Source organism: Pteropus medius, unplaced genomic scaffold (assembly GCF_902729225.1).
Source record: "Pteropus medius unplaced genomic scaffold, Ma_sr-lr_union100, whole genome shotgun sequence".
In the NCBI taxonomy this organism is placed as follows: domain Eukaryota; kingdom Metazoa; phylum Chordata; class Mammalia; order Chiroptera; family Pteropodidae; genus Pteropus; species Pteropus medius.
The window spans coordinates 10,649,815-10,938,172 of NW_024353517.1; the positions used below are offsets into that span (position 1 = coordinate 10,649,815).

Consider the following 288,358-nt stretch of genomic DNA (forward strand, 5'->3'; position numbering starts at 1 on the left):
GGCAATCTGAGGGGAAGAAGCCCTGGTTTGTGGCATTTGCCAACTTCCGTGGTATAAATATTCCCATTGTGGTTGAATTCAAGCTACCGGTATGATGCCACCTTTGCGGAGTTGACAAAGGATGCACAGTAGCACATTTTTGATAGTTTTTCCACCATACAGATACAGATAAACCCAGATAATTATAAAATGTAGTAAAGTAATTAGGAAATAGAGTTTCGAGTATTCGTAATTTTTGTCTTCAAGATCATTTATTTAATTGAAAGTTTATATAGTTTAATCTTTAATGACCATTGTATTTAACAACAAGATGACAGTCACAAATTAACAATCAGTTCTTGCAAGCTGGTTTGAGCCAGCCCCAGTGCAAAGGAAATTTGAGGCAAAAAGGAAAAAGTTGTTCTCTACCAGAAGCAGACATTGAAAGGTGATCACAAGTGATATGACAAACAAACCTTTTAAATCTAGACTGGGGGAGACCAGTCCGATTTAGCTAAGCATAAATTATATAGTTTAAAATGCCATTTTTAATTCTACTACATTCATGTACCAGAATAACTTCAACCTTATTCTATTTTCCAGGACGAACGGCATTCAGTTAACTACTCCTTTCTGGAAATCCTTTCTTCTCTTGGCCCCTCTGATCCCTCCCCACTTCCTGTGCCACCCCCACCCCACGCCACCCATACCCACACCCCCAGGGCTCCGGAGCTGACTTTTCCTCCTCCCCAGCTCAGCATGAGCCCTTAGGTTCTCCTTACTTACATTCTTTCTAAGAATATTAATCAGTCCGGAGACTTTAAATATCCTGTTTGCCAGTGATTTCTTGTTTTTATCTAAGTATCGCATGCAAATAGTTTTTTGTTAAGCCAAATGGTGTTAAAAACTTATTTTTTAAAAGCCAGAGGTACCTTCTCTACCCTTCCTCATAACTTTCTCAGAAACAATCTCTTCCAATTCCTTTAGTTTTCTTCTACTAATTATTTGGTAGCCTTTGATGATGAGTTTTATTTGCTCTCTGATAACTTCTTATTATAATAAATGATAATTTGAGATATTTTACATCCCTTTCTTTCTCTTCTTCTTTACATTCTAAGTTTAAAAAAATCTATAGTGATATTTTATTGATAGGATTATGATGATATTATTCACTGATGGGCTAAGTAAATGTATTTTCTTTCTTAAATCAAATGAAAATGATTAACTCCAGAAAAGAAGTTTTACAGTCATAGGAAATACAATCAATATTATTGTAATCGCTGTGTGTAGTACCAGATGGGTGTTACAGTAATCAGGGAAATGATTTCATAAATTATATAAATGTCTCACCATTGAACTTTATACCTGAAACTAATATAAAATAATTTAAAAAAAAAAAAAAAAAAAGAATTCCACATAAATGAAATCATACAGTGATCACTCTTTGGTATCAGGCTGCTTCAGTCAACAAAATGTTTTTGATATTTATCCATATTGTTGTGAAGAGGAGTTTTCATTCAAAAAGCTAATCAACTGTTTGTTCCACTTCTGTAAATATGCTTGCTGCATGGGCCACACTCGAAATTGACAAAAGACTCACCTTCCCTTTTGTTGGACCTGTCTAAGCAACAAATGTAATTGTTTGTATGCCCTAGCAACTCCCATGCTTTTTAACACTTTGTAACTGGCGGTAACCCACAGCAACTCCCGCCCTTTGTAACTGCAATGTAACTACCTGCAACCATAGCAACTCCCGCCTCTTTGTAATGGTCTGAGGACAAATTAACCAATCAGCTCCGTACCAAAAAGCTTCTCTATAAGGAATGTTGCAACTGAGCTCTGGGCCCAGATCTTCAGAGCGCTAGTTCCACTGGGACCACCGGCATAATAAACCTGAGTTCTCCAACTCTCTGAGTGCTGCTTGGTTTCTCACGGGTCTGATTTTGGATCTTTTCCACAACAGTTGCACATATCAATAGTTTTTTTCATTTTCGTTGCTGAATAATATTCTATGATATGAATTACTATAGTTTGCTTATCCATTCTCCTGTTTATGGACACCAGGACTGTTTCTGGTTTAGGACTATAATGAACAAAGCTATTATGTTTTTCATGAATAATAAAAAAAAAAAAAAAGAAGTTTTAGTTTTCTTTTACTATGTGGCTAGATCTTCCTACACCTCCTAAGTCCTGTAAATATAATTTTTTGGTCAAATGTGTTACTAACTTTATCTTTTCCATTTTCCTTGCAGGCCCCTCCGACCTCCTGCTCCAAACTGCACTGCAGTTCTCCAGGCAAGCCACCATGAGTTGGGACCAGGGAATATGTTACCTACACTATCTCATTTACCCCTCACAATGGCCAGCAGATGGGTATACCTGGGAGACTCAAAGAGGTCAAGTATGTTCCTCAAGGCCACACAGCCGTGCTCTCTCTCACCAAGGGCACACTTAAGCTTCTTGTAGCATCCTCCAGGAGATATCCCTCACCCTGAACATGGATCTCACTTGGACTACCAGCCTCCAGAACTGAGAAAATACATTTCTGTTGTTTAAGGCACTCAATCTGTGGTATTTTGCTATGGCAGCCTGAGCAAAATAAAACAATAGATGTTATTCCTGTCCTCACTTCTCAGGTTATGCCTCTAGGAGCACCTACGGCCCCCTCTCAGTCCATGTACCCACAGCAGTGAGATCACATCATTGTGGGAACTTCTGTTGGAGTGGGGGCTGACCCACCTCCTTCACCTCTGTGACCCCAGAATCTAGCCCACAGCAAGGAGCTTGATAAATATCTATGACATGCACAAATGAACAGTGTCATACTTGGGGTGGCAGATTGGGTCCCTGTCCTCTAAAGCCTGTGCTCTCTGCACAGAATTCTTCTGTCTCTTCCCCAATAGTGAGCAGTAAGCAGCCCCAGTAAAGGCCCACAGCTTTGACCTAATTTCTGCAAGGGCAGATGCCCCCTTGTGTCTGGGGGGTGGGGTGGGGTTCTGAGCTTTAGAAAGCACCTCACCTGTCTGCCAAAGTGGCCAAAGTCCTGCTCCTTCCTGCCAAGTGGCATCTCTACAGCCTGTTAGTGTGACCTGGGCCACATGCAGATCTTAGAAAGTGCAGAGGCAGGGTGGCTTTTGAGTAGAGAGGGAAAGACAGAAGATAAGGCCTTGCTCCCTATGAAGAGAAGTTGCCCACTGGGACTGGGCTGGCACCATGGGGAATGCTGGGCTGTAAGTGTGACCATGGAGAAGTAGCAACCTGCACAGGGAGCCTGGGGCTGGGTTCCCACTCAGGAAGGGTGCCAGGAACCTGGGATGGGACAGAGCTGAATCAGGAAACCTGAGCTGAGAGAAAGAACAGAGTAGTTCAGAGGAAAGCCAAGGAGGAAGAGGCAGGAGGAGGGCTGGAGGCAGGAGGAGGGCTGCAGGCAGGTGGGCCTCCATAGTGAACACTCTGGTTGCACCACCCAGATCCCGCTTCAGGACAGGGCCTTGTTCCCCTAGGAGTGCTGACCACCGATGGCTCAGAGCTGAGGCTCTGTCCAGGAGTTACTCTGGCTGAAGGGAGCTGCCTCCCCCAGGGGACCCTCACCCATAGGGCGGCTTGGGACATAAAGTGAAGGCCCTGCTCCCAGGCTCCAAACAAGGCTTCTGCAAGGCTGCCCCAGCTCGGGAGCTCTGTGTGGGAGCAGCTCGGCTTCTCCCTGCCTGGTCCTTCTCCCCTCCTCTCTCACAGAAGTCTTCTCAGGAAGTCTTCTACACGTAAATCTTGATCTCAGAGCCTGCTTCCCAGGATAGCAGAAGCCCAGTAGGGCGAGGTGGGAAGTGGCATGGGATCATATAGCACATAGTGGTTTGGGCACGGAATGAGACGCTGGGAAGTTTCAAATTATGTGGGGTGGTTGGAGGAATCTGGGAGCCCTTGGGGGAGGAGGCTGGCCAGGGAAGGTAAGGGGGAGTGGAGAGGCCACAGAGGCACTCAAAAGGGATGCCTGGAGGGGAGGGTTGTCATGGCTTCCTGGACTAGAGATAAGGTTAGTTTTTCTGAAAGATGGGACAAGATGAGATGGACCCAAGTTTACCACGAGGCTGCCTGCCCGTGACCATGAACAAGGACTTACATCTTTCAAAGCATAGTTTCACTTAGCCTTGGAAGATTATTGACATTTCTGCCACTTTCTGGCTCAGATTGCTGTTTGAACAGAAGATTACTACATCCCTGACAGCATGCCCCACAAGCACGGAAACTACGCACACCTAGCGGAAACTCTCAGCCCCGGCTTTGTGACTTTTAATAAAGGCATTCTGTGCTTTGGGAAGTGCCAGGACCAAGCTGGATTAGAGTCAGAGCTGGAGCTTCCTGGATGCCTGAGATGTTAGAGAGGAGGCCTTCCTGAGAGAGGGCAGGATGCCCTAATGGGAGAACTCTGGGTTCTACCCATGACGCAGCTTGGGTGTGGAGCAGATAGCTAGGACATGCCCCCGGGGCAAGACTCAGGCTGACCACAGAGCTTCCACCAAGGGAAGCTGGGAGCATCCACCTTGACAGAACCCGTGGCACTGGAGACAGGATGCAGTGCAAGGGGCAAGGGTATATCTAGGGCCTTGAAAGTACTTTCCTATGGGTTCTCTTACCTACTACTCACAACTGTCCTGGGAGGGTGGCAAGGCCAGAAGCCAGCTGAACATTCCCCAGTTCAGAGGTGTGCCCCGCTGGCCAAGGTCACACAGTGAGGTCAGATCAGAACCCAGGGCCTCTGCCTTCCTGTCCAGCCTCTTTCTGAGGCAATGTGATAGCACTCACACGGAGCAGCTCTAACTCGGGCACATGTTTCGGAGGACTCCATTATTATCACAGGTGCACATGGGTGTCGATGCTCAGAGACGCGTGAACCTGAGCACAGTTATGCAGAGAAAGTAAGAGCTTGCGCTGGTGAGAGCTGGGAGGGGGCAACTGCCTTGGGGAGCAACTGGTACCACTTAGGCAGAAATGTAGGTATCTGCAAACTTTACCATCTAGCAGTTTAATTCCTGGATATACAACACAAAGAAATTCTGACCAGATCCATAAGGATCGAGCACAAGGATGTTCATCGCAGGGTCATTTGTGAGGGGGTGGGCTGGGGGTGAGTAGGTGGGTGGCAGGTTATGCAAGTTTCCATCGATGTGGGTGAGGGCAGGTGAAGTGTGGCAGGAGCACACCAGAGCATAAGGGCAGCAGCTGGGTGTGTGCGTAATAATGAAGATGGATCTTAAGGACATAGTGCTAATAAAAAGAAAGAGCATAAGTTACCCAAATTAAAACAAAGGTACACAAAACAATACCATTTTGCAAAAGCACAAAAAAGATACACAGTAAGCAGGTTAGAATGATTGTCTCTTGGTGGATGGGAGTGGGATGCGATGATAAATGGGAACAAATAAATGAAACAAGAGAGGGACCTAACTGGGAGCGGTGGTGGGAATGGGCCACCCCCTGGGAGGTGTAAGGAACTCAACCCCTTCTGCCTGAGGTTAAAGATAATGGTGAGAATGAAGTGGAAGGAAAAGGTGGAAGGGAAGTGCTGAGTCCTTCTGGCTTCACCCACATCCCATACCAAACAGCAGACCAGCCCGAGCATGCAGGGAAGTCTCCTCTCCTTGCCCTGCGGCCCTTGCACTGTACCAGGCCTGAGCAGGTGCTGGAGGACATGCAGAGGTGACGTCAGCAAGGTATCTGCCCTTAAGAGCTCACAGTCCTTACAGATGGTGAGACCAACATATAAATAACCACATATTAGGGCAGCCTACAAGCAAGCATCTGGTCATCTTCTGGGCTTAGGGAAATGCCACCAACAATTTAATGCGCCCTGAATGTCATTTATTATTAAAAATTTTTTATCATTTAATTATTATTATTATTTAACAAATTTAAAATTTATTATTTAAAAATAATGTTTTAAGCTCATAGACACAGACAACAGGATGGTGGTTACCAGAGGCAAGGGAGGTGGGGTGGTTGAAGTTAAGGAGGTCAAATATATGGTGACGGAAGGAGACTAGATTTGGGGTGGCAAGCACACAATGCAATATACAGACAATGTGTTATAGAACGTACACGAGAAACTTACGGTATTAACCAGTGTCACACTGATAAATTTAATTTTTCAAAAAGAATGTTTTAAGTAGTAACTATGAGAATTCCCTTGTATTTGTGTATTATTTCTCAGCTTCCCAAGCCCTAACACTCTTTTCCTCCTACAATATTCCTTTGAGGGAGTTCTTATTACCTGTGTCTAGAAATGGAGAAAGAGGTGACTTTGCTTATCCAAGATTGCCCAGGTAGTGAGGGCGGAACGTGGATTCAAAGCCAGGCCTCTGTCTTAGGTGCAAAGTTCTCTCTACCATACCACCCTGGTTGCTTAGAAATCTCTGCTGGTCGTGCCAAACTCCATGTTCAGCCCAACCTCTGGGCCTCCCATGCTGAGATCAGCCAGGAGGTCTTCGAATGAGCAGGAGTTTGGCCTTTAGTCAAAGCAGGTGCCGAGTCGCAGCTGCACTTGCCCTCTTAGACTACAAACTCATGACCAGTGTGGGGGCTGCTGAGCCAGTGTGCCCCTCTGGGTTGATGAGATGCTATTGAAGGGGATGATGTAGTTTGGTTTTGACGCACATGTACAAGAATAAATCTCAGCAACAAGCCCGTGAGCTTTCCAAAGGCCATTATTATTTGTGTACACACAAAAGATGACAGTATTAGAAATGAAAGCAGAGTCTGGAGATGCTATTATTAGGTCACTTTTATTTCGAGAACGAGGGCATCCATAGGGAAAGTTGACAACTCAGAGCCTACTTAGCTGGAATTATGTTTTCTTACGGGTGATGATAACTGTGGCCAATCAAGAGCTGTACAGTGGCCAGGACGATACTTGCCTGTAATTGGGGGAAAGGCGGGTGGCTAAAATTCTAGGACATCTATTATTATAAAAGTAATTAACATTCACGATGGAAAATAGAGAAATAAATACTGATGAAGATTAAAATAAAACACCTTAATCCTACTACCCAGAAATGTTTTCTTTCCGGACTTCCGTTCTGTTCATACCTACAGGCATATGCTCCACAGTGAAAGTTTTCATAAAGCCAATTAAACAGAGCACAATTAATTATGTTTGTATTGCATTGATTATAACAGGATCTCAAGCTTCCAAGATCTATCAAAAAGCTGCCCAGGTAAAGATCGGAAGTACGTGGTGGCGTATTTGGTCTGACCAGATTTCCTGTCGTTACCTTGTTGTTTTTCATGGAGTTGTAAGGTCAATGCCAGGGGTGACAGAGGAAGGGAACACTCCTGAGTGGGGATTGCAAAAGTAAATGAGATTCTGTTTAGCTTTTGCCCATTTCGATCAACCAGTTAATTTTTTCCTCAGAATAAAAAAGACACTCATAGCTATAGAAATACTTTAATTATTGAAATTATTGTAAGAAAAAATACCTTCGTTAATGTGAGTCTAACATTCTCTAGCATTTTATCTACATTTTTCCCATTGAATTTTTTTTTTTAATATGGTGTTTGAAACCCATGTGTTTTTTTAGGAGCTGAACTAATGAAATAAAGCAGAACAAGCTCTCTTTTGATGGAAACACACGTTTGTTTGTGTACATATGTATATAATTTTAAGAATAAAATTAGGAGCATTCTGTACATACAACCTTATATTTTGCAAACTTAATAGCACATTGTAAGCATTTACCAAGGCATTAAATATTCTTCAAAAATACAATTTTTAATGCCTAAAGTATCCCATTATGTGCACGTAACACACTATTTATCCACTCCCATGTTCAACATCTTGAGTTGCTCCCACTGTTTCTCTATTATAAAAAGAGTGCTGTGACAAACAACGATTCTCTGTCCACATCTCTCATTATTTTCTTACAATGACTTTAGAATTTTAATTACCTTCATGAGGTTTTCATCAGTACTACTGATAGTATATATAAATCTCCCAGTACAATGCTTGTACACTGCAGGCAGTCAATGATTGGTAGCCATAAACGAGAAATCAAGTACGTAAGAGAACAGATCAATTCTGGCAGGGCTGAGAGTTAGGAGAGAAACATGCTCCACTTCATCAGCAGATAATGTAACTGGACAGTTTGTGGTAAAGACAATAAGAAAGGATGAGGTTGTTTTTTCTCCCAAGAGCAGAAGGGCCCACCAATACCTAAGAATGAAACGATTCCCGATTTGAACCCAATACAATACTACTGCCCTCCCTATGCCCTCTCAGACATGCTCCCCCTTAGTCATTAGAGACCTGCTGTGAACTCGCTTAAATTAATCCGGTGGAGAAGGAGACTTCGAATGGCATCAATCACACTCTCGATTCAGAACTTGCACATAGCAGAAAACTACTCAGAGAACAAATGACAGAAATCACTGTGTTCTCAAAGATTATTTATTAGCTATCCTCACTCATGGCAAAGGGAAATAAAAAAGTAAATAAAATTGAAATAAAATAAGATGAAAATCCAACATTTCTTCCCCAAGGCCCTCAGGTGGACTCTACAAAATGGACCGCTAAGGGTTTTCTGTTTGCAGCTTACTTACGAGAGAACTCATTAAAAGAATAAAGAAACAATCTCATTTCTTCCAATGTACAAGGTCTGACGAGGTGCAGTAAGAAAGTCAGGAGGATGATTTTTTTAAACAGAGACTAGAATGCTCATAAACCTAAGAGTGACAGCCCATCTGAGCCACGCAGTTACACTCGAGCACGGCTGGGGTCCTCTTCGGAGTCTTCCCAGTGTCCTAGGGAGTGGCCGACCTCTGTTCTTTGATGGCGGATTTGATTTTTGAGCACAGTCTGGTCACCCGGAGCTGGCCTGGATAATGAGGTTCATGATGCAGCTTGAAGGCTACAATAATGAGAGCAGTTTTCTGATGTGGGCCGCTGCTGGCGCTGAAGGCCCTCCCTCCCCAAAGAGATGGTGATCTTCACACCTCTGCAGCAGGCAACGTGAGCACCGTGGAAGTAAGCGCAGGGCCTCCTGGGGTGTGCCTGTGGAAGGTCAGCGTTCATTTGGATGCTTAGACTCTGGGCCGGCTGTTGAAACCTTGGCTCACTGGTTCAGAGCTCACTGGGAACTGCAGCAGCACTATTTGTTCTTTCTCGCAAAATGGAAGCCTATCAATTTAAAATAAATTTATACTTGGTCCAAGAAAGGCTGGTTCATGGAAAGATTTCCATTCTTTGGGGACTGAAGGCAAAGGGCAGGCACTGTTTTCTTTCCTTCCTTCTCTTCAAACGCCTGCCTCCTAGCCCACTGGAAGATGCCTGAGTGTGTGTCCTTCGCGATGCCTGTCCCCCTTGAGGGAAAAGGCCCCAAGCACCGGCAATGTGCAGGACAGTCCTTGTCACTGGATGACCTCAGGAGATTCACAGAGTGGGAGAGCTGCAGCACCTGACCACAAAGGACGTCCCTGCAGTGTCTCCCAAGGGGTTCAGACCCAGAGGCGCCCCTTTCCTCGCCCCAGATCCAGAGGCCTGAGGGCATGGCAGGTGAGAATGCACCTAGACTTCTGGGATAGGGGTGTTGCAGTTCCCATGGTAGATCCTGACGTGGCCCTCACACCGGAAGTAGGCCTCGAAGACATCACTGTAGCCGTGGTCCCTCCACCAGGTGCAAAGCTGCCGGTTCCAGGTACAGTCCAGAACGTGGAAGAGCTCAGGATGCTCCATGCCAATCATGGTGAAGAAGTCCTGGTCCCCAAGGTGGCCCCGGAAGTGGTACTTGTCGGCCAGCTGCTGTACCTGCGCAGGCTCCAGCAGGCGACTGTAGAGCGGGGACTGGCGCATGGCCTCCAGGTTCAGCAGCATCACCCCACTGTTGAAGCCAGGGAGCCCCTCAGGGGGAGGGCCCCCAACCCGGGTCTTGGGGTTCTCATGGCGGAACTGCCAGAAAGTGTGCCTGGGAAAGGGAGAGAGAGCAGACTTAGCCTGGTTTGTGGGGCAAAACAGCTTGCCGGCATTATTTCCCTGGGCTTCCACAACCACCCCAGAGGGAGATACTATTTCGCCCCAGTTTCACAGCTATGAAAACTGAGACATCCTGAAGTTCAGAATCTGCATTAGCACCAGCAAGTGGCAGAACTGGGACTTGGACCCAGGTCTCTTGTCTCCAAGCCTCATGTTTTTCCCACCACCCAGTGCTACCACAGGATGACATCATCGTCATTGCCAACACCTGCATAGACTTAGGATGCATCAGCACCGCACTAGGTTGACTTATTTACTCCTTGCCATACCCCTACGAGATGGGAGCACTGTGAGATGACAGTCACTTCACAGCTGAGGAAACTGACGCACAGAGAGGTTCTGTAGCTTGCCCAAAGTCACACAACTGAGGAAGAAACCCAAGCATCCAGCTCCAGCATCCACTTCTTGAGAGAGCAACAATCCAAGTGGAACCTTCTACCTCCCTATCTTTGTGATCTTGAAAAGGAAAGGGGAAAGAGAAAAGAGGGGAAGTAATTCTCAATAGTGACCTGGTAAAGACATAGGAAGCAACATATGGCCTGAAACAAAATTGTTTTCTGCTTCAGAGCACGCCTCATTCATTAAGATGGCAAGCCGAGCATTTCTGACAGAGTGAGCAGAGGCTGGAAGCTTGAAACGGCTCAGGACTCACACCCCAAGGCCAGGTGAAAATCAGCTGTGGAACAGCCAGGTAGAATTACTTTAGAGGGACGGTCACCTCAATTTCAAGTTCTCTCTAGGCAGATTTAGAAATCCAGTCTAGATCCACAGTTCATGAGCTGTTAGAGCCAGGGGACCCTTCTAAGTCCTCTTTTCGAATGCTTCCATTTAGAAAAGGGAAGACAGACTCAGAAACCTCCCTGGGGTGACAGTCAGGGCGCTGGCTATCCTGTTCTCCAGCCTTCCTAATATGCAGTTTCCGTGCATGCTGCAAGGGGTGGGCGGCGAGCCCTGGGCAGTCACAGCAGAGGGGTCTGTGACTTGGAGGAAAGAGGAGAGACAGAGGGCCCTTTGTCACAGGTGAGGGGCAGGAGTGGGGCAGGCGGGTGTTCCACATCAGACTGCATCTCACCTATTGTTATCAGCTTCTCCCCTTCCCTAGAGAGTCCTTAGTGGGGAGTATATCACGGCAAAACCAGCTCTGCTCCCAGCCTGGAAATGCCACCCCTCTGGCCTCCCACAGCAATAGTTCCCAGGGAAGGATCTGTGTGGTGAAGTGGATGGCACAGTGGAAGGAGCCAGTGACCTGGTCCATGGCGGCCACAGCAGACCGTTTTCTAGTTCCAACATATTTCTCCGAGTCTGGGAATGGAGAGACCTTCCTCGAGGGCTCCAATATCACAAAGGGTGCTGGGAGTTTGATCTTGGTGAGGGAAAAGCGTTCCCTTTGGAACGCTTTGTTACACATGAAACACACAGGTTCATTGTTTGAGTTTTGCCATAATAGGACCATGAGTGGAACAGAGCTCTGGCGCCTGCTTGGTGATAACAAACTTGGCAAAAATAAGCTTCTCAAGCAAACTGAGATGCTGGAGTCTTTCTAGCCACAAAGCCTGCCATGATGGGATCTCAGAGGGGTTTGCAGTACAGCTGGGCAAATATTTGTTCATCTTACCGTATTTCTTCCAAATGGTTAATGTCAGTCCAGGTTGTAAAACCACTAAAATTCTACCAAACAGACCTGGGCCATCACACATGGTAGAGAAGGGACCCTCCAACTAGGGGAGGGATGTTTTGAAGGTCAAGGTGCTGGATTCATGCCTCAGGGGTGAGAACAGAAGCGTTCACCAGAAGGAGAGGCCGGGGAGAACAGACAGCAATGGAGAGACAGAGCGGTGCCTGCAGAACTCCTGGATACCTCATCAGCCACTGAGCCCACGTCTCCTCTTGTACTTTCCCCAAGTTTCATCTCCTTCCTTTCCAGAGGACCAGGTGGGGTAGGGTGTGGCGTCAAGTCATCCTCTCCTGGGTCTGTGAGGTCTCCCAGACCACCATCACCTGCCTCTGCTCTATCAGCACTTCACACAATGCCCGAACAGCAGGCGCCTCAGGAATGATGAAGTGGCTGACAAGGAACGACGAAAGGAACGACGAAAGGTTGGTGTGGCTCAGGCTACACGGCCTTCAATGTCAGCTGGAATCAGGGGCAGGAAAACGTCAGGACACAAAGTGGCAGCTGTAGAGAGAAAACCTGCTGCTTCATTGAGCATAGAATCCACTACTGCTAGATATATCAGGGGTAGAGAGAGGAGCAGGGAACCACGAGAGGGTGCTCAGACGTTTTAAAAGGGTTCAGAAGGGTTTCTCCTCCTGCGCAAGCTAGCGGGCAGAGAGGCCACCGCAGCCCTGGGTACCCTCACAATCTCAGCTCCCCCAAATCTTCTCTGCCTACATAAGAGTGTCCTGACACTGAACATATTGGGCCCAGGAGAGGGGACAAAACATCCTTCCAGGCAGAGACCACAACCCAGGCGCCTCTTGGGGACATAATGCCTGGCACCACCACTCGAACAGGACGAAGAGGCATTTTACAACCAAGAGCCAGAAAGAACCAGGGCTGGGACATCAGCACACTACGATTTGTAAGGAGAAGCAAAAGAGGGACAGGAAATTAGAAATACAAGCTGCTCAGGGTGTCAGCTGAAGCAGAAACACGGCCTGAAAATAAACCACTAACTCGTTAAGTACAAAACTATTGCCAGGGTGCCCGTGTTCAAAGCATTCCTGCTACCCCAAAATGAACCCAGAAAAACAGCAGACGGGAATGGCAGGTTTCTCTGGCCTCCGTGTCAGCTGGTTCTTGTGGAGGAATTCCACCAGCTTGAGGCGAAGAGAATATAGGGACATGGAAGGAATTAGAACTCATGAGGGGCTCTGATCCCATGTGAAACAGACTAGCGAGGTGGTGCCACCAATTTCTCACCCACCGCAGGACGGTAAGGGTTGCAAAGCCCTTACTTTCTCTACCTCAGCCCCTCTCCTGACAGTGAAAGAACATTATCGCCTGCATTTTCACGGGGAGGGGACAAAGGTCCTCAGTCTGTCGGGGTAGGGCCCCAACTTGAATCCAGGGCTTCTAATCTTGAGGTCTCTTTCATCTTTGCCTCAGATTCCACGGGCTAGTGTTCCAAGTACTTAGGTTTCAATCTTTTTTCTGAATCTGGCTGGCACACCCCAAGGCCAGGGGCGCTGGGGACCAGGCCATTAGGTGATGCCACCGCCACTGGTGCTTCACTGACTCCGGCGTCAGACTCAAGAGCCACTCTCAAGCGGGTCAGAGAGTACCCCAGATCCTTGCCTTCCTCACAGGACCTGGGGCTGACCACAAATATTCACAGAGCATTGCCAGTGGCACATGCCGATGCTGCAGGGAACCTTTGTGAGAATGTAGTATCTGGTTGAGTCCTGGAGCTTCCAGAAATGTCTCCGATTAATCTCCTATGACTGCAACCCGGCCATGCTGCCCTGTGAAAGGGCTTGTCCTCCACGGTCACCTGGAGACCCAAAATAGAGGGAATAAGGTTTCTTTCCCTTTAGAAATAACTTTAACTGTGAACCAAGTCCCCGTGCAGGTGGTCCAGAAGTCAGAGAGCCTTACGGGGAAAATACAAATTGAGAATCTTCAAGCACATTCTTCTGGTTATAAGTGGTGAATTTTCTAAATGTTTTATGTCAACTATACCCTAATTAATAATCATAAAAAGACTATTAAAAACTAACAAACTAGTTTTTATGAAGAAGACCCACCTTTATGGAAAGGGGTATTTGAAATAATTGTGAAAAGCAAAGTCATTTGCTCCTTCATGTCTTCCCCTGATGATCATTGCCAAGGTCACCCCAACGAGTCTCCCAACTAGAGACCCTGGCCAGAGAATCAAAAGCTCAGGTTCTCCAGAAAACAACGCACTACCATGAGCAATCCCTTTCTCCCACCACCCCAAATCAGAGACCCTTTTGCCTCTCTGTCTCTTCATGATTTTTTCTCCTCTGTTAGTCTTTTCTAGCTCCTAAGGCTCAGAGCTTTCCACTTTCACTTCCGAGAGGGAAGAAGCAAGGATGAGAACACATGCCAAGCCTGGGCGACTGCACACATTTCCCCAGGAAGGTTCCAGAAGACTGTGCCAACTCAGGCTGAGTTCAAACTGTCAGGCTCTCAGGCAAAGAAGCCTCCGTTTTAGGTCTGAGATTTGTGAAGACGACATCACGTGCAGCACACCTCCTCACCGTGGCTTACCCCACGAGTGTCCATCAGAGCCGAACGCAGGCCCTAATGAGTGAGCGAGGCTGGGCCTCCCGGAGGAAGCACAACGTCTGGATGCCGTCTAATCAGTGAAGGCCGGAATCAGGAAGCACCATTTCCCTTATGCCCATGCTTGCGTACCAGGCCCAATTAGCTCTTATTTGACTTGGAAGGGACCCTGTTTTCCAGCCCTCAAAGGGGAATGGCCAAGACTGAAGAGCAATGCTTGGCGGCAGCCCCATGTTCCATCCATCCCAGGTCCTGTGAGGTAACCTGGGAATAGCTCTGTGTGATAGTGCTGGGTGATTTCTGAGCAATGACACTGTGTTGCGGTCCTGCCTGGAGCGGAGGCTGAAGTTCTGTGGGATGGACGCTGACTCTTCGGTTCTTTGGGGAATCACTGTCCTGCGGTATCAAACTGGAGAGGACACAAACTGCCTGGAGTTGTGGGGCCGCCGCAAAGCTTTGCCAGGAGTCACAGTTGACCCTTACTAGGATCTCTTGCTCACGAGGCCTGAAGCAGACTTAAGTCTTTAGTTCTGCTGGACAGAGAGGGTAAGAAATGTTCCCAAGGTCACGCAGGCTATTAGTGAAAGCCCCTCACAGAACCGCAGCCATCTAGAACCTGAAGACGCATAGAGACTCCTTGCTCATGTTCCTATTTTACAGATGAGGAAGCTGAGGCTCAGAAATCGCCCTGCCCACAGTTACACCACGGAAAGGGCAACCTCACGCTCACAGGCCAATCATTTGTGCTTTCCCACAGATGCCTGTGCTCAGAGAAGGCAACTGCCCCCTCCCATCCCCAAAACAGGCCCTGTGGCGAGGTATGCAGTGCTGCTCAGACGATGTCAGCCTGCCAGGGGGCACAGAGTTTGTGCTTTCTGATTTCACGGAGACCAGCTCAACACACCTGCCACTGGAAGGGGAGCTGGGCACCCAAATGACCAGTGGGCCTTGCTTGAGGCAATAGGAAGACAATACAGCAGGTGGAAGATGTGTCTGCAGGACCTCATAAGAAACATGTGTTTGCTTTCAAACATCAGCCCTCTCTGCAGGCCAGCGACTGAGTATCCAAACCACAATCCACCCAGAACTGGGAGAGGAAGGCAAATAGGGATTTGAGACAGGGCCTTCTGCTTCACAGGTTGAGAAGGCACCGGGCAGAGCTGGGAGGCAGAGCTGGGAGGCAGTCTTGGTGCTGGAACCAGGTTGCCCAGCAGGAGAGGAGTGGGCTACTGTGGTGCTGAAATCCAACAAAGACCCCGTGGGGGAGTCGCACTGCGGGGGCTTCCTCAAGGCCCTCCTGTCCTCCCCCTCCTCCCCTCCCCTCCTGGCCCCAGCCTCACTGTAGCCTCTCCCTGCACCCGAGGCTGTGAATGCTCCTGCTTTGTAAAATCCTGGCATCTCTGCACTGCCGGCCCCAGTCTGAGAGAATGGGGGTTCACGGAAGTGAGATGACCTGAGGAAGGTCTGGGGAAGAGGAGGAGAGAGAAAGAAGTTAACTTCTGCTGAGCATACAATCCCAAAGTCTATGTTTTTTTTGTTTTTTTGTTTTTAACTAGGCCATGATAAAGCCTTCGCGTGGGGGAGGGAGGTCACGGCAGGGCACTGGGCTAGCTACTACATGAGCTAAGCTTTCTAGAGAGCTGACTGTTACGACCGGTACCATGGACTCTTCATTTTTGCCTAAAAGGCCACTGAGCTCTCCACAGTATTTTCCTAGGACTGCCGTAACAAAGCACCACAAATTGGGTGCCTTAAACAACATAAATTTATTTTCTCACAGTTGTGGAGGCTGGAAGTCTGAGTTCAAGCTATCAGTGGGGTCAGTTCCTTCTAAGGGCTGTGAGGGAGAATCTGTTCTATGCCTCCCCAGGCTTCTGGGGGTTTGTTGGCAGTCTCTGGCATTCCTGTAGAAGCATCACCCCCATATCTGCCTTCGTCTTCAATGACATTCTCCCTGTTTGCACATCTGTGTCCCAATCTTGCCCTTTTATAAAGAGACCAGTCATATACTGGATTAGGGGCCGACCCTACTCCAGTACGAACTCGTCTTAGTTAATTACATCTGCGACGACCTCATTTCCTAACAAGGTCACATTCTGAGGCACTGGGAGTTAGGGCTTCCACATGTGAATTGTGGGGGCTGCAGTTAGGCCCACAGCACCCTCTAACAATGAAGATGGAGGAAAACAGTACAGCTCATCTTCACTGGTGTTCTCACTGTCTGGGCTCAGAGGGCACCTGTGGGGTCCAGAACTGCCCTCGGCAAGTTCCCTGACTCCTGCTGCCCACAGTGGGCTGAGACAAACAGCACTGACGGGCTGGGCAGCCTCTGTCCAGGAGAGTACAAGAGGTGGGTGTCAGTGGCTGGACACACGGGCTGCAGGGAAAAGCAGAGGGATTCAGAAATGTCAGGGGGTGGGGGCGGGGCTAGAGGTCACATGGCACTGGTCGGCCAGCAGAGAGGTGCCCAAAAGCCCACACTGCCATGTCTCCCAGTTCTTAGCGAGACATGCAGGAACACGGGAAAGTATACTAAGTTGGGAGAAGAATCAATCAGTGGTCACCCAAGTATTTAACAGAGCACTCACTACACCCAATTGATGTGGAGGCAAGTAGAATAACCCTGCCCTCAAGAAACGGGTGGTCTAGCAGAGAGATGAGACTCTGAAGTGCATATGCCGGAAGTGGCTGTCGTGAGATGAAGGAAGGGCTGCATCTGGAACCCAGGGGCCTGAGCTAAGGACGAGCTGCGTGAGCCACCGTGCCTCTCGGGGCCTTGGTTTGCGCCTTGGTAACCTGGGGATGGGGCTGATTTGCAAGTCCACACAGGGCTATAATGGGACTCGGGGCGAACGCATGCACGAACCCTGCCCAGCGCCATGCCCACAAGGAGTGGCCCTGACAGTCACCATGGGTGCTCAGCCACAGAAAGGCAAACGCCCCTCCCTGCCCAGGCTCCTCTCAGGGTGTGGTGGTACCTCAGAGACCAGCCCTCGTCCAACCAGCCAGATGCATGGAGGTTTCTGTTTCGACATGGGAGCCTGGGACAATAAAGGCAGCTGGCACTGCCTGTCTCATTCCTAAAGCTACACCAGCTCTGACCATCTCTGTGTGACTCTGTGAAACCTGTTACAGCACTGGAATCACGGAGGGCTGAACATCCTTGCCAGCAAGGCCTCTGACTTGCTACAAAATGGCCTGGCCAATTCTGAAGCCTGGAGACCCACCGAATGCCCACAATCCCCTTTTCTCAGGAGCCCTCTGAAAGGGCTGACAGTAAGCCTGGGGCTTTCCATGGCATGGTACAGCCAGGGCCCAGTGGCTGCTCCCCCGTGCCCTCAGGAAGGGGTGTGGTGCCCTTCTCTAAAGCATCACTCTTCTTCTCACTCACCCAGGGAGCAGGTGTGTCACCTAGCCTGCTTGTTCCCCAAGCCCAGCCTACCTGGACACTTCGGCCACGTGGGCTTCCTCACTTACCTGCTGCCCCAGAGCTGTGAACACAGGTGGGTGAGTCTGCGGAATTTACTGTCTCTCAATCCCACAACCAGCTCTGGAGCATGGATGCGCCGGAACCGGGCTAGGCCCTAGAGGTCTGAATGAGGACAAACTGAGGAAGGAAGAAGGGATAGAGGTGATGGGGAAGCACTGGAGGGTTCTACCAGACAGACGGAGCTCGGAGGGGCTTTAAGCCTGGGTGGGTTATAGAGACGGTAGAACCACTAACAGCCATGGCTAGGCCAGGAGGGTAAGGGGAATGACCCATGTAGTCTTGAACAGGTACCGGCGAGAAGAATAGCGATATGCAAAAGCCCAGCAAGTGGCTGGATACAGGTCACAAAGACAGAGTGCAGAGTGGGTGTGAATTCTGGAGAGTTCTGACATTTAGGAGATGGAAGAAGAGGAGCCAGGGAAGATGTAGGACCTTGAAGTAGCCCAGCCACCTGTCAGCCACACTGACAGCCTGAGCGGCTGGTACTGACTTGCTGTGGGCCATCTGTCTGCAGATTGAACCCCGATGAGCTAGCAGGCCCACTGTGTCCACTCTAATCTCTGGTTCCTCTGGCATGGACATTTGAGCAGGCCCTTGAGAACTGTTAAGTTTCAAATGAATGGATAAATGGGTGGGTTAAAGAATGAATGAACAAAGGAATAAGAGATTGTCAAATCAGATGGCAGAAATTTACAAGAGGAGAATAATGAATGAAGGCGGTGAAACAACAGTTCAGAAAGGCAGAGGCAGTTAGCGGAGAATATGTCCTGGGCTCTGTGAGCTGGGGGTCTTCACAGTAGGGAGCCAGGTCTCACTCAAGGTGAGGACAGAGAAGAATCCACAGAGAATCCACAATGCTTCTCACTCAACATGACCTGTGTCCACAGCTTCCATCGCCTCCTCTGATTGCATCACTAGGGAGCCAGGTCTCACTCGAGGTGAGGACAGAGAAGGCAAGGCAGAAAAGTTGGCCACAACAGCCCAGAAATGCACATCTGTGATGAGATGCCAGGGTGACAAAGGTCAGTGATGCAGGGGCCCAGGAGGTAACCTGACCCATGGCTGCCCACAGCCCTCTGGACCACGCCCTTCCTTGCGCTGGACCTGGAAGACCCCCTTGGCTCCCAGGTGCCGGGGCTCCTACCTCACTACTAGGGAGAAGCTCAAATCTGGTGGGAGCCCTTGGACGCAACCAAGGGACCACAGAGCCTGCAGCCAGCAGGCTAACTGCGAGGACCCGCAAGGAACTGGCCTGGCCTCAGTGGCCAGGACCCTGGCTCAGCTCCACAGCCCTGCCCTTTCCCTGAATTGAGGCCGAGGGAGAGACTTTCATCAGGGTGAAGACAAAGCCAGAGAGAGTCACCTTCAGAATTGGCTCACTGCCCCCAACAGCCCCACGGCACTAGGGGACACACGAGAGAAGTGTCCAGGACACATGCTGAGGTGCTTTCCAGGACAATGAGCAGAACACAGGTGTGACAGAAAGGGGTATGTGTGGAATTTAACCTTGTGTCAGGAATTAAACTCAATTAATTCAGCCCAGCACCCTTCATCCTCACAGAAAGGGATGTTCCAATACAGGAGCCGGCCCTTGGGGAGACTACCTGGGCATGGCTGATCCAGGCACAAAGGCAACTGAGCTGCAGCAACAAGTGTTGCTTCTTCAGCCCAAAAGAAAATCTGTGAGACCTCACATTCCATCTAAGCCAATCTTACCTTTGTCTGCCCCTGCTTGCTGTCCTACACACTGTGGCATGGGTCTCAGTCAAAAGTAAAATAGTTTGTCACATGGACATAAACACTGAGGATCTTCCACTTGTCAGGCACGGATGGAGCAAGTCATCGCGGGAGGACAGTGACTGGCCTTGGGAGCCTGTCATGAGCAGCTGTACTTCTCAGACCTCAGGTGAGAGAGACCCACCTGGGATCTTGTTAAAATGCAGATTCTCATTCGGATGCTACATTTCTGACAAACTCCCAGGTAATGCTGATGCTGCTGGCCCAAAGAACATAATTCAAAGAAAAAAAGAGTATTTCTATTATTTTTACAAAGAGATGAAAACCACGAGTAGCAATGATATCATATTATCCTGAAAATGGCCATAAAAGAGGTAGCATAGCCACTTGCAAATTTTATACAAATTTTATTGCTAATGTCTGCTGCTCCTTCTCGCTTTGTCACGGTGGGGTGGGGGAGGGGAGGCGGTGCTGGGGAAATGCTTCCGGGAAGCAGCATGTTTAACAGGCCACGAGGGAGGGCTCAGCTTTGCCACCTTCCATCCCCAGGGACTGGCAATCAGTCTGGGGTGCAGGGGGAGGCAGGGCAGGGAGGCAGATGTGTATTAGCTTTTCCACTGCCTTGAAAAATATACTGATGCGTGATGGAGTTAAGAATGCAAATTCTGGGGGCTGTTGGGGTCCAAATCCTGGTCCTCTGCTCATTGCCCTGGAAACAGCACTGAAGCTCCCTGCGCTTCAGGCTTCCTGCATGGAAACAGCTGTTGAGAGGATTTTAAGAGATAACACAGGTAAAATGCGTGATACAATCAGAGGAGGCGATGGAAGCTGTGGACACAGGTCATGTTGAGTGAGAAGCATTGTGGATTCTCTGTGGCAAACACACATCTTCCTCCTCCTTGTCTGTGGCAGGCAGGAGGCCCTGAACCTGGTCCACCTGGCTCTGCACACACTGTTAGCGTGACCTTGGGCAAGTCGCTTCCCCTCCCGGGGCCTCAGTTCCTCCATCTGTTAAACTGATTAATCAGCCCCAGGAATCTTTGCTGTTCTGAAAACCTATCATTCTATGCCTGAATGATTAAGCTCCAATAATTAATCTCTTTTTAAATTAGAACCAGTGTGTGAGTACAACGTGAATTTTTTTTTTTGTAGCTATTTGCTTTTGTTCAAAAACCCATTTCCATGTATCAACAAAGCCCCACCACAGGTGGTGAGTATTTTTGTGAGTCACAATCTGTATATGGTGGCAACCTGGGGGAGTCCAGGATGGACGTGGCGAGACTGCTCCGATCCTGGTGCTCAGTCTGACCAGTCCGCCAGGGGCCTGCTCAGAGTTTAGTGCATGCTTGCAGGCCTCTCACGGCTTCACCCTTTGGTTGTGGTGATGACACACCTGCTGTGGGCACGAAGCTGGTGCTCAGCACAGGAAAGAGGCACCTGGACAGCTGGGTGGGCTGGCCTCCTCCTCCACACCCCAGGTTAGCCCCAAGGCAGGCGCCCCATTCGCCTCCGCCTCCTGTGCTGCCCAAGCTTCCTACGACTCTGTGATGCCCCAAGAAGCAGAAAGACTGAAAGACCGTTCTTGACTTTTTAAGCCTCTCCTCACCACAGGGCTGCCCGGGGCCTGTGCACAGGGGCAGTTGCATTCGAGGTCCTTTATACAAACAGAACACACCTGAGCAAGTTGTGCCTGGCCTCCAGGCTACCCAAACATCCAGCTTGTCCCCATCCTGCCCGGTGTCCCCACACAGCTGGCTGCACTGTATGCCCTGAAGCCTCACAGCTTGGCAATCCACTGTGCTATCTTTGCTTTTTTCTTTTTGCTTTTTTTTTTTAAGGGAAAAAAAAGAAAATCCACAAAGCAAACCGTTCTCCTGTCAGGCTGGCTCAGATCACACCGTGCTGGGCTGGATCAACATTACCAGGACTTAATCAGAACTGTCTAGTCCAGAGAATAAGCAACTCGTCAAAGGTGGCCTGGAATCTGAGCTGCTCCCACCGTGCCTTTGTTGGGTCACTGGAACTGAGGCTCCTTCCTGGTCTCTAAGACTGCCTGCCAGGGGTCTCAGCAGAGATCACAGACCTGCAGGGTAGAGTCTACGAATTCCAATCAACAAGCACAATGGTTAAGAGCAGGGGCTGAGGAGTCAGACCTGGGCTCGCATCTCAGGGCTTCCCTTTCTAGAGATGGGGCCAAAAGCCAGTTACTTTGTGAGCTGTGGTCATCTGTAAAACTGAGAGAATGAGATAGTTTTAGGCCTCTATTGAAGCTTAAATAAGACATGGTATACAAAGTACCAAAAAAAAAAAAAAAAAAAAACCCCTGGCATAATTATCAATTCAAGAAATACTTACTGAAAACCTACTATGCTTATTATCGCTAGCCCCCAGGAGTCAACATTACATGAGAAGGACAACTATGACTCCTACCCTCGTGGAGCTTAGCATCAGGAAGCGGGCAGGGGGCAGGCGGACCAGACAACAGGCATTTTTCCGGGTGACAAGAGATGGGGATGGCATACCAGTGGGAGCTTTGAGACTCCGATAGAGGTTCCTCACCCCAGCCTTGGGGGCTTCAAGAAAGGCTTCCTGGGGAAAGTGACATCTAAGTCCAGACCTGAAGTAAGGAGTCAGGCAGGTGAAGAGTGAAGGTGGCGGTGAGAGAGCGCCCAGCCTGCCGGGAGATGAGATGGGTGGTGGGCGGGGGCCAGACCAGGAAGCATCCTGTGAGGAAGGGCAGGGAGGCTGACCTTGACACTGAGAGTAACGAAGGGTTGTTAAAACAAGGCAGCTCCTGTGTGGGGAAGGTCACTGGTCAGGGTAGGATGGCTTGGAGCAGCGAGACAGGCGGGAGGCTGCAGCAGTGACCAGGAGAGCAGGGTGGTGCTGAGGATGGAGGGAGGTGAAGGATTTGGGGGATATTCAGCAGGCATGGGAGTGGACCTGAGGAATGACGAATACAGAGGATGAAGGAGGATAAGGAGCTCCATGCTGGGATTTCTGTCTTAAGCACTCCAGACACGGTATAAATGGCAAAAGCTATTTTAATCATTTTCACTGATTTGCACAGTGATTGACACTGGCCAGGTCATTCACCCGTCTGGGACTCATTCTCCCACCTGTACAAAGAGGCCTTCCCAGCTCAGACATGCTGTGGCTCTGTGGTCCCTTCTCCAAACACAGGACCAAGCTGGGAAGATGGGAAAGGGGACGGCTGTGAAACACTGGCCTGTGTGGCCCATTTACATGCCGTCTTCTTTCCAGATGACTTGGAACAAACCTGCCTTGCCCCTATTCCTTCCGGCTCTCTGTACTCTGGGCCTATGATTTCTCGGCTCTTTCTGGGGTCGGCCTGGGCTTAATCAGAACAACCAACTGGTATGTGAGCGAACGTGAAGAGTGGAATTTTAAAGAAGCAGATCAAAGCTGGCATTGAAATTAGATGCTAGTCCAAGCCACTACCTGATAATTAGAATCCTCTGAAAATGACGGCAGTTCTGCTGGCACTACTAGAGCTGTCTTCTTCTGGAATTCCGGCTGTTCAGGGGGTGAGCTGGTCAAGGGTTCCTGGCTACCCTCTGTCTGCCTTTCTCCCATGGCAATTCAGCTGCCACGTGGCAGTCAGCTGGCTTGCTGACTGAGGAAGAAATGCCCTGACCTAAAACACATCCAGACTAATTAGGTGTTTATCTTCGTCCACCCACACCCCGTGGAGGCACTAATCCCACAAATCTTGGTGCCACCAAGGGGCGGGGTCTTGTTGCTCTGCCCTCTACACCACCCCCCGCAATATGGAATCCACAGGGTTGTCTTGCTGGGGAGGCCACAAGTTTCTAACCAGGTCTCAGCCTGAGGAAAAGCAACAAGAAACCTTAGGTATAGACACACCTTGGCAAGTAGGCAAAGGAGAAAAAAACAAACCTGCCCAGCAGAGCAGGGCCAAACCACTTGAACGCCCAGTGTCACCAGGCTCTGCTTAAACCCACATCCACGCCCCTAGGCCGGCCAGCGTCCTGTACACTCCCCTCCCCTGTGGGGCTTCCACCTCCTCAGAGTCACCTGGCCCCTAGCCCAAGAGCAACAGACACCTGCCCACATGCGCACAGGCCCGGAGTGGCCCAGCCATGCCACCTTGTAACTCAATCTGTCCAGATGCAAATGCACAGGGCTGATGACACAGGACCCAGCTGGCTGGCTCATCTCCACACCTTGTTCAGAGCCAGACTCCTATGGGATCTTGGGAAGCTTTTTCCAAACCAAGCCTTTCAACCTTCATGCCCATCCTCCTCCTGAGAAGGGCATCCAGGTGCATACATGTCACTGAGTGAGCTCCAAGTCAACTGCCCCTCCAGGCAACCCTGTCTCTGGATGTGTGGGGACCACGCAAGTCGATTCATTCCATCTCCATGATGTCTGCTCTTCCACTTGAGCGGGAACCACAAGGCTGCATCACTAGGGCCCCTTCACCCCCCAACACAGACTGGAGAGGTATCTGCTGAGGCCATTCTGATCAGAGGGTGCAGCTTCTCCTCCATGACACTCCTGTGTGGCTCCGCTCAAGTCCACGTCCAGGAAGCTTTCCTCAGCCCACCCTGCTTTTCCTCCACTTCCCCTCGCAGGCTTCAGTTGCACGGGAGCTGTGTGGTGAATGGCAGTGCTTCTCAAACTTTATTGCGCACACAAAACTTATATCTGCCGATCTGGGTAAAATGCAGGTTGGGATTCAGCAGGTGGGAGGGGTGGGATTCTGCATTTCTGACAGACTCTCAGGTGATGCGATGCTGTGGCCCATAGGCCACATTCTGGGTGCCAGGAAGGTAGAGGACGAGTGAGGACTTTGAGTCGGTCGAATTGTGTTCTGGCGCCAGCTCTACTGGAACCAACCATCATGCCTCAGAAGAGTGCTGTGAAGACTGCATGAGGTAATGAGGTGCCTGACAGTCCCCAAAGCAGCGGGCGCTCACCGATGCAATTTGTCTTCCTTTTGCTTCAGTTTTCTCCCTCTGATAGCAGGAAACGTGATACCTCGGCAGAGAGGTTTTGCCAGAGAAGTAAATGAAATAAAACACGAACACCACGGTGCACAGCAGGGATGGATGATGAGAGTTCCCCTTCCTTCTTTTTGTCTAGTCCTACTCTAGCACGTAACATGTGCTCCATATGTTCACTGGGGGGCTGGGGTGGGAGGTGGGCGGAGGAACCTGAAGGCCTGTCTCTTAGACCAAGGGTCTCCATCTAGTTCTGAGAACTTGGGCATGTGCTGCTGGGGAAAGGGGTTGTTCAGGTCATGCTGACAGGCAATTCCTCAAGTGACTTTGTTACTTGGGTGCTTGTGAAAGAGCAAGGACACCCACTAAAAATGATGGAGCAAGGGCCTGCAGATAGCAGCCAGCCTGGACAGGCCTGGGTAAGGCCCCAAGCTCTGTTGCCTCCTGATCTGCTGGTCACATGGCGTTCACTGGAGGAGAATGCATGTCTCCATTTAGTGAATCTGACTCTCACCGCAGATCAGCAACTCAAAAGAAGAAAGCTAGATGCTTTTAGAAGCCACATTAACCAGTCTGGTTGGAAAAGGACCATTTATCGAAACCCCTCCTTCCTTGTCCTTTTCCTGGCCTATAGGTACTCAAGGAGCTTCAGAGAGGGTCTTGCTTGTTTCTGGAGAGAGGGAGGCTAGGGGCTCAGGGAACCCAGCTCAATACATGATATATAGCAGTGTTGTTTCTAGAGTCTAAAGCAAAGGCCACAGGAGAAATTAGACTGATGGCCAATTCATCTTCAGCAAGCATTTATTGACAGCCAGTCTAGCCTCCCCCACCCCTCACACTCACACAAAACAAACCCCTTTGATCTTAATAAAAATCATCCTGTTTCAACATACTTTTAGGGGGTAGTAGATGCTGAGCCTGGGACCACCTGTGGGAGACTGGGAGATCCCTCTGGTGTGGTTACATCCTACGTCCAGCACAGAGCGGCACACGTGGCCAGAGAGGGAACACTCTATAAGCGGCACAGACGAGGAGCTGTGGGGCTCTGAGCAGGGGAAACAACACGATCCCCAGAAATGCTCTCTATTCCCATAATGTACCCCCCAACACACACACATGCACACGCACATGCACACTATACACGCATGCACTTCCTCTGCCTTTGAGAAACTGAAGTTCAACTTCCCAGCTAGTTCTAAGTTCTCTTTCCTTCAGAGAGAGTCACAAATTTGTAGGGAAGCCATCGCTTCTTCAGCCCCAACCCTTCTGGTAACACTCACACAGCTATTCTACAAGCAGGGTTGCGGTTTCTTTCAACTTGCAATTAAAATCAGAGCACAGAGACAAGTTTCGTAAAGCTTGGTTTTCACAGGGGATAACTTTTCTTCTGTGAGTTTAAAAAAATAAAAATCTTGATCGAAACTGTAGGCAGCCACATAAACAGTAAAGCCTACTCAGTCTTCTGAATTGAGATGGAATGTGAGGATCTTCGGCCTAAAGTCAGAAAGGATTCAAATTCACATGATTTGTTTTCATATTTAAAATGAAGGAAAAAGGTGAAAATTCCATGCCTGCGCTGTGAACTCAGATGACACTGCCTAGTGTAGGCTGCACCAATTTTGACCTCAACCAGACTCCTAAGGAGACCTTCCCTTGGCATCCATCTTCTGGGGCTTCCTATTTCTCTGTTCCCTTCATAAGGACAGGAAATGCAGGCAGATTAATTTTTATCTGCCCCTGGGGTGGTCCAGTCCCCTGTCTCAGAACAGTGGCAACTTCAAGTTAGAGACAGCCCCTGGAACTGGTCTCAGCGCCGAGTTGGTTTTGATATAAAAATACACCATACATACACTCTCACACACACGCTCACATCCCTACTTGTTGCATGCCAGCCACTTTTAAAACAATTTATGTGAATTATTCAGCCTCACAACTTTGTGACGTAGGTTACAACAGTACAGTAATAATAATGGTCAATACTTATAAAGCAGTGCGTGCCAGCACATGTAAGCACTGTTCTAAGTGGCTTACACACTTGAACTCATTTACTCTTCACCAGCTTGTGAGACAGGCACTATTATTATCCCCATTTTATAGATGAGGAACCTGAAGCTTACAGAGGTTAAGGAATTTAGCCAAAGCCACTCAGCTAGTAATTGGTAAAGCCTGGGTTCAAAGGAGGGCAGCCTGGCCCCAGATCCCCCTTTGTAATGCCATCCCCACCACCCCGCAGTGCCCAGTGAGCACCCTGTGACTATCCCACTAAGACAAACATCCCTGAGCATCTACTCTGCCACGCTGTCCTGCTGCTTCCTCCAGCTGTTCCTGGTTCGGCAGGAGAGTGCGGGTGGAAGAAAGACCCTAAAACAGATCACCAAATACAGAACAGTCAGGTTGGGCAGAAAGAGTGCTTCAAACCAGATGTTCCAGACAGAGAAAGATCATGCTGGCTGAGGGGCATCAAGGGCCCTGGAGAGTACAACTTCTGTGATGAGAAAGGAGGAAAGGCTGACAGAGTCCCAGGGTCCCAGTGGGGGCTTGGAGGGGAGGAATAGTGCGCCCCAGGACCTAGAGACGGCAAAGAGTGGCAGAGGAGACAAATGCTATATGAATCCACTAATATGAACTATCGAGTTTATATTAGTGAACTATGAACAGGCAAGTTCATCGATACATAAAGCAGACTAGTAGGGACAGGGGCTGAGCCAGCGATGGGGGTTACTGATTCATAGGTATGGAGCTTCTCTTTGGGGTGATGAAAATATTTTGGAAATAGTGGTAATGGTGGAACAACACTGTGACTGTAACTAATTAATGCCAGTGACTATACAGTTAAAATGGCAAATTTCATGGTATATATATTTTACCACAATAAGAAAAAAATGGAGGAGGAGTAGAAGGCACTGGGTCCAGACACTGGCAGTCTCTGGGGAACCTCTGTACCACTGTGCCACAGAGCTCAGACGACTTCTTCCCTTTGGGACCTGAGAGGTGGAGCCCTTATGCCTCACGGTAAAATCAGATAGACTGAAAGCCTCACTCTCACCTGTATTCCCACCCGTCTGCTGACAGGAACCCTCCCTGGGCCTCTCCGCCCTCAGGCTGTTGGTCTCCAAGCCACCTCAAGGCCTTCAGTCCTCACAAGGCTGCAGCTTTCCCTTTTCACTCTCACTTCTTCAAGCACAGGCCACTCTGCAATCACAATTTATCTGTTTTCCAAAGCTGCGGATGCCAAAGGAAAAATCATGGCAAGACAGTAATGTATAATTAACGTGGAATGTTCCAAGGGAGCCCAGGACATGTGGGACAGAGGTCAGGTTCGCAAACAACAATCGCTTTCTGTGGAGGAGGGATTGTTTTCTCCTCTCCTTTTCTCTTCCCGAGAAATCAAAATAATCAAATCCTGAGAGATTAAATAAACTTGTTCAGCTTCACATGTATAAAGCAGACCTCAGCACAGGTGTATGGGCTCACATCTGAGCTAACAGCTGGACAGACTGTGCTCTGCCTCCATCACCACACAGGCCTCAAGATCACAGGCAGATACATTTAGCACGCACCATCGACACACCCATCGACACACCCATCGACCCAGCAAGGCCCTGGGGTCTGCACTGTCAATCTGGATGCAGTCAGGTCACCAAAAGAGAAATCCATTTCTTATAATAAACTGGTTCACAAGCCCCTTTCCCTATGCGATTGATTTAGCAAAAACATAACCATTTGATGAGGAATTAAATGTAGTGACTGTATTTCAAACCTTGTTCAGCGTAGAGGTTCTTAGAAAAATTCCTCTGCTCTCTAAATGCAGCTTTGGTAATATTTGGGATCTGTTTCTCACTGGGTACAAATGAGAAAAGGAAGAGAAAAAGTCTGCCTGTCTATACTCGATAACAACAACAACAAAAGAAAACAACAAAAAAGAGGAAGACATGCGCCACGGAGGCCAGAGAGAAGGGGAGGAAAGAAATAAGAGCCATTCCCAAAAAGAGCAAACTTAAAACGAACGAACAAACAAAAGAAACGTTAAAAAGGAAAGGGGCTAGTGTTTGCTCTAAAAAAAAAAAAAAACTCTAGGAAAAAAGTTTGGGGGGATCTAGAATTCCGACTCTTACATAAAGCCTCCCGAGATCTGTCTTTGGAAATGGCTCTCCCCACCACCCTTGTCCTCAGTGCTTCACACAACAGGCTATCGTTCCTTACGACTGCTCCAGCAATGTCCGTCCCTCCTCCACCGGTCTGTGGCCCTCTGACAGGTGGACAGGGTCGGTTTCCTATTCATCTCTGAATGTCCTGCCTGCAGCTCACATGGGGTCTTATATCAGAAAGCACGACCGATGTGGAATGGAAGTGAGTTACAGCTTGGCGTTTTGACTGCCAAGATAACAGGACAGGGATTTAGCTAGGATAGGGTCAAGGTTCGACCCCTCTCCCAGAAGGCAGGCGTCTACCGTCTTCTACCCTGACATTAGGCTGATGGCATGCTCCTCACTGCACAAGGAGTGAACTCCAACTTTTCAGCACAACACATGAGGCTCCCCAGGATCTGGCTGCCCCTGTCCAACCATATCCTCCTCTGTCCCAGCCTCGCCCCTTGTGCTCCATCCAGACCAAAGTAGCCGCAGTCACTGCACATGCAACCTGCATGTGCTGCTGCTCCTCTTGGCTGCAGTGTCCCTCTCCCTCCTCATCCACCAGAGACTTCTCTTCATTAAAATCTACCTCAGAGGCCACATCCTCTGTGAAGCTCCCTCCTTCCTCCTCTGGGCCCCAGACACTTCTGTGGTTGTGATATTTATATTCATCCTGTGAGCCTCTCCGTCCTAGTACGCTGTGAGTTCTTAGAGAACAATGACTGTGTCTTTTTGTATTTGAATCCACGTTGCCTATAGCCCAGTACCTGGCAGGAAGGAGGGACTCAGGCCATATTTACTGAAGTGAATTCTTTGGACAGGTATACTCCCAACACCAGCACAGATAAAACCTGCCTCTTCTGAGACAGCCAGGCTCCGCACTGCGGCCAGACAGCCCAGGCCTATGCCAGTGTCTGTGAAAGGCTTCGGGAGCAACTCCAGCCACACTCAGCCTCGGCGAGGTAGCCACCAAGCCCCTCACAGCAAATGACAGCGAAGCTGCAACCAGTAACTGCCACGTTATCTCCAGAACCTGCCAGGTCACTTGCCAGTGTGGTGCCACCCTTTTAAAGCCTGGACACGAACCACCAGACTGAACATAATCTACTTAATTAATTTACAGCACAGAATAAACACTGTATCCCCACTCCCGCCTTCCCCAAAGCTGTTCAAATTACACTGGGAAAACACACAGAGTCTCGCTGACAGGTTGGTACTTAAACTCTCAGGGCATCATCATGGTGAAAGTGGTAAAAACACCCTTTTACAAAACCACTCCCTTCCCTCTTATTAATTTTTCTAGAGATGTGTTTATCTTCTATATGCTTTAAGTAAATATTTTCAAACATTAATTAGCCCCAGGGATACTCCTTTTATACTCTGTACATGTCAGTCAGTAAGAATTGGGCAAAATACGGTGGTTATGCATGTACCTTTGATTAACATGCATTCTGAATGAAAATAAAAATATCTGGACCTATATTAAGATGAAATATATGAAATCAGGATGTGTCAGAAGATCGGTCTGAAAAGTCTGATTGTACATTTTTCTAAGAGTGTGGTTAAAATAAATATTTTCTGATTTTGCCTATTTTTTATATCTCTAAGGAATAAATAGCTGGTGACTGATGCTGAGAGCAGGGCTGATGCTAAGGACCACTGATGCTGCGGGAGGTGTGCTTGGGGATCCTATGTACAACAGCAATTTGCTTAAGATAAGAGCCTGGCATTCAGGGCCCCACAGCTGGGCCTCGATGCTGGCCATCCAGCGGTTGAGCTGCAAGAAAGAGGAGTGCAGAAATGCGGCCCCGGCCCGGCCCGGCCCAGCAGCTTATATTCAGCATTTGTGGAACTGTTAGGGGCCACGTGGGTCTAAGTCATACATGCTCAGGGCCCAGAAAGAATCATTCCAGGTAAGGCACGAGATGGGTTAAATTTAAAAAGGAAAATGTTCTTTGCCTTTTAAAGGCTTTTTAAAGGTTATCAAAATTCATATGTCTGTGTCTTTAGCAAGACTCAGATCAATGAGAGCACAGGCATGCTCTGTGAGACCTTTGGAATATATCAAGGGGAAGATGCTAGAAAGAGAACTTTGGCTCAGGACTTGGGCAACTGAAAATATACATATGCATATACACATACACAGAAACAATGCAATCCTGTCAGGTGACGAATCCATATGGTGTCCTTTGACCTCACGGAACAAAAGAGAGGCCCTGCACTATCTCAGAAGAAAACAGGAAGGGGGACTATGCTTCCGATTGCTAGGCAGGGCCAGCGCCAGCTGATAGTGCCCTAGGTTCCTGCCAAACCGTGTGCTCATACGCAGCCTCCCAGACAAGGGCACGGAGTATGTATGATGCTCTAACAGGTCATAGCTCCAAGCTTTTTTTGGGATTCTGGACGTATTTTCCTAGAGAAACTATCTCCTTCTCATCACAAGGAGTAATTTTTCTCTTTTCTCTTTACTATATCTATACAAGATGACGTATGTCAACTAAACCTAATATGGTAATCATTTCGCAATGCATGTAAATCAAATCATCATGCTGTACGCCTTAAATTTAGACAGTGATGTATGTCAGTTATTTCTCAATAAAACAACAAAGAAAACACTCTCCAAAACTATATCCTAATGGTGATAGAATTTAGATCGGAACCAATGGTGAAAAGAATGGGGAGCTTAAGCTCATGACACTGACTGATCAACAGGGACACTCTGGGTTGGCCTTACCATGAGGAGGGCCGTGAAGGACCCCTGCATGTGTGCGTGTGTGCGTGTGTTGTGGGCGGGCAGGTCCAGGAGAGAAAAATGAGGCCGAAAAAAAAACAGAAGCATGGGGAAGCAATTGAAAGACAGGGAGAAGTACTAAGCAGAGGCAATGATTCTGAGTCCCAGTAACCCTTCAATCGAAGTCCCTCTCTTTTCATCAGAGGAAGTCCTTCTCCTTAAAACGACTCACTTCTCAGGTGGGAACGAAGGTGAGTGGTTCCCCTGAGAGCAGGAGAGGGCCAGTGGTGGCAGCAGTCAATGACGGCTGCTCACTGGAAAAGGACATTGTGACTCAGTTGTTCACAACGTTTGACTGAAGAACATTATGCACAACCACGTGTTCACTACACAGGGCTCAAAACCTCCGAGTCCAGAGAGCCAGGCAGGGATGTGAACTAGTGAAGATGGAGGCGGTGGCGGGGAGACGACAGCCAGGTCATAGAGACTCACAGGGTACGGGCCTTCGTAACAGGCCATCACTAGAAAGCAGGCCTGGTATGGTCCAGACTTTTGAGTTTTAAAGGAAAGCTATTAAAATGAATGAATGAATGAATGAATAATGCTATTACATATCCTGGTTTTAAAAGTTGGCAACAAATAAACATTGAGCAAAAAAAAAAAAAAAAAATACTACCAGAAAAAAACCCCACTCCTCTACCTGGTCTTTGGAATACCAGTTTGCAGCCACTTTCTTAGTATCTCTGGTCAAAATAAACTGTTTGGTTCTTTGGCTCCCAAATCCAGCTACAGGTTATAATCACGGTGGGTGCACGTCCAAAATGCAGATTTGGAGGCCTCGTTCTGGATCGGTCAAATCAGGGTCCCACAGGAGAAGACCTAGGAAGCCACACTTTGAAACGTTCCCTGGATGTGTGTGACAGGGCTGCACCGACTTTTAGGAGCCGCTGAAGAGTCTGCATTAATTTTCTGTGTTCATAGGTATAACCAAACATCCACTTTCGTCTCATACCTCTAGCTTATGAGAAAATAATATAAGAATGATAAAATGATAATATCACAAAAAATACTGACCAGGGTTTCCAACACTTCCCCCAGAGAAAGGACAAAGGTCAGCGTGGATGGGACCTGGGACCCAGCTGGTGCAAAGCATGTAAAACTGTGTCTTATCAAAAAGAGTTATAAAACTTTAATATTCTGCTCTATAATATATCTATATATGTGTTAGCATATCAATATCCCCCCTACTAAATCTTTGAGTAAAACTGGCTCTTTACGAAGATGCAGTACGTTTGGACTGTGACTTGGAGAACCCCAAGTACTTCCCAAGCACAAGGGTCCCTAGGATTGTCACCAAAGTCTGCGAAGCACAGAAAGTCTAGATACCACATTATTGCATTTGATCTAAGCCCAATGGCAAAATGCCACATGAAGTCCATAGTAGGGAGGCTCGCACGCAAATTATTTAGCAGACTTCTATTTACATTTCTGCTCTAAAAAAAGGCATGTGTGTGTTAGAAAAGTATTAGAAATGTGCTAGGGGAAAGATGACATAATAACAAGAAATTGTCTTTTAACAACGCACAGCTTTAAAAAGTTAATGGTTCAAGAGTGGTTTACTTACACTTTTTATAAAAAGCAGCCAAAGGAAATTAAGTGCTTAGATTGCTCTAAAGGCCCTGCTCATCCGGGCCTCAAGGCCACTCTAGAGGATGTGCTCCCTTGGCTGCTTTGTGGTGTGGGCTACTCAGACTCCTCCAGAAACCGTTGGACATCCCTGGAAGATCCAGCCAAGTGCACACCTCCGTGTCCACCCATAGGCCACAGAGTAATGATTTGGAGAACTGTTTCAACAATCCACTGGGGACCGGAGGCGTCAGTGAGAGCTCTCTACACAGTAACAGAGCATTCTACCGTTCTCAGTGAGGCATGAGAAAACCGAGATCATCAGCAGCACTGGGCTTATCTTTTCCTTTCTTGGTGACGTTGCCAATTGTCACCAAGAAAGGAAAAGCATTTAAAGTTATAGCTCCTGCTTTCCCACTTTCTCTTACCCTACTATCATGACTTCTTAGCAAGCTTAAAGCCTTACCTTTTCCCAGTGTGTTTACATCTTAACAAGGGGCAGAATTTCTGATTAATTTCTGGCAGCGCTTCACTGATGTTTAGCATTTAACTACTGATTTTGAACTCCATAGGTGGTGATTCCTATGGAAAAGGAACGCTTTAAACTAGATGTGGGCTCTTTATGTTAAAGTGTCCAACTTATTATTTAAAAAATAATCAAACAATCAATAAAATTACATTACCATTCTGAGAAAAATGATAAAAATTTTTTTGTGGAAGCCAGATATACCTTCATTCCATCATGCATTAATGTTCATGATGGAGAGATGCTCTTGCTTTATTCTGCACCCCCATCCTACTCTCAAGAAGGTTCTGGCCCCAATTTGGCTCCAAACACACCCTCTCTCAAGGGATTAGACTTCCTCTCTCGGAGGCTCAAAATGGAGTCTAAATCTCATTAGGCTGAAACTTTCCAGAGTTCAGTGATTCTAAACTGTGTGGGGGAGGAGCCCAGGGAAGGTTCTCCCACCTGAAGGCAGCGCTGGCTGTGACACAGGTGAGACCCCTGCTGGCGAGGTGTGAAATTGCACTCACGCAGGAAGAGAGAGGGTACTGGGGTACTGTAAGCAGAGAAGTTCTGAGGGTGGCCACTCGATGGAGTTAACAGGTGCCAAGTCCTCTTTCTACCTGTCTCTCACCACTGTCTTCCCATTGCCACGTCTGCCTCATGATATAATGCACTATCCCTCATAACCAACAGGCCAGGCAGCCCCCATTCAGAGAACCTGACTGGGAGCGCTGACCCCTCCTAGGCCTCTTCTGAATTCTCCAAACCATCCTAGAAGGAGGGGTGAAGGTAGGAGACGCTTGGAGCCCAGGATATCTAGCCCGGGATCCCACAGACGACAGATAAACTGCCCCTGGACGGTAATAAAATCAGAGGCTCCTCTGAGTCTTTTTCTGTTGCTAACAAGATTAGAAAATAAAAACAAATCCCAAACACACAGAGGCACCTCCCCCCTTTGCCTTGTGCAAAGAGAGTATTTGTTTTGTTTTGTTTCGCCTAGAATGACCTTCCATTTACAGCTTCGGTTCCACAAGACTAAAAGCTGCCTCCAAACTACTTTCGAAAAAAGGAAAGGAGCCACAAAGTGCCAGGGGGCAGAATTAACAGCAATCGTAATCTCCATCATCAATCCCTTCTCCAGCGTCTCCCACTTCAAGTGGGTGATTAAGCCCTGTCAGTGTGTTTAGTCCTCACAGCCGCAGGAGGCAGGTACAGTGGAGACAGCCCCCTCACATCCTAAATGAGGAAAATGGAAACCCAGCATGGAGAAATCACCCGCCAGCCATGGCTTCCTGCACAATGGGGCCCTTCTTCCATGCTGGCTGCCGCTAGTGCTGAGGAGGTCCCTGCACATGACAAACAAAACAATCCTAGCTGGGTGACACAGCTCTATCGCTATTCCCCTCTCAGCCAAACCACACAGCACTACAGGTAAGGTGAAAACATCCCTACCCACCTGGTCTGGTTTTAGCAGCCTTCCTCACATCACTCCCCACGTGGAAGCCTAGCCCCTAATGGGCGCCTGGTCTCCAAGTCCCCGCTCTGGGCTGGGCCAACCATGTTATATTGCCTTCCATCAATTCTTGTTTCTCTTTACTAAATATAATTGCATATTAAAATCAGGCATAAACATTAATTAGAAATGCAAACCTCTACATCTACAAAAACATGATATCTGAGTAAGATATAAAGAAACCCTAAAACTAGGTATAATTGGAGCTTCTTTCAAGAACCTTCAACTATTATCAAACTGCTGAATCTAACTCTTGTTTTACTCATTTGAAACTTAGCAAAATAGTTCTCTTTTCTTTAAAAATAAATTTGTTTGTAAAATATGTGTTCAAAGTAAAAAGCTGGAAAACTATAAACCATAAGGAACAACACTTATATATAACTTAATTTCAATTTTAATTTCTCTCTCTCTCTCTCTCTCTCTCTCTCTCTCTCTCTCTCTCTCTCTCTCTCTCTCATGCACACACACACATTCCTACAAAGCTAGAATTCAGGGTATTTCAGCCTAGGAAAAGCAAACACAAGGAGTATCCCCTACAGCATGCTACTGTCAAAGTCATTTCAACAATAGAAGAAATGAGTTTATTAATGTGTTTATTCGTGATAATAATTAAGGCAGCTATCATCTTGTGAGTCAAGCACTATGTTCAGAGCTATAGTCTCTTTAGTTCTCACAAAACCTCCAAAGGTATTATTATTATTTCCAATAAATCACTAAGGCAGTAAAGTCTCAGGGAAGTGAAGTAACTAGAAAATGGTACAGTCAGGATTTTAAATGATGCCAATCCATCTGGCCCCAAAATTCATACTCCCTGCATTACACCGGACCCTTTCTCTTTGTTTTTGCAGATCTCCATCCTTGAACAGGAGCACAATTTTAAAAAGGAAGGCACGTGCATGGTGCTTCCACATGAGGAGCCAGTACCCCAGCAGCGACCTGCATTACAACGAAGAAGTTCCTGTTCACCTGATTACCTCAAGGAGCAGGCTGTAAGAAGGTGCTAATAACCAGGCCTGGTTCTCTCAAGCCCGTGTGTGTGTGTGAGAGGAGAAATTGTTAGTAATCTTTAGCATTCCTTAAAACATAGAAGCAAAGTCAATCTCTGCCTTCATCTTCCCATGGTGCTCTTTCTGTGTGTGTGTCTGTGTCCAGATTTACCCTTTTCATAAGTCATACTGGATTAGGGCCCACCCTAATGATCTCACCCTAACTAATTACATCTGTAACGACCATTTCTAATTAAGGTCCCATTTTGAGGTACTGGTGGTTAGGACTTCAACATATGAAATTTGAGGGGTAGGGGGACACAATTAAAACCTGTAACAGTGAGTGTTTTTGGGGAGGCGTGAGAGGTGGAGGTGGGAAGGGGAGGAGAAAGAGGGAGAGAAAGGCAGGGAGAGGGCAAGAAGGTGAGAGGACAGCGGCTAGGCTGGGCTGACTTATAGGTGGGCTGTGTGTACTCCCTCTGGCTAGGACAGTTCTCCGGGGGCAGGTGTGGGATGGCACCCAATGCTTCTTATGAAGGAGGTGTGCCTGTCATTGTGAACGTCTATAAGCAGTAGATAAGGGACACGCAAATTGTGATCAAGTTTGAATACGACTGTGCCAACCCTGGCCCACACACCTACCGCCACTGGTAGTGACTCTTGAATCATATATTGTCCCACAGAATTCTGCTGCCTTCAAGCAGGTAAGGCTGATGGATGGGCTGCTAATATATGCCTTCCTCAGAGAGCCCTGGGGCTTTATCTCTGTTACAACAGAATAGAATATCCAAAAATATAACTCAAAGATTTAAAACAGAGGTAAGGTGTTCCTTATTCCATGCTTCCTGGGGGAGGGGGATATGTAAATATAAACATTATTTGGTCACCCCAATGATAGAAGCTTGCTTCATATAGAGCGTGCGTGCTATATATATATGTGCAAAGTTACATCACTATGGGCTGTATACGCCTCAGGAACTCATTTCTTCTACAGTTTACTTGGCATCACTGTCACTGCGTAAATATTGTGCAAATTACGTGGGTGCTAATATAGATCGGTAAGTTGGTACACCACATCAGCTGAAGTGAGAAAAAGATGGTTATAATTATTCTTAAAATCAACAGGAACATTTCTAACCAAGAAGAGAATCCACAGACTAGAAAACTGAAACAAGGCCTGCTCACACCTCAGAGACATCGTGGCAAAAGGCTACAGGAATACAGATTGGGTTCTGTGAACTTTACAGCTCAACACTGGGCAACTGATAAATGCCGTTTTACTGGCCGCTTGTGGGTTTTCCAGGCCCGGAAAATCTGCTCACATAATCTACTCTTCTCCCTCCTGACATCTGTACTGCTAACCTCTGAGGCAAATGGGACAGGGCCAACACACCCATCCTGCCCCCATCAGGACCACACAGACACTCATCTCCCAGCCCCAGGCAGTGGAGGAGCCACAGGAAGCACCCAAAAGAACACAGGTCTGGAGTCTGATCTATGTTTCAGCTGCAGCCATGTCACTGACTAGCTGTATCATCTTGGCCACATGCTAGTCCTCTTTGAGCTTCAGCTTATTGTAAGGTGGAAATATTAATATGCACCTAGAGGCTTTTGTGAAGATTAAACAGAATTTTGTCTGAGTAGCTGGTCCTCAGTCAGTGGAACTTTCTGCCCTCCCTCCCTTCCGTAGGAAGGATGGAGCCCTTTCAGGGAAAAATTCCATCTGATCTGGCCACAACTGTGGGGTTTTTAAAAAGACAGAGATCCAATGGGGGCTCAAAAACCCTTAACTTCTGGAATTGCCTTCTGAGAAGCAAGTAAAAAAGTTCTGAAAGTTTATTTGAGGGGGGAGGGGTATTTAGTATAGATTAACACTTATCATTTGCCAGGCACTGCACTAAGAACTTTATATACCTTAAAACAGTTGAATCCTCACAACTGCCCTGTGAGGTACGCATTATCTTTAGCCTTACTTAACAGATGTGGAAACTGAGGCACAGAGAGGTGAAGTGGCTTACGCAAGGTCACAGAGTCATTAGGTGCTGGAGCCAGGACCAAATCCAGGTAGTGTGAACCAAGCACCCATGGCCTTAATCACACTACTATGCTGCCCTTATCTGTCAGGATCTGTTCTCTTTTTAACTAGTTTGGGATTTCCCCCTCTGTTTCATGGGTATTTTGCCTCACTTTTTAATCATTCAGTCCACAAACACATGTTGACACCTACTCTGAGAACACAGAGCTGGCAGGGAGGGAGACATACACAGCATCCACAGGACTACCTAACGGGCAGAAACGGGCAATGGCTGGAGAACTGGGTGCTGAGACAGGGCAAGAGGGCGCACCTATGGCTGGTACTCCAGAAATGCTACGAAGAAGGAGTGACTGAGTTGACCATGAAAGGCAGAGAGGATTTTTCAAGGTACAGAGGGGCGAAGAGAAGCTTCCCCCTCCCCAGAGGCAGCAAAGCAAAGAAAGGGAATGCTTGGCAGCGTCCAATTTGGTTGAAGCATACATACTTACCAGCTTGAGGCCTTAAATGCCAAGCCCCAGGGATTAAAATTCAGAATGCATTCCAAGATTCCATTAAGAAGCAGGACGAAGGTCCACTGGAGAACCACCTCTGGATTCTGCTCCACGATGGTGACAACTAACCGTCCTGAAAAACCTGTGCCCATTTTGAATGCTCTCCAGAAAAGCTCCAAGGGGCAGCCTCCTTCTCTCTCCTGCACATGGAGTCCTGAATACAGCTGCCCTGATTTGCTGCTTCCCTCAAAACTGAGGGCTCAGGGAGTGACTGCTTCATTGAGAGCTAGGAGATGCTGAGAATCACAAGTCTCCTAATCCTACCTGCATTTAATCTCTTTTCGTTTTATTCCATGTAATAAATACATCATTCTGAGCACCACTTCTGCATAAGGTGCCATGCCAGGATCTGACGAGGGCACCCAGGAATAGTGCACTATTCCCAAGGCATATGGGAATTCCTGAACCCCATCTCTCCCTATTACAAATCATCCCTGACCTTCTCAGCACCAAACACCCACCCAGTTCAGCAGCCACACCCTTCTGAACGGCCTTTCATACCCTCAAACTGAGAGCCCTCCCATGGGTTCCCCTTCAGACCCAAATTACTGTCATTTCCCTAACACCTGCAACACATTCTCCCTCCCGCAAAGCCCACAGGCAGTCATATTATACAACCGTGTCATGAGCAAGGAAAAGTTTTGGCTAATAGGGCTGGGAGAACATCCCCTCACATGTAGAATAACGAAGATCAGGATTGGACACAAAATCCTAAGGACCCAAAACAAATGCCATCTACTGTTGAAGCTGGCACGACTTAGTACAGTCTATTTCTTGAATCTCTACCCAGCTTGTCACTCTGGAATCAGGTAAAAGTAAGTAGAAATAAAAATATAAAGCTTCTGGAGCCCTGGAAGGCAGCAGAATCTTATGTGCTTAGAAAGGTAGAGAGACGTGAAGGAACACCACGGTCTTCTCGCTGGAGCAGTGGGACCACGTTTGTTAGGAAGTAAGGACTCATTCCAGAGTGGGGCTGCCGCCTGCAGAAGGCACTGAAGCCCATTCTGGGAAGAAACCAGGACCTGCGCAGCCATCAGACAGAATGGAGGCTGAATTTCGGGGTATGAGTGCAGAAAGCTCATACGCCACAGGAGCCACAGTAGAAAGGCTCCTGGGAACACTGCTATTTAAAGGAGCACCAGACTCACTTTGTCGAGGTGGACTAGTGAGTTCCTAGTATGGCTTTAAAGGGAGGCCTTGGTGTTCTCACCATCGAGCTAAGACTGGCGGGAGAGGACATGAGGGCATGTCTGAGTGGAGGCAGAGGTGGAGGTGGGATGGTGGAAGTTGTAGGCCAGGTAGGTCGATGCCAGGACTGGGACTCGGTTACGTAGAAGGTGACTAGTTGTGTTTATTCAGAGGGTGAGAAGGTCTGATGGGGAAAGTTCAGTGTGAAAACTGAAGAAGTTGAAGCTGTAGCCGGGCTCAAAAGAGAAAGGTTGAAGCCAGGTAACAGAACTAGTGATGAGAGAGCACAGGAGACCACAGGGAGCCCAGGCAGCTGAAGCATCAAGCATCTGCCATTAATAGAGCTGGGATGGTGGGAACAGGCTGTTCATTAATGTGGGCCTGGTGTGACTGACTGTAGGGTCAGGGAGGGCAGGAACCAACTGGATTTGGGTCTACTGAGATTTCTTAAACTGAGGTATCCCCGTCACCAAGGAAGAGGGGTGCTACATTTCTTTTAGGTGGAATGCACTGAGAGGCCTCAAGATCAAGAAACAAAAACTTGCGCTAATGTGAGCTATCCTATCCATACTATTTTGGATCTACTGATGCATCTAAAAATCCACAATTGCAGCAAAATTTCTGGGCAAGTTCTACCAGATTTTTTTCTTACCACTCAATACTCAGTGTGCTTTAAGACAGTGCTTCGCAAACTTTAATATGCACAAGAATCACCCGGAGTGTGAGTAGGGGGGCGGTCTCATTAAAATGCAGATTCTGATTCAGTAGGTCTGGGGTGGGGTCTGACCACATTGAGAGTAGGCGGACTTTAAGTTTTCTAAACATTAGTCAAACTCTGAACTACTTACAGATGCATGACTGAATGCCACTCTGTTCCCTATTTCACAGATGCAGATTTCACATCAGCAAGAAGTTAAGGAACTTGCCTAGAACCCCACAAGGGAGAAGTAGCAACTAACCCACGCTCTAGCCTGTCATCTCCCACCTGCTTACAGCTTCATTTTCTGCGTTCCCTCGCTCCTACCCTGGGACCCTTGGGAGAAAATGATTTAATTTCTCATTGCTGTGGACTCTAAAAACTGGAGAGGGAGGGGAAAGGAGGAAAAGAAAAGGGAATGGAAGAGAAAGAGAGGAGAAGGGCATTGGGAGAGGGAGGGAATTGAGAGCCCACTATCATCAGGTGAACTCTGATATAGAAACACACCCTTGGCTTGCTGGCTACCCCAGTGCCTAGGAGAAAAACAGGCAAAGGATGTGACCAGGCAGTTCATGCAAGAGCAATGCAAAGGGCAAATAATCACAAGAAAGGATGCTCAGACTCAACGGGAGTCAGAAAAATGAAAACCAAAGTAGCAATGAGATAGTATGGTCTACCCATTCTGGCTAGCACTAACATCGAAATAAAATGTAATTCTATGGGGATGAAGGGGAATGGATACTCTCATCAACTGCTAATGGAAATGAGAATTGCTGTAGATTTTGGAAAACAATCTTGAAACATTAATCAAAAATAGCAATACTATACCCTTCAGCTCAGCACTCTTCCCCTTGAGAATCTGCCCCTGGGAAATAAAAGCTGTAGTTCATAAAGACACACATATGTATAAGGATGTTTATGGAAGTAGTTTATGAATGTTTGTGGAGATAGTTATTTATAAATAAAAAATTAGAGACAAAGTGGATGCCCATCAATATAAGAATAGTTGAATGAAATACAGATCCTCTCTTCTATGAAATAAAATGAATGAAAGAAGAGGTATTTCAGTTGACCTGGAGAGATTTTTCTATGAAGTACTGATGAACGAGAAAAGCAGTCCGCAGTAAATGTGATTAATATGATCCCATTTTTGTAAAACAATCACTTTTTAAAAAGCTTGTACACATATATATGTGTTTATGGGTATTTGCATAACCAAATAATTTTTATAAGCATAGATAAAAGCATGGAAATATTCCAAGTTATTAAAATGAGTTATTTACTGTGTAGCTTGGACAGAGAAACAAAATCAGACCCATGCACCTGTCTCTCTCTCTCTCATGTGCGCGTGTGCGCATGCACGCGCACGCGCAAACACACACACACACACACACACACACGTTTTTGCATTGATGAATAATGAATAATGAAAAGGCCACAATCTGGCGGGTCATTGCTCTTCTCCAGTCCACACTTCCAACTCACAAGGCTGCTGGAAGAGAAGACCTACCACTCTACAATGCTGCTGTTTTCAAAAAACTTCTCCCATAGCCTTCAAGGCATGAATCTGTGAGATGTCATGTATTCTCTCTCTGAAGAAGCCATCAGAATATCCACCAGTGATGACAGCCAAGCTGAGCTCGAACTCAACTCTTCTTCAAATTACTGACAGGCCCTGTTTCTACCATCATCATCATCATCACCAAGAGAAATTAAGGCTAAGACCAGAAGCATAGGCTCCATGTGGGGAGGGAGGTCAGAAGCCTCTTCTTTCCCTGACCTTCTTTATACTTTGGGGTGCCTCCCTCGGGCCTCATTCTGGATTAGCTCAGTCCTGTGGGTAGCTGTCTCTAAAGGACACTGTGGAGGGTGTGATCACAGGCCAGTAGGTATATGGGGAAATGGTCATCTCCTTCCCCACTCAGGGCTGGAGTTGCCATCACCTGGACCCTCATCATAGAAATGCTTGTTTCCAGGGAGAGAAAATTCACCCTGCTCGGGACAACATATTCTATTTTCTGAAAACTATACTTTCTTACTGAGTTCTGTTTGACCTGTGCTGAATTTCACCCCATTAAAGTTTCTTCTACTCTTGGTCTAAGTCCTACCCCGGAGCTACAAGGAACAGGCATATTTCCTCTCTCACATGAAGAGTGATAACGCCCCCATGGGTTTCTCTTATCTTCACTAAACATCCCCAGTTCCTTCGACTGGTGCTGAGCATACATCTCAGGAATTTCCTGATGACAGGTCAAGTTGTTATTCCTCCAGCGAAACACAGGAATTCTGATAGGATACAGGCAAAGACCCCACATGGGCAAGCCCCCCGAGGGGACAAATCTGTACCATCTCTATCAGAAGAAATCTGAAGGAGAGATGGAGCGGGGTGCAGAGGAAGGCGGTTCCAAAGGCCCTTCCGAACTCCCCTGGAGCCCTCCTCTCAAGGTGAAAGAAGCCCGTGCTAGCCACAAATGACTACAACCCGGCTTGCACACTCAGCTCCAGATGCAGGTCACTGAGCTCGTCTGGCCATGGCTTACACAGGAAGGCTGCACAGATCAGACCGGACGTGGACGCGGCAGGAGAAACGGGGAGATGCAACTGAGCTGTGTGTCAGCTGAGAGGGCAAATGAGCAGCTTGGCTTCCTTGCAACCGCCTACGAGGGGCTGTGGGCTGTGGGCTGTGGTGGGGGTGCTCGGCAGGCCAGATTTCACTGGCTTGCTGTGGGCACCTGGGCCTGGGCCACCGGGCATACTCTGGGGGCTGCAAAGGGAGAAATAAACCAATTCAAAATCAGAAAGACCTGGGCCTGGCGTTATGGCACCCCGATTCTAAAAATAGCTTTCAAGGATAAAGACAACAGTGGGTCCAAAATGTTTTTGAATTTCCAAAAAAGCTGAAATAGTAAGCTTTTAAAATGTAATTCCTCAGAGGAAAAAAATATCTTAGTAGAGTGCTAAGAACACAGTGTGTTACTAGCTGAGCAACACTGGGCGAGTCGCTCCCCTTTGAACCTCTGTTTTGCCTTTGATAAAATGGAGATAGTGTCTATAATGAAATAGAACTAAAAATCCATTAAGGGAAATTCCTATGTCCACTATGGATTACTATATGGCTTTATTATTACTGCTAAGGATAGGCAACTGAAGGTAGTGAAGACTGGGTAGCTAGTAACTAAAAGGAAACCATTGTGACTGAGTGATAACATTGAGCCACTTTTCCAAACAAGATGAAAAGAATAGAAACCCAGTGAGAATTAAAGGCGATTACAAGTGTAAATACAGTGCTAGCCCAGGCCGGGCACAGGGGAGGAGCCTGACACTGAGGAGATGGCTCTAAGGACATTCCACAACAATCAGCTGGATGCTCCCAAAAGAGAGGAGGCCTGAACAGCGCCTTTTCATCCTCGCTCCCCGGAACAATGCTGAGTCTCCTGAATGCCTCTTTTGTTCCATAGAGCTCAGAAAAATCACAAACGTTTTTTAACTACCCTGTGTTTTTCTAGCTGTTTGTTCTTTTCTCAAAGGTCCTAAGATCACAGAAAGGCTTCCAAGAACAATAGCTGGTAAACCTGCTCAGAGCAGTTGAAACAACAAGGCTGAGCATTTCTGGCTGAAAGAGAGAAGGCAGGCAGAAGAGTCAGGGACTGGGCCAGTGGGGTGCAGGCCCTGGCCCTGAGCTCCCCCTGGGGCAGAGAGTTCCCACTGAGTCTGCAGGATTCCTTTAGGATGACTGGGGCACTTGCTGCATTTCTCCAGGATCGAGTTCCAGTCAAAACTAACAATCTCTCAATCTCAATCTCAATCTCTCAATCTCTCAATCTCTCAACCAATCTCTCTCTCTCTCTCTCTTCCCCGCTCTCTCTCCCTTTCTCTCCCTGTCTCTCACTCCTCCCTCCCTCTCTGTCTGTCTGTCTGTCTTCCTACCCTCCTTCTTCCTTCCTCTCTCTCCTCTATGAAAATGAAAAGCTTAGATTTCTATCCTGTTGTCTAAGGCCTACATCAAGGCCACAGGGAGGGGATGATCTACTCAAAGAAAAGCAGCACCAAGATATCCAGCAAAGGGCCTCCACTCTCCCACTCTGATGCTGCAGCTGTCCCATCCTCCCTGGGTGTCCTTCCTCCAAACACCACTGCTGTCTCTCTGCTGTGCAGATGCCCCCACATGGACCACAGAAAGGGAAAGCTTGGGAAACAGCCTCAGACTGTGTGTGGAGTATGTGGAATCCTGGCTCCACCACTTCCTGGCTCTGAGGCTGGCCTTGAGTAAGCATGTAAAGAATGTGTGCCTCACCTATCTTATCTGGAAAATGGGGGTAATATTAATAACGACTTTATAAAATTGCTGTGAGGATTAAATAACATTCCATGTAAAGTACTTAGAAGTGCCTCACAGAGGGTGCGACCCAATAAATGGGGCCTGGGCAGTCTCCCTTGCTCTCTGGCTCGCAGGCAGGATTGTATGTGTTGTGGGTTGGTGGGTGGCCAAGGTTGAGGCCTGTGGCCCATGAGCTATGTTTGGCCTGCTGCTGCCTCCTCCTTGAGCCCCTTCTCCTGTGGTCCGCATACCTTGCAGCCATGTCATCCTCAGCTCAGCCAACACCCTACTCTTAGAGACACTGTATTTATTGAAAGTCAGTATTACTGAGCTACGCGGGGGCCTTGGAGTCACCCAGGGGGTCTAGGCTGCCAAGCCAGCCTAGATGTCTGTCTTTCCACCTGAGGATGTGGTCAGCTTCTCACCCAGGCCAGCCCGAGCCCTGTCTGGCTACAACTCCCTAGGCCTTCTGCACAGAAACTTGGCAGAGTGCTGCCTCATCTTGAAATTCAAAGAAAAAGAAAGGTTAGGAGAGAAGGAGCTCCCTCTAGCGCAGAGAGGAAGTGAAGAAAGTCTGGGTCCCTGCATCCAGAATGGATACAGAGTGGCACCGGGGACCCCTGACTCATCCCCATCTCTGCTCCTTTACCTCCCAGCAGCCCTCACACTCTCCAGAGATCTCAGCAGAGCGCAGGCCCTCTGCAAAAGAGCCCCCGAAGGCTCTTGACTGCCTGGCCCCTACTGACTTTTGCATCTTATATGTCCCCATACCTCACTGTGAAACCCCTATTGGCCACACCAGAGCGTTCTCTGCTCCCTAAACTTACTCTGTATTTTCTAACCACTGGGTTTAGGGCTATGAGACACATTGGTCCTACACAGGAGAAGGGCAACCCAAACTAGAAAGGCTGAAGGCCCACAGCTGAGACTGCAGGACAAAAAAGGAAGGGGTGTTGGGCAGACTTCATCCCAGCTCTGCCATCAACTGTCCCTGCAACTTTGGGCAAAGGCTACCCCCTCTCCAGGTCTAATGTCCTTATCTCTAAATAGTGGGTGCTGGACCTGTCATCTCTCAAGGCATTGCTAGCACTGAGATGCCACGAGAAACTCCAGCCTCCACCTCCGTGCGAATTGTGAAGGTAGGCTGTGATCTCCCTTCAAACCCTTCTCTCCAGCCTCGAGGAGAAGATGGAAAAACAACAGCTCAGTGTATAGCCAGAAAGTACCTATGCCTGAGCACCCTATATATAGCCAGGCCCAGCAGATCCTACAAGAGGATGTGAAGATCTGATTCCCAAGGCTCCCGCTTTCCCTGAGCAACTAGGCTCAACTCTACAGCGAGGAGAGAGGGGACTTGAGGTGACAGCCAGCACTAATCACTGCAAATCAGCAGGGAAACTGAGAGAAGGAAGGAAGAGTCCCTGGCTCGTTTACTTTCACATTATTGATGGCACATAACAAACCCGCCTCACGACCCCACTAGCATGACAGCAAGGATGGATGTGCCACCCTTGGCATCATAGCACCAGAGAAGGAAAAGAACATCTGGTGTCCAATGCCACTGGCCTGAGACTGCTTCCAGCACTCCCAGAAGCTCGCTGTGCTCACTGTGCTCAGAGCAGGGTGTGACAGGCTGGAAAGGATACGGGGCTGTGAGCCAGGTGGCCTGGGTACCCACCAGCTCTGCAACAGACCCGCTGGGTGACCTTGAGAAAGTCACTTTTCTATGGCCTCATTTTCCTACGCTGAAAAATGAAAGAGCTAGATGAGATGATTTCCATGTTCCCATTCGGCTGTGACATCTTATAATTCTACCAAATGGGAAAGAGAATCAGATTGAATCAGCTAGAACTAATTCAACCAATATTTTTAGGTACTTCTAACTTGCAAAAAGTAAAAAAAGATCCTATATAATATTTTACTGAATGGCTGGAGGTGCTGTAGACAGAGGAAAGAGTAGAGGATGCCCGTCCACCCATCACAGTGGATAAGCCCCCACCACCCTAGCACGAGGGGCTTGTCTGAAGCCTGCCATTGGCATCTATGCCCCAGACTCTCATGGTCAGCAAGCCCACTCCCTCCGAAATGGCTGATATAATTAGAGTGGGATTAACCTGTATCAATCTTCCCTCTTCTCACTGATGAGGCTTTGGGGATTCAAGGAGAGCACGGAGGTACTGTTCCCCGAGTCATTAACATCTGTAACATAACAGAGCACTCTCCCTGGAACATCTCTGGAGGCAGAAGACAAGTGAGTCCCAAGGGCTGGAAGGCCTGAATCTGAAGAAGCTCATCAGCTGAATTATTAATGAGACTCTGAATACTGCTCAAGTTTCCCATGACAGATAGTTTTGTGAGCTGATGGTTCTGAGGCCAATTAAGAATGATTGTGGATTCCGAGGCAGTGCCAGCACCCGTGAGCATCTTAAAATGTCTCTGGAACCCGCTGTAGGAAATTCTGTCAGCCGTCTCCTCGGACACAGGCATGATAATGGCAAAGGAGGACAGGGTGCCTAGCGCTACAGGGTCTGGGGCCACTGCCCCACACCAACTTCTGTCCCCCCAGTGGAGCACCGTGGCCAGAGGCCTATTTACGGAGTGCTAGAGCAGAAGGGGCATCCAAGGGTCTCTGGCCCAGCAGCCTCCGTGGAGTCTCAGAGCCTCGGGAAAACAGGTGCCAAGGGAAAAGAGCAATCGGAATCCAAAACTTGAAATAAGGTTACGTTCAACAAAGCTAGACCAGATTGTAGACTTTAGAACTGCTCAAAGCTCCATGACTCTAGAAGAAGGAAATAAAAAATATATATTTATATAGAATATTCAGTTTCCTAAACTTATTTGATCATGAAATCCTTTTCTCCAGAACATGTTCTGGGAGTGGTATTCCATGAACCTCACTTTGAGAAGTGTGGCCTCAGGTCACAGTCCTCATCGTGCAGATGAAGTGACAGAGGGCCAGAGTGCTCGCTCACACAGTGAGCCAGAGCGCAGGTAGAGTCCCTCACGCTAAATGGTAATGTTCTAGGTGCTGGGCAGCTGCTTTAGGGCAAACTCCACGGCTTTACCCAGGAACTGGCAAGACGGCTGGGGCCTGGAATGCTTCTAGAAAAACTAGGGTATGAATCCAAGCCCAAGGACCCCCCCTAGAGGGAAATGGTTTACAGTAACAGCATGAGAGAGCTCTAAGACCTTCTGGCTTGGCACAGAATAACACCTTTTCTTCCTGATAATAATTTGCTTAATGTTTCTGTGTCTCTCTTGCTAGACTGTGGACTCCTGGGGCAGGGACCATGTCTGCTTTTCTCATGAATGCGTTCCTAGCCCCTGGCGCCACGCCTGGCAAGCAGACAACACTCAGTAAATATTTGCTAGCTGACTGATAGACTAATGAGCACATGTCTTCAGATCTACTTCCGAGAACCCAAGACACCTTGAAAATGAGCCCTTTTGCTTCCACATGCAAGAGCCCCATGAAGAAATGGACACAAACATCAGCACTGTGGAGCTGCCTCTATTGCTTGGGAATATGGTCAGCTAGGCTCCAGGGGCAAGGGCTCCCTCTGACCAAAGCACGGAAAGGGATTGGCTTCGCAGAAAGGCTGAGTCTGAGCCAGCACTAGAACCATTTTTCACGGGTATAGGCGCATCTGTATTTTCTATTAATGCTGCAGGGTGAGCAAGGGAACCATGGGTTATGTTTAGTACAGCGGGGAAAACAGACGCGGCAGGAATAAATGACATCCCAACTTCTTTTAAGCTAACCCAGGGATCCATTCATTTATTACACATTTACTAAGCAGTTACTCGTAAGGAAAGAGAAAAATTGAAAGGCTTGATACTCACCCTCAAGAAGCTGACATCCTAGAAGGAGAGAAAAGATGGGTATAGAAGTAACCACATAACAAGGAAGACAGTGGTATTAGAGACACACAGATATACAGAGATTCCCTAAGAAAATGATAAGGAACCTAACTATGAAAGAAATTTTGGGCCTGAAAACGATGCCTCTTGCCTTCATTCCTCCCAAACCTTTGACCAGAACGGTCCCCAAAAGGTAAGAAACAAGGTGAAGGTGGGGAAAGCCTGGCACTCAGTTTCCTTTCATTCCCATCTCCTTCCTCTGGGGGACTCAGAAGGCAGGAAGCAGCCCAGGGCAGGCCCTCCTTAGGAAGTGCCATGAAACAGTAGGGCCCTAACCAGGTGGGAAGGGTATAGGTGGGAACAGCCCAGCTGGGGATGGGGGGCAATGGGGAGGAGCCAGGGTGAGCAGCAGAGGGCTGGGACAGCCATCCTCTCCACTACCTGATTCAAACTTCTTGGGGTGGGGGGTGATCCCCAATCAGAATCTAAGCACAATCAATCTCTTGGTAGTATCTGATGCCCCCGCAGACTACCAAATACGAATTATTCCAACCAAGTAAAGATACCACCTGATTTTCAACTGAAATCTTACCAGAAAGAAGCTGAAATGTCCACAATCAAAATCTGCGGCCAGGAGTGGGGTCAGACAAAAGGCCAGGATGGCACTAATCTGGCAGTGGGGGCTGAGCCCATGCATGAGGACAACCCCAGGCGTCACAGCAGCTTCGGTCCTTCCACAAGAGCTGGGCGCTCAAGCAGACAACAGCATCCACTAACAGAGAGAGCGAGGGCGGAGGGCAGTCCTAGGCAAGACAGGAAAAGACAGAACCCAATCCACGAGGGGTTTCCTTCAGTCCTCACCACAAAGTAGTCTCTTCTAAAAAGGGACTGCAAAAATAGCACAGTTGCTTCCTCCTGCTCTGAAGGATGTCTGGAGATGGAAATGAAATACGGGGGCTGTTGTTACTTGAGGGTTTAATACAATCGTTGGAGCCCTCTCGCCTCTAATATACGCGTGTTCACTGAGCACCCTGAATGGGAGACCTGGAGGAAAACAGTGTCTGCCCCAGAACAGGAGGGAACAGGGCCTGAGAAGGGCCAAGTGGGCAAGGGGTACCGTGAAACTGGTTTTCGAGAACTAACTACACTTTCTTTACCAATGCAGACACTAGGCTGGACACAGAGTAGGGCCCTTTCTACCCAGCGGGCTCCTAAGGAGCAGGGCCTCACTTCTGGGAATGTGCACAAGTGGATGCCCCAAGTGGGGAGAGGACCGTGGGGCGAGTCTGAGGTCTCACAAGACTGTTGCTGCAGCTGTAGCTGAAATGGACTGAAGAGTCACAAGCTTCTGCTACAAAATGCATCACTTATTCCAAGATAAAACATATGTATACAATGTTTTATCTTGGCCTCCAAGAAGCTAAGGGCTGAAATAAATCTTCAATCAAAGCAATTAAAATATCCTGCTTTTTACTTTCTCTTTCTACATGTTGTTTTGACCTTTTATTTTTGAATTTTAATATTACTTTAAAATAATATTCAATGTCAACTCTAACTGAAAAATAAAAATGAAACAAAACAAAAAATAACAGTACCAATACCTCCTTTATTAGATGTCACCTTAAAATCTTTACAAGTAGATGAGGCCTAAGGTATAAATAAATTATTAAAAATAATGAATTAGAATTTTGATTTAAGCAACATTTTGGCAAGTTTGCATCATCCCTTGAGATCACTCAGAAAGATATCAGGGAACATCACAAAACCATGTCTAAGGAGTTACTGCTCTATAGTCAGCAAATGAAAACTGTTAAGTGACAAATGGCACATCACACACACACACACACACACACACAAACTATAAGGTTATTTTTAAATTTCTCTTCATCATAGACCTTCCTTGAGCAAGCTGATGCAGTTTGTTTCTCTCTCTTTTTTTAATGAGTTGAGTTCCACTCCTAATTCCCAGAGGTAAGGATAAGAACCCCACTCATCCTTGTGCAGCCGGCAGCAGGGTAAGGCCCCCATGAAAAGCTGCTGGATCTGCTTACGAAGAAGCCATACCAGCATTGTAGCAAAGGGGTTGGGTGTTAGTTCATCCACCCACCCCTTTGGCAATGGGCTGGTCCTTGGATGCAGATATGGCCAGGACATACTGCCTGCGCCTTGCAGAATGCATGGTCCAACGGCGCTAACAGAATCAGGTCGCTCCTGGTGAAGGAAAGTCAGAAGTCGCCTCCTCATTAGAGAAATAAGATCAGCTATTCTCGATTCATTCATTCACTTAGCAGGCTTTCACAGAGAATCTGAGTGGCGAGTGCTGTGTCAATCACTGGAGACATAAAGGTGATGAAGACACAGTTCCTGCTTTCTAGGAAGGAGCTCATGGATTTGGATTGCATCAGTCTTGGCAAAGACCCGACAGGGTAAAGTGACTTCCCAAGAAGGAAGCATGCAGGGACTGAATGTCCATTCTTGAGAAAGAAGTGACATAGAAAAACAAGACGGTCCTGAAGGCTTGGTTCCTCCTCCTTGCCTTGATCTGATCCCAACACTCCCCACCCTGGCAAAAAGAGATGATCAACAACAACAACGCCACACTGTCTGTCAGCAGGAGGCAGGAGGGCTCGACCCCTCAGAAGCCCTCATTCGGCCCTGGTCACCTAGTGGAAAAACACTGTAAATTTGGTAGGAGGTGATTTGATTTTCTTGCCTGGTTATGATGCAATTATGATGCTGTAAAGCAGAGGGGCCAGACAACTCTCGTAGGGAAGCAGAAAGAAGGAATCCTCTTATCTTCATACGTACCATTCTGCAGCTCAAATGCAGACACTGACCCCTGGGTTCATTTCACAGAATGTTCTCCTTGCGGCTTTTCAAAACTAGGCTAAGAAATTAAAAGAAGAAGGCCTGGGAGGTCAAGGTGGGAGGAGCACGAAGTACCTGAGATGGGCCTCACATTCCAGAAGAGTCTTTGCTTTGGGAAAAGCCTTCTCTAACACAGCTTCCCAGTAAATCTGAATGTTCAGAGATCAGTACTTGAAAGAGAGGCCTTGGGAAGGTAGAGACCACTAAACCAAACTCTAAGCGTTTGGAACTCTCTAACAACGGACAGATGATCAGAAATGAATTTTGAAGTGTCGCTGAAATGATTATGTAAATCTTTAAAAGAATTAATTGTGCAAATTGTAATATCCCATCACATAGAACGATGTACTAACAGAGGGAAGGGGGCTTAAAGACCAGTAAATCCATCTTCTTGTTGTACAGATAGTTACTGAACCCGGAGTCCAGACAAGTGAGAGCCTGGCATGCTGAAAGCCCAGGGCCTGCGAGGACCTGAAACCTGAGACAGGGCTAGCGAAGGCAGATTGTACACGGCCACAGCATTGGTGGGTGATTCAGTAACAATTCTGTCACTTTCTAGCCTGTGGTCCAGATCTGCTTCTGTAAGCATTGAGAATTCAGACCCAGTGCAGCTCCCCAGGAGGCAAATGACTAAAAAGGCCTGTGTATCCGCCAGCACCTCCGAGCTCACAAACACGAATCATTGTCCACCAAGATGTCCAAGCCAGAACCCCGGGTGGCACCCTTAACCCCACAGCACCCTCATCCTCCTACCCAATTCTCCTTAAATCTTATCTCTGCCCTAGTCATTCATGTTTTCACTCATCTCCAAACTAATATCCATCATGCACCCAACGTGACCTTAAAATGAAAGTGAAACCAGGCCTCCCCACACCCTACAGGATAAAATCCAAATGCCTTGGTGTGACTTACGAGGTGCTCCATGTCTGACTCTTACCTTGCCCACCTTGGTGCCCTGGACTGAACTTACAGTTATCTGAAGAACCCCAGCTGCTGCCCATTACCTAAAATGTCTTTTCTTCCTGTCAACTCCTACTTGTTTCCCAGTAAGTCACTTCTTCCTGATGCCTTCCCTGACTACCCCTTATTGAGTTCAGGGGTGTTTACTCAGCCCCTTATCACAATATGGATCCATTACTTGCTTACTTGAATGTCTCCCCCATTGTATTACCACCTCCTTTATGGCAGAGACTTTTATTTTTGTCTCTGAGATCTTAGAACACTGGCACACAATAAATCTTTGCTATGAATGAATGGTTGACTATTTGAATGAATAAATGAATGAAGAATGAAAACAAGTACCAATCAACCTACTAAAAGATTAGTAAAGCTGCCTTGTCCCAGAGGCCAGTGAAGAAATACAAAGGCAAGGTGAGTCATTTTAATTCTTTTGGAAAGTAAAAGGGCAGCTAAATCATAAAAATGATATAAAAATTTTCATCTTGAAAAAATGACTTTATATAGATCTGTCAGTACTATGCTTGTTCTATTTTGGAAAAAATATTGTGCCGGGGAAAAGTGGTAGGCTACAGGCAGACAAGGATAGCATTAAAAGATATCTCCATCCATGAAAAACTGAGTTTAGCACATACACTGAAGTCTACCTTCTCCTGCCCTTATTCTTTTTGATAACAGCTTTACTGACATATAATCCTGTACCATACAATTCACCCATTTAAGTGGTTTTCGGTATATTCACAGAGTTGTGCAACTTTGACCACGATCAATTGTAGAACATTTTCATCACCTTAAAAAGAAATCCCGTACCTTTTAGCCAGCACTCCCACAAACCTCCCAAACCCAACCTCCAAGGCTCGAAGCAACCATTTTGGCCTATTCAGGATATATCATATAAATGAAAGTAAATAATATGTGGTCTTTTGTGACTGGCTTCTTTCATTCAGCATAATGTTTACAGATTCATCCACATTGTAGCATGTATCAATCCTTGGTTTCTTCTTATGGCCAAATAATATTCCATTACATGGATATAACATATTTTGTTTATCCATTCATCGGTTGATAGATATCTGAGTTGTTTCCACCTTTTGGCTACTGTGAATGGTGCTGCTATGAACATCCATGCACAAGTTTTTGGGTGAACATATACTTCCAGTTCTCTTGAACATACACCTAGGAATAGAATGGCTAGGTTATGTTTAATTTTTTGAGGACCTGCCAGACTGTTTTCCAAAGTGACTGCACTATTTTATGTTCCCAACAGTTGTGAGGGTCCCAATTTCTCTATATCTTCACTAACAGCAGTTACTGCCTGTCTTTTTGATTACAGCCATCCAGTGGGTATAAAGGAGTTTCTAACTGTGGTTTTGATTTACATTTCCCTGATGAATAATGATGTTTAATATCTTTTCCTACACTTTTTGGACATTTGTATATCTCTCCTTTTTTGCCGGCGTCAATATAATGTACTCAATTAGGATTTCCTGGTAGATCTTTGGGTAAGATGGGTAAGGCATACCCGCTAGCACCTTTAGACATGACTCTGAAGCTGCCTCGAAGTGACAGTGACACAACTCAATAGACAGGGACTATGTAGGCTTCTGTCTTCTAAAAGCTGCCAGGTGGGACTTGGGCTGGGAGTGAAAAGTACAGAAATGAGTGAGGATAGACTTTGCTTGCCTTCAAGGACTTTACAATCAAGCTGTGGTGACAGGAGGGTAAGATTAAATAACTGCTTTAACAGAGCCATAAGCAAAGAGCTTCATAAGCAAAGGGAGGGGTTCGTGGAAGTACCTATGCTTGAGCTGAGCTTGCAAAATAAGTAGGATTTCAACAGCTGGAGTTGGGGAAGGGCACGCCAAGCTTGGGAACAGCAAGAAGAGGAGAACGGAGGCAACGGGCAATCTGGAAGGGCTGGACTCAAGGCCGGCACCTTTGAGAAAGTGAACAAATGCACCCATGCCCACACTCAGCTCACTGTGCCCAGTTTCGGGGCTTGGGGAGAGAGAGGAGTAGAGGGAAATGAGTCTGAAAGGTCAGGCTGAAGCCAGATCAAAGGGGCCTTCACACCATACCAAGTGTGGCTTCATCTTGCAAGCTACAGGAGGGAAGGAGGGCAGGGCCAAATGGTGGCAGGACGCCAAGGGTCTGAGCAGCTCAGGCTCTGCAAGCACAATAGGACAACCACGGCCTACGGGTCCTGCAAGCAGCAACATTCCAGTGCCTTCCTCCATGCCATCCATACCCACTCCCCTGCAGCCTGCCCTCGGAAACAGACCATAGAAAGTGTTCTGCCTAATGCTGCCCCTTTTTTTCTCCGTTGCAGGGGGAAGCAGTCTCTCTCAGTCACAGGCATCCTAATTACCAAAGATCCGACCTCTGCATTGTTCAATCACCCTAGAATCAGAAACCCGACCAGCTGGAGAAGGTCTCTATCACTCCTCCGTCCCCATCCTCTCTCATTTCCAAACACATGGTCTTTGCCTATGAAAGGAACATGCGGGGGCCATTGCCAATGGGACGTGTGCTCTGACTCCGCTGCCTGTAAGACAGGTGGATTTTTCAGTCCTAGCTGTACATTCTCATCGGCGCCTTATAAGCAAGGGTAGGCCTCAGCTTTGCAGCTAGCTCTCCCGGAGCAGACTGGACATAGAGCACTTGGCTAGCTAGAGCAGGGCTATTTCTGCAACTGCAGCAACATGCGCAAATCAGCCGTCACAAAGAATGGCTTGGAATCCGCTGCAGCAGGAAAACGCAACTCCAGAAAGCCCCGCTTCACTCAGACACTTTTCTCTCTCTCTTCTCTCTATTGTGGTCACAGTCAATGACGCAAACCACACAGTTCAAAGTGAGAAGTGAGAACCTCCTTCTGAGAAGACTGTCCTCTGAGCATGAGCTGGGCAGGGCTGGGGTGGCAGGGTGGGCAGTGTTTTCACAATAACCAAACTCTATTTCCCAGTGACCTCAGCCTATCTAGGCTATTTTCACCACAAAGGATACAATGTTATAATAAAGTAAAAAAGAATATTGGACTATGCTTGAGCTCTGGAGCCTCCATTTTATAGTTTTGTGACCTTGGGCAAAATCTGTAAAATGGGGTCACTATCTCTACTGGCTGTCCCTTAAGAGGCTCAGTGAGTAGATGTGGCAATAAAAAAGAAGTCCAGGCATGTGGTCAGCCTCTATGAGGGCCAACAGGAAGATGCTGGAAGCCAGACAGTGAGACCGGAGGGAGCGAGACGGGGCCTCACTCCCAAAGGGCTGAGGAACCCAATAGGGCTGAGGCAGCAGAAAATTGGACATGGGGGCCAAGCTGGAGCCTGGCTGTCAGGCCAAGAGGCTGCAGGCTGAGGGCCTGCCTAGTGCTGTCGTGGGGGTCATGGCTACACCCTGAGCCTGAATGAGGTCACAGACGGAATAGAAAGGCCCAAACACGCACATCACGTGGCGCCTGGGCTAGCCCACAGAGAGGGGACGAGCACAAATGTAGACACTTGAGATTTTAAAAATTAGCTACATCCAGGCTTATGATCCCACCACCCTTTATGCAGTCCATGTGCTCCAGCCAAACCGCCTTCCTCCGTCCTGAACCCAGCCCTACATTTTCCTGCCTCTGCCCTCGCTTTGGCTGTTCCTTTTGCCAGGAATGGCCTTTCCACAATCTTGGCCTCAGGACATACTGTTCTCTCCTGCCCCAACCCCTTCAGAGTCCTCAACTTCAGTCTGCCTGAGAGTAGCAGGTCTGTGTCTAACTGCTTTCTGCATTCCCAGTGTCCAGCGAAGCCTCAGAGCAGGCCTCAAACAATAGTAGTGAGCTTCATTTTATTTCAGCTTTAAGGAAAAAGTATTAAATGGAAGACATGGGTCCTTGGCAACAACCACGTGACCACACACACTCCAAGGCTAAAGCATCAGCCCTGAGCCCAGGACTCAACACTGGGGCCTCAGGGAATAGGGAAGCATCCCTTTACAGGTCAGTGAGGAAGATGGCTATAAAACCTGAAACACCAAGCTGCTGATTCTTGGGGATGCTGCCAGTGTTTGCCCTCCCATGTTTAAACAGACCCAATGTCACTAGATATAACCTCTTCCTCTCATCCACTCAGAAATGCATATCCGTTAGGAGACAGGATGAGATGCTCACAGGCAGCTAGGTATGGCAAGTCACTTCCAGGAGAGCATTCCTTCTTCACCAGCTGGATACCACAAGGATGGGTCCTTCTGGAGCCCACTGGTGCCTATGAGATACCCGGGGCACAAGGGTGGCACAGTGGCCAGGGGCTGGGCCAAGGTCTGAACCCAGTCTCACTACTTACAGGCCGTGATAGCCTGGGTGTGAGCTTTTTGGTGCCTCTGCTTCCTCACCTGTAAAATAGGGGTAGAAACAGTATTGACCTCATGGAGCTGGAATAATTAAACATCCAAGCACTTTGAATAGTGCTTGGTCCACGATGCACTTTCATTAAGTATGAATTGGTGGTGGTGTTATGACAAAGTATATTTCTGTCCACCATTAACTTAAACTGCCACAGAAGAAAACAAAGTTTTTGCAGGCACTAATGGCAAAAGCCTTTGCAGGGTACGTGATCTGTGAGCCTTCTTGAAGAGCAAGGAGTGACGCCACATTTTCATTTTTCGTTTACTTGGAGATTTGTAGCTGACACCCACATTTGTAGCTGACCCTGGTGAAGTAGAATGCTTAAAGGCTAATAATAATCTTTCAGAGCTGCATAGCACTTTAAGGTTTACACAGATCTTCAGATGACTCTGTGAGACACACCATATGATTCTTATTTTACCACTGAAGAAAGTGAGGCAAGATTTTAATTCGGTTTGCTTAATTTAACTCATAATTCTCTTTCTATCAAAACTATACATTCTGATGAACTAGATTTTCTAGTTAACAAAGCTACATTCTGTAAACTGAATCTTCTAGTTAACTGAGTTCTAGTGAAACAGAATCTTATGTCATCTTATCCAGGAAGACCTGCCTGGGGTGGAGGTGTAGGCAGGTGTCCCCACTAGCATGGTCACAGGTGCTGATAGAATGAGGATTATGCAGACAGGAATCGAGTGGATCAAGGTCATGAAATGGGAAGAAAGAGGCAGCAGAAGTTCCTGCTGGACAGACAGATGGCTACCGGCTGTGACGCTCTGATGAGATGAAAATTAATGTTTCCTGAATTACACTAGATTGCAACAGCCACATCTGCAGGTAGATGGTTTTGCCAGTCTGTGGAGGGAAAAGAAGGGTGGGACCTTTCCCCCAAAGTAGGAAGGAGGAAAAATCTGTGGACATCCAACAGGTACCCAGGAGATCTGGAAGGCTGTAGGCAAACATGTGATCGAACACCTTCTGAGAAACTGTCCTATAGGTGACAGCATCTACTGGACTCAAAGAATGTATCTGTACCAAGAAAAACATATTTCCAGTCTCTAGCATAACAGTCCATATTTTAACCACCCTCTGCTAGGAATAACAACTCCAGGCAGATGAGCTGGTATTTAAAGGCCTCTCAGATGCATATTATTAGTGAGCAGTGACCATGCTGTGGTGTATACTTCAGCACAACTCTTTTACTTGTTTTACAGATACTCACATGGCACTTGTGCTATGTGTAGTTCTAAGCACTGGACAAGTATTCACTTATTCAATCCTTTCAACCCCACCCCAATGAGGAAGGTACTGTTTTATAGATAATGACCCAAGGCTGGGGTCAAGCAACCAGCTCAAGGTCACGGAGGCAGTGAGCAGCAGAGCTGTCATTCAAACCTAGGCCGTCTGACTCCAGCCCGTGCCCTTCACCTCTCCACTATGCCGCCTCTCAGCATCACCCTCAGCCTAGTTCTGAGAGAGAGGAAGGAAGTGACCTGGCTTCCCCGGCCCTTCCTCCTTCCTGACCAGTGCTAGCACACCTGCTCCCCAGAACCTCCCGACAAGCCAGACTCTAAGGGCCTGAAAGCCACTCACAACAATAGCTCCACATTGAACTCCATGCATGAGAAGCTCAAGTGTTTCAAAACCCCTTGAGATCTACCCAGATGTATACCAGAGACACCTCAGGGTTTAGTTCATTTTTATTCCAATATAAAGTTTAAGCTAATTTTTAGGTGACAATAAAAATAGTAAGGTCTCAAAGAAGCCATATAGACATCCCCCCAAAGCTGTGACAAATGCCCCATGACCATGAATTCCAGATGTCAGAAAGTTAGAGGCCCTTGGAGCTAACAGCTGTGAAAATGCACTATCCACACTTGGCAGGGAACCCAGAAGGTACAGGCCACCACGTAGATGGCAGGAAGAGGAAAAAGCAGCTCTTCAGGACACTATGGTTTGGAAAAGACCAGCAGAACTTGCTGTGTCCCCACCTGAAGCTGCTAATATCCATCTTCCTGTGGTTCTGTGGTTTGAAATAGCCAAGCCAGTCCACCGGCCAGGAGAAATGATACCACCACAGAGAATCTCCGATTTTTTCCTTAAAATGGAGATGGGAAAAAACAAGTGAGGAGGGGAGAGCAGGGAAAGTGGTCTGTGCAGCCACATACTCTGGGAAGTCACTACAGTCCCTGCTCTCAGGGATCCTCTAGGCAGCTCCCAACAAACTCAAACATTTCTTCCAGATACTGGTTGTCCCGAAGCTTTCTTCTTCTGTCTCTTTCTTCTTCTAATGTCCCAGACATGTGAAACCTTGCCGGTCCCTGTATCCAGAAGAGGAGCATGACTCTTGCTGGTCATTGTGCTGACCTTACAGCATGACCCTGTGCTGAGCTGTGTGCACAGGCAAGGGCCCAGATAAAGCCTGGGGAACGAGGCCCTGCCGGGAGTCTGCACAGTCTGTGTCCCTGCAGTGGACAAAGCCAGCCCTTGGGAAGCCGCATGGCACTCCTACAAACTGGGACCCTGGCTTCCCAGGTAAGAAATGCGTGTCTGCTAGTTTTGCTCCAAAGAGGACCCCTTCCTGCCTCCTGGCACCTGCACAGGAAGGGAAAGCATTCCACCCATATTCCAACTTGCTGGCCTCTGGAAGTGGAATGTCCTTCCCGGGCACAGGGAGAAGGGGGTATGTGTGTGAGGGAAGGTCTTCATAGACAAAAAATGACAAAAGATGACTCAGAGAAGATGAGGGCTTCTCTGCAAATCTGAATATCTAAAGGGCTTTTGTGGGGAAGAGAACACACACATGCTCCCTACGGCCCCAGAGTTCAGAATTCGAGATAATGGGTAGAAACCACAGAGAAGGGTACTTTTTTATTTAATATACAGGAAAACATTCTAATGAACTTGTCCAATAATAAAATAATGCGCTGCTTTGGAAGTGGTGAGGTCCACTTTGTAGGAAGTAACCTGATAAGTCAGAGATGCTATAGGGAGAATTCGAACGTGAGAAAAGATGCCATCAAATGTTTCTTCTATTCCTGAGATTCTGTAATTATATTAATAAATCTATAATTTTCTGTTAAGAGTTAGAAAAGACACTTCAGTTCATCCTTCTCATTTTATAAAAGAAGAGACCAAGGCAGATAGAAAGGGAGTAACTTGACTCAAGCCACCCAAGTCTGTCTCTCCATCCCCTCATCAGAGTCATTTGGCAGGATGAGGAATCCTTGTTAAGCATTTTGGTGAGGGGAAAGAGGCAGCAAGGAGAAAGGAAGGAGGGAGGCAAAGTACAGGTGGTTTCAATTTCTAAGAGCTGATGACACACTGAGCACCTCCATACCTCCCTGGATACTCCTGGCTTGCTCTGAACACAGCCCCCAGGCTTCACACCAGGAGGTAGAGATCCGTGGAAACAGGCTGCTTGGGCAATAAAGAGCAGAATGGGATTCCTGTAAGTTAAGGGGTAGATACTGCAACTCATCAGAATCAATGACACCCACAGTAAATCTTTCTTATCATCTCAGATGGATGATGAAGGATGGTTGGCTAGAAGGAAAGAAGGAGAGAGGGAAGGACTGAGGGAAGGAAGGAAGGTCAGAAAGAAGACTAATGCTTCCATATAGTAAGAGAAGGTTTAATCCAAGTCAGACTGCATACACATCAAAAAAAAATGAAGCCCATGCCCTCTAGTAACTAAAAACATGCCCTCTCTGGTGTAAAAGCTGTGACTGGACTGACTGGACACGATTCACACTAAAATCCGAACCACTGAGATTTCCCAGTGATAAAACCCACCCCCAAAGAGCCTGAGAGCAGCCATCCACAAGTCTCTTTAATTACACACTCATCACAGCATCGCCAGGCACATCGCTGTGCTGTGATGAAAAGTGATAAAAACCATTTTGCTGGAGGGAACAGAAATCTAGCCTTCGCTAAATGTGACCGTGGACGCAGGTAGGCGGGCAGTTTGTACAGGGCTCAAGCACCAAGGTAGGAATGTGAGTGCTCTTAAATGTCTTAATTTTAAAAGACTGTGAAAGAAAGGCTCTGTCTTTAACATACAAATAAGTATTTGCTGTAAATCTCCAAAAAAAGGGAACTCAGTGACCCAAAGCTATGAGGTGGCTGAGTATGATGCCAGATCTGCTGTTTTGTATTTCAGGAAATGGAGGGCAGGATCTAGGAACTGTCCACCTAAATGCATTGAAGACAGGCAGGGCACCAAGGCCAGAGACCCGAGTTCTAGTCCTGACCAAGTGACTGAGTGATCCTGGGCAAATCATATACCCAAAACAGTCTCTTCTGAAAAATGGGGATACAACTACCTGCCTTCCTGTTATAACCACTGGCAGGATCAATGAAGCTGCAATGGGAAGCTCACAGCTCACAGAGCATACCTGAGTTGCTGGCAAGGCAATGGCCTATCTGTCAAAGGGTGTGGAGACCTCAGGCTTGGACAAGAAAGGACCAAGAGGAGGCCCAAGGAAGTAAACACCATTCTTTGCCTCTGGAACGGAAATGGCATGGGATGGATCCAGAAGACAGGTTCTGAAACTGAGAAATGACCTCAGGAAGCTAGTGTCTAGAAAGAGGTGGTTAGACTTTAATTTGGTCAAGTCATGTGAGACTGTTCATAAACTTAGGTTTAGCTGTGGCAGCTCTGGGCCATCCTGCCCAGTTATAACACGTTTCAGTGCCCATGGCAGAGAAAGAGGGCTCTCATCAGCCGACTTGGCTTGAAGAAGTCCAGCAGAAAAGGGGCCCTGAAGGGAAAGGAGAATGTATGTGGAGAGAGAAAGTGGAGTGTGATGCTTCCTTCTGGGGTATGGAGGTGGAGTGGCACACAGGGATGGGCGCGTTATAAGGAGAATCTTGAAATGCTTTAATATGGGTGCTTCAAAAATCCTTGACACCATATTGTTACAAGCAGTTTTTCAGTTTGTAATTTACAAAACACAGGTAGCTATTCACAGTTAACTCTAATTTGGCCAGTTCCTGCAACCTTTGCCATTGGGCTTTCCACATTGGTCGCCTGCACCACTGAATGGAAAAAGCAAAGCCATGTTTTTCATCATGGCCAAGGGCATGCACCTGGCCTGAACCTCAAAGACTATGAAGAGAAAAGGGCCAGGGCAGCCTCATATAAAGCAGGATATGGCCTCTTCCTGAACAGCACGCTCCCTTTCCAAGCCAGGACAAATTCTTTCTAGCTACAAAAAGGTGGCCCCACCTCACACTCTACAGCAACCTCTCCATGTTCTGAAAACACTGTCCACTACTGGCCAGCACTAAGGGAAGATATGGATCATGTATGATGGGAAGAAAGGAATAGGGCCAATAACTCCCATCGAGTGCTTCTGTGCCTAGTGTTGTATGATGTGTATACGACATCATTTCATTTTCAACTATTTATTAAGGACCCATAAAGGTTGAGGCCAGTGATTATCAAACTGGGGAAAGAGAGAAGGCACAAACTCCAGCATATCAGAATCACGAGGCAGGTTTTTTCAAACACATCCTTTCTACCTGCATTGCAATGTGAGTCATATATCTCAAATATGCCATGGAGGGGTAACCCAAGACCATTTTATAACAAATATGGTAGATATATTCCCATTTTCCCATTTCACAGATGAGGAAACTGAAGCTTTAAAAGGTTTAAATATGTTATGCAAATTTTATGGTTAGTAAGTGGTGGAACTAGGAGTCAACCGAACTCTGTCTGACTTTGAGGTCAGATAATTTCCCAGCATTCTAGTCTAGCCCCACAATATTCCCAGAAGACTTAAATGATTTCATTTTATCCTTATAACTAAAGTTCAGTTCCCTCTACTTTTTCTTGATCCTTCATGCCATTATTTAAAAATAATAACCAAGCCTTAAAACTCCAAGATGTTCTTAGAAAACCAGAACTGGATGATGGCTGGAGGGATTGTTTCAGTTTGAGGCCCCCAGACTAGATTTAGGAGAAGATAGAGAGGCAATGTCTTATTAGCCAAGGGCTCTGTCCTCAAAGAGTTCACAGCCCTGTCAGGGGAGATACACACATAGAAAGCATCTGTCTTCCGGGTCATGACCTGTTGAATGACTTAGAAAAGTTAGTGCTGAGGAGTGGGGGAATGAGGAGGCCCCTAGGGGGCTTTCCAGAAATGGTGGCTTCTCACCTGAGCCTCGTAGGATACATAAGTCGAAAAAAAACAGCAGGATGGAGGGAAAGCATCCTAGCCAGTGGGAAGAGCATACCTAAGGACCACACATGTGGGTGAGCCCTGTTTGGGACATGGCCCAGGGCTCAATGTAGCTGAAACAAAAGGTACAGGGGAACTGGTGGGAGAGGGGAAAGGAGAGCTAGAGGGAGGGGCCGACCGTGGAGGTCCCCAAGTGGTGCTAAGGTGTTTGAGCTTTGGGATCAGCACAATGCCTAGCATACAGCAGGTGCTCAAAAAGCTTGAAAGAGTGAAATCATCAGTCAATTTGGGGACAGGGATGGGGTAGGCTGTCCCTTGGCTGCAGAACGCAGAGTTGTCAGTGATCCAAAAGACTGTGTCCAACATGAAATGAAACTAAAAGCTGAGTGGACAGTCTGTCTAAGGAGCTTCTAAAGGGCAAAAATGGTATGAAGTGACAGAAAGGAAACCAGGGCCTCCAAAGTCAGAATGAGCAGCGGAAAGGAAGTAACATGTGGAGGTACCGCTGTTACAGGAGTGTGGCCACAGGCTCCCTTATAGAGCACTCAGAACCTTGGATGCAGGTGGGGCCAGCCCTCCACACTGTATGCTCTTGAAGGCAGAGGGCAGCCTGCTCACTGAGCCTGGTGCAGAGTGGGTCTCCAGCAAACACCTGTGGAATTCTTAATAGCTAACCTGTTAAAGTCACCAAAATAGGTTGGATAAGCTCAGAAGTGCTGAGAAGAGAGGACAAGGGCCACCTCGCAAAAATGCACCCAGGACTGGGGCCCAGCTCGTGTTAACTTCCTGAGGTTGTCTTCATCTTGCGTAATTTCAGTGCCAGGTCACAGGGGTGGCAATCGCAGTGGGGGTCTGAGTTTCCACTCCATTCCCCTTCCAGAGTGAGGCCATGGGGGCCACGCTGCCTTCACCTACAGCCCCTGCTGGTTTCTCCCCGAAGAGGACCCCTCCCAGCTTCTGGAAATTCTATTCCAGACATAGTACCAGCCCACCCAGTAGGCATAAGACGACGTTTCTGAATCCTATACCATGTCGGGGAGGAAAGCCCTCCCCGCAGGCCGTCTGGGGCGCACGAAAACACACAAACCAGCTTTTTCCAGTCATAGGCTGCAGGGTGCAGCTCTGGCGAAACACTGACGCACAGCTAATGCACACCAGAAGCCGCTCTTGGGAATTTCTGAGACCAGCCTAAAATCAATGATAAAAACAAAGCATTTACACTTTTGAGAAACAGCTGCGTCACCTCCACTTTTTCCCCTAATTCTTTCTACATGGAATTAGGGCCAAATCCCAGTGGTTAGTTCTCAAAATTAGCAAATGTGTTTCTACACAGTGTTAGCGCCACCCAACAGAGAAAGCCTCATCTTACCCTGCAGTGTAGGGCCAAATTACAGCTCATGAGCTGACATGGACCACCAGGAGATGTGGAAGGCAGCCTTGGTAGGATGCCTTTATCCAGACAGGGCACTTTTATTCTTCATCTTGAAAGTCCAGTCGAAAGCCAAATTCCAGCCCAAGAATGACCCAATACTTCCTTCCTGGGTCTAACAGAAGATAACTCCAGATATACTGCCAATCTCTACAGAATTTCTGATCCTAAACACCTCAGACTTTCACAGCTGCCTTCCCCTGCATCATCCCCGACCTCTTCCTTTCCCCTCCATCCTTCCCTGCTCTGCCACCTCCACTTGAAGGCGATGACACGCCGTCCGGTGGCCCAGGATAGTCCTGGGTTACACTTATTGTCTTAGCGTGATTATTAACAGCATCTTCCCTTCACTATCAAAAATGTTCAGTTTAAACAATAAATTACCAGTGAAATGACATGGTCACCCCACCCATGCTGTACTTCCTCCCAGGACCATTTCTCATGTTTATCTTTCATTACTACAGACAGGCAGATCTAGGAAATCGAGTCTTAAATGGTAGGGCCTAATTCAGACTGTATATATATCGCTTTCCTCCCTCTCCTTTCCTTTGAATTTTATCCCCCATTTTGTTCCAGGAATTTATCTTAGCAAAGACACCAAAATGCATCCCATAAAGAGCCGTAAGCTTGCTATAGGTGTACAAGTTTGGCTCTAAACTTTCCTTTAGTCAACTGAAAAAAAAGGACATTGAATTAGTTGTACAGAAGGAGAAATGAATTAATTATCCAGGAGAAATACAATTATTTGTGTCTCTAAGACCAGGGAGAGATGGGCTGTCAAAGAAGCCACTGTATGTCATTAATGACGTCCTCAGACCAGGCCTGAGCAGACAGCAAGGGCTGGATGCTGGTTTCAGTGCACACGCTGGGGTCTCCGTGGGTCCAGTGCTGCCCCGCTTGTTTATGAGGCAGCAATGAACAGACAGGATGGTGAATTAAGAAATGGTGAACATAAACTGCCACATTACTCCCAGGCCTCTGCCTTCTCCTTCCCTCTTCCCTTTGGTTTCTCTCCCTCCGTTCCACCCTGTCTAGACCTTCACTCTCCCAAAAGCAAACGCTCTGAGTAGTTTAAAGATGTCCTTATACACATTAAAGTTAAAGTAGTTGCCAGCTTTGATAAACGATTAAGTCTTCGGATCATTTTATTGTCTTCCAAAATTACATCTCTGGACGAGAATTATGCTTGGCCTTAACATTTTGTTACTAGGTAAATCTGAGGTTAATTAGAAAAACATCTGATGAAATTTAAAGTTACCAATGAAAATCAACTATTTCAAGTAATAGACGAAAATATTTGAGAATAACAAAGTTTGAGGATCCAAAAATGGTTACCATCATTTAAGGACCAACTAACCAAAGCCTTTGGAAGATCCAGGCCAACTGGTGGAAGGAAGCATTTGGTCGGTTTGGGGTTTTTTTGTTGTTGTCATTGCTTTGCTTTTTTGCCTCAATGAACTTTTGAATTTGAAATCTCAACCTGACAGTTCTTGGGCCCAATCTGATGCACACTGTGTTTTGTTTGGCCAGCCAATTTTTTGCTTAATTGTCAATATTTAAAAATCAGGAATTTTTACATTAATAATACAGATTTCTGGATTCTCTTTGGGGGAAAAATCAGAAGATCTGGTAACACTGGGCCCAGATTCATGCAAAACAAAGAATATCAGAAACACCAGTCAAAAACCAGGGCATAGATGGGTTTCGAATCAATTGCTTTTCTTGCTTCTCTGTCACAATCCATTTTTAAATCTTCAAAATCTTGTATTACTTCCTGGAGGCATTTACCTGAAATTAAACTGCTACAGGCTGTATCCTGAGTTTCTGAATCACAGTTGGCCTCTTCTTGTACCTGTTACAATATGTTACTTTCACTAGATGATCCCTTTCGTTTTGAGAGCCTAACTAGATGTTCTCTTATTTTAGGGTTTTGGTTTTTGTTTTTGTTTTTTTTTTTAATAGAACAACCACATGTGACATGGTGTGTGAATTGGGCTCCTCTGTTCCAGTCTGTGCGGGTGGCTGGCGGGCACCTGTACTCGCAGCTAATCACATGCAATCCAGATATTCCACTTCAACCGCAAACCTCTCCCAGGTTCTGACAGGCCATTTTAGTCTCCTCTGCACCAAGGCCTCAAAGACTCTCTCTTTTTATACTCTTTTTATACAGAGTGCATTGCTGGATCACCTGTATAATGCTTCCAACCTTTGACAGAGCAGCAGAAAAGATGTGAGGTGTGTGTAGAGAGGTGGCCTGTAGGATTAAGATCACACCGGACTCTTCCCAAACCCTACTTACGTCCTGGTAGCAAGGAACAGGCAGAGGAAATGGGAAGCCTCTATCTCCTCTAGGAATTCTTTCTAAATAATATGATTCATCTTTATGTCTTTATCTTGCTTAGATACTACCTTTCAGGCTCTCTGAAAGCAGAATGACAAAGAACTGCAATTACATTATGAGAAACATGAAAGTCTAAGCCACTGCTGGGCCAAGTATAGTGCTGGAATTATAGCGCCTTCTTTACAGTTCCAAGTTCATAGTTCTTGGGTCAATTGAGATAAGATGGTCCTAAGCAGTTAGAGGAAGGGTTTCCCTTGTTTATACTCCATGCAAGTACTGAGTTTGATTTTATTAAGGGGAGACATTGTTTTCTTATGGGGTCAAGGGGATCAAGTGGAAACAGAAAAGCAGTCGAATGCACTGGTACCTCACTCCACACTGACTGACAGTAATACGGCCCTGCGAGCGTCTCTATGACTTCATATTTCTAAAAGTCCATCAGGACCAGCTAGCTTCATAAAGTGCTTGTCTACAGAGGCAGGGACCTAGCAAATGTCCGGGCAAATTATTATATACTAAGCAATTCTGGCTCCTAAATAAGCTTCCTCTTTTACAAAGAGTGATAGAAAAGTCTCAAAGATGGTGACGCCTGCAAAGGCTGGGTCCCTGGATCAAAGTGTTCCTATGGGCTCCTCATTGTTGGGGGTTGACTCTGCCACCCTCAAACAGAAGGTCACGGGGGTTCTCTATGATCAACAGTAAATAGCTCTTTATAGAAGTCACCCAATTCAGGAGGAGGAGGTAAAGTGTTTATTTCCAACTCAAGTCCAGTTTAAAAGCTTGATATTTCTGCAATAACCGATTCTGCTGCTAACGTGGAAACAGAGGGCCTGGGGACTGCATATCCATTTCACTTAATTACCTGCAGAAAGGCAGCCATGTGGCTGAAATGTATACCCGAGCTGGTCACGGAGCCATACTGAAATTCTCATGTGGAGCTGGTCGTGCTTAACTCAGTCTTTTCCACACACTGTTTGTCACAGAAAATCCCTCCTGTACATATAACACTGCAATGGGACTATGCTATGATTTCTTTTCTGATTCTAATAAATTTTCATTTGCCAGCCAAATTCTATATTTACAAAGTTATATTTTTAAGAAGAATTTTAAAACTTATATAAACTTTTTTTCCCCTGGAAGATGCTTATAGATAAGTCTTTTCTGCTGCCTAGATTGCAAATGAGGTTCTCTCAATGAGATGTTTATTTGGCAAAAGAAACAAGTAATAGTAATGCAAAACAGGACAGTCTCCTTGGGCCCATCATCCTTTGCTATGCCTCATTTCGAGCGCCTGCCCAGGTTCACTTCCCAGTGGAGTGATCTGGGGAAGGTAGTCCCAACAACTAGGCTGCAAGTCACTAGAGGACAAGGTCTAGTTTCTTTCTGGTATTCAGCAAATGCCCATTGAGTGAGTTTGCTATTTGTGCAGAGCCAGGCCTGTCCTAAGTGCACTTCCTGAAGGCTGTGCTTACACAGCTAATCCCACCGGCCTTCCAAGAAACCTTTCAGAAGAAAGACGGAAGCATGACACACACACTTCTTAGAATTCTGAAGGCAGAATATGAAACTGAGGATGGTGTGAGCCACACAGTGAAGTTTGCAGTTTCTGCGGCAAAGCGTCTTTGTAGCTAGCTCATCCAGAGAAAAATCTCCGAACAGCAGTAGTGACTTAGTGTTTATGTCTTTGGCATTTGTGTCTTTACTGAATTTTATCTGCCTATTTCCCTCCCATTATAATCTCCTTGTAAGCAAGAGCCATGTCTTCTACTTCGTAATTCCTCAAAGCATCTAATCCTATGATTCACATACACAATGAGCCCAATCAAAATTGAGAATAATGTTTCCTACTGATTGTCTTTGAAAAAAAAATGCTAAAGCAATTTCTGTAAGAACACTGGTGATGGGATTATGGACTCTTAACGTTTGGCCAACACACTGTTGAGGAAACATCTCTGATTAAGCATTTGCTCCTTCATGTATTCCACAAACATCTACTATGCGCCTGGCACACCTGGTCCCACCCTGCCCACTCATTCCTTTCCTCACTCATTCTTTCAAGAGACACCGGTGTCAGGTACCATGTGATGGGTCTTTTTTTAATTCATTCAGTAGGGTAGGGCCAAAGCATTCACAATGTGCAGGAAGACTAAAGAACTGAAATGAACTGTGTTTTCAGAGAAGGGAAGCCCCTCACATGTTCAACCAGGACCTCAGCTCAGCCTGAACACTCAGTCTTCTCAGCCCTTCTGACTCCCATTGTCTTCAGATGGCTTTCCAGGGGCACAGCCATCAGATAGGAAACAATTACGTTACCAGAAACACAATTCCACTTGGATTCTTCTGTAGATAGCTTGTTCTTTTTAAAACACATTTTCCAATGGTGTTATTAAAAAATAATAGCCTCATAGTAAATATTTTTATCTCTACCACGGGGCAGGTATTTCTCTCCTCTTTTATAAGCAATTTCTGCAGGGGCTACATCACTGCCTCCAGGTTACACATGCTGTGCAAATACAGTTAGCACAGTCTTCTAACTCACAGGGAGTAAAGAAATACTGGGCTACTGTATCAGTCACTACTTTAAAAGGTGACAGGTTTTTCTCTTTTTACTCAGATTTAACTCTAATAGAAACTGACAGATTCAATCTTGGTTAATTAAAAACAAAACAAAACAAACAAACAAACAAAAAAAAACCACACGAGAACAAGAGCCAAGAAACTCATCCTCAGGTATCAGAGAGAAGAAGAAAATCTACTACTTTCATCTTCAAGTCTTACTTTTACTCATCCTGAAATGATGGTGGTGGCTGGGTTCTCTTACAAAGCAGAGCTTCATGCCCAGTGAACAACAGACCTGAATTTATACCAATTGTAAACCTTCCAAACATGACTATTTAACATCCTGACATGAGACAATCTGGAGGGAGATGGGAAATGCCGGCTGGCTAGATGTGAGCCATGTCTGTCTATTTTCCTCCCTCAAACAAAATGATGTCACACTGGGGAACTCAAAGGCAAAATGACACAAGTTCATATGATACTCCTCAGCTCCAAACACAGCAATGGCAGATAGGATTAAAAGAAAAGATTAAAAATGACATTTACAGATGAAATGGTATGCTGTCTGGAACTTGCTTAAAAAGAATGGCGGGGGGCAGGGCGGGGAGTGGAAAGTGGGTGGAGCAGAGATAAAACAACACTGGCCAAGGGTTGATAATTATTGAAGTTCCATGAATATTATAATGTTGAAACACACATATAACTTTCTCTGTTAGAAATTTTCCATAGTAAAAAGTAAAAAAACAAAACAAAACAAAACAAAATATAGTTATACTGGGAGACTAGCAATGTTTAAGAAATAGAGTGAGCTAAGTATAAGGATGGGCAAGTGAACAAAAAAGATGCACAATAGTATATAAAATGAGTCTACACATACACGCACATAACACACACTGATAAATTTGTAGAAAATTTCTGGAAAATAAAAATCCTTGTGTACGTCTTGAATTTTTAATGAAAATGTATTATTTTTTTATTATTACTTTTATATAATAATTTTTTTAGTTCAAGGGGTGCAGCGAGTGAAAAGGACACAGTAGGGTTCAAAAAATGAGATGAACATCTCCTTGGCCCAGAAACAGAGCAATAATCACAATGGTGATCAGGGCTAGAGCGTTACACCAGAAGCGGGCAGCGTGGCTAGAAGTTTGCCCTCTACAGGGTGACAAGGATCAAAATACCCCATGCCTGGGAGAAAGTAGAAGCCAGGCTCCGGTGCGAAATCAGGGAATGGGACACCTGCTTCGGACTGTTCACCCTTCTGTGTCTCTCCCCTCCACTCCTCCTCCTTCCTTCTCTGCTGCGGCTATACTGCAGTCTTCCCCCTTCTCTGAGCAGTTCATTTCTGATAGAAGAATGTTAAAATCCTCCCCCGCCCCCACCATAATTACAGACTTGTTTTCTCCTTGTAATACTGTCAGTTTGTTTTGCAAATACCTTATGTTGCTTAGGAATATAAACATATAAAAATCAGCCTGCATAGATACTAAATTCACGATGATGGTTTCCTCAGGGGAGGAAGGGAAGGAAAGAGAACATACCAACACATTAGCTGCAAGGAGGCCAGGAAATAAAGTATCCAGCTCCTTTGTCTTCCATAAGGGAGGCAGGCTTATATGGCAAGGAGTTCCTCAAACACAGGAAAGGGGTTCACATGCTGAGGAACCAAATATTAGCACTAATTATGCTAAGTTATCAGTATATCCAATTTTACATATAAGGAAACTGAAGCTCAGAAGTTAAGTGACTTCCCTAGGGTCACAAAACTAATAAGTGGCTGAGCTGGGATTGGATAAAATTGCCACCACCACTAGGGAGTCTTGCTCTGTCCCAGGCACTATAAATACATTGTCTGAATTAATCCTCCAATCAACTCTGCCATATGGTTATACAGTGTTATAATCTCCATTTCTCAGCTAAATAAACTGAAATTCAGAGAGGTCAGGAGACGTGCCCAAGGTCACACAGCTATGTGTGGCAAAGCTGGTGTCAGTCTCTCTTCCTCCTACCTCTGTGCTAGTCTTCATTTCCTCCCCAACTCTCCAGAGAGCCCTTCACCAGTCCTAGGAATAGATAAGGCAGCCTGCAGATTAGCCAGACATTTTCATTCCAAGCATCTTGAGGGAGGCTAGGCTGGCACAAATGCCACCAATAAAAACCACATGACCTAAAAAGGTGAAAGAGTAGACACTAATTAAAATACTTAACACAAAAGCAAATTCCTGCCTGGTGGTGTGTTATCAGCAGCTGACAGGATTAGCCTGCTGCTTCCCCCTCAGATGGGTCTGAGCTCAAACCAATACACAGCCCTCCTGGCCTGTGAAGCCAAAAGAGAATGAACCGGAAGCCCGTGGCTTCCAAGGACAAAGTTCCCATTCAGTAGCTCCTCAGGTGGCCAGCTCCCAGACAGAATGACCATAACCAAGTGCCATGACCCCAGCTTCTCAACACACACACACACGCACATGCACGCACACATTCATACTCACACATTCCCTCTCTTGCTTACATACATTCACACTCATACTCTCTCTCACATAGTCTCTCCCTCTCCAACGCCCTCTCCCGGTTCAACAAGAGCCTTGATGCTGTTGAAATCCAAGCCACTGCCAGGCTTTCTAGCCCCAGTGGCCACCCCTCCAAAAATCCCAAGCCAGGCCTCTAGCTCCTGCACAGTGGGGAAGTTCAGGCCCATTGCCTCACGGAGACATTGAGGGCTGCCTCCCACCCATCACTCTCTCACCTCTGTTTCCCTCATAAGCTCCACTTCTGCACCCTTTGTTCCTGTCTACTCGAAGATCTTGTAGAAAAGCCGCACCACTTGCTTTGGCTAAAAAGAAAAGGTTTTAACTTTTTGGTAGGAGTAGGGCTGCCAGAGTTAGAGAAAACAAAACAAACAAGCAAAAATAAAAGACAAACCAACAAAACAAAACAAAGCAAAACAAAACTAAAACAAAAAACAGGACACCCAGTTAAATTTAAATTTCATTTAGTCGACAAATAAATATTTTGTATAAGTATGTCCCATGCAACATTTGGGACGTACGCACACAAAAAAACTTTTTATTGTTTATCTGAAATTCGATTTAACTGGATGTCCTGTATTTTAACTGGTAGCCCCATGTGGTTGGGAATAGGGTAAATAGGAGGTTTCCAGAAGAACAAACCATCTGGAAAAGAAAACACTAAAAGGAATTGTGAGGATTATAGGAGAGAGTAAGGACATGCTCTTTACTGATGGTCTCTTTTACACTAGAAGATTTCAAATGTGTTATAATTCAGTTTTCCAGTGATTCTATGCATTAGATATATTTATCTCCACTTACGGATGAAAAAACAGAGGGCCAGAGAATAAACTGACCTGCAAAGCATCACATGGGTAATTCGCGAAAGGCCGGACTATAATCCACGACTTCTGAGTACAGTCCGAGTACCATTTCTTCTACATATAGCTGCTTTGCTGCTTTATAATTTTTATAGGCTATACAAAAAGAGGGTCTAACAGTTTTCTTTACTCTTCCAATACATTCATAAGGAAACAAATTCAAAATGGCATCTTGAACCAACACAAATTTGTAAAAAACAGTTTTCTATTTATAGAGACCATTCTATTTACTGAGAAACCACTAGACCCTTCTCACTTTTTGGTCACTTTTCCTAACTAAACACATCACCAGTGAGGACCTATTTGTGGTCTAGTTTCCTGACACAGAGGCAGAGAAAAAGTCAAAAAAGGAAGGGCAATGTTTCACCCAAGATGACAACTGCTCCACGATTTTCAGGATATTTGACCCAACAGAATCTTAACAGGGATCCGAGAGAAGAAAGTTCCTCTATCACTATCCTAGCATTCCATGATCTATCATTTACCAGAAAACGCAATTGGATATGTGTACATTTTGGAGGAAAAAATTTGTAAAGAAAGCTATTTGTCAAATGGACAGCAGGAAATACTGTCTTCCCCACCCCCTTCCAAGCTTCTAACATTCATGGCACACAATAGAGGGGAAACAGCCATAAAAATGACTCAATATGTGCCCTTTTGAAGTACAGTAACTGTCAGATAAAAATAAAATAACACAGCTGAGGCGATCCAAATTTATTTCTGCTTAGTGAATTTCCAGATCCAAATGTGCTCGGTTAATTCATCCAAGTTTTGCTTTTGTGCTGTTTTGTTTTGTTTCTAAATTTTCCTTTCTTTTCATAGATGCTAGCAGATTCCACCTATGATTTAAAAAAAAAAACAAAAACAAAAGCCTTGCCCACCTCACACATTATCACTTAGGGAGAGTAGATGGTTGTCAAAACTCCACTGCCAGTTCTTCAAAAAGCACTCGGGGAGCGATGGGTGCCTTCAGAGGTGGGCAGACGGCTGGGCAGACGGCTGGGCAGACGGCTGGGCAGACGGCTGGGCAGGGCGTTCCCCACAAGCTGCGATGGCCAAGTCCAAGGAGACAGAGCTGAGACCTATCTCCAGCTCGTGAGAAAGGCCTCGCTTTCTCTTTCCTTGCTTGGACACTGTTTACTCACTCTCTTTCCATTTTTCCCTTTCTTCCCCCACCCTCTCCCCACAAACACACACGCCCAGGCACAGGCTCCAAAGTGGCAGACAATTCAATACTTGGTCTTTTGGGCCCCAGGTGTGTGCAGTTTTCTTGTGGAAGATGGCACTCCATTCTCCATCTGCCCCAGCCAGCACCAAACCATTCAAAGCCCCAGAATGAGACTGCAGTCATTCGCAGACTTAATTATTAGGGGCCTTTAGAAACATTTCAGCTTGAGAAGAGTAAAAGAGGGGAAGGGAAAAGCATAGAAAGGAGTTTGCATTTCTGTTGATTCCGAGTGTGCAAGTCCTACAAACGAGTCATTTCTTGGACTCTACGGCAGTCCTGCAGTAGACATCTCATATTTCTTTTTGTATATAATGATAATTAAAGACTCTGAAGGTGACAAAACTCAATTTCATTTTGGATCTAAAATCTTTCAGAGATTGCTTTCGAGAAGGCAAGACTATTAAATTGATTTAAGTTTCACAGTTTGTAAAATTGTAGATCTACAGAACATAAATTCTGGCCGATTTAAATTAAGTGTGATCAGGTTTCCATTTATATTACATAAGAAGATTCCAAACCAGGGCTTGAAGGCATCGCTGCTCTAACTGCATTTAATAATTAGCCTGGTTTAAATGCCCCAGGGGCATTGGCCCCTGTGGAGAACTGAGGAGCTCACCAGCAGACTAGCAGCTTCAGGACAGAAGAAGAAAGACAATGAGGAAATGGTGAGGGTCAGAAGAGCTGGGTGGGAGAGGGAGGTCTTGAAGCACATCTGCTCCCATTCTCAGATGACAGAGCCCAGGTCCCAAGCATGGTGGCTGAGCTGGGACTAACATATAGAACTTTGGACCCCTGGTTCTGTGCTCCTTCCATCACCTCCCTTTGTTAAATCAAGAACCCCAGACATAAGATACACCTTACATGAAGGTGAGAGAATGTGGCGGGGAGGCTGCTGTTGAGTTAAATGGGAGGCGTTTGCCCAAACCCTCTCTTGGTCACTCCCCATACGGGAGTAAGAGGTTCTACTTTGTGACTGTGGGGGATTATGTCCTGGGAAACAGACCACAAGGTCCAAGAGTTATCAGCTCATTCAGAGGCCTTGCAGGAATTTCCTGTTATGTGATCTGGGTCTTGCAAATAGCCACAATCAAGCTGAGGCTGTCACTTCTTCCCCTCCCTCTAAGGAGAAATGTGTGCTCTTGAGTCACTAGTTGCCTGTGCCCTGCAGCTCTCTGAAGACTGGGCCTGGCTCCAAGAATGTTCACAGGGAGCCAGCATGAGGGTCTGCACTGAGAACAAAGAGCAGGCCAGCCCAGGGGGCAGTGAAATATTAGTTCCAGGCAGCTGGCTCTGGGTCAGCTATGGCCCTGCCCAGGGGAGGAACAGTCGGCAACATGGAACTCTGGACCCAGCACCATGGGCCTAGTTTTTAGCAAAAACCTGTAGGTACTGCTGATTTTCCTTGCTTTTTTTTTTTAAATTGTAAGACATATATTACACACAAAAGCGTGCAAGCAAACATGTACACAGCCACACGGGTGGAAAACCAAAGCAACAGAGTACCCCAGACACAATCCCCACCCATGTCTCCTTCCCCGTCACTCCCCTATCCCCTCCAGAGGTAACTACCTCTGACTTTCCGGAATCATCATTTCCTTGGTTTTTTCTTATAATTTGTACCACTTGTGTATGTATCCCTAAGGATCACAGTCTAGTTTTGCCTATCAGTGCACATTGCTACCATTCGCTCACTTTGGTTTTTTATACCATACTCAATTGGATGAATATATTTTATTTGTTGATTCTGCTATCTATGGACATTTAAGTTGTTTTCCGTTTTTGCCACTACAAACAATGCTGCAGTGAATATTCTTGATCATGTCTCCCGGTTCTTGGGTGCTGCAGTTTCTATATGACGCACACTTGGCAATAAGAACACTGTCACACAGAACGCGCTTCCTCACCTCCACTAGGCAATGCCGATCTGTGTTCCAAAGTTGTATCGCCTTTCCCTCCCTCCAAGACACTAATAAAACCACCCTACTTATACAAAGGAGGGTCACTGGTGATTCAGAGGCCAAGAAATCCTAGTCTATGACTAGACTAGCAAGTTAAAACTATATCCTGAAACCTCCTCTATAAGACAAATGCCACGATTTTAAACTTCTGAGCTTAACTGAAATCTACAAGCAAAACGGCTAAGCTTTTCACAAGAAAAATATCACAAATTCCCCAAAAGAATGAGATAACCTCTATGGCTTTGGAGCAAACCCACCTGCCCATATTATTAATTATAAGCAATACATAAAAATGTGTCCCTAAGATATTTAGTACAGAAAGACTGCACACCGATAAATTCTAGTTTGCCATGAGCAGCAGGAGAGAGGGGTATGGGGTGGGGAGGGATCCTGGAGGCCACCTGGCTACAGCTGCCATGTACCTGTATACCGGCTGCATCTCTCTTGCAATGCCAATGATGGCGCCTGGCAGGAAATTGTCAAACTCCTCAAACAATTCCCGGATGTTGGTCTTGTACTTTAGGTCTAGGTCCAGCTGAATTATCCGTAGGATCTCTGGAGGAAAGAAAAAGACAATAATAAGACACAGACACACATCCTGGGAGGCTCAGCTATTTATAGAAAATGAAGTGGAAGGTGCAGAAAAGGATACTAGATTATTCTTGCCGTCACTGAAGATGCAAAGTTACCGAAGTAGCAAAGGCCCTTCATGTGTCAGCAATCCACTCTGCAAGACTAGAAGTCTCCATAAACAACTGTCCTGTATCTTTCTTTCCAATTGCAGACACATATTTTGTTTAAAAGCAGGTGACCACGTGCTCCAGTTTAGGCCTACTATCCTGGTATAATTGTCATCAGCACACCATTTTCATTCTCAAAAATATCTGACATGTTATGTGGACACCCGACTTAAAACTGAAAGCTTATAGGTGTTTCTCTTTGAAGCATAGGTAGTAAATGATCCACGGGAGAGAGGGGTAAAAACTGTTATCATTTTAGGCCCTTATTAGTACATTCTGCAAACCTAAATATGTGTCGAGGTAGACAAACTGAGTCTCACAATTACCTAGCACATAAGAGCTGTTTGCCTCTGTGACTTCCAGGTAACTCAGGAGCAGGGCACGGGCCGAGCTCATTCTCTCATCCTTCCTTCACCCAGCCAAGCCTGACTGAGCTCCTGTGCTGTCGGTGCCACAGGGGGAGCGACGCCAGGCTGACTGGGACCCTGCCTTCAAGGAGAGATGTGCAGGTGACTAAAAACAGAGTGAGGAATGAGTGCTGACATGAAATGGAAGAGGGGCCGTGGGAACTGCAAAGAGGGTCTGCTAGGGGTTAAAAGATGAAGGAGAGAGTACTTGGTACTAGGAGAAGGCCTGACAGGGAATCAGACCACATGAGTGCAAGTTCCAGTTTTGCTGCTGATTAATCCTGTGACCCTGGGAAAGTTAAATTTTACTTCTCTAAACCTGAGTCGTTTCATTTGTTAAAGTGGGATGGTATGATGCGCCTTGTGAGGCTGTGATGCTGAGAAGATGGAAGGACAGATGGGGAACGTCATCTGTACAGGCTGTAGAGGCTACAGGGATCTAAAGCTTGGAGAGTAGGGAACACTCTGAGGCCTGAGGCAGTCAAGGAAAACTCAGTGGAAGACGGGGACGTGGCCTGGACCTTGACGTGTGGACAGGCATGGAGAGGTGAAGTAACAACAACACCATCCTGGACGCTGGGGTTCTCCCCTCCGCTCTTCAGCAGCCTTTTCATGCCTGCCCACTGCAGAGCATGATGGCTGTCTGAGGACAGGCTGCCCCTGGAAGCCCTCTGAAGACAAGGACTCTATCTTTGGCATCTCAACCTCCATCCATTCATCATACAGGGCTTGGCATCCAGTAAACACTCAGGACTGTCTGTGGAATTCAAAAGCCATTCTCTAAGTTAGTTTATTAAGAAATCACAGCTTATGATTTAAGAAAAACTAATTCATTTGTTCCTTTTTCCATTTTCCTTCGTGATGAAAAGAAACAGAACATTAATTGGCATCCTATAAGAGTTTTCTGGGGGAAAAAAAGTTACAGTAGGTAACAATCTAGCTGCCCAGGCCAGAGGAACGTAAAAGGGCACCAGAACTGGCTTTTCTGGCCCTTGTGGGAAGAGGGTACAGGAAAATGGGCCTGCCAGGCCAATGTGGACCCTGCTGCCTGCCTGGCTTCACACTGTCCACCCCGACACGGAAATGTAAGTGAAAATGCTGTCTTTCCCTCCTGCACTAAAAACAACAATAGCGACAACTTAGAAACCAGGAAAGGTGATGACCCAGGAGCCCTTTGTGGTGACGTTGCTGTTTCCACGAAAGCTGCTCTAAACCAGAAGTGGAGACGGGAAACAGGCCGCAGTGCAGAGCCTGCAGGAGCCTGCTGCTCTCAGACGTGGCCCTGGAGAATAGAGGAAGGAACCTGATGGTGACTTTAAGGAAGAACAGTGTATCCCAGGAGAGAATGTCCAGGAATGAGAGTTGCAGCCATCGAGAAGTCATAATGGGGGCCCCACAGCACACACACCCCTCCAGACATTTCTCTTCCTGTCAGGTCATCTCCTGTGCCCCAAGCTCTCATGCATAGCTCTTATTCACATAAGGTAGAGACTTTGTAAGACAGAGACAGGCTAGCACCATCATCCAAAGTAGAGAAACCACGTCATCGCAGGTTCTGTTGATAAAAGGGGTATGTTGTGGGGCAGGGGGTGTTGAGGGAGGTAGACACAAGAGTGTTTGGCCTGGAGATGGAGAGAACTCAAGGATGTATGGTGGTAGTTTTGTGGCACTGTCAAGGTTATGAGGGAAGGGTAAATCTCATCCTCATGGCTCTAGGAAGTACTTGCAATAACGTCAGTGATGGCCACACAGAAACCACCTTTCTTTGAGTGGTTTTTGAGTGTCCAGCATTACACAGGCAATAATTTATTTCTCATAACCACTCAACATGTAGAGTTATTCTTATGTTTAAATGAAGAAACAGAGGCTTAAAACCATTAAAAACAATAGCCTAAGGCCCCACAACAAATAAGTGTTGGAGCTGGAATCTGCTTGACGTGAAAGCCCAGCATGCTTTTTCCATAGACCCCGATTCCCCTTCTGATTAGAGAAGAGCTCCAAAAAGGCAGATTTTGGCTCTAATGCTACCCATACAGAGACCCCAGGAGCACGCAGGAGTGCCAAAGACCTTGACAAAGAGCAGAGCAACAAGTTGGCCTAATATGGAATTTAAGGAAAGTCTTCTACATGAAAATGGTAATTTCACTATAAGAAACTCCTGACAGTAGAAAAGCCATTCATTCAATCAGTCATTCTTCCTTGAAACCACATGCTATGTGTACTCTCTGGTCTTTTGAGATCATTTAAATCCTACGTATTCTCCAAGAAGCAGCTCGAATGCCTTCCTCCCCGGCCTGCTTGGACAGGGCCTGGTCAGAAGTTATGGCTGCCTGCCTCAGGTCACTGCTACCTGTGTACCTATCTCACCATCCTTGACAGAGAGAGTGTTCCTTGAGAAAGAAAGGTGCTGGGAAGGCAGAGCTCAGGGATATCAGATGTCTCTTGAAGAGATCCAGCTCCTTCATTCAGGCCGAGCCCTGGCCTTGTCTTAATAAGCCCCCCAACAAATCTGACTGCTTTTTCTGCCCTTTAGGGGCTGGTGGGGAGTGAACTCAGCCCTCAGACACAGGAATTTGAGATGCTTTCATGTTTTTAATAGCTCCTTGTCTATAAAGCACCTCTTAGGAAAGGTTTGCTAAAAGTTGCTAATACTTTTTTTTAAAAAGAATTTCACCAAACCAAGGTTAACTGATTAGAAAGGAAAGAAACAGCAGCTCCAGCACAAAGTGACCCCTTCACACCAATGTGAAAGGACTGACCCAGTTGTCACCTTTCATGCTAAGGCAGGACACTCCCTTCTATTCAGGGAGGCTGACAGCCCCTAGCACAGCCTGCACTGTCATGCAGGCATCTATCCAGATTGTTATCCTTCTATGTAATTATGAAATGAGATGCCAAGTTGTAAATGTGACTGCTCAAAAGAGGAAGATGCTTACTAGGAATGCTGGAATTCACTGGGATAAGGTTTTTTTAAAGGGCCCTGTTCCTCTGGCCTCTGGTCCTTCATGTAAGTTATCCCTCTGTGGGAAGTACATCCGGGAATTTTATACGTAATGCTGAAAGGCAGTTCTGAGGTGGAAACAAGATCAATATAGGGAAGTGACAGCCACGTTGATGGCCCAGAGAGGATGCTGGTTGGAGGATAATTGTAATGACAGCAGTAGAACCACTGAAATTTAAGGAATAAGTGAATGAGATAATAGCCCCCAAAGCAGGGAGTAGGTAAAATCCATAAAGTATGAGGATGAATCTTTGAGAAAAAGGAGGACAAGAGAGCTAAAAATAAACAAACACAAACAAATAAACAAATAAATAAATAAATATGTGAATAAATAAATGATTGAATAAATAGATGATAGATAGATAAATAAATAAATCAATTAATCAAGCAAGCAAGCAAGCAAGCAAGCAAGCAAGCAAGCATGCAAGCATCCAACGCTGGTTGAATGTTCGCCGTGTCGGAATCCTACAAGAAGGCAACAAAAAGGTAGAGAACATAATAAATAGTCTAGGATAGCAGATCTGAAAGAGAGTCTGATAGTAATTGAAGCCAGTATACCCACTGTACAGATGGAGAAACTGAGGACCAAAGAGAGACTTGTCAGGAGTCACACAGTTGAGCTAAGTTGCAAAGCTGATCCCAGAACTCAGGTCTCCTAGCTCCCTAGTTAATGCTCTTATGTTAATTAGCTCTCCCTTCCACACACTCCCAGCATGGGCCATTAACTCCTAGGAAGCAGAAAACATTGTGCGATGGCCCAAAGGGTCATGCACAAGACCTGTCAGGTACTCAACACAAGTAGCTCAGGGAAGATCCGCATATCATCTCATGAAAATGTAAATCTGAAGATTAATAAGTACTAGCCAAAGAAAAGAAATGAGAAAATTCCATGATCCATGGAGGTTATAGCCATTTGGGAATGAGAAAATTGTTCTCCATGTTCTCAAATTAACATTAGGCAGGAATGTTAAAAACTAAACCAAACAAATCTTTACAATCATCTAAGAACACACCCTGAGCTGTGCTAAATTCAAAGGGAAGCAGGAAGCTGACTTAACATCCAGGAGTCACCCCTGAAGATGCAAGCTCAGTGCATAGCATGAGAGCTGCAGCAGACAAGAGCAAAACACTGTCCACCACACTGCCCTGCCATTCTCTGTTCTAGTTAGATGTTCATTCCTGGGAATGTGTTTGCCGTTACATCTAACTAGTAGGATGAGGGTCCTTGCAACTAGCCCCTCGGACTTACAGATTTTCTTATGCATGTGTTTAAATCACAAAAACAAGAACTGAAGTATCAATGTTCCCCTGTGTCATTTTCTCAGGTAAAAGGACACTTGCTCATGTATTAGGAAAAGTCCAGTGTGAGCGCCAGGTGTTTGAGGAGCACACCTGTGCTAGGCATCTTCCTTGGATGAACTCGACTGCCTCATGCTGGCTGACCAGGCCTTTTGGTAAATGATAGAATCTATGAGATCTTCTAGCATCTACCTCATGGGTCGGCAGTTGGAGCTTTGAACACTGATTTCCATGGGGGGATGAGAGTTTGGCAACAGATCAGGGAGGGTGAGCTGAGCTATTTCAGGAAGTAGAAGAATTGCTGCCTCCAGGGCACAGAAAGTGGTTCAGCGTTCTGTCTGAAATCCCCAACCATAGAACTGATGAATATTTGACCACAAAACAGGAAGTATGTCAACTCAAAGCAGGAAAAGATGCTAAGTGGGCCTTCTGGTTTGAGACATATATCCGCTTTAACTTCAACTCCAGGGGTTAAGATCAAGAATGTGCTACTATCTTCACAAGGAAACAAGTCTTCTCACCTCGGCCTCTCATGCTCTAGTTTCAGGCTAACAGAATAGTGCCACTTGGTTCTAACAAGTTGGAAAAAGGCAGAGAAGACAAAGTGCTGGCTAAAGATGCAGCTTTTAAGAACTTCGTGATCTCATTGCCATCATCACCACCTTAGTCCTGACAGCACTGAGAGAGCCAGCTCTAGACTGTCTAGGTGGTGGCTCTCAGGGTTTAGGAAGCCCATACCTGCTGTCGGTGTCTGAGGCCCTGAGCACCCGGCTGGCTGGGCCGTAAGCTTGATTCTTCTGCACAACTGCACTGCACAGGGCAACATTCGGGGCCTTAGAACCAGCTGGGAGGTTCCCAAGTCAACATTTCCCTATGGAAATAGGCTTGGGACAGCTCATCATCGGCTTCCAATTAAACCAGCCACAAGGCATGTCATCTGACCGGGGATGGAATTACAACCCAGAATGAGTAATTAATGATACCAGAAAACAAACAAAAGAGGGGGAAAAAAAAAACCCTTTCCTCTCCCCTCTCTTCTCCTATCCCCAGAAACAATTCTTGGTAGACAATTGTTAACAAACACAAAACAACGTGCAGTAAAACATATCAGGAAATTATAAAAAGAAAAGACGTGCTTCGGTAAGCCCCGGGCCCGCCATCCTGGACAACAAACAGGCCTTCTCCGAAGGGCAGGCTAACCGTGTGAGCCCTTCCCCATCTTTCTGTTTTGAAAGAGCTTCAGAGCTTCCCAGAGATAAATATTTATAACACATCAGAGGGCTTTCACCTCAGAACATTGGCGCAAACTTTCCACTCACCGGGAGAGGGTTCAGGGAGAAGGGGAAATGATGACAGCCCTGAGCCTTGTGGGGCATATGGGGCTGGGGACCAGGAAGCAGCTGCGTGGGAAGTGAGCTTAATTTCTCATTGTCTGCTTGGAAATATTGCGGCAATTTGCCACCTGCTTTATCATCCTCTGTAGCTTTTTAATTGCTGGTCAGCAGCACCTCTGGCCTGCAGAAGCCAAAAAGGGCAAATGAAAAGGGGTAGAGACTTCCTCTAAGGATAAGAGGCTCATGACCCAGGAGAAGCTGTTTTGAGGCCCATGAGACAGGCACGGTCTCCATGTTCCACACCAGCCACACTAGACTGGCTTCTCCTACTGGAGGGTCTTAGGCCATGACAGAGGGCCCGCCACCGCAAGGCACAGATCCAAGCTGTGTCCCTGAGGGGGTCTGCAGGTGGAATTGGCTGTGGTGGTTGTACATTTGACAGGGAACAGGGGTCACTTCCCAGATGGGCTTTTCCCTGTCCCTCAAAGCCCCCTCCATTCCCTTTGCTGTGTCAGGCCCAGCTGCAGGACAGCTGGCTAACTATAGAAATAGCTACTATGAAGAAATAGTGGAACATGCCAAGGGTCCAAGGTCTTGGGCCCAGATTCCTGGAGAACCTCCAGCCTGGTCAGTCAAACGCCCCCTCCCTAAATGCAGGGAGACGGTGTCTGTGGGCCAGGCCTAAGCTGGGGCTGTGCATTTACTGAGTTAGCTCATGAACCTCCACTACACTCTGCCAGATGGGTTTTAGTAACTCTCATTTTCAAATAAGGAACCTGAGGCTCAGAGAGTTTAGCAACCTATCTACAACAACCTGGCACGGAAGCGTCGAAGTCGAGAGCAAGCACAGATCTGTCTCACTCAATAGTATTTGATCCATGACATACAGTTTTCTGAGAAAGCCTTCAAACATCTCTGAAGTCCCTTTTAAAATCCTGCTATCTTTAAAAACAAGAAATGCTACCACCTCAAGGGTGAAATATCAGACAGCTCTAGATCATCTCGGTGCAGTGACTGGGACTTCCCCGCTTCCCACAAACCACCTCCCTCAAGACTCCTTCCCCCACGGAGCTTGAAAACTATTGGGGTCCCCTGTCATTGAACAGAGACCTCTGGAGACATTTCAGGAAAAAAGGATTTAATATCATAAAAATAAGTTGAAAGGAAGTTTTTAATGACAATGGCCAACATACATATTCATTTAATCATCCAAATGCTCTGAGATGGGTATTATCATTGCTGTTTGATAAATGAGGAAATGAAGAAGTATGGCAATCAAGACCACATAGCTGGTAAGGGGCAGAGCCAGAATCCACACTCAAATTTGCTGGGCTCTGAGGCCCTGTACTGGCCCTTCCTCCCCATGCTCCCCCACCTTCCAGGCCCCTGAGCGGCCAGGACACGACCTGCGCTCAGTTCTGCAGGCGCTGCTCAGCCAGGACATCCCTGACTCTCCCCTGTGTAAATCTATGTTTTCCACATTAGCAGCCTGCCCCCACCTCCGAGGGAGGAGTGAAAGGAGGAAATGGAATGCATAAGAGTGATTTATACAACCTGTTAGCAGCTCTGGTAAGAGGTTTTGAGGCCAAGAGGTTGAAATTAATGACCTATATGACAAATTCTTTCTTCTAGCCCTACTCACTCACTCTCAAAACTAAGCCTGGGAAACTGGGCATTAGCTGTGGCTCAGCCATAACATTTTTTGTAACTATCAGCTCCTGTTCTGTGTACAAAACAAAGCCAATTATGAAAAGACATGGTTTTGCTTAAGTGACAGTATACCATGAGTCTCCTCCCTCACCCTTAGCTCCTTATGCAACTAGGTATTAATCATTTCCTTTAGGATAGGACACTATTTATTTTCAACTGGGATGAAAAACTTTATGGACAGATATAATGAGAAAACACATACAACACCTGGTCTCAATTTTCCTCTCACTTCTTTCTATTGACAATATGAAATTATAGTTCATGGCCTTCTTTATGAAGTTCAATATGCGAGGGAAATTGAATTTTAGATCTGGAAAGCAGGATACTCCCCCTTTCCTTCATTTCTTTGGTATAGATATCCATGGTCCTTGCTGGCCTCTCCATAGCTTATCGCTCTCTGGTGTTTGCTACAGACTTTATTTATCTCCAAAAGTGTAAGCTCCCCTTCCTATCTGGGGCAGGACTACAACCTGACCTTGTTCACCAACAGAGACTGATGCCTGGTCCCTGCTCTTCTCCAGCAGGTTTTCTGTCATAGACTCCAGGCAATGGGAGCTGTAGAAGGCAGTCCTCTTTGGGTAGAATTAACAGGTGCTTTCTGGAAATACTTATATGGCTAGCACTAGTCTGCCCGAATGGTCATAACTCAACTTTGCAAATTCCTCATTCAGAGCTTCTTTATTATAGCTATGGAGTCTCCTGCTCTAATCTCCTCTGCCCTCTCTCTTTACTCATGGGTCTCCTTGAGTCTCCTCTCTAGCCGAGTACAACAGAAGGCCCTGAACCCAAGAGAGGGGCATTACTGAGATGCTTACGCAGAAAGGATAAGTGGGATCAGGCAAAGAACAGCCCTCAGGCACATGCCAACTTCCCCTGGGGCCATGGAGGAGTGGGGAAGAGTGGCCTCACGTGTTCCTTGGGCCCAGAAGACCACATCAGGTTCAATGAGAAAAACCAGTTTCTCCACCTTATGAACCCAGAAATACCTTTCTGAGATTTCTATGTGAAGAACTACCCATTCCCTTTTACCTTTCGTAGCAGGATAAAAAAAATATATATGGTTTTAATCTTTTCAAGAGCAACATCTGCTCCCCTGTGACAGTTTGTAAACTGACTTGCCAATAGTCTAATGGCTCCTCAGGTGTCCTGTCTCTTAAGCCAGGCCTCTTGCCAAAATGCCATGTAATTTTATTGATTTTTATGCTAAAGTTTTTAAAAAGACGTACTATCTATCATCATCTACAAAATGATGAGGGTCCTATATGCCAAGTACCAGGCTAGGTATTTTACCTCATTTAAGCCTTATAAATAGGGTTTATTGTCCCCATTTTATAGTTTTCTCCTACCCGAGATACAGTCTATATTTCATTGCTTTCATACCTGTTTACCAAGGTTAAGAGGAGCCCTCCTACTATGAGTCTAATGAGAATTACCCAAGAATGTGTAGAAGCCAAAAGAATGGCCACTGTACTGGGAGTCCAGACTCTAATTTTCACCTAAATACAACTCGCCTTCCTACAGAGCAGGTGTCCCCAAGAAACCCTCTTTATAACTTGTTCCCATCATAGACCCTACAATCAAAAAGATTCTGTCTACCAAATTGTACTTACACTAATTAACTCATTCCCTTGTTTTAATTAAACTTTTAATTTGTTTCTTTTTTAACTAAATAAATTTTAAGTTGTGTTAATTTTAATTAAAGACATAAAATATAATGCTGAAATTGACATAATTATACATGAAAGCAAAAAAATATATATATTTAACCTCTAAATATTTCAGTGTGTACTCCCTAAGAAACAAGGACACTCTCATAATGATAGTACAACCATCAAAACCAGGAAATTAACACCATTTAATCTACAGTCCCACTTAAAATTTGTCAATTTTCCAAAAACGAAATCAAAATTTCTGGTCCAGGATGGCACAGAGTTGTCATGTCTCTTCAATCTGAAATAGTTCCTCAGTCTGTCTTCATCTTCTGTGACCTAGGACAAGTTGAGGAATACAGGCCGATTATTTAGAAAAATCTCCCTCAGTTTGGGTTTTCCTAATGTTTCCTTATGGTTAGATCAGGGTATGCACCTTTCTCAAAAATAGCACAGAGTGATGCAGTTTTTCTCACTCTGTATCAGGAGGCACAGCATGTCAGTTTGTCCCATGACTGGTGATGTCAATCTCGATCACTGTAAAGTTACCATTTTTTTTTCTTTATAACAGTAGCTTATGTGGGGGAACATTCTGAGACTGTGAAAATGTCTTATTCTCGAACAAATTTTTATTTGCTGGTTCAGCATTCATTCTTATTATTTGAATAAATTATTACTATAATGATTGTCACCAAATGGTGACTAATGTCTTCATTTCTCTACATTCATTGGTTGGCATTCTACTGGAAAGGAGAACTTTCTGTCATCCCACTTATGGTAGGTCACACCGAGCAAATTCGCCCCTGACTGGAAGGCCCTGGTGCTGCCTGCTGTGGGGGAAATGGAAGGAGCATCAGAGTAGCCACCGTTGTGGCTTCGGGCCACCATCCGAATACTCAAGGGTGGCCATGACCTCTTGAAAACTGTCCAACAGCACCAGGCTAGAGGGCTCTTGCTCATTCTTTACAACAATAACAATAATAATAATATGATAATAACAATAATAACTGAAAAAAATTACAAAAATAAGTGAATAAATAAGTAGGAGATGACTACATATCAAAGGTACTTTTAGAAGGCAAGGTCAGACTAACTCTTCTTTCCCCCATTTTTTTAAAAACAAGTATGCAATGGGCTCTGCCTTATTTAATGAAATGCGAACTTAGAAACTCTAGGCAAGTATGAGTAGACAAGGCACTGCATTAGAGCCCTGGCTCTGTCACTACCGTGGACAAGTCACTTCCCTCTGGGGACCAGTTTTCCCAGACTGTAAGACAAGAGGGTTAGAATGCCACCCTGTGATTCTGAACATAGGTGGCCTTTTCCCCTCACTTATAACTCAGCTGCTTGTTCTCAGAATAGCACAAATATATATCAGGCACAGAAGACATGCCTCACTGTGCTGATCTCAGCCATTCCAAGCCAAGTCCCTACGGTTTGCTAAGTACTATGACAGGTGTGGAGGAGGTTCAGGATGTTGTAATCACTATGTATGGTGCTGAGTGAGTGCTAGACTTCTTGGGGGGGATCACCTCGTGGGTTATATAAAAGTCTAACCACCATGCTATAAACTTGGAAATAATATTATGTTGAATATAAACTGCAGTTAAAAAAAATACTATTAAAAAAACGAATGACATTGTTCCTAGCCTTAAAACATGCAAATATAGTAAGATTTTCATTATATATTCTCTGCTGCTGCCACTGACACTACTGTTTCCATTTTTCCTTATCATCATCCTTCATGATTATTAAATATTGCCATATTGGAAGCTAACATTTACTTAGTACCCACTATGTGCCAGACATTGGACTATTTTTAAATCCCCCAATTTCCATTTAACAAATATAGAAAACTAAGGTTCTCAGTCACCACATAACTTGGCCAAGGTCACACAGCTAGTGAGTGACCAAGCAGTAATGCACATCAAGCCTGCCTGGCCCTAGAGTCTGAGCTCTTTTGCTTCAAGCAGCTCTCTTTAAATGAGTTTACTTTGAAATTAGCCCACACCCATGCCAGTTATTAACCCGCCTAACTCAGTAGCTTAAAATAGGTTATGATGATCTCTCATGGTTCTGTGGGTCAACCAGGTTTAGTTGGGTGGTCCTCACATGGGGTCTCTCATGTGGAAACCAGAACATGGCAGCAGAGGCTGTAGTCACCTGAGGGCTCGGCCAGGCTGGACATCCATATTACACATATAGCAGTTGACACTGGCTGTTGGCAAAGAGCTCGGCTGGGGCTGTTCAACCAGGGCAGTTTTATGTGGGCTCTCTCTGGGGTTTTGGCTTCACCAAGCATGGCAGCTGAATTCCAAAAGGAAGCTTGCCAAGAATAAGTGTTCCAGAAGATCCAGGCTGAAACCACAAGGCTCCTGGAGACTGAGCCTCGGAAGTCATGCTGCATCATTTCTACTATATCCTACTGGTCAAAATCAAGAAAAAGAGCCAGCCCAAGTTCAAGGAAAGGGGACTACACAAAGGTATGAATACTGGAAGCATGGCTTATCAGGAGGTCATCTTTGAAGACCAGCTCCACATACGCTCGCCCCATAGTGAATTATAGATCATTTTAAATTTCTTTATAGTATTCTAAATTTTCTACAATATACATATATATTATAATCATGGAAATCAATATTTTAAAACACATGATCATCGGTATGACAAATATATAACGTATTATTTATTTATATGTAAGTATCTGTATATTTTTATATATACACACATATATGAAACTAGAAGAAAATGTTCATTTTTTAAACTTTCATCTTTTCAAAATGGACATGTATTGCTTTTAAATGAAAAACATTTTTAAAGGGACTAAAGAAATACCTCATAAAAAATATTCATTTTCTGGCAACATATATCAGATTTAAGGCATTTGGCATGACCTCAAGTTTCTTTAAGATTCCTTCTCTAGGTGGACAGTCACCCCTTTTTATAATCTTTTTCCTAAGGCAAGTCCATCTAAAAATTCTGCTTTCCTCCTACTTCACCACAAGGTGGTTTTCTGCGTTTCCAGATGCATAAAATTAAAAAAAAAAAAAAAGCAAATGATAAGCTGAGAGTTAGTCTCACCTGATTTCTTTTTCTTGTCATTTATCTAATTGTATTTGTAATACATTTGCCCCATCTCCTCTCATCAAGTACATCGTGGAAGTCCAAGGCAAATGGCAGGTGCTCTGGGTATTGAAGCAGCTTAGAATAACCCTCAAATTTACTTGGATGAGTTTTTCTCTCAGAGGCCAATTTGCATTCTCAGAGCTCTAGGCCTAGAGGAGTCTGAAAAAGAAAGGGCAGCCTTAGAGATATAAGAGGACACAAAACCATAAAACAGAATGTTTAATCAATGCTCTGGGAAGAGAGGAAGCCTGATGCAGAGCAATACCCCTCCTGTCAGGTAAAAGACTGTGACAGCTGAAGGCGGTAAAGCTACCACTGCCCTAAACACAGGGACCATCTATATACCAAACCAAAAGCACCTGGGGTCCTCTCTCTGAGTCACATCTACTAAAGGACACTGGTGAGCCTGGATTGGAAACTTCTGGAATTGAGTCTAAAGAGAATGGAGAACCTGGGCAAGAGATGACAAAAGTAGAACTGAGTTTTCCTAGAGGCCCTGCCTTCCCAAAGGAAGGCAGCTTCTGACCAGACAAGCACTGGGGTCTATCACCAGAATCCACACATACGCATGGCTCAGAGAGTATGAGGAGGCTGATTTGTTGAGACATTCAGCTCTATTTTTATTCACTCTCCAAACCATAAACCCACACTTCACATTTCATTGTTTAGGGTGGATTAAGATTTTTGACTTGGTCTTTCTTGTGGTTTAATTTCCTGCATGCCTGTATGAAGGAAAAACTTCAGCATTCCTATGGAAACACATGACATTTTAACCTTTTCTTGGTAGGATGGTGTCCAGATTATTGGTGTCGTGACTGCTGTCTAACTCTATACTGCTCTAATAGAGAACATGACCTGCCTCTTCTCTACTCTACTGAGGCAGGTAGATTCCCACAGGTCAATGTTTATGGTCTGGCTCCTGAAATGCTAGGTCAGGGCAACTTTGCTTTATTAATACTTCAGTCCAATATTAAGAGATGATGTTGCCTCTGTATAATTCACATAACAGTTAAGTGTGACATTATTAGAATCATTAGTGATAAACATCATCCGAGTACAGAGTTTGGTAACTGCCAGTGATGGAAGAGTTGAACAATCTTAAAACTATTTCCAAGTGATTTCAATCACAAATCCAGGCATAGAAATAACAAACACATATTACAAGAAAAAAGAATGCTCCTTTTCTGTGTGAGCCAAGACCAGTTTTGTTTTCTGTTTAAAACAGTTTCACCTCCACTCATGCATGAAGTAGAGTCATAAAGTTTGTCAACTTTAATTCCTTCACTATAAACAATGTCTCCAAAACTTCAGGGTCTTCCTAACTGTCAAAAACCCTCCTAGCTCAGACAGAGCTATGGTTTTCAATTCAAGGATAGAGCCCTTCTCCAGGAGAATCTGGAACTGCACCAAATATTCCTTTTGCATCTAATGAGAGGCTTGAGATGCTGTCATAAACGCAAAAACTAGAAGTTGCTAGAAGAAGTAAACCAGTCAGGAGGAAAAACGCTCCTCCATGAAGGTAATTGCTGGGTGCTGCTGGGTGTGAACCCTACATTCTCTCCCAGTCCTGGGGCAGCACCATGTCAGCCTTCTGAGGGTTTGTCCCACCAACAGCACACAAGGCCAGTGACATACCACACAGCTCTAAGACACTAGTACCTTCCCTGTTCATGAAGAACAACGTTGCTTTCTTTTGATCATTCAACAAATACTTATTACCCCCACCACCCCTGGGTGCCAAGTGCTGTCCTCGCCACTGAAGATACAGCAGGGAAAAGACAGGCAAGGGCCCTGTTTTCATGTCACTCACAGCCTGGACAAGATGACTACAGACAGCAGTAAGTGCTGTGGAGAAAAGAAAACCAAGTGGTGGGATGCAGCATAATATTGTGAGGGGCTACTGACGTTGGGAAGACGGGGAAGGCCTCTGGAACAAGCAACATTTGAGCTAAGGCCTGAAAGATGGAAAAAGAGAAATGCAAAGATCTGGAAGAAGAAAGGGCAAAGAGAGGCTAGTAAAAAAAATCAGGGGATGCCTTTAGCACATTGGCATACAAAGGGAGAGGCGAGAAAGTCGTGGCTGGAGAGCTGAGTGAGCACCAGACCCACTGAGGGGCTTTAGCCAGGCAGAGGAGTAGCCTGATTGTACAAGATCCCTGCTCTGTAGACTTAGCACCTCTGTGCCTCTGTCCCTGGCCAGGAGCCCTGGTACCTAATTGGACATGCTAGCACCTGAGGCACCCTAGCTCTCTGGGCTGTGCTCCCAGCTCAACTTGAGGGATGTAATCAAGCACACCCCATTTAGGGAACCGCTTCTCTCTGCCACTTAACTTTCGTGAGGTTGGGGTCCAAAGACAGAGGATGTGGCTGCCACTCCTCGAGGAGGACAATACCAGGAAGGCTTAGGGCCACATGCACTCTCTCCTTCCCCAACTTCTCCCTTGTCATTATGGTCGGGTGCTGGTCCTGGCCTCGGCTCTCATTGGTACTATCACCAAAACCCTCTCCTCTCACCAATCAAGCTAGAACAAGCTGTATATCCAGGCAAACCATGGCACAATGAGTGTGGAAAAAATACCATGGTAGGTCCCCTACCCCACCCACATGTTAGTATACTGGAGAAATCAGGTTAAGTGATCTTCACAGAAATGAGGCCATAATAGGACTCTACACAGCCCAGCAGGCAACTGTAAAGGAGTCGGTGTGTGTGTCTGTGTTTAATTCATTCAATTACTAGTTGAATAAAGATATATCTGGCACTCTGACTAGAATAAGCAAAACAAGGTCCCTGCCCTCAAACTGCTTATAGACTAGTAACAGAGACTAAATAATGATGACAATAACCCAAGGAAGCCTATGACCAGTGTCCAGGGAGGGAGAGAAGCAGAACTGTGGGCGTAGTGAGGGGGCAGCTCTGGAGAAGACGGTGTTCAGCTGGGCCTTGTCTTAGTCAGCTCAGGCTGCCCTGACAAAATGCCCAGTGGGTGGCTTAAACAACAGACACTGATTTTCTCAGTTCAGAGTCCATGATCGAAGTGCTGGCAAATTTGGTTTTTGCTGAGAGCTCTCTTCCTGGCTTGTGCATGGCCGCCTTCTCGCTGTGTCCTCCAAGCCCTTTCGTCTGTGCCCAGAGAGACAGTGCTCGGCTGTTGCTCCCTCTCTGATAAGGACATCAACCCCCCTGGATCCCCCTGATGACCCCACTCAACCTTAATCACCTCCCAAAGGCCATCTTCAGATACCATCGGCTTGGAAGTTAGACTTCAACATGTGAGTCTGAGGGGGAGACAATTCAGTCCATAACAGGCTTTGAAAGACAGATTTGTATCAAAGTCTTTCCATGTGGGAAATGGAATTACAGAAGGAGAGACCAGTGACAGAAAAGGAGGGACTGGGAGCCTGGAAAATTTGTTGGGAGAGCAGAAAACAAGCTGGTTTGACTGGAATAAAGGACATGTGAGGGGCACAGTAGAGATGAGGCTGGAAAGGCAGTCAGGACAAGTTACAGAGGATTCCAGTGTCACGCATTGGCAGGGGGCCAAGGACATTACCGATCAGCAGATGACAGGATCGGGCCCAGGTCAAAGCTCTCCCGGGCAGCAGTGCGGAGGCCAGCCTGAGCGGGGAGGCGGATAAAGGGCTACTGTGATCGGCAGGACAAGGGAGGATGAGGGTCTACATTAAAGCCTTGGTGCAGAGTGGTATGAGGCTGTGGACAGATGAGCCTGAGCTTTTCTGAGATTAGCTGACTGGAGCCCACCCAAGGTGACAGGGGAACAAAAGTGAGGTCCTTATACCCAGGGCTGCCTTGCCCAGACTCCTCTGAGCACCAAAAATCTGCCTGAGTCCCTACTTGAAAACACTTTCCTGTTCTCACTCTGCCCAGTGAGGAGGCCTTGGCATGGCACAGTACAATGTGGCATCGCCAGACAGGAAGTGGGCTATACAAAGTCACTGTAGCCACGAAGGGCTGGGCTCCAAAGGGAGAATTCAGAGGTAAAAAGTGGGGGCTCTTCTCCAGCTAGGCCGAAGTCAACTGCCGCTCATCTGACCAACCTCCCCACGCCTGATGACCAGAACCAATGCTTACCAAGCCACCACTGGCCACACCCTCCCCAGGGCCCTAAAAAGAAGAAACCCCCTTGCTCACTCCTGAATTGGAAGGCAAAAGGGGTATCCAGAGATTCCAGAGAGCTGAGCACCTCCTCATGATCCAGCAGGCAGGATTCCTGATAGAGATTCCAGAGCAACACCATGGTTTTCTGAAGAGGCCAGGAAGCCAGTCATGCATAGTCTGCCTCGCAGCAGCCCCCTCAGGGCCCTCTGATTCTAACCCTACAATCAACCATCATATGTGGTTACACACACCAGTACATACACCAGGAGGCAGCTGACCCAGTTGGTGCCCAATGCCAAATGACATTCTGAGTTTTATAAGACTTGGCAGAAGATCACCAACCAGGTCACACTCGACATGTGCCAAAAAACTGGCATGAAACTGCATTTTTATTAACTGAATCCTATTTTCTCAAAAAGTAAAAGCAGAATTTCGAAGCTCCTTCATTTTCTTTTCTGGTTTTCAAACATCCAGTGAGCTTCCTATTTCTCCGAATTCCCTTCTTCCTACCATCCCTACCATGGCAGTCAGACAACTCAGGATAAAATATGTGCTCCGAGGAATCATATTTAAAGGCATCTCTGGACGAAGCGAGCTTCCGTTTAGAGAGCAGGCACTGCCTCACTCCCCACTCAGCACCTGACCCAGGAGAGCACAGCTCCCGCCAGAGTCACTCCTATGTTCTATCACAGGCCATGATCCCCTTTCCCTGAAGGACAGTGACCAGGTGTCACTCCTGGGATGTCTTCCACAGGTGACAAGTGGATCACGGAACCTGCGTGAGCAGGAATGCTGATCAGCACAAGTCTCTGGCTCCCTCACTTTGCAAAGAGCAGTCACTCAGCTGGCAGCAGGATAGGAAACCTATGGCATGAGGAGGCTACCAGGCCATGTGGACACTATGTTGATAATCATGTTTTTTAATGAAGGCTGTAAATCATCCCATTCATCAGCTGCATATAAAACCAAGTCTCAGGGAAGCTAGGACCCCTCACTTGGCCACTGAGTCAGGAAACCCTTGTACTCCCCACCCCATCTTTGTCTCAAGTGCCTCAGGCTCTCAAAAGGGGAGGAGCCTTTTACTTCCCTCCATGAGGGGCTGAGGAAAGGGATCTTGGGAATGAGGATTCCCCCCACCATAAACCAAGTCCAAGGATTTGTTGGGGCTTCTTGCTCTAGGCACGCCATTCTTTTTCTTCTAAGGATTTCTCACAATTTGCAACTATATACTTATTTACTTATTTATGGTCAGCCTCTCCCATGAGAATGTAGACTCCATTAGGGTTTATAACATTAGCTCCTAGTACAGTGTTGGGCACCTTCGACAACTATTGTTTTTAAAAGGAAATATGACTCTCCTAGAACCAGACTCACTAGGGAGGGAGCTACCCACTTAAGGACCTGGGTAGGAGGGTCAGCAAAGGACACTCGGGAGGTGATGTTGAACCCAAGTCCTTAGAAGAAAAGTGGCAAGATCTTACAAGTAACGAGAAGGCCTGCAAGTAGACAGAGCACAGGCAAAGCCAACCAACTGGAACAGAACATGAAAAAATATTTTCATGAACTGAATCCTGGAATATGGCAGCAGGATCCTGGAAGCCCAGCCAGAATGAGTATCACTGAATAATAGCGGGTATGTGAACTTAGCAACCAGAATGTAAGTATTTCAAAAATTTTATAACCAGGGTGGCCACGCAGAATGCACTGACTGACTGAGCACTAGCTCCATGGGCAGGAACAGAGAGTAGAAGCTAGCGAGAGATATGTGTGATGGAGAAATGGTGAGGGAATGAGAGAGGAAAGGAAGTCCAAGATGAGTTCTTTGTTTCTGGCTCAGGCAATCTATCATTTGCCAAGATAAGGAAAGGGCAATTTTGGGGAAAGAAGGACAATCAGTTCTGTGTTGCATGTTGACTTTGATGTACCTGTGGGATATTCAGAAGGAGATTCCCAGGGCCAGTCTTAACTGAGACTTTTGTAAAGCAGGTCTCAGGTAGACACGGCAGTAAGAATATTACTAGTGTTCAACCATATCCTGTTCTCCTGGCTCCTTGCAGGTAGGTGGCCATATGATTAGTTCCTGGCTAACTGAAAGTGAGCAGAAGTGATGGGGTAACTTCTGGACGATAACAGTGAAAGCCACTGTACAGCCTCATCTACTCTTCCCCTGCAAGTCATGTGTTCCAGGTGGCATAGCTATCGGATGGAAGTAACCTGGATCCCTGGGTTGTTGCTTAAAAGAAAGTTGCCCTAGATATAGCCACTGCACCCACAGTGAAATTGACTTGGGAGAAAAAAATTATGTATTAAGGCACTGAGATTCAGGGCATGTTTGTTACTACAGCGCAGTCTAGCGTAACTAATGCAGATGTCATCAGTGTACAAGTAGTAGCTAAAGTCAAGCTGGATAAGTAAGCATGCACAATCTTTTATCTGCCCACACACCTAAAAGATATGACATAATTTTAATAACAGGACCACACTCCAGTAATGAATGACCTGTAATGGAGAAGAGGCACTTCTGCCCCACTCCAGGCTACATATTATAATCTTGGGCGGAGGCGGGCTATATAGAATGTTTCAATCCCCTCGAGATAATTCTGATACCTTTGTGCTCATCTTCTGCCCCCACAATCTGAGAACAACCAGGATGAAACGAGGAGAGAAGCAAATCTTGAATATGAATCCCAGTTCTGTTACTCGGTCTCAAACACAAGCCATGCTTGTGAACCATCAGTGTGTGCCACCTCTCTGATACTCCTGTGTTATCTGATTAATTTATCATGTCTATTAAGTTCCCTCGGCTTCTCCAGTTCCTTACATTAACTCCCTTATGCTTATCGAGGGACTGTGAACACACAAAAAGCAGAAGTTTGGCGCTGCAATTGACAATGTGAAGAGTTCAGTAAGAAGATGCAAAAGTCACTGTTCTCATAGCACACTCCCTACCTCACAGAACACAAGCCTACAGGGCCTGAATGTGATCTGAGATGTAGTACACAGCCATACTCAGGACTAATGGCAAGGAATTCTCAAACCCTTGCCTGGGAATTCATTCCCTAGGCCTACTGACACACCTGACATCCCCTCTGCAGCATGTGAGGGATCACCTGTGACTCCTTCTCGCTGAGCCTTCACATCAGCACAACAAGCCAGGAGTTCTGTGAGAGGGCAGGGTCCTGCTCATGAAAGCTCTGTCCCTTCCTCAGGCTTCACTGGGTGTCCTCCTGCCTAACTCCTTATCCTCTGGTAGACTTTGTGGCTATCCATGCACAATTACTACCTCCCTTACATACTTTCTTTTACATTATCCCATTGTATGCACATGGTATTACATTAGTCAGTTCCAAGTCTGTGATGCTCACCAGGCAGCAGCTCTGTTAAATATTTCCACCAAGGACTTGTTAGAAGGTAGAGGAACATACCTATCAGGCTTGCCGAGGTCATGAAGCAGAGACATAGAATGGTGTGGTGCCATTTTTTGATATTTCATTGCTGACAGCTTTCAAGCACCATGCCTCCCTTGTCCCCTTCTGCCCACACCTGTGAAAGCTGATAAGAAAGCCTGGACGCTCCTTCCTTTTGTGCAGCAGGAATTTCAAACCGTGTAAGCCCTGGCCTGCGCAGAACCCTCAGCCCAACCCTACACCCAACCACCATAATACCCCACACTGGTCTTTCCCTACTCCTTTCCCATGTTATTTTCAGGCCAGTTAGGGAAGCATGCCTTGTTCTCACCAAGAAGTCTCATTAGGTGGGCTCAACATCCAAACCAAATTTTGAGAGGGGTCTATCCTGGTACAGTGGGGTGGCCACAATAAAAGGATACACAGGGCTGGGCTGTAAGAGCAAGCACTGCATCTCCAGCAGGATACCGTTGTCAATTAAGACCTCACATGCAGCCACATCAACAGATTACAGTGTTTCACATGCAGAGGTGAGAATATCTACCACCTTACTCTGTACTCCTTTGCATCTATCCTCCACACAGTGCCCACCTCTGAAGTTCTCTGTTCAAATCTGAGCCCATATTTTAAGGGGAGCATAGACCAACGTAGCATGCCCAGAAGCAGGCATACAGATCGTGAGCAGTCTAGAAATACATCCTGTAGGGAACACACAAAGAAAGTGGGGCTGTTTCCCTTTGTTGAAAGCTGCCTTCAAATTTCTGAAAAAAAGAAACTAGGCTTCTTCATCGAGGTCAAGAGTGGGTATGTAAGCATCAAGAGATAAAAGCAGGTTTTGGACAATGTAAGAAAGATCTTTCTAAAATCAAAACATGTCTAAAGATGAAAGCTTTACGAGTCCACGCAGGTTACACTGGACAATCTCACTCTCTGGGGATGCCACAGAATAGATTCAAGAACTAATGAAGGGATCCCGCCTTCGAGTTTGTTCCAACCCTGGAATTCTCTGACCCAATTCAACAACTCCCTTATCTCCACTAACAATTGCAATGTTCAATGGTCTGACCAGAAAAGGATATGGAAGTTCAAGGACTGGTTTGCAGTCACGTCCTATTTAAACTGAACCTGAATCCCAGCCAAAGAATCAGCAAGTGAAAATGATCTACGTGTGCACGTGTGTGCATGTGCACGTGTATATGGTTGGGGTGGGGGAGGGAGAGGAATGGTGATGAGATACAGACCACAGAATGGACGCTGTCAGGTTGCAAATTCAAAATCGATCCCCAGAAACAGAAACAAACTAACCTGACAGATCTAGAGGAAAGCAGTTTCCAACTGTGGACTCAATTTCATTCATGCTGTGAGGGAAACACTAAAAGGTGAGTTCCCAAATTCCACTTAGAGTAGTGGCACAAACTTAAAAGCAAGACACAGTTATGTCCCAGAAAGCCCTGTGTCTGCACCCTTCATGCTGTGTGACTTGTGTGCATCTCTGAGAACACCTTCTCGGTGCTCCCCAGGCTGCACTGCATTGCCCCCTCCCCTCCTGCTTTGCCCGCCTCACACCTAGGCACTCTGGGCCAGGACTCTGCACTGCGGACAGAGCAGGAATGGGGTGAAGTGGAGTGACCAAGCCTCTGGTGAGGAACACTAATCTCGAGTATCATCAAGATGGTGATCTGGGGTTCCAGGAGGCCCCGGGAGAACACTCCTGACTTCATAGCAGAAGGAAGGAGGGGAGAACACAAGGTCTGACAGAGAGGAGAGGTGGCCAGGCAGCACACCTAGGAGGGTATGGCCCGGACCAGCACAAAGACATTGCTAATTCCTGATCCCAGCATCTGCACTGAAGCCAGGGGGAGGGAGGTGGACTGACAGTCCCTCAGTTACCAGGTTTCTATCCTGGCAACCTGTAAGTCAAGGTCAAGAAGGAAGGAGTCCCAGAGGTTTGGGGATAACTTATCCCTCTGGCTCGCCTGGTCCTCAAGGCTTATTTCCTTTAGCCAAAACCTCCCCTGATTCCTGAGCTGTTTCCTGCTGCTTTTTTCATTTCATCATTCCCTTTTGAACAATTTCCTGTTCCTTTTTCTTTCTATGGGGGCTGTACTCCTCTTCCTGGCTCTGTAGCCCTTAGAAATAAGCAAACAAACAGATAAGGGTCGGCCTCTGGGGCCAGTCCCTGTGGCCCCTCCCAGCCCCAGAGTGTGAGGTGGCCTTGTCTCACCAAGAAGACCAGGAAGCATGGTGATGGGAGCAAGTGCCACTGCAAACAAGACCAGGCTCACAGGCCTAATGGCTCCACATACACATACATAGGAGCAGACTGGAAAGGCACCCACTGCCCCCCCACCCTACGATGACACCTCTGCTCTCCAGGAGCAATGGCAACACAGGCACTCCTTAGGAGAAACTACCAGAATCCCATTGCCAGACCAGGATTTTGTTCATAGGAGGTTTTCAAAGAGAAAGTGGTATAAGATCTTCGGCTGTAAAAAGAAAAAGTAAGAGACATGGTTCGTCCCTGCTTGGCTAATGAGGGTTGACCACAGACCAAAACGTAAAATGCCCAATTGGTTCCAAAGAACTAAGTGTAGACAGGCCAAAGACTTGGGGGTGGAGAGTACAGGGGTAAAAGACACGGTCAAGCAACGGTAGAGACGTCCCCAGCATACGAAGGGCAGTGAACAAACCCATCTAAGGGGCAGGTGTTAAGAACTTAAGGTGTTAAGATCCTATTTCCTATATTTACAAAAAAGAAACAAAGGTGTTAATTTATTTTAGAAGTCAATGCTTGGGAAAGCTTTGCTTCCTTCTCTCTGATATAGCTATGTAAATAGTGAGAAACCTTTTTTTTTTGCACTGGCTGCTTGGCTAAAAAGCTTCCTTTGCAACTATGCATGTCTGTATGTCTTTCCATCTTTTTCTGTGGGACCTAAGCTTTCATCTTCTATATGTTTGTTTATTTTTTTTAACTTTGTGTTATTTTAATGAACACCTCAAATTCTTTGAGGAATAAGGGAAGCGATTAATTAGGAAGATGATTATAATAAATACCAACCTTAATAGTAAATAAACTTCACTTGAATGCTTGCCAAGTGCCAGGTGCTGTTCTAAGCTCTTCCTATATATAAACTCACTTGGTTGTCACAACAACCCTGGAGTAGGGTGTCGAACAGAGCCATGCAGTTTTCCTCCACAGGTCATACTCTAACTCACTGCACTATGCATGGAAATATGAGGACGAGACAAATGAATTACCTAATTAACTCACAGATAATGGTTAAGCTCTCAGGCTAACTTCTGAGGTTAGTTTCAAATGAGCTATAGTATTTTTCTTTAAGATCTCCAGTGAAATACGCTACTACAAATACATTTCCTCTCTCAAGAGATACTCTACTTTTCCAGTCCAATTCTGGACCAATATGACTAAAAACTGCCATTTGTTGAGTTACTGCCTTGTGCCAGACACCACGAAGGGCACATTAATTAATTCATCCAAATCCTGATTCCTTGTTGTCATCTTAACAGCTGTGTGCTCATGGGTAAATCATCTAACCTCTCTGTGCTAGACCTTCTCATCTTTAAGATGAGAAAACAATAGTGCCTACTTCCTTATCCTGTATGGTAGCTGTGTGTGTTAGGGGTTAGCACTAAAGAAGCACTTAGAATAGTGGCTAGCATCTAGCAATTGCTCAATTAATGTCAGTTATCACCGCTGCTGATGCTGCTACTATTACCTGACAAACAGGTTGCTTTCTGTAGTTATCCTTGTCAGGTAATAGTAGTAGCATCAGCAGCTCTATCAAAGCAATATCAGTAATGTTTACTATACAAGGGACTGGAATATAGCACCTCCATTTCAAAATATCTAAGTCTCAAATTACTCCAGATAAATACATTAGCCCTGTATTCAACTGGACAAGTCAGAGTCAGAGAGCCAGACTCAGTCGTTACTCCCACTGCTAAAAGCGTCTAAACAGCTCTGGAGGGAAGAAAACATCCTGCTTGTTTTTCATTCTCCTTCCCTGCCCCCGCCCCCAAACTTAGCAGTAAGCCAAGGTCTGCTTTTACCATCAAGAGGTGAAGATCTTAATACAAAAAGGCATTGGTGGAAGGAAGGAAATTTAAAAAAAAAAACAAAAACAAAAAAACAAAGACCTTACATTTTTCATCCCTTTATGTGAAATCTGTTTTTTTCCTCCCAAAAATAACAACAACTACTTCCCTATGAAAGGTCAGAATCTAAGCCGTTAGGGTAGAACTGCCAAAATAACTCCCTAAACCCAAAAGATTTACTGAAAACCTTCTAATGTGCCTGGTGCTAAAGAATGTACCAAGGATAAAAGAATTTCAAAATCAAGAGAGAGTAGAAAAATTAACTATGTTACTAAAGCTTATATCATGCTTTCATATATTTCATCTCCTTTATTTTCTACGAAACCCTGTGAGGTACAAATTATTATCATTTTACAATTTGAAAAACTGAAGCTCAAGCATGACAAATAAATGATGAAGTTCACACAACTGTTAGTGGCAAAGTTAGGATGAAGTTCAGGTCTGGGAACTCTAAACTCATCCCTCTGCTCCACTCATTGCCTGCCTCCCACTGAACTCCTGGGATTCAGGCTGGGATTGGTCTGCTCTTGGGCTCTCTGCGAAATTGGCTTCCATCTGCTATAGCCACTGAAAGAAGGTCAAGTCATTTCCAGGAACCCAGGGACATGAGTTCCTCCAGACAGGGGTCAAGGCTCTGTGATGGTTGTGAACAAGAAGGAAGTGAAATTACCGTGGGGCCCAGAGACTAACCGTCACTCAGCCCAGTCCCCAGGGGAGGATAATTTGGAATCGACTCAGATCCACTCCTCAACACCTCAAGACCTGAAAGGAACTAGTGTGAGGTTTAAATGGCCAGAAAAAGCTTGAAGGCCTGAAGACTTCCGAAGGTTAAAAGAGCTTTGTGATCCACTTTGTAGCCTCAGGCCATCTGTGAGGCATCTCATTTTGGGTGAGGAGCACCATCCTAAATTCTGGAGTGAAAATCTTCTGTTAGAAGACAGGCTGAGTTTATCAGCTAAAGAGGGGGAGAAGAAGAAAAACAAAGATAAAAAACTTATGGCATAGTTTGCACAATGCTTCCTGGCATATATAAATTCATTTCCTCTCCATAATTGCCCTATGAGGTCCACAAGGAACAAACAGAGCAAGATACACAGATGAGCCCTGCACCAAGGCCACTAGTGTAGAGCCCCATCTGGGTTCTTTTAGTAAGTGAGTTAATTCAGTGCAAAGTAAAAATAGACAAGCCTGGCGAATGCTTCATTTTTATAAGGACTACATGAATTTTTCAGACACCACCTTCCAAAACTGTTATAAGTGTGGAATGAGGATTGTTTGCTAGCATAATGTATAGTGCCCTCCACACCTCAGTTGGTTTCCTTTTGGATTTCAAATGGGCAAACACCATGAAATCATACATGGGGCTAAAGAATGACACCCATCTTCCCTGCCATTGCCTTGAGTCTGAAAACATGACTAAAATCTCATTGCCCCTCATTGGCTGTCACCATACTCTCAGATCACCTTAAGAAATGGCTTCTTAATTACAAAAGTTTAGGAAAATCCTCAAAATGGTTCAGAAGAACCCCCTTCCCCCTCATTCCCCCAAGAAACCTACTGAGTCTATCTGATCCAGAGTCTACTTACTCAGAAACAAGGTCACTCCCTCTTCAGGTCTCACTGGACAATCAATACAACCCCCGCCCAACTCCCACACTACTTCTAAAACTTCCAATACTTGAATTAGCATAGACAGTGTGAGCTGAGAAAATACTCTGGGGAAATTACTGATCTGGAAGGAAATACCTACACTTCAGTTAAGAAAAAAATATGAAGTTCCCCCTTCACGTCAAATCACTCTTATCTTTAGCAATAAAATGGAGTACATTAAAAAGAAGGACTACATAATTTATCTCTGTATCTTAACAATTCTTTCAGTTTCATTTTCCCAAATGTTAGGTATTTTACACAGCTCACTTTACAGACTGTACAAGTCAGAAATCATAGCAATGAAGGCTTGGCATCCCTTATGTCTACTCTTCTGCAGACCAGTGACAGCTCCACAAACGACCTCATTCTAGTTAAAGAAAAAAAAAGGGAACGATAAGAAGGGGAAAGCAATGAAAGAATGGCGTGCACTGGAGTGTTAGGAAGAAAAGTCTGTTCTGCAAAACAAAAAATAAGGGTTTTGGAATGCTCAGTGTCTTTAAACTTAGAAGAATAAAGAATGAAGAAAGCAGCTTGGTTGGGGGATGTTCCATCATAATAATCTGACTAGCAGAACACAGAACTCTGAGCACGTCTGCAGTGTGGAATTGGGGAGAATGAACGACACTGAAGGAACGTTCCCCAGAGCCAACACCATAAGGACAGAAACACCAAAAAATAAGTTACTGGCATCTTTGGGTCCTGCTTCAGGAGCAAAGCTGTCGTCTGGAGGGGTTTTTGATCCATTTTTGTTTTTTTCCCTCTGATCTCTGACGTTACTGAATGACCATGGGTAATGAGGTCAATTTGTGCTGATTTATAAAAACCAGCTTTCTAACTTTAGAGCTGTGACACAAATTATATTAGCCCTCTACTGAGTGCGTGTAGTTATCAGAACTGGGCTGACCTGGCCTGAGCAAAAGGTCAACACACCCTCCAGATGCTGAGGGATTCAGTGGGGACAATGGCTTCACTTTCTTCCTTTAGGTCTTTCCTAAATGCCGAAAGTGAGCCCTCTTTTTTGAGTGTGGTTAGACACATAAAATTTACGAAGTGATCCTCACGATAAGTCTAGTACCCACCTGGCACTATATATATAGTTATTACAATATTATTGACTATATTCCATATGCTGTACTTTATATCCCTGTGACTATTCCTAACTACCAATTTGTACTTCTTAATCTCTTCACCTTTTTCACCTAGTCTCCCAAAGGCCCTCCCATCTGGCAGTTTGTTCTCTGTATCTGTAACCTATTTCTGTTATGTTTGTTTATTTTGTTATTTAGATTCCACATATAAGTGAAATCATCTGGTATTTGTCTTTTTCTGTTTGCCTTATTTCGCTTAGCATAATACCCTCCAGGTCCATCCATGTTGTTGCAAATGGTAATAAGATTTCATTATTTTTTATGACTGAGTAATATTCATTGTATATATGTCCACTTCCTCTTTATCTAATTGTCTATTGATGGGGTGAGCCCTAACTCTTATTTCTCTAAAAGGGGGCTAACATACCCATTTCTACACTTGGATACCTACCTTTTCATTCACGAGTCCAGAAGAGCCTCTCCTTCCTCTTCCTGCCTCTCTTCAATGACTTTCACTCAGATTTGTAACCTCTTTACTTTCCTATGAAGGCTTTCTTCTCCCTTAGCACTCCAGCTCTGAAGACTTTAGACCAGAACTTTCCCATATCACCATCACTCTGACACCTGCCATGAGCGCTAAACCTCCCAAATCACTTACCAGTTCCAAGTCACTTCTCTCCTAAATGCCTGCACTGTCTTCCTCAGCTGCCTTCTGTCACATACTAAGTTTTCTCAAACTTGAAAGCCACAGCAGAGCTGCTCCCCAGACTGTCATTCTCCTCTTCAAAACCTTCCAGTGCTGGCTCCCAAACCACAACCCCACAAACAGAACTCAAACAAACTCTTCACTGGGCTTTGATGTGCTCTGTGGGGATCCTCAAGTCCAGGTTCATCCCACAAAAGAATGCATGAAAAAACACTTAAGCCACTAGACGAAAATGCAAACCATGTTGCTTTCTTGCTTAGAACTACATCAGTGGTTGCAAATCCCACAGTTCCCAGGATAAAATTCTCAATTTTCAGCACAGCTCTCAAAGCCTTGCATGGCTTGAACCCACCACCTCTCCAGCCCTGGTTTGCAGCTCGTTGGGCTCCAGCAACACTGGTTGGGCCTCAGTGTCTAGGGCCTATTAAGCTCCTTCCACCACAAAAGCCTTTATATCCACCACACTCTCAACCTGTACCCCTCTCCCTCGCCTCCTGGCCCAGCTAAGTCCCACCCGCCCATCAGTCTCAACTTAAATGTCACTCTCTCAAGGAAGCCTTTCTTAACACCCTCCACACACCCCAAAATCCCCACTAACACAGCACCTGTAATTCCCCTTCGCTGCCCTTATCACACCTGCAATTGATTAACCACCTGGTCAACTATGTGATAGATGTCTATCTTCACTGTACATTCCATGAGAACAGAGACCACAGCTGTCTAACCCCTGTATCCCTAGCATGTAGGGCTCACAGTTGGAATTCAGTAAATCTTTGCTGAATGAATAAGTGAAGTGCTGATAACAACTTCATCTACCTGAGTCCTCTTACTGGTAATATTGGCTGAAGCTTTGCTTCTGATGTCCCCAACTTTCTCTTTTGTGTTCCTTCTTTAGATATCTGCCTCCACAGCCATTACCCGCATTCAGTTTTTTAAGGAAATGTCAAACTATCCATGTAGCACTGTGAGGAACCGTAAGATTATATTCAATCAATCAGAGGCACTCTCCCCCTAATATCTTGTCCTAATATTTACTGAAGCAACTTAACTCAAGAAATGGGAATCTGCCTCTGGAAACTATTCTTTTAAGCTTCTCCAGTTTTAATTGCTTTGCATGCAAACTGAAGTAGAATCCTAGTTGACTGAAACTTTTTTTTCCTTTGCAGCCAGAAGTGAATGATGCAGGCTATATGCAGTAAACATGGTCTTAATATTATGGGAAGACTTAGAGCTAAGGACATGCCTGGACATGATGAATGAAGCTGTGTGTTTGTAAATTAGATGAATGCCAGGAAATAGTTCAAATTTCTCTGTCTTACTAAACACTTCAAAGATGTGTGCTTGTTTATTGTCAATCTTTTATACCACTCCCTACATGCACTTTAAAAAAAAACAAAAACAAATTCTTTCTCTTTGACAAAGGCCCTAATAGAGAAAGTCACTATGATATGAAATGCATCCCAAGGATATGAATTCAACTAATGCCTCAAGAAGCTTCCCTGGCTCTAAATTTAGATGAAAGAGTAAATACCTGACTCTAAGAAAGGTTTGATCCCAGAGATACCACTTCTAGACAGGAAAGAGTCTAAGGGACAGAATTACATTAGTTTCCCTCCCAAAGGCCTAATTAATAGGAATGGTCTCTGGCCAGCTAACCACAAATGTAGGACCCGCCCTTTACTCCCTGGAGAGAGAAGTCTAGGATGTGAGGCTGAATTGATCCTCTGTGCTGGCTGGAGAAGACCAGGGTGGGTGCTACAGGGCCATGCATTCCACCAACAGCTACAGCAGATCGACAAACATTCTTCTGCAGTTTCTTCTCATTTCCTGAGCAGGGCAGACAGTGACATGAGGTATGCTGGCCCCTAGGAGCTTTCCAGAAATCCAGACCCCTGTAAAGGCCCTGGTGAAGTGAACTTTCCAGACTAACAGCCAAAGATGCCTCTTGGGTGCACATGGTCTCCTGACTTTAGATCCTCAGGAAGATGAGACCCTGATCGCCAGGACTAGATGGGCATAGGACCTATCCAGCTCAAGGTTCAACAGCTAAAACTGCTTGTTCCTATTTTGGTCCATTGTGCACTATCTCAAAATCATAGAATCTTGGGGCTGAAGGGGCAAAAATTTCTTCCAATCCTCACTCCAATGTTTGATTTTCTTCCACAACCAAACTTGTGTAAATGTTAAGCACTTACTCAAACATGTTGTGATTTAACTTGACAGAGACATCTCAAAACCAGGAGATGCAGTCTGGCCTGAGCTCAAGCTCTGCTCTAGCTTTCAGTAGATGTGTGATCTTGAGTCATTTCATCTTTCTGGGTGTCATTTTCCTCACGCAATAATAGTAAATAACAATAATGCTCACCTCCATGGAGCACTTATGTAGCTGTCACTATGCTGAATACTTTACAATGATTAGGTAATTCAAACCTCCCAAGAACCTTATGAGTTGGATACTGTATTATTCCCACTTTACATAAGAAAACCGAGATTTAGAACATATGTGACTCGGCCACTAAGCTATGCAAACACAGGAAACCTCTAGAAATTCAGGCTTAAAAATAAAAATTGAAAACAAAAATACTGAGCAAAATTATCAGTGACCACACACTCAACATGAGTTGGGTTTCACAGATTCATTCCAGGCAACTTACTAAACAAACAAACAAATTAAACAGAAATAACAACTATCAAGGGGTAAAAAATCAGAAAGCAAAGTTGCTGCAATATTTTACCAAAACATTAAATTCTCAACAAAAATTACGAGACACACAGAGAAATAGGAAAGTGTGACCCATAGTCAGGAATTAAAGCAGTTAATAAAAATTGTTTTTGAATGTATCTAGATATTGAATTTAGCAGACAAAAACTTCAAAGTCAATAATTATAACTATGTCCAAAGAACTAAAGGAAATATATTTAAAGAGGTTTAAGAAAATATGATAACAATGAATCAATAAATATTTTCAATAGGGATAAATATTTTTTAAAGAACCAAATGAAAATTCTAGAGTTAAAGAGATCAATAACTGAAATGAAAAGCTCACGAGAGGGGTTCAACAAAAAATTCAAGATGGCAAAAGAAATAAGCACTGAATTTGTATACAAAGAAATAAAAATTATCGAATCAGAAGAACAAATAGAAAAAACTGTAGAAAAATGAATGAAGTCTCAGAGACCTGTGGGACATCAAACATACCACATACATGAAATGAGAGCCCCAGATAGCAAAGACCAGGGGAGATAGAAGAAAAAATGTTTATAGAAACAATGACTGAAAATTTCTTAAACTTGAAAAACATTAATCTACATACACAAAAAGCTCAACATACCCCAAGTAGGATAAATATAAAAAGAGTTACACCTAGATAAAGTGTAATTGAACTCTTGAAAGATGAAGAGAAAGAGAAAATTTTGAAGGCAGTAATAGGAAAACACCTCATCATGTACCAAAGGAGTATCAGTATGATTGCTGTGGAGGACAAAAGGCAATGGGAGACATAACTGAAGTAATAAAAGCAAACTGTCAACCAAGATTTCCATAGCTAGCAAAACAATTCTTCAAAAATGAAAACAAAATAGACATTTCCAGATAAACAAAGAAACAAAAAACGCATCATTCACAGAGTAGCCATAAAAGAAATACTAAAGAAAGTCCATCAGGCTGAAAGGAAATCATGCCAGATATTAATTTAAATCCACAGGAAGAAATGAAGAGTACCAGATACATACATGTGTTAATATAAAAGACTAAATATATGTTTCTCATTATTGATTATAACATTATTATTGAGATTATTATAAACATGTAATAAATATTAAAATAGCACAAAGGAAGGAAGAAAGAATGGGGCTGAAGCAGTTTCTATTTCACAGGAATTCAGTTCTTATTAATCTGAAGTAGATGGTGATAAGGTGCACACTGTAAGGCCTAGAGCAACCACTAAAAAAAAAATATTTAAAAATACAGCAAAAAATCAACAGAAGAATTGATACCCTAAAATATATTTATTTAACATAAAAGAAGGCAATCAAGGAAGAATATAGGTAGAAAAAAGACAGAAGACATATAGAAAACAAACAGCAAATGGCAAATGTATCAATCAATTAAGTAAATATGAATGGTCTTAATACCCTAAACAAAGGCAGGGATTGCCAGATTGGATAAAAAAGCAAAATCCAAACTTTGTGCTATCTACAAATGACACATTTTAGATTCAAACACAAAAATATGTTAAAAATAAAAAGAATGAGAAAAACTATACCATGCAAACAATAACCATAAGAAAGCTGGAGTGGCTATATTAATAAGCAACAAAATAGATTTTAATATAAGAATTCTTGTTCGAGATAAAGAAAAACATTCCAAAATAATAAAAGGGTTAATATGTCAGGAAGATATAAAAATTATATATGCATCTGCACCTAAAACCAGATGCCAAAAACACATGACACAACTAACAGAACTAAAAGGAGAAATAGAAAATTAAATAATTATAGATTTAAATATTCCAGTGTCAATAACTGATAGAATGACTACTCCTAATATTAGCAAGAATTTAGAAGACTTGAATACAATCAACTTGATCTAATATATATTTTATATATATATGATATATAGATATAGATATATATCTATATACATATATATTATATATATCATATATATATATAATGCTTCATCCAATGATTGCAGAATATATAATGTACAGATTCAGCAGAGTGAAGTACACATGAAAGATTCCCTGGGATAGATTATATACTAATCCACGGACAAGTCTCAATAAATTTAAATAGTCTGAAATCATACCAAGTATGTTCTCTGTTTAAAAGTAGAAATTAACAAGAGAACAAAACCTAGGAAACTTTCAAAAATTTAGAAATTAAACTACATACTTCTAAATAACTCACCGGTTAAAAAAGAAATGACAAGAGAAATTAGAAAATATTTTGAACTCAATGAAAATGAAAACATAGCATATCAAAATATGTAGCAATAAGCAATGCGTAGAGGAGAAATTTATAGCTTTACATGGCTACATTAGAAAAGAAGGGTCTCAAACAAATAACTTTCACCTTAGAAGCTAGAAAAAGAAGAGCAAGCTAAAACCAAAGTAATCATAGGGAAATAAAAAAAGATTAGTGCAGAAATCAATAAAAGAGGAATCAGGAAAAAAACTAGAGAAAAGAAACCAAAAGTTGGTTCTTTGAAAAGATCTACCAAGTTAACAAAACCTTACCTACACTTATGAGAGAGAGAGAGAGAGAGAGAGAGAGAGAGAACACACAAATTACAACGAAAGGATGTGTGAAAGAAGGGGCACCACTACAACTCTACAAAACAGTTTTATGTCAACAAATTAGACAACTTGGTTATTAGACAACAAATTAGACAACAAAACAGTTTTATGTCAACAAATTAGACAACTTGGTTAAAATGGAAATGTCTAGAAAGACATAAATTACCAAATTGACCCAAGAAGAAATAGATAATCTGAATAGATCTACAATAAGAAACTGAATTCATAATTTAAAATCTTCCCACGAAGAAAAGTGCAGGACCAGAAGATGCTCATTGGTGAATCCTATCAAATGTTTAAAGAAGAAATAATACCAATTTCTCACAAAATATTTCAGAACTCATTCTATGAGACCAAACACATCACACACAAAAAAAATTTTAACTCTTAACAAAATATTACCAAACCCTATCTACCAATATGTAAAAAGAATTATAGAGGATAACCAAGTAGGGATTCATTCCAGGAATTTTGGATGTTACACCAAGGTTGGTGTAACATCCAAAATTAATTAATGTAATACACCATAATCACAGACTAAAGGACAAAACAACACATCATCTCCATAGACAAGATAAAAAATTCTCAATAAACTAGGAAAATAAGGGACCTTCTTTAACCTGATAAAGGGCATCTATCAGGTTTTTAAAACCTACAGCCAACCATCAATATGGAAATGGTAAGAGACTGACTGCATTCCTCCTAGACTGGGAACAGGACAAAGATATAATTTTGCCACTTCTATTCAAGCCATGTAGTGGAGGTTCTAGCAATAAGGCAAAAATCATCATCATCATGAAAGTAATTAAAGGTATCCAGATTGGAAAGGAAGAAGTAAAACTGTCTTTACTCACAGATGACGTGCTCTTGTATGTTAAAAATCAAGGAGTCCACGCAGAAAAGACTACTATAACTAATCACCTCCTAGAGGTCCCACCTCCAAATATCACCACATTGGGGATTAGGATTTGAGCACATGAGTTTTGGAGGGTTACGCATTCAGTCCATTGCACTTGAAAATCTACCCAAGAAAAATAAAAATATATATCCACACAGAACATACACCAGAATGTCTGCATAGCATTATTTATAATAATCCTAAACTGGAAATAATCCAAATGTCCATCAACTCATGAATACATGAACAAAATGTAGTAGTATATCCATACAATGGACTACCACTCAACAACTAAAAGGAACGAACTACCAATACATGAGACGACACGAATGAACCTCAAAAATGGTATTCTAAGTAAAGAACCCAGATGCTAAAGATTACATATTATATGATTCTATTCATATAAAATTTTCTGAAAGGGCAAATTTATAGAATAAGAGAGATCAGTGGTTGCCTGTAGCTAAGGGCAGGGGCAGGGATTAACCGCAAACAAGTACAAAGGAATTTTTTGGAGTAAGGAAAGGTTCTAGAACTGGACTCTAGTGATAGCTGTATAACTCTATAAATTTACCAAAATCATTGCATTGTGCATTTACAGTGGAAGAATTTTCTGAATGTAAATTACAAAGCTGTTAGGAAATAAAAAGATGATTTATGTAAAAATTCTTTTTAAACCCTAACATATAGCAGCTGCTATTACACTGGTCGTTGATGCTATTAAATACTATGGTGCCAGACCTTTCTCACTGAGAAGGCTCCAATTATGAACTTTGCTACTGTCATCATAAACAGTCTCTTAAATAAATTTTTATAAATCACTGAGAACAGTGTATAAATTTAATTATTTTCATTATTTCTTACTATTACCTGGAATGTCATTATTATTATTAATGTAAGAGGCATGCCTTGAAGTTCCCTGAAAAGGTGATGGTGCTCTCCATGGGTAGCCATAGGGACTCCCTCCCCAGAGGCTCCTAGGTAGGCAGCCGGAATTGTTCCTATAAGGAGTCCCACTGAGAAGTGGCCCCATTTCTTCCATTGGATAGAGACTCTTTCAGCTTTAAAAAAAAAAAAAAGCCATCTTTTGCTTATTTGTTCCTTTGTTCTTGGAACCATCCAGATGCCTGGGGAAAAGGCCAGTCCTAGTGTGCTGTAAATAAAAGATGTTCATGAGTAACAAACCTTTTGTGTACTCCTCCCTCAGCTCTTGAAGTGGCCCCCTTCTGCCCACCCTACCACCTCTGCTCACGCAGCTCTCTGGAACAGCTCTGAGGGGCAGGGCAGGGCAGTGCTGGAAACCCTGACTTGCCTGCGCCCAGATGGAGCGCCCCCTAGCAGACTGAGCCCCTCTGGCCGGCAGGGTTTCAGCATCCCCAGCCATAGCTATGAGGGTTGGAACTAAGTCTTGGTGCCATGAAGGTATCCACGGTACTTCAGTGGGCCTGGGCCTCATCATGGCCTCCAAGCTACAGTCCCTTTCCTCCTCATTGGACTGGCCCAGTGTGTGTTCAGGATTCTGCCTCAGTTTCTTTGCCTGGCACTGCTGTTCCTTCTGGACTGAATCTGCAGCCTGCTTTCCAGCATCACATGCACAAGGGGCTGAATGGGAACTGCCAAGAACAAGCACTCTAAATGGTGTCTACTCAGGGAACCAGGAGGCTGCCAAGTCCCCTGAAGGAGAACTCTGATGAAAATGTTCCACGTCTGCACTGGTCAAGGCAGCAGCTACAAATTACACTTGGCTACTGAACACCTGCAATATGACTTGTGTGATCAAGGAATTGAATTTTCAACTTTATTTATTTTTAATTAATTTGAATTTAAATGGCCACATGTGGACAGTGGCTACAGTATCAGGCAGCCCAGCTCCAGATGTGAACACTGGCCTGGCAACCCCTCAGGGAACCACTGGCAGCAGGGTTAGGTGCTCCCTAACCTTATGCCACTCACCCTGCCCTGGTCCCTCACAGTACACAAGGGCCTGCTTGCTCTCCATCCTGCCAGCCCCACCACTGGACTGGCAACCTAGCATGTACAAATACTCCCCCTGGGGCGACAGGTGTGCTCACACAGGTCTGAGGACCACTCCTTCAATCTTTCAACCACTCACTCTAGGGAAAAAAAACAGGAAGAAAGACTGCATGAGCCAGGCCTAGGATACAAACGTGAAGGATAGACGAGGCCTCCATTTTCTCTTTTTAAATCTGAATAAAAAACTTGCTTGGAATTTTGTCATAATTTCACCACTACATTAAGAGTTGGAGCTCAAATTACGTAAAATGAAACAAGCGTCATGTCAGACAGGAAAAAAGGGATTATAAATTGCTTTGCCGGAACTAAAATACTAAAGTAATAAGAAATGTTAGATGAGATGAGACTAAGTCTGCTATAATTTCAAGTCACTGTCACTTCACGAAAATTTTTTAAAAAAAAAAGAAGTAGCACATTTGAAGACCGGTGAGCTGACAGAAAGAAAATCCTTTGCTTTGGGACTGGAAGGTCCTTTTAAAAAGCCAGTGTTCATCAATTATCTCACAGCATAACCACCTTGGATTGAAAAAATCAATATGCACTGAGGCAATTATTTTCTGCACTTCTTGCTATTGAATTGGCAATGAGTTTTCATGGCTCAATTAGCTTTTAATTTAAAACAATAGCAGCCAGTCTCTATTTTTAACTGGGATATTTATTTACAACAAAAATGCAATGCTCTTTCAAACTGTTTTAGAGAATCTGCAAAGGACAGACTAAGAGTACAATATTAGTGGCATAATATTAAAATGTTTTAATCCTTTGGTCCAGTAATCTTACTGCGATGATTATCCTTGGGAAATAATGTGCGGAAAGAAAAACTATGTACCTGAAGATGTTCTTGAGCATCACAATCTAAAATGGCAAAAACTGAAACAATCTAAACAAATTAAAGGTCCTATAAAAAAAAGGAAACGATTATATATCCACTCCACTCAGGCTCACACTTGTCACTGCTCCAGTGAAGCTGCTCTTCAAGGTCACTGGCGACCTCCATGTTGCTAAATCCAGCCTTCACCATACTTGCTTAATGTCAGCATTTGATACAGTGATCACTCTCCCTCTCGAGAAATGTTCTGCTGTCTTGGCCTCACGCGCTCCCCTAGCCCACACCAGAAGCTTAAAGAAAAAGCAAACCCAGAGGCTTCCTCCCAAGACTGCAGGCACAAGACTTTACCACCCATTACCTTCCATACAAGTTGGACAGAGAAGCCAACCCCTTCATGTGCTAATCACAGGCTTCACCCTCAGCGATCCCTTATCCATAAAATCAGACTAGCCCAAGTGTGACTAATTCCTAGTGGCAGATAATCCAATAACCATTCATCTGGGGCTTGGAGTATACAGTGTATTTCAGGTTCACCCCATTCTGTCTGGCTTGGGTTATAAAAACTAAATTGCATTTCCTGACTATGGGGCAATTGTTGAAGAAAAGATCCCAGAAGTATACTTGGGAAGGGAGGGATGCAAACTAAGGAGGCAATAATTGGCACAGGTGATTCATAAAAAGGATGAGTAACTCTGAGTAGAAAGTAGGCTCAAAGAGAACAGTCACCCAATGTAGAATTCTCTTCCCACTCTCCCTGAGTTTTAGAAGAGTCAATTAGAAACAAGTTGCCCAAGTGTTTCATCCTGGGAAGGCCAAGTGACTGAAGAAGGAGTTATAGGCCATGTTGGCTCCACAATAAGAAAAGGTTATTGAGTACAGGGAGTCAAAGGCCTGGGTGCCAAAAGAGCTGAGTTGTAAGGATGTCCCCACCGAAGCCACATTAACAAGAGCAGTAATACCAAGTACTTATATAACTCTTGTTATGTGCCAAGTATCATCTAAGCACGTTACATCTATTAACTGAATCTTCACAAGCACATACTATTATTTTCAGTTACTAAGTGGCAGAGCTGCATGTGAGCCCAGTAGTGCTTTCCAGTGCTCGTAACCATTATGCAACATATAATAAAAGTCTTTAAACATGAACACCCCAGTATCAGAGAAAAGCTCCACAGTGTTCACAAGGTCACCGTACCCACAGTACTAGATAGCCAATTCAAGAAGTAAGTCTTCCATCATATGGATCAACTGAGAACGTTGATCATTACAGAAAATGTAGAGAAAAGCTGCAGAGTCCTCAGATGGAAGGGCAAAAACCAATTCTCAAGTTAATGAGTTAAATATTGGTAGGCATTTTGCCAAGCACATCGGAAAAGACAAATCTATGTAAAAATCAACCGGTATAGGCTTGATGCTTGAAAATAAATTTTGATCAACTGCGTTGCCAGGAACTGAAATTAATCTACAAAATAAATGAAGAGCTAGGATATGTGAATGCTACTACTGGGCCCGGAGTCAGTGTGAGAGGAATAAGAGGGGCCCACAGAAGAGACCTCACTAGTAGGACCAGAAGAGGAATCCAGATCAAACAAGTGTATGCTGTTCCCTTAGCCACTGGCTCAGGGTTCCCTTCACCATCTTGGGAAGAGAAACTGGGATTTTATCCAAAGTCCCTCGAAATAACCTTTGTAGCTCTGTATAGTTATGGATAGAACTAATCATTTTCAACATATCTTTGGCCACCTTCATAAAGGCCCGAGCTAAAGGGGCTCTCTAAGAGTTATCACCTACCTGTCTCCCATCGAGACTCCAGTTGTCTCCTTGACGATGGCCATCCTGAGAAACCTCAGGCTGCAGAGATCCCCGGCCCAGTGATAAACTCATGCTGGACCTTAGGTAAGTCCCTGCCTTTCCCTGGGTTACACACATTCATCGAAAATAAGAAAATTAGACTTATGCGCCATGATGGCATTTCCCAAACTGATGTTTGAGAGACACTGGACTATAAGCCACTTAGAATAATGTGGAAAGAAGTATTCCATGGGGGAACTGCTGGTTAATCAAAGTTAAACACATTTCCTTCTGGCCATTCTCTAAGCCTCCAGTATGATGGAGCACACTATGACTCATCCTAAAGGGGATCAAATGCTGTGTTTCCACATTTTTCCATCACCGCTTTTCACGTTTCCTATAAGGGTCGTGCAGTTTAGTAAATGCTGCTCTACAAGATTTCTTTCAGATTCAGTGCTCTAGAAGGCTGTGGAGCAACCTGTGAAGGAGCCCAGTGCTGGAGTCATTCTGTCTGGGCTTTAACTCCAGCTTCGACCCAGCCAGATGGGGAACCTGCTTCTGTATCTATAAAATGGGATAAATAACCATACCCATTCCTCAGGGTGGATTGCATGAGATAATTCATCAAAGTGAGCAGCACAGTCCACAGGTAGCATCAGTAGATACAGTAGTAGTGGAATTCCATAACTCCTCTGGAATCAAACCTGGAAAATTGCTTTCCCCAGTGCTTTTCAAGAGCCCTGCAACAGAAGGTAGAACTTGCCTTTCATCTTCACACCTTAGCTCCTCCCCACTCTCCAGGCAAGAGCTTTGATAACCAGAGCTCACCAGCTTACAATCAGTTGACTCATATGAAGTCCCTCCCCGACTCTGTAGAGCAAGGACCTGGGGCTACACTGTGACATGCACTGAACCTGGAAACACCATGTCTGACTAGGCTCAGAAGAGGGGGTCAAAGAGCCTTGCTCTGTTCTGACTTCATTGGTCGCTCTTTTAAGGATAACAGTCCCTTGGGGAAAGAGCCCTGGATCACAAAAAGGAAACCTGGGCTCCAGTCCCTGGTCCAACATGAGCCCTAGGGTCTGATGTGCTTTTGTGCTCCACCACTAGTCACCTCTCTGGGCCTCAGTCTTCCCCTCAGTAAAATGTAGAAGTGAAGAGAACAAAGTCCAATGTACATCTCCAATTGGAGACTTATCCAGGGCATTTTTAAATATAATTCCGTCCAGATACAACCCAAGACCTACTGAGTAAAAAGTCTCTATTTTCACTGTATATGACATTTACTTGAACTTAAAAAAAAAAAAAAAAAATCTCTGAGTGCTGGAACCCAGGCAAAGTATTTTGAAAAAACTCCCTGGGTGATTCAGATTCACCCTCTTGTTAAGAGCCACTGGCCTGGATCATCACAAGCATCCTTTCCCATACCTTATAAAAGGCCTTAGACTTTCAGGTTCCTCTGTGAAAAGGGTGTTGAACCCATTGCCTTTCAAATCATTGGCTGGACAAGGTCAAGATTATTAGGAAAGACCCTCAGTCCCTGCAGAGAATGTGCTCTGTATCTCTTGAGGATCCCAGCACATACTTTTACCCATCTGCTTCTAGGACATCCCTTACAGCTATCTATCTCTGCAAGTCCATCTCAACCCTCTGCCTTTAAGTCATCCTAACATACTCTCAAACCACATGCCAACAAAAGTAAGCATCAACTGTGCCAGATCCTCCTCCTTATTCTATATTCACTTTACCTCAGCTCCTGTCTTGATGCTAATCCTTGTGGATGATCCCATTTCTGCTCTTCTGAACTCAGAAACTGTAGTAGAGTCTCAGGCTTCCCTTTGACAATGACTCTGGCTTGGGTTCACTCCAGTGGCTTGTCATACTTTGGGCCATCTCAGGTAGAATATCTATTTTGGCTGGCCCCTCCAGACCCAAGCCCCAGCTAGGCTGATACACATGTCGCAAGGACTGTCCAAGTCCCACAGAACCTGACTGGCCAAAGTATAAAGTCATAACTCAAAGCCCAGAGGGACCCAACACCTCAGTATTCCGATTAATTCCAAGTTTGGGACTTAGTCACCTCTCTGTTCCTTCCTTCCATCAGCACAGGTAGCTTAGGGATAGCTAAGAGCCAAGAGTACAAAGAACTGGCCAAGGCCAACTTCAGACTTGGAACAAGTCTCTGGAATGTTGAACCACACTTTGTTCCGACTGTCAGCACAAAAAGTTACAGAGAGACCCACAGTAATGTGGAAACAGAAGAAATAAACATAAATGTTTAGAACTAATCCTAAAATCAAGACAGTTGAATAGAGTAGAGACTGCAGTGTCATCGTAAAGAGATCAACTAGGTCCATGGCCAAAAAAATTAGCAGTAACTTGATAGAATATATTAATAAGTCCTAACATGTAAGATGTCAGTCAAAAGATAAAGAATCTCAGCAGCAAATGCTGGCAGTGCCCATCCAAGCCCTGTTCAGGGGAAAGAATGCCTTAGGCATGGGCTTTAGAGCATTCTGGTTTCACTGCCCATCTTTTGTCCATCTTTCTTCAAATTTCTATAGCTTTCACTCCCATATGTACCAGCAGCCTCCAAAGGTAAAAATCTTAGGAATACTAAGAATACTGTCGATTTGGGGTCCACAAGCCCTACAAGGGCATCCTGAGAATATCAGATCCCTAGATTCCAACCTTCTGTATTCATAGTCACGCACTGCAGTCACTTTGAAAGAAGAGTTACTTTAAATGAATTCAGAGAAGAAAGGAGGTCAGGACTATTCTTAAGGATAATAACAGTTCATGTCTCTGTTAAAAAACTACAATTTACAAAGTGCTGCATCAGAAATCATAGGATAATGTTTTTTTATACTCTTGGAGTGAAAAAGACTTCTAGGTATGACACGAAATCTAAAAATCTAAAAGAAAAGACTGATATAAAATTGTGTGACAACACAAATTTTAAAACCTTCATAGAAAAAAGTCAAAACACAAAAACTGCAAAAAAAATATTTCTATGTATATCAGGAAATCAGTAAGGAAAAGTCAACAACCCAATAGAAAGAAAAATTGGCTAAGAATATGAATGTTCACAGTAAAAAAAAAAAAAAAAAAAAACAGTGGAAGAAGATCCAATTACATTTAAGAGAAAGAAAAATGATATTCCTCGAGATATAATTTTTCTCCTATAAAACTGTCCAAGATTAAATAGTTTTCTTACATTGTGAGCTGAATGTGAGAAACAGACAATCTCATTCATTGCTGGTGGATTTAGAAATTGATATAAATACAATGAAGGACAACTGGCAACAACGATCAAAATTTTAAATGCACATAACTTTGACTCAATAATTTCACTTTTAGGAATTTATCCAACAAAATCCTGCATATGTGTAAAACCACTTATGAAGAAGATAGTACCTATAGTATTGTTTCTAATTACACAATTTGGATATAATCTAAAGGTACATCAACAAGGGACTAGTTAAATAAATTAAATTCCATATAATGAAATACTCTGTAGCTATAAAAAGAATGAGGCATCCCTAAACACACTGATTTGAAGCTATCAGCAAGACATATTGCCAAAAAAATAATAATAAGGTGCAGAATCCTCCCTGGGAGTTGAGAACTCAGTGGCGGGGATGAAGGTAAAAAGACTTATTTTCTCTTTATATCCTTTTGCATTTTTTGAATTTTGTACCATGAGGAGTTGCTTGAAAATAAGACAACGAAACAAACAAAAAAATAAATTTAAATATGTATTATTAATGTGGTAAGTCTATATGCATTGATGCCTAAATGTCTATCATGTTATTAAGTGTGGAGAAGGAAAAAACACAACAAAAAACTTGTTTGTTGGCATGTGTGTTAATTACATAGGAAAATGTGTAAAATAAAATGCACTGATCTATTAACAGTGCTTACTCTTGAAGAGGGAAATAAAATTAGAGCAAGAAAGAAGAAATGCAGAAATTTGTGCACTGTTTACATTTAAAAATCTGCATTTTTAAGATTTTTCTAATTGACCATCCCTAACTTTTTGTTTTGATTACTATATTCTTTTATTTCTAAAAGTTCTACTTGGGTGGTTTTCAAATATGCTTGGTCACTTTTTACAGTTTCCTACAGGTGTTTTCAGGCTTTTGTTTCTTTAGACATGGTTAGCGTCCATTTTTTTGTGATCTGTGTCTGATAATTCTAACACCTGAAATCTTTGAGGGTCTCCTGCTATCTCTTACTTTGCTGGTTCTCACTCATTGCATCTGTTTCCTTTGTGATTGGTTATTTGGGGCCGTGCACTGTTCACTGTCCTTGAAAGCTATTTGTGAGAATGAAGGTAGCCAGGACAACATTCAAATAAGTTCCTTTGAGGTTTGTGGATCATTCAAATCTCCCTTTACTGATAAAGAATGTAGGCCCTGGAGTGAGGCAGTCCCAGTTCTGGCCCAGCCTTCTCACCAGAGATGTGTTTTGGGGCAATTTACCTGATCCCTCTAGGCCCAACTTTCCTAACCTGTGAAAGAGAAACTTGTGCCTCCCTCTGGACTTACAGGAGATAATATACACATACAGATGCTCCTCGACTTATGATGCAGTTCCATCCCAATAAACCCATCGTGAGTTGAAAATATCATGTCAAAAAAGCATTTAATATACTTAACCTACCAAACATCATAGCTTTGCCTAGCCGACCTTAAACGCGCTCAGAGCACTTACATTAGCCTACAATTGGGCAACTGAGTTTCATCTCAAGGCTAACTGCAAACACTTATGTCAGATTCCCACCACTCCTAGACCTTCATCTACCCATTATTTGTTAACTAAGTGGCTTATACCCTTCCCTGTATCTCACTGCAAATCCTTTCGGAATCCACATATCCTTCAAACAAACGGCAAACACAATGCCAACCCTAGGCCTGGGATTGAGAGCAATGCAAAGGGGAACAAGCTGACACTAAAGAAGACCTACAAAAGAAGTGAATCTAACAAAATAAAAACCTCCTTTCCTAAAACACAAAGAACGGAGATCCATTAAACCCTCGATGTTTCAAGTGTAAACAGCCAACCAATCCATTCTCTCTGCTGTGCTAGTGTCTCTCCAAAATAATTCCTCCGCACAGTGTTTTCTGTAAGTCTGTTACTTATTCTTCACAGCCCCTCCTTGCTGTATGCTGGGGCTGTCATTGTTTATGCTAATGGGGCCGGAAGTCCAAATATCTGCTGTGCTGCTTGGTTGAGGTCACCAAGGAACTTGGGGACATTTAGTCAAGTCAGCCCCTGGAACAGAGGCTGCCACTAATGTCAGAAGCATCAGTCAACAACCTAGCAAGGGAGAGGGAAGGATGACGACAAATGAGGAAATAAGTCATGTTAGACACAGCACATGGAAGGAGACAAGGAAAGTGCTTTAAAAAAGCCTCGCATTTTTATTTCTAATAGAAGCTGGAATTTGCTGCACATGATGTTCTACAAAACTGTCATCATCTTAAGCAAATCTGGACCTGTGGCTAAAAGGCCAGTGAGCTTGCACACACACACACTCTCTCTCTCTCTCTCTCTCTCTCTCTCTCTCTTGCACACACACACACACACACACACACTCACACTACATACTCTGTCATTTCCATGTTCCAGTAAGTAGGACTGCCAGCCAGAATGAGAAAGAATGAGAGGATGACCAGAGGACCGGTCCTAGCAGCCGGAGTGCTTGGCTGGAGCCTGTCTGGGTGGTGGGGAGAGACTATGGTATCATGGGTTGTACCTGTCCACCCTCAACATCCTTTAAAAGCCAAATTGAACTAAACGCGCCTATCTGCAGTTACCCAGGTGATTCAGCTGCCCTGAAGAATCCAGCTAGGCTGGGAAACACAGAAGCAGACAGTCAATAGATATTTACAGTAATTCCCTAAGATGCTATGCCATTTTGAGATACCCTCATAAAAGAGAAGACCTGATAGTCCCAGTTTGTAAAGCAGTTTCAGATCTATCATCTCAATTATGCAAGATAATCAGAGCATAAGTTTTTATCTACAGTTGGAAGGTAAAAAAATAGAGACAGAGGGAGAAAGGACCAATAGATTAAAAGAAACTCAAGAACACTCACACATTGCTGGTGGCCATGGAAAATGATACAACCACTTTGGAAAATTTTGGCAATTTCTTATAAAACTTAACATGGAACTACTGTGAGACCCAGCTACTGTACTTTCGGGCACTTATTCCAGGGAAATAAAAATTTATGTTCATACAAAAACTTGTATATAAATGTCATAGCAGCTTTATTCATAATAATCAAACACTGGAAACAACCCAGATATCTTTATAGATGAATGGTTAAACAAACTGTGGTATATCCACACCATGAAATACTACTCAGCAATAAAAAGAAATAGATTATTGATACATGCAACAACTTGAATGAATTTCTAGAGAATTATGCTGAGTAAAAAAGCCAATCTCAAAAGGTTACACACTTCCTGATTCCATTTATATAACATTCCTAAAGTGACAAAAGTATAGAAATGGAAAACAAATTAGTAGTTGCCAAAGTTTGGGGGAGTGGGTGTGGTTATAAAAGGGCAACATGAAGATCCTTGTGGTGACTGAATTGTTCTGTATCTTTACTGTATCAGTGTCCATAGTATCCAAGTTGTCATGTTGTATTACAGTCTTACAAGATGGTACTGTTGGGAGAAAACTGGGAAAAGATCTCTATATATGTCTTACAACTACGTGTTAATCTACAATTATCTCAAAATTAAAAGTTTAATTTAAAGAAAGAGAGAGCGAGAGAAAGACTCAAGAGACATGTAGCCCTTGTTTGGATCCCAATTTGAGCAAACCTATAAAAATTAATTTCTAAGACGATTGAAGAATGTGAACATTGCTTGGATATTAGATAATAATAAGGAATTACTGTTAATTTTGTTAAATGTGATAAAGATACTATGTTTAAAAAAAAGAGTACTTATATGTCAGATATACTTATCAAAGTATTTAAGAATAAAATAATACAATATCTGGTATTTGCTTTGAAATAACCCAGGGTTGGGGGAGTAGAGATAAAATAAGATAGGCTATGAGTTGATAACTATTGAAGCTCGGTGAAGGGTACATGGGAGCTCATTATGCTATTCTCTCTACTTTGTATATATTTGAAGTTTTCTTAATAAAAGGTGGGGAATGAAAAAATATGTTCATCTGGTCCACTTTGGGAAACAGAACTGCCAGATGGGCACCCTTGTCCTCCATTATGCACAGACGGCCCACCTTGTAAAAGAGACCACTACATGGAAAAAAAGTAGGCCATGCCCAAATGCCACATCCTTCTCAAAGCCTTCCCCAAATTCCTTAGCCAGAGGTGCACCCTCCTTTACAGTCCTACAGCTCTGTGGTATAACTCCGTATCAGTTATCTAGTGCTGCATTACAGGTTAGCCCAAAACTTAGCAGCTGAAAGCAACAAACACTTATTATCTCACAGTTTCTGAGACAATTCAGGCACAACTTAGCTGGATGCCTCTGGGTCACAGGCTGCAATCATGTCACAATTCACTCATGTGGCCAGTGATGCACCTCGGATCCTCTTGGCTGTTGGCCAGAGATGTCAATTTCTTACTGAGCAGGCATCTCCGCAGGGCAGCTCATAACATGGTGGCTGGCTTTCTCCAGAGCAAGGCCTCGGAGAGAAAAAGAAGGCACCCAAGACGGAAGCCATGGTCTTTTATAGCACAAATCTCAGGAGTGTTATGCCGCCACTTTTACCATATTCCATACGCTAGAAGCAAGTCAATGAGTTCAGCACACACTCAAGACAGGAGCACGAGCACCAGGAGGTGAGGATCCTTGGGAGCCATCCCAGAGGCTGCCTACCACTTCCCCCAAGGTGGATGGTATTTGTATGACAAGAATTTCTAAATCCCCCACTAGAAAATGAAGTCATAGGGACAAAACCCTGACCTGATCCACGTCTTTTCCCCTCCCCTCCCGTGACAACGGCTGCTCTGTATCTGAGAGCAGCAGTCACACATCTACCTACCTCTCACACCCTTGCTGAAGAGGGAGGCCCAGGTGGCCAGTTTGGGTACCACAGGACCTCACCTGCTTTGGTCCCTGCTGACTGGATCAATGACAACAAAAAATCAACAATGTATGGCCTGCTGTTTGGCCAGGAAATTCTCTTTCAAGATCTGAAATGGGAACTACCAACAGATGATGCCCATTATGGAGAAGTTATAACAAACCAGGGCCCCATGCAAGCTTCAGTTCCGTGGGAACAGAAAAAAACACATAAAAAAAAAAAAACAGTTGTAGAGAGAAGAAAATGGAGAAGTGCAGGCAGAAACAAAGACACCGTTAGAGAGATGGAAAGAGAAAGAGTCACCAAAACAGATGCGTCCCCCAGAGCTGTCGCAAGTTCTGAGCACCTCCCATAATAATCCTTCTTTTCTTGTGCTGGCTTGCATGAGTCTCACCTTCTCATAAGAGAGGGAGAAGGGAAAGGAGAGGGGGAGGAGGAGGAAGAGCCGAAAGGAGATCGTCTTGAGGTCAGCCACCAAATCAGTTCATAGTCGGAAGTTCACTCCTGTCCCAGGCACCGTTAGTTCCCCAGTTTCACAGCTCTATGATTAATGACTATAATGAGTGAACCTTATTATGTGACAGATGATGCTTTAAAGAAAATCAACATTGTACTTGACTACTCCAACTTAGTGCAGAAGGGAAAACAATCACTCACTGTACCCCACATGCTCACCCACCTCTCAGAGAGAAGTCATGTCCAGAAATTAAAGTGTGAATGAGATTAGGATAGGAACTGACCAAGCCTGGTTAAGTCAGTCTTAAACCAGAGCAAGAACTAGTATAAGGGAGGGAAGAAGTCGAAAAGCTAAGGTTTAAGGCGAATGAGACTTGTGATAACTCCCTGGGAAACAGGAAGCTCTAAAACAGCATTTCATCACCAGAACTCCACGCCCACACGGCTGACAATATTCACTTAGTGGAATCACCTGGCTGCTAAGAGTTCTTATCCATATGCCACAGGAATCACCTTCCCCAACCCCATCCCCACACCAAGGGCTTTCGAATTTTATTAAAAAGTTAAGGTTAATGTCATGTCACATCATGCCTAACTTAAGACTCATAAGGGGTTTTCACACCCCCAAAGGTCCAGCAGAGGTAGCCCTGCTGACACTGGGTACTTGGAGAGCCTGCCTTCTCGGGGGCCCCTCTTAAAGGCAGAGCCAGTGATTAGGAACTTGGGGGAGGCCTTCCAGGCCAAAGGAAGAGTTGAGCAGACCCAAGAAGTAGAAAAGCAGAGTGTGGGTTTAATCAAGAACAATGTAAAGTAGCCACTGTGGCTGGAGAATAGGATGGATGTGGGGGAGTAGCAAAAAACTAGGCTAAATGGGAGAATTGGCCCAACAAGGGGAGTCAAGGCATAGATCCCTATAGCTCTCTCTCTGGAGGCCCAGGCACAGCCAGGAACAGTCCAAAGAATGTCCAGAAGCCAGAGTAAGTGGGTGAGGAAGAGAAAGAAGAGCAGGCCTGAGATTCAATCCAAGATGGTTAACCAACAGGACCCGGTCATCAGCAACTACACACATAGCTTGAGTAGAAGAACCAAGTACTCTCCTGTCAGAAGGAAAATGCACAAAGGTAGGGACAAAGAAAAGATGCATACTTAATGTCAACCCCAGAGGTGTTTGTTGAGCACACTGGATTCACAAATTTGGGATGAAATCATCTACAGATGTAAAATCATCTACAGAGGCAGCACCCCTGGGGCACATTGGCCTCTGCCCAGGCTGCCCAGCACAACCTTTGCCAAGAACACCTGCCCTTCTCCTCCCACCCCACCCTTAACCGCTTAGCCTTCAAGGCCTGGCACGAACCCACTTCATCATCTTTGACAAATCTTCCCCTCTGAACTCTAACAGAACTGGCAGTACCTGGTCCATTCTCCATGCAAGTAATCCCACATGATCACCCTTACGTCCAGGCTCAGTGCTGCTGCTGCTCCAATGACCTCCGACCCCTGATTATGTAAGTACTCACTTTCTTGGGCTCTCTCCACAACCAGAAGGCAAGCTCCCCAAGAGCAGGGCAGCAGCACCCACCAAAGTGTTCTGCACACAGCAAGAGGACAGCATACCCTGTCGTACAGGTGATGAGGTACCTAGAATAAATGCTGCTTGACCTCTTGACAGCAATAAATGCTGGCTGATGCCTAAACTGATAGCCAAAAATTTAAAAGAAGGTCCTGAAAAGTTAAAAAACAAAATCTAATAAAAGGGACAAAATGAAAGACATTACTATTCAATAAATTTGGCAATGATTTTTTTTAGCTTACAAAGAGCTTCTAGCATTAATTTAGTAGAAAGTAGTCTCCACCACATTACTATTTTTAGCATTTTATGACAAATTTGTTCAGCTGTTCCTCTTCAGAATAAGAAGACTCAAATGCCTCAAATTTGCTCCACAGGAACTGCCAGAAAATAGTTTTCACTGAAATCACTGGACGCGTGTTTATAACCTTTGTTCAATATTTACCCAGATGTTCTCACTCAGGCAAGTTCCTGAATATCTGTTTTGCCTTTTGCTCTTCCACACGAGAACTCCTGCACCTCACGCCATGCCAAACGCTGGCAGTCAGGGCACCATCTGCAACACCAGGAAATCAGAATCCACTGTGTTTCCTCAAGGCTTAGGGGACCCATCAAGAAATGGTTGTCCAGAGAATTCAAACTCCTGGTTGTGACTAACCCACAAGGAACATCCAGGTTCTATGCAATTTATCAGAAGCTGCTGGACTTCATCCTCAGGCAGCTCTAAATAGGCTTTAGAAAGTGCTGAAGTAACTCCCAAATTAGAGTAGTTCAACATACACACCTAACAAAAATTTATTCATTTAATTCACATGAGAAATATTTATTGAACACTTACTATGTACCTGGTTGTATTCTAGGCAATGGGAACACAGCAGGAAATAAATGCATAAAACTTCCTGCCCTTGTAAAGCCTTGGGTGGGGGGGACAAATAATGAAAAACAAAAAAGTAAAATACATTCTCTATCAGATGGTGATAAGGACTACTAAGAAAAATAAAGCAAGGTAGGGGTTATGGGTGCTACAGAAGAGATGAGTACAATTTTACAAGGATGGTCAGGGATGTACCCCGAGGAAGTGACATCTGAACAAAGACTTAAAGGAGGTGAGGGAATGAACGAGCTATGGGGATATCATCAGGAAGGGTGGTCCGGGAGGAGCAAGCAGGGAAGATGGTACAGCTTAGTGGGGAGAGAGCTTGCTGAGCAGGAGCTGAACTGATCACCAGAGCTTTAAAGAGGGCTTCAGGCTCAGGAGGAGCACACACAAAGACAGAGAACAAGAGCTGTGAGACTCAAACAGGCATAACTCCTACTCAGCTCCATTGCACCTAAAGCCCCTGTGGTCTGGCTGTAGATGGCCAATCTGCACTCTGGATTGTATCCAACCCTTCAGTCTGTAGGTGAGGACTGGCCACCTGGGCAAGGAAGGGCTTGCCCCTGGGCTCACAGAAAGGTGGTGACTGCGTTAAAAATTCTAGAAAGCTGCACCTGGTGTGGCCTTTTGGGGCCACACAGAACAGGCCTGCTTCCTCTTCCCAGGATGGCTCTTCAGAAGCTGTGAGTCATCTCTAGTGTGTGGGTCCAGTTCCCTCAAGGGTGGATTTCAGGATCCCTCAGCTGCCCTGTGGGTCACCATCCTCTGAAACCACTGCAGTCTGACCATGCTTCGAGGGCATTCTGCTTGCAGAGTGGCACCAGACATATATCTCTCTCCTTTCAAACAACTCTATACCCAGGGTCTCACCAAGATTCATGATCCAGAGAAAGTCTTCCTAACGCTTCTGGGTCTGAGGCGAACTTTGGTCACACCCAGAACTACTTCAGATCTGTTCAGGAAGTAGTCATGGTATAAGTAACACAGTATGTGAATAATTAAAATGCCATAGCCAAGGATATGCTCCACTGGCCATGCTGCAGGGGGAAAAGACTGACAGAAAGTGCCTTTCTCTGACGGTTGAGGCTTCCTGCCCCCACTCCCACCCAAAGAGAGATAGCTACACAAGTGTTGTTCATTTATTACTCTTATTTTAGGGCAGTACTTCTTTAAGTGAGTTCTGTGAAACAACTCTACCTTATAATGTGAATGGGTATACCTCAAAAAGATGTCCTGTGATAAGTTATGTTTGAGAAATGCTAGGTGAAACATAGTTAAACATTTTTTCACTTCAGTACTTTTGGAGCTTTTGATTTGTTGATCTGTATTTGACCTGCCGAGAGGAAAAACACTAATGACACCTAATTCTGAGCATCTCTTCATGCCAGGCACTAGGACCTCACCTTCCTCCAGCCCAAGTAAGCATGAGGGGTAGAGGAAAAAGAAGAAAATGGTGCCTCTCTCCCAGGACCCTGACCCCTTCTCCATCACACCCCAGGTTCCAGAATATATATACATGCCTCTGAGGATCTCCTCCCATTAGATGCATGTCTAATGGATAACTAAACATTGATTATAGTTTCCAGATTTGGTTTCAAACTGAACAAAGTTATGAAGTTCCATAAACCAGCCTTAAAAGCCTTCTCTGTTTTGTAAAACTGCGGTGAAAGAACAGTAGAGAACACTGGACACAGTAGTGAGTAAAAATACAAAAAGCACTGAACAAAGAAATCCAAACTGAATATGGCTTTTACTATATTTGTCACATTTCACTTAAAGGGAAAAAACAAGATAGAATTTTAAAGAATTTCTGCAAAAGGCTGCACACTGACCTCAGAGTTTAAAAGCATGAATGAACAAATGAATAAATGCGTGCTGCCCGTCTGGATCTTTCCGCTTTGGTCTTCCCCCGAGCCTGCAGGCTTTCTGGCCCCGCCTCCATTCTTTCTCACATGGGCCTGTGAACCTGGGCTAAGATGCGCCCATACACTAATTACCAGAAATTCACACTACCCTTTCTCACTCAGCGCCACTGACCCAAAGTGGACCCAAGACTGTTCTCACAAAAGTCCAGTCATCTGCCTCCAGCCTCAGGACAGCAAAGCAATAGTGACAGGCTGCTGAAATGAAGAGGCTCAGGGGTGATGGCACCCATAATGCTGAGAGAAGGGCTGGGAGCAGGTCTGGGTCACCCCCACCCCCATTCATCCCCAGTCAATTTTGTCATTCTTTTCTACAACAGCAAGTGTCACACTAGGTTTCAAGAAGGTAACCCTGGAGCAGAGGAGGCTCAGGCCCCAAGGCCTACCTTTTCAGGTATTTTATAACATTTTGCATTTACCTGGTCTTCTGACACTCATAGATCTCCTTAGGAAACATGAGCAGCATGGAGTGGTAATAATGCGCTATGACTGTGCAGATATCAGGTACCTGGATTCTGGGAGCTGGTGGGAAAAGTCTTTGGGGATTTTGCAGGAGATGAAGCATTTTTTAGCTGCATTACTCCATTTCCAACTCACAGGAATCCTGAGAAGAAGGCAGGTCTGAGATGGCAATCCTTACCTGGGGGATGAGAGGTAAGATGACTCGCCCAGGAACATCCAGAAAATTCTCTTATCCTGTATCAGAAGATCTTTCCAAAAGGCAAAGTGGTTGATATAAGAGTCTGAGAACAACTCCAGCCCCACACCCTCTGGTGCAGTGCTTGCAGGCACAGCTCATCATCACCACTCCAACAGCTAACAATTACTGGGCCCTCATCATGCGTCATGCACAGTGCTAAGGGCTATCACAGTTATCATCTCATTAATACTCTGAAGTAAGTACCATATCATCCCCGTTTTACAGATAAGGAAACTGAGATCCAGAGAAGAGACAAGCTAATACTTTACCTTGTTCCAGGCACTGTTCTAAGCCCATTACATACACTAACTCATTTAATTCTCATAACAACCCACGAGATGTGACCTTTGGTTATCTCCATTCTATAGATGAGGAAATCGAGGCATAATCAGGTTTGTAACTTGGCCAGAGTCACACATCAGGTCAGTGATGGGGCTGCCATGAACCCAGGCACTCTGCCACCAGGCCTATGTCCTTAATTAGTATACCATTCAGCCACTTTTAAGTAACTTCCCAATGTCACAAATCTAGTAACTCACAAAGCTGCAACTTATACCCAGCTCTGTCTGCCCCCAGAGTCTGAATCCCTATTCTCTATGATCTACCAACTGACTCCACTGCCAGCCTGCTTCAGACCTGCCTGGCTCCATGTTCCCTACAGACACTAGGCCTGGAAGTCAAAAGAAGCTCAGACATGGTCATCTATTGACCAACACAGTAAAGTGGGGCCAACCCTCTAGAGCAGTGAAGCAGCATTTCATAATCTCTAGGATTCCAGGGACCACGGCTGTTGGCACGGCAAGGGGGCAGACATCACCAGCAGAATGTGCAGGATGGGGCCCAAGCAGTGGACACATACCCTATGAAAAGTGATCATCTACAATTTTTAAGCATGGGCAGAGGGAAATAAAAGTAATTTTACAGAGGAGAGATCTGACAAATACTACCTCCGCCAGGTTATCAAGGTCAACATCAATAGTGATAAATCATAAATCCTTGATATGATGTGATATATCATTGATATGATGTGATGAAAATAGCACCTTACCTCTGTGGTCTTCCTCCCCAAAACCTATAACTCCAGTCTAATGTGGAGAAAAACATCGGACAAATCTAAGTTGAGAAACACTCTCCAAAATATCTGACCAGTACTCCTCAACACCAAAAAGGTCACCGAAAACAAGGAAAGTTAGAGAAAATTTCACCAACAAGGGAAGCCTAAGGAAACATGACAAGCAAATGTAATGTGGTATCCTGGATGGGATCATGGAACAGAAAAGGGACATGAGATTAAAACTAAGGACATCTGAAAAAAATGTGAGCTTTAATTAATAATAATATATCAACAGTGGTTTACTAATTGTAATAAGTGTTCCATATTAATATGTTAATAATAGGGGAAAGTGGGTGTGGGAATATATGGGAACTCTCTATACTATCTTTATAGTCTTTTTATAAATCTAAAACTACTTTATAAAATAAAGTTTTTCCTTTTTAAGATACTATCCAAGACTAGACAGTGAAACAGCTGTGGAGAAGATTCTAAGGCCCAAAGTGCCACGGACAAAATGGGATTCTGAGAAGTTAGAGTGAAGAGGACACACAGACACACCACACACACACATCTGGAAGAGCGTACGACAAACTGAAAATTGTGAAACATATAGAGAACAAGCATATACACAACCTACATGGCCAATACACTCCTTGTATATATGAGAAGTTAGCATATGCCCCAAGCAACACTCAGAGAATGCCTGGCTGGAGAGGACCAAGGAGATGATAGAATCCAATATCCTCTATGAATAGCTAGGGAAACTGAGGCTAGGAGAGAGGCGGAGTGAGGAGAGGCTCCACAACTTGAACCCATCCCTCTTCTATACAGGATATGTGCAGCATAATGTGCAGAACTTCACTCCTCAAACTTCAGGGAGGGAAACACAGGGCACCTGGAAACATGACCCCATGATGGGCACAGGACAGCAAGCTGTCCCAGACTCCACTGGGACCCAAGGAATATAAACCACTTATCTCATATGTAGCTGGTTTCATCCAAAGCTCATCAGGAAGTGCACTTTTTTCCTCCTCTCTTCAACCTTTCCCTCAATCTCATTTATTTATCCAACAAACGTATTATTCATCTCATTCCCTTGGGGCATCTATCGCAATTCAGTGTTCAGAGGAAGGCAAGCAGATGGGGCTAATTCATACTAAAGTGTAAAGGACTGACAGATAGGTGGTTCCACGGCAGGAATATTTGCATTGGTTTTACAGAAGTTTATGACCCCACAGTTGGAGTTCTGAGTAGAAGGCTATCTGCTCTGCCTAGTCTCCTAACTTCATTTCCTCTTTTTCTGAACCCACAGAGTTGCTAAAAACTGCAAGCTAGTTCATAACTGTTCATGCAGCAAGCAGTGTAATGGCCTCTGTAACCCCTGGGCTCTCATGGAAAGAGGGAAGCTATGCAAAAGTTGGAGATGCCTGTCAAGTCTCAGTGGGTACTATAGCTCACCTTCTGTATGTGTTCATGCTCGGTACACATAAGCATGTGTGCACACACACATATACACATGTGCACTCTAGATGAGCTGCTGCTTGAGGCCAGGAAGTCCACCTGTGGGTCTCTCACAGCCTGTCCATAATGCTAGCTCAGTAGATGCTCAAAAAAGATACGCAGCTGGACCCCAACATCTCCCCCTACAATCCACTCCCTATCTTAGACATGTCAGTTTTCCTAAAGCATGGTCTGGTCAGGTTCTTCCCTATTGGAAATGCTCACGAAGACTTTGTTCCCTGTGTCCAGGGCCAGCCTTCAGCCTGGCATCCAAGCTTCCATAGCACACACCAACCATCCTCGCCCATCTTCTCTTCCATTACTTCCCAACATGTGCCCTACCACGTTTGTCAAAAGTGTGTTGTTTCCCAAACACATACCACGACTCTTCCCAACTGCCCAAACTGCTCCCTACCTGTTTTCACACAATAAAACTTTACCCACCCTTCAAAGCTTAAGTACCACCTCCTCCATGAAGCCTTCCTCCTTTTTGACAAATGCCTGTGCCTCAGTCTCTTCTGAAACCCTCAGCATTGTATGGGTCTCCCTTGTGGCCTTCATGACACTCTGCCTGATTGCTGGACCATGCCACCCACACCACTGCCCTGATCCCATGGAGCAGCAACCCGACGAACATCTTTAAGACACCCAGAGTGGCAAACACCAGACCCCTGGCAGAGGATGTCTACTGGCAAAGGGTTGACCACAGAACAGGAGAGCCTTACAGGAAAGTCTCCCAGGGCTTCTGGCCAGCGTTACATGCTGCCAATTGTCTAGGTCCCTGCCTTTCCTGCCCAGGGAGAACCCCACCACAATCACATACCAGGCATCGTGGCTCAACCTCAGTAAGGGCTGTTTTTATGACCCATGTCACTAAACCAGAGCCAACAGCTCCAAGGAGCCATGTGACACAGGAGAAGGAAGCTGGCAGTCCCTCAGAAGCTGTTCTTCATCCCCTCTGGCTCCGGTTGGGCAAAAAATGTTTTCTTTTCCATTGCGTAAGATGCTTCCAATGGTGACAAACCTGACACCATCAACAGGAGGAGATAAAAGCCCTGTGGGTGTGAGGAGAAGAAAGGGGCTGCATATCTGTAAAGGACACAGGGGCAGGCAAGTGTCCGCAGCAGGATCTGCCAGCCAGCCACATGTGACCCCTCCAACAAGCAATGGAAAGAAAAACAAGCTCTAACCAAAATCAGAGCCAGCCCGTTGTGCCTGCAGGGCCCCTTCATTCCTCACTCTGAACACATGGTCTGGGCGGCACTGCGCAGGACGGTCTGGGCAAAACACATGAAGTTAACCACCCCCCAACCAGCCCAGCCCAGCCAGGCCCTCTCCACAGGGCTGCAGCAAGGGGCCAAGGAGAAGGGAGAGGAAGTCAGGTTTCATAAGCTTCAAGATGCTATATGGGTGTGAGAGGCTGGGAATTCAGATCTGGCCATTAGAATAAGCCTGGGCCAAGGTATCAGAAACCTGGCTGAGAGGTCCAGCTTGCTCTAAAATTCAAGAGAAACGGCCAAATCTTAGCTCCTCCCTTCCTCTCCTGTCAATCAAGGATAGCAACTGTCCTGATGCTGGTATATGGCTGCCTGAAGTCCCTGCAAGACAGACATTGATGGGCTTAGAAAACTGTACAGAACCTCACTCGCGCAGGCTGATAACACTGCAGTAGAGCAGAGCTGACACAGGACCTGTGGCCCAGCAACTCCACCTGTGGGGGAAATAATCCCAATTAGGGAAAATAATCTCTATGTATGTAGATATTCATCACTGTATAATTATCACTGCAGAAAAAAATAGAAAGCATTTAGGTAGACAACAAAAAGAAAATAAAGTATAAGTGAACTAGGGTTCATTTACTTAACGGAAACATTCAAAAAAATTTCAAATGCTATGGTTACACAGAAAATGGTGATAGATAAAATTAACTGAAAATGTCATAATAGAGCTTTACTTGTAATATTTCTTTCATTTTTTGAGATTAAATGAAGGTTCAATTTCATATTTTAATATGTAAAAACACTCAGAATGCTTTAAATATATAGCATAACTCCTACTTTGGCTAAATTGTTAAATAGCTGCATGGAAAAAATATTTTAAAGAAATCAAGAATTAATAGCGATGACATTTATGTAGTAGTAGGGATAACTTTTTTTCTATTTTAATGTAGTTGTCAGATATTCTCTTATAAATGAGTGTTGCTTTTAAAATAGAAAGAGAAGTAAACATATTTTAAAGGTAATTTAAGAACAGAAGAGTGATCCCTATACTACGGTCCAGGGGCAGGAAGGGAGGCTTGGACATAGAGAAATAACCTAGATTTCTAAGGCAAACACCAAATGGGACCTCCTGAGACATAACTAAGAAAAACACAACTTTCCTGACCTGGCCTTCCTAAATGGAACCAAGGGTTTGTGACCCACTCATACTTCATTCTCATTTTCCCAGAGAAAAAAGATGAGAAATACACTAACCAACATAGCAAGATGGTACCAATCGCACAAGAACAAAATCATCAACAAAGCCCAAAACAATAGTAATTTCTATAATTTAAAAAAATGAATACAAAAAAAGGCAGCAATAAAGAGCCATGACAAACTCAAGATGGCACTAACAGTGCCTGAAAACAAAGCATCCTTCGAAAGCTGCAGGAACTCCAAAGGTCATGCCCAGGAGCCCCGCACACGGCGAGGTGCTGTACAGTAGCCAGACTCTGCTCAGCAGAAACAGCCCAGACTCTGGGAGCTCCAGGACTGCTCGATTCATTTTATGACTGCAGATTTTAGTAATTCCTAATAACTCTCTTCTTAGGAAGCGGACGTTGGGCAGATGTAGCAATGAATCCCTGGCAGCACATCATCATTCACTTGAAGAACCCGAGAAAAGACTCAGTGTTTGGGTCTGTCCACTGCACCTCTCACACAGCTCCTTCCCCACCTCCTGACACAGGCGTCTCAGAGGCACGGGCTGCACTTGGAGGGGCACCGATGATCTGATCTAAGGAATCCACAGCAAAGCTCTGGCCAAAGCCTTGTCTCTGCAGACATCACCCCCTGCACAAGGCCAGGCTACCAGGCAGGGCAAAGTAAGAGAGGCAGAGGGACTCTCTAAGTTTTGTCATCTGCACTTCACAATTCACCACTTGGCCCTCCCTGGCACTGTCAGGCAGAGTATCTTCTCTGCCCTGACAATCCCCAAAGAAGAATTGTCTATTTCCCCTCCCTCTGGTGCCCCAAAGCATAATCTGGCCTAGAGTTTAGCACCTGATGGGCAGAGAACTAACAGCTGAAAGGTGGAGGGGGAAAAGAAGGTCGGGTATGCCTCCCCCCAGATCTGCTGTCCCTTATTGGTTCTTCTGGCACGGTGTGTCATTCACGGCCAACCATGCATGCGGGACGACAGGACCAATCAGATCCTAAAGGTCTACATAGTCGAGATGTTTCAAACTAGTTTAATCATGGAACCCTTTGACCAAATAGAATCTTGCTCCAAACCCTATCTACACAGCAATCGACATAGACTATGAGGAGTGGGGATGGGGCGGGAGAGGTAGGGGTAAAAGTAGAATCTCTTTTTCTTGGCTCCCCAAACTACAGAACCCCATAGGGGATTCCTGTGACCCTAGACTCTTCCGATGCAAGCCAAAACAGCTCACTAGATCAGCCTCCTCATTTATAGGTGTGGAAACTGAGGTTTACAGAGACAAACTGGATCAACCAAAGGCACACAAGTGCTTAGTGACAGGGCCAGGACAAGCACCTACATCTGTCGCCCTCTCTCCTCAAATCCAGGAGAGCAGGAACCTTCTCCTGGTCTGAGTGGCCCACAGCACCTGCACCAGGCCTCCTGGAGACCTGGTATGGCCCACCTGAGAGGGTGGAGGTAATCGCTATTTGGAGAAGTAGGCCTCCACATCAGACAGACCTGGGTTCAAATCCCAGTTCTGTCACTTAAGTGTCTGTATAACCCTGGGCAAGTCACTCAAGTCGTGGTCTTTCTCACCTGTAACCTCACAGGGCTGGTGGAGGGCTTTGGGGAGCCTACAGAGCTGTACCTAGTTTCCGTGAAGAATCACAAATGCTAGTTCTTCTCCCGTGCCCCTTTGGTGAGCTCATCTCCTATCTCAGGCCCCCACCCAGTGAAGCTCCCTGAGCCCTTGCCTTATAGCTAAGAGAACACGGAGGGGCCTCCGTGGTGCAGGAACTTGACTTATGGAGACAAAGCCCCAGCTAAAATAGATAGGCTAGATGTTCCCGTGGAATGACAACCTGCCAGTGGAACCAAGTGTCAGCTTCCAGCTCCTGAATCCTGGTTTACAAGCCCCTTCAAATGGTGGTGTTCTTCATACCTGGTCTGGTGCTTTCTCTTCTAGTCTGCTGGGCCAGAGCAGCAGGCCTCCACCAAATGGCCTGGTTGTCCCCTAGGCTACCAGGTTCTGTCCAGTCTGAGAACTACTGGATACTCGACCAGTCACAGTTCAGAGACCTGCTACCCCCAAGACCCCAAAACTCCCCTCGTCATACCTAAAATGCTCAGGTCGTGGTTCACCATAGCCAGAACCTGGGCAATATCCAGGGCTCCAAAATCAATTGAGGACCATTTGGAGGAGAAAATCCAGAAGCCCGGAACACCCTATGAATGAGAACCCCACCCCCCACCCCGAGGGTTCTAGTCCAAAGATGACCAGAGCTATCACAGACCAGACAATTGCATCTCTTCTACCCTGCAGGGAAAAAGCCCAGAAAAACCTTTAATTGTGCATCAGAGTTTAAAAAAAAAGTCCTACTCAGTCATAATTTGCACCACTCACATCTAGGGTTGATATTTTAAAGTCAGATAAGTATAAATTTAAACCAGAAAGAGCAAACTAATAGATGTAGATGAAGGGTCATCTAGTCCTACCTGCCATTTATCAAATGAGCAAAGTGAGTCCCAGAGTGGAGTGTGTATGACAGACAGGGCTGGAGCCCAGATGCCCTGAGTCAGGGGACATCACACTGCACCATTCACACTGTGTCCCTGTGAACGGGCCCCAGGAGCTGTGCAACCCAGGGCCCTGCCCTTGATTCTCTGTGCAGGAAGCTCCGTTACACAAAGGGTGTGGCTGGCCCCCTTGCCCTCCTTCATGTTTCAGTGGAGCTCTTCTGATACTGAACACCAGCAGTACTGGAGCCAGGGAAACAGAGGCAAACACTCAATACCAGGGGCTGCTGCCCCCGGCAGCCCAGGTTACCTTTGGGCATGATCTGGTGCATGGCGACCGAGAGGAAGAAGATGGAGTCGCTGTAGTAGGTGCCTGAGCCCGCACTGAAGTGCTTCTGCATGGCCTCCACAACGGGGAAGAGCTTGTCCGTCAGCACGGCGACATCGTGGAAAACAACCTGCAGCAAGGCACGAGGAAACCGCAGGAATGAGCAGACCAGCTCTGGACACCCAGCACACACACAGGCCCACAGAGGGAGACAGACAGGGCCTCTCAAAGGTCACAAGCAGGAGGTCCCAAGTGAGAGTTAAGGAAACAGGGGACAATGGGGAATCGGGACAGGGGCATCATGTGTGAAGGGTGTGTAGACGTCCATGAGGGGTGTGTAGTGGAAGGGTAGGAGTGAGGGTGGGGCAGGAGCAGCCCCTAGTCTGCTTTTGGCTTCTGAACTTTGAGCTGGGCCATCCTGAAGGTAGCTCTGCGCCCAGTGTCTGGAACTGTGTGAAACTGTCTAGTCCTAAAATTGGTACCCTCAGCATGTCTTGAGTGGCTGGCACTAGCCCCAGCATTGACACTCCTGGTGGCCACTACACATGTTCCACTGGCCAGTCAGATGCTCCATCTTCCTTGTCCAACAGTGTGAACAGTGAGATGGTCCCTGGAAAATGCCTTATGCTGCAGTAAACTCACACATCAGCTCAACCAACACTGTGAGTGTCCCAGACACTTTGGTGGTGCTGTATAAGGAACAACCAGGCGCCACCTTCCTCAGAACACTTAGAGTCTAGAGATGTCACCAGCTGCTGAACAGAGCTCTGCAGTTTATGAAACACTCTCACATACACATACTGATCCTCATGACAACCTGGGACTTCAGCAAGGCAGCCAACACTATTATAGCTCCAAATTACAAATGAGAAAGCAGATCCTCACAGAGGTTACACTTGCCTTAGGTAAGCTAGCTAGTAAGTGGCAGAGCCAGAATCTGAACCCCGGTCTCCAGATTCTAAGCCCCATGCTAGAATCCAATTATAAATGTATCCTCTTTCCTTAACAGTGACCAACGGAGGAAGAAGACATCAGCATGACCAGTGATTAGACAAGAGTACTAATAGGACACTAATGAGTTGGTTTCCTTATTTGACATTAGTCCATATTTAAGTTCATCCCACATGGAACATCAGCTTCACTCAAGATACCAAATCACCATGCACTCTGCTCATATACTTCTTGTGAGTCTTCCCTGCTTCTCTATGTACCCTGCAACATCTAGAACATTCCACTGCACACAAGAGGCACTCAATAAATACAGCCTGAGCCAGAATGTTCCTTCTCCTTCTTCAACCCTCACAAGAAATCTGCTGAAGACCCTTTCCACCTCCCTCTTTCTTGGTAGCCAACAGGACAGGACAAATCTGCAAGGCTACTACATGCTGCTCAGCCACCACCACACTGACTCAAGGGCCAAGAACCTACCTGAACAGGGCGCCAAAGGAGAGGCCACACAAATCCCCTAACTGGCTTGCTTACGCCGTCAGTGGCCATGCCAGCAGGAGAAAAGACAGGTGTGGTTGGTATCTAAGTTCTCAAGCAGGTGGGCTCCATTTTGCCATCTACCAGTCTATTGGTGTCCCCTGCCCAGCGTGCACTCCCAGAGCCTTCAGTTGTCAGATGGTTAGAATAATCACTTCCTGTGGCCCTGCAGTGGTGGTAAGCCACCCCATCTGCTTCTCCCTACTTTAGGTTCTGCTTTTGACCAGAACCTGCTATTATCTGAACTCACTTAAGTGTTTGCTTTTGTCCGTAGCTCTGTTTAAATTTCTAAAACACTATTAAACTTAGAAACATTTTTATATTGTGTTAGTCCTCATCATTCCCTAACTGTAACCCTTCAAATCTCTTAGCGGTACCCAATCTTTTTGCACCAGGGACTGGTGCTCCTATGAGAATCTAATGCCTGATGATCTGAGATGGAGCTGAGGCGGTGATGCTAGCACTGGGGAGCAGCTGCAAATACAGATGAAGCTTCACTCGCTAGCCCACCACTCACCTCCTGCTGTGCAACACGGTTCCCAACAGGCCGTGGACCGATACTGGTCCACAGCCTAGAAGTTGAGGACCCCTGCCTTAGAAAGTCTTTTATAAATTTCTTGATAGTGTATTTCTCTTCCAATGTACTATTTTCCTTTACTCCTTTTCTGACTGATTATTTTCTTTTGACTTTTTCTTTTTTCTGGGCTCTCAACTTGAGATGGGGAATCCAGACCAGCTCTGCAGTTTCCCAACACACAGATACCATCTTTCACCTCCTACCCCGCATGCACTGTCCCCACCCCATCCCTGTGACTTCCTGGCCGTGCTGGCATCACAAATCCTGACAGGTTTCCCTACCTCCTGCCTTGCCCCTCTCCAAACCAGCCTCTATTGTACCTCTCAAGAATATATTCTAAATATATAAATTCATTTCTCTCTCTCCTTGGCTTCAAAACCTCTGATGGTTTCTGACTCCCCTCCTTATGAAGCCCTGCATTAGTGGCTCTGGCTACCCTTCCCACCTTCTCTACTCCAGGGATTGAGTAGAACTGAACCCAGCAGTCCTCACTCTGCCCACCACACCTTGGTGTCCTACATGTGCTTACATATTTGTACCTATTTTTGTACCATCTGGAACCCCATCTCAGCCCCACCTCTGCCTCCCAGCTCTCATCTGCCTGGTAAACTCCTATCCAGTCTTCCAACCTCGCTTGGACACCTACTCCAGCCTTCACACAACCTCCTACAACTCGCCATGCCCTCCTGTGCACCCTTTTTCACACGGAGGGAGGATCCACTCCCTGTCTGGTTCCTCTACAGACCTGTTTCTACATCTGCTGTATGGGACATTCCTTGAAGCCAGAGGCTGCGACTGCTCTGCGCCCCGTACCCAGCCCCCGGCCCCCTGACAGGCCATCAGTATAGGTTTGCTGAACTAAATGAATTGCACTTTGGGTAAGTTACTAAACCTCTCTGAGCCTCAAATACAGAAATGATAACACCTACCTCCTAGGGTGGCTATTAGGACTACCTGGGACAAGCAGATAAAGCACCTAGCTCAAGGTCTGTCAGGCTGTGCTTAGTCCCGAGTGTTGGCATCCTGCCCCGCCTCCCTCCTCGGTCCCCTGAATCTCCTCTCCTCACTAATCAGTCTTCACTCATGAGCCAGCTTTTCCTTCTGAGTCTCATTACAACTACAAACCACTGCTAGAAACTGGAATTTTACAAGAAGCTGGAAGCTGACAAGAGGGCTTTCTCAGAAATAGAAGCCTCTGTATTCATTAAAAAGGGAGAGAAAGAATGGATATGTATAACCAGACACGTGCGCGCGCGCACACACACACGCACACTTAACATAGGGCCTGCCACAGCCAAACTAAGGGAGATAAAGAGATTTCAGCAGCCAGCTTTTTCCCCTACTTGGGCCCCAATCACACCCCACAGGTTCACAGGAGACAAATTACATCCCATCAGCATTAACAGATTTATGAGGACAAACTGTACTCAGTACATTGTTCCAAATGCTGTATGGTAAAGCCTGCTCCAATGAATATTTCATATAATAAATCTACTTAAAGAGAAATTAATATGTTCCATGGAATACACTTTATGTAGCAAGAAGCAAACCACAGATATTACAAATATGAATCAAAACACCCAGGCCTCCCAAAGTCTAAAACACATTTGTAGACCACACTCTCCCAAGGGCAGGGTCAGAGTCTGGCACACCCTGAGTCTGCCCATCCCAGCCCAGGGTCTGGTGCCTGGAAGGCATAGAGAAGCAAGAGTGACGGAGAGAGAAAAAGAGAGAAAGAGAGTCAAAGAAAATGCCACCCTCCCTTCGTTCCTCCTCCCTTTCAAATTTCCCACCTCGGGGGCAGCAGGAAGAATTACCATGTAACCTAGAAAACCAGGAATACAAGGCGACTCCCATATTAGAGGCAAGGAGCCAATAAGAAGATCTAAAACAATGGTTTGCACCAACTAAATTATGTGATTTTTAGGGAGATAGGTTAAAATTGACAGTCAAATCACTGTAACTTGTATTAATTTTATATAGTTTTAAATTTTAAAAATCCTATAAAATACTATTTTTCTAACACTCAGCTTGCAAAATGATTTTTGAACTCTTCATGTACATCCTCAACATTAATGCCTTTATCAACCTTAGAGTTGAGTCATCCAAGCAGTTTTCCATAACCCATCAACCTCATCATCCAATTAAGATGTTGAAGACAGCTCCTTGTAAATTTATGTGGGATGCCGTCATTGGAAATGGTATCCCAACCCACAAGAACTCATGTTCATATCATTAAGGCAGTTAGTTTTTTCATCAGCCTATAATCATATATTTGTAGCCAATAAATATATTCCACTTATTAGTAATCTTTAAAGCCTCGCTTATATCAATATTCCACACTTATAAAATCAAAATTAATGACTAATTTGTTACATTCCTTTGCCTTTTATTTTTAATAATGCTGTCATGTGACTTATAGTGGCACCCAAATTCAGTAACGACAGGTTGTTTCAAGCTAAGGTACTGTCGAGCTATACTTTGTTGTTCAAAATATAGCATGCAGTTGAGAGAGCACTGTGTAATATGAGACTTTGGAAAGACTCAACTCTTTTAATAAAGGACAATTTGGGAATGGGGGGAGAGAGGAGGCTGGCTTCTCATATCCACCATGTGCAGCACATTCTCAACACTTCCAACACGGGGAGGCCAAAGCAACCAGAACAGTGAGCCTGGTGCCAGACAGAGGCAGACGTTTTTGCCAGCCTGGCCCTGGGCGCGCTGGCACAGACAGGCCTGAAAAGCCATGCCACTGCTCCCCTAGACATTCACTAGGGACATAAAGCCACGCCAAGCCTTAGCTCAACGTGGTGGAGAAAACTCATTAATCACTTGGCGTGCCCCACTGGGAGTCAGGTCACGCCATGCTCTTGGAGCCAAGAAGGGAGGTGGAGGGGGCTGGCCCTGTGCACAGAGAGATGCCAGGTTTCCAGGAAACACCAAAGCCTACTTGAAGAACAGCAGCTCCTCTAGCCACAGGATGACAAAGTCTCCTCCCGAGGCTCAATCAGAGACTGGTCCTGGAAGAGCCGCTGGAGGGAAGAGTGACAACGTGAAGCTCTGGGTAACCTACCCAAATACCTGGCACACCACGACACGTGCTGGAATCTACCTACAGCAGGAATAGCAAACAGGTGTCCATCTGCACCAAGGGGCTGCCCAGACAACTGGATAGGAAGGATTCTGCTGCAATATCTGGACTCAGCAAGAGAGTATGCCACCGTCAACGGCAATGTCCACCAGTGGGTCGGCAAACTCACCCCCCTGGTCCACCCCGTGGAGCTGCCTGGCTCTGAGGTGCTCTGACTGGGATGGAAGGTGGTCCCAGGTCTTCCTTCCTGCTACACTCAGCCCACATCCCGGCCTGACCTCTGCTAGGGGCTGCCCAGCGCCCAACCAGGTTCCTTCCACACTCTTCATGCTTAGCGTGGAGTACTTATTTACAAACCATGCTTCTAAAATTACTGAAACAACCTCGACCAGCAGGTAAACACAATTCTGAGTTGAAGAGGTCCTAATACATCAGATAAAGTCACTAAGTATGGATATCTGCCTCACAGTGAGAAATAACATGCCCCTGTGACAGTCCCCTGCTTGTAGGCCTCTTCTAGCCTGGTAGGACACCAGGGGAGAAAGAGGAAGAAAGTTCCCTTTGAGCTCAAGAAGCAAAACAGGACTTTCAGGAAATTGACAAGTACTTTGCATATTCCCAAGGAGGCACTGTTTAAGCCTTCTCAAAGAGAGGCAGGTCCCCCACTATCCCCTTGCCCCACAGCATCCTTCAGGACAATGGGGGAACAAGTATCAGAGTGACTTGCTCTGAGGGCGGCGGGTGGGAACGGCGTGGGCCCCACCACAGGCTGGTTGCCTCCACAAATGCATTCCTAATCTGTGTGATATTGGTAATCAATTCCAACAAGAGCTGGAAGACAAATGCTTTTCTGAAAAGAAAAATTGTCTTCTCATCGACTTACACTATAAATGTGAAGGCATATTTCTATGAAGGAAAGAAAAATCTAACAGACTGACAGTTTTCAATGCCACAAACATGCCAAACACTTTTACACTTCAGAGCCTTCGCACTGGCTGTTCCCTCTTTCAGAAGGCTCTCCTCGAGAATCTTCAGGTACCTAGATCCTTCAAGCTATTCAGGTGTCAGTTCAAAGGTCAACTCCTTCCTTGACCAAAAAAGTAGCTACACACCCCCACACACAAAAACACACACGACTAGTCTGGCTATTCAATTACCAGATTTTCTCCATAGTACTTATCACCACCTGATATGTTATATTTTTAAGAGTCTAGTCATTTACTGCCTGTCTTTTCCCAGGCCCCAAACAGCCTGTAAGGTGCCACAAAGGAGGGACTTTGTCTGTCTTGCTCACTGCTATGCATTCAGCTCTTAGCAAAGTGCTTCACACACAGTGGAAGCTCAGCAAATGATTGTTGTGGGAAGAAATGAGCAAATAAATGAGCAGAGATAAAAGCATCCAGAGAGGACAAGGCAGGTAACATAATATTCTGCTTTAGGACACAGAGTGGTGATGACCTTGTAGGGTCTGTTCCTCAGAGGACCTGAGAAGTGTGAGGCTCCTTCTTCACCCTGGAATCTCCCACTGGGTGTGTCATGTGCTTCCCCATCCCCATCCTGGCCTTTACCCAAAGGAGAGGAATTTCTTCCACATGAGACTTATTCTAAACCTTCAGGAATATGAATCTTCTTTTCACCTTTCACCTGCTGGTTAGAATATCCAGTAGGGCTGGGCTGCAACATCTCACTTTGTCACTGGGTTGTAGCCTAATAACTCAGTGCCCAACCTGCAAGCTGCTCCAGAATAACTATGCCCTATAAATTAATTTTTATTTTTGAAATTATATCTTCAAATGCATTTCCTTAAGTGACGTTTTCTTGGACTGGAGAGTAATAGATGACTGATTGGAAGTAGGTAGAGGAACAGAGAGATCTATTGGCCCCTCTTTTTTAAAAAAAAATACTATTAAGTCCTAAAAACCCTACCAGTTATAAGGGACAGATGGCCCCACTCAGTCGCTCTGCCTCAGGGTTCTGGTTGGGTCCAGCTCTGGAAAGAGCACTGCAGGAAGGCTATGGGCAAACTTCCAGAGCACGTCCAAAGGAGGAGACTAAGGTGGCAGGAGGAGACTAAGACTAAGGAGACTAAGGTTTGCTCCTTTCATCTGAGGAGCAAATAAAGGATCTGTGGGTATTTGCCCTGAAGGAGGCTGGGGGTAGAGGACTATGCAATCTCACACAGACGTCAGGTCGTTCTCTCCAGCTCCTCCATCTATCCCCACTCATGTTTTCACCAGGTTTTAGTTTCTTGCCTGTAATGAAGAGAGGACAAACAGCGAACTTCAATTCTCTGTTGACTCAGGGGCCCCCAACAGAGCAATCAAGCACCACAGGGAAGAGCAGGCCACCACGACAGGAGGAGAGGAGACCCCAGCTCCAGAGCTAGCCCTAGGGCCCTCTGTGCACCCAGTGTGGCTTCATCACCTTTTCTTCCCCTTACCCTGTCTGTCCAGTGGTAAGAGGGCCTTTAGCAAGTAGATAAGGAGATGAAGTCTTTGTTAGCGCAACCATGTATAAAGGTTGCATACATGAGAATAAGCAAGAAAAAGGTTGGTGTGTCTCATAGGTACTCCGCGCTGTAGACCTGCATACGCTGGGCCTTCCAAGGGAATTTCCAGGAACTACGGCAAACCACGGAGATGAAGCCATATCCTTAAGAGGGCAAGGAAGAAACCGAGAAAAGATGAACACGTTGTGAGGAGTGCAGAGACAGAGGGAGTAACCCAGATGCACCTCTGAAGGTAATTATTAATGGACCGTAAAGGGACTCCAAAGGAAAAGTAGGGGCAAATAAAAAAGTCTGTGATATCTTCCAGACTCAGTGAGTGTTCATGACCAGCTAATGGTGACAATCAGACTGTGGCCTGTACCCTTGCAGATATTCTTGACGTAGCTGAGGGCTTCTATAAGCATAAATCCATAATTTCTATAGCACAAATTTGCATCCAACTCTCATAGCCTCACACCAGCTTCACCTCGCCCTTCACCAGGTGCTGCCCCCGCCCCGCCCCAGTTCCCATCCCTTTAACACTGAGCAGTCATCCTGAAAACAAATGCACTCACTCACTTCCTGCCTTTCTCCAGCCCTCACTAAAGAATACTTTGTGATCTCTTTAAAACAAACAATCCTTACATAGTGGGTATAACCATCCCTTAATTTACCTCTTTTATAAATTATGAGGTTTTTTTGGTTTTACATTTAATGCTAAATTTTCCTGACCATAGAAGACAATTTTCTACCATAATGTTTTTCACCCCAAAAGATAAGAAATGACATGAGAGAGAAGGAAAGAGGGAAAGGAGGCGAGATGGAAGGTGAGAACCGCGGTATCGGAATTTTACAGTGAAATTTCAGGGTACACTGTCCTAGTCTATCTCCTCACCAAGAAGCCAGGCGGTTGTAGATCTGTCAGGTCTTCTCCACCAGATTCCTTGATTTGTTCTTTTTAATGTGGTAATTTCCCATGACCTCTGACCTCCCAAAGAACACTGTGGTTTTACCCCATGTGACACCCATAAGGATGCACTTAGCCAGCTTCCCACTTCGACCAGGCAAGCAGGAAGGTGGCCTCAGCCAGAGGGCCTGCCCCACATTCCCAGAGGCCCAGCTGAGCCTCACTCCACACTGGCCGCCACACCCCTCCTGGTCCTCTGGGACAGGGACACGCTGGGGCCCAAGCAGGGAAGCCATGGCTCCTGAGTGCCCCGCTGAGTTCAGGCCAGTCAGACTCTGGGACAGTGTCTGTCATGTTCAGAAGCTGCCCACTCTCCTAGGTTTTACAAAACCCCCTTGTCCAGTGCTCCCCAAGATGAGGTACACACCTCTGGAGCGGTACAATAGGGTCTTCTAAGAGGCACACAGACCAACCGTTCTTTTTTAATACTTATGGACGTATTTTAATAGGTAAAATAGTAGGAAAGTTAGTAAAAACACCTTTGAACTATGTTTTCACAGATATTACCTAAGGAGAGGCTAAGGGAAAGGCGGGGGGTGGGGGAGGTAAAAGGCAAGTCAGTCTTAAATACATATTAAGGAGGTAGTGCTGCAGGCAGTTCTGGGATATTGGTAAATACCGTGAAGGGAACATTCAAATGACCTGACTTTGGAGACATTGCTCACGTCCATCACCTCCTTTTGCGGATGAGATGATGAGTTTAAAATGCCAAGCACAGCGACAGCAGCCAGGAGGCATTCACAGACTGAGTCCCTGCCCTCCCCAAGGTCACATACTGCTGACGTCAGAAGCAGATCTCCTGACTCCTCATCTAAAGCCTCACCACTAATTCCCTTCCTGTAACCCCAAGCTAAGACAGTCTCCTACAGGCCATGTTCAAGGCCCCGCACTTCTCTAAGCCCCACCACACTAAGCACTGGCATCTGCTTATCATGGGACCAGAAAGAAAGGAAACAAAACATGTGCCAGGCAGCAGTGTAGACAAATATGAGCTCATCCAATCCTCACCATGACTGTGCCTTTTATAACAAAAGTGGCCGTGGCCAGAAAGGTGAAATCACCTGTGACTTGGTGGAGGGCCGATGCGCAGATTTGAGCCCAGGCCTTTCCGATTCCAGAATTCAAACAACCTCACAGTCACTAGGGACTGTCCTCACTCCACCTTTCTATTTTATTCCACCATGGAGGGGCAGAGCCCCTGACCGTGCACACTACAAACTCGGCTCTGTCAAAGAGATAACACGGTGTGTATTAGCCCTCTGAGGCCACAACTCTGCGTCTGAAAACCTCGTCATTCCCCTACACTATTAAAGGCCCTTTTCCCAGATGGGTCCAGAATCCCCCTACTTCTTCCTACCCCCACAGGCCACCATTCTCTCCCCTGGAGCAGCCAGGACAATGGCTTCCAACAGGTCTCCCTTCATTCTGTCCACATAACAGCTAGAGTGACACTTCTTTACTCAAAACCCAGAAGCAGCTACTCCTGCCACTCAGTCAGAGCCAGAACCTCCCCTGCCTCTTTCCACTAGGTCTGACACCCTTTCCCACCTCCTTCCCCCAGCCTGCTCCTCTGCAGCCACGCTGGCCTTGCTGGTCCTCAAATACTCCGGGCACCTCCGACCCAGGTCTCCGCTCACTGCTCCCACCACCCAGAGGATGGCTCAGTACCTGCCTGGCCAACTCCTTCAGGCCTCTGTTCAAATGCCACCTTCTCAATGACAGTATCCCTGCCTACCGAACAAAAAATCACGACCGCCCCATGCTCCCCAATGCCTCTTCTAACATACCGTATGATTTGCTCACCTCCTAGGACAATGTACAATTTATTTACTCATATTTGCTTATCATGGAACAACAAAGAGATGAAATGAAACTTGACCCTTTTTGAGCCCTTACTTCACTGTGTTGCAGGCAGCAGAGCAGACAAATGGTATTAGCTCATTTAATCTCCTTCCTGCCAGAATGGAAGCTCCACAGGAGCAGGGATGTTTGACTCTCTTGTTCACCGATCCCGAGATAGCGCTGGCACCTATTAGGCTCACAGTAAACATTGGCTCAATGAAGGTTTCACAGAGCAGCAATACTGGATGGGATACATGAACCCTAAAAGGGCTCGCCGCCAAAAAAGCAGTGCTCCTTTGCTCTGGCTTCCATGAATGTCCCCAAGGGCCAGCAGCAGCCCTTGGCTTCTTCTCTGTCATCACTAATCTGCTTTGGCTTTAAGCCCCTGGATCTGAGGTCTTTCCCTCGAGCTATATGAAAGCACAGACCATTTCATGAAGGAACAGTTTCATGACACAGAGAGGGAACGACCAGGCCACTGCCTCCTACAAGGCATCCCATGACACCCCCACTCTAACCTGCCTGCTACCCAAGGCTCAGGCCTAGGAGTCGTTGCTAGGAAAGTGGGACTATTTTGCTAATTGAAAAAAGTAGAAAGTGGGTGAGCAATACACAGTGCCAAGAGGGACTTGGGTCACTGATTCAACCCTCATGTTTCAGACAGGAAAACTGAGGCCCAGCAAGGGAGGACAGGGCTCTCCCCAGGTCACATGGCTAGCCACTGGGAAGCCAGCCCAAAGCCAGGTCCGTGCCTTCTCAGAAAGCCCTGCGGCAATCAAGTCAAGACTAGAGGCTGTCCCCCTTCAGCTGGAGGCACCCTCCTCTTTACCCTTATCTATAGAGATTATTAATACACTAGGAAGACAGGCCCAAGTCTCTATACAACCAGAAAGTTTGCAGTAGTGCTAAGGAACTCTCAAGTTTGCCCTCAGTTTCCCTCTTATCCTGTTTTCAAAGTCAACCTCAAGGTTCTGCCTCCTGACACAAAGGCAGCAGGACCTACACCAAGAAAAGGGGGTCCACAGCAACACTCAGGAGCATGTGCAGTAGGAGCAGGGCTGCCACGCTGGACAAGAGCTTAGCAGGGTCTTGGAAAGATGCACACGCCTCAGGGCAGAAATGCCCTTCCAGGGGTGGAACCTGGAGAGACTCAAGCACCTGTGTGTATGCACATGCGTACCTGGATGTTCACTGCAGCAATATTTGCAATGACACAAAGTGCATACAACCTAGCTAGCTATCCACCTCTCAGGGTGAAAATGAATAAACTGAGGTCTACTCATAATGGTAGCCTACAAAATGAAGTTAAAATGGCCAAATAAGACTTATACGTATCGATATGGAAAAATATCAAAACTATAATGCCCAGTGAAGAAATATTAAAAGAACATTTAATGAGAGCATTTATATAACTGTTTAAAACATACAAAGCAAAAAAAATACATTTTTATGTATGTATACATATATATATATATTTCTTAGAGACACATATATTTGTGGTAAAAGTATAAAAACTCAAATTCCGTAAAGCACACCACTTTCTTGTGTTTGACAGTGAACACCTCTGGGATGGTTGGGATGGGCAAGAAATAAGAGTGGGCTTTAGCTATATCTCTAATATTTTATTTCTTTAAAAACAAGAATCTGAAGCAAACAGCAAAATGTTAGTCCCTATTTAACATATATAATAGGAAAATAAGTCTATTACATCTTTTCTGAATCTTTCTATATTTTGATATTTCACAATTTAAGTTAATGTATAAAAATACTAAAAACAAAATTTTTGTTAAATAAAATAGTACATAAGAGGACAGAAAGCAGGGCTGTGTGATGTAAATTAGCTGGCAAAACTCTTCATAATAGAAAGCCAAGAGAGTGAGCACTGAACAGCATTACTGCTAAATCCAAATTAATATAATTTTCACATATTAATTTGGGGGTACAGGACCATTATGATTGTCAAGTGTTCCTTGTGGAGAGTTAAAGATAGGTTCCTGGGACCAATTCAAAAGAAGAAGAAAACATGCATAATAGTTCTCTGTGTTGTTATTTGTAGTATGAAAAACTAGAAACTCACAGAATATCTAACAAAAGAATTATGAGAATAACTTACGTGACAGCCATAGAAACAATAAGCACAAGACAAGATAGAAAGATAGGGAAATGCTAGGAGATGCACCCCACATGTGAGTCCCATAACAAGGGAAAAGAGCAGAGAACCAAATTTCTCTGCTGTACCAAAAGTGTGCCTGCAAGTAATCAAGGCTCAAAGGGCACACGGAAAAATGAAGATGATTCATTAGATTTATAGTTGTATAGTCTCTGCAGAAGCCGGTCACAACGGGCTCCCAGTGGGGTCCTGTCACTGCTCCTACCTGCCCACATTCCTCTGAGCACTTTCTCCTCCCAGGACTCTGATTCCTCGGAGCTAAATACTCTCATGGGGCACTGCGAAATCCCTTTCATACTTCCAGGCTATAACAAAGCCACCAGGATTTCCATAAGTCAATTACAGATGTTGTACATGTCACAGAAAAGGGCATGGAAATCCCCAGCTCCAGAAACCAGACAGTTGAACAGCAAGGTCACATTTATTCTCCCAAAGCCAGATGCTTGATACAGAGCTTTTGCTTGAAGTAAAGAGAAAATATTTTCATTTTGCATTTGCTCTCAAAGTCTTGCAACTCTCTGAGCCATCTCAGTAAATAACTAGTTGCTCATGTCTCCAATCAAAGTAAAAGCTGCTCAAGGAGTCTGAAGACCAGACAAGCACGCAGAATAGACCTACATAAAGTCTTCTATCTTCTGCAAAGACTGCTCACCAACCTCAATGAACTCTTGAGCTATTCACTCTTTAGCAATGAAGGGAGTCACCAGCTAGATTAAGTTTTAAACTGAAACATGTGGAAGAAATGATGCTGTCAGACAGTGGCACCTGCCATCAGCTCTCCCCAGGGAGGACCTTCCACTGTGGACTGCAGGCTGCCCAGAGGCCCTGAGCCATGCTCCCAGGGGGCACCCCACACACCCTACCCATCAGCCCCTCCTAGCTGAAGGAGCCACTGGCACAACTGGACCCTGAGTGATCAGGGACCTGAGACTCCGGCCGTGCCTCAGACACCAGCAGTGACTGACCAAGCATCATCGGTTCCCCAGTCCCCCATTCCTTGGGACCCAGTGCCAAAGTCCCACCCTACACTGACCAGGAGTTAAATTTATCTTAAAACAAGTAGTTAACTGCCAAAATAACAAGTATTGCCCTAACAACCACAGGGCGCAGGTCCACTTCCCCACTGAGGTCCTTCCAGATCACTACCTCCTCCCCAAGAGCCATTCTCTTGAGCAGAAGCTGTTTCTTTTCCACTGTGAGAAGACGGGGGACCATGGGGCCTAATGCTGCTCGACCTACCCCTCTAGACTCAGTCACCATCTCACTCCTACTCAGCACATGCATGGAATATAATAAAGCATGTGGGCTGGGGGATCTCTGTGCCAAACTTACTTGTTTTTATTTTATAAGACAAACCTGAGCATCCATGCAGCCAACTCAGGTGTGGCCACATGTACCAGGATTTGACTTGGGACAGAGGATGAGCAGAGCAGGGCCATATCCTAGGGGTAGACTCCAACAGGGACCTGGACAGCCTTTATGCGGGATGAGGCAGCTGTGGTCCAGGTCCACAGCAAATATCTATTATGTGCTGGACACAGTTTCTTTAGACCATTAATTTAATTTTATCCCCTCAACAAGGTTTTGAGGTAGACAGTATTATTGTGCCCCTTCTGCAGATGGGGAAGGAGTTCAGAGAAGGCAAACAACTATCCCTGGCCTCTGGGAGTGATGAAGAAGAGCTGGAATCTGCAGCCAACACCATACTCATTCCAGAAACACAGGCCTACCCCTACACCAGGCTGCACCAGAGAGAGATGAGAGAGAGATGAGACACAGACCCACCCTCATGTCTCCCTCTGGCAGCTTCCCCAACACTGCAGACAGAACAGGGGATAACAGAGTCATTGGAAAGACTGATGAAGGCAACAGGTCTTCAGAGAGTGGACTCTCCACGTGGGTGCATGAGCTGCACTTTATAAGTTGGGCAAAACCAGCAGAAGAAGAGGTGTCCAGAGTACTTATTATGCGTTGTGTAGGTCAGTTCACATAATGGGAGCCCAGTCCCCAGACACAGCAGGACTGGGGTTGATGGAATGCAGACCCAGGCAGGAGACAGCAGTGAGATTTCTTATTCACACCCCCATCACACACAGATGCTCAGGCCCCAGTGGGCCCGGAATGGGCTGAGCAGAGCTGGGCAAAAGGACAGTGAGTCCTTTCAGAAGGTTCTGGGGCCTGCACCTGAGGAGGCCTGCTTGGCTTTATTCTGGGGCAGCCACTCAGTGGGGCGTGAAGCAAAGCCAGTCAATGCACACAAAACACAGGCAACTGCACGGGCAGTCACAGGTGGGTGAGAAAAACGCCAGGCTAGGAACAAAAATAGAAGACAAATAAGCACACAAAGACCAGCAGAATCCAGAATTGGCTTCAGAAACAAACAAAAGGGACAGCAGACAGAGACAGGGGAGGAGGAGAGGAAGGTAACCTGGTCCCAGACTCCATCATGGTCCTCAAAGATTCCACTACTAAACAGAGGCTACCAGCTGGCTCTAAGAGCAGGACCTGGAGGAGTGAGAGCTCTGCCCCTCACAAGCTCTGAGGTTCCCCTGCTCTTCTCACCCCACTCTGTGGGCCTTCAACCTACTGACAAGGAGAAGAGGACACGTGTATAAGGCCCCAGAAAGCAGCAGGCACATGGGGCACAATATGAGGCCTCCTGGGGTGACCCCAACTTTCACAGAACATCCCCTATGTAGAGGGACTAGAACAAATCACAGACGTTATAGGTATTAAGACATAGTGCTTAAGAGTCAGAATGCTGGGCTTCAGTCCTGGCTCAGCTAGTAGTTGTATGGCTCTGAGCAAGCTGCTAAACTTGCCTTGGGCTCAGGATCCTCACCTGCAAAACCCCTTCCGGGAACGAACACCTCCCTCCTCACAGGACTGACTACTCTGAGGATTATACAGGACAATAGAGCATGATGCCGCTTAAATGGTAGCAATTGTTAGATCACAGATGATGATGGTAGTAAACATCTGAGAGAGCTTAAGAAATGCTACACTCCTTGCCCCCACATCCTGAGGTGCAGCCTGGCTTGGGGTAGAGGACAAGAAATGAATCATTATCTCCCAGAGGGGGAGAGGAGAGTCAACAAGGAAGATTCGGTTAGAGCCATTCCTACAACTAAGAGCTTCAAGACCCCCCAGTCTCAGCAATAGACACATCCATTACAACTTCCTGTGCCCAGTTTCCACATGCCAATAAGAGAGCCATGGAACACTGCTCAGGGCTGGAATGTCCCTACCCATCTTCCAGATGAGAAACTGAGGCTCAGAGACACTGAAGGGCCTTGCCAATGGACAACAGAGTCAGAGAGAGCCCTTGAACCCAGGAATATAACAGCTGGGCAGGACTCTGCACCGTACTTCAGCTGAGTGACTGTCTATGGGCAAGGGCTGGGCTGCTTACCGGAAAGGCTGAATAGCAGCCCTAGGCACTGCTTACCAGCTGGGGGCTCTGGAAAGATCAAGTGGCCAGTGCAGCCAACCTCTTTATCTGTATAAGGTATAAGAGAGATAAGTGAAGCCCCTAAAATAGAAACACAAGCCAAGACCCATCCACCTCCCCTAGACCAGCAGCAGCATCTCTTCATAGTAATACAAAGGGGTGAGTTCTGAAACCCAGAAAGAAGTCTCCGAAACCCACCTGGACCTTCCCAGTTGGTTTCAGGTTGCACTACTTCTTGTCTAGAGAACCTGCATTAAAAGTACAAGGAAGCCTTTTTTAAATCAAGAGGCCTCTATAGATGGCCAAGGACTCCGAGTGTTGGCCATCCAAAGCCTAGTGAGCGAATGTTCACAGAATGTCTGAAAGGAGACCAGGACTCGGCAGCCAGGCCCCAGCCTCAGGATTGCAAACTTCACTGCCCACTTGCGTTGGCAAACACCTCCTCCAGTTCCACAAGCTTGTGCCAAGTCTTAGTCTATACAGGGCCCTGCGCTACACTATGTCGTAGAGACACAGAAAGAGATAAGACACAGCCCTGACCTCCAGGAGCTTGCAGAGGGGCCAATTTCAGCACAGTGGAGGCTCAGAGAAGGAGAAACCAGTGTGGGATGGTCAGGGATGGCTTCCCCATATAACTGGCACCCACTAGAGCTTAAGCTTGAAGGATGAAATGAGTTAACCAGATAAAGAAGGAAAGGATGGGTGTTTCAGGAGTAGATGCACCTGAGCAAAGTCCCAGAGGTATAAAGTGGCTCAGGGTGCATGCACCACAACTCTAGGCAGTTCAGTAAGGCAGAGGCCACAGGAGAGCCAGCCGCTCCCTGAAATGGCCAGGCTGGTACAGGCTCTGGGGCTCCCACTGCCTGTTCTGGAGTCCTGACTACCCAGGCTATGTCTGACCACTGCCTGCCGACCAACTAGAAAGCCATGACTCGCTCAGCCAGACCTTCCCTCTCCCCATCTTCAGGTCCTAATTCTCCTGCCAGATATAAGAGAAAAGGCCAGTCTGTTGCCCAGCTGCCTCAGTTCTCTCCTCTGTAAGATTGAGAGGGTCACAACGGGTACACACCCTCAAGGCTCCCTGACTACCACAAACAGCCCCTCCATCCTCACAAAGCCAGCTCCAGGCACCATGGAATCCCACACCATGTGTCTTCCTGCTCCCGGACACACTGACCAGGACTCAAGGAGCCTGACCATTTGGGTAGGTCTCACAGAGCACACATCCTGGACTGCCATGTTGATCTGGCCAGAGCAGGGGCCCCTCACAGCATTCAGTGGGATATGAGCCACAGAGGGCAAAGCCCAAGACCCCCACTCACAGGGATAGGCAGAAACGGGGGATATGAGCAAGGTCTGGGGGTATATGGGCCTCCCCAGTAGTCTGACTTTGTAAAATCACTTTGTTTATATTTTGCTAAATTCCCAAAAGGATTATGAACAAATGCTGTGTGCAGTCAGATCAAGAAAACAAACACCAACAAAACATGAAAAGTGGTTTACTATAACAATTTTAAACTGGAACTTCTAGGAAAGATCATTCACAGAGAAGACTCCATCCCCCAGAATACATAGCAGGATCGTCCATGTTGCCTACACACAAACTACAAAGCAGACTCCAGCTTCACACTCTGACCAAACAGCAGCACCTGCTCCAGAACACATGCCGACCCAGCTGGCCTTTGCTGAGCCCCCGGCCGGAGCCAGGTATGTGCTAGGCACAGTGGGGGAAGAAGAGATGATGGATGGGGCCTCTTCCTTCTAGCAGAAGGGAAAACATGGACACAACTAAGCAGGAAATGAGGCTACAGTGTCCAGTGCTTTCAGAATAGGGCAAACAGTGCACAGTTTAGGTAGAGGGGAGAAAGGGGATAGAGCCAGAGAAGGAGAGAACACCGTAGTTTGGAGAATTAAGGAAGACTCAAAAGAACATGGGGACATCCTGTGCTATGGTCTAAATGTTTGTGTCCCTATCCCCTCAAAATTCATAAGCTGAAATTCTAATGCCCAAAGATGACGGTATTAGGAGGTGGGGCCTCTGGGAGGAGTTTAGGTCATGAAGGTGGAGCTTCAAGAAGGGATTAGTGCTCTCATAAAAGAGGCTCCAGCCTGCTCCCTAACCCCTTCTACCTTGTGAGGACACTCAGGTATTAGCAGTCTGCAACCGAGAGGAGGGCCTTTGGTAGAACTCTACCATGCTAGCACCCTGATCTTGGACTTCCAGCCTCCGGAACTGTGAGGAATAAATTTCTATTGTTTAAAAGCCACCCAGTGTGTGGTATTTTGTTTTAACAGCCAGAACAGACTAAGACACCCTGAAATAAACCTGGGCCCAACACTGTTTTGTGAGCTAGCTCCACTGCCCTGCAGTTGAATCAACAGGGATTGTGCCTTCTAAAAAGATGAGAAAAGGGTCCCTGCTCCCAACACATCTACCCAGGTACCACTAGTAGCGGCCACACTTAGCCACCTGCCATGTGCTAGAACCTTGGTGCTACCTCACTTTTATCTCACAGCCACCCTGTAAGGTCATGTGTGAGGGGACGGAAGCTCAGAGGGGTTACATCCAGGGCCACTCTGTTCCCAATATCACAGACTGCATTCGAGCCCAAGTCTTGGGCTCCAAGCCCTGCATGCCAGTCCTGGGGCCTCTCCTCGGCAAGCCTGAGAGAGACTCTGCCAGTGGTGGGAAGGGTGACGGTCTGCAGTGAGGAGAGGAAGAACAAGTATGCGCCCAGGCCCAAGAGGAACATTCCCAGAGCAGGACAACAGAGGCCAGCCTCTGGCACATTCCATCCCACCAGCAGGATGATCACTTAATGGGGCTGCTTAACTCTAATTATCCTAATAAGTAAAACAAATGACTTTAATTTAAAAGACATTAAGTTAACAGCAGGCTTTGTGCCAGGTGACAAGGCCTAGCTCAGCTGCTCAGAACAAGCACCTGAAACAGGGAAGGGAGCAGAGTTGCTTCTTGGAGCCAAGGCCCCTAGTACAGGGTTCTGTGGCCTGGGGGAGACGCTTGGAAGGTGATGTTAGCCCAGTCGTCCTGACTGGTCTTCAGCAACCAGCCAGTGGTAGTGGCTGAGGCTAAACGTAAGAGCCCTGGACAGGGAAGGGTGTGAGGAAGGAAAGCAGGGAGTCCTTCTCAGGCACTCCCTTCCCTGACAGGCACTGAGCGCCCGCCTGCTGCACCTGCTGCGGTGAGTGCAGGAGGCCTTCTTTCTGAGCCCCTCCAGCGGCAGCCTGGCTTCTCTTCTGGGCTATCCACCTCGCTCTCTGGGCCAGAGATGAGACTATGGGGCTCCAAGTGTTCCCCAGTGCTGTAGGTGGCCCTGAAGTGGGATCAGGGCCCACCTGACAGCTGAGGGCAGAGGCTCCACGCAGTTAGGTAACTCAGCTGGTCATGTTGCCTGTTAGGAGCAGCACTCAAGTCACTACACCTCTCCCCAACAGCCTGCCTCTCGCGGGCCCAACTTTCCACCAAGAGCCAGGACACCTGGGCCTCAGACCGAGAGCAAATCTTGCTGCTTTGGCGAGCTCATGGTGGGTGACAGGGGCTCCACCTGAACGGTGCTGCAAGAGACACTTCCTTTTTTAAGTGGAAGCCCGCCTACCTGCACCCGAAGGGCGCGTGCTAGGTGGGATGGAGACGCCAGGTGGAGCTGAGCGGAAAAGATGCGCCCTGGGAAGCTACGGAGCCTCGTCGGCAGAGCCTGGCAGGAGTCACAGGGAAGGTACTGAGCAGGGGCCAGGAGGCTCGGATGCGCAGACACACACCTCTCCCACCCACACTTCCTTCTGCTGAGCTGCAGGGAGCTGAAGACCTCTCCATCTAGGACCCAACCATCCCAGCTTTTTCATCCACCTTTTTCAAAGGGCCTCATCAAAGCAGGTTTACACCGGGCACAGGAAGGAAATGACAACCCACAATCGCCACGCAGACTCCCTTTCATTTCAGTCTTCCTTTCCAAAACACAGGGGGAGAAGTGGGGGACGCTCGTGGAGAAAAAACAAAAACAGATCTGCGTGAGCCCCAGGCTCCAGGCGCCTGGGTTGCTTGGCGAAGCAACCGCGGTGTAGCAGCGCCCTCCAGCGGCCGCGCGGAGGGCCGCACACGACTCCTGTGGCCGGCGGCATGACCAAACCAAAGAGAGAAGCTCTCCCCTCCGCTGCGTGTCTAGGAGCGCGCCGTGACCCGCAAGGGCGGCTGGCGGCCCAGTGTGAACTGCACTCCCTCAGCTCCTCCTCCTAGCCTGGGAGATCTGCATGCTGATTCCATCCCTGGAAGTTCCCTCCAGCACACAGCCCCAAGCAGAGGACACACCGCGAGTTTTCCTCCAAAGAGGAACACTGCTCTCTCAATACTGACTCCCTGGGCCATCTTAGGCACAGGGCAGCTGGAAAACCAGCCCCGAGTGACCCGAAAAGGTTCTGCCTCCTGAAGATTGGTGAGATACTCTCCCTCCCAAGCCAGAGAGATACTTGGGGACACAGGGAGGTGAGGCCTGGCTGGGATGAAGACAGGCCCTACACCTGCCTTTCTGCTGTGGGAGTTATGATGAGCTGGCTTTCACCCCACCCTTCCAAAAGGGGCCAGAAGCTGCTGAAAACACTAACATCAAATAGAAGATGTAAGGGTCTGGGCTGGTTCTAACCCCAGCTCTGAGTTGATATGAACAAGTCACTGTCCCCTGCGCTCAGGGTTTGTCAGCTCACTGGGAAGACTGCACAGAGAGTTTCAGAGTTTTCTTCCAGCTCCAATGCTTGGTGATTCCACAAGGCTCGGTGAAGCCAGGTGAGATTGAAGCTGCACTTGAAGCAAGCCAGACTGTTTAGATTAAATGTATTTATGTGAGATGGCTGGGCAGGGGGATGATACAGATTGTACCGCTCCCCGCCTTGTAGTGCCTCCAACTCCCCAAGGCATGTCACACAGCCCGGCCTCATGGCTTAGTGTGGGAGCTCAAGTAAGACATCCGTTCTCTCAGCCTTGGGGGCTCCTTCACTGGTCACAGTGATGCTCAAATGAGATATGTGAAAGCACTTTTATAAGCTCTAACATGCTGAATAAATGTTACTATTGTTCTCCTAATCAAGTCTTCATAGTAGTAACATCCCCTCATTGATTTAGGCGTAACATTACTGTCCACATCAGAAATTTCCAAACTGTGTTCTTCAGAATACAAGTGTTTCCAGTGATGTTACATCTTTCAGGGTGTGGAGGGGAGAGTCAAGGTACCTGCTTTTTCTTATAAAATGCATTTTGGTAAATATATAAGAAAAATACCAAATATATTTATTCAGTTCTTATCAATATATAATCCTCTCATCATTAGTTATTAGGAAAATGCAAATCAAAACCACAATGAGATGCTATTTCACACCCACTAGGATGACTATAATGAAAAAGACACACGTGGAGAGGATGTGGAGAAACTGAAATCCTTATGCATTGCTGGTGAGAGTGTCAAATGGTACAGCTACTCTGGAAAACACTCTGGCAGTTCCCCAAAAGTTAAACAGAGCTACCATATAAGCCAGTAATTCTACTCCTAGGTACACAGCCGAACAATCTGAAAACATATCCACACAAAAACTTGTAAAAGAATTTTCGCAGCAAACTATTCATAATAGCCAAAAAGTGGAAATCTAAATGTCCACCAACACACCCATATAATGGAATATTATTCAGCAACTTAAAGGGATGAAATACTGACACATGCTATAGCATGAACTTTGAAAACATTACACTAAGCAAGCAAAAGAAGCCAAACACAAAAGGTCAAATAGTGAATGAGTCCATTTATATGAAATGTTCAGAACAGGCAAATTTATATAGAGGGAAAGCAGACTAGTGGTTGCCAGGAAAAGGGGGAATGAGGAAGACTGCTGATTGATACAGGGTTTCTTTTTGGAGTGAGAAAATGTTCTGGAATTAGTGGTCAAAACTGAACGCCCTGTGAATATATTAACTACTAAGTTAAGTTGCATATTTTAAAAGGACGAATTTTATGGTATGTGAATTGTATGTATTTTAATTGCAAAAAAGAAATGTAATTATCTGTCTTTCAAATAATGGCCTATGGGAACAGAGAACAGTCAGAAAATCATGAAGAATTACCGATGCCCAAAACTGGAACATCTCATCTATGCACTGAAGCCCCCACAGCATTTACAAATCACCCATGTACTGATTGATGCATTTCATCTATATGATGATCCCTGGCCTATGTTATGGGCTTTACCTTATAATTTCAACACATAACCGTAAAAATATCCAGATTGCATTATATATGATATAATAACACTATACAAAGTTATTCCCTATAGATCCATGATTAAAGTCTTCAGCAAGAAATATGCATTGGTACACAAACTACTACAGTTGTTTCATGAACATATTATGATTTAAAGGAGGTTCACTGTTAAATGTTTCGTAAAACACCACTATTCTCTGAATTCTGTCGAATAAAATGGCAGCCTATTGAGAAGCTCTTCAAAGAGCTTCTCATTACAGGATACATTTATTTGATCACCTCTTTCCCAGACTGTCATAACTTATTTGAAAGCTTCATTCTGGTGCAAGGTGCCTGCTGCTATGACAAGCTAGAGAATCTGCATTTCAGTGTCACCTATTTGTCATTAGCTTCATCAGTGAGACAGCCAGCATCAAGGTCTTTACACTCAGCTTCTTTCAAGCCCCAACTATGAGCTGAGACACTCATCTTTTCAAAGACACTTACAGTTTTGCTCTTGCAGTATACATATATCCACACAAAAACTTGTAAAAGGATTTTCACAGCAAATTATAAATAAAGAACCTCTGAAAATTCCAGTGTGTACAAAGTGCTTTAACATTTGTCTTGTCACTCCTAGTTCTCAGCATACACTCCTCTGGGAAGCCAACAACTGCCTTTAAGAGTGGAATGTACATGGCTTCTTTCTTATTTCCAACTTAGCATCTGGAGACAGCCACCCAGCCTCATACTGTGAGGAGACTGAAGTTTAATGTGCGAGGGCTAGATCACCAAGAACTCTTCTATGATTTCTTGAGTTTAATTAATATAGTTATCAGTCAGTCAACTATAAAATATTATTGAGAGCCTACAATACGCCAGGAACTGTGCCAAGAATACAATGGCAATGGGGGAAAGAGGGAGCACTTCCATCTCCATTGTTTTGTGCCTTCTATATGGATGCTCCACCACACCAGCACTCCTGGCACCTTGCTCCACGTCTATCCCTCCTTCTCCACCAGGCACACGAATGCCTCCCTCCTTTAGCAGGAGGAGAAAATGACCTGATGGGAGAGTTTGGGAGGTATGTCTATCCTGGCCCTCTCTCCCCCTCTCCTCTCCTCTGGAATTACCTACGGAGAGCCTGCCTACACCTGCAGGAAAGCCAGTGGTTGTCCAAAGCTACCTGTCCCTTCAGAAGTCTGTTTGATTTTTGTGTTCCAGGTTAGGCGGCTCCTGCCCAGTGTCTTCACTTCCAATCAGGCCAGAAATGGGGGTGGCAATTATGGAGTTCCTGTCTACCTCAACAGATGAAGAAGGTAATGTTCCTGCCCTCATGGAGATTATATCTAGTAGGGAGAGTCGGGCTGCACACAAGTGAAGAGGACAGTTATTTCCTCAAACTTGCAGAGCAAAGGCCTTCACCCAAGCCATTCTCATGACCAGAGCTCTCACTTCCTTCACTCCCTGATCAAATGTCACCTTATCAGTGGGCCATCCCTGACCACCTATGCAGAACAGCCAACAACTCACCACTGTGACACACATACGCTCTATGTGTCCTCATCCTGCTTGACTTTTCTCTATACAATTTATCACAATCTGACTCACTCTACATGTACCTTTGATTTGTTTAAAGTCTACCTCCCACACATCTCCCATAGCCCCAGAATGTAGCTTCATGACGGCAGGGACTTGGTTATACGTATTCCTGCTGTTCACAGGCACCTATAACAGTGCCTGGCACAGGGTAGGCGCTCAGTAACATCTGTTGAACAGATGAATGAACAAATAAATATGTACTATGAACAAGGTGATGGGAAAGATGGGGGCTGGGGTTGGGGCTGCTCTAGAAAAGGGGTTCAGGGAAGGCATTCTGAGGAGTTAACATCTGCCGAATGGTAACATTGTGAAAGCATAGGAGAAATACCACTGAGCAGCATACTGCTGTACACTCTGACAGTGTGCCAACCGTGTCTCTCTGCTGGGGCTGGCCTCCCGAAAAGGAAGGCAGAGATGGCCACAGGGTCCCGTCAGTGCCGAGTCATGCCAGGGGCACTGGGGCTACTCACTGTGTTGATATTCTCCGAAGTCAGCATAGTGGATCTGTGTTGTGAGACTGGACACACAACAACCAACACAGCAACACTGGGCTAAATGAATTACAGCATGGTGGCACTGAATCCTCACCACCACATGTCAGGTGGGTGTTTAATCTTCATTTTACAAAGGAAGCCTCAGAGGCCCTGAGAGGCCAGGCGGATTATTACCCAGTCATCCAGATAGTAGCCAACTGGGGCTGAAACTCGGTGCTGTCTCACTCTGGACCATCTTATGCCATTGAGTTTTGAAGCAGGAGAGAATGTACATGAGTGTGATGCTAAGCAACATGGGCTGTGCCTGACCCATGTCCATGTCCCCTGCAGCTATGAATTCAGGGTCCCATATATAGCATTCCTGGTCATTCCTGGGGCTTCAAAATACAGTGTGGGGCAGAAATGGCTGGTTGTCTACCCCAAAACCAACTCTCCTCTCCTTCCTGATTAACTAAACCCCTATTTTTAACTGGGTATGCTGCTTCGGTTCTCTATCCTATTGCTGCAACATAGATATGATGGCTAAATCCCTAGCAGCCATCCCAGACCCTGAGGACAAGGGCCATTCCCTAGAGATGGTCAAACAGAGAGCTGGAAGGAGCCTAAGACCCTGATGACTTCACAAAGCTCCTACCTCAGCCCAGGAATGCCTACTTCTGGACTTTTTTTAGAGGAGAAATTAACTCAGTCTTGTTTAAACCACCACTGTTTGGGGTTTTCATGGCATAGTTTATCAAACCTGATAAACAGCAAGGAAATCTTATGGAAGAGAAAAGTCTTGATTGAACCTAAGTTTGAGAAGTGTGGGATTCCACTTGACAGACAGCAGAGGGCTCAGAAGCAGAGCAAGCGAAGCTCCATGAGAAGGAACAGCTTTTCCTGCAGCTCAGGGAGGAAAGGCTGGACAAGGAAGGTGAAGCCAGCTGCTGCAGGTCTACAATGTTGGAGTAACCTGGGATGATAGTTAGCCAGGAGCCAGGAGGTGTTGAGTGGAAATGGTTTGATAGCATCAGCATTTTAGCAAAGTGGATATAGCAGCCTTTCCCAGGCCAGCAGAGCCACATAGCCTGGATGAAAGAGAGCTGTTAGCCAAATGTTTCCTGAATGCCTAGCTGGTGCCAGGAATTGTGCCTCCCAGGGAAGGCTGCACAGGAGAGAATCCCTGAGCTGGGTCTGAAAGATGTCAGGAGAGCACTAGGCACTCGTGTATCCTTTACAGCAGTGACTGCCACACCAGCCTCCACAGCCCCATACAAACGCAGATTCCCAGACCCACCCAGTACAGTCTGACCCATAAACTGGAGCGGGGTACAGGAGTCTGTGCTTTTAGTAACTGTCCTCAGGTGATTCTATGTAGTTAGTCCATGGACCTATTGTATAGGCTAAAAGCAGCTCCTTACCCGATACCTGAAAAATAACAGGTTTGGATGTTTATTAATTAAGTGAACAAATAATACACTTCCACACTGCTAGAGGACAACAAAACAGTAGATTGTGCAAAACTTTCAATAATAGTTGAAACAAGATTTTTCTGGTTAAGTGAATTTTTTTTAAGTATTTAATTAATCAAAATATGATCTGAGGTCTCTAATAATGTACTATGATCTATTTCTGCAACCATTTCAATAAAAGCTGTTTCTGTGTCACTTGAAAATAGCCTTGAGGAGAGACCTCTGGGTTTCAGCACAAGCTGTATGCCAGCTCACTGTAGCCCTGCTCTGCTCACCCTGAGAGAGGAGGAGCCCCAGGCTGTCTCCAGCAGTTGGGTGGGCAGGAAGCTGCCTTCGCTTCCCAAGGTGTTCTAACATACTTCAAGGCAACCCTCCCTGGGAGTGTCCTTACCTTATCTCACAAGAGAGAAATGCTCCTTAAAGGGGAAACATGGTACGAAAGGAAAAACATTGGCTTAAGACACAGGTCAGTAACCCCCTGAGTGGCCTTGGGCAAATTTCCTCACCTATTGTGCTATATGCTCTTGAAAATCCCTTCCAGCTCTGATGCAACCAGGGTGAGAATTAATTAATTTCTAATTAATACTGGAATATGACTCTCAGTATAAAATGCACTCCCATAGAGAAGGCATGATGTTTGGTGCTGGGGATACAATATTTAAGAGAAATTAGGGTGCATGCCTTTAAAGAGTTTATAGTTTAGAAAGGCACACAAGTAATTCATTCAAAAATTATATAATTACTACTGTAATAAATGTTACTAAGGAAAAGTACTTGGTGATATAAAAGAATATAATGGGAACTCAGGAAAGGTATACCAAGAAATAACATTTACGCTGAGATCTGAAAGCAGAGTATCGGTTAAGGATGGGGGTGCAAGTGGCAGGTGCTCCAGGCAGAGGTAAAGGCATGTGTGAAGTGGTGCCAGAAGCAGCTTTCTTTTCAAGAATATTCCAAACCTAAGGAAAAATTAAATAAGGCAAACTTTTTAGGACCAGGCATCTAAAGAAAAAAGAGCACCTTTTATCACAAACAAAAAACCAGATTCACAAAATATAAACTCCAAAGTAATAGTAGCAATTTTCCGCTGGCACTGAGAAATCCTTATCTCACTACACCATTTGACTAGAAGCCCCCAAACCTTCACCCCTCATGCTCAACAGGGTGATGTCGATTCCCTCAGGTCATCTGCAGATGCTTCCAGATTTTGCCTTCAGAACTGGGCCCAGCAAAGGGAGAGAAACACATGAAACACAGACTCCAAGATGGGGAACCTGGCCCTGAGGGTGGACCTTCTTTGGACCAATATTTCTGTTACCAACTATGGGCCAGGCATTATGCATAGGAATGGGAGATAAGACATGATACAGCTACAGCACCAGGAAAGTACTCGAGGGAGGAAAAGGAAGACATACCTTTCAAATGGGGGTTCCTTGGACAGCTCCAAGGAGGGGATGGTATCCAAAGATGAGCAAAACTTGGAGATGGAAAGAGAAAGCATCCTGACAGTGGAACGACATAAGCAAACACTTGTCTTGTAGATGTGCAACAAGAAGCTATGGCTGGAGCCCGGGATAACAGATGGTAGAGATCTAGCAATGGTGTAGCGTAGGCCTGAGTTGCTACCTCCGACTCAAAAAGTGAACAGATGACTATGCTGGTCTTCAGGGTGCTATCTGGAGAGCTGATCAAATCACAGCTCTGCCAAGACTGGCCCTATGGCCAAGGGCTGTCAGTTTACTCCACTGGACTAATGTATGAGTTTCTCAAACATTACAGTCCTAAGGATCACCTGGGTCAGGTTGCTAGGCCCTACCTCCCAGTCAGAAGATTCCAATTAGGTAAATGAGGATGGGCCCAGGCTGAAAAACCTCAGGGCAGACAGTGGGTCCCAAGGGCCCCTCCAGCCACAAGCTCCAGGCCCTGGGTTCTTGGCCTCCCATAGCATGAAGTCCAAGCCCAGGTGCCCTTCTCTGACTATGGTGGGTGTTCCTGATGGACAGGGGACAGACCTTTGATGCTATGTGAAGAAGCAAGAATGGAGAGCTGTGCAGAACTGGGCCAGGACCGTCTCTATGCCTAGGGACACTCTCAGGGGAGATGAAAGCTAAGTAAAAGTGGCCAAGGGATCAAGAAGAAATGAAGGACATTCTGGGGCAGAGAATACACGTGTGTAAAGACACATTTAGTACAATTAAGATCTAAGGTGCGTGAAGGGGAAAGATGAGAAGTGAAGCTGGAGAGGCCAGGCCCACAACACAAGAAACTGGGACTTGATTCTGTAGGCAACAAAAAGCCATGGCAGACCCTTGAACCCTGCAGGATCCTGGCATCAGATCCCCTTAGTCACTTATTTGGCACAAATACATGGAACACTAACAACTCTTGTCTCACTACCATTCCCCACCACCAACATCAGTATTTATCCTTTGAGATCATCTACTACTACTACCCAAAAATCACACCTTGGATCCCCTCTGTGCAACTATTAGATCAAAATGAGGCAAGCAATTTGACTGAGGCAATTAGCACTAAGCCAGGAACACAATTTGAGATGATGGAGAGAAGTGGGAGCTGTTACCGAGGCAGGTTGGTCCAGTCTGAAACAAGGTGGCTAGCTGTTCTCTCCCCAGATCATATCTGTACCTTGTACAGCTCTCTCGTCCTCCCTTGGAAGAACTCTCAGCTTCTCTAAATGAGTTCATGACCCTGAGGGTAGGAGAGAAGGGATGAGATGGTTCACACTGTCTGGGTTTGGGCTTGACCAGTTCCGAGTGAAATACCTTAAAAACTATGAGAAATGTCACTGCAACATCAACAATTCAAGCAGCCTCACCAAGACCCTGTCCAGCAGACTCTGCACAGAATGACTACAGGTACTTTCATTCTCAAAAGTCAAAGACTGAGGAGAATAAAAAGAGGTGCAGACTCTGAAGTTACTGCTGAATCCTGCAACGCTAGCAGAGGCGGCATGCCGGTTCTCCAGAGGGCCGCAGTTAGTGGAGAGGAGATCTGGTCAGGGTTGTCTGTAGCACCCCCGCTCCACTCCTGCACCAGCTGAGTACTTCTGGCTCCTGGACACGCCCCCACGATGCCTCCAGCATGCTGTAAAAGCACATTTCGGGCGAGGGCCAGGAGGGGGATAAGGGTTAGGCTTCTACAGGCGTTCAAAGTGGGCAGCTCAATGAAAACACTCCTCTACCGACCCGTGAAACCTGGTGGACCGCGCTGGGGACGGGATGGGCCACCCGCCGGGAGTCCCCGGCTGCAGCCTCGCTCACCTTGCACTTGAATCCAGCGGCAGGCGGTAGCAGCTCCCGCAGCAGAGCCTTGGCCACCTCGCGGCTGGCCTCTTCGCTCACAAAGTGCAGGTTAAGCACCTCGTGAGCCTCGAACTTGGCGAGGCGCAGCAGGGAGCGGAGCGCGACGCGGGCCTTGGCCTGCAACGCGGCATTGTGTTCCGCCTTGGTGAACATCATCAGCAGGTGGTAGTCCACCGGCCCGGCTCCGCCGCCCTCCAGGCTCTTGGCCTTGGCACCAAGGGCCGGCGCCAAAGAGACGCGCGCCAGTTCCGGCGCGGGCGGCGAGGGTGCGGCAGGGACCCCGGCGCGGGCCTCCTTCAGCCTCTTGGTGGCGCTGGAGAAGGTCTCCCGGCCAGATCCCAGATAGTAGAAGGCACAGACGGCAAGCGCCGCGGCCAGGAGCAGCGCGCAGTAGTGGGAGCGCACAGCGCCCAAGCGCGCCATGGCCCGAGCGCATGAGGGCCCGCCTCGGAAGAGACCCATGCGCCACGGACCGGGAGACCTAGCAGGTAGAGAAGGACCGCAGAAACCAATGCCGCGGCAGCCGCTTAGTAGCACCCGCAGGCGGCGGCCATGGCGGGGGCGGGGCCGTGCTGCCCAGAGCCAATCTGCGGACGCTGATGCGCGAAGAGGTGTGGCCAAGGTTGCCCGGCAGCCGCTGGGTCCTAGATTCAGAGGGATTAGAACTGAGATTGACCCGGTGTCCGAAGTAACCGCGCCCAGCGTGGTCTAAACAGCCGATGAGGATTCGAACATAGAGAAGACCAGCGGGGTGTACAGTCTGTGAAAACTGGCACTCTTAAGTGCCCAACCCCAGAGCTTGAATTGAAGCTGAGCCTTGAAAGGAATTGAGGACCTTCGTTTAACAAAAAGGTCTGTACGCAAGAAAAAAATTATCTCTATACCTTCCCCTCTCCCCCTAATTTTTTGGAGGCCTTAAGTCCTCTCCCCGACTCCCTTCATACCTTGGAGACTAGATGGGGCTTTGGAATTTAAACTACCAAGTTCCTTCTCCATTCACGGTAAAGTAGGGTTGACACTTGAGGTGGAAATCGCCTGCTCACCCGACTTGGCAGCTAAAGGATGTGGCCAGCAGAGGGACCCCGCTGCCCAAAACTTCGGGATAGTTCAGAGAGCCTCTAAGAATACCAGAGAATGGGATACTAATTTGTTTTAAACAAACGTCAACACTTTTAAAGAGCTTTAGTATGTACCAGTAGTTTTGCAAATTCTTAACTAAGGCACATTGAGGTAACTTCTCTAAAGTCACACACAGTGGCACTTTTAACCCTAGACAGTTGGACACTGCCAACCACATAAAAACTCATTGACTTCAGTGTCCTAAGGACTGATATATACCATAGCGTGTAAGTAAACATATACAAATGGTCTACATGCTTGAAAGAGGTGGTGAAAATGAATGCACAAATGCATGTACAGTTATCCCTCACCAGTTTATTGTGCCATGCCATTTTTCTTAAAGTGTGGTTTCCAGACCACAATTTATCTCATTTTTAATTCTTGTTCTTTTCAACTGGAGCAATACTTTTCTGGAAAACACTGGACCTCTAAAAACAGGGTTCTCAACAAATTCAATGCATACTACCCACCTTAAAAAAAAAAAAACCAATAGCAGAATTAACTCAGTTGAGTAACAAGTTCTTACTTTGGTTCACATAATCCTCACAACTCTATGAAGTAATATTTGTATTTTACAATTGAGGAAATTGAGATTTAGAGAAGTAACTCATCCAAATCTAGTTAGCTAGAAAGTAATAGAGCCAGGATGCTAACCCAAGTCTCATTGCTCCCAAAGTTCAAGCTTTTAGCCAAGATTAGCACTGAAAGCAGTAATTTGAGCTCTGAGTTGTGTGTATTATATCAGAACCTTCAGCAGATAACACTGTGGTTAAGAAAACAGGTTCACTTAAGAGCTCATTAAGAGCAAGAGAGCTGGACTTCCACTCTGGAAGTCCACTCTGCCACCACAAGTTGACAGACACCAGGCAAGTTACTTAATCTCTCCAAGTTGCAATTACACACATAAGTAAAATGGAGCTAATGTTGGTACTATGCCTCACAGAATTATGAGACAATAGATTAAAAAGCAGTTAGAACAAGACCTAACATGTAGTAAACAAATACAAGCTATGCTAGAAACACCAAGCTCTAAAAAAAAAGTCTAAATATCCTACAAATACCAAGATATAATTTAGCAACCATCGCTTTTCTTGGTTATTTACAAAGACTAAACTCCAAATTTCCATTAAGACTTCATTACATGTTCACGGAATCCCCACAGCAGTATGCTCAAGCTGTATTATTACATTCTAATTATTGTTCATTAATAAGGAAGAATTCTTGAATTGTGCCTTTCAGTCTGCTGACCTATACCATCAAGAATTTATTCAACTCTGCCACTTACTCTAGAATTTATTCAACAAATATTGTATTCTTAAAACCTTTATAAGACCTCACTACTCATGGAATTTATGGATGAGAAATGAGTAACGAGATAATTTAAATTTTATATAGAAATATCAGTAGACACAAGAAAATACTCAAGAGATTGGTCTTATCTCTGGCTTCCTCATTCCCCATTCTTTGACCATAAGAAAAAATTAATTTTGCAGCTTCCTGAAGCATACTGTTGACTGGAAGCTAAAATAGTGAGTTGAAGGTAGCCAGTTATTTATTCAGTAGATATTGAATAACTACTACATGCCAGTTATAGTAACACCTGATGTAGCAGTGAAAAAAAAAAAGAATCCTGGGTGTGGCTCCATAGTGTAATGGTGAGCACGTCTGCTTTACACACAGAAGGTCCTGGTTTCGCACCACAGGTGGAGCCACAGACCATACCCCGGTGCGCCAGGCCCCGGGTATGCCCGGCGCCTGGGCCCCAGAGTGCGCCGGGGGTACTAGGCTCAGGGTGTGTGCCCCCGAGCGCATGGAGGGAGATGCCCTGCCTTCAGAGATCCAGTTCTTAAAAGAAGGGAAACAGCAACATCCATAGGTCAGGGAGGAAGTGGGGGAGGAGGATTAAAGTGGGGAGGGGACAAAAAACAAGAATCCCTGCCCTCATGGAGTTTATATTCTAGCAGGGGAAAATAGACAAGAAAAAGTAAAAGTAAGTAGTGTGTCAGATGGTGATATGTGTGCTATTTTCTCAGCTTAAAATAGATATATCTGGGTATGTAATAACACAGCTAAACAGATACAAAGAATTTTGAGAAGCACATTAACCCTTCAGTTCTAACTTTAACTTTGGCCAAGTTCTCTGATTTCTGACCAGAGATTAGAGATAATTGGTTTTTCCTGCTGTGTAATTTCTACATCTGTAACATTGAATAGATTATCAGATTTTTTTTATTATTGACTACTATCTAATATTGTCAAAGATACAGAGAAACAGGTATATTCCTTCACAGCAAATGAAGGTTTGTTTATTGGTACAACTTTTCAGGAGGGCCCTTTGGCAATATTAAAATCTTTCCAGCCTCTAAGCTAACTTTCAGTTCTCTCTCCTATCAAATGAATGTTACTCCCTGACACAGTGGTTGTCAAATTTTAGTTGGCATTAGAAGTACCTGAGAAGCTTGGTAAAAATATAAAGGCTCACATCCTATTGATCTTCAGTGAGTCTGAGCCTCAGTGGTGATTGTTTTACAGACCAAAGTTTGAAAAGCATTGCTCTAGACCTTCACCCAGCCAACCTCTCCTGCTTCAGAATTTGGCTTAGATGATAGGGCCTCATCGAGTGGTCTCTTAAACAACTCATCCAGTGTCCAGCTGGGGCACCATCCTCAACAATCCCACGAGGGCCACCTATAAATTACCCAGCCCCACCTTTCTCCATTGCAAGAAGCCAAGGCTCCAAGAGAACAGGAGGTATGTCTACCTTTTTACCATACTATCCCCAGTACCTAACACAGCGACTAATGCATTGAATGAGGAGCAAAGATATACCCACCCATTGTGAGCCCGCATTTTCACTAACAGGAATTCACCTTAAGGAAATAATCAAGAATGTACCCAAATATCTAGCCATAAGGATAAAACAGAGCTAGGCAAGAAATTGGAATCAAATGTTCATCAATAAAGGGGTTAAACTAAAATGACGCTTTCAGTAAAAGTGATATATTCAACAAACTGTAAGTGGAAATTTTTAGAATAAATGGAGGAAGAACCTATAGATTTGGAGACTCGAGACATATTAGCCAACTGTAATGAATTCTGATTTGAAGAATCTATTTTTAAAAATACATTTTAGACAATTGGAAAAATCTAAATACTGACTACATGGTTTATAGTTTAAGGAAGTGTAATATTATAATTGGGCTTTTTTTTTAAAGAGTCCTTTTAGAGATCTACACTGAATGATTTGTTGGTGAAATGTCTGGGATTTGGTTCAAAAAAAATCCAGGGTAATTCTCTCAAAAGTGATGTAGAACACTTAAGGACTTAGGAATCTGTTCTCCATTTATTGACAGAAGTGGGTAACAAAACAGTCTGATCCCATTGTATATAAATTTACACATACCCAAAGGTCTATAAGGGTATATACCAAGGAAGTAACAGTTTTCTCCTCAGTACTACCCAGTATTACTGATGAATATATTCTATAATCTGCCCTGTTCAAAACAGTAGTCACTAGGCAGATGGCTAGTGAGTTCTTAAAATATAGCAGTGCAACAATGAACTAAACTTTTAAAATTTTGTGTAATTTTAAATTTCAATAGCCTCACGTGGTTAGTGGATACCACAGTGGACAACAAAGGCAGATGATGGAATTATGGATGATTATCTTTTTACTTATTATTCAAACATTTTTCTACAATGAATAAGCATTATTTTGCAATAAAGAAAAAGTAGCTGTTTTCATTTAAAACATTTACTATTAGTGTGGGTTCTCTTCTTCAAGAATATTCTGAAAATGAATAAAATAAGTTTATAGAAAAGTTTTATGTGTCTGTTTTCAATTAACTTTTAAAGGAAAGTCAAAAGCAGGCGATTGATTCACTTTCAAGTCTGCTCTTTCAACCCCTCTATTCCTTCAATCTTAATTCATATAAAAATCTTTGTTTACTAAAATGATTGAGGGTGAATGTGTTGCCCAGATTAGAAACTTCAACATATATGTCAATCATAATGACAAGAAAGTAGAGCTAGGGCCCCCAAAAAGCCTTTATGCTTTTTTAGCTAATGAATTAAGAGACATATAACTCTATGATCAGGCAGGAGAACACTTTAAAGATCAAAATATATTTCTTTATTGAAGCAATCAGCAAATAAGAGCAATCTGGATCAATTTGACAGGGTGGAAAAGTAAGATAGGACCTTAAACATGACAGTTGCTAACAGATATATCTACAGTTGTAGTTTACAATAAAGTGGAAATCTCAGCATAAAAGAACTAGGCCAGAGGTGAAATTTTTATTGACTTATCATAATTTTTCAGCATACAAAGTATTTAATCAAGTGTAATATTTACAATTCTTACATAATGTACATTTTAGAATAACTATAAAGATACTTTGTTCCATTTACAATGACAAACTACAATAAAACTACATTCATGAATTAGATACAAATCCTCTACATACTAATAAAAAGTAAATGAAGTGTTGGTTAACATTCTTTAAAAAAAAAACCTTTTCACAGGTAGCAAGAAATATTACATGTAATAAGTCTTTACGGCTGGAATGATCCAAAATACCACAAAGCACAAGTAAACACATATAGAAAAGTAGCTCATCATTTCCTTTGTGTAAAATAAATGATGCCAACGATCTTTATAATGTAGCAAGCTTTCCCTGTTTAAAATTAACACCCAAAAATGGTGGGAGGGGTGTTGAAGAAAAATAAGAAAATATAAAGTGTAAGATAGTGAAAAGGCCAATACAGAGAAAAGTTTAATCAAACCTTGCTCCCACCCCCATTATCTCATTTTAAGTATATAAATTTATGTAAAAAGAAAAGGATGTCCACAAAACCATATTTGTAGATGTCAGGATTCAACAAAACTGAATCCAACCCCCTTTTAGTTAGTTTCATTGGGAACAAGAAGTTGATAAGTATAGGCATACCTTGGAGATACTGTGGGTTTGTTTCCAGACCACCACAATAAAGGAGTATCACAATAAAGCTAGTTGAAATCTTTTTGCTGATGGAGGATCCTGCCTTCAATTTGTAAAAATGCAACATCTGTGAGGTGCAATAAAACGAACCACAATAAAATGAGGTATGCCCATACATGGTAAGTTAAAATTACCTTTGTAATGTTTTGCCTTTGTTACTGCTTGTTATTGCAAAAATGTAAATTTTCCCACAACTTAATGTCCTCAAATCTTAATCTATTCCTTTGAGGTAATATCCAGGTTCTCCAGAATATTTAGAGTCTTTATTATCAAAACACAAGGAAAGCTGGCAGTCATTATCAGATTTTGCTGCTTTACAACGATTTTAAATCATTTCATGATACAAGTAAAGTGCCTCTGACTAGCAGGAGTCAGTCAGACAGGCATTCTAGTGTCATCTACACCACTAAACAGAAAACCAGTGACCTTCTAGGTAAAATAAGAGCAGCCCAGGATCAAAGAGACAAAGTTGGCACTCTTAGAGTAAGATATCAGAAGTCCTACTGTGAAATCAGGTGAGATAAAATAATGTCAAAGTAGGTTGTGAGCAGCAGAACAGTATACAAAGGGATATTGTTATAGTTTCACTTTGTTTCATCCCACTCCTTTTATCTGTGAGGAGCTCTGAATCCAAAAAGAGTTGTAACTACTAGTCAGTGCTCTTTCCACTATATCATGCAGGTCTGAAGTCATTCTGGACAAACAGTTATATAAACACATCATTTTTCCAGCTCATGCACATAGTCAAAAGTGCTAGCAAACAGAAGAGTTAATTGACAATCTAAAAGTGATTTGGGAATCTCTTATTATTCAAAATGGGCAGTAAAGTTAGTCAAATTCAATTTGGTTTATTGTGACCATACTTTACATGTATAAAGTTATATTTTTAAAGTATCGCTTAACAGATCATAAACTTAAATTGTCCAGATTGTAAAGGTATAATTTTTTTTTTTCAAAATGCACTCATGAATAAACAAAGTACATATTCCAAATTAAATCTACATGTTTTGGAAAGTAAACACCAAAGTTCATTAAAATCTATTCTGAAGACCAGTATAAATCAGGCAAAAACCATAATGTAGTGAATCCCTGGAAATTCCTGAATTTGTAAGGACTGTACCAAAGGTAATTTTTAAAACCTTAGAAATCTTAAACATGTAAATGTTACAATGAAAAACTGCAAATAACTACTCGATTACCTGTAGTCTAGTTCTAACATGATATTGCATCTAATGAACTCAAGAGTGCAAATAGTCTTATTTTTATGTTAATCTAACTTTTAAGCTAATGAGCTAATGATAATAAGCTAACAGAATAATGATAAGGGATCATAAACTGCTATCCACAGATCAGTTAGGGAAGGAAAATAAAAGGTGATCACACTGACTTATAAAGCCCAAGAGTATAATTAACATTGTTTACTCTATAATTTCTCACAATATATTGAATAATTCACAGCTAATGAAACTCAGATTTGTTACACAGCTATTAACTGACACACCTAAATTTACCTTGGTAACAGCTAACCTACTTTGTAACTACTTCTAATATAGCCTTGCTGTTCACTATATCATTTTTGCCAAATTTAATCCAAATTGGGTCTCAGCATATTCAATAAATCAAGCCACAGAAATGTGTTTTTGTAGTGCCAGGCTTTCTATATTGTTAAAGAGTTTGCTTTCTCTCAAGATATTCAGAACCATGATCATCTTTAGTGCACTTCAAATACATCTCTAACCACTAAATTTAAGTAGACACTAATTACTGCCACACTAACAACTCATGACTCAAGCCACAGGAGGTAAGAGTGTCATAAAAAGAATTGCTTCACAACCAGAGATCCCAGAGGTTTTTCTGAAGCACCCAGGGCTGGATCCAAAAGGAAAACTGCCTAGGCTTCCTCTTTTAAAGGTTAGGAGCTTTAGAAGTGAAGTCCTAGGATTAAAACAGGAATAGGCACTACAAAGGAAAGTGAGACTCTCTCTTATTTTCTTTCTGTTTTGTTTGTTTTCAACATATTTTCTTATCCTTGAACTTTTCAAAAAGTTAATTTCAAAGTACACTCTAATAAAAATGTTATAAATCAGACTTTTGTCAAGTCAAATGATCTGTGACTCTGAGATGAAACAGGAAAGATTTAATGTTCCTGTCATTATTTTAATTACAATATAAGGCTTTGGAAGTTAGCATTTCCTTAGAAATAATTCATAAATAGTTTTTATCCTTATCTAATATGCAGTGATTATTAGTAAATAAGCATTATATGCATGCAGTTTGGACTAACAAATATGGAATCTTTTCTGTGATATAAGTTTATTTTAGTATAATTCTCATTTAGTCAGATTCCGTTTTGATGGTCAATTAGCTTATAAAACTCTAGTTATTGGGGGGAGGGTGTTAGAAAATGTATTATTTACCCAATTAAATATCATTTCTCTACTTATTGATAACCCAAGTTTAAAAACCTCTTATTTAGAAACTATCAACAATACATGTAACTTACAAAAGAAGATTAAATTTAATTGTTGACAATATTAGAAAGAAACTGTAAGGCAAATTACTAAATTTAGCTTATACTCCTGACAAGATATGTCAACCAAAGATAGAACCAGATTAATTTGTAGCACATACATGGCAAATTAGTATACCCATAATATTTTGGAATTCAAGGGTCTGTGATTCACATAACTAAATACTAAAGCTATAAGGATGCTATAATTTTAAAGAACGTACACTGTGTACAATAAGTACACAGGATAGATGTTGGAAAAATTAAAAAGCAATTATTGCTATATATTTTAGCAAAAGCTAATAAAAACATGAGGTTTTTCCTCCTTTTACAGAGATTATTCTTTCACTAAGAGCAACAGCAAAAATGTATCTTGAAAAGGACAAATTTCAAATATAAAAATGCTCTATGTTATTTAATAAATCAACTTTTCTGGTGAAAGTTACTATCTGATGAAAGCATAATTTTGCGACATTCAAATAACCTTTGAAACAGTTTTATTATGTCAATAGATTTGTCAAGGTTTTAGGAAATCAACCCAACAATGAAGAATTACAACTTCTATAACTGAGCTCCTTTTGGTGATTTAAAAGAAATTTTAAAGGGCTTCTTTTTGCTTCATAAAATGAAATAAATCTAAAAGACTGAGTTATGTCTACCTGTACAACCATTTATATGTATGTTCACAATGTTAAAGTACTGGACAATAACCAGACATCTAACGAATATAACTGCATTTATGAGCAAGTGGGGAAATATATTCTCTAGTTCTAATAATTGAATTATATATTGTGTGTATGACAGCTAATCTACCAAAACAAAACAAAACACAATTTCAGAACCACTAAGAATCATCAGGGAAACTAAAAGAAACGACATATTCTCAAGGCAGGCAGAACAGTTGCTCCCATTTGATGCAGACATGCTTAACTGAATGATCCTGGGCATGATGCATAGAAAAAAAAAAAAATCAATACCGCCTACTTGCAAAAAAAGAGATTGTGTCTACACACTTAGCGTCTTATAATCTAAAGATGGCTTCAGTCTAGATTCAACTTTTATTTAAAAAATAGCCCTTTAAACAGGCTTTTTTTTTCTTTAATAAAAGAGGTCCTCACATAGGTTCCTCTTCCCACTACTAAAGCCCTATGTTTTACTTAATAAAAATATCAATGAATGGGTACCTTTTTTCCAAACCACTCAATAGCTACTAAAATTAAGTAAGTAGATTTAAAGCACTAAAAGTTTGTGAGTTTTCAGACCTACACACTAGGGAGTCACCAGCTTTAATATTTTCCCCTTCTTAAAAAAATTCAGAATTTCTGTGAATCTTGCTGGAAACGATTTAGTTTCTCTGGATTATTGGATGCCATTTGGGAAAAATCACGAAATATGTCCTGATAAGTTTCATCACCTGCATGAAAGTAAAATAAGGCAACTTTTAAAACTTATACGATGAAAGTATTAATAAACATTCATTTTTATGACTAGTAACTATTTTATAATTCATTATATTAAAATTTTGTTCAGATGAACGTTTTTGGAAGAAAAAAAGGTGAACTAAATATAAATGCTGGAAAAGTATATAGTGAATGAAAAAAATAAAAACTATACCTGAAAAAAGCACCTCAGATGCAGCCACAGAGGAAAGTTCAGAGTTAGAAAAGAGCAAAGATGCAAGTGTTTTAAAGCAATGTAAAGAAACACATTTATTAACACATGAGAAATAAAAGTCATTCTAAGTGAGGTATAGTAAACAAGGCATTCTTTAAATAAATACTTCACTTGATCAAGACCAAAAGGAAAGACCAAAAACAAATACTAAATATTTCTGATGGATGCAAGTTATTAACAAGACAAAACTGATAATCAGGTGAGAGAAAAGCCTATTTTAATATTATCTTTTAATTAAAAGGCATTTTAATTTAAATAGCATGTGAAAAATTTTAATGCTTAACTAAAACTAATGTACCTAAATCCACTGTTTACTAAATTGATGAAATGATTAAGCCTAGAAAATGACTATAAAATCATAATTTCACATTTAGTTAGAAGGTTTTTGTTTACTGTAGGTCATATGAGCAAGAATGCTATGACAAAATGAGAATAAATACCAAAGACATCTGTTAAAATAGAATAATAAACTCATGTATATATATACAAATATGCTTGTAGAGAAGATTATAGATATTGATACTATAGCAGATTGAATACTATATTTCTTGCCATGAGAAACTAAATATGTACACAAATACAGATTATTCCTCAAAGGATCTGTATAAAGAAATATCTTATTTTTAAGATCAATAATCCATCATGAATACTTCCTATTAAACATTAGCTTTATACAGAAGCTTGGCATAGTTGTTTTCAAGATTGAGACTGTAAAACACTATCTTACACGACTATGGTTGCAACATGGTTTTATAATTATTTCCCATAATATACCTTGCATCCATCTTATTACAAATTCATTTGCTACAGCTGTTAATAGTGCAGTAAGTTTTGTCAGCTTTTGAAAAGCGAGATTTTTGAGGCAATAGATGTCATACCAAAAGCTAGAGAATTAGAAAAAAGTTGGAGGAGGGGGATAAAGATCTAGTAAAAAGGTCTAACAGCATAACTCAAGATTTTCAATAAAAAAATTTTAATACTTTTAACATTTAGTCTACGTAAAAATCGAGTTATTAAAATCTCTATATAGTTTTCATTTAACCCTGGAAATTTTCTCATGACCTGAATCAATCGATCTACTTTAAAAAGAAAAAATACAGTAAAAAGAGAATCTTAAAAGGTTGGCTAAAAGTAACATCTAACTCATATTATTGTTACCAAAACAATAAAAATAAAGGTTGATATGCTGGAACAACTGGTAAGACAATCCAATTATACCCATGATTTCTTAAGTTTACTCCCACATTAAAAGACAAAGTACAATCTATTCCCATTTTTAGCCATTCTAAAAGGTATAAAATAAACTGAGAAGAGACTAACGTTAAATATCAATTAAGAAACCATACAAAATATTTAAAATTTTTTCTTATTCTTAGATGTTGAATTAAAATATTTAAAATATTTATTGTAAACATTATAAATATTTTTAAAATACTATTTAAACTGGAGAGTCTGGAATTTACTTTTCAAGAAAGTGTAAAGTGCAGATTATAATACAAAAATACCACACTGATTTTACCATTCAACACCAGAAGTAACTTAAAAGGCACACATTTATACATTCAAGAAATAGGAGGAAAGATCTAGCAGACACTAATGCCAAATAGTTTACAGATAGCACCAGATGAGCATTCTTAAGTATTACAACAGTACAATGGCAATATATGGCTTCTACTATTAGCAATGCATATTTTGTATAACAAGCTGTGGGATTTTTTTTTTCTTTTTATGGTTTTCCAGTTTTTCTTTTTAAATCATCTAGTTCCTATTACACAAGTACATTTTAGTAGAACCATTGTACCATGCAAAAAAAAATTATATGATATTTTATTCACTGAATTAAATACTTCCTTGAAAGAAAGTGTTGGTGCTGCACTAATCATTGGTTTCACTTACTGAATACATTTTAAAGGAGTTAATACAATACAGAAGGAAGTCTCACTTTCACACACACGCACACAAACTTTTTGTTAACATTCAGTTCCTAACAAAACATTAATTAATGGACTATCAATATAATATCTTTCTTAGGCCTCAAAATATGTGCTCAAAAAGCAAATATTACAATAACAGTAGTGACTAAGACATTTAATCTAGTTAACACAAATTGAACTCCAATGCGATTCTTTAAAATTTAAATATGATTTTAATAATTTATCATTTTTCCCAAGGCAAATATAACTTGTCTACACTAGAATACATGAACAATAACTTAGAATATGTTGCCCTGGAACGTTCATAGAAACACATTTAACAGTACTATAAATGGTAAACAACTAATTACCCAATATTTGTAATGCTACATTATATCCTTTAAATTACTTAATCAAATTCTATTTCTCTTCAGAAAGTTAACTTTTCTATGTGCCTGGACATTTCTGAGTTTTTAAAATGTGGACTATTTCCACTGACAGTTTAAAATACTTTTTGATTTTTGGTGTTCTGAATCGTCACTGCAACAGCAGTTATGGTGATCCCAGATTTGGCTAATTTTGCTCTAGAAATGTACTCCCCTCAAGGAGATGGCAGCATGTGAGAGGCCACTCCAGGTGATCCTGCCCCTTTTGGGTTGATTACAGCCTACTTTTATAACTGATTAGATCAGCAATCAACCTTTGCCAGCAACACAATCACATACATATCTAGTAGTGGTTCACTAAAGCAGTGATTTTCACTGGCTGAGAAACTGCCAACAATTAAGAGGAATCCTAGAGCCAGAGACTGTGGAAACCACCAAACTGGTTCCCAACAATTGGGAGCGGGGCATGGATTCTCACTCAGTGCGCCTCCCCTTCCCTCTCCAGTCCTCCTAAGAGTTGCAGAAACTGATAAAGAGCAATACATCTTCTCTTCAGGAAATGTGTGCTCTTAACATCACCTTGCAAAAAAAATAGGGAGTCTGAGGTCAGGGTTGTAGATACAAAATTCAGAAGTGGGATTTCCTAGAAATAGGTCCATGATTCCCAAAGGTTATAGCTGAGTCTTTTAAATAGTATGGCTCTTCATTATCAAAAGATTGAAAATACTTGCATTTTTAAATTACCCAGAATTCTGAAGTTTTCTTTCTTATGCTAGGCAAAACAACAACAACAAAAGATCTAGATAAAATAATGAAACGAAATCTATGAGAAAAATTTATAGTGATAGGTAAAGGGGAGAAAAAGAGCAGACCTCCTGCCTAAGGAACACGTCTGCTCTCCAAAGACTCCAAAACGAAAAGCAGCCAGAGAGCAGCTGCTGCGCGGTTTCACCACGTCACTGGGTTACAAAGCTGTTCTGCTTCAATATGAGACCCTCTAAATGAATTAAAAATCTAATTATTATCAAGACGATCCTCAACTAGATCAAATCTCATTTTATTCTACTGACACACCATTTCCAGAATTCTGATTCATTTTTTAACCTCTAAACTGAAATTTGAGAGTGGTAGGAAAGCTTGTTTTTCAAAATGAGGCTTTTTTTCAAATTTTCATTCAAATAAATTGCAAAAATCTATTTTTCTATGGATAATAGTAAAGTATATACTCATAAACTTATACATAAAATGACAATGAAAGAGACATTTGAATGCTTCTAAATGGCGGCAGAAGCCCAAGCAATTTGGGTGGAACCACAAGTTGCAAGAACATTGAGGCCCTGTCCTTTCAAGCTTCCCATCTCCAGAGAAAAGTCGACCACTGACCTTCTGACTAATCAGGTGGGTGTGTAACTTCATCAGCAAACACCTTAAGGAAAGAGCAGCTGACCAAACATTTACGTTTAAAATTTCGGGGAAAAAAATTTGTTTAACTTAAAATCTTGAAGTTCGCTCTTATCTTACAAATATCAGGTCATAGCCTTTGAATAATTTTTATTTTAAAGTGCTTAAACACAAAGGCTTCAAAAATGGCCTACTAATACTATCACTTAAGTATATCTGTTACAAAATTATAACTTATTTAAAATCTAACACTCAAGTTTAAAACAAATGGGTGAAATTCAGAATTAATGCTGAGATTTCACCCTTAATCAGCTCTCTGACATCTTGGTATATCATGAGTCAGTAATACTGTCTGATCCATAGGATTAAAGTGGGACACCCTAGATTAGAAGTATCTAGATGAAGTTTCTCTATTCTCAAAGTGCTTACTTGTTTCCTATTAAAGTAGACCAAACATGAGTAGCTAATACTCATGAGAAAAGAATGGCCCCTTATTGATATTAATTATATATTAATCCAGTTAAAATAAAAATGGTTGAAGCTAGTACAAAGTACAGAAATTTCAAAACATATTTAAACAGGAAGAATGGATGATATTATCAAGGCGCTTTGAAAATAATATATTAGTATCCATTGAAAAAATCAAATATACCGAACGGTCTCAATTATTTTAGTCATAAATTCCAGAAAACTTTTACTAATATGTATATGAATTTAAAACAGATAAATTAGTAATTCATATACTCAAATTCATGAAGATCCAATTATTTGTTATGTTCATCAAAGTGAGGAATTTGATTAACATTTCTTCCTTTTCTTAAAGGTGAAAACTACTCAAAATGAGACGAGCTAATCCTGAGTTAGATTTCTCTATTATGAATAAGTCTACTTTGTCATCAGGTTCATGAAATATTGTGCAAAATATTTTCATTTATCCAATAGATATTGTACAACTGCTTGAGGCAAAGCTATAAAGTAAAATGAGACCTTTTCCCTTTACCTCTTAAACTAACTCCACTCCCATTATGTACTTAACTGGTAAATTTTATTTTTAAACTTTCAACTCATGTCTAGATCACAGTACAAAACTCTTCGTTTTCTAGCTATTTTCCATACTGACTTTTTATATGCCAAATACATGGTGACTTGTTTTTTCCCTGAACACAATTTATAGGAATTCCCTGAATAACAAAAAGAAAACCATTTTGTTATATTCACTTGACAGCTAAAGAGAATTTCAAAAAGAAAATGACTATTGTGCTGCTGTAAATGTATATAAAGATACATTATCATTCCATTCACTTCACTGGAATGTATGTGGAAGACATCTGTACAGCAGATAAAGAAGTCAGCAGCTGGAGTTAAATACATCAAGTAAATGTGTACTATAATAGGAATAGTTATAGATATTTAAAGGCCCAGGAGCTAGCCACCCCCAAGAATTCAATAAGTACAGTACATACCTAACAACTCACAACTTACAAGTAAGTTATAAAAACTCTATAGTACTAAGTTAGTTTGCTAAAGAACTATGAGTCCTCCAATTGTAAACTGATAAATTCCTGAATGCATTTCTTATACTGCATTTCAGTATGGTTGTTAGTAGAATATTGACCTGGCTGTCCATAAAGTCCTTCTGATTCCCGCATCTCTTCATTCATTCTTGCTAAACGTAACCTAAAATTAAACAAAAAGATTTTAGGTGAAGCTATATAATATTAATATTCATAAGCTAGTGAATTATATGAGCAGGTAAAATATGTACTGATATATTTTTTTCTTTTACCAATATTTTCCACTAAAACAAATAGGCTTTTAGTTTATCAGACCCAGCAATCTGAGATACAAAAAGAACTGTGTTTTACTTTATACAATTCTCACAAGAGAGACAATAAAAGATTTCTAACAAGTGCATTTCAGCTCTGTTTAAGCAGGATTCTTTCAGCACTTCCAGTAGCTTGCTTCCTCCAGACTCCAGAGAATTCCTGGCTTCTACTGCAACCTATGAAACTTTAATGGCAACTGCTAAAATTATTACTTCTATAGTATGGAAGCAATAGCTTGTCATAAGGTCATTCTGCTTCACTCTGAAGTGAGGTAGTTCCAAACATATAAATCTTATGGGTTATCTCTAAATACTGGTAATATATTTTGATATACAAACATTATAATCACGACAGGTGACCAAGATTTTTCCCAAGGTTACCACATTGATTATATACTCTTTTGGGGCTATTCATCTTGGCAGCAGGAAGACATGTGGCATTGGATTAAGAAGACAAGAATTTCTTCTCATTTTTTAACAAATTGTAAGCAACATTTGAAATAAGAAAGTGTTCCACTTTGTATTACTCATCTGTCCTTAAAGCCACCAAACACACATCACCTTCCTAAACCTCTACCACCCTCCTCTAAGATGCTCTCTCTGGCAACTACAGCATCTGATATGGGCTTTTCTTATCTTCCAAGTACCATAAATCCCTTCCATCTTCCTTAATTCTCCCTTTAGTATATGGACTTTTCAGAAAGGACACCTATTTTCAAAAAAAAAAAAAAACTGAAGTGTTCACACAAAGTAATATGAGAAAATTTTGATAATTTGGGAACAGATTAAAGTGCTTAATACCTTTGAGGAAGAAGGGCTATTCCTGGGAACCCTAGAAAACCAAGTTTTGTTTCTCTATAATATGCCTACCTATTATTATCTTTCTCTAATCTATATGGATTAATAGTTCTAAATTTTTCTACAATAGCCTCCACAGTAACAGTAAGCCCTCCAGTGGGGAAAGGAAGTTGAGTACAGAGAAAGTATGCTGGTTTTCTTTTTTTTTTTTAATTTCACAGGGATTAGGGAGGGGTAATATATGGCAAGTCAAGAATTCTCAGTGGGAGCTCAGGAGTTCAAGGCAGTCATTGGAGTTTCTCTTTGTAAGTGAGATTCAATAGTGTGGATTGAACTCTCTCTACTCATTTAACGGGATCAACAATTCTGGGCTTCATTCAGCCCAGAATGAAAAAAGTGACTTCATACAACATATGTTTGAGATTTCCTACATATTAATAATATGCGGTGAAATCACATTTCTAAATTCCAAGTGTAAGAAATAACTTTAAGATGAAAATCAAATTAAGAACTCAAGTTTCTTTAACAGATTATATTAAATTGTATTCAAACATTCAAAAACAACTATTTTATCTTTAAAAATAGAGTATTCATGTGAATAATTCTTTAAAAAATAAGTACAAACAATCCCTAAGAATTATTGTCCAAAGGCAATGAAACTGCAAAAGTTACTAACATCAATGTAGGTGTCCTCCCTCCTTATAATCCTCTAATTTTTGATGTAGTAGAATAATGGCCTATTATTATATCAATCTAACCCCTACCCCAGTACTGGACAAAGAATTAAAGAATCCATTTTAAAGAAATGATTGGTTTTCTGTTCCTATTGGTCATGCAATATAACAGAGGTGGCTAAGAGCATCGGTTTTAGGGCTAGAATTCATGGTTTCAAATGCTAGCTCCACCACTTACTCATTTTTCAAATTATCTGTGGCTTCCTTATAAAATGAAGCTAATAATAAGAATACCAAATAAGTTCATATATGTAAAGTGCTTAATACATTTAATGAACTTAGAGAAGTACACAGCAAAAATGGTAAACAACCAGCCAAGTTAAAAGTTCACACCCAAACAGGAAACTCTATGTTAAAACCCTGTACAAGTAATACATTGTATGGGAAATAATCAAGTAAAAAAAAAAAAACACTTACAAGGTCACTATATCAGCATTGGCTGCTTCCACAGCTATACTCAAAGGGTCTTTTCCTTCTTCATCAGTGGCATGTTGATTGGCACCTCGTTTTAGGAATAAACATACCTGCCTGTTTAAGTAAATAGCATTTTTGAGATATTGCCATTAAGAAAGAAATTAGTATTTATCTTAAAAAATAAAAAGTGCTACCTAACTTTAAAAGATAATATGTTCATTAGGAAATTCTTATTCATTCTACAAATACTTATTTAACACTTGTAACAATAAAAATTTACCATAATCAGCATTTTATAGATCTTGAGATATTTTCATATTTAACCTGGTGCTATATAGCATAGTGACATGTATAAAGAATATCATACAAAGATATACACAAATTCTATAAACTTAAATAAAACAAAATCACTCAATGGCATTATCTGGGAAAGAAGGAAGCCATGGCAGTGGTAATATCATAATATATTAATGATAATACAATAGCAGAGTGGGAAGTAATCCTTCCACTACTCCACAAATACTGTAACTTGAAGAAACTGAAAAAAGTGAAAAAATAAATGTAAAAGAATGAGTAAATGGAGTCTATGAAGTAAAATGGGAAGAATTATGATTGTTTAAAAATACAAAAGATGAGTTAAATATTATCATTTTTTAAGTATAGAAAAGTTTTTATGAACTGTTTTACGAAAAGTTTTATTGAACTGAATCTCTTTGCTGATAGAAAGAAAACAAGCTGTGATAAAATAGAAGATGCTATAAATATAAAAAGAACAGCTTCTTGTTTGTCGAGGTAATAAGAATTGAATATCCCAAGATATTTTATTAAAGAACAATCACCTATGATGCAAACTTTTAACATAAGGCTGACATTTTTACTTCATTTATACCCTTTAATAGAAAGTCCATTTTCATGGCTTTATTGTTCTATGAGTCTAAGTATTGCTCCAGAAGCCACAACATCAAGAGCACAGACTAAAAATTTACTACAGAATTTGACTTTAGCTACCCTGTGGGAAAACAAAAATCTCCAAAGTTACAAAACTCTCCCAAAACGTGTGTTATGTATATAATGTATGCATACATACACAAATACACACGCAGACTTAAGTCACCATAACTTTAGTAACAGTTTTAATACTGCAATTCATCTACATAAATGACAAGTTCAAAGTAACCTTTGCAATGTTTTTATCTGAAAAGTAATAGCTTTTTTTCTGAATGAGGTTTTTAAAATTTCAAATTCCATCATGACAATATAAGTCATAGCAAAATATGCCTTTACAAACTCTAACTAATGACCTTAACCTTAGTCTAGCAAACCACACTACTTTCATTACCAGAATTCACTTCAAGAAAAAACTTTGAACACAATCAAAGCGATGCTCAGAAATCACTACTAGCTGCTGCTTCTATTTTCCAACCCATCTCAAAGCAAAACATTTCAAAGCAATATTTTCAAGTAAAATCTACTTAAATATGTAAGCATTCCAGCCTACCCTGTGTGCCCTAAAACAGTGGCATGGTGCAGTGGTCCCCGCCCTTGTACATCTCTTTGGTTCACATTAGCACCATTCTGTAGGAGAAACTCGCATGTCACCAAAGAGCCCTTAGAGGAAAGAAGAAGATAACAATGTACAAAAAACCAAACATATTTATATTTAAAACAGTGTATTTACTTTAATAGCATTTCTATTGCATTCTCTCCAGAACAGAAAATACCCCCTTAGCAAAAACAGAGAAATGATCAATTTTATTATTTCTTCCCAGGAAATACTTCTAACAGGATTCAATTTGCAGTTTGTGATCTAGCAAAACGCACCATTTTCATTACCAGAATTCTCTCAAATTAAGAAAAAAAATTGAGCTTACACAATTAAAAGGATGCTCAGAAATCACTACTAGCTGCTGCTTCTATTTTCCAATTCAACTCTTAAAGCCAAAAATGCTAAACCATATTCCAAATGAATTGTGATTTTTTTCGTTTTACTACCACTGAAAAGGTCAATGTACAAATCCATACCCCTAACACGGCTTGAATAAGTGGTGTTGCTTTGTTTTCCTCTGAATTAGCCCAGTTCACATCTGCACCATGAGCCAAAGCCTCAGCCATTTTAGGAAGATTTTTTTCATATGAAGCCCTATAAAGCTGGAGTCCTGGATTAAGATGTTTAGAGTCAAGTAACACAGAAGAATCTTGCCTTTCTCCCTCTGAAAAGTAAACACAAAGACATCAATAAACATGAGCTCTTGATGGGGAGGGAGAGAATAGGAAGTTATTATTTCATAGGCATGGAGTTTTCGTTTTGTAAGATGGAGAATTCTGTGGATGGAGAGTAGCAACAGCAGTGACTCCAACAGTGTGAACAGACGTAATGCCACTGAACTGTACACTTAAAATGGTTAATGGTAAATTTTATGTTATGTGCATCTTACCACAATTTAAAAAAAAACGAACTCTTAATTGTATCACAATGTGAAAGTTGAGATATAAGAAACCACTAATTTAACAAAATGAGCTGATGAAATATTTTCACAAAGATATTTTATTTCTAGTGATTAATCATGCCCCAAACAATCAACGTTCTTCTTTTATAAGGACAACGATTGATATGCCAGGCCTTTGTGGTCTTCCCAGTATCCAACAAGTAGATTAATTACTCTGTTCTAGGTTAAAATTAGGTTCATTCCTATAAACCTGGGTTTAAGGACTCAGAATAGGCAGTACGAATCCCTGAAGAATTTTACTACCAGACTACATCTTACTTTATTCCTAGGATGGTCCAATACCATCACAATTTACAGTATAAGCAATTAGAATAATTTGAAGAATGTTTACTACCCCGAGTAGCCTTCGAGACCAAAATCGCTGAAATCCTGAAGGAGAGAATATAGGAGTAAAGCACAAGTGAGAAGAAAAATCTAATGGGGGAAGAACTGCTGAACTCTTTCTTCTAATAAAAAAAGACAGCCACAAAAAAAGATAAAGAGTAATAAGACAGTTCATGTGGATTAAAAATTATCCTTAGGTATTGACAAGGCACTTTTTGCACATATCATGAGGCTTAGAAGAATGTACGGTTATGAGAGAATTTCCAAACAGAAACAGAAATAATTGCTTTTCATTTAACTGTATTACTCCTCCCTTAGTTCCTTCCAAAAGACAAACCACTTCTTTTAGAAATTATTTAATCAAGACTAGGCATTTACCACATGCATTTTTCAGCAAATAATACCAATTAACATTGAATTTGACCGAAACTCACCAGGGTCATATAAACTATTGGCTGACACCGTGGAGGGTAAAGACTCTCTTCCATCATCAGAGCTCTGCTGAATTCCACTGTCATTACTTTTGACTGTTTTAAAGAAAAATCAGCTAATGATTAAAGTCCACGCCATTAAGAAAACAATCTCCCACAAAGAGGTTTTAAAATGAGCTCTGATATGTCAATGTAAACTCAGCCACCACCAGTAGAATACATTTAACACAATTTTAATCCTTTCGAGCACTTAGCTTATCAAAATATGAATCAATTGGAAAGCCTGAAAATACACTTATTTTCAGAGTCGTAACACATCTCATTACCCCATTATATGTAAGGAGTAGTAAAGAGCTTAATTTATTGTGTGACTACAAGTAATGTGTAATTCTGAGACAATGGGTAACATCTAGAGAAATGGCCACACCGCACAATGACCACTGGCACAGACTTGGAATGCTCCACAAGAGTAGTACTTACTACTACGTAGTTTTGAAGAAGTATCAAAGTAGGAGAAGAGTGAATCTAGCTCATCAGGACAGAACAGAGACTCCCGCCTGGCCTCGTCGCTATTTACAGCAACCACTGGGGACATGCAAGTTAGCAAAGCACAAAGCAGGCCGTAAGAAGGGAAAAGGGCAGGAAAAAACGTTATTGGGAAAAATTTAGGAGGAAAAAATAGGAAGGATATAAAGTGGTTAATTAGATATTTAGGGCTTTTTGCCATGATAGAGTTATAATCCCCATTTCCCCTTGCATTTAAAGCAGTTTTTATTCCTTAGAATATACACATTACCTAGAAATGTGAATTACCAAGACACTATTTAAACTTAACTACTATAAAGATATAGAAATCCAATTTTTCCTTACAATATGTAGAAGGAAACGGATTTTTAGCATTTAAAAAAATCTACAACGGCTACTAACTTAGAGATTAAGAAAGTGATGTCAGTTTATGAAAATATTTATATGCACAAGTGAGCTGTAATACCTGAACTTAGGGAAGATACTCTGACTTGGTCACTTGGCCCAAGTTTAGAAATGCTCAGCCTCTTTTCTTCGCAACTTTTGGAGACAATCTTTTTTTCCTGCTCAGGAGGTGATGACGATATAGAATATTTATCCACAAATTTCCTCTCCACATATTTTGCTCTGATATATGCCTCTTTCTCCTGTCTGGTATACATAAAAATGTCATGATATTCTGCTTAATCTGTGAGCATAGCTAATACTGAAAATAAGCCATTGTATATTGAATATTTCAAAGAAAGTCAGTAAATGTAATACTAGTTAAAACCAAATTTGTGACATCACACATTTTCTTTCCAAATATTTAATGAACTATAATTACATAGTCAAATGAAATATAATAATAAACTGAAAAATCACATATTAACATGGCACTTTCTTATTCTCTTAATTTCTGTGCTCATTCATTTCTATACATATTCTCTTTTACTTTTTACAGAGTGAAAAACATTACTAAGAAAACTATACAATTTTATAAAAATTAACTTTAATTTCATTTTTACTCCAATAATAATGTCACATACTGAACTGTCACTATTGATGGTCATACTTTTTCATAAGACAACTACTTTAAAACAACGTGGTATTCCTAACTTAAGGGAGAAAAAGATGTCACTTTAAAAATTTTTTATTTATTATACAATCATAAAATGACAAGTCTGTTCTATACCTTTTCTTACTTCTATCCCTTTAAAATACTTGGATCTTGGCTAAAATAGGATATTTTCAATGACTACAGTAAAGCACGTAAAGCTAGGCTTTAGCAAAAAAATACTCTTATTTAAGTGATTTTGGTATACAGAGCAGTAACTTTAAAATAGTATTGATTATACGTAAGGATTTAGTCAAACATAAATTCCTAACATAGGATTACAGCAAATAAAATTTTAGTGCTAAAAATAAACAATCATAAAGACTAAAAACAACATCAATGACAAAAAGGAATTATGTACCTGGAAGGCACTCTTAGCCACTTCATTCAATGAGCCTCATATATAAAAATGGAAGTATAATTTCAAACACAATTAAGTACTCTCTGATACCTTGTCACCTTTAATTCTTCGACATCATAATGCCATGTATAAAGTCTGTGATTAACAAATATTTGCTGAACTAAGTCACACAATGTAAAATTATTCATCGTACATGGTAGAAACGTGATCCGTGGACACAACAATGAACAGATTATCTTTTTCTAAAGACTGGCCATTAACAGAACTTTGGTCTACTTTAACTGCTAAGAACTTTTACATTCCTAAATTGAACTTTAATTTTTAGAATTCTCTCTCATCTGGAGATTATAACTGATTATATGATCAATAAAAGATAATTATCTAATTGACATACCCAAGAAAGAGCTACATTTTAACAGAAGCAGTAATGATTTCTTCTAAACAGTTTGTCTCGGTGTTATATATCAATTATAGTTAAATAAAATCATAGCTATATTCCTGATTGACAGGGGTGGGGAGCAACACAACTGAAATAGTACCTTTGTCCTGGTTGTGGTTTCTTTATTCCCATTTTTCCCAAATTAGCTTCATAAACTCGATTTATAACATCATTCCCCAACTCACACATAAGCTGTTTGGGAGGAAAACAGAAAATAAGCCATAAATTCCTAAAAATACTATGTAAGTCATTAAAGCAAGTACAGCTAACTAATTCCTTTTGCATATTCTATAACTGCTCATTCCACAAAGAAGTTTAAAGTTAAAACAAAATGAGATAAGGACTGAGAGCAATATCACCATTTTGCCAGAATACTGCTTCTAGAAGATTACCACTCCTACAATAAAGGGTTTCTCCTCTCCCATCTTCTACTAGTTTTCTGTGCCTCCACTATAGCTAGCTCAATGCTGTATATTACTCACAATGTCTGGTAAATTAAATTTAAAAAGAGGCCTAAGGCCAGACGGGTAAAGTTTTAAACAATTCAAAATTGAAGTAAACTATTTTCTCTTTGTACTTCATATATTATTTCAAAATATTGTGTATAAAAGTTTCAGTCATACATTTTTAATGTATCAGTTCTGTATCAACCAAATTTTCTAAATTGAATCCACTGACTTCAGATCTACACCGAAAGTTGATGCAGAAATTAGATTTCCACCCCTGTTCCCCCATTTTCTTCACCTTTGAATTCATAACAATAGAATCTATGTAAATAGGGTTCTACCTTAGGAGCCTATTTATCATTTTCATTTAGATGTTTATACTATAATTCCACAATGCCTTTTACATAATTGACAAGATTACCACTTTACCAGTGGAGTGAAATAAAAACACAAGCACATTAAGAACACAATTTTCAGACAAAATAAATGCAGAGTATACTAAAACCTTTAAACTAAATGGGGAGAATTAAAAGGAGCATACTTTAACTGTTATGAGTTCTGTAAATCTTATCAGAAACCCAGATGTGATCTAAAATTATTTATAACATTTACAAAGATATGAATGCTTACACTTGGATAAAGGATGTCTTAGTTTAATGACAACGACCCTGACAAATGTAAATCTGTACATGGTCTTATGCTAAATTAACCCAATGAAAACCACATGCTATATCCATCCATTATGGAGTTTATTATAGCAATATGTCTTATATTTTTACCAAGAACTTACATAATTATAAAAGATTAAAATTAAGGCACAGAATCTAAGCTATTTTTTGAGGAAACATAAAAATGTAGGAATGCTGGTTTCCTTAAAAAGTAAACTGACTTGGAGTTAAGAGTGCTACATAAACTTAGCAATTTTTAAAACAATGAGAAAACACCAGGTTTGTCAAAATAGCCTCAGATATATTCCAAGACGATTTAGTTTATTGTTAGCATTAGGAAACTCATCCGTTTGTAAACCAAGATTCTAAATTCCTGAATCTTTATATGAAAATATGAAATATTTTTAGGCAAATATTTATTTTACCTTTAAAAGTTCAGGCTCCCAGGTGTCTAAAGTTAAGGAACGTACTTTTGAAAAGTGAACTCCAAGACTCCTAAGTGGAGAAAAAAGACTTTGTTAATATATAAAACTATCAGTCTCTACTCTCTTTGCATACTATGCAAATTATTTTTCTCTTTTAATGAGACATCGTCTCTAATATAGCCTTCACCACACATAAATAAGGACAGATCTTCTGATTTATCATGAATGGTGAACTGAAGACTTCAAAAGCTCTTCACAAACCAGAATTTTATCCACATTACAAAAGATACAAAGATACAAATGGCAGTCAAAGTAGGCTAGTGGTAAGGCCTTCTAACCAATGGGACATCATAATTTACTATGTGTGTTTATCCAAAAGAAGTCTGTCTCCCTGGAAGGCCTACCCACCGGTGAATCCCAGAACATTCAATACACAGGGTGATGCCCAGGTTGATGCTGGCCCACCGTGGGTCTGCCAGACCACAGTCACAACAGCTGGCATTGCCAGGAATACATTGGACACGCTGCAGCGCACTTTCTCCTTTCAATAATTTATCTTTTGACTCATTTCCAGAATCCAGGCTTCCTGTGGATGGAGATGATTTCTTATCCAGTTTCTAAAAGAATTAAAAATTATTTGTTAAAAAAAGACTATAATACCATGTTGCCTACTACATGCTCCAAACAAAAGCTTCCAATCAGTAAATTGAAGGCCTAATATCGGCCTAAACTAGGCACTGTTCTAAGCATTAGAGATTTAAGAACGAAAAGATATAGTTCCCTCTATTAATTGGCTTTTAGTCTTGTGCAGAGAAATATATAAACATTGAATATTATATATCTATAATTTATATGTATAGATATAGAGATGAATATATAGGTATCTATAATCTATATATGGTATCTATATCTATATATCTTTATAGATATCTGACACAATGAGTATATATACAAGATAGGAGGTCAAAGAGAAAAGGGAACGCTAATTTAACAAGCAAGATAAGAGACAAAGGGAATAAACATGAGACTATTAAAACTCAAAAATAAAATATGATTTTATACCAAGTTTTTCCAAGGTATTCAATGAACTGCAAGCAAGTTGTTTCAACTACTGCAGTGAATAACTGCAAAGAGTACAGTCTTTTACTAAAGAACACATCAATTACATTATTTTAATTACAGAGTGAATCAACAGTGGAACAGTATCTAAAATTTCATGGGCTATTAGGAAATCAGGAGAAAAGCAAAAGGTGGCAAATAAGCAAAAAGCTAATTTTTACATGCAAAGTCTATACCAACAGTGATCAAATACAAAGATGTAGTTTGGGGATCCTAAGCAATTAAAGATATGGTCTAAAAGTATTTAGGTTTAAAAACATTTCAGTTTTAACAAGCCAGCATTTTAGTATAGAATCATTAGAAATATAATTTGGCCCTTGCCTTGCCCTTCCTGAAAACTCAATTCAACAGCTGTTAGGTGAGGCAAGAAAAAAAAATATGGAGATATGGTATATGGTATTCCAGAAAGGACCGAGCTGAGTGAGAATATCCTCAAATGAGAGTGACGCCATGAAGGTTGTTGGGTCCCAACCAGGTCAAGGATGGTAACTGCATAGGGGAGACAGCCTAGCAAGGACAAAGTGAGAGCGTGAGGAGGGAGGAGTGTGGAGTGGGAGTGTCACAACTGTGAGGTATCAGAGCCTGAGAGGGGTGAGGGGGCAGGGGGCAGTAGAGGAAGGATATTGGTTCCAAACAAGGGGACTAATCATATAAACAAACATGTTAAAAACAAATGGGAGCCAGATTTCTCATTGCTGAGAAAGGAGAATATGGAAAGGGAGAGAATTATAACAAAATCTGCTGCATTAGAATAGAAACAAAGATACCAACAGGAACACTAATGGTTTTCAACATAAGTAGATATATAAAGAAATACATATGTAAATGTGTATATCCATATATATATATATTCCTTTATCTTGGTTTCTAAAAACTATTCTCCACCAAAAGGAACCAAGTCTTTAGAGAAACTGTTGATTTTAGAGCTGGTGCAGAGAAAGTACAAGATAAAACCAAACATCTCACCATGCTAGAAAATAAGGAAGAACTCAAAAGATGGATGGGAACATGTCAAAAGGATACAGAAGACCGGGCTCTACTGGCCAAAATTGGGTCAATTTGAGCAACAAGACAAATAATGACAGTAATGGATTATAACACATTGAATAGAATAGGGGCCTATACTGACATAATAAAAAAAAATACAGCGTGATAAGGATGAGAATATGTACATAGTCTCAAAGTATCTCCCCCACAAAATACTTACTTCCTACAATGGTAACTTTACAGTAAATAAGTCTAGGAGAGAACATCTTAATCAAATGACCAAAGGTAATATCACCAATAATGGGACAAATCAAAATCAAATGCCACCTGAGAGGATACAGTGAGAAGAACACAGCATCATTTATATAATATTCCTACCAAAGATATATAACCTTCATGAGTAAACATCAGACAAACCCACACTGAAGGACAATCTACAAAATAGTCTATAATCTTCAAAACTGTCAAGGTCAAGAAGGTCAAGGTAAGACTAAGAAAGTATTTCTGAGTAAAGGAAACTGAAGAGTCATAACAACTAAGTGCTACCTGTGCTTCTGGACTGGATCTTTTATGCCACAAATAACATTACTAAAATAACTGTTAAAACCTAATAATGTTTGGGAATCAAATGATAATAATATATCAATGCTCATTTCTTAATTTTGATAGCCATACCATCATACATAGAAGAAAGTCCTAGGCAGTGGGAAGTACTCACTAAAGAAATAATGGGTGATGAGGCATCGTGTTAGCAAATTACTCTGAAACAGTTCAAGGGAAAAAATTATTTGTACTATAATTGGAACTTCTCTATAAGTTTGAGATTACTTCAAAAAATTTTTAAAAGAGGTATAATCTGTTTTACTAGAACATGTTCAATAATTTGAATTAGCTCATAAGCAATTATCACATAGGGAAAGGATGTCAATATAATGCAGAAATCATTTGGTTCATTCCCTATGTTCCTCTATTAGTGAATGCTGTTACACCAAATTAGAGAAGTTGAAAGCAAAGTATACTAATACAGCAGAACTTGAGCTAACCACTTCAAGGAACACATGACTGAATATGACATCCATGCCCTTTCTTGGCTCATTTTGGTCACGTGCTCTGACTTGGAAGTTTATTGCATTAGTCTCCTTGATCTTATGTATATTGTCTTTGTCATCATAACTGAGTAGCCTCAACCCTTCTGTATCCTTCCATTAAAGCTATCTTCAGTTTTTAAAGTCTTATCTACACTGTAGTATTCATTCATTAGGAATCCAACTGTGCCAGTATTTTTATTGAGATTCTGAAGTTCCTGAAAGTATTATAGTTACAAACTTACACAGGTTTTTAAGTCAGTCCTATCCCTATTTATCCCATAATCCCTATTATTTCTAGTATATTTTTCTGCATAATCCAAGTAATTCAGCAATGCCACCAGCTTCTTCATCAAGATGATCTAGATACACACCCAGCTTCTTCATCAAGATGATCTAGATACATACCTAATTTTGTTTCTTTTCAAAACTTTGCTAAAAACTAGAGAATGTTTTAAAAGGCATTACCCAGAGCCCTTATTAGTAATTAATTGGGACCTGCCGTATTTACAAAAATCTATGAATTTATGATACCCAAAAAAAACTAGACATCTGTTCCTACTTAAGGTAGCTAATAAAATAACCAAATGTGGTAATTAAAGCAAAAAATTAAGCATTTTACTACCATAATTAATAAGTTCCAGTTGATGAAAAAAAGCAATATTTCACATAAGAATGCAAGTTAATAAATGTAGATGGACTGACAGAATTAGACAATCATCATTTTGCAATTTCTAATGAAATAACACATGCAGTTGTAAAACCATTTGACGAATGGTTTATGGAAGAATAGATTTTACAGGGTCAAAGTAACATGCAGTAGATTTGTCACACAAAGTAACAAAGCAGATTGGAAACAAGGGAAGAAATGTAACTTTACAATAAAGGGATCATACTGTCATCTCCCTAACCCAATGTGTCCACTTCATCTTCACATAGAAGCCTGATCTTAGTATTAGCAATGGTTGGATAACCAAATATTGTATGTCTCCTGTTGCAACATGAAGTATACACATCACCTATGATATAATCTTATAAGATGAAATTCTAGAGGAACAACTAATCTGATCTGTCATGAAAAAAAGGAGTTGTTCTTTATTGAAAGACTTGAGGGACAAAACAACCACATGCAATGATCAGTCATAGATAAGATCCTACTTTGTCCAATAGGTTGTAAAAAACATTTTTAGGACAATTGAGAACATGTGAATATAGATGAGGTGATAGAAGATATTAAGAAATTGCTATTAGTTATGGAATGTCATGACATCTGTAATCTACTTAAGAAAATTTTAATATTTTTTAATTAAAAAAATAAAGATTTACTCAGAATAGGGATGACAGTAACGAAAATAAGGGCAACAAAATCTCAAGAGCTCGAAAATGGGTAGATGAATGGTAACTGAACAGACCATGGCCAAATCTAAGGAAGGTAGTAAGAAAAAGCTAAGAGTTCAATTTACATCTCATAATATTCAAAGGGCTCAAGGACTTATACCAGCTAACCCTGGAAGTGGGGATGAAGGTAGGAGGAGTGATTGTGTAAAAAGCAGTTAGATCTCAAGGTCCCCTCCCGAACTCCACACCATTAGGGGACTGCTCTCATAAACACAAATAACTGAAAGTTTATTCTCTTGTAAAATAAAACAGAGAGTCTCTGTATGGTATTTACCTAAAAGGTGGAAGGCAGAGGATTAAATGAACAAATACACAACGAATGCTGAGACACCCAGCAAGAAGCTTCCAGCCTGACCCTTACCTCTACACAGGTGAGTGTTCTCTAGGGAATCACATCAGCTGAAAATACTCTAAAGTTCCTAACTCTGCTTGTTCCTCGACAAATGGTCCAGACTTCAGCAAAGCTCACAGTCGAAAAAGTCCTAACTATATTCTAAGAGCTCCCAAATAGGTTTTTAGTTCTTAATTTGTAATCCTGAACAGACTACCAGATAGCCAAGGAAAGCATCTAACACAATGGTTCTCAACAATGCATGCACAGAAATCGCTTAGGAATCTTTTCAAAATGTTGATGCCTAGGTCCCAACTCTATTCAACTGTTGTGTGGTGGGACTTCAGCACTGGGATTTTTTTTTTAAACTCCCTTTGTTATCATAATGTGCAGTTAAGGCTAAGAACCTCAGCTCTAAAACTGCATCCATGAAAAAACAAGTTTACTTGTATAAACATTCAGCAAATGAAAAGGAACTCCTGGAAATTAAATATGGGCTACCAGAACTAAAATGTTCAATAGAAGGTTTGGAAGATTATTAACTGAGAAAATCTCCAAGAAGGTAGAACAAAAACACACACACACAAAAAATAAGAAAATCATAAGATCAGTCTAGAAATTCCAGGAGGAAAAAACAAAACAAAACAAAACAGGGAAATTGGAGACGAAAACTACAAAAGATTAGTAATAAGAAAGACTCCAACACCAACACTGGAAGCTAGAAAAACAATGCAGTTAAAATTAAGAATAATTACTTCCAACTTAAAAATTCCACACCCAACCAAACTATCAAACAAATGTGAGGATGGAATAAAGACATTTTTAGACATGCACAGACTCACAAATGCCTCATATTCAGGACACTGTTGAAGGAGGGGGGTCAGTTCCATTTCTCAAGACTCACTAATGGCCTTGCTCAAGAATTTGTAAACTTGTTGAGAAGGTGAAGCCAGACTATGACCAAGCTTATCTTCTCCAGGAAGATTTCAACTAAGAGACAATCTGAGCTTTCTTTTTTCACTTTTTACCCAGTTTTAATTTTAAGTACTTTTCACATTCATTATTTTATTATTAATTAAAATAATAAAATATTTGGGGGAGAAAAATGGGTGTCAGAATACCTTAGAATCAATCTGACATAATACTCAAACAGAGAATTAAACACACATTGAAATATTGAAATAAAATGATAGGTAAAGTCAGAAGTAAACAAAAGAGGAATCGAATCTAGATTTTAAAAATAAAACCCACTTCAATTACAAAAATATCATCCTTCATAAAAAAATATTATGGGTGAAGGGGGTCAAAAGGCACAAACTTCTACTTATATAATAAATAAGTCATGGGGATGTAATGTACAGCGTGGTGACTATTTGCAAGCTGTTGCTAAGACAGTAAATCTTAAAAGGTCTCATCATGAGAAAAAAAATTTTTGTAACTACCTATGGTGACAGATGGTAACTAGACTTATTGTGGTGAGCATTTCATAGTATATACAATTATCAAATCATTATGTTGTACACCTGAAACTAATATAAAGTTATTTGTCAATGTTATAATCATACAATGTTATAACTAAAATTAAAAAATTTCAGCAATGTATCATTTGGTATTGCAGTATTGTTTACTAACCTCTGATTCATCACCCTTCTCTCTATAAGCAGTAGCAATACTGGTCTGAACAGCTTTAATCCATGCCTGGCGCAGCTTTTCAGAATCTGCCTGAAGCATACAACTTCTAAAAGAAAATAACATTGTTTTCTCAGACACTAAATTAACTCCAAAAATAATAAGGTTTACTTTTTGTATACTTCGCCTTTTAATAATTTTCTAACAAAAAAAAAAAAAATGAATTTCTGTTGAAAGGTTTGATTTCATCTATCTTTAGGACAGAGTGTATTCACAGGAAAAAATTAAGGTACCAATGAAATAAGTTAACTATTTGGAAAGAAATCACCCATTTCTGCACATTAAAAAAAAAAAAAACCTTTAAATTTTCCATATAAACATAATAACACATATTTTCTTTGGGTATAAATATAACACAACAGTTACCAAAAAAATTTGAACTGATATATGACTTCGGTATCTATGATAGCTAAAAGTATTCATGTGGCCACATCAATCTTTACGGAATTTTAAAAATATGATACTGGGGAGAAGTTATATAAATATCTGACTAATAACTGTAGTCACTAATGAATGAAATGTACTTTTAAAATACTTTTTTCCTCTTTAACACATATCACCACAAGTGAAATACAAATCTTTCTCTACTCTGAAAAGTTCTTTGAGACAAACTATAAAAATCCAAAAGCAACTCTCAAATTCTTTAAGCCCACTCACTTTGTTGGAGAGACCACCTCAAAGCAGAACCGTCGTTCTATGTCCTCACAATGTTTCACTGTGCAGAGCCTGAGATCTTCCACTACCACAGTAGGGTTATCCTACAATAAGGAAACACACCTCCCGTATTTATCAATCTAGGTTTTAAATACTACACCAATAATAACATACTTAAAAATATTACTTGGAATAAACAGTCTAATTTTAAAGATTTACATTTTATCTTATATTAGATTAGAGATAGGAATTAGCAACACAGATATAACTATAAAGGTAATTCTTCCCTGTTAATAATTTTATCTGTCTCATAAAATTGCTGTATAAGGATTAAATGAAATAGTTTAAGCTTAGTCTAACATTTAGTAGGCGCTCAGATAAATTTTAGATTCCTGTTTATTTTCTTTCATATCCATATGCTCTTGATTGCCCCCTCACATATAATAAAAGCTACTTTCTTCCAAAAAAGAAGCCTTGAATGAGTCATTTTAAATAAATGAAAGAAAAATAAGAAGCCTACATATTCTTCTTAAATACCTAAGAAAATGAGAAAGGTTTTATCATTTTCTAGTACTTAATAAAAATATAAAACTAAAACCAAGTTTATCAGAGTAGAAAAAACCATCAACTAATTAATTAGTTAGACTAAAGGATTGTATGGAAAAAACCTGCAACCGTAGAACCTAGCAAGTAAATTCATATTCTGTCATCTCAAGAGTAGAGTGAATCTTTAAAATTTACAGTTTGAATATATCATTCATAAAGGCTAACAAGGTAAAAATCAAGTAATAAATTAACTAATGGTTCATTTTTTTCTAATTATTTTTAACATCCTCAAGTCACATGTCCTCTCAGTATGCCTTTAAAAATTACTCACCCTTAAAATTAAGGTTCAGGAAAACAAATATATAAGAACAGTATTAACGAATTTAAAACCCTTAAAATTTAGGTTCAGAAAAACAAATATATAAGAACAGTATTAACGAATTTAAAACCCTTAAAATTTAGGTTCAGGAAAACAAATATATAAGAACAATATTAACAAATTTAAAGGTTTCTATTTAAATTACTTTAAGGTTACATTTTAATGTCATTTCTACCCTTTCTGTATTATCACCTGTGGCCTTATGATATTTCTTAAAAGGCATCCTTTTCTACAGCCTCAAAATAGTACTGTGGAATGGTAGTGTTATTCCTGTCACACAGCTAGACAAAGAAACATATGAAGAAAAAAAGTAATAATACTGAGGCACAGAAAAATCCATCTCAAAGCTAGGAATTAAGAATTCAGGATTCAAAATCACTCTGCTTTTAAGTATCAAATGTTGATACTTTCCACTTTTAGTCCTATTATGCCCAAACATAAAACTAACAAATGGTAATTTCACACACAGGAATATTAAGAACTAGGAACTCAGTGGGTTTTCACTTAATTACTTAACAAAACACCTACCTTAAATTTTTTCTGGTAAACCAACTGATTGTTCTGTATTGAGAACCAGCGTCTAAATAAATACAAAACAGATTTAAGTTTTCATATATATAATTCATTTCAGTTGTTAGAAATATTTGGGAAAACACTAGAAAATCAGTTTATAGTAATTATGTTTTGAGAAGTACATTGTTTTGTTTTGCTTTATATAAATTGATGTCAATGAGATAACTACTGAAAGTAAAGAACAATTTTAAACAATTTTAAAACCACAGAGTAGGAAAATAAAATTACTATATTTTGATTCATTTTTAGTCAGAAATTTAAATCCTAATGAAAACTTATATTTTATGCTATTACCAAATAATAACTGTTTTAAAATAATAATTTAGTTTTTTGAGGTTCCTCAAAATAACCAAAATCTTTCCCCCAAAACAATTGTTTTTATTATAAAGTAGAAGTAAATTTACATAGTAAATAAGACTATCCATTTGTACAGAGTAAAACGTTGAAATAAATGCTTTGTTTTCAACCTTTTTTGCAGCTAATTCAGCAAGTGTTTGATTCATTAAGCAAAACAGAAAATTAAATCATCATTTTACAACTGCTATCAAACAGGAGATAATCGCCAATTCACTTGGCCTTATTTTCATATAAAATTCTTCTAAGCAGAATAATCAAAGTTATTACTAAAAATGATTCTCTGTTTATATTGTTCAGCTCATTATTGCAAATTTCTAGGTAACAATTGACTTCAATCTTCTTTAGAAGAAAAAGCTCAGCTACATACGGCATATTTACTAATTCTAACTTATGAAAACAATAAAAGGACCTAAAGACTTACAAAAAAAAAATCACAGCCAAAAGCCATTCATAAAAGGAAGCAAAAATTCTCATCAAGCATGAAAGGTAAAACAATATTTGAGTCATTATTTTAAAATTAGTTTTATGTGAGATGATTTCTATTATAAATATTAGTTATTAATCTATTAGCAGATAGAGATTCTACCTTTTCATTGATATTAATACAAAGAACTAGAAATTGTATTGAGACATATTGAGAATTTCTATTTTTAAAAATTAAGTTAATTCTCCAAAGCTGAGAAAATGATTGGATGCTTTTCTATTTTTAAACTAGACAGATAGTTAGGTTTTCTTGCTACTTAAAAAGGTATCACCTGTACCATTAAAATAGAGATTTGTTAAAATAGCATCTAGATAAAACCAAGTGGGTTGTCTTTAAATGCCAATCATCAAGAGGCAGGCTAGAAAAGGAAGAACTTCTGGGTTTGTTTGCTTTGGGACACATAGTTGGTTAGAAATGTTAAAGGAAATACCTACAAACAAAGAAAATGGTGCAGCTCTGCCACATGGAATGACATGCAATGGAAACAATCTCTGATAATGACTACAGTGTTTTTTTAAAAATCATTTGAGGTAGGATGAACTACAGCTTAATAAAAATTCTTATGTTTTATAACACAGTAATCATATTATGTAATTTGATGAAAAACTAAATAGAGGTTTATTGTACAATGGAAAAACATTCATATAACCATGTAAACTTTTCATGCTTCTGAGGTCTTCAAAAAATAAATTTCTTTTACTTGCTGCATCTTAGGATCATAACCTTTAAAAATAATAACATACTAGATAAAAACTTATGTTTTTTGTCAAAGGCCATTTCCTCTGATTATTAACTTTACAGATCATATATATGATCACATATGTATTTCTGAAAGCCAGGTCCCCTGCCATCTATCTGCTCCTGGTAACATTTTCACATTATCAGTTTTTGTACACTCAGGAAAGACGCTAGAAATTCATCTTAAATTAGCAACGCCTCTGAAGTAATAAAATCATACTGTATCTTAGAAAGAAAAAATTTTTCAATTATTAAGATCTTTATCTTATGACACTACTCCCCTCTTCTGCCATTAAAAAAAGGAAGAAAAAAGAGCTAATCATACCCATTTATATTGATCAAGACTTCAATCAGGTAAGTAAAATAGAATATAATTTTTAATTTCTCTTAGAATAATCCTAGTTATTATTAACATTTCTAATAAAAGGAAAAATGAGACAGTTCGTAGCCTATGGAATATAGAAAAAATACTTAGTATTTTAAGCTCGTGCTACGTGCAGTTTGAAGATACTTTAAAAGTTAATTAAATTAAAAAAAAATTTGGAAAGCATTGTACTGACAACTACACTATATTCTACAAGATTCAGAAGCTGGCCACAAAGCTAAATTATAAGAGTGCTTTAAAAAAAAGAAAATTTCTTAGTTCATTAAGAAAAATAAAACACTATATTTCTCTCAAATTGAAATAATAAAGATTTGAGACCAAAATATTATATTCATAAACAATTAAATATTAAATTTTAAATACCAACGAGAGCTTTCCAGATGACAAAATTGGGAGTGGATATATTAAAAAAGTAAATCAAGTATCTTTTACCCCATTTGATCACTACTAGTCCCAGAAATGCACTTGAAATCAAAAACATGAGTAAAAGTCAAACTTCTAAATTGACGGCTTTGTCACTAAAACTATACAGATAATGGATTCACAAACACATTCGAATAAGTGTCAAATAGGTAAATGTTTAACAAAATTAAAAGCTTGAACATGTATGCTCCTTTATTTAAAATTCAATTTTAATTTTAACAGGGAAAAAGACCAAAATGGTCAAACAAATAAACAAACAAAAATCTAGAAACCGACAATGTTTCCTTTTGGCATAACTAATATGGTTATTATCAAAGGGCACTAATTCCTAGTTACTGTCTAAATTTTTGAAAAGCATTTCCTTGTTTATTTCCTTTTTTAAAAAAGATATAAAGGTATTCACATTAATCAGTGTATGTCTTCTTTAACTATAAACATATCAAATGTTCTTCTCCAGATTAAATGAAGTTGAGGAGCTGGGCAATGAAAAGTTATAATTCCATTCCTCAGAGAAGATGTTTCTATTTTCTTCCCAGTTTAAAACGTAAGAGACTTCATATCCATTGCAAGTAATCCAAGTGAAATGCAGGTTAATTATGAGCTTTCTCGTGCCAAAGAGGAAACTGGAGTAAGGTGGGGATGAGGGGAAGAAAGCCATTTGGTACCTGATATGATCGGGCTTTTTCCTGTCATGTGAAAAAATGGGGCAGGATTAAAACATAAGGGAAAGGCGGTAGAAGAATGAAAACGCAAATGTGCAAAATAAGCAAAGGACTAGCATGATATGAAAATAAAGCAAGAATTAAAGGAACAAGCTTAAGCTCATAACCTAACAAAATAGTCAAAATTATCGGCTGTATTTTATTTACATATTATACACATATGCATTTGTACAACTAATTCCAACACTCAGGAACCTGAAATGCAATCTTTCAGAAATAGTTGAAAATTTTCTTTAAGTATTAAAAAGTTATGGAAGGACTTAGCACAATTGGGCATACCTCTACTATTATTTTCTGCCTCTATCATCACAGCTATTAAATATAGATAGTACTTTTCCTCATCTTAATAATCTGTTCTTTATATATCACTATAGATATATCTATATAAACCTAAGACAAATAAAAACTTTTCATAAGGGAGGTGAGATCACTAATTAAGAATATCAAAGATTATAAAATATTATCAGCCAAATAAACCTACCTCCCACCTGCTCACCTCCTTTTCATAAAATGATAGCAGAGACTCGAAGGCCATACATAAACAGAGTTTAGTTTTAATCTACATGGATACTTATTTTAAAACAAAGAGCCGATAAAAATAAAAATTTATATCTGTACTAGCAGCATATAAAATACTTTGCTCTAAGAAATTATATAATACAGTTTATACTTTCAGCTATATTTTCTAGTTCAACAGACTGAGCATAGCACATAATTATGCAGCTTCTTTATTAGTTTTACCAGCTTATTACTAAATAATGTTACTATTTAATTATTTTCCTTGTTTAGTCATCCTTTCTGAATTTCTCATGAAAAGCAAAAGAGAAACACAGGTAGTAGTAATCCACTTAGCACTGATTTGAGTCTGAAGTGAAGCTGTCACATTGAGAAAATGCCTGTTACGGAAATATGATTTTGGTAGGTCTCACATGTCTTCAGAAAAATATATAGTATGGACGTATAAAAATCTTAAGAGAAACCAAAAACTAGAAATCTAAAACCAACCAGAAACAAAATCAACAATTCACGTAAGACATAAAACGTTTCACTTCTCATGCTACTTCAATCACATCATGTAAAATTATCTCTTCAGTTAAATTTCAGATTAAAAAATGCTTTATTTTTATAAAGCACAGGGTCAGGTTTTAAAACTATCGGCTATTCCTAGCCAAATTGGACTTTCTCTCAGGAAGAAAGTCTTTTTAAAAAGTTGATTTTGAAAATATTATACACCACTATTCCATAAAACTATATAATGGCAAATTTGCATCATATCATTGGTACCTAAAGGTGACAACGAAAAAAGTTCCCTAAAGCTAATCCACAATCTAAAAAACAAACAAACAAACAACCAGTAGACAGAAAAATTTCTGTCTCAATAGCTGGGTTCCTGGATATTTAAAGTTAAGGCACAAATATCACAAATATACATTCTTTTATTCAGAGGCTAATAGACTATATTAAATCGAGGTGGTAAAGAACTAATTAGAAAAGTAGGTTAGACACTAAAGTCATATATAAGTAAAAAAAATTATTTGCAAGTATTTCCTGAGATTAGATTTTTTATAAACTTTATATAAAAAATTTAGATACATTCCAAACTTAAAAATTGAAAAGATAATCTAAATAATATCTAATGAATTACTTTCTTTCCTCTCCTTTTTATAGTTACTGACCTATAACCTAGAAAACATTTAAGATTTCTGTTAACAAGATTTTGACTTTTGTTTTTGTTTGTGAAGGTTTTATATAATGTTTATATGCTCTAGTCCTACAAGTCTCCTTTCAGTGTTTTCATCAAAATGTTCTTTAAAAGCACATGAAAATGAAATTAACTTGCTAGCCATAACTTTTCCTAATAATGCAAATGGACTAGGAAGGTTTATTAAAATAGTTTTTAAGCTATTTTCTAATAGCTGAAGTTGTATTTTGATTTATCAAAATATAGTTTGGAGTTTCCTTATCAAGTAAAAAGAAATGCCAGGTTTTGCATCTCAATTTTGTCACAAACCAGTAGTGTGACCTTGAATAAGCAACCATGTCTCTGCGCTTCTATCTCCTAACTAAAACTTAGGGTGCTGAACTGCAATCTATGATTCCAATCAATAACTGCCATCCCACTACATATAGATCGCGTCTCCTTTGTAAAGTAGCCTTATTGCTAAAAGTATTATCTTTTTCACTTTGCAAATGGTAGGTAACATGTCTACCTTGAGAATTTAAGTTATTCCCTACTTGATTTTAGTTACATTTTAATATCTGTACCAATTAATAGAATTCATGAACAAATTTTAAAAAAAGGTCCATGCTTAAATCAAAACTCATTTTCCTCTACTGTCTGAAACGGCAATGCAATTTTCCACTAACACTTACTGTGCTTCATTTTGAAGTCTGAGATCATTTTTCATTGGAGTATCCACGGAAGTTCATTTCATTTCTTCTTAACATAATGGTATAGTTTCTATGGATTTATTTTATTTTCACTGTGTTAAACTTTAAGTAGGTTGTTTTGAAATCTGAAGGTTAAAATTCAATTCTAACATTACCTTATGAAGCCATATTAGTTGTGATATCTTTATTATAAAATTTTATAATCACACTGTTTATTTGAATTTTCTACTCTGGCTATAGAAATTTTCCAGGAAAGGCTTAAAAGATTATTTGTGTTAATTTTTATGGCTTAGAAAACAGAGTTTTGATTTTTCATTTTCACTTTACAATATTTAAAAACTTTATTTCTAACCAAACCATTTTAGTTGGTCTTTCTATATTCATATATTATTTTTAAAGTTCTACATAATTCAAAAAGGCTTACTATCAGATAAAATCATTATTCTTTCCAGTTTACACTCATTATCATGTAAGAAAAATAATTTCGAATAAAACACACCATGTACCATTTAAACAGTTAGCAATATCAAATTCTAGGGAAATGCTCAATAAATTACTGATATTTGAAAATATCAGTAAATGTTTTTTCTATATAACCTCATCATTAAGAAATCAACATAAGTGCACTAGGAACCCATTCCAATATACTGAATAGTCAAAGCGCAATCATTTCCATTTAAACAAAACTGTACGCCAAATAAACTTACCAAGAAAATTCTACTTACTTTGCTAATTTACATTTAAAAAAAAAAAACAATCTTCTCTATCATTAAGTAAATTTATATCCTGTTCAAGAACTAAACTATATATATTCAACCAACAATATAATAGTAAATCAATTAACAAAAACCCAATACTACTCTCAATTATTATATAATTTTTCTGACTACTTTTATGTTTTGCAATAAAGAGAATAAAAGACCAATCACTGCTACTCAGAATGATGATCCTGAGAAAACCTAATCTTTTATTTATGCCTTAATGTCTGATTTTATTCTACCATATTAGCACATGGGAAAATACAATATAATATTTTATACATTCATTTAACAGATTGACTGGATTAATATTTTATAAAAATCAATTCAGCAAAAAATAGTCAGAGTTCTTGGTAGCTATCAAGTTTAGAATAAGGGAACATCAGCTGCCACACACACTTAACATATAAGAACAATCCCATTTCCTAAAACTCGTGGTTAAAGTTATCTGCTTAAAATTTATAAGTAAATACTAAGTAAAAATGTAAATAAACATTATATAGGGGAGGAACACAAAGGAAAAAAAATGCTCACTTGGTCTATTTACCCATTATGTTCAACACATAATTTGTATTGTACAGATCTATTTCATAACAAATATGAAAGGTAACTAACATTCAAATTTACCTATTATAATGGTCTAGTCACTATAGACGAAGCATTATAAAAATTCTCTTGGCTTCTGGGTTTAAACTTTGCTTAAATTATAGAATTTAGAATTAGTATTGTCATTTTTCACTTGCCTCCCCTAGAAAGGCGTCTTATCTTCAAGGGATTGGATTCAGGAAAATTACTATGGATCGTGAATTTGGAGAATTATGAAGGCAAGAGTTGCCAAATCAAAGGAAAAGTCAGAAAACTGAGAATATGGAAAGATGGAGACTAGTATTTGAAATATATTACCTGTTCCAAGTTTTGAAGGCATTGCTGGCTCGTTTGAACAGATATCCTTCCATAACAATGCCATTTGCAGCATCTACATTATATTCTAACTTAGAATCATCACTGGAGAAATCCTAGACAAAATAACACATTAAAAAGTTCATATGATTTGAATAAGTTCCCTAGACAATATATTTATTCTAGAGAAACAGCTCAAATGGTAGAAAAGCTTTGTATTAAGATAGTTATATCAAAAATGTTCAAAAGAAAAACGGGGATCTAAATGTTTACTAGAAGAATGTTTCGACATATTAAAGTATTTTAATTTAGTGGACTATGCAATAATATTATCTTGATGATATAAAACACAGATGATTATACAGAATATACTCTAAATGAGAAAACAAAATATAAACTATACAGATATATGCTGTGATTAAGAGCACAAAATAATATGTTTACAAATAGACAAAGAGAGCAACTAAATATTATATACGGTGCTATGCTTAAAATGTTTTCATATTTTCCCAATATTTTGTGGTGATATGTGTGCTAACAAAAAAAGGGAATATGGATATATTTAATTGGGATTATTTAAATCTACCATTATTTCTAAATATATTATTATGATGGTAGTTTTTAAAATTAGTAATAATTCCACTATATGGGAGTTTAGAAATAAGATGACATTTTTTTTTCCTAAAATAAAATTTAGTTTTGCAAAGGATAAGAACCACAGTTTGAAGTGGGCATGCTGAGCTTACTTTTTTATAAGGACTATAGAATCACTCATAATCTTCTATCATTCTAATCATTTTAATATTCACTTTAATATTCACAAACTTTTAATTTTCTTCCAAGGATTCGTAACTTTTGAAATAAAAAATTCTGTATTTAAAATTCTTCCTGATGAACTACCAATATAATTTGAACAAAACTACAAGATTGCTGTTATCCCCAAATTAAAAATCAGTCTTAGAACTTTCAAAATTACTGCTGCGCTGATGATCAAAGATGGAATGCTATCCTATTAGGGAGAGTAGTAAATTTTCTGTCTTGAGAAAGATTTAGACAAAGGCTGAATGACCACCTGCCAAGATCTGGAACATAGAAGTCCTACACTTAAGGGAAGCAGAGTGAGAGTGACCTAAGGGCCTTCCGAATCTAAGAGTCTACAAAGATAGAAAAAGGAAATAGACTAAATTCAGAATTAAAAGCAAAAACTCCTGGCATGTCTCAAAATTTAACCATAAACATATAATAATCTAAAATAATAAAATGAAACAGAAAACGTAAATTACTTACTATATTTCTTCCTACTTTTTTCTTTGGGAAAAAATCAAGGAAACTTTAATTCCCTCATTTAAAATTTATTTGAGGCTATAATTGTCTTAATTATGCAGACAGGTTTTAAGTCAGCAATAGATATAATTGAGTTCGGCAACATTCTAAAGGTTTCATTTATGATATCAGCAGTTTTTTAATAACCTTGACACTACTTAAACATCAAATAAGACTTCCTTGAAAGTGCAGCATATTATAGGATTCTATTTTCAACTACATTTCTTAAGATAAATTAACTCTTCAATTTAGTTACTATTGATATCAAATTAATATGTTATAGTACTTAAAATGTTACATGATTTTATAATGAAATCAACTAATAATGTTGGATAGAATATATAATATTAGAATTTAAATATATTGAAGCTCCCAAATTAGAAGAGCATACTCAAAGGCAAAAGATTAAGTAAAAATTTAAAGCCAAAGAGGTAGGCAGAGCAAAGAAACTAGTTTTTGCTTTAAGAGCATTTGTCTCATAGGAGATCAGGAAGCTTTGGTGTGGGGCCCAGGGAATAAAAGGCAAGACCAAGATTGGCAAGACAAGAAGGACCTTTATTACCACTTCAAGATTATGCTGGAAGTCCTAACCATCAAGATAACAAACAAAAAGCAAAGGACTGGAAAGGAAGAAATGAACTATCATTATTTGTAGATGATATGACTTTGTATGAAAAGCATCCAGAAGAATTCAGAGATAAACTAGTATTAAAGAGAGCTTAACAAGATTACTGATTATAAAATCAGCATAGAAAAATCAACTTTATTCAAATACATAACAAAAGTAAACAGCAAGAAAAAAATTTTGAGATAACATTTACAATAAGATTTATAATGTGTCTAGGAATAACTAACAAAAGATGTACAATAAAATTATCAAACTTTATGAAAGACATTAAAGAAAACTTGAGTAAATGGAAAAATATTTTAAGCTTATGGATTAGAAGATATTATAAAATAGAGATATCAATTCTGCATTGATTCATAGATCCAATGCAATCCCAATCAAAATCCCAAAAGCTGTTTTATGCACTTTGAAAAGCTGCTCCTAAAATTTATATAGAAATGCATAACTTAGGCAATTCACTTTTGAAGAAAAGAAGGTAGGAGGCTTTGCTTTGTCAGGTATTAAGATATATTGTAAAGCTAAAATAATTAAGACAGCACAGTTCTGGCATAATTAAGACAAAAAGACCAGTGCAACAGAATAGAGAGCATGAAACAGACCTCATGTATATGGAAATGTGATGTACAACAGAGGATAAAACACACAGTAGTAGCAAAAGTACAAACTTTTAAATAACTGATTCTGGGTCAACTAGCTACCAATGTGAGAATAAAAAGAAATCGGATTCTCTACCTCACACCATACACAAAAATCCAATTGCAGATAGATTAAAGATCTAAACATAAAAGGCAGATTTATAAACACTTAGAAGATTATACAGGAGTTATATCTTTATGATCTTGGGTTGGAAAGAATTTATTAAACAAGACACAAAAAGACACACACAAAAATATAAAAATAAAAAAAGATTTATTTTAAAAACTGTGTGAAAATTAAAAACACATATATCCCAAAAGGGTATTTATATCAGAATATATGAAGAATCTGATCAATAGTTAGGCAACCTGATGGAAAAATGGGAAAATAACTAACAGATATTTCACAAAGAGAATATCCAAATGACAACAGGCATAGGGGGAAGTGCTTGAGCTCATTTGTGACTAAAGCATAAATTAAAACTACAATGAGATAGCAATATCTACCCACCAAAACTGGCAAAAATTAAAGACTCTTACAAGACAATGAGGTGGCAAGGAGCAATGGGAACTCTCACACAGTGCTGCCTGCCGAGAATGGAACAATGTTTGGAAAAACAGTTTACATGAATGTGTGTAGCATCATTATTTCTTTAGTTGATCAAGTTCAATTCTTAAAAATCTAAATAATTACATTAGACATATTTTCCCTTAATTTTGAGTTGATTGGATCTTCTTTTCCTTTTTTTTTTTTACCTGTAATGCGGCCTTGTGTCAGCATTTAAGGGCAGAAAAAAGGTAAGTATACATAATGAGCAAAAATAGCATTACTTTCTTTAAAGGAAAACAGTAATTGACTATTATTTAAAATCAAAAAAATTAATTTTAGATTTAATAATCTACTTTGAGTTGTGTATAAAATAGGGAAAGATATTAAAAGATGTATAATATTCATCAAATAATTCAGTTTAAGCACATAGTCACACGTTTCTACAAATATCACGATCTCTTGTTTTCATTAGAAATGACTGGTCCCAATTTTTAACAGTCTTTCCATGGTAACGTCATTAACTTACTCAACCAAAAGTGATTTAACCTTCAGCAAAACAAAACATTGAGTTAGTCTTACCTGACTATAGCTAGAAGTAACTAATTTAAAGACAGTGTGGTAGACAATCTTCTTTTCTTTTTGATTATTAATAACCCATCATCAACAAAGTTTTTCTTACTTTTATTACTGATTCCACTTTCATTTTTTCCCACTGGTATGTTCTATGTCAGATCTAGTTTACTGGTATTTTGAATTCTAAATAAATCATAACAAAAGTTGATCTGACTGCTCAAAAGCAAGGGAACAGATTTCTTAAAGCAATGCTAGAAGGCATTTTTTTTTTTTTTTAGGGAAAAGTGCAAATGCAGTCCCCCACCACCACAAATTATGCAGCTGAGTTTCTGACATTTGGGAAAATCGCAAGGGTCAGTACATCCAAAGTGCAATCGAAAAGCCTTAGCCCGGCAAAACCACTTTTGTAATCACAGCATCTCCCACAACAGGTAAGTATGAAAGGCATCTTGTCACATACTTGTATTATGACACCCAACCTCCAATTCTTTCCTTTTATTTTCAGATTACTATACAAAAAATGTTACTACCTATATAAAGTAAAATATTATTAGGGAGTTCCGGGTGTTTCATATTGAAAGCTTTTAGCATGTAGAAATAAAAACTAGTTTCATATTTAAAGTTTTGTTTTCAAATATATTTTTCAAATATCAGTTTAGCTAGGCTTAGGCAAATTAGCAAGAAATGTAAGTGAAATGTCAGCATCACATGCGAGATAGGGATTGCTGCCTTAGAGTGACTGAAGCTGGAAAGTCTATAATACCAAACACACACATTGATGCTAAGGTGTTCTCCACCCCCATCTCCCCACCACATACACACTTTTACTGGGGTTGGTGATATCCTAACTGAAACACCATAAACAGTGTTTTCTAACGGCCACTTTTAAATTAAAGGCCCTTAAAAGATTGACTTTTTATAAACTGGTTTAAGACCAGGGCTTTCGAATATTTTGATGTAAAAGAATAATAAATGTCTGAACATTTGAAAAATATTTTACTTTTCACAAAAAAGGAGGAATTTATCTACACAATTTAATTATTAAAGCAACTCAAAAGGATTGTTCCAACACAATGGTATCTTGCTGAAACCAATAATCAAACAATCGTGTAAAATGGGAATTAATCTCCTTTAACTTCTCCCCTCTAATACCTTTTGTTGAATAGTGGAATGTTTTTGCTCCATCTCTCTTTTCTCTTTTGCTGCATCTACAACCAGTCGATCCAACTATAAAAAAAAAAAAAAGGAAAAAATTATACAGACCCCCCAAAAAAGTAAGTTTATTTATTTTTAATCAAATTCCCAATAAGTCACTCATTTTAACTTAAAAAGGTATTTTGGCTACAATTTTTAAATGGAAGTTCCTTTTTTTTCCTTAGTATCAAATCCTCTTTGAGTAGGTCTGTAACTCCTCCAGGGAAAATGTTTCTAAGAACAGTCATGGTTCAAGCAAATGTGACAAGAGGCCTTGTCAAGGACACAACAATGATAACATGTTCACTCCCTGAATAAGAAAAATGACTCTAGCTTAAGTTGCCCACTGACCCACTCGGCAATTCTGGTAGTTACAATCAAAGATAGAAAAGATTTTTTTCCAAAACAGTAAAAAGTAGCAACTAAGCTAGTGTAAGCCAGCTCTCTCATATTTAATGTAACAAGACTTCCAATCACCCGACCTCATGTTTTCATGTTTTCATGTTGGCTTCCTAAAGTTATAATCAAATCTAAAAGGTAGAAAAATAATTCACCAGATAAAAGAGAAAGCTAAAAAATAATAGTAATAATAATAGAATAGTAATCATTCATAAGACTAGAGTATAAAATCGCCAATTTTTAAGATTCTTTTTTAAAGCTCAAAAAATTTATGAAATTATAAAATCTCATTTCTTTCATATTCCTTTCCATCAGGAAAGATAATTTTTCATCAAAAGATTAGTATCTGATTTCCAGTATTATGACAAATGCACTGGCTTCTTGAACTCCTCTTTGCTGGAATAACAAGCAAATGGGTTATAAAATACTCCAATATGTGGTTCTGCTCTTCTAGACTGTGATGCATGTCATTTCATCTTTGAACTCCCATCACCTGTAACTCACTAATGTGTAATAAATAAGTAGATAAAAATGTAAATATCAACAGGAATATGGAAGATAAAGTATTAAAAGTCCAAATGTTTTAACTGCTATCCTTTAAAAGCTGAATTGAAAATAAAAGTCATCTTAAAAAACTATTTGATCTTTTATTCACTCTCTATCACAAATGTTTTTTTTCTACAAGAGAATAATTCTGGCCACAGAATCTTAATATCCCTGAATAGTAAATAAAGAACTAAAACAGAAACTATCACTATTATAAAATATTTGATTTAGATGGTAACTACACAACTTTACCATAGGATGTAATACATACATAACTTAGTAACATGTTATACTGATTTAATGAGTAATGCTGGTATGTGCTACACTATGAAAAAGTCTGTCCTCAGTAGTTTCTTATACTGAATAAGTGGAATAACCATTATGCCAGTTTTATAGCCTCAACAGAATGGCATGTAAATATTATTCATTCATTCGAATTGAAGTGCAGTACAAGACAATCCCCAGGATTCAAACTAATATTTATAAACTTCAGTGCATGTACCTCCCTCCCACACAGTACTGCAATGCAGTGATGGTTTTCTGCCTGTCAAATTGGTAGTAAATTCCTCTGCTGCATCCCACCCTACTGCTATTGCAGCAGAAAGGGAGAAATCTCTCACCCTACTGTTGGGGCAGAAGTACAAAGAAAAAATATTTTTCAACTTGGAAGACAGTGGGGGAAATATGAGTTGGAGAGATGTGAAGACTAGCATGCATACCTTCCAGATGCTGGGGGCTACATCAGGAAGAAAGAGCTTGGAGCACACCAGGATATGTCCCATGTCTCTATTAGTGTTGAATAGTATAAATTTAACAGCTCTTATAACTGGCTAGGTGCCCATAATCCTCTACCTTGTTTTGAATCCCTTGCACACCTACTACCTCAGATATCATCACTTCTCTTTCTGCTTTTCAACTTTTGCCATTCCTATAAGCTTTTTAATTTATGCAAATCATGCTACCTTAAATAAAATCTTCCTCCAACCCATAATTTTCTCTAGCTACCACCTTCTCTCCTTCTTTCCTTCACAGTACAACTTCTTGAAAATTTTCCCCTGTTCTCTACTTGCCCTTTTTATTCTCACCTGCCCACTGTAATTTAGCTTTCTAATTCTAAATTACAAATTTAGAATTTCTGCCACTAAGATCCTCAACCCTCACAGAGGTAACAAGTAACCTTCTAGTCACTAAACCTGATAGGTAGTTCTCAGTCCTAGGTTTACTTGATATTTGAACTGATAACTACCCTCAACACCTTTCTGAGACTCTCTTTCCTCAGCTTGTGCTACCAGTCTCCTCGTTTTCCATCTCCTCTCTCATTTTGTTCTCATGGAGCTCCCCTTACCTAGCAATCTCTTAAAAGTTGGTCATTCTTAGGCCCTGACCCAAGACAGATTCTCTTTTTACTCTATACTAATAACCTTGACCTTAACATCAAAATCTTTAGGCACCGTGTTGACACTTATATTTTTAAAAAATAGCTTCATGATTCTGAGATACCTATTAGCCCACTCTTGTGGCTGCAATTAACAATTATATGCTATTGACTCTTCAAGCCTATATCTTTCTCTTGAGATCTAGATATACCCACTTATGTATCATATCCTCATAATCAACACAGTTAAACCTGAACCCATCAAATTGGCTATATCTTAATATTTTTTAGATTTTATCTATCTATTTGAGTCCGTCCCTACTGCCATGGTCCTCATTCCAGATGCCATTGTCTACTGAAAAAATATCCTAACTGGCCACCTCCAACCAGGCCATATTATCCAGTAGGCACTGTAGGCACCTGGGCTTAGATGCAAAATTATGTCAGACATGGGAAGGGGAAAAATGCAAAACTGAAATTAATAAATGTCTAAAATATACAATTAATTTAGTCAACTACAAACCAACTTGGTTTTTAATAAATGATAACGTAAGATGAGGGTATAATCTAATGTTTGATAAGATGTGAAGAGTGACTAGAGCTTAGTCTTGCCTTCCTCCCAAGTCTGAGCTGTCCAATGTATACATCTCTATAACACTCTAATTTTCCACTGTGTGGTAGAGATAGCTAGGTGCCCCCAATATTCATTTGCTCTCCTTCTGTCTTAACAATAAAAAACCCAATTCTAGTAGGTCGCATGGTTATGTGATATTAAATCTATATTTTCCAGCTTTCCTTACAGCTATTAGGACATTGGGATATAGGTAGAAGTGTACGATTTCCAAGAAATATCCCTACAAAGAGAAAATGCACCTTTTCTCTCTCCTTTCTTCCTTCCTGTTAGTAGGAATTGTGGTATGATGGCTAAAGCTTCAACAGTTGCTTTGAACCATATGTAGAATCAAAAGATATAAGTCTGGGCCCCTATGGATCAAGTAATCACTATACCAGGCCCTTGACTTTACATATGAGAAATAAAATTCTATGTTGTTGAAGCTACTACTATTTTCAGCCTTCCATCACATGCAAACAAACCTAATTTCAATTTATATACCCAGAGAGGGCACTTATCACAGAGATGAACAGTCTGGTGACTTGTTGGTTTATTCCAATAAATTAAGTTTGGCATAGGAAGAGAACAGTATCTCTGTAATTCATGGCACATGCCCTGCACATCATCCTTCCCCAACACCGTTGGAACACACATACGTGCACGTACCATATTTATCTGGGGTCAGTAAATGCAATTCCATGCCTCTTTCCAATTTCTCTAAACTCTATTTTTCATCCTAATTCCTTTTCCTCAAAAAATAACCTGAACTTTCTTGGGAAAGAAAATCACCTATAAATTGATACTATTAAATCCAGAAAGCTTACCAATCAACAAAATAGAATGTCCCGGACCAGCTCTAATATAAAGTTCTGATCAGGCCTCAAAAATAATTTGAACATATTAAAATTTCTATATAACATTCTCATATAGGTATAATTCAGATATGTGCATTTGTTTGTATAAAATGATAAAGTTCATAAGTTTTTATAAACGTCAACTTCTAAAATTTTATGATTCAAAATAGCAAAATACAAATTTTTTGAAAACAAAAAAGAGCTATAATTCAAACAAAAAACCCATTAAGACGGTAAATCAATTTTCCAAATGTAACAAAAGAAAAATAAGTTACGTACATTGTAAACAAACACCTTGTTTTATTTTCCTTTTTAGTTCCCTCATATGCTATCTGTAACATTTTTTTACTTTAATCTCATTTTTGGTTACATATTTAATCCATACATAAATCTGGTGTAGAACCAAACATCTTCATTAAATAAATGATTATTAAATTTACCAATATGCTAAATTTCTTTTTAAATACAGATATCAGAGCAAAGGTAACAAAAGCTAAAATAAATAAGTGGGACTACATCAAAATAAAAGGCAAAGGAGGGAAACCATCAACAAAATGAAAAGGCAATCTACCAAATGGCAGAAAATATTTGCAAATCATATATCTGATAAGGAATTAATGTCCAAAATATATAAAGAATACATACAATTCAACAGCAAAAAAAAATCCAATTTTAAAAATAGGCAGAGGATCTAAACAGACATATCTGCACAAAAAACCTAAAATGGCCAACAGATACATGAAAAGGTATGTGACATCACAAATCAGAGAAAGGCAAAATAAAACCACAATGAGATATTATCTCATATCTGTTAGAATGACTATTATCAAAAAGACAAGAGATAACAAGTGTTGGCCAGGATGTGGAGAAAAGGGAAACTCTTGTGCATTGTTGGTAGGATTGCAAATTGGTGTAGCCACAATGGAAAATAGTATGGAGGTTCCTCAAAAAATGTAAAATGGAACTATCATATGTTCAGCAATTGCCCTTCTGGGAATTTATCTGAAGAAATCCAAAACAGTAATTCAAAAAGATATATGTTCACTGCAGCATTACTTACAATAGCCAAGATATGGAAGCATCCTAAGTGTCCATAAATAAGTGAATGGATAAAGATGATGAATGGATAAAGATGATGGAATATTGCTCGGCCATAAAAAATAATGAAATTTTATCATTTGTGACAACATGGATGAAACTAAAGGGTATTTTGTTAAGTGAAATAAGTCAGACAGAGAAAGATAAATACTGTATGACCTCACTGATATGAAAAACCAAACAAAACAAAAAAACTGAACTCAGAGATACAGAGAACAGTTTGGAGGTTGCTAGAAGTGAGGGTGAGGAGTGGGCAAAATGGATGAAAAGGGTCAAAAGATACAAACTTTCAGTTATAAAATAAATACATCCTGGGGATGTAATGTACAGCATGGTGACTATAGTAAATAATACTGTATTGTATATTTGCAAGTTGACATGAGAGTAGATCTTAGACATTCTCAGAAGAAAAAGAAATGTTAATTAGATTATGGTAATCATTTCACGATACATTAATATATCTAATTATTATGTTGTACACCTGAAAGTAATATGTTATATGTCAATTATATCTCAGTTAAAAGAAATAACAGATATCAATGTGCAACACAATCCAGAAGTATAGTACAACATTACCTGTGCACCAAGATCCTTCATGTAGGGCCCAAGTTCACTGAACAGATCATATCCTTGATGAAAGAAGGCCAAATGGGCATACATAAAGGATAACATCTAATAGGAGAAAAAAAGATTAGCATAATAAAATCAATTCTCAAATAAATATTCTGAAATTTAAAAAAAATCTTATCCTATTTAATGTTTAAAAATTCCACAAAGCCCAAAATATCAAACCCATCTAAAATTAAACTGAGTCATTTTTCTTAAAAGAGTATTTCAGAAATACATGCAAACATGACAATAAATTTTATTTTTTAAAATTCCTGAGTGTTTTAAATTTTTAACGATGCCCCAAATTTTAGTTATTTGTACTATACCCAGATGATCAAAATTTTTATAGTAGTAGTTCAAAGACGTTTTCAATAGTTTCACCATTTCCTAGGTACATTATAAATTACCTATCTACCTTTCAACCAAAATCCTTCGCAAAATCATAAATTGCAAGTAAGATATTAAAAGATTAGAAGGGGAAATATGAAGCTCTCAAAACAATCACAAACACTTTACAACCTACTAGGATCACTAAGTACAACTCAAAGTAGGGGAACGGTCATTTTTTTCTCAAGATACCAAAATAAAGTGAGTCAACGGACTCTGCCAATATGCAGGTTTCTTTATATTCATTCCAAAAATCCAAAAATGTTGTTAATGGGTTGAGATTTTTTTCCAAGGTTTCCTATATTTTACCTATTCGTGAGAGAGAAATCACCCTTATTTTTATTAAGTTGGCACGTGAGGAGGAATTAAATAATTCAATCACAATACTGAAAGAATCCTCTAAACATTATTTTTAACTGGAAGAGGCATCTGTTTAATTCTCTGAAATCTAAAATAGGCCATAAGGTTCCTTAATATGCAAAAATCCTTCCAAAAAATTTTTTAAAAAGAAAAACTAATTAAACAATACAGAAAGACAAAAGGACAAAGCTCACTAAAAGATTATTGTAGAATGAGATAACAATGGTTATACAACTTTGTGAATATAATAAAAAGTACTGGATTACATTAAAAAGGCAGAATATTAATAGTTATAACTACATAAAAATGTAAAATTCGCCTGCACATCAAAACACATAATAAGTATATTAAAAGATAAATGATAAAGTCAGAAAATACATGACAAAGCGTTGATAGTCTTAATACATAAGAGATGTTACAAATCAGTATGAAAAAAATTAACACTCCAACAGAAAAAGACACAAAGGACATAAATAGGGAACACAATTATACAAAATAATATATGGAAAAAAAAATTTTGTATTAAATAAATGCAAAATTAAACAATCAGATAATATCATCTAACAAATTGTGAGTAGAGTTGGGGAAACTAAGACCCAGTTTTGGGAAAATGTGAAAAATGTTCATTCAGACACCCTACTAGTGGAAATGTGTAACCTTTGAAATTTGACAAAATTTTTTAAAACTTTTAATAAATGCTTATACCATTTAGACTAAGTAATCTTGTCTAAATCTATCCTACAGAAGTAATCACATTCATTAGAATTTTCATAATGCTATACTTTAATGTCAAAAACATAAAATTGCATTAATGGGTGAAGTTAATTTACAGTATATTCAAGGTCACCAATCTATGACCAACAAACTATATCCAGCTCTATCATTTGTTTTTTTTAACATTTTTCCCCCTCCCCCCTTCTCCCTCCCCTCTGGTAACTACCATATGTTTTTCGATGGCCTATAAGCTAACAACAGTTTTTACATTTTGAAATGGTTGAAAGAAAAATGAAAAGACATGAAATTCATGGCACATTCAAAATTACATGAAATTCAAATTTCCATGTACATAAAAAAGTTTTATTGGAACACAGCCATGCCATTTATTTATGTATTGTTTATGGTTGCTTTTGCATTACAAACAGCACAGCTGAGTAGTTGTGACACAGACCATATAGCCCATAAAACCTAACATATTTACTATCTAGTCCTTCAAAAAAGAAGTTTGCCCACCCTTAGTAAATTCACGAGGTAGAGTTCTACCTAGCTACAAAGTCATCATTAAATAAAAATATTTTTGGAGTGTATTTGTGAATAAAGAAAGTTATAAAACGGTATACAGGAATGATTCCTATATTCCTTGAAAACAAAATTAATGCAATTTTAAAAAGTACATATGCATATTTCCATACACACATATACATACATACATACATACATAAATACACACACACAGAAAGAGAGAAAAAAAACAAAGATATAAACCAAGATATTAATAGAGGTTCTCCCTTGGTAGAAGGATTTATGTATTTTTAATTTTTTCTTCATATGTTTTATTTTCCAATTTTCTACAATTAACATACATTACTCTCAATCTGGAAAAGGAGGTAAACAGAAAGTATAATGTACTTATCTAATAAGAAATAACATAAATATAAAGAGAATTTAGGAAAAAGCTAGGTAGGAACAAGGATCAAGAGCAATTTAAGCATACTCTTTCAGGAAAAAAAAATAGTTTCAGTGAACAAAGTCAGAGAGGAAAAATTATTTCTAAGGTTCTCAAAATAAGAAAGAACATAATGTCATACCACTACCATTCCCTGCCTTGTTAACTTTAAGAGAGAAAACAGGAAAAAAAAATCAACGTCAACATGGGTGTAGCGCTCGGGGAAAAAGAAAGTGATTCGTAATTTTCATCCCATTTGTTTTCCAGCTACACACCAAAGAACAAATCAAAAAGCTGATACATCATCAACAAACCTGGGGAAAAAATTCTCTAAATACTAGTAATATAAGATTTCAGTCTCAAATATTAAATGTCTAATTAAGGAGCTCATAGTATATTAATAAATGAGACACACATAAATAACTATAAAATGAAGGAAACAAAAAATGGTTCACATATAAATACAAGAAAATAAGATTAATTATGGACCTGGAATAAATAAATATACACATACACATATACATATACACACACACACATTTGTATATATCATGCCTCTTTAAACATGTACATTCAGTTTCATGTTAAAATATTTAAAACATTATTTTGATAAAAATCTTACTGATTTTAGGATTTCTGATCTCCTTTTTGATTGAAGGACATTTATCTGAGGGAAAATACACTTGGTTAATCATCTATGCATTATTTTAAAAACTAATCCATACTGCCATACTGTAAAAGTTGCTCATTATATGGTTTAACATTTTTCCAGAAAAGTAAATAACAAAGTTCAAGTTTTTCATCCTTTGACCTACTTTTTGTGAAAACAGTTAAGGCAAACACACAAATGAAATTCTCATCTATTTTTGACCTCAAAGAAAAACTGGCTGTGTTTAAATCATAATATTATAGTAATAAAACTATCACTTTGATAGATATTTGAATTTTAGAATTCCATCTTTTCCCACCCTCCTTACCAGTTGCTCATCAAGACCCTTCAAAATATACATACACTTTTGCCACAACCACCAACCACAATCATATCTCTTCTAGACTGCTGCAATAGTCTATGAACTAGTCTGTTTCCACCCTACTCTCTACAATCCATTCAGCAACCAGAGCGATCATGTTCTAGCTTAAAACCTTCCAAATCCCTGCCATAGCCTTCAAGGCCCTTTGTGATATGGCTTTTGCCTATCACTCCAACCTAGTTTTCTACTACTTTCCCCTTTTCTGTGTTCCAACCACGACCCAAGACTACTCCCATCTCAATGCCTTCATACTAGTTATTCTGGCTTATCATTATTTTCTGCCCAGATGATCACAAGGCTCTTATCAATCAGGTCCCAGATTAAATACTATCTCCTGACAAAGGTCTAAAGTAGACCCACATGTGCTCTCTAGTACATCAACCCTATTTATTTTCTTCATATCAGTCAAAACTATTTTATATTTCCTTATTTAAGTCTTTCTCCAGCTGAAGTGTAAGCTCTGTGAGATGAGGGTCTTACTTATTCCCAACTGTACTTCCCTAGTGAAACACAGTAAACACCGAACAAATATTTGTTAAATAAATTAATAGATCTTAAATATTTTAATTAGACTAAGCTTACTAAAAGATCAGTAAATTATGAAATTTGCCTTTTGTGGTATCTCTCTCAACTCTAGAAATTCATAACAAACACTGTATTTTTGTCTGTTATTATATATCAACTTAATAAAATAAAATGTTTATACAGGAATCATTCACTCTTTGCTACTGTTGTCAAAAGATAACAGAATATCTGCCTTTTAACATGTCCTTCTCACTGAATATTCTGCCTGTTGCTTTACAAGATAATTTTAAAGCACTGATCAGAAAATAAAACAGATCGAGAAAAATCCAAATAACTTGGCTTAACTAAGCACTGCTTTCTTCTCTGTGTCTGTTTCAAAGCCTATTCAGATTCGAGAACTAAAATATTAACTTTCAAATGCTCAAGTAAAATCAGAAGCTGCAGATAACCTATTATTCAAACTTCGAAAATTGTTAAAAGAATGTCACTCCATTCTGTTTTGTTTTGTTTTTTCCCTGTCTGGCAATGAAAAACAGCATTTACTTTAAAAAAGAAAAGAAAAGAAAAGAAATTCAAATACTTAGAGAAGCTAAAGTATTACAAACTTTATAAATCTGAATATTTATTCTCTAAAGTAAACACTGTGGCCATATAATAAATTGGCACAACAGTTGTCATCAGAAAAATCAAACAAATAGTTATGGGGGAGGTGAGGGTCTTAACTTAAAACTATTGGATGGACACCAAAGAAATGGATAATTTATAATATATAAGTTTGAAAATAATGAATATTTTACTGAATTCTCCCTCCCCAAATAAAATTTTAAATTAAGTCATTCATTCTTTCAGAAACCATTTATTACCTATCTATTTTCCAAGCACTAGACTACAGGGAAGGGATACGATCTAGGAGCAGAAAAGACATATAAATAAATAATTACAATAAATGGGATAAGTGCTCCAATAGAAATGTGAATGACAATATTATCGCAGGACAGAGGCAGCAGAGGCAAGAATGATTTATCTTGCCTGGAGAAGTAACTCTGACCACAGAACAGAGAATGAATTAGTAACCGGGCAAGTAAAGTAATGCGAGAAAAGACCAATTACATGAGAACATCTTAATACTCTAGATAAGAAACAATAAGGATTGGCATTACAGCTGCAGCAAGGTTGTGAAAGAACAGGTTTAAGGGGTATATAGAACTTCTCAAGGTAGTTTTGGTTGTTAGATACAGTAGATGAGAATGAAGAGAATATCTGATCTAATTCTCTAATTGCGCACTTCTATACAACAGGAAGTGGTACAAATATGAGGTAGGTAACAGGAGACAAGAAATACAGACTACTCCATTCTAGAAGCCTTTCATTAATGAACAAAGCATACTTTGTTTTTTAAATTTCAACTTCCCACTTACTGAACGGGGATTTCATAGAAAAAAATCTTAAAGTGATTTTCTACTGTTTTACAAAATTATCTAAGTAGTTTTTAATCACTAACTTATATGGTTACTCATGGTTTTTTTAAAGAAGTACTCTGATCATCAGGTCAATAATATCTGGGGACTCACTGCTATTTTATAAAAGGAGATTTAGAAAAGATAATTCCCTAAGCTTTAGAGCATTTAAGCTTTAAACTCCATGATCTGTAGGAACACATAATGTACATGTGAAATAATATATAATATGTGCCTTCATTTTTCATTTCTCTCAAATTCCTTTAGAGACTTATCACATTCAAATGAGTTTCAATTATACACTGCACCAGATCACCAGGCAACTTATGAAACACTGATCTCTAGTTTTAAAAAGCAGCACCTAATGCAAGTATGAGAACACTATTTCTTGAAATATTTTTCAATTGGCAATTTGGTGAGCCTAGGTACCTCTAAGAATCCACTCTAAAGAAATAATCAGAAATGTGGCAAAAGATCTGTATACAAAGATGTTACAACTATTGAAAATTATATTTTCACTATTCCCAGTAAAACTGGCAACACTAAAAATGTCTGATAATCAAATATTAATTAAATTGACATAGCAACTCCACAGAATAAACTATAACTACTAAAAATTCTTTTTACAACATTTTAAAATGGGAGAAGTACATGTTAAGTGAAATGGTGGGAGGGAGGCAGAACCAAAGTTATACACGTCCACATACAAGTATGTGCATACACAGACAGATATACAAACAAGTGAAATTTTTTCACAAAAGATCATGGTTTAATTTTAAATTCAAAAAGAAGTATTATTTATTCTTTTCAGTGTATTCACTCAGAAGTAATGACATGTTTAGTAATCATATTTTGAAAATGTACAGTAAATATACCTGAAGTACGTAGTCTAGGGCTATGTGTCGAAAACATTTTCTTGTTGCTGTCAGGATGTTTGTGGCTTCTTCAACTTCATGCTGTTTGTTTCTTTGTACTTGAGCATTTTTTACTAATGCATTTTCTTTTTCTTCACTGACTTTTTCAAATTGCTTTTTGGCATCTTTGAATTTTCTAAGATCTCTAAAAAATAATAACAGAGCAACTTTTGTAAAACTTTCTTAATCAAAAACTTTAGCAAAATAACACTTAGAATTTAATTCTTACGTTCCTATTTATTTGATTCACTGTGCAATAACACTCAATAGCTCTTCTGACAACTATTGTTTTTCAATTACATATTATCCCCAATATAGTCAGCTAACATTTCCTTACTTAAATCTATAAATTTGAAGTGAAAATAAATTATCTCATTAACATTACAGAAACATAAAAGTAACATTAATTTTTTTCCTAAAGACAAATTCCGGAACATGTACCATTATTAACCAAATGATTTTAAGCAATAGTATACATAAGAATTACCATAGAGAACTTGTTAAAAATATAAATTCCAAGGCTCCTCCTCCCAGAGATTACAATCCACTAGCCTTTGGAATAAGTCCTAGAAGTCTAGGGTTTTTTTAAGACACACCTTGTTTTTACTGTTATAGGTGGTCTACAGACCATACTCTAAGAAACAACATTCGTTTCTTGTTGAAGAGAACTACTGGTCCAAACAACATGAAAGTGTTCTTAAAATACACATTCATAATATTATGTTTTCTAAAGAAATTGCTGTACCCATAAAAGGTAACAATATCCATTTAAATAGTCTGAAAATTTGAAACCTTTGATTCATTAATGATCTGAGGTAACTATAGAACACATCACTTTGCTTTTACTTTTTTTACCAGGAAAATAGGCAAAATAACGTGAAGACAAATGATTTTAAAATAATATAATAATAAAGTATACCTAAAATAATAAAGTATATCTAAGAAAGACTAAACTCTTTGTAAGAGTCATTAACTTTCAGGTATACATTCTATAAGGACATTCTGAATGTTAGTCTATTACAAAATCATCTATAAAGAATCTGCAAGATATCACCTCCATCCAGGACAATTCTAACCTACTAAAACAGCAGTGCATTATGTTCACGTGATCTACCACTATTTAAAGCTTATAATGTCTATAATTTACCCTGAATACCGTATCATAATCAACTTAATCTGTAATTTTATACATTCTCAGAAAGAAATTAAGAGAAAAACTGAACTATTCATGTGAAAAAGGAAAACTTACCAATTTGAACAGTTCATTTTATTTCACGTATAAAATGTGATGAATGTGACGCAAAAGGCTTGTATGCAGCCAAAAATATGCTCTTTCATTACTTATTCTCTTATAACCCATTATTTTCTCTTCAAAGAAAATACCACATTGAGACAATGGAAAATTTAATATCAACTAAAATAACTGATAAGTATTTCAACAACTTTTGGGGTTTGCTTTGACTTTGAAAGGTCATTACATCTAACTATGTATCCTGAACACATATTTCATAGTATAAATGATTCACTGAAAGCCATGAAGCCTGATTTCCTTATGGAGAAATTCAAGAAGAAATGTAATATACATTTCACAAAGCAAAACAAATAAACAAAAACTCTAATATTTTCAGTAATTCATGGTCTATGATTTTTTCCCAAAGATATCAACTCCCAGATGTGATAATTAACTAGCTGCTTTTCTTTTCTCTTCACTGCAATTGACTTACTCTTTAACAAAGTTCTGAAGCTGTGCCTTAATTGATCTCTGAGTTTGGTCAAATAGGATCTAAAAGATAAAATATAACATTAAACAATTAGAAAAGTAAACAAAGAAAATAATTTTCATGTAGTTCTATAATTAATACAACCTTCCATCAATACTCCAATTTCTAATAACACCTATATTTCTTATTAAAGACTCCATAAGAAATAAGCATTTTAAAAAGAAACTGATTTTCAAACCAATTTCATCTAAAAAATTAAATTACTTCTATTTACAGAGGAAATCAAATCTGCTTTAATATTTAAGTAGAATTCTCAAAGAGTAAAGCAATTTATTTCCTTGATTTTAATTGAGCCTTTGGACGACAACCTAAAAGAGTAATACAAATACCACTCCATCTACAACAGAAATTTCTTAATCTCATATACTGAAACACACCAAATGAAAACAACTCCAGAACTGCCTTATATCTTTGCTAAACATTATTCATTTGGGAAGACCTGGGGATTTAAAGGTTTTACATTCTTAGTTCAAGTAAAATTATACAGATCTTGTGATTCAATGATTGTTAAGAATAGAGACAAAAATAAAATTTTATTCCTCACAATATTTTGTTCCACTTAAATGATGTTACATATTTAACGCTTATAGTTCTATGTGCAGTAAATTTCATAGGGCCTGTCACAGGAATTCTAAATACTTTTATAATTCATAGATATACCTCATTCAGAATTTGAAGCAAACAGAAGTCAGATGAACAAGCAAAAAAACCAATATTCAAAACAAAAAGAAAACCCTCTAATCTTCTACTAATTAAAAACATACCATTTTCATTCCAAAATCTTGCTACTGGCAAAAGTCTTTATGTTTTCACCCAAATACCAAAACGTGCGTGCCCTCGCACACACACAGACACACACACACATATGCGTACACATGCACACACACAGATGTGCACATGTGCATACAAAAATCCAGGCAAAATCTGAATTGAGTACAGGGTTTTGTAATCCATCAATTTACTTCCAAAGAGAAAACCAATTTTTCAGTATTATGTTAAATCCAAAATATTAGACCCAAAGGAAGAAGAAAGGAAATAATAAAGATCAAAGTGAAAGTCAGCTAAATAGAAAACAAAACTAATAGCCAAAAATCAATAAAGCCAATAGCTAGTTATTTGAGAAGATCTATAAAATTAACAAACCTCCAGCCAAAGTGATCAGGGGGTAAAAAAAAAAAAGCCACAAATTCGAGTGTCAAGAAGAGAGGTGACTTCACCACAGATTCCGCAGATACACTAAAAAGGATAACCAGGAGAGTTGGGGAGCAATTTTGTGTCTATAAATTCAACAGATGAGATGGGTAAATTTTTTGAAAGACAAAAATTACCAAAGCTCACTCAAGAAAAAAACCAATAACCTAAACAGAATCAAAGCAACAGACTCTATAGTTTAAAACATCCCATACTGCATAAAGTTAAAACTATGCTTATATAAAACCTAGAAACCCCACTCCTAGGTATTTGCCCAGGAGAAATGAAAACTTATGTTCACACCAAAATCTATACATCAATTTTTATAATGGTTTCATTCCTAATTGCCAAAAACTGTAAACAACCCAAATGTGTTTGGAAAATCAAACTATGGTATATCCATACAATGGAATACTACTCAGCAAGAAAGAGCAACGACTATTAAAACATGCAAAAACTTAGATGAATCTCTATGCATTTTGCTAAGTAAAATAAGTCATATCTAAAAGGCTACAAGCTATATGATTCTATTTTTATGACATTTAGGAAAAAGCAAAACTATAAGAGTGAAAAATAAATCAGAAATTTCCAAAAATAGGGGGTTGGAGGAAGTGCTGACTAACAACAGGGTAACATGAAGGAATTTTTACAGTTAATGGAACTGCATCATGATTGTGGGAGAAGACCCAACTATGGATTTGTCAAAACTCATAAAGCTGTATACCACAACGAATTAATTTTGTTACAAATTTTAAGATAACTTCAAAATACAAAGAACAACAATATACGTATGAACCACCAGATTTTTAAAAGAATTAAGAAACGAACAGCATGACAAATGAGGTTGATTAAAACGACAGATATAGGAACATAAAACCAACAGAAGAAAATATCCATTCTTCTCAGGCACACTAACAACATTTATGAAAATTAATCATATAATAGGGGAGTATGGCATCATATAAAATATGTTCTATGACCTCAATGAAATTAAATTACACTACAATACACGTAACAATATAGACCAATCTCAAAAATTGTATCGAGTGAAAAAAGTCTCTCTCTCACACACACACACACACACACACACATAAGCACACACACATGAATACTTCATGATTCCGTTTATATGAAGTTACAGAACAAGCAAAACTAGTTATAGAAGAAAATCAAAATAGTACTTGCCTTGGGGGTGTGGGTTGGGGCTGAGAAGAGGTATGAGAAAACTTTCTGAGTAATGGTAATGATTTTTATCTTAAAAGAGATTTGGGTTACATGAGAATATGCATTTATTAAAATTCATGAAATGATACACTTAAGACATGCATTTAACTAACTGTATTCAAATTGTACCTCAAAAAAATTAAGAAAAACTGTGAAAAATATTAAACTCACAAATTATGCACGGGAATGTATTTAGGAATGAATACACTTGTCTATAAATTATTTTGAAATACATCAATAATAGACTGATGCATGGACAGAAGGGAGGATAAATGATTAGATATGTGATAAAGTAAACATATCTAGCAGGTGAATATATTAATGTTTATTGTAAAACTATTTCAACTTCTAATAATAAAGAATAAGTCACCTTCCAAAAGTAAGTACATAAATAAAAGGAAAAAATCTCCCTAAAACAAAACTCTACAAAGATGTCCTCACTACTGAATTCTACCAAACATTTAAGGAAGAAAAAATACTAATTCTACTCAAACTCTCCCCACCCTCCAAATCTACTCTATCAGAAAATTATTCTATGAGAGAATTCTTATGAGGGACAATACCAGACAAAGACATGGTAAGAAAATAAAGCTACGTAAAGTTCTTAAGAATACATTATAACGATATATAACAATTTATAAAAAGTACAAAACATCATACCAATTGGGATTTATCCAAGAAATGCAAGATTGAGTTAATATTAAAAAATCAGTCAGGGGGTGTCTCCATAGTGTAGTGGTTAGCACGTCTGCTTAAGGTCTGGGTTCGTGCCCAGGTGAAGCCACAGACCATACCCTGGGTGTGCCTGGCCCCAGGGTGCACCAGGCCTGGGTGCACACCGCAAGCCTGTGGGAGGGGATGCCCTGCCTTCAGAGATCCAGTTCTTAAGGGGAAATAGCAACATCCATGGGTCAGGGGTGGAAGTGGGGCAGGGGAGGGGGGGAATTAGACAGGGAAAAAATTTTTTAAATAAAAAATTTTTAAAAATTTAATCAATCAATATAGTTCACCATGTTACCAGACTAAAACAGAAAATCCATATGACCATCTATCTAGATGGATGCAAAAAAAAGCATCTGATGAAACCCAACATCCATTCCTAATAAAAGCTCTCAGGAATCCAGGAATAGAAGGGTACTTCCTCAACCCAATAAAGGACATATATGAAAAACCTACAGCTAACATCATATTTAGTCATGAAAGGCTACTGTCCCCTTACAATGAAGAACAAGACAGGGGTGTTTGCTCCCATCACTTCTACATAACATTGTACATTGAATCCTAGAAATTCAATCAAATAAGAAAAATGAAATAAAAAGCACTCATATTAGAAAAGAAGAATATAAAACTGTTTTTATCCACAGACTATATGATTGAGTATATAGTATGGAATCTACAAAAAAATCTACTAGAACTAATAAGTGAATTTAGCAAGGTTGCAGAAACAAAGTTAATATACAAAAACCAGTGGTATTTCTACATACCAGCAATGACCAATTAGAAATTATGAACTTTTAAAACAATACCACTTAAAATAGCATTAAAAAATAAGAAATGCTCAGGGGTGAATTTGACAAAGGATATGCAAGACTGGTACAGTGAAAACTTAAATAAATGGAGAGATATACTGTGTACATGGATTAGAAGACTAAATATTAGTACGATGTCAATTTTCACCAAATTGATCAATAGATTTGATACGATCCCATTCCAAATCCCAGTAGGGCTTTTTATAGAAGTTGAACACCTGATTTTGAAATTTATATAGAAATGTAAAGGACCTAGAATAGCCATAACAATCCTGAAAAAAAAAGAAAAAAGTTGGAATACCTATGCTACCTAATTTCAAGACTTCTTATGAAAGCTACAGTAATCAGTGCAGTTGTAGTACTGAAATAAAGATAGGCAAAAAGATCAATGAAACAGAATAGAATCTAGAAATGACTCAGGCATATGGTCAACTTTTTTAACAAAAGGTGACAATATGTATGGAAAAGATTATTTTTGAGCAAACGGTGCTGGAACAATTAAAGAGTAATATGCCAAAAAAAAAAAAATGAACCTTGACCCTTACGATGCAACATATACAAAAATTAACTTGGAGTGAATCACAGATCTAAACTAAACATAGAATAAAATCTTAGTGAACTTGGGTTGGGCAAATATTTCTTAATAAAACACATACAAAAAAACAATAACAGAAAAAAAATCAATAAATTTACTTCATCAAAATTAGAAACTATTGATCTTCAAAAGATATTATTACAAAAATGAAAAAGACAAGCCAAAACCTGAGAGAAAATACCTGCAAAACATTTATCTGACAAAAGACATACCTGGAATATATAAAGAACTCTTACAAACTAAATAATGAGACACGAACCCCAATTTTTTTTAATGGGCAAAAGATCTGATATTTTATCAGAGAAGATACATCGATAGCAAACACATAAAAAGATGCTTAGCATCCTTAGCACTAAGAAAGGCAAATTTAAACCATAATACATTTTAAAAGATATGTGAGTGGCAAATAAACACATAAAAAGATTAGTTTCATTAATCTTTCCATTAATCTTGGCATCATTAGTTATTAAGAAAATGAACATTTAAACCATAATAGACAACTTTTTCATTAAATAGTGACAGAAAGTTATTACATTCAGAAGACTAACACAACAGCCCAAAATTATTTTTCAACCTAAAGGTCTTTATATATCAGTTATTAAATAAAGCAATGGTAAAAGCAAATTACGTAGGACTTCAACACAAAAAAATCCATTTCATACAGAAAAAGATTTGTATTCTGAACTTCTGCAAAAAGAAAATAAGAAATAAAGTTCCACTACGGTCGTGCTACCCTGAACACACCTGATCTCATCTGATCTCGGAAGCTAAGGAGGGTCGGGCCTGTTTAGTACTTGGATCGGAGACCGCCTAGGAAGACCAGGTGCTGTAGGCTTTAAAAAGAGGAAAGGGGGAGGGGGAGGTGGGGAGGGAGAGAGAGGGGAGGGGAAGGGGGGGAGGGAGGAAGCTGAAGAAGGAAGGAAGGAAGGAAGGAAGGAAGGAAGGAAAGTTCTTTTACGAGATTAGTTACAATATCATATTAAGAAGCTAGTTACACGGTTACATAATTAAGACTTAGAGCCAGAATGCCTCATACCATTACAAAATTGCACAATATATCAGCCTGCAAGGAAAATATAGGAACTTTGTCATTTTCAAAGAAGCAAAGGAAATAAAAAAGGTTCCAGATTAGAATAAAAGAATTAACGGATGCATTTGATGACATGCCAGATAGACAGTAATAATTACTATCTCAGAAGACAACTGTATCAAAGTTTTCATTGCTAAGTGATGATTCTACTTGTTCATAACTGTGCTCAAGTTAACAGCAATAGCTAAAATTTCTACATAGAAGATTATCTTAGAAGAGGATTGATTATTTTGCAAAGTACCAAAACAAACTCCCAGGGATGAAAACTTTAAAACAAAAAGACATGATAAAAATATGTAATTTTGCATACTGATAGTACAGCCACAATGACAGCAAACTGGAAGTTTACATTAAGAATTCATTTGGAAACTCTGAAGATCTAGTACTATATTATTTCAAAAGGATCTCTCATATATGTCTGTATGTAGATATGAATTTCAAATTAAATATTATCAAAATGATCCATGAATATAAACAAAATATTCAGAACATTTAGCTTCATCTGTTTTTAGCTTTTTGTAAAGAAATGATATAAGAACATTGCTCTGCTGTTTTATACAAAAGTGTACTGGCTTTCCAACGGAAGAACTTTGCCTAAGTGTATGAGTTAAAAGTAGAATTCCAAAAGTTTAGGAGGAACAAAACATGAAAATTTGCTTAATGCCAGTTATTGATTTTAAAAGATGGCTTACTTAACTGGTGTTCTGCAATCTGATGAACTTATTTCAAGCAATCCTTGACATTTCTAACAACATATACTAACAAACTATGGATTTGAACTGTTGGAAATGAGAGGTTGAGACCAAGTCACTAGGGAGTTAGTGCTATAATCTGAATTTACAAAGAGAATGATTAAAAGTGGGTAGAAGTGGGGTGTGGTGGGGTATAGAGTAGGTAGGGCAAATTCTGTATATATCTACAGAAAAGTTTATTATTTTATTTAAAATACATTCAATTTATCCCAGAAAACTTAAGCATTACATGTGTTAATGAAAGAAGAGGAAGAGTAGTTCCATTTAATGAAGATTTGCTCCTTTAAAGTAAAATTTAAAGAGATGAAATTATTTAAATTCTAATTACATTAAAAAACAGCGATCCTGTCAATCAAGAGGAATGGGTAATAAATACTCATCTGCCTTTCACTAATATGCCTACTTATACCGACAAAGTTCTCATCACTGACAATAACCACGAATTTGAAAAGATCATCAATTTTAAAATCTTGATCAGGAATTGCTTGAAACCATATCCTGTATAACACCTATTTTTTTAAAGTCATATTCACAGAAGTGAGCTCAAATTTCACATTAAATTTTCTTAAAAATAATTTGGAAGTGTTATACACATTCAATGTGTACTATCTTCCATAACACTATGTGTTTCATGTTAACATAATTTTACTGAAAACATTATTTATTAAATATTAATTATTTTAACATAATTCCATAAAGAAATTTAAATATTTTTCACCAACACTCAGGACATGACACCCTTATGTCCCCCACCAGTTTTCTCCAGTGTCCCATACAAATATAATCAACCACCAATGTCTATCTGTGCCATGAGATAAGAACAGTTGGGAATCACAAAACTACTTACCTGTTTTCTCATTACCTAAAACCATTTGTTGAATGATTGAGCAGATACAATACGGAAAATCAAACTTACAAAAATCAAAACAAAAAAAGTCACATATTTTCATAAAATTGATGCAGTAATTCAACTTTAAAGCTTGATTCAGTAAAGATAATAATCAAATAAATACTTCAAGTTCCTTATACCAATGGCAAACTAGAATCCAAGGGTCATCAGTGAGGTTACACAAATTATATATTCCAGGAAAACAGGTCAGTATTAAATCAACTCTAGTACTCAGTAGAATGTAGTATACATGACCAGCTCTGGAAAAGGCATGTGTTGGAATCTTATTAAGACATAAGAGTTAGAGTATCCTAGGAAATTCTCATTCTGTAAGGAATAAGAAACAGTATTATATATTTTTACACAGGAAATAAATCATGAAAGAATCCAAATTTTTTTAAATGACTAGATAATCTAATCTCAAACTATGTTTAATCTTACTTGGCTAATACCTCAAATGGTTCCATTATTTCAATATTTACTTAAGTCCACAAAGTCATTCATAAATGACATCTCTAGAATAGCCAGCCTTTTATCCTGACAAAAACTGATATACCAAAACCTAAGTGTTATGAGCTCTGCTGCAGAATGTAAAGCAGATTCCAGTATTTATTATCTTTTAGAAAGCAGTTTATCTTATCATATAAAGCCTCCTCTATCCTCTACTAGTATGTAATCAAAATTTCATTGTAAAAATTGCTACTAAAATAAAGCATTTTCTGTAACTAGGTTTTCCCCACATTTTAACAAGTGACTCTGAGATCATGTTTAAGTCTTATAAGTAATGCTTTATAATCTTAGAATTTTTATAATCAAAAGTCATCTTTTTATTATAAAATTAAAGCTCTTTTATTTTAGAGGGGAGGAATGTAAAGCTTAGAAAAATTAAATGACTTCCCCGGGAAGAGAATTGTGCAAGTACTGGAAATATAACAGTAAACAAGATATGTGTCATCCCTATCTATATTCTAGTTAATGTGAAGTATACAGTGTGTTATGATGAGGGAAAAACCCTTACCACAAATATAAGAATTCTGATTCAACTACACACAATTTAGTCCTACTGAGAAAAAATAAAAGTATTTGTTAACAGGAAACAAAAAGGCCAGGTAAAGCAGACAGCCTAACAACCATAAAAGGAAAGAAAATGAAAGAAAATGAACCAAGGTCTAACAACTTCATATGAATATCTATTAGAAGGAGAATTTCTGAGATGCTGTAAAAAGAAATATGGTAATAAAAACAGAAAAGCGCAGAACATCTGGGTATAATATTAGATAAAGAATTCCCTATGTGTAATTATATAAGTATATATATATGTAAGCACACACAAGCTTACCAACCTATAGCCTTTAAATCTCTAGACAGAGAGACAGACAAATAGTGATCTCCTCTTAGTTTGCAAATTTTCTTTTTAAAACAAAATAAATTTTGCAGTCAAAACTGAGATCCTAAAATTTTTCAAGTACAAGCAGCAGTAAAAGAAAAATTAAAAGAGCATTACTTTTAATTGTCTATCCAATGTGCTTTCCTACTGATTTAACATATTTTTATTAATTTAATGACTATAAAAAAATGAGTTTTCATAAATTCATAATCTCAGTTTCCCTAAACCTGCCATGAGTAACTCGTTTCTACCAAAAACGCTTCTAGGTGATAGTAGCAGAGATCAATATAACAGTGCCTGTAGTCATTGAACTTAGAAAAACAGATAAAAAAAATAAGTACATCTATTTAAAAACCAGATAAAAAAAATAAGTACATCTATTTAAAAACCAGACTATATTCGTATACGTGTGTGTGTGTGTGTGTGTGTGTGTGTGTGTGTGTGTGTGTGTGAAAGGCAGGGTAAAATGACAGAAAGTGATTGTAAGGTAGTCAAGGATGGCAACTCTGAGAGGTAATGACTTAAAAAAAGTGAAGGAGACCTACAGAAAGGGAAGAAATATTGTAAGGAAACTAGCCACACACAGATGTGGAGGGAAAACATTCCACACAGAGCAGGTAGCAAGTGCCACGGCCCTAACATGAAAATTACTTTGCCATGTTCAAAGAACAAAAAGCCCAAGTGGCTGCAGCCAGGCAGAGAGTAGAGATGCGATTAGGCAGTTATCAGCAGGAGCCTGATCATGTAGGGCTTGGCAGGCGATGGTTAGGATTTTATCCTGAGTGTGATGGGGAGCTAGAGAGCAGGGGAGTGCTGTGAATTAATTTTTATTTTTTAAAAGTTCATTCTGGCTGCCATATACAGAACTCATTGTAGAAGGGCAAGAATAGAAGCAGAAACACAAGTCAGAAGGGTTTTATATAATACTACACAAGAGGTGGTGGAGTAGTTTAGACTTGAAGGTGGCAGAGAAACTGATAGCTGGATTTGGGGTATATTTTGCTAATGTACTGGAGTTGGAGTATATGGAAAAAAGTCATGAACTTTTAAGGATAATAATTGTTAAGTTTCACAATAATTTGCCAACCAAAAATATTTTTAAAACTATAGCCTTTACGGTTGGTGTGCTGGTTGTTGGCTGTCACCACTACATCACCCTTCCACAGACTCCTCCTCGATATTGCCAGGAGCTAGAAATATGCAAAGTATATTTCCCAGACCCCCACACAAGCTAAGAGGTTAGGTTTTGCCAATGGGAGCCAATGTTAGATAAAGAAGCAGGAGATAAGGAGAAGCCACTTTTTTTTCTGCTTCAGTTCTCACACAATCATCAGTGAGCAACTGTGAGCTACTCCAACTTTCAGAGGCATCGGTGACCATCAGGGACAGTGTCAATGGCACTGTAGGCTCCTTGGCTCTTAGAGCAACAGGAAGGCAAGCTCCCAGCCTCCTGGCTTGGTAACAATGGCAGTATTTTCAACAGTTCAGTACTTGGGGGCTCTGCTAACACCACTTTCACTTTTGTTCCACCAGCCCTAGGGGCAATAGCTACTTCCCATGTTTACTAATCTCTAGGTGGCATTACCTTGGCTTTTTATATTCTCCAACTCTTCTAACACTTTTGTGACCAAATCACTATATTAAAACCTTTCTATTAGAAATACCCTAAGTGGTCTCTATTTCCCTAAATGGATGCCGACAGATATAGTAAAGGAAGAAATGTTCTCTCCAGAGTCTACTTTCACACATTTTGTTCCTTACAAACTATCACATATAGGCATGGCAAATTCCATTATTCTGATTTTTCAGAACACTAAATTGAAAAATGAAAGTGATTAAGTAAATTGACCAAATTATATAGCTAATAATTGGAACCTAAACTCAATCTAAGTTGTCTCTAATTTATGTTATAATAATCTAAGTTATGTTCTTTTTACAACGTTAAAGTCAAGAAACATTGATTGCTTTCAATTTTAGAAAACAAAAAAACTACATTATTGGATTCAGTTCGGGAAACTATGTGCATATTAACACTGTCACTAAAAAGATCAATCTCTACCCTCCTGAAGCAAATTATGCTTACGGACCTTGCTTCAAACAAACCGGATTATTAAAGATTTGAGAAAGAGATTTATAAAATACTTTGAAGGAAGATTTCTTAACAAGAAAGCTTCCAACATACATTTAAACAATTTTTTTACCAAAAAGTTTATCTTAACTATAACTTTTCACATATAAAACTTTAACAAAGAGCAAGGTATTCTCATATAAAGCAATAACATAAGACTTACTGATTTAAAAAATATCAGAAACAGGACTGTTACAAAGGATAATAAATTATGGAGAAAACACTTAACCTATCATGTTAATTGAAAATCAATAACTTTTACCAAAAAAAAAATTCTCAGTATATTACATTTTTTAAGAAGTTTGAATCCAAAAGATGGCTTGATTTCAAGAGAAATCAAATATACCATACGTTGGCTTCAAAGCTCATTCAAAGGCAAAATGAGAATTATTAAGAAGTCATTAAAAACCAAATTGGTATAAAATATTAGAGCTAAAACCATAAAACTCTTAGAAGAAAACAAAGGGATAAATCTTCATGATCTGGTATTTAGCAATGGATTCTTGGACATGATCTCAAAAGCAGGAGCAACAGAAGAAAATCAGATAAACTGGACTTTAACAAAATTAAAACTTTTGTGCATTAAAGAACATTATCAAGAAAGTGAAAAGAATCTACAGAATGGGAGAAAATATTTATATATCATAATATATAAATATTATATATCTGATAAGGGTTTAATATGCAAAATATATAAAGAATTAAGTTTTTAAAAAATTGAATGGGCAAAGGACTTGAATAGACAACAACAGTAACAATGGTGGAAGAAAATACACAATTGGCCAGTAAGCACATGAAAAGATGCTCAACTGCATTACTCATTAGGGAAAAGCAAATCAAAACCACAAGGAGATACCACTTCACACCTACTAGAATGGCTATAATAAAGAAAATAAAGAATAAGAAGTATTGGCAAGGATGTACAAAATTAGAACACTTATACATTGCTGATGGGAATGTAAAATAGTTTTGCCTCTGTGGAAAATAGTTTGATGATTCCTCAAAAAGGTAAACATAGAATTACCATATGACCCAGCCATGCTACACCTAGACATATACTCAAAAGAAATGAAAGCAGGAATTGAAGCAGATACTTGTAATACCAATTTGGTACAGCTAAAATTTGAACTACAATTAAAATAAGTATTATCAGATAAATTCATTCTTAATCTGTTCACCAAAATATATGTATATAAAAATAAAGAAAATCAAATTAACTAAGAACAAAAATTAGCAGATTTCATAAAGAATATGTATTGATATTCTTGTTACAGACAGCTACCAATAAATTTTGAAGCAGTGAATAAATAATTATATAACAGGCATATATGGTAAGCTTTTTAAAATATTTTAAGAAGTGCATAGCTTATAAGGTACCATATTACCAGTACACTTCTATAAAATTTATAAAGGAATTTTCTGACATCACAAAAGTAATATATATTCCTCATTCTTGAAGGAAAATGCCCTCAAGTCTCAAACATACATATAAATATGTCAAAGAGTACAGCAGTCTTTAATACTGGCAATTGATTAGACAAAGGGAATATATTTGTAAGTATTAAAAGAAATAGCTAAATTTAGAATAATGACTTCTACAATTTGTTCTTGAAATAATTATTTCAAAACTAACGAAGGTACAACTCTAAGAAAAAAAATAACTTTTATGGGTGTGTACTCATATATAACTTCACTATTTTAGAATGAGAAATAAAATGTGTACTTTCACTGTCTCTCTCTCTCTCTCTCTCTCTCTCTCACACACACACACACACACACACACATTTTAGATCCACCCAACTAAAAAGCTGTTGACAAATCAAAATCATTGAATTCCAACAAGTAATTTTATAAAATGCTGCCAGTAAAGAAAAGTACTAAAATAACTAACATGGTCATAGTAACACCTACTTACTGACACTTACTGTATGAAAATTGATCATTTCTTGAAGGCTGTCAGAAAACTTGGTCAAACTTGTCTATGAGAAAGAAATCAAAAGAAAACGAAGTCATTTAAGAGCCACTAAAATAGGCCACAGAAATGTTACTTTAAAATTTCTAACAGGAAGATCAACTAACATTTTAAACAGTAACATTTATTTCTAAAGACAATCTCACTACCTCATAGACATGCTCTACAGAGGTCAAGTCTACCAGTCGTAACATAAAACCCTAGAATAGTCAAAGAATCAGTACTGCCCTAACAATAGTATTATGCTAACAAACAGGAATGACATATATAAGCCCAAAAGTAAAATTAAGTGTAACGAGACTGTGCCCATTTAGGCATCTGTGGATCAAATAATACTTAAACTATACCCATTTCTTCACGTATTATTATTATTCCTCATGAAAGAGGAATATCATAATGCCACATAGTATAGCAAGGGGGACAGGCTAACCCAGCATAGCGAGCTGATCAAAACTTTCCTATACAGCTCCCCCATACATATAGTTAGATACTATTTTTAGATTAATGCTTTCTGCTTGCCTCTATAAGCAGCCTCCTAGTAAGTATGATCCTCTTCTCCCTGCTCCAGCCCTCTTGTAGATGCCTCAGCTCACCTAGCAGCAAGTAAACTTACATTCACAACTCAAATCAAACATCGACTTCTAATTATCCAAGAAGACAGAATTATACAAGATAACGGCAACGAATGACAGCTTTTCTAATTCTAATTTTAAAGGACCACTATAACTCTTCATAAGGTCAATAGATGCATAAGTAATTAATGTCTTATTGTATTTAGCATTTTAACTAATTTTAAAATACTAACCTCAACTACAGTATCATTACTAGAATACTGTGCCAGGTCTCGAATCCCATTCATGAACTGTTTATTTGCAACACAAAAGGCTTTTCCGGTATCAATCATCGCAATACAAAGCTTCACAAGCTGAAAAAGAAAGACATTACATCAGGTTAAAAATAACTTTACAAATTATTTAGTTGAACGAGTAAAGTCAAAGGACAGTTGTACCAAAAAAGTTGACCTTCCAGGACCCAGAGGTTGTCTAATAACAACAAAAAATCATTTTATTAAGTCAAATTCGATCTCAATAAGTTAACTCCAAAAAATTTATTAAAGCACCTCTTCAAAGGAAGAAAAGGGAACTTCAGGCAGAACAAGCACTATGTAAAAGACACTCACAGTTTTTAAAAACTGGTATTTTGGAGGAAAGGGGAGTAAACTGGTATGCTGAGTTAGTAATGTTGGTCATGTCAATATCACTCTATCAAAGCAGATGTCTAAATTGATTAATCAGCCATATTTCTCCAATGCATTGTGCCAAGTGTTTGGATTGACTCTTTTTCTCTCTCTCTCCCTCCCTCTTTTCTTTTCTTTCTTTTTCCTTCCATCCTTCCTTCCTTCCTTCCTTCCTTCCTTCCTTCCTTCCTTCCTCTTTCACTCCTTTCCTCCCTCTCCCCACCTCTATTTCCATTCCTTCTTTCTTTTCCTCCATTCAGATACAGAACATTTTCTTTAAACAAACAAAATCTTTGATGAATGATAAATATAAAAAAGAAAAAAGTAAAGCTATAGATAAAAGAGGGAAAGGTATTGAGGGGATAGAAGGAAGAGGGCAACAAGAAGAGGATAAAGGCCCAGAAATACTTTAGAAAACACCTAAAAGTTCCCAGGAGTATAATTTAAAACTGTTGCCCTAGGACCCTGAGAAAAAGAAATTGAAAACATTATGTCTGCTCTCAGGAGCTCTAATTTTAACCAACAGACAAGTAGATAAATTCTATATAGCACAAACACAACTGCTACACATGATAAAAACATGCATGAGGGAATAAAGGAAGGCTATCTAACTAGGTCTATAGGGATCAGAAAGGATTCCTGTAAAAGGTAACATCTGAGAAAAGCCCTAAAGACCAAGAGGAATTAGCCGATCAAAATATGGGGAATGGGAAGATACTATTCGATGAAGAAGTTTAAGAGGGCAGGGCAAACCAGTGGCACTAAGTACCTTAGTACAGTGTGAAAATGTATACAAGGAAGGGCCAGATCAGGAAAAGTCTTGTGTGCAATGCTAAGGCATTTGCATTTTATATGAAAGGAAATGGGAAACAATTAAAGACATTAATTGGGTCAGTTGACCAGAGTTCCATTGTAAAATGATAACCTACAAGGAAAAAAAGAAAAAAAAAAAAAGACAAAGAAATACAAAGCAAAAAGATGATATTAGACCAAAAACCATGAGAGCCTGAATTAAGGCAGTATTCAGGGAGACAAGAGGGAAAACAAATCTAAGAATTACAGCCAAGTACCTTGTACAGTTATGAAACTATCTCCTACAAAAAGAAAAAGTCAGGGCAAAAATCCAGCTGGAGCTCTCCTTGCCAAAGGCTACATCTGCCACAAAACACAATTTTGCACAGACACTATACAGGCCAGCAGAGACTGTTTTAACACTGTTGGGCCTGTGAGGTAGGCCTGAGCTAGATGGGCTGGTGAGATAAGCCAAATAGAAAGTCTACCAAACACTAGTGAAAACAGATGTTTGAAGGTTAAAAAACAGGAGTGTGCTATAGATATAGATACGGGAGTTATCAGCAAATAGTGTTGAAACCTGAGAACGACCGAGTCCGGCCCGTGCTGCCTGCACCCCTCAGCCAATAGACCAATACAGGAGTTGGGATATTTAGAATAAGTGTTTATTGTCAGAGCACTGGTGATCTGAGAAGGCAGCAAGTTACACCTTTAAAACTGCCTTATTTTCTCAGTCCAGCTTAGGTAAGTATTTAAGAGAAAATCTGGGCATTATTCCAGGTGCTGCATGATGGTTCCAGGGGGTCTGTTATGCTTCACGGAGCCGTTCCTCTGGCAACATGGTCCTCCGGTGGCGTTAGCAACCCAGGAACAAAGATGGGAGTAGTTTGGAAAGAACGCTAGACCAGAAGGATTGTGACTAGTAAGCATAACGGCATTAATCATAAGTTTCAGGGCAACTTTCCATGGCAGAGGACATTCCAAGCTCTAGGTCAAGCCACTGGGGACAATCTATTGTTAAGCTTTAGGGCAAGGAAAAGTGAAGCCAGGGACGCTGTGAGGCCTCTACTACGGGGTCCCAACCTGGCCCTTCTTCAGTGTCAGTGCTACAGTGCTATGTCATACACAGAAAGCACGGGGCAGAGCATGTAGAGTGAGGACCCCAGAAAGGAGACTAAGAAGAAGAAGGAAATATAGAAAGAAAAGACAATTTCACCAAAGTCAAGAAAGAAGAAAATATCAAAAGATGGACGATGAGTAAGTTGAAAATCCATATAGGTCAAGTTTTAAAAGCATCTGGTGCAGTCACTAGTATCCTTGGCGAGAATAGTTTTAAGAGAAACTGGGGGCTGTAGCCAGATTACAGTGAGTTATGAAATGTAGATGAAGAAGACATAATGATAGATCAATGTTTCCCAAAATATATTCTACAGAATACTCTGCAGAAACATTTTGTACCAAAATAAGGATACTGTGCTCAAATAAGTCTGAGAAACTCAGTTTAAAAAGTTAAATAGATTTCTTTATTACTAAACTTTTAAGAGCTTTTGATATATTAATGTGTATTGTGAATCCTAGAGAGGAGTTATAATATGCAATGGTTCTCGAAAATATCTGACATGGAATTCTCTTTAGGGGAAGCAGCCTCATAGGACCAATGTTCCACAAAACCCACTGTGAAAATTGCTGACAGAGACAAGTCTTTTAAATAATTGGCTAATTACAAAATAATAACAATAATAATAATAATGTCTTATAAACCAGAAAAACTAATTCTAAAATACATATGGAGAATCCAACATGCAAGAAGAAAAAAAGTGAAAAACAGTAATGAGGTGGGGACATTAGCTCCATGTTATTTATATAGGTGCAGTAATTAAAAGTGATAATGGATGTGAATAGACAAATTGATCAACAGAATACCATACAGAATCAAGTAATTAAAAGTGGATAATGGATGTGAATAGACAAATTGATCAACAGAATACCATACAGAATCAAGAAACATACAAATACTATGCAGCATTTGATTAAAGTAACATTCCGACCAATTTAGGGGATGGGGGATTATCCAATAAATGACATAAGGACACTGGACAGCCATCTAAAGGGGAAAAAAAAGAAGAAAGAAAAAAGAAAGAATCCAAGTTGAATTTGAAACCCTCAAATTAACTTCAAATGGAATAAAGATTTAAATATAAAAATTAAGTCAGAAAACTAAAAGAAGTAATATTTTTTATAATCTCAAAGTACAAAAAACGTTTCAAAGAAAGATGTAAAACTCAAAAGACAAAGAAATTGATCAATTCAACTACATCAAACATTTCTACAAAAAAAAAATAATAAATAAACTTAGTCAAAAGACAAATGACAATATGAGAAAACAATATTAGCAGCAAATCACAAGAGACTTTCCTTACTATAAGAAAAGGTCTACAAATCATTTTTGAAACCCAACCTGTCACTAAAAAAAATGCCTGACAGACATGTACAGATGATTCCCAGAAAAGGAAATTCAAATATATCTTATGACCAAGAAAAACAATTCAATCTCACTTATAATAAAAGAAATGCAAATTACTATTTTTTACAGAACAGCAAAGATCAAAAGTGTGATGATAACATGCTGTTTTAGATACTGTAGGTATGGGGATACACACACGCTCATATATTGTTGGTGGGAGTGTAAGTTAGTACAATTTCTATGGAAAGTAATTTAGCAGGGGCTATCAAAATTTTAAACTCACAAACCTTTCAACCTAGGATTTCACTTTAAAAAATGTATTATACAGCTATATCTGCACATAAGCCACATGACACACATGTGAAATCAATCACTGCAGCCACACTAAAACACTGGTAGCAACTGTATAAATAAGTTATGATGTATCCATACAATAAAATATAATTCAGCTATTAAAAAGAATGAAGCAGCTCTATGATTAATAACAAGGAACAACATCCGAGATAAATTTTTTTTAAAAAAACAAACTGAAGAAGAGTGTTCATATTTTTGTTGGAGTTGAGAAGAATACAAATACACATCAACTTTTATATGCTTAGAGAATGTCTGAAAGGACACACAAGAAATTAGTTCAAAGTTCTCCTTTAGGAAAGAGATTAGATGTCTTAATTTTTCACTGAGTACATACACATTTTTGTACCTTTAAATTTTGTACCACATAGGTGGCAGTAAATAATTTAAAAATAATTAAATAATTCAAAAAATAATTAAAATAAAAATTTCCATAAAAGCAGACAGAGAGACAGGTTGGTAGTATAACATTATAGTTAAAAACACAGGGTTTTAACACAGGGTTAAAAACACTTAGATTGATGGAACAGAATAGAGAGCCCAGAAATAAACCCACATTTATATGGTCAATTAATCTACGGTAAAGGAGGCAATAATATACAATGGGGAAATGACATTCTCTTCAATAAATGGTGTTGAAAAGCCTGGACAAATACATGCAAAAATGAAACTAGACCACTTTTTTACACCATATACAAAAATAAACTCAAAATTGGTTAAAGATTTAAATATAAGACCTGAAACTACAAAACTAGAATATAGGCAGTAAACTCTTTGACATAGGTCTTAGCAAAATGTTTTTGGATATGTCTCTTCAGGCAAAGGCAATAAAAACAAAAATAAACAAATGGGACAACATCAAACTAAAAAGTTTTGCACAGCGAAAAAAAAACATCAACAAAACAAAAAAACAACCTACTGAATGGGAGAAGATATTGGCCAATGATACACGTGATGAAGAGTTAATATCCAAAACTCAACACCAAAAAAACAATGCAATGAAAATATGGGCAGAGGACTAAAACAGACATTTCTCTGAAGAAGACATATAAATAGCCAATAGACAAATGAAAAGATGCTCAACATCAGTAGTCATCAGGCAAATGCAAAACAAAACCACATGAGATATCACCTGATACCTTACAGAATGGCTATTATCAAAAAGACAGTAACAAGTATGTGGAGAAAAGGGATCTCTTTTCTAATTTTCTAATTTTGGTGGGGCCATACATTAGTGCAGCCACTATGGAAATCAGTATAGACATTCCTCAAAAAATTAAAAATATAATTAGCGAACGACCCAGAAATTCCACTTCTGGATATACATCCAAAGAAAACAAAAACAATAATTCAAAAAGATACATGTACCCCCTATGTTCGTCACAGCGCTGTTTACAACAGCCAAGATATGGAAGCAACCTAGGTGTCCATCAATAGATAAATGGATAAAGAGGTCATACATATATACAACAGACTATTACTTAGCCATAAAAAAGAATGAAATCTTGCCATTTGTGACAGCACAGATGGACCTAGAAAGTATTATGGTAAGTGAAATAAATTGGAGAGAAAGACAAATACCGTACAATTTCACTTAAAACAAATGAACAAACAAAGCAGAAACAAGGTCATAGATACTGAAAACAAACTGATAGTTGCCAGAGGGGAGTGCGATGGGGAGTTGGGCCAAAAAGAGGAAGAGGATTCAGAAGTACGAACTTTCAGTTATAAAATAAGTCACAGGGATATAATACAGCATAGGAAAGAGTCGATATCATAACTATGTATGGCAACAGATGGTTACTAGACTTACTGTGGTGATCACTTTGTAAAGTATATAAATGTTGAATCACTATGATGTACACCTGAAACTAATATTTTATGTTGTATGTCAACTCTAATATAAATCAGTCAATCGATACACAGAGTTCTGGACTCAGCCAGCTTAGGTTCAAATCCAGCTGCCATACTTAACCATCAAAGTGATCTTGAGTGACCTTCACATCTCAACAAGTCTCAGTTTCTTCTGTATAATTCAATAACAATGGTACCAAGCCATATAAGGTTTCTATAAAAGGATTAAGATAATACACATAGAGATCTTAGCACAAACTGCTACTGGCACATGGTAATTACACAACAAAGATTTGCACTTCCTTGTCAGAGGTGGGGTTTTATTTTGTTTTTGTCCAAGAGAAACCTGAACATGTTTATCTACTTAAAATAAAGAGGTAGTAGAGAAGAGAAAAAGAGATGGCTAAAGGAAAGTCCTGAGGAGTTAAGAGTCTAGGACTGCATAGGGAAAGGGATACTTTTACCACTCGAACAGAAGGGAAAAAAAGAAAAAGATAAGGACAGATTTTGTTAAGTTTCTGGATCAGGGGCAAGAAACAAAGGTGTTCCTACAAAAAGGAAGGAAGAGTCAAGAAAGAAGAATAGTGGTTTCCAGAGGACATAGGGAGAGGGAAATCAGGAGTGACTGCTAACAGGTACAGGGTTTCCTTTTAGGGTGATGAAAATGTTCTGGAATTAGATAGTGGCGAGAGTTGCACAGTACTGAATATACTGAAAACTACCGAATTGTGCATTTTAAAATGGTGAATTTTATGTCAGGTGAATTTTACCTCAACAACAAAAAAAGTTAACGACAGCAACAAAAAAGTACTCTGAAAGGGAAATGAACTTAAAAGGGAACTGAAATATCAGAATTAGATAGACTGAAAGACTAGAGTTCTAGATGAGCCTGAAGAACAGAAGCAATAGGAGTAAAGACTGGAACTGGAAAGACTGGAGATTCAAGTCAGAAAGTAAGATATCAGCATTCCAGATCTCAGAGATTAGAACTTTGAGTAGTGAGGCATAGAATATGGCCATGAAAAGAGGTATCAGAATTAGAATAGAGGTCATTATCACAGGAGTTGGAAAGAAAAGAAAATCGTTATGTAGCTGAAATCATACATATACTGCAGCTACCCAAAAGAAAGACTGACTTGGTGATAGATCCTGTGCCTATGCCAGCTGTCAAAATCCTTATTAAATGAGTTATAATTAAGATATAACTGAATAATATAAACTTATAAAGAGTTATATATTAGGAAGGTTTTTACCTAAGAGTAAGAGTAAATGTTAAATTAGTCAAAATAATCAAGCTAGCAGCCCAAATTCATTCAGGTTTTTTACTAAAGTGATAAATATGTCACAGGCACTTTGCCAGATGATGGACATACAAACAACTTATTTGCTGACTATCCTTTAAGTCATGTGCAATTGGGTACAATATCAACTTTACAACATTGTTGTGAAGGATGGAGATAATATAAGTAAAACATAAGACCTAGTACACTAAGTACACAAGAAATGAGAGGGTTTTTTTCTCTTTAAAGACAGTGAGTCTTCAAGGAGCTAACAGTCTGTTAAAGAGACACCATCATAATTAACATTTATTTAGAACTTATCATATCTTACCATGTGCCAAGAACAGTGCCAAGCACTTAACATGTATTAACACATCTTATTCTCACAACAATCCTTAGATAGATAGATACTCTTATTTTCCTCATTTTGGAGATGAAGAAACTGAGGCATAGCAAGGTTGAGGAACTTGCCCAAGGTCATACAGTTCAGTAAAGTGGTACAGCCTGATTCAAATGCAAGAAGCCTTGTTCCAATCTTTGTGCTCTTAATTACTAGACTATGCTAAAAACCAAAAATTATAATAATATTACACTAATTTAAATGAAAGTATGTGCAAGAAGCAATACAACATAAGAAAACAAACCTAAGTTTGGTAGTACTTGTGCTATGATTTAAAAGGTAGCAATCATTCCAAAGAGAAGATGTAACAGACACAGAGATTATATATCCAGATGGCAATTATGATGCTCTATAATGTTGCCAATGCCCAAACACCTGGCAGAATAGACAAATGGTTGCACCCAGCAGATCAATGCCACACAGTAAGCATTATTCACCAAGAAGAGTGTAACTATTGGTGGCATACCTTATAAGCAAAATCGATGTAAGTCATTAAACTAGTTTAACCTGTTGATGGCATGATTTACAATATTACAAGTGAAACTTGCCCTGCACAAAGTTATGAAATCACTAAACTAGTCTTAGGCAGCCCCACCTTCTTCACTGACACCACCTTCAATAACAACCATTTCCTGCTCTTCTCAGGCTCTCTTCTCTATGTTAACTCCTCATAATTCTAAAGTAAAAATGATAGAGAACACCTTAAGAATTTGAGAGAGGTACATTTAACAAGGGATTGAGATCTTAAACTAGAGGAATATAAAAGTAACTATGGAATTTCTATATGGATAGAAGATATTTTAAAAGAAGTCAGTTTCTGTGATGCCCTTAGTAGCCCTGTGGATTAATACAGACTCTAGAAAGGGCTTAGAGTTTTTAGTACTGAATGTCAGTAATTTAATAACTTTGTTTTAGATCTGAATCTTTTGGTTTTAGAATTCTACCAGTCTCCCAACCCTAAATAAATAATATAAAGGAATAAAAAAAATAGCAGCTCATAAAAGCAAAATCATTAACAAAAATTCTTTTTAGATACTTTAAATTTTGAGCTCCTCTCCCCACAAAATGTTTCGTATGACTCAGATGCAGTTCTACCCAAAGAGAATAGATATCCTATTATAGTACTCTTGTGATTCTTTAAAAAGCCTTGCTTTTCTCCCTACTCTCTCATAAACCTACCAAAAAATCAAGACTACATCTTCTGTTGCCTACCCTAAGAGTTTAAAAACTGTGTCAAAGAGTACTTAAAAATAATATAATACCTCAGGGTAAAATAATAATAATGATAATAATAATAATCTAATACATATAATTTTAAATAAAAAAATAAGCTTTTGAAAATACTATCTTTACTAAAAATTATAACATTAAATTTTTAAAATGCTTGCCTGGAAGCTTGTTAGTGTTCCTCAGAAAATTTCCAAGTGTCGTGTGCTCCCCCAACATGGATCCAGGAGTACAGTGGTGCACAAGAAGAGCACTGAACTAAGAATAAAAACAAATGGGTTCTAACCCTGGTTCTGCCTCTTCTAACTGTGAAATGAAGCAAGTGTCCTTCACTTTCTGAGCTTTGCTGTCCTCATCTATAAAATGGGAATAATATCATTTGGCCCATCTACCTTACAGGATTATTATAAAAATCCAAAAGCATAGTGTATAACAAAGCACTTTGAAACTAGACAGCACTACGCAAAAATAACTTTTAGTAAACATATTCTAAAATTTTTATTTGTTTCACATACATAAATAATACTGCTTTATATAATTTCTATTCTATTTACATTACATATATATATATATACACACACACACACATATATACACATATCTTTCACGATTTAAAAATATTTGAAAACCTTTAGCCTAATTAACAAAATTTATTTCCTTGCCACTCAAAGTGCCATCCTGAAATCTGGTTAGAAAGAAAGAATCTCAGATACCCCAGACTTACTTACTGAATGAATCAGGATCTGTATTTTCACAAGATCCCCAGGGGATTCTTATGCACAGTAAGGTTGGAAAAGCACAGCTTTACACAGCAATACCATTTACACCAATAATTATACAAATAGGAAATTATTTTCAAAAAAGATATTTCAAATATATGCATCTGATTTACCACCAATAATTTAAAGATATTTCACTAAACAATGGTTATTTAAGATCAGAAGCCATTTCTTACTCGGTCTCATATCTCTGCCTGTTATATAGCAGTTATATACATTTCTTGGGTAGAAGCAAAAGAAGATTATCAACAATTAATACAGAAGATAGGAATCAATGTACATTTACCCTTACATAGACTATGACTACTTAATATCAATTATTAAATATAAATTAAACACTTCTGGCAATATCTTTAAAAAATGGAATAAGTATTTTAACCTTTATATTTGAACATGGCCACATCCAAATTTATAAACAGGAATGATCTGAATATGTACGAAATCCATTAAGCATCAAAAAAATAGCTGCAATATTTTTGTTAGACCAAGAAAGAAACTCCCAACAATAAAAAGAATATCTAGTGAGCTTTTTTAAGTCAGACATGGTTCAAATTCTAGCTCTGGCACTTAGTTTTTCAGCAAGCTACTTATTGTCTCTAGCCTTAATTTCCTCATGTGTGGGGATAATAATAGCATTTAACCTCATAGAGATGAAAGAAGTAACAATATGAACCACCTGGTACTACAGGCACAAATTATTATTTATGGGAAACAAGAATTAATGTTTTAAAAAGTTAAAAAACTAAAATTTACCTTATCAAGTTTTAGTTCCAATTCCGCCACATCTCCTTCTACTTCTTCCAAAGCAGCCCTAGAAATATTAAATATAAAATGTCATTTTACATGTTTAAATGTATACTTTACTCTTGAAAAATAACTCAACTGAATAAAATAGATGTCAACGCTTTAAAATTACACTTCACATAAAGAAATAATTACCTTAGGATGAAAGATGAATACTTCATAATCATGCAATACAAAAGACAATACAATTATTGTTTAAGGTAATGAGAGAATACATTAGGCTGATTTACTCAAGCATTTTAGAAATAGCTCAGAAGGACGTTATCCTTGTTTAATGCTCCATTTTGTTTCCAATGTATTTTTAAGAAATTACCAGATACTCCTACTTGTCAGGAGAATGATGAAAGTATAATACTAGTTTAGTTAGTACTTGATATTACACTACATGCAACACTACAAAATTGGAAATTTGGAACAAAGCAGCAACTAAAACTTTTAAAAGATAATAAAATTTTAATTAAGAGTAATACATAACAAAATGCAACTCATCTACTTCGAGCCAGATATGCCATTTTCAAATAACCTTCTTGATAAACTAGCAACTTCTCAATCACTATTTTTTAAATTAAAAATTTGTTTCAGTTGGATAGCATGGGGGATTCATGATCCAAAAAGCTATTTTGAACTCTAGGTAAGAAATTCTCAATTAGACAACAGAGCTAAGAAGAGAAAGAAAGCTGAACTACAAGCTCTATTCCTAGAACTATCCACTTAATCTCTGTGTGACCTCTGAATAATCCTTTTTATCAGCCTATGATTCTACCTATCTAACTGGTAATATTTATAGAAAAAAGTTTTTAATCTCCCAAACAAGAAAATTATCTGACTATAAATTATTCAATAGAGATATATATTCCATAAAATGAGATACTCTACCATATAGCTGAGGAAAACAAGAAGGTGCTGTATTTCCAAAGCATAAAAATAGAAATGCTTCTCCCCTAAAAGTTTGTCATTTTCTTCAGCAGTATTTTTTAAATTACATATTGTTTCCTTAGCCTAAAAAACATTTCCCCCTTCACGTTAGTCCTCACTCCCTTCACCTACCTATATACTCATCATTTAAAACTTAATTCACAAAAGAAAATAAATATATTGGTACAAGGATATCTACCGTTTGCAATATCTTAGAAATCTACATATGCAACAATAGGAAATAATATAAATAAATGATGGTATATCCATCCTATTATGTGAAGCAGTGAATTTTTAAATGAGATTGATCTGTATCTACTGACACAGAAACATATACATGATAGTCTATTACACGGGGGAGGGGCGGGGGAAGCAAGATACAAAATTTTATATTTGTATAAGCCCAAATTTGGGGGGGAGGAGGGAACCCTGATGGTATGTGTATAAGAAAAATCTGGAGGCGTATTTACCCATCTATTAACTATAACTTTGGAGAATGAAAATTGGAGAGCAGATTTACACTTTTTACTACTTACACTTCTGGATTCTTTTAATATGTGCAATAACTATGCATTTTAAAATAATTTTTAAAGCTAATAAAGAGGGAGAAAAAAAAGTTTAGACATCACCTTCCTAGAAAGTGAGTTTTCTTAGAACCCCTTCCACCACCCACTCAGGCAGGATTACAGATTCCTCTTGTGTCCCCACAGTAACTGATGCATACCTCTATCATTGTTCACTTCTTTCACTAGTCTGAGCTCCCAAAGGCAATATAGACACTCAAAATGTTTGAGTCAAGAAACTCCACAATTTTTACTATCAGAAACTCTATTCATTTACACTTTTAACTTTTATATAATTCAGCTTGACTCAAACTTCCAATTTTTTTCAAGCAAATTAGTTGAAAGAACCAACTTAAAAAATCTTGATTTAGTCATTGGTTCCTACTAAACTTATACAGTCAGGCTGCATAACGACCTTTCAGTCAATGTCATACCACATATATGACGGTGCTCCCATAAGATTATCACGGAGCTGAAAAGTTCCTATCGCCTAATGATGTCATAGACACAGCCATCGTAAGGTCTCAATGTTGTAATGCAATGCGTTACTCACACGTTTGTGGTGATGCTGATGTAAACAAACCAACTATGCTGCCAGTCGTATAAAAGTATAGCACATACAATTATGTACAGTACATAATATTTGATAATGATAATGACTATTTTACTGGTTTACGTATTTTTATACCATACTTTTTATCATTATCATAGACTGTACTCTTTCTCCTTATAAAAAATGTTTGCTGTAAAATAGTATACCATGTTATGACAGCAGTTATAACATCTTGTGTTTACCACATCTCTTAATTGCATGATTTAATTTAATCCCGTGTTGTTTTATAAATTTAGGGTAGCCTAAGTATACAGTGTTTATAAAGTCTACAATAGTGTACAGTAATATCCCAGGCCCTCACATTCACTCACCACTTACTAACTCACCTACAAGCTCCATTCATGATAGCTGTCCATTAGAAGTGTAACATTTTTTACCTTTTATACTATATTTTTACCATACCTTTTTAAAATTTAGATGTTTAGATACACAAATACTGTTGTGTTACAATTGCCTGCAGTATTCACTAAAGTTACATGCTATACAGGTTTGTAGTCTAGGAGCAATAGGCTATATCACATAGCCTAGATATGTAGTAGGCTAAACCATCTAGGTTTAAGTACACTCTATGATGTTCATGCAACGAAAAAATTGACCAATGATGCATTTCTCAGAACATATCCCTGTCGTAAAGTGGCTCTTGACTGTAGTTTGATAAGAAGCTTCATGTACATCTTCAATCTTATTTCATTGTGCAATTCTACTAATTTACTTTCATAAAACAACACTTTTAAAGAAAGGTAAAGAGGTAAAGAGAGGTATAAAAAGAAAAGAAATGTGTTTTACTTGTCATTAAAAATAAAGCCCTTTACAATTTATTATAAACTTAAACATAAGTTATCATAGGATTCAACAATTGCACCTAGGTATTTACCCAAACAAGTTAAAAATTTATGTCCACGCAAAAACCTGCACCCAAATGTTTACAGCAGCTTAATTCATAACTGCCAAATCTTGGAAGCAACCAAGATGTGCTTTACTAGATGAATGTGGCTCATCCATACAATGGGATGTTTTCCATCAATAAAAAGAAATGAACTATTAAGCTATATAAAGAAATGAATAAATCTTAAAAATACATTACTAACTGAAAGAAGCCAATCTGAAATTCTACCAACTGTATTATTTCAATTATATGATGTTCTGGAAACTATGAAGACAGTAAAAACATATCATTCTTAAAAACTATGAAGACAGTAAAAAGAACAATGGCTGCCAAGGATTCATGGGGAAGGAGAGAGGAATGAATATGTAGACCACAAGGGATCTTTAGTGCTATAAAACTATTATTATGTATGATACTGTAATGGTGCGTACATAGCATACGTTTGTCAAAACCCATAGAATGTACTGACAGGTTAACAAAGAGTAAACTCTAACATAAACTACTACAGACTTTAGTTAATAATAATGTTGACTCATCAATTGTAAAAACTGTACCACACTAATGCAAAATGTTAATAATAGGGGAAATTGTGGATCAGTGGTTGGTAGGGATTCAAAGGACTAGGAGGAGAAACAAATAGGTAGAATGCAGAGATTTTAGGGAGTGAAATTATTGTGCATGATACTGTAATGGTAGAAACATGACATTATACATTTGTTAAAATGTGTATAACTGTACAACACGAAGAGTGAACCCTAATGTAAAATATAGACATTACTAATAAGGGATCAATATTGGTCTATCAGTTATAGCAAATATATCACATATAGCAAGATGTTAATAACAGGGTAAACTAGGAGTGGGTATATGGGAATTCTATACATTCTGTGCAATTTTTCTCTAAATCTAAAACTGTACTAAAAATAAAGCCTACTAAAAATTTTTAAATAAATAAATAATAAAAATGAAGCCTTCGTAATCGTATATTCATAGAATCTGCAAGTGTATCTTAGAGGTTCTTCAGTATTTCACCTTCTCTAAATATAAAATTTCTTTCCTTGGCCATCTAAGATGTATGTGAAAACTTGCAGCAATAGGTAAGTAGCTAGCATTTACAACAGGCAGGTTAATTGCTGAATAGTCCTTAGTACTAAAAAAAAAAAAAAGAGTAGATGGTAAGAGCACGGTCTTAGTTGAAATTATGTTCCACCATTCACTCATCTAAGCCGAATGTATTTTATCTAAGTTTTTTCACCTGTAAAATTAGTAAAGAAATACTTATTTAAAAGAGTTATAAAGGTTAATTAAAGGACTGTCCCTATCATTTATACTATGACACCAAGAACACAATCAGTAAGAGATGCTTTCTTTCCTTTCTCTTATCCCTGCATTCTGAGGTGAATTTTGCTTCCCTATTACTTAATATTCATTAATGCAAGAGAACCATTCTGGAACATATGTTAAAAAAATGAATGAATAAATGAAATAAAACAATCTACACATTAGCTTTCTACTATTAGATGACAGATATTATTTCTCTCCAACTCTCCCAAATATTTATTGAGCACATAACTTTTATAAAAGTGCAAACCATTATAGAGGTCAATATTATAGACCCGACCCTCTATAGCTTAAATTTTATTTTTAAAATGTTTAATTAAAATTACTTAAAATTATTAAAATTTAAAAGTTACACACACACTAACAATGAAAGAAAACATAATTAAGTAGCAAAAGAAGCAAAATATAAAATGTTAAAAGATGTTAAAAGAAAAGGAAAAAAATAGAAGGCAGTCACAAAGTTTTACAGGATTATTATGAGCAGGAATTACCAAACTATAGCCTGTCAAGCAGGTCTGGACCATAACCTGTTTTTGTATAGCCAAAGAGCTGAAAATGGTTATTACATTTTTAAATGATTGAAAAAAATCAAAAGAATAATATTTAATGATATATAAGAACTATATTAAATTCAACTTTCAGTGTCCATACATAAAGTTTTTTAGAAATATAGCCAAACTCATTAATTTACATATTGTCTGTGGCAGCTTTCATGCTATAATGGCAGAGTTGAGTAGTTGGAAGAGAGACCGTGTGGCCCTCACTTAACTATTATTAAGCCCTTTACAGAAAAAGTTACTCATTCCTTATTATAAATATCAAACACAAGAAAATGAATAAAAATCCTTTCTTATATATGAAATACATACAAAAAAATAATTTTTAGGACTTAGGTCTAACTAGCTGTATCTTAAGCTGAATAAACCCAGAATTCAAAAAAATCACTTATTTTTAATAATAACATCTTCATTCTTTTACCTATTCACGTATCAGTTTTTGATGATCAACTCAAATCATAAGTTTTTATACTCAACTAATTAATATAAAAATTATTTGAAAGAAATAGTAAATACGATAAAAATTATTCTATCCACCTATTTGAGATCCAAAAAAAAAAACTTCTACTTCAACCTTGGCAATATCCTTAAAATGGAATTAATAATCTAAGATTAGATCACATGGTGATACAATCTAAAATACAACTACAGGACAGTCAAGATTACTAATAAGCACATAAATATCCTCAAATGATTAAAAATGGATTTGAGGGTCTAAGTCATAATTGCCTCCCCTTTGATAAAGAATTATCAAAGAGATAAAATACTCAAACTAAACATATATTTATATATATGAGATTTTGAAACTAACATCTATATTCTTTGTGCTTTATAATAGATATAGTCTTAAAGTTGTATATAAATTGAATTAACCATTCAGATACTCAAAGGCGTTGCCTATGTGTCTATCATGGTACCTACCATGTCCAACCAACTTTCTCTTTTAGCGCAGCAACCTTACCAACTGTGGGCAATGCTGGACTATTCTTTGCAAAGACAGACCAATGGCTGAATCAAGAATAACCTACTGATCCAAAGGCAGCCCTGTAACTCAACAGGAGGCAAAACTAGGTGACCAAAACTCCCATATCAATGATATGGCCCCCTGTGGATTTCTGACTTGCTTTTTTAAAAGAATCCCCTTATTAAATTCTTTTGTGATATGAATGGCCACCTCTTATTTTATTCAGTGAGTTCTGGGTCCTTTATAAGTTGGTCTCTGTAGCATCTTATGTTAAGAGGCAATGGAATAGAGTTTTAAAAAACTACCTGTGTTTGAATTCATATTTTACTTCTTATTAGCTGTGTAACGTCACACAATTCTTTGGATTTCAATTTCATCTAAAAAATACAACAAACAGCCTCTGCCATAGAGATATATGACAATTAAATTTTAAATACATAGAAAAACTGGCACAGTGCCTGACACTCAGTAAGTAATCACTGAATATCAACTATAATTATCTACAGTGTTAAATGAAATCCCCTTTCCATTTTCATTTTATGGGACCAAGAGGGAAGAAAGCATTAATAAGATTAAATTATCACACACTTCCAAGAAGAATTTGAAATGGTTTGAAAAAAGAGCAAAAAAAAGTTACAACAGGCCTATGATCAGCAAATAAAACAGCAAGTCTAAATCCCTTTAAGAGAAAACACTTCAATACTCTTCCTCTCTTCCAAAAATTATATGTCAAGTACACACTGGAGTCTTCTCCTTCTTCATAACTTCAATCTAGACCACAAGACTATGTAATATAAAATATTACTTGAAAATCCACTTGGTTTTTCAGAGTTAACAAGATCGATTCTATCCAACTCTACTAAGAGCCTACAGAGAACCAACACTGCAATCAGTATGAAGGAGAGTTATGGCTCTGAATGTATATTTATTACACAATAATAATAAGCCACTTTTTTTTTAAGTCTGTGACTTCATTTTTGAGGAATGTCAGTGAAATTAAAAGGTCTTTCTTCTCCAAATATTATGTTTAAAATGTTATAACTGTTCTTGTTTGCTCAGATTTGTCTGCTAAGCAAACCTGGCAAGATCCATGAGAAATTCAGTCCTGTAATGGAAAAGAGAATAGTGGAAAAATAAACCAGAAATGGAAAATAAATTTTAGTCTAACTCTACCTACTATATGCATCCCCGAGAAAATCATTTAATCTTTCCAGACCTCAGCTCTCTCATCCATAAAGAGTGAGGAACAAACCAGATCATCTTTAATATCACGTCCAGTTCTTAACATTCTATTATTCTGAAATAAGCATTCAAAGGAAAGCTAGAACCTGGATTTGATTATCTTCTAGCAAGATTTCCTCCAGGCCCTCATTCACGCTTTCGACAGAGAAAAAAAGAAAAAGCTCATAAGCCATAAAAAACCTCACCAAATTTTATATTGTTTCACTCATCTCTTTCAAAAGGCTCCTCTAGGTACTTCTTAAAAGGCAAGGTAATGAATACAGATGAAAACAGTGGAGGTTTTTTTTTTAAGTTTTTTGTTCAACTTAATATTTTAGGGTAAAAAATCTTCTGTCCACACATGTTTCCGAGCAAGCTCAATTATATTGTTAAAGATTGTAGCATTAGTGTGCCATTTCTCAGACAACAAAAGAACTTTAAAAAAAAAAAAAGACAGTAAAAGGAACATGTACCTCTTCTGCCCTCAAGTTCTCCCTTGTCGACACACAGTATCCAAAGTAAAATCTTCAAGGCCAGAGGAGAGTCCAAGTGAATGAATACCACATTCTCAAGCCATTACTCAGGTGTCAATAACTGTATGAGTCCAAGCTCACCATTTAAAATAAAAGGTAAACCTCTTACAATGTTATTCCGATCATCCTCCTGCACTGAGAGGGAGTAAGAGAAGGGGAGAAGTACAGAATCTTCTGTTCCTAGGGTTCCAGATTCGCTCAACAGGGGTGTGCTTTCAGTAGTTACTTCCAGAATTCGCTCTGCAGATAAGAGCTATAGATAAAGTTATTTTTTTTATGATGTGAGTTTTTTTTTTTATCATGACAAATACTATATACAGGAAACTAGTCTAAGGAAATTCTAGTAATGTTTTATTTTGATCTGATAGGAAATTAGATTTTTTTCCTCACCATAAAAAAAAAAATCAGTACTAGTTTAGAAAGCTATGTTTCCATTTCACCTTCCTTCCTCTAAAAGCCTGAATTTCTTGTCCAGGGAGTTAGCACTGTAATTACAGTGGCACTATAATAACATCATTCTACTATGCCATAAAAAAGTGGTGAAAGAAGAGACTGCCCATCTATTATGTTGGGATCAATGAGTCAACAGTGACATATGACTGGTTAACAGCCCCTTCCAGATTTCACAATAGAGGGCATAAAGTTAGAATGAAGGCACTAGTCATCTAAAGCAGAATAATGTCACCTTAAATTAGAAAAAAAGAGGGGGGGAAAAAAAAACTACAAACTTGCAGACAAATATCACCTTCAACTGGGTCCATAAAAATAAAAGCTAAAAAGGAAGGTATTTCTGTCTTGAAATCACAACAAACCCAGGCAAGTCTACTTTAAAAAAAAATTTTTTTTTTTTAAGTTGACCTTCTACAGAGCCAGTCCATTCCCAAGAATTCTCATCATTGTAGTAGGTTTTGACATGATAGGAAAATAAAGTAGTTACTATCACTGTTTAAAGAATTAAAATCAAATTTTCAACTAAAACAATGCTTATCATATTAGTGGACTGTCATGGGCAGTACCTTTAGGGAGAAGTGAGCACTATAAACTTCATGGTTTATAATAGGGGGAGATGAGAGTTCTATGAGGAAAGAACATTGTGACTGATAACCAAGTATTTCAAATAAGATGGGATCATCAGCAGACTCACAATGAGAGAAAGAAGCAAGACGGTAGGGACATCTAGGATGAAGCTCAGACAAAATTGTCAAAATTTATAGTCAGAGAACTGCCATATTCTTTCTCTCTTTCATGGCTGTTCCCTATTATGGTTTTCAGGAACTGGAAGTGGTATTTAAGGTTCAAGATATACTGCAAATCGGAGCAGGTAAGTAACTGCATACAGGGTCTTTCAGGGATCTCTCCATCACATATCATGGGCTGGTAAACAAATCACATCTATAACTTTCCTAGATTCCTCCATTAACAACGACAACAACAAAATCCTATTAATACATAATGAAAATAAGTTTACCTTACATCTTTGTGTTTTATAATTTGCACGGCACCTTCGCGCACAATACAGTATGTTATATTAAAAGAATACAGAATAGTAATATAAAGTAATAAAAGAAAAAAGCCTTAAGAAGAAGTGAATAACAATCCCAGAATCACAGACTCTTGAACTAGAAAAAACCTTAGCAAATTGCTAAATGTCAGAACTGTTTGATGAAAATACAGTAGCTGTGTTTAGAAACGCATTTCACATAGTATTTCATCTCCATTAAAACCCTGCAATTTTTACAAGATTTGTAAACAGATGCAGAAGAATACAAATTTAATGGACTAAAAAATAGGCTCAGGGTTTTAAAGACAATGTTCACACCATAAACCATCTTAGGATAGTAAACCTGTGACACTGAAGTATCTTCTACTCTTCAATGGAATGAGTACCTCACACCACCAATGCCACAAAGTACCCTGTGCTCACTTCAAATACAGCACTTGGCACTCGATATGAAATTTCAACTATTAATCTGGATGCCTAAACTGAGAGGACTTGAGAGAGACTATTCATTGTGCTATATATATATCTAGTTCAGTTAGTTACCAAGTAAACATTTGTTTACTGGATGGATAAAGAGATGCGGCATTTAAAACAATTATATAATCCAGGGCCTGGAGTCACTTATGATAATTCTATCTGCAGCTTGTTGTACATGTTTCTATGTACAACTTTCCAATTCCCTCCCTCTGGCTCCATCTTATAGTTATTTAAATCTGCAATGACCTCTCCAGCCTTGTATAGATGTTACTATAAAAGCTGTCAGAGAAAATAAAAAACACACACACATAAATAATTGCATAAACTTCATAACTAGATTTTTATTTTTCATTGGATGAGGCTAATACCTTTAATCTAACCATTATGATACCTATAATTTCTTTTAAACTTCAGAGAAATGAAACATTTTTATAATAAAAATACTCTAGAATGTAGAATAATGTAAGATTTGGACTTCTAAAACAAGCCTCGAAAGAAACCTCAAAGGAGCTGAGGAATAATTCACTCCAATACCACCACAAAATTACACTACCATGATTCCTGTCTGCATTCAACTTATAATCAAATGGAACCGTTGAACATTCAAAGAAAATAATCAAAATAGTTATACTAATTAAAAGAAGAAAAAAAATTAAGCAATTTAAAAAACACAGCATAAGTGGTGACATCAACTAGGTAGATAAATATGAGTCTGGAGTTTAGAAGTCTGAGCTGGGGGTATAAGTTTAGGAATCATGGGCACATAGGTAGTATTTACAGCCACGAGACTAGACATTATCAAAAAAAGTAAAGACAGAAAAAAGGATTAAGGACTGAGGTCTGGGGCACTATGATATTAAAGGTGAGGAAGAACAAGGGGAAATAGCAAAAGAAACTAAGAAGTAACAACTAACAAGATAAGAAGAAAACCAAGAGAATGTGGTAAAGAAGGGAAGTGGAAAAAGTGTATCAAGTAAGGAGTGGCCAACTATGTCAAAAGCTACTGATGGATCAAATAAGATAAGGACTGATAATAAATATCAATTTTAAGACAAGTCAAAATGGTCAGAAAACAATTTTTTAAATATTGAAAAACAGGTCTGGCCTAATACTCTGATGAACCACTAGTATGCTTCTACAGAAGAGATTAATTTAATATTTTAAAATAGAAGTTTGGTATATTAAAAAGATAATACACCACGATCAAGTGAGCTTCATCCCAGAGGCATAGGGATGGTTCGACATATGCAAATCAATTAATGTGATATACCACATAAACAAATTTAAAAAATAAGAATCATATGATCATATCAATAGATGCAGAAAAAGCCTTCAACAAGATACAGCATCCATTTATGATCAAAACACTTAACAAAATCGGTATAGAAGGAAAGTACCTTAACATATAAAGGCCATCTATGACAAACCATCAGCCAACATTATACTTAATGGTGAAAAACTAAAAATCTTCCCTCTAAAATCAGGAACAAGGCATCACTGTTATTCAATATAACACTGGAGGTCCTAGAGAGTGCAATCAGGCAAGAGAAAGATATAACAGGCATCCAAATAGGAAACCAAGAAGTCAAACCATCACTATCTGCGAATGACATGATTCTCTACATGGAAAACCCTAAACACTCCACAAGAACACTACTACAAACAATAAGCAAATACAGTAAAGTCTCTGTATACAAATCAACGTTCAAAAATCCATAGTGTTCCTATACTCTAATAATCAAGTGTCAGAAAAAGAAGTGGAAAAATAATCCCTTTTGCAATTGCAACAAAAAGAATAAAATACCTAGTAATAAATCTAACGAAACATGTGAAGGATCTATATAATGAAAACTATAAGACTCAAAAGAAATCGAAGAGGATACAAAGAAATGGAAAGATATTCCGTGTTCCTAGTTTGAAAGAATCAGCAGGTTAAAATGGCCTTATTATGTAAAGTATTATATAGATTTAATGCAATCCCCATCAAAATCCCATTGGCTTTTTTTAAAGAAATAGAACAAAAAATCATCAGATTTTTATGGAAGCACAAAAGACCTTAAAATGCCAAAGCCACCCTGAGAAAAAAAGAATGAGCTGGAGGCATCACTCTGTCCCACTTCAAATTATACAACAAAGCAAAAGTAATTAAAACGGCATGGTATTGGTAGAAAAACAGACACACGGAGCAGTAGAACAGAATCGAGAGTCCAGAAGTAAACTCATATTTATATGGGCAAATAATTTTCGACAAAAAAGCCAAAAACATACAGTGAAGAAAGGAAAGCCTCTTCAATCAATAAATGGTGCTGGGAAACTGGAAAGCCACCTGCAAAAGAATGAAACTAGGCTGTTATCTATCACTACACACCAAAATTAACTCAAAATAGATTAAAGACCTGAATATAAGACCTGAAACACGAAACTGCATAGAAGAAAACAGGAACGAAACTCAAGGACCTTAGACTTAAAGAGGATTTTATGAATTCGACCTCAAAGGCAAGAGAAGTAAAAGCAAAAATAAATGAATGGGACTACATCAAACTAAAAAGCTTCTGCTCAGCAAAATAAATCATCAACAAGGTAAAGAGAGAACCATCCAAATGGGAAACTATATTTGCAAGCAATGCCTCCAATAAGGGCCTAATATCCAAACTACACAAAGAACTCATACAACTCAGTAACAAAAAAAAAAACAATCCAATCAAAAATGGGCAGAGGACCAGAATGGACACTTCTCCCTAGAGGACATACAAATGGCCAACAAATATATGAAAAGATGCTCAACATTGATAGCTATTAGGGAAATGCAAATCAAAACCACAATGAGATATCATCTCACACCTGTTAGAATAGCTATAATCAACAGGACAAGCAATAACAAATGCTGGAGAGGATGCAGAGAAAAAGGAATCCTCATATACTGCTGATAGGAGTGCAAATTGGTACAGCCACTATGGAAAACAGTATGGAGGTTCCTCAAAAAACTAAGAATTGATCTACCATATGATCCAGCAATCCCTCTACTGGGTATTTACCCCAAAGACTTGAAAACCCATATCCGAAAAGATATTTGCACACCGACGTTCATAGCAGCATCATTCACAGTGGCCAGGACATGGAAGCAACCAAAGTGTCCTTTGATAGATGACTGGATAAAGAAGCAGTGATACATACATACAATGGAATATTACTCAGCCATAAGAAGAGATGAAATACTGCCATTTGCGACAACATGAATGGACATTGAGATAATCATGCTAAGCGAAATAAGCCAGACAGAAAAAGTTGAAAATCACATGATATTACTTAAATGTGGGATATAAACCTAAAAGCAACAAATGAACAGGACAAAACAAACTGAGACTCATGGACATGGGCAATAGACTAGTGGTCACCAGAGGGTAAGAGGGAGGAAGACAAGGTAAAGGGGATTAAATATGTGGTGACAGAAAGAAATCTAACTATGAGAGGTAAGCACACAGTGTAAATATATATGCCTTACTGTTAAAGTGTACAGCTGAAACATTGGATTTCGTTAACCAATGTCACCATAAAAAAATAAATAAATAAATTGTCATGAAGGAATAATGCTGGTTTTCACAACCAAAAAAAAAAATGCATTTCAAATAAAATTCTGTTTACATTCAAAAAAATAAAAAATAAGGAATTAATTAATTAATTAATTAAATAGAAGTTTGGAAATTTTTCCAGGAATATAAGGTACATGAAACTAAAATGAGAGAGGGGAAAAAAGTCTCAACTAGAAACTCTTAAAATGCATATTAACAATCAACAAGTAAGGCAAGTAGCTTTGTTACCCGCTTCCTCTCTCCATTTTCAATTCCTCCTGGAAGCTAAAACTAATTAATTAGATGAAAAAAGAAACCTTCATATTCTTTCTCAGGAAGTCTGGGGCAAAAGTTCTATTGCCACCTATAATATTAAACACAAATCTAACTCCTACAAATACAAAGACTAACTCTCCGTAAGATGAGCTACAGATCAAGATCTGCGTTTTCTTGTCTTTCTAAAAAATTAGGATCGATTACATTCCGGTTCTATGGTTCATTTTGTATAGCTAATTATCCTTTGCTGATAAAGTCTCAAAATTAAAAGCAACACATATATATGAGACCAATCACTCCAAAATAATTTCATTAACTGTTTAACTATGGACTATAATTCTGTCCCACAAATTTACCAATTTACCAAAACTACTACTCTTGCAGCCTTATGGACTGGCTTAAATCTTGTCCTATCTTACGGCCTGTAGCATATCTAAATCTTTCTCTAACAGCCCACCTTATAAAAAAGATTCTATTAGAGTCTCAAAGTAACTGTTGACAAAACTATTTTGAATTTGCCTTTTGTTTAATGCCATAAGAAATGGAGACATGTACATGACATACACTAAAATCTAGATTATATAAAGATGCCAGTAAGAAAATTTGCTGGAATAATGATAACCAATGATAACTATCTCTGACTAAATAACAAGCATATCAAAATAGAGACTCCTGGATCCCTGTTCCACACACTCTAACATAATCTTAATCTTCACAGCTAAGGAATGCATAATTTTATTAAATTTTCAGGTGACTCTGCTGCAGTCAGCCACAGGAAAAGTCACTACCTTCAAGGGCAAAAATAAAAATGCATTGTAATACATACACATGAACTTTTTCTTATAAAATACACATTACAAATTTTTTTAAATCATATACATGTTAATGAGTTGGGAACAGAAATCACCCTGTTTTAAAATTTTCATGACTACCTTCAGCTATTACTGTTTACAACATTGCTTAAGATGTATTAATTGTATGAATACGGGGCTGTGTCACATTCTGATGAGGCCATATTATTTAATTCTATAACAATAAAACCACATTCCTATAAGAGACAAGTGCTCTCTTCCTGGACAAGAAAGTCATTCCAAGTGGCAAGTGTTAAGGTAGCACCCATTATCTGGTTAAAGACCAGGAATAAAAACTGCAGTACCCATCAACAAATGAATGGATAAGCAAAATGTGGTATGTACAATGGAATATTATTCAGCCTTAAAAAGGGAGGAAATTCTGACATATGCTATAACATGAATGAACCTTGAAGACATTACACTAAGTGAAATAAACCACTAAGAGAAATACTATATGATTCTACTTATATGAGGTGCTTACATGAGTACTTATATGGTGGTTGCAAGGGGCTGAAGGGAGAGAAATTATTATTTATTGGGTAGAGAAGATTGAAAAGATTCTGGTGATGAATGGTAACAACAGTTGCACAAAAATATACAAAAATATGGAAGTACTTAATACCACTGACCTGCACATTTAAAATGGTTAAGACAGTACATTTGATATGTATTTTACTGCCATGTGAAATTGGAAAATAAAATTTCTTCACATTAAAAAACAATATACACAATTTATTTAGCTATTTCCTTGATAATCTCTAATCTTTAGTCTTTTTCTTCTGACAGGCATATTCCTAATACTGACCAATTTCAGACAAATTTATAGGTCAAAACATCAAGAGATTTATACATAATTAACATAATGATTATACTGCATTAAACCCATATTGGATGTCAACATTTTTTTATAGCTGGTTCTTAATGATAGTGTAAGGATTATATCACATACTCCAAAGACCTACTGGTCAACCAATTAAGAATCAATGCTTGACTTAGAAATAAGAATCAGCATATTCTATTAAGGTAGCATAATCTCTTGCTCAGAATGTAAAATTTGAAATTCTGACTAGTAGTTAGTAATAAGCAGAGATTTAATAAGCCCTTTTGAGGTATAAGCAGTCTTCATAAAATCAGTCTTAGAAAAAAATAAAGACAAGAACAATTGCCTTGAAAATCAGCAGTTATTTTTTTAAAATAGCTTGTATACTAAAATTTAAGCAGTGTTTTTTATTCATTCAAAACACATTTCTTTCATATTTATTGGATGTGAAGGATTGTACAAGAGACTTAGGATATAGTAGTAAAATAATAAGTCTTTGCTCTAATTGAATCTAAATGGGGGTACAACAACAAACATGTAAAAGATGTATAAATATTATATCAGGTGGTATAAGTACTTTTTTAAAACCCAGGATAAAAGGATATGAAGTGATGAAAGGGGGTTCACTTTTAAATATTTAAGAAAAAATATTCATGGTGGAAATATACTAAGGGATAGAAGAAATTGCTTTAATGATATAGTGAAGAAAATAATTAAATAAATGTGATTTTTGTTATATTCCATAGAAGGAAGTTTCATATACATATTTAAACTCAGACTTTAAAGCACTCAAACTTTGTTCTTTTCATAAATAGTTTTGATTGGAAATATTTGTTGATTTAAAATTTTACTGATTCTGCCTTATTTAATTTTGTGGGCTATCCTAGAATCTTGATTTCTTACATTAGGACACTAATCAATTAATTAGAGTATAATCCACAAACAAACAAAAATGCCTGACATTTAAAACTAAATATTGCTTAAGAGAATGAAAAAACAAGCCACACGCTGGAAGAAAATATTTCCAAAATATATATCTTATAAAGGACTATTATTCGAAATACACAAAGAACTCCTAAAATTCAACAATGAGAAAATAAGCAACCCAATTAAAAAATGGGCCAAAGACCTTAACACACACCTTGCCAAAAAAAGACATTCGGATGGCAAATAAGCACATGAAAAGATGCTCCAAATCATCTGTTAACAAAGAAATGCAAATAAAAATGACAATGAGATACCATTACACACACCTATTAGAATGACCAAAATCTAAAATACTGACAACACCAAATGCTGGTGAGAATGTGGAGCAATACCGTGGTGGGAATGCAAAATAGCACAGCCACTTTGGAAAACAGTTTAGGGGTTCTACTACAAAACTAAACATATTTTTATCATACAGTCCAGCAATTGTGTTCCTTGGTATTTACACAGTGAGTTGAAAATTTATGTCCACACAAAAACCTGCACGTGGATGTATTAATAATTTTATTCATAATTCCCAAAACCTGGAGGCAACCAAGATGTCCTTCAGTAGGTGAATGGACAAATAAGCTAAGGTACATTCAGACAATGGAATATTATTCGGCACTAAAAAATAAATGAGTTATCAAGCCATGACAAAACATGGAAGAAACTTAAATACATATTACTAATTGAAAGAAGCCTATCTGAAAAGGCTACATACTGTAGATTTCAACTATATGACACTGGAAAAGGCAAAACTGTGGAAACAGTAAAAAAGATCAGTGGTTGTCAGCATTTAATGGGAGCAAGGGATGAATGAGCAGAGCACAGAAAATTTTCAGGGCAGTGAAACCATTCTGTATGGTACTACAGGTGGGTACATGTCATACATTTGTCAAACCCTATAGAATGTATAACACCAAGAGTGAACAATGGACTTGTGGTCATAATGATTTATCAAGTAGGTTCATATATTGTAACAAATGTACCACTCTGGTGCCTGATGTAGATAGTGTGTGGGGGGTGGGGGGGAGAGTTGTAAGTATGTGGAAGCAGGGAGAATATGAGAATTCTCTGCATTTTCTGGTCAAGTTTTCTGTGAATCTAAAACTACTCTAAAAAATAAAGTCTATTAAAAACTTGCTGATGTCTTTATCATCAGCATTTGTAATTTTAAAATACTTTCAAATGTATGACCATTCAATACCATTGATTTGATAGATTTTTCAATGTATGAAAGATAAAAATAACATTCCTTTTAAAAAATAAGATATGTATACATGTATATGCAAAATAGTAAGTGTATTTTAGGAAGCAGTAAATTTTAAAAGTCTCAAGTCATAGAAGGTGAAGTTTTAAGGTGGAAAAAAATAAGAACCATAAAAAAAGTGAAGACAAACCACAGGTTGGGAGGAGAGATTTTCACTAACAAAGGATTAGTACATCTGTACAAAAATTCAATAAAACAAAATGAAAAGGACGAACGGGCCAATAGAAAATAGGAGGAAAATAAGAATAGGCAACTTAGAGAAGAGGAAACACGAATGGACTATTAACATGAAAAGATGTTCAACCTCACTAGCAATTAAGAAACAAATATAAAATCACAAGATACCATTTTATATCCATCAGACTAGCAAAAATTTTAGTCTGACAATACCAAATGTAGGACAGAATATGAAACATACAGTCTCATACATAGCTAGTGGGAGTGCACGTTGCTATAACCATTTTATAAAGCAATTTGGCAATATCTGGTAAAACTGAAGATGCCCATACCCTTCTTCACCCTGTAGTTCCACTCCCTAGCTCTCACACATGAGGAAAGACATACACAGGAATTCCAAAGTAATGCTATGAACGTAGTAGCACTGAGAAAAATAAGAAAACTTTTAAATGTCTATCTACAGAAGAAGGGCTAAATACCATAAAGTATTTTCTTACAATGGATTTCCAAACACCATGAAAACTATGAAAATAAATAAATGAAAAGAACATGCATCAATGAGGCTGAGTCTCACAATCAGCATTGGAAGTAAAAACATGTCCAACAAAATATTTTCAGATAGCCTGTTAAATGGCAAGAAGTTCTTTTAGTATAAGCTTCATGTGTATCTGTCATAAAATATAAAGGGAAACCGTCTCAACTTATAAAACCCATTTACCAATTTGAAATAAGTATCAAGATCTCAAATCTTTATCTCTAACCCATATCTCTCTCAGAGCTTCAGACTGCCTATTGAAAATATCTGCCTGAATGGACCATGCAATAACTTATGAACTGGTCATATCTTCTCCACCAAATCTACTCTTCTCTGTCTCAGTAAATAACAACACCTGATTTGCACAGTTGACTGAGCTTAATCTGGACAGCACTCTGGATTCCTCCTCTATCCCTCACATCCAAGCAAATATCATGTCCAATATCATTCTACCTCCTAAATACTTGGATGCTATTCCACTTTTATTTCTGTTAGTAACCTAGAGTAGACTATTATTTCCTCCCACCTGATTGTAGCAACCACCTTAAAGGACTCTCCCACTCCGATGAAATTAATTACATCAACATATTGCAATCAAAATGTTCTTTAACAAGCGAAAATAGGATCAAGATATATCTACCTCCTACTTAACATTTTGAGATGGCTCTCTACTCTGCTCAGGTTAAAATCCTTAATGTGACTCAAAAGGCCAATCATTTGACCCTTATTAATGCCGCCATTTTCACCATACTAAATGCTCGCCTACATCCGGGCCTTTGCAGATGCAGTTCTCTGCCAGAAGTTCTTCTCTTAAAACTCCTCTTCACCTTGTCCTTCACCTATCAGCCTAAACACTCCCTACTTTCTAAAGCTTTACTCGCCTATGCAAACCAGAGACTTCATATGCTCCCAGAATTTACTTCAATTATATCACTTAACACACTGTAATTTAAGTGTCTATTTGCTCCATAAGGGCAGAGACTGAGTCTTTCTTGTTTGTCATCAAAGCTCCAAAACCCAGCTCAAAGGATTAGCAGGTTAAACTTTCCTCAAAAAGCAAGAAATTGCAATTTCTTGCAATTTGCAATTAACTTGCTCTTGGATGGTTCCCAGTCTACCTGAAACCCATCTTGAACATTGATAGTTTTAATAATTTCTCCACAATCAAAAGGATAAACAACATGACCAGATAAGAACATTAATTCTTGTAAAAGTGTTTTGTAAGGAATACCACCCCCTAAATATATATATGTATGGGACTATTCAAAATATTGAGATATATAACATGGAGGTATTTGCAATAGACTGTTAAGTAAAACAAACAAAAAAGCCTCAGATGAATTTCTAGAAGTGGAAGTGCTGAAAAAAAAGTGTTTTATGGGTATAAATATCTTAAGGTTTTTGTTATACAGCAATATATTATCTACTCTCCAACAGCCCCCACTCCCCCAATCCTCACCCCACCAAAGGCTGAACCAACTTACACCCTTTACCAACTACATACAAATATCCCCATCTCTTTACATTCTGGGTGTTGACTGTTTAAATCTTTTTCAATTGAAAGATTTAAAATAATGGCATCTCAATGTTGATATAATTCCCATTTACTTAATTTGAAAGGTTAAAAAAATTTAGGTTTACTAGCCATTTCTCTACTTTTCAACTGCCTGTTTATATTACTCTATTTTCTACTGACATAGGCTTATGATAAAACCTACAGCTTTATTGACATATAATTCAAATACCATACTCTTTTAAAGTATAAAATTCAATAGTTTTTAGTATATTCACAGCGTTGTGTATCCATCCTCTCATTTTAATTTTAGAACATTTTCATCACCCCAAAAGGAAACCTTATACCCATTCACATTAACTTCTCATTCCCTTCTCCCCTGCTCCCAGGCCCAGGCAATCACTATAATCTACTTTCAGTCTCAGTAGATTGGCTTATTCTGGACATATCAAATAAATGGAAATGCAAGACATTTTTAAGAGCTCTCTAAATATATAGAATTTAAAACTCCTTTTATATACTCCAAATATTTTCCCATCTTTCATTTTATGGAGAAGTAATAATTTTATGCAGTCAAACCTATCTTAAGGCTTTTACCTTTGGTGTCATGCTTAGAAAGACAGTCTTGATCCCAAATTAATAGATATCTCCTGCATATTTTCCATTACTACATTCATAGCTTCGATTTTAACACCTAAATCATTACTCCACCTAAAATTTATTATGGAGAAGTGTATGTAACTCACTTTTTCACCAAATAATCAGCAAGTTGTCCCTCATTATTTCTCAAGTAACTATCCTTTACCACTGATTAGAAATATCGCATTTATCATACTCTAAATTGAGTTTGTCTCTGGATTTTTAAAAATCCTGTTCTTTTCAAATCTATCAGTTCTAGGCTCAATAGCACACTATTTTAATCTTGGTACTCCAATAATACATTTTAAAATCTTACAGGGGACATCATTCTCATTGCTCTAATTTTTCAAAATGTTCTTGGCTAGTCTCACATATTTGTTCTTAGGTTTACTAACCTTTAGAACACTGATATTGCATTTAAATGTATAAATTAATTTAGGAAAAATTTACAGATTGACAATGTTGAATCTTCAGAGGCAACATATGTGGTTCTTTAATCATAGTTTTTCTTTTTGTCATCAAGTTTTATCATTTCTATTTATATCTTTTGTTATTAACTTAAATGGAATTGCCCCCATAATGTTTTTATTTCCAACTGCTTATTGGTATACAGGAAAGTTGCCAACTTTATTTAATGCATAAACATTCAAAGGCCTTTTTAAATCATTTTATTAATTTTCATTATATTAAAGCCTTCTACTTAATCAACATCTAAATATTATAAGCTGAATAAAGCATACAGAAACACAATCTAAATATTATAAGCTGAATAAAGCATACAGGAACACAAGCATTATTCATCTCTGACCATACTCAACAAGCTAAATTTCTCAAGGAAGACCAGAGACATTTCCAAATAAAGACCAGCAAGAATTACACAGTCATGACCTTGGGAGAAGAGGACCACAGATGAAAGTTAATGGAAAAGAACCATTCCACTCAGAGTCGTTAGACATAACTTTCAATCTTAAAATGTGACATTACTTAACTTTGAAATACTAAATTTGTCTAAAAAACTAATATATATTTGTTTTCAAAAAAAAAAAAAGTATTGTCATACCACAAAGATGTATCCTTGTTTAAGAGGAATCTCACTAAATCTGGAATAGATTATGATAGAAAAATCATGAAAATCTTTTCAGTGGTGAGCCATCCGGAGTGATTTTTGTGTTATACTGTTAATTTGGGGGCAAAGAGGGTAACTGTTGTTTTCCCTTCTTTTGGGCATTTGGTTACCCTTTCAGAGACTTGTGATCAAAATAAATGACCTCTTGAATTATGCTGCTCATACATAATAAATCTTACCACATTAACGGCTTCCCTACGATTAAAGCTATTAAAGGCTGACTAGTACTAGGGCAGGCTGGGTAAAAACATAGCTTTGCTTCCTATTGTTTTTCCTGTTTGACTCTCACAACATTCTTGTATGTCTTAAACATTTCACTTAAGTTTCCAGCCAGGTCTATATTATAAGAATTTCCATGAGGACAGATTAGCTTTTAACACAGGCAATTTGCCCAAATGCTCCTTTTTCATTATTCAAATTATACTTCTGCAGGCTGTACAGTTAAAACAAACAAACAAACAAAAATACAGAAAATTAAGCAATTAACATGAGGTTCAAGTAAATTTATGGGTACTATAATTGTTTCTGACAAATTTATTACTTTGATAACTCCCCATTACATTAAGCAGAGAATATTTAAAAATCCAAAATTGAGACTTTTAATCCTCATTCCTCTCATAATAAACCTATGGGAGAGGTGGTGGTAACATTACTTGGTAAAAGTAAATCTTAAAATTTCTAGCACCAAAGCCACTAATCCTTACTGTCATTAATGTATATCATAATGGCCAATCACTTTAAATCTGACTATTCATTAGCTATAAATCTACAATTAACATCACCTACCTATTTCTCCCCAGAAGAGTTTTAAGAATCCTAGAATTTCTGAGCTGGGGGATATCAAAGATAACCCATTTTAACTTTTCCATTTTAAAAGCAGATAAACCAAAATCAATTCCACTAAAGTACTTAAAAGAAACTAGATAAAATAAAACAATAAAATACTAAATAAATATAAAGATTAATTATTAGTAAGAAATAATTTCTACAGAAGTTTAGAGAAGATGGAAGTCAGTGAAGGCTGAAATGATATGACTTTTAACAAGAAGACTTTAGGTTTTTGTTTTTATTTTTCAAGTACACTTGACATTTAATATTATATTAGTTTCAAGTGTACAACACAGCAGTTAGACATTTATATAACTTACAAAGTGATGCTCCCAATAAGTCTAATATCCATCTGGCACCAATCATAGTTATTACAATATTCTTGACTACATTCCCTATGCTGTACTTTTCATCCCTGTGACTATCTTGTATATCTTAATCCCTTCACCTTTTTCACCCAGCCCCCCACTCCCCTCCCATCTGGCAACCTGTTTGTTCTCTGTATCTGAGTTTGTTTCTGTTTCGTCTATTCATTTATTTTGTTTAGATTCCCAATATAAGTGAAGTCATATGAACATTTGTCTTTCTCTGTCTGACTTATTTCACTTAACATAATATCCTCTAGGTCCATCCATGTTGTCTCAAATGCTAAGATTTCATTCTTTCTATGGCTGAGTAATATTCCATTGTACATGCATAACACTTCTTTATCCAATCATCTAGCAATGAACACTTAGGTTGCTTCCATATCTTGGCTACTGTAAATAATGTTGCAATGAACATAGGGGTGCATATATCTTTTCGAATTAGTGTTTTGGATTTCCTTGAATAAATACCCAGAAGTGGGATTGCTGAGTCATATGGTAGTTCTATACTTGATTTTTTGAGGAATCTCCACACTGTTTTCCGTAGTGGCTGCACCAATTTGCAATTCCACCAACAGTGCAGAGGGTTCCCTTTTCTCCACATCCTGGTCAACGCTGTTATCTCTTGTCTTTTTGATGATAGCCATTCTGAGATGTATAAGGTTATATCTCATTGTAGTTTTAATTTACATTTCTCTGATGATTAGTGACGCTGAACATCTTTTCATATGTCTACTGGCCATCTGTATGTCCTTTTTGGAGAAATATCTATTCAGGTCCCCAGCCCATTTTTTAATCAGATTGTCTTTTTAGTGTTATATTGTATGAGTTCCTTATATACTTTGGATATTAACCCCTTATCAGATGTATCATTGACAAATAGCTTCTCTCATTCAGCAGATTGTCTTTTTGTTTTATTGATGGGTTTCCTTTGCTTTGCAAAAACTTTTTATTTGGATGTAGTCCCATTTGTTTATTTCTTCTTTTGTTTCTCTCACCTAAGGAGACATATCCAAAAAGATATTACTAAGAGCAATGCCAGAGAGTTTACTGCCTGTGTTTTCTTCTAGGAGTTTTATGGTTTTGGGTCTTACATTTAAGTCTGTAATCTACTTTGAGTTTATTCATGTATATGTTGTAAGAAAGTGGTCTAGTTTCTTTTCTTTTCTTTTTTTTTTTTTTTACATGTATCTGTCCAGTTTTCCCAACACCATTTATTGATAAACTTTCTTTACCCCATTGTATATTCTTGCTTCCTTTGTCATAGATTAATGGACCATATAAGTGTGGGTTTATTTCTTGGCTCCCTTTTCTGTTCCATTAATCTATGTGTCAGCACCATGTGTTTTGATTACTATAATCTTGTAGTATAGTTTGATATCAGGTAGCATGATGCCTCCTCCAGCTTTGTTCTTTCTCAAGATTGCTATTCACAATCTTTTCTGGTTCCCTATAAATTTTAAGATTATTTAATATAGGTCTGCAAAAAATGCCATTGGTATTCTGATAGGGATTGCATTAAATCTATAGAAGGCTTTGGGTAGTATAGACATCTTAACGATGTTAATTCTTCTTATCCATGAGCATGCTAAATGCTTTCATTTATCTGTCTCTTCTTCAATTTCTTTCTTCAATGTCATAATTTTCTGAGTACAGGTCTTTTACTTCCTTGGTTAAATTTATTCCTAGGAATTTGTTGTTGTTGTTGTTGTTTATGCAATTGTAAATGGAATTGTTTTCTTAATTTCTCATTATTATAGTTTGTTACTGGTGTATAAATGCAACAGATTTCTGAATATTAATTTTTTATCCTGATACTTTACTGAATTCATTTATCAGTTCTAATAGTTTTTTGGTGGACTCTTTAAGGTTTTCTATATATAGTATTATATCACCTGCAAGAAGACTTCAGTTTTTAAAAAAAGAAAAAGAAAGGAAGGGCAATAAGGGTATGTTTATTTTCTCTCTGAAATTTACAAACATTTATAAAAAGAAAAAACAATTATTATAGGAAACTCCACCCATTATGAAACTAGGTAATGGCTATAATTTCATACCATAGATAAAAATATATGTCCAATACCATGAAATAAGGACAAAATGAAAAGTGGAGCTCCCACAATTTCACTAGTATCAAGCAAAGTACAGATTTTTAAATTAAATCAGAGTTCAGAAAAGTGCTATTAACAGCATATAACAAGATACCCAAATACACCTCTTTCTCAATCTTAGCTGAGGCTCCACGGCACTATCTGCCAACTACTTCCACAATGTGAAATGAAGTGCTAGACCACATAAACAAGACTTACAAAGGAGGTTTTACGAACTTAGTTGATCATCCATCTCCAACTATTTTTTTAAAGAGTGGAGGTGGGGAGGATTTGAAGCAATCTAAAGAGGATATTGAAACTGGGGAGAGGCATTTCTTTAGAGAGAGTTGTCAATATGACTCTCAAACCAAAGAGCAATGGATTGGTGCTTTACTCTCCCCTCTAGCCTAGTAAGGGGGCCTTCAAAGATACCACTCTGAAAACTTAATATCTGTCTATTGGAGAATAGGGACTCTGTAAACTGGTTATCTGACTTCTACCCAAGAAATCTAAAGACTGGAATTTGATTGAAGTGACCCACAGCAGCAGAACAGAAGACTATAATTGCAATGTCACATATACCTTATTTCCCCTGTCTCTGAACTTCTCATGTATGTAGGGTCTCTGACTCTCGTGTGTGCGGTTCCCATGCATATGTATATATTAAGTTTAGTTATTTTCCCTTATTAATCATTAGACCAGCCAAAAGAACTTTGGAGGGTAGAGGTTAAGTCTCTTCCTCCCCCACAATTTAATACCTGATCTAATTGCAATTTTAACCTCTCCCAGAATGATCATCTTAGTCAGTCTGAAATTTTCTGGTCAAATACCAGGAAGGTAATCTGTCACATGGACCCACTCCATTCAGTCCCCCCACATCACAAAAAGCTAAGCTCAAAGAAAAACTTATACTCTTGAAGACTTTATACTAATATTAAAAGAGTGTAAATGAACCCAAAAAGTTAGATTTACTTTGTTTTCTTTCTCAGGAAAGTAGAAAGACAGAATAATGAAGACTAAGCTAGCTTTTGGTGGTGGCCACAAATTCTAGGCTGCATCACTCCAATCTCTGCTTCTGTCATTACATGGCTGTCTTCTCCCTGTGTGTTGTGTTTCCTTCACATTGTCTTCTATGTTCTTATAAGGACACCAGTTATAATGGATTAAGGGCCCACCCAACATCAGTATGACCTTATACTGGGGTTAGGACTTCAATTTTTTGGTAAGATAAATTACCAAAGAGTGGCAATCGGAAAGGTCCTATCCAGGTGAATTATATAGACTTCGAGAACAAATAATTTCAAGATCAAATTATACCAGAACATGGAGAAAGAGGTAGGCATTTGTTTTTACCTTTTTTTTTCATTTTAAAAAGTCAACATAACACTATTATCAAAATCTAAGACAAAATAGCTCATTATAACTTATGAATATTAATAAAAAATCATAAGTAAAATATTAAGAAACAAGATCTAGATGTTTTCAAAAATTATTACCAAGTCAAGATTACTTAAAGGACTGTAATAATGTTTAAATATTAGTAAATCCATTTCTTTAATTTACTATGGTAATGGGTCAAAGAAGAAAAGCAACATGATTATCTCTGCATTAGACTAAAGGTTGTATCTCCCCAAAATCCATATGTTGAAACCCTAATCTCCAATGCGATGGTATTTCAAAGTAGGGCATTTGGGAGGTATTAGGGTTAGATGAGCTCATGAGAGTGGAGTGCCCACAGTGGGATTAGTGCCCTTATAAAAAGATAAAGAAACCTGAGCTCTCTTTGTAAACCAGGAAGAAGGCCTTAAGAACCCAACCATACCGACACCCTGATTTTAGACTTGCAGCCTCCATAACTGTGAGAAATAAATGTCTGCTATTTAAGCCAACCAGTTTATAGTATTCTGATATAGCAGCCCAAAGTGACTAAGACAGTCTCAGATAATAAAAAGCAAATGACAAAATATCCATTCCTGATTTAGAATCTTGTTTACTTAAAAACAGTTACTTCTTTAAGATGACAGAGTGAGAGAGAGAGAGAGCGAGGCAGGGAAGGAGAGAGAGGAGGAAAAAGGACTAATGTTTGGTTGGACTAATCTGCACTCAGTGTTCTTTTATTGGAGCAAAATTTATTAATATCTTCTAAAATTTTAAGTGTATATCCTCTCTGACCCAGATTATTATGATCCTTTAGGTATTATGCTACAGATGCAAAAAGGCAAATATACCAGGAAGTAGGGAGAGAAGCTTGTAGAAAAAAATAACTAAAAATGAAAAACTTATCAGGGTACTGATTGATCAAATTATCATTCAATAAGTAGTGTACAGCAATTTAAAGGGCATGCAGTCATTTAAAGAGTAAGGGAGATCTGTTTGGACTGAAAGAAATATGAATATTATATGTTAAGTGAAAAAAAGAAGTGCAGCACACTGGATATGATCTGATCTCTCATTCATGCAAAAATATGCATGTTAGCATAAATAGAGCAAATCGTTTAGAAAGCTTTATTAGCAAAGTTCATCTCAAAGTCAAGGTAAAGACACACAGAATTTTTGTGTATAAAAGTAAATGATGAAATTAGTATCTCAGGAAGATTACTAATACAATAATAATAGGTAGCACTGGGTTGGGCAGGGAAAAGGTTTCTCGCAAAGTGCTATAATGAGGTTGTCTATAGTGGGTTGTTACTGAGATTAGTCTAAGGTGTGACACAATAATTTTGTAACTAGTAAGAGGGATACAAATGTTATCACATCATTCACCTGCTAAAAATACTTTAATGGCTACTATTCATTACAATTCTAAATGATTTACTTGTTCCAGAGAGACAGGATAAGGAATGAAGTTAGAGAGAGCCAGTGGGAAACCATGTGTTACCTATAATCATTAGGTTAAAAAGACAAAGAGAGGATTGAACATCACTGTGCTTTATTATTTATTTACATATAATAATGAATTTTCACATTCTCAGAGCAATAGTCCTTTAATAAAGGTTCACAATCAAATCACCTAAAAAGCCTTTTCGAACTATCTATTCCTGTGAGTCCTATTCTCCCCAAAACTTCTGAGTCAGTAGGTCTGGAGCAGAGTCCAAACAAAGGTATTTTGGAAAAAGCTCCCCAAGTGATTGTGATGTGTATCTCTGGTTAAAAATTGCTATTTGACTGCAAAATGGCTTCTCAAAAAATCAATTAAGTATTAAAATAAAAAGAAAACTAAAACATTCTTCAAACATTCTTCAAAGGCCTTGGCACTATGTCACAACATTGTCATATTTTTACTTCAAGGACTGCTACCAGCACCTGTGGCCAGAATACAGCTGCTGGATTCAAATCTAAAGAGATGCCATTGTTTATAACTCTGGGACTCATAGTAAAGCAGTACTGTAACACGATAATGCTGTAGTCATAGGAAAGCTTACACACAGTTTACACAATAGCTGATTGATAAGCAAAAAAATCCCCACAACAGTGTTCTGCAATTGTGAGTGGCAGTTTGAATTAAACAGTTTTGTAACTTGCACAGAATTTTTCTATTGTCATAGTTGGCTTTCTGTCATACTTAAAAGATTGCCATTTTAAATACTGTAAATGCAAGATTATTTTTTAATACCTTAAAATGTTAGATTCTTTTCAGAAGATTCAGAAACATCATAAATTATTTTTGCTAAGAATTCTTTTTCTAATCAAATGTTTAGAAATAAGTTACTTTGATAAATAAATTTAATAGATTATGAAAAAAATAAAGTAGCACTGCATATGTCAAAAAGATTATATATTGAAAAATCTGGAAAGATTATTATATTTTATCTCTGGAAAATAGGATTACGCTTTTTGGTCTTTAGTTTCAAAGTTTTATTTACAACAATTAGTGCTATTGGTTAAAAAAAATGGAATGGGTAAAATGGGTGAAAAAAGAAAAAAACAAACATAATAATGGGAAAAGGAGGCAATGCATTCTTCCCCTTTCCCCTCTGCCTCCCACAACTTACAGAAGAGTTGAAATGACTGTGATCTCAAGTAAAGTTCAATTTCTTAAAATACAAAAGAAAAGAAATAAGTTACTTTGAGATATATACTTTCACACTCTACATAAAGGAATTCCTCTGGAAAGCAACAGAAGTTTTGGAGACCATACGACTTTCACATACAAGCTACCCTTCTAGTTCGTTTTTCATGTCAAAAAAATGATGTCAGTGGTTACCTTTCTAACCTCTTATGAAATGAATCAAACACATAAAAATATAAGTATATAATGCAGTCCTATATACCCATCACCTAGTTTCAACAATTATCAAAACTTTGCCATTCTTGTTTCATATAGTCTTATCCCTTTTTTTGCTGATGTATTTTAAAGCAAACCCAGATGCTGTATTATTTTACTGATCTTTAACAGATAAGGAATTTATCAGAACCTCTTTATCATTATCACTCATAACAATAATTCCTTATAATCTCATAACTATTTCATGTTTGACTTTCCCAGACTGTCTCAAAAATGTATTCTTCACAGTTTTGTTCAATATAACATTTTGTACCAAATTGTGATAAACTAAAATATCTTGCCTCAAAAGTTAATGCTAAATATACTATTAGAACATGTCACATTTCTTTAAGAGGTTCTCACTATATTTCTATGATAATCCACCAAAATCCTTAACATGATAAAGAAAATCTTACCCAATTCACAGCCTCATACGACTGAGACCTCTCCTAGTTCCATAATAACCCAATATTTTCTTAATGGTGAACAATGATGGACTAAAAGAATCAAGAATGTATAGTAAGCAAAAGGTAATTAAAAAGCAACCTGCCACATGAACCTTTAACTGGATACTGAATCAAAGAAAAAAAAACTACTTATAAAAGACATTGTGAAATAATAGAAAATAAATACATATTGGTCTCTACCCCCAGTTCCTGGCACAGAGCTTCTAAAACCCTTGTAATTTCCTAAGTGATAAGAACACTAGGAACCAGGAGCATCTCTTATTCTAATATTTGTCTTTGAGCCCATTCCTGACACAAGGCTCCTGAAACCCTTATAAATTCCTAAGTGATAAGAGCACCAAGAGCATCTTTTGTTCTATTGTGGCAACGCTGGATGGGTTCCTAGATAGGGGCTAGTCACCACAAAGAACAAGCTAAGATTGAACCTTGGAATTTTCAGTCCCTACCTCCTTCTCCAAAGAGGGGAGAGGGGCTGGAAATGGAGTTAATAATTGATCGCGCCTACTACATGAGGATGCCTCCATATAATCCCAACTGTACAGGGTTCAGAGAACATCCAGGTGGGCAAACACATTGACACTGTGAGGGTGAGGGTCCACAGGGACAGAAACTCCTGTGCTCAGGACCCTCCCAGACCTCACCCTACATATCTTTTCATCTGGCTGTTCATCTATATCCCTTCTCAAGTCTTTTAATAAACTGGTAAACATAAGGGTTTCCCTGAGTACTGTGAATCCCTCTAGCAAATTAATCAACTGGACCTGAGGAGGGGCTGATCTATCAGAAGCACAGATGACAACCTGAACTTGGAACTGGCATCTGAAGTGGGGATAGAGAGGGGCAGTCTTATGGGACTGAGCCCTTAACATGTGAGATCTGAAGCTATCTCTGAATAGACAGTGTCAGTATTGAGTTAAATTATAGCTAGTGCAGGAGATTTGCTTCTTGTGGGAGAAAAAAACCCACAAGTTTGGTGTTATATTTGGTGTCCAAAAGTGTCAGAAATGAAGTGTTCTGTGTGACTAGTAAAGTAGACATTCAGGGAAGAGAGACACAGTAGGGAAGAGCTGGGATTTTCCCTACAACAGGAGGAGGAAAACTGAGTTTTTCCTTTATAGACATTACTGGCACATCTGGGAAAATTTGAACATGTACTTAGTGTTACAAATGTGGTTATGAAAGAGAATGTCCTCATTTTTAGTAGATACGTGGCGAACTATAAAATGATTCAGAAAAAAATGTACCTGCTATGTATTTATGTACGTATGTATGTGTGTGTATGTGTAAGATAGAGCAAACAAATGTACCAAAATAGTAATGACTGATGAATCTTAGATGAGGTTAGATAAGTGTTCATTGTACAATCCTTTCAACGCTTCTCTAAGTGGTGGAAGGCAGAGGGGAAAGGGGAAGAATGCACTGCCTTCTTTTCCCATTATTATGCTTGTTTGTTTGTTTCTTTCTTTTTTTACCCATTTCACCCACTCTGTTTTTTTTACTGACAGCGCTGATTGTTGTAAATAAAACTTTAAAACTAAAAACCAAAAAGCATACTCCCATTTTCAGAAATAAAACATAATAGTCTTTCCAGACTTTTCAATATGTAACCCTTTTGACCTATGCAGTTTCATATTATACATTCTAAATTACCTTCTATAACTCACTTTTCACATAATATATCATGGACATTATCCCCATAAATTGAGATCTAGAGTGTCATGTGGTGCTCAGCAATGGAGACACATTCTGAGAAATGCATCTTTAGGTGATTTCATCATGTGAACATCATAGAGTGTATTTTCATAAACCTCTAGGCTGGTTATACCATATAAAATCTGTACAGCATTTTACTGCACAAAACAACACAAGATCAAATCAAACATAAGAGAAAATGCTGCAATCAAGAGATGCAATAAATATGACATGTATGAGGCTGCTGCCAGTGTAACATATGGTTTTACAGCAAACTTTGTTTTTATAAGTAGAAAGAGTACACTCTAAAATAACGATGAAAAAGTATAGTATAGTAAATATATAAACTAGTAACATAGTCGTATATATATTATCATTATCAAGTATTATGTACTATACATAACTGTATGCGCTATACTTTTAGTATAACTGCGGCATAGTCACTTTGCACCACGATAACCACAAAGAGATGAGTAATGCCACTATGACATTAAGATGGCTACTACGATGTCACTAGGTGATAGGCATTTTTCAGTTCCATTATAATCTTATGAAACCGTTGTCATATACGAGGTCTGTTGTTGACCAAAACGTCAGTTATGTGGCACTTGACTATATCCTCATTCTTTTATGAAAGGCAGAATAGTGCCATGGTTTACAGCAAGGGCTAGCGAACTTTCCATAAAGAGCCAGATAGTAAATATGAAACTTTAAAGGCTATACAGTCCCTGTTCCAACCCCTCAATTTTGCTGTTGTAGCAAAAAAGCAGCCATAGATAATATGTAAATAAATAAGCAAGGCTGTGCTTCAATAAGACTTTATTTATAGACATTAAAGTTTAAACTCTGTATAATTTTCATGTGTCATAAAATTATCTTTTGGTTTTTTTCAACTTTTAAAAATGTAAACCTTAGTTCACATAGAAATGACAATATAATTTGTGGGGACCAGTGCAAAACAATGAGACCTCTTATTTAAAAGTTAAGAAATTTCGAAATACTGATAGTGGAGCATTAAACAAGTACAGGGCTTTTCTAAGAGTGGGGCCCACCCTGACTGCATAAATTATATAAATTAGAATGGTCCTAGTATATATTAAGTGCTTTCTAAGTGTTAGCTATCACTATATTTTAATAGCTAAACAATATTATACTTAGCCAACATTCTACTTGCACAAGTTTTCCTATATGTAAACAATCTGATAAATTTATCTAAGTATCTTTGCTCATATAATTTTGTACACTTTTCCTATTATTCCTTAGGAGAAATTCCGAAATGTAAAAATGCTGAAACAAAGAAGATATATTTTTAAATTCTGAGATATTTTACTACTTTGTCCTTTGCAAAAGCTCCACCAAACCACACTCTTTCTAACAGTATGAGGACTACACTTCCCCAATGCTTTCCAGTAATAGGAACTCTTTTTTTCTATTATTAATTTTTTTATGGTGACATTGGTTAACGAAATCCAATAAATTTCAGCTGTATACTTTAACAGTAAGGCATATATATATTTACACTGTGTTTACCTCCCATAGTTAGATTTCTTTCTGTCACCACATATTTGACACCCTTTACCCCACCTACCTCCTCCCTCTCCTCTACCCGACCCTCTATATAGGAACTCCTAAAATTATTACTAACTCACTTTACTTTTGAATATTCAGTCTTATTGCATCTTAATAATTTTTTCATCATGATTTCCAAGGTACTTTTGGATACAATGTACAGCAGATTATACACATATTTTCCAAATACGTGTCATATACACATCCACAACACCAGGCCACACATGGTCACCTGCAACATGACCTTGCCATTCCACTAAAAGACTGTCTTAGATTTTCTAAGTAGACAGCCAACTGAAAAGTTAAGAATTTATCAAAGTGACAGGATATGAGACATTTTTTAATTTTTCAATACAACTACAATAAGCATTAATTCTCTGAATAGTTCAGTGTGTGAAATTAAATATAATTATTTCCTTAGAAACCTCATACATAAATATTCTGGTAGCCCAAAACCAAACTAGTCTGAGTCTCTCAAGAACTATGACAACTACCCAAGAGGACCTAAAAATTTTGTTTGACTTAGTTACAGTAAGTCCTCACTTAACATCGTGGGTAGGTTCTTAGAAACTGCAACTTTAAGTGAAATATATGACAAAAACCATTTTACCATAAGATAATTGATATAAACAGGAGTTAATTTCCTAAGACATATTTTTGGTCACAAAAACATCACCAAACTTCTAAATAAAGACCCAAAACACTTCTAATATTAAACTGTGAAATAAATGTAAGCTATACATACATTTAAGAAAGATGAATAAGAAAAAGTAAGATAATTATTTCCAACCCGCTTATTCCAGTTCAGGATCACAGGTGGCCAGAGCTTATCCTGGCACGTCAGGGCACAAGGCAGAAACTAACCCTGGACATGACACTTCTATTGAAGGGTGCACTCACACACACCCTACAATCAGTCAGACTGGGACAACTGAGACACGCAAATTCACCTCACACGCACATCTTTGGGCAGTGGAAGTAAACCGGAGGACCCAGAGAAAAACCATGCAGACATGGTCAGAACACACAAACTCCACACTGACGGAGTGGTGCCAGCAGGAAATCGATTTTTTTTCTTATTAATGGTATAACAAAACCACAAGGAACGAATCAATGTTATTTGAGGACCTGCTGTACTCTGTTGTGAAAGAAAATTTAAACAAGCCTTAGCAGCTATCGTGTGTTACTTATATTTTTGCAATTCATCAATAATACAATAACACAAAAATTCCTAAAAGAAAAACTATGTTATGTGAAAATGGAAAATGTATGACTATTTTATGAAAGTAATTTGTGGCAACAAAAGTCTGTAGCTCAACTATAGTGTGCACAAGGAATTGTGCAGAGAGTGAAAGGATACAAAGACACTAGTGGACTTTGTCCCAAAGAGTTTATAATCTAAAGGGGAAAGTAGTACGAGATCATAACAGTTTGTAAGGTAAAATTACAAAAGGCTACACAGAAGTGCCAATTCTACTTAACAGCTTCACTTAGGTGTCTACTAGGTATCTCAAATTTAACAAGTACAAAACTAGAACTCAATTTTTAACAAAAACCTGTTCTTTCCTTGCCTTCCCCTTATTAGTAAACAATACCTCCATTCACTCAATTGCTAAAGCCAAAAATGTCGTTTATTCTTCCCTATAAAAATTCAATAGCAATTCTTATTGATTCTACCACAAAAATTATCTCCACTATCTCCCAAGTCATCTCTTGCCTGGCTTAGCCTGAAAAGTAGTTTCCTGCAATGGCTTCTTTACCTGGTCTCTCCATATCTCACCCCACTACAACCCATTTTCCAAATAGTAGCCAAAATATTTAAAAAATATAAGCCTTATCATTTCTCACCATTGCTAAAGCTTTCTAATGACTTCCTATTACACTAATCATAAAATCCAAACTCCTTAATATGGATGATGTATAAGGCCTAACATAATCTTGTCCCTGCCTCTCTCTCTGCCTCTCCCTGCCTCTTGTGTCCTACCACTATTTCTCTTGCTCACTCTGCTCCAGCCCACACTGGCCTTCTTTCTGTTGAAGATCAAGCTCCTCCCCACTTCAAGGCCTTTGATCTACAAGCCTCTCCCTCCCCCTGGCTCCCCATCTATGGCACCAGTGATCAAACTTTACATTGTCAACAGGAAGACAAACAAACTTCATGGGACTCCTGATTAAATGATACATTACATCACCGCCTATGAGTATTCTTGCCAAAAATGTTTAAACTGAATCTAGCCAGAGGACACAATAAGATAAATTCAGGAAGTGGAATATTCTACAAGATAATTTTTCTACACTCATCAAAAAAGTAACATGAGAATGTTAGTTATCATATTATCTATAATCCAGAAAAGTGGAGGAGCAGTACATCCAACACAGGAATAAGCAATAAGAATTATGCCATAACATCTTCATAGACATATAATACCACCGTATTTGAAAAACCATAAAATCTTCCTGGCAATATGGAAATTGTATAACATACTACCAAATGCAAAATAGCAAAGCTACCAAAAGTTCACACTTTGATTATAAGAAAATAATGTGTAAACTAATGAACATAAACAGGATCTTTGGCCATATTGCAATCCAAATTGAGACTTTTGGGAATGTGGGAATGGGGTGAATATATTTTGCATGTGGGACAAAGGTGAATCTTTGGGAGCCAGAGGGTGAATGCAATGGACAGAACAATGACCGCTCAAAGATATCAACATCCTAAACCCCAGAACTTGTGTATATATTAGGCAAATTAAAGCAACAAATAGAATTAAAGTTGATAATCATCTGACCCGATCTGGGTAGGCCCAATGTTACCACAAGGGTCCTTATAAATGAAAAAGGGAGACAAAATAGAGAGTATCACAGTCAATGCTGGATTTGAAGAGAGAAGGAAGCTACAAGCCAAGGAACATGGGCAGCCCTCTTAAACTGGGAAAGGCAAAAATATAAAGATTCTCCTCTGGAACTTCTAGAAAGGAATGCAGTTACCACAACACCTTGATTTTAGCTGAGTGAAACATATTGAAATTCTCACCTCTAGAACTGTAAGATAACAACTTTGTATTGTTTTAGACCAGGGGTCCCTTCCCCAACTGGTTGCTGTCCTATTAGGAACCCGGCAGTATAAAAGGAGGTGAGTGGCAAGAGAGCAAAGCTTCATCTGTATTTGCAGCCGCTCCCCAGCACTAGCATCACCGCCTCAGCTCCACTTCAGATCATCAGGCATTAGATTCTCATAAGAGCACCTGGTGCCAAAAAAGGTTGGCGACTGCTGTTTTAGACCACTAAGTTTGAGGTAATTTGTTATAGCAGCAACAGGAAACTAATAAAACTTACTCCATGATTTGACTTAAGATGATCATATGCTATTTTATCTACCTAAAAAAAGAAAGAAGGGACCATCTCTAGAGAAAGATAACATCATCCGAAGCATCTACAATTTTCATATATAGTATACAGCATTAAATCAAAAACTGGGCCCACGAAAAGAACTTTAAAAAAATTTAAAAAACAAATAGACCCACGGATTATCTATATATTGGTTTTGTTAGATGCAACTAAAAGTTGTAATATTCATGAAACTAGACAAAAATATGTAAGAAACAGATGAAAAGTTGGCAATTTCCACAAAAGAACAAGAATCTACAGAAAAGAAAATCAAATGAAATTTCCTAAAGTTAAAAATGCAGTTGAAGAACTCCAGTTTATATACAACAGAAGATGAGCTTAATAAACAGGAAATATCCTAATTCTCGATGAAGCATAACATTTCAGAAAAGAGCATAGAGGTGTGTAGGATAGCAAAAAAAAAAATCTAACATATGTGGTACTGAGTCTCAGAAGAAGAGAAGAAAGTGAAGCAGGGGCAATATTTACAGAGATCATAACCAGGAATTTTACAAGCTAATGAAAGTTATTCTACAAACCTCACACAAAATTGAAGAAGCTCTACAAGCCCCAAGCAGGATGAATACAACAGAAACCACACCTACACCGATAGTAAAACTGCTGAAAACCACGGGCAAATGAAAAAAAAAAATCTTAAAAGGAGCTAGAAGAAAAAAGATTCATTATCCTCAAAAGAGCAACAATAAACTTGTAACAAATTATACATAAGACCTTTACTGCTCTCCTACAAAGCTGAGTGAAGTCTGTCCATCATCTACAACACTGATGATTTCCATTTTTACAAGTAACACATCTAATCTTTCATGCATTTTAGATGCTCCCAACCAATAGTTTATTTCCACATGGGAAAGCCAACACCATCGCTAAATCATCCAAGCTACTCTTCAAGGATGCAAGAGAAAGAAAAAGGAGAATTAGCATTATTAAGTGGGTATTCCCTACCGACTGTGAAAGACACTGAATTCTCAACAATGCACTATTATTCTCATTTATTTAGTCTGGAAAAAAGTAAGAAATTTGCCCAAGGTCTCACAACCAATAAGTAAAAAAGAAGTCAAACAGGTAATCTTCCTTGAAAGCCCACATACTTGGTCCATACTCACTACCCTAACAGATCATTCTATGATATAAATTATGCTTTGCCTATCAACAGCACAGAAACTTCCAGTTAAATATCACAGATTGAATGCACCTACTTCTCTCCATTTTCTCCAAAACTGACTAGAATTTTTTTTAATGGGAAAAAAAGTACTAATCCACAAGGACAAAAAGCAGAAGCCAAATAGTAACAACACAATTCTAAAAACTGAATGGCAGATAAAAGGCTAAACTCACTCAGACCAGAGAAAGCCAAAACCTAAGTCTTCAAAGTGCACTGGTGAAGCCAATTTGAAACAAGAAGATTCACCACAGAGAATCCCAAGATGGTTAGAAGGATAAAAAAGCCATATGTCTCAAAATGCAGGGAGGAAGGAGTGGGTGGAAAAAAAAAAAGAGGTGAAATCTTGTATTTATAAAGAGCAATTAGACTTCTCAGATGCTCACTCTACTCCTCCATCCTGACATGATGACCAGTCCTCCCAGACCCTGACTAAAGATCATAATGAAATCAAAAGTATTGAGTAAAAGCCAGAAAAAGTCTCAATGAGAGTGAGAACTCCCTACCCACAGCCCTTCTCCATCCCCCTTACCTACCTAGCTCAGCTCCTTCAAAGCAAGCATTTAGGCTATATCTATCAGGCAGAATGGGGCTCTTAAAGAACATCTGTCAAGTAAACAAGAGACCTAAAGATACTGACATTTGAGAGTGGTCCCAATTAAAATACTACCTTGTAGTGAAATCCACCAATCGACAAGCCATAAGAAAGTAGACCATACTTCCAATAACCTTATAAGTACCTCATTCTGTGATGTGAAAAGAGAGCCAAGGATCAGCAGACACATTTAAGGAAGACCTCAAAAATAATAATAATAATAATCAGAGACGAAAACAAACAAAATAAGACTTGGAGGGAAGAGATTACTCAGAGAGAAAAATTTTAACTATGATTAATTTCTTCAGATGTATAAAAAATGTTAAAGAATGGGCCAATATATAATATATGTATATATATCCATTTTCAAGGCTTCTGATCAAGATGGTGGAGTAGGTAAATGCTGTGCTTGCCTCAACCACATCAAAACTACAACTAAACCGTAGAACGGCCATCACCAGGAGTCGCCTGAAGTCTAGCTGAACAGAAGTCCTACAACTGGGGACACACAGAAGAGGCCACCTCAAGACCGGTAGCAGGGGCAGAGACACGAAACAGGCTGATACCTATACTCACATGTGGCATTTGAGAATCAGGGTTATTTCAGCTGTGGAGGTCTTCCCAGAATAGCAAGAGTCTCAGCCCCACACCAGGCTCCCCAGCCCAGGGTTCCATTGTTGGGAAGAGAAGTTCCCACAATTTCTGGCTGTGAAAACCAGCAGAAATTGTGGTTGGAGTCACAAACATGTCTCTGAAGGGGCCCATGTATGGACTTACTCAGTGATAGACACACTTGCTCTGAGCTTCAGCTTGGCCTCCTGAGGCACCTCCAAGCCAAGAGCAGGTGGTATAACCATCTTCAGATTGCTTCGTAACTCTTGCCAGGTGGCCCTGGGCAAAGCCCAGGCTGTGGCTGAACTTGGCCTGCAGCAGGGCCCCTCCCAGGAGGCCCTTGGGCTGACATACCCAATGGCCAGCTTCAACCAGACCCAGAGTACCACCCAGGGCTGTATCTGAGGAGGACACACCTTAAAGGTAGACTGGCCAGGCACCAGAGCCTTGCTCCGTAGGGTCAGCCCCTCACCAGACCATCCTCACAACAATTCAGGCCGAGTATCAATCCGTCACATCTCCAAGGCTTAACTAAAACAAAAGGACACACACAACCCACAGAAGGGACACACCTAAAGCACCCAGCTCAGAAGACCAGGGAAGACTGCACCACTGGGACCCACAGAACACCTACTACATAAGGCCACTCTACTAAGAGCATGAGACATAGGAACCCTACCCAATACATAGAAATAAACACAGGAAGGCAGCCAAAACGAGGAGACAAAGAAACATGTTCCATATTAAAGAACAGAACAAAGCTCCAGAAAAAGAACGAAACAAAGACAAGCAATCTACCAGATGCAGAGTTCAAAATGGTTATAAAGATGCCCAATGAACACAGGGGAAGAGTAGAGGAACTCAGTGAGAAATTTAACAAAGAGATAGAAAACAAAAATGGAGAACAAAAACATAAAAAA

At 40.2% G+C, this 288,358-nt stretch overlaps 2 protein-coding genes, 1 long non-coding RNA gene, 1 other non-coding gene and 1 pseudogene across 8 annotated transcripts in view; 1 reads left to right on the forward strand and 4 right to left on the reverse strand.

Moving 5' to 3' along the window:
• Positions 1-7,404: 7,404 nt before the first annotated feature.
• XXYLT1 (xyloside xylosyltransferase 1) lies at positions 7,405-166,268 on the reverse strand. 2 transcript variants are annotated; one of them, XM_039850530.1, is made up of 5 exons: positions 165,652-166,268; positions 136,496-136,643; positions 76,328-76,460; positions 21,630-21,710; positions 7,405-9,932 (listed from the first exon to the last, which is right to left on the reverse strand). In XM_039850530.1, exons 1-5 carry the CDS (start codon positions 166,153-166,155, stop codon positions 9,536-9,538), a joined length of 1,263 nt encoding a protein of 420 aa, XP_039706464.1. In that variant the 5' UTR covers positions 166,156-166,268; the 3' UTR covers positions 7,405-9,535. The 2 variants fall into 2 exon arrangements, with proteins under 2 accessions (XP_039706464.1, XP_039706463.1); XM_039850529.1 differs by lacking the exon at positions 21,630-21,710 and having other exon boundaries at positions 165,652-166,266.
• On the reverse strand, positions 84,791-130,410 carry LOC120592841 (uncharacterized). 2 transcript variants are annotated; one of them, XR_005650214.1, is made up of 4 exons: positions 123,204-130,410; positions 122,585-122,782; positions 89,127-89,330; positions 84,791-86,384 (listed from the first exon to the last, which is right to left on the reverse strand). It is a non-coding gene; the product is annotated as an uncharacterized LOC120592841 (long non-coding RNA). The 2 variants fall into 2 exon arrangements; XR_005650213.1 differs by having other exon boundaries at positions 122,585-130,410.
• Positions 166,269-170,921: 4,653 nt separating the features above from the next.
• Positions 170,922-288,358, reverse strand: part of ACAP2 (ArfGAP with coiled-coil, ankyrin repeat and PH domains 2) — a 129,171-nt gene continuing 11,734 nt past the window's right edge. Inside the window, exons 2-24 of one of the 3 annotated variants that reach the window (XM_039850525.1) lie at positions 249,017-249,074; positions 238,685-238,804; positions 237,833-237,886; positions 225,066-225,124; positions 223,303-223,486; positions 220,037-220,081; positions 216,972-217,067; positions 211,469-211,543; positions 206,611-206,723; positions 202,502-202,522; positions 199,405-199,456; positions 197,955-198,055; positions 197,241-197,346; positions 191,097-191,305; positions 190,689-190,758; positions 189,250-189,341; positions 187,720-187,904; positions 186,732-186,824; positions 185,489-185,676; positions 184,965-185,074; positions 183,470-183,580; positions 181,311-181,372; positions 170,922-175,735 (exon numbers count right to left, since the gene is read on the reverse strand). In XM_039850525.1, the coding sequence (XP_039706459.1) occupies positions 175,635-175,735; positions 181,311-181,372; positions 183,470-183,580; positions 184,965-185,074; positions 185,489-185,676; positions 186,732-186,824; positions 187,720-187,904; positions 189,250-189,341; positions 190,689-190,758; positions 191,097-191,305; positions 197,241-197,346; positions 197,955-198,055; positions 199,405-199,456; positions 202,502-202,522; positions 206,611-206,723; positions 211,469-211,543; positions 216,972-217,067; positions 220,037-220,081; positions 223,303-223,486; positions 225,066-225,124; positions 237,833-237,886; positions 238,685-238,804; positions 249,017-249,074 (2,305 nt within the window). In that variant the 3' untranslated portion in view covers positions 170,922-175,634. The remainder of the gene's footprint in view (positions 175,736-181,310; positions 181,373-183,469; positions 183,581-184,964; positions 185,075-185,488; positions 185,677-186,731; positions 186,825-187,719; positions 187,905-189,249; positions 189,342-190,688; positions 190,759-191,096; positions 191,306-197,240; positions 197,347-197,954; positions 198,056-199,404; positions 199,457-202,501; positions 202,523-206,610; positions 206,724-211,468; positions 211,544-216,971; positions 217,068-220,036; positions 220,082-223,302; positions 223,487-225,065; positions 225,125-237,832; positions 237,887-238,684; positions 238,805-249,016; positions 249,075-288,358) is intronic. The other 2 variants (XM_039850527.1, XM_039850526.1) reach the window with 2 other exon arrangements.
• LOC120593113 (U1 spliceosomal RNA) lies at positions 210,592-210,755 on the reverse strand. Its single transcript, XR_005650299.1, has one exon. It is a non-coding gene; the product is annotated as a U1 spliceosomal RNA (small nuclear RNA).
• On the forward strand, positions 230,378-230,496 carry LOC120593060 (uncharacterized; annotated as a pseudogene).

Coding starts and splice junctions, on each gene's coding strand:
- XXYLT1 (XM_039850530.1), bottom strand. CDS start 166,155: ATGGGTCTCTTCCGAGGCGGGCCCTCATGCGCTCGGGCCATGGCGCGC. Junction 21,711..76,327: donor GAGATGCAGCCGGTATACAG/GTACATGGCAGC, acceptor TCATTCTCTCAG/TTTTACAGATGACCACAGCT. Junction 9,933..21,629: donor GCCCTGAGATGCGAGCCCAG/GTCTGACTCCTC, acceptor TCCCTTTCCCAG/GCACACTTTCTGGCAGTTCC.